The 285,022-nt window shown below is 45.2% G+C and overlaps 16 protein-coding genes and 6 non-coding genes across 32 annotated transcripts; 14 read left to right on the plus strand and 8 right to left on the minus strand.

Annotated features, from left to right (window-relative positions):
- Nucleotides 1-13,211: 13,211 nt before the first annotated feature.
- plcb3 (phospholipase C, beta 3 (phosphatidylinositol-specific)) lies at nt 13,212-42,151 on the minus strand. 3 transcript variants are annotated; one of them, XM_066719010.1, is made up of 32 exons: nt 41,429-42,151; nt 32,409-32,486; nt 25,272-25,340; nt 24,754-24,990; nt 24,444-24,523; nt 24,250-24,303; nt 24,083-24,155; nt 23,143-23,243; nt 22,698-22,864; nt 22,413-22,559; nt 21,276-21,433; nt 20,995-21,077; nt 20,735-20,819; nt 20,438-20,609; nt 20,264-20,334; nt 20,028-20,124; nt 19,834-19,918; nt 19,588-19,712; nt 19,353-19,507; nt 19,057-19,218; nt 18,789-18,888; nt 18,540-18,644; nt 18,264-18,355; nt 17,871-18,024; nt 17,735-17,779; nt 17,392-17,611; nt 17,094-17,262; nt 16,903-16,979; nt 16,727-16,816; nt 16,561-16,618; nt 16,292-16,378; nt 13,212-16,150 (listed from the first exon to the last, which is right to left on the minus strand). In XM_066719010.1, the coding sequence occupies exons 1-32, from the start codon at nt 41,525-41,527 to the stop codon at nt 15,857-15,859; spliced, it is 3,789 nt and encodes a 1,262-aa protein (XP_066575107.1). In that variant the 5' UTR covers nt 41,528-42,151; the 3' UTR covers nt 13,212-15,856. The 3 variants fall into 3 exon arrangements, with proteins under 3 accessions (XP_066575107.1, XP_066575109.1, XP_066575108.1); XM_066719012.1 differs by lacking the exons at nt 32,409-32,486; nt 41,429-42,151 and adding an exon at nt 27,543-28,221; XM_066719011.1 differs by lacking the exons at nt 32,409-32,486; nt 41,429-42,151 and adding an exon at nt 27,254-27,454.
- A 4,795-nt stretch (nt 42,152-46,946) lies between these two features.
- LOC136764725 (protein phosphatase 1 regulatory subunit 14B) lies at nt 46,947-57,377 on the plus strand. The gene is made up of 4 exons (XM_066719013.1): nt 46,947-47,997; nt 53,942-54,025; nt 54,171-54,203; nt 54,313-57,377. The coding sequence occupies exons 1-4, from the start codon at nt 47,800-47,802 to the stop codon at nt 54,379-54,381; spliced, it is 384 nt and encodes a 127-aa protein (XP_066575110.1). The 5' UTR covers nt 46,947-47,799; the 3' UTR covers nt 54,382-57,377.
- Nucleotides 57,378-57,770: 393 nt separating this feature from the next.
- On the minus strand, nt 57,771-60,160 carry fkbp2 (FKBP prolyl isomerase 2). The gene is made up of 6 exons (XM_066719015.1): nt 60,058-60,160; nt 59,439-59,594; nt 59,251-59,363; nt 59,119-59,165; nt 58,335-58,370; nt 57,771-58,134 (listed from the first exon to the last, which is right to left on the minus strand). Exons 2-6 carry the CDS (start codon nt 59,592-59,594, stop codon nt 58,073-58,075), a joined length of 414 nt encoding a protein of 137 aa, XP_066575112.1. The 5' UTR covers nt 60,058-60,160; the 3' UTR covers nt 57,771-58,072.
- A 997-nt stretch (nt 60,161-61,157) lies between these two features.
- On the plus strand, nt 61,158-69,219 carry LOC136764727 (breast cancer metastasis-suppressor 1 homolog). 2 transcript variants are annotated; one of them, XM_066719016.1, is made up of 11 exons: nt 61,158-61,255; nt 62,514-62,668; nt 62,823-62,913; nt 63,086-63,213; nt 64,445-64,524; nt 66,027-66,123; nt 66,206-66,301; nt 66,504-66,568; nt 66,736-66,775; nt 67,400-67,526; nt 67,946-69,219. In XM_066719016.1, the coding sequence occupies exons 2-11, from the start codon at nt 62,515-62,517 to the stop codon at nt 68,061-68,063; spliced, it is 996 nt and encodes a 331-aa protein (XP_066575113.1). In that variant the 5' UTR covers nt 61,158-61,255; nt 62,514; the 3' UTR covers nt 68,064-69,219. The 2 variants fall into 2 exon arrangements, with proteins under 2 accessions (XP_066575113.1, XP_066575114.1); XM_066719017.1 differs by lacking the exon at nt 61,158-61,255 and adding an exon at nt 61,324-61,350.
- A 4,048-nt stretch (nt 69,220-73,267) lies between these two features.
- On the minus strand, nt 73,268-128,527 carry LOC136764729 (pyruvate carboxylase, mitochondrial). Of its 5 annotated transcripts, none has more exons than XM_066719021.1 (22): nt 128,443-128,527; nt 118,696-118,744; nt 114,946-115,081; nt 114,653-114,837; nt 114,335-114,500; nt 114,111-114,256; nt 113,184-113,301; nt 111,785-111,936; nt 108,273-108,391; nt 105,329-105,491; nt 98,062-98,244; nt 79,434-79,578; nt 79,043-79,132; nt 78,701-78,922; nt 78,261-78,417; nt 77,894-78,134; nt 77,546-77,795; nt 76,152-76,396; nt 75,868-76,047; nt 75,545-75,790; nt 75,329-75,469; nt 73,268-75,189 (listed from the first exon to the last, which is right to left on the minus strand). In XM_066719021.1, exons 3-22 carry the CDS (start codon nt 115,079-115,081, stop codon nt 74,941-74,943), a joined length of 3,534 nt encoding a protein of 1,177 aa, XP_066575118.1. In that variant the 5' UTR covers nt 118,696-118,744; nt 128,443-128,527; the 3' UTR covers nt 73,268-74,940. The 5 variants fall into 5 exon arrangements, with proteins under 5 accessions (XP_066575118.1, XP_066575117.1, XP_066575120.1 ...); XM_066719020.1 differs by lacking the exon at nt 128,443-128,527 and adding an exon at nt 121,239-121,311; XM_066719023.1 differs by lacking the exon at nt 128,443-128,527 and adding an exon at nt 120,374-120,394.
- LOC136765036 (leucine-rich repeat and fibronectin type-III domain-containing protein 4) lies at nt 87,874-91,855 on the plus strand. The gene is made up of 2 exons (XM_066719511.1): nt 87,874-89,542; nt 89,940-91,855. Exons 1-2 carry the CDS (start codon nt 87,879-87,881, stop codon nt 91,063-91,065), a joined length of 2,790 nt encoding a protein of 929 aa, XP_066575608.1. The 5' UTR covers nt 87,874-87,878; the 3' UTR covers nt 91,066-91,855.
- LOC136764728 (uncharacterized) lies at nt 122,984-126,514 on the plus strand. 2 transcript variants are annotated; one of them, XM_066719019.1, is made up of 4 exons: nt 122,984-123,143; nt 124,236-124,567; nt 124,742-124,998; nt 125,289-126,514. In XM_066719019.1, the coding sequence occupies exons 2-4, from the start codon at nt 124,276-124,278 to the stop codon at nt 125,451-125,453; spliced, it is 714 nt and encodes a 237-aa protein (XP_066575116.1). In that variant the 5' UTR covers nt 122,984-123,143; nt 124,236-124,275; the 3' UTR covers nt 125,454-126,514. The 2 variants fall into 2 exon arrangements, with proteins under 2 accessions (XP_066575116.1, XP_066575115.1); XM_066719018.1 differs by having other exon boundaries at nt 122,987-123,143; nt 124,739-124,998.
- ctsf (cathepsin F) lies at nt 128,457-138,417 on the plus strand. The gene is made up of 14 exons (XM_066719026.1): nt 128,457-128,705; nt 130,430-130,546; nt 130,795-130,876; nt 130,961-131,013; nt 131,113-131,188; nt 131,305-131,418; nt 131,567-131,712; nt 131,880-131,976; nt 132,139-132,219; nt 136,180-136,299; nt 136,459-136,523; nt 136,692-136,782; nt 136,877-136,935; nt 137,108-138,417. Exons 1-14 carry the CDS (start codon nt 128,457-128,459, stop codon nt 137,180-137,182), a joined length of 1,425 nt encoding a protein of 474 aa, XP_066575123.1. The 3' UTR covers nt 137,183-138,417.
- A 2-nt stretch (nt 138,418-138,419) lies between these two features.
- banf1 (barrier to autointegration nuclear assembly factor 1) lies at nt 138,420-142,559 on the minus strand. Its single transcript, XM_066719029.1, has 3 exons — nt 142,467-142,559; nt 141,303-141,483; nt 138,420-140,339 (listed from the first exon to the last, which is right to left on the minus strand). The coding sequence occupies exons 2-3, from the start codon at nt 141,426-141,428 to the stop codon at nt 140,193-140,195; spliced, it is 273 nt and encodes a 90-aa protein (XP_066575126.1). The 5' UTR covers nt 141,429-141,483; nt 142,467-142,559; the 3' UTR covers nt 138,420-140,192.
- A 383-nt stretch (nt 142,560-142,942) lies between these two features.
- eif1ad (eukaryotic translation initiation factor 1A domain containing) lies at nt 142,943-145,550 on the plus strand. Of its 2 annotated transcripts, none has more exons than XM_066719027.1 (6): nt 142,943-143,123; nt 143,590-143,759; nt 143,837-143,945; nt 144,076-144,184; nt 144,341-144,400; nt 144,940-145,550. In XM_066719027.1, the coding sequence occupies exons 2-6, from the start codon at nt 143,673-143,675 to the stop codon at nt 145,118-145,120; spliced, it is 546 nt and encodes a 181-aa protein (XP_066575124.1). In that variant the 5' UTR covers nt 142,943-143,123; nt 143,590-143,672; the 3' UTR covers nt 145,121-145,550. The 2 variants fall into 2 exon arrangements, with proteins under 2 accessions (XP_066575124.1, XP_066575125.1); XM_066719028.1 differs by having other exon boundaries at nt 144,943-145,550.
- A 2,226-nt stretch (nt 145,551-147,776) lies between these two features.
- On the minus strand, nt 147,777-157,568 carry sart1 (spliceosome associated factor 1, recruiter of U4/U6.U5 tri-snRNP). Its single transcript, XM_066719030.1, has 20 exons — nt 156,906-157,568; nt 156,692-156,746; nt 156,267-156,322; nt 155,949-156,075; nt 155,652-155,757; nt 155,465-155,542; nt 155,245-155,344; nt 155,002-155,144; nt 153,492-153,704; nt 153,286-153,404; nt 153,025-153,173; nt 152,764-152,888; nt 152,481-152,672; nt 152,088-152,198; nt 151,805-151,892; nt 151,607-151,697; nt 151,267-151,402; nt 148,780-148,869; nt 148,541-148,662; nt 147,777-148,426 (listed from the first exon to the last, which is right to left on the minus strand). Exons 1-20 carry the CDS (start codon nt 157,174-157,176, stop codon nt 148,408-148,410), a joined length of 2,391 nt encoding a protein of 796 aa, XP_066575127.1. The 5' UTR covers nt 157,177-157,568; the 3' UTR covers nt 147,777-148,407.
- Nucleotides 157,569-159,017: 1,449 nt separating this feature from the next.
- Nucleotides 159,018-159,208, plus strand: LOC136765090 (U2 spliceosomal RNA). The gene has a single exon (XR_010821294.1). It is a non-coding gene; the product is annotated as a U2 spliceosomal RNA (small nuclear RNA).
- Nucleotides 159,209-175,600: 16,392 nt separating this feature from the next.
- Nucleotides 175,601-177,502, minus strand: LOC136764734 (E3 ubiquitin/ISG15 ligase TRIM25-like). The gene has a single exon (XM_066719031.1). The coding sequence runs from the start codon at nt 177,244-177,246 to the stop codon at nt 176,602-176,604; it is 645 nt and encodes a 214-aa protein (XP_066575128.1). The 5' UTR covers nt 177,247-177,502; the 3' UTR covers nt 175,601-176,601.
- A 5,373-nt stretch (nt 177,503-182,875) lies between these two features.
- LOC136765101 (U2 spliceosomal RNA) lies at nt 182,876-183,066 on the plus strand. Its single transcript, XR_010821305.1, has one exon. It is a non-coding gene; the product is annotated as a U2 spliceosomal RNA (small nuclear RNA).
- Nucleotides 183,067-187,123: 4,057 nt separating this feature from the next.
- Nucleotides 187,124-187,309, plus strand: LOC136765294 (U2 spliceosomal RNA). The gene has a single exon (XR_010821492.1). It is a non-coding gene; the product is annotated as a U2 spliceosomal RNA (small nuclear RNA).
- A 16,366-nt stretch (nt 187,310-203,675) lies between these two features.
- LOC136764735 (E3 ubiquitin/ISG15 ligase TRIM25-like) lies at nt 203,676-205,576 on the minus strand. Its single transcript, XM_066719033.1, has one exon. The coding sequence runs from the start codon at nt 205,318-205,320 to the stop codon at nt 204,676-204,678; it is 645 nt and encodes a 214-aa protein (XP_066575130.1). The 5' UTR covers nt 205,321-205,576; the 3' UTR covers nt 203,676-204,675.
- Nucleotides 205,577-210,949: 5,373 nt separating this feature from the next.
- Nucleotides 210,950-211,140, plus strand: LOC136765113 (U2 spliceosomal RNA). The gene has a single exon (XR_010821316.1). It is a non-coding gene; the product is annotated as a U2 spliceosomal RNA (small nuclear RNA).
- Nucleotides 211,141-215,197: 4,057 nt separating this feature from the next.
- LOC136765306 (U2 spliceosomal RNA) lies at nt 215,198-215,383 on the plus strand. Its single transcript, XR_010821503.1, has one exon. It is a non-coding gene; the product is annotated as a U2 spliceosomal RNA (small nuclear RNA).
- A 20,913-nt stretch (nt 215,384-236,296) lies between these two features.
- On the minus strand, nt 236,297-237,857 carry LOC136764119 (E3 ubiquitin/ISG15 ligase TRIM25-like). The gene has a single exon (XM_066717940.1). The coding sequence runs from the start codon at nt 237,599-237,601 to the stop codon at nt 236,957-236,959; it is 645 nt and encodes a 214-aa protein (XP_066574037.1). The 5' UTR covers nt 237,602-237,857; the 3' UTR covers nt 236,297-236,956.
- Nucleotides 237,858-243,229: 5,372 nt separating this feature from the next.
- Nucleotides 243,230-243,420, plus strand: LOC136765124 (U2 spliceosomal RNA). The gene has a single exon (XR_010821327.1). It is a non-coding gene; the product is annotated as a U2 spliceosomal RNA (small nuclear RNA).
- Nucleotides 243,421-252,621: 9,201 nt separating this feature from the next.
- Nucleotides 252,622-257,495, plus strand: LOC136764736 (amino acid transporter heavy chain SLC3A2). Of its 2 annotated transcripts, none has more exons than XM_066719034.1 (8): nt 252,622-252,722; nt 253,962-254,421; nt 255,300-255,473; nt 255,583-255,683; nt 255,797-255,936; nt 256,272-256,572; nt 256,702-256,770; nt 256,895-257,495. In XM_066719034.1, the coding sequence occupies exons 2-8, from the start codon at nt 254,001-254,003 to the stop codon at nt 257,237-257,239; spliced, it is 1,551 nt and encodes a 516-aa protein (XP_066575131.1). In that variant the 5' UTR covers nt 252,622-252,722; nt 253,962-254,000; the 3' UTR covers nt 257,240-257,495. The 2 variants fall into 2 exon arrangements, with proteins under 2 accessions (XP_066575131.1, XP_066575132.1); XM_066719035.1 differs by having other exon boundaries at nt 252,653-252,722; nt 253,881-254,421.
- Nucleotides 257,496-260,169: 2,674 nt separating this feature from the next.
- On the plus strand, nt 260,170-266,852 carry calm3b (calmodulin 3b (phosphorylase kinase, delta)). Its single transcript, XM_066719036.1, has 6 exons — nt 260,170-260,589; nt 262,702-262,732; nt 263,085-263,228; nt 263,373-263,479; nt 263,618-263,753; nt 264,000-266,852. The coding sequence occupies exons 1-6, from the start codon at nt 260,587-260,589 to the stop codon at nt 264,026-264,028; spliced, it is 450 nt and encodes a 149-aa protein (XP_066575133.1). The 5' UTR covers nt 260,170-260,586; the 3' UTR covers nt 264,029-266,852.
- Nucleotides 266,853-285,022: the final 18,170 nt, after the last annotated feature.

The raw sequence follows: 285,022 nt of genomic DNA on the forward strand, positions 1-285,022 counted from the left end.
ATGAACCCAGCAGACTGGACTTGACACCACCTTGATACCCCCCACACACACACACTTACACACACACACATACACACACACCAACACACACACACTCACACACTCACTGTCCTGGACTGTCCTACCATTCACACCCCGCCAAAATACAAAACTGTATTAATTAGTGTGGGGCATACGTATTTATGTGCTAAAAAAGAAAAATCGATATTGTTTAATATTTGTTTTCTTTTATTATTATTATTATTTTTATTTCAATTGTTGGCTGTATTTTATTTTTAAGACGAACTCAACTGAAACTTTTGCCACGGTGAAAAGGGTCTGAAAGAAGTTTAACAAGGGAACGCATTAAAGTGTAATCTTTTATTATTATTATTATTATTATTATTATTATTATTATTATTATTATTATTATATGAAATCTGCTGTATATCATGGAAGCCTGATATCGAGCGTCGGGATTGGACGCAATTTGGGGGTCAAAGTTCATCCTCGCCAAAGCAGATGAGAAGTGTGTGTTTGTAGAGGCCGCTTGTGCTGATTTGATCACAGCACACACCCCTGTCCACTCTAGAAGTTCTAGGAGGGGGGAAAACATCAACAATCCTGTCCTTCATTTTTTTTCTTCTCTACCTCTCCTACTCCCTCTTTCCTCTTCTTCTTCAGACCAGTCATTCACTTACTTTACCTCCACCTCTCTCTAGTCTCTCCCCCTCCTTCCCCTCCCCTCTCTCTCTCTCTCCCTCCTTGTTCCTTCAGTTCAGAGAATTTGGGTCTGGACTCTTTACTCTTGGGGGCCAAATCAGTGTCTCAGACAACTGGAGCAGTGGTGAGCGGCGGCCATTAAATTCGACCCATTGCAGCACAACGCTGAATCACATTGAGGTGAAGGGTAGAGAGAAGAGAGAGAGATTAATAGATCTGTAGTGTGGATAGATGGAGAGAGAAGGCCAGGTACATATTCGGTACACCTTTATCTTTAGCCCCCTGTGTGTGTGGGTCTATTCTCAGCGAGTTCTATTTTCAGCCCGTTGCTAGGAGACCGTCGCCGGGAGCCATTGTTCCAGTCGTCAGGGTGTCGGCGGGAGTGGGGCGTGCCCTCGCCTCAGCTCCCAGTGTGATGTCACAGCCTGGCACTACCCCAGCCACTGTGACATCACAGCGGGGGGGGGTTGCAGAGTCGGGCAGACCCAACACACACAGACACTACTAGCAGAGAGTGGAATTGTGCAGTCAGTGAGAGAGTAGGAAGTGAAGTGTGTGTGTTTGGAAACAGGCAGACAGACTGGAGAGGAGGAGTGGAGTGGAGTGGAATGGGGGGGCAGTAGCTTCTTATTCAGAATCCATTCAGATCCTGATACACACACACATACAGAGAGACACTATCCCTGGAACACACAAACTGACAATCATACCTTGCACATGCACACACTTCTACCAATATGCACACATGCAGACACGTACACACCACTTCTCACACCCACTCGCTCTCCCTCTTTCTCTCCCTCTCTCCCTCTCTGCACAGGTGTCATTTGGGGGGTTGGGGGAGGGAGCTTTCCCCTAACAGGATGAACTTTGACCTCTGCCGAGATTGTAGTTGCCACGCCCAATCTAGCACAGCTGTGATTGGTCCATCTGTGGTCAGGTGAGGTGGTCACCTGTCTTCAGCCCTGAGGGCTCTTAGAGCTCCAGCCTGCTTGTGCACCACGCTGCCCTGGAGAGTGTAGGGGGTGTTGGCCAACCAGGGGAGCAGCTTCCTGTGTTCTTAGCCCTGTGCCAAAGACAGACTTTGCCAGTTGGGGTTGACGTGCTGAGTTGTTAAATAATTGACTGCAACTGCCAGAAGGCCAACCCCGGTCTAACCCCGCTCCCTAGAACATTTCTGGGTCAGGATCTTCCAGACGTGGTTGGAGTGGGCTTCACAAATTAGCTCATTGTAAGTCAAAGTCAGCTCCATCCAACTATCAATTGTCCAGGGGTTAAGGTTCTGTTGAGTGACACCAAAATTATCCAATAGGATACTGGATGATGTAACCCTCAGCCAGTTGGCAATTTGGGCAGTTTTCCTGATTGTCCAATCGCAGCTCGGTCATTGTCAAGCTTGCCAATCATGTTTGGGGTATTTGAGAATCCGTCATTGGTAGTTTGAGTGGCAGGAGGAAGCAGCCAATCGTGGCATGGGGTCAGGGTCAGGTGACAAAACCAGGTGGAACTCCTTTTTAAACTGACACTTCTGTTCCCTGGGTATTGTATCCTTTTCGTCTCTTTTTATTTCCTTATTTAAAAAAATATATATTATTATTATTATTATTATTATTATTATTTATTTTTGTTTTATTTTATGCGTTTTGGTCTTTTTCATTTGGTACTTACCTGTGCAATGTTTACAGATTCTATAGGGTAAAAAAAATAATAATAATGAAACAAGAATATATCGGATAAAGAAAAAAAACAAAATGTGTTTTATTATCGAGTATCATGTTCATTTCTCTTGAATACGACAAATTATCTAAGAACCTTTTAATGACAAAGAAAGAGAATAACACAAAAAAATAAATGTTGAAATAATTAGATTTATTTTTTATTTTTATTTCTTTACTGATTTTCATTGCATGTTGCCTGTTGTCCATTAGCCAGATGATCTTGTGCTGTTGTGGTCGCTGCTCTTGTCATGATTAATGTTCGGTAGACCAGACTATAAGACTGAATGTGTCTGTGTATATCTCTCACTGTTTGTTTGCTACCTTCTCAACTGTGACTTCGTGTGAATCCCTGAGAAAGAACAACACCAGAGTGTTTTCTATACGTGTTGCTGTGTTATTATTCTGATGCACACTCCTCTCTTGCTCTTTGTGGCTCTCTCCCTTGCTCACTCGCTTTCTCTCTCTATCTCCCTCTCTCTCTCTCTGTCAGTCTCTCCCCCATCTCCCTTATCCCAGGCTTCCCCCCTCCCTCTCATCCCTGTCTGTCTCTTTCCCTTATCCCTGTCTCCCACCCTTCCATCGTTCCCACTCTCCCACCCCCTCCCTCTCTCTCTCTCCCGTTGTCTCTCCCTGCCTCTCTCGTTCTGTATCCCTGCTTTTTTTCTTCAAACTAGCCTGCAGTTGGCCATAACTTTTATTATTCACATACTTATAATCATTTCTCTGTATGTGAGTGTGTGTGTGTGTGTTTGTGTGTGCATGTGCGTGTGTGTCCGTGTTTCTCTCTCTCATGCCTCAAAACCTCTTTGAATCTCCCTGCTCTGTATTGTATGTATTTCCGTGTGTATGTTTGTATGTGTGTTTGTATGTTTGTAGAAACTTTGTATCCAAACAAAATGGAGAGGGAAAAAAATACAGAATGAAAAAAAAGAACCACAATGAAAGGAGCCTTGTGTTGTTTAAACCACGCATTTTGGGTCTTTTATTTTGAATTATTATACACTGAGATCCCCAAGCCTGAGTCCTCTTCCACTGAGCAACGGGCAATACAGTGATTTCACCTGTCAGTGGGCAGACAACAAGAGGACAGAACAGGGAAGGGAGAAAGGGAAAGAGTGATGGAAGAGAGAGAGAGAGAGAGAAAGAGAGAGAATATGGTATTTAAACAGAGAGTTAGGGTTTACACACTGTACTGCCTAACTTGACACTGCTGTATATTAACACTGCACTGGGAGAGAGGAGAGAGAGAGAGGGAGGAAGAGAGAGAGAGAGAGAGAGAGAGCTGTGTGATTCCCTTGTTGATAAAGAGCTCAAGCAACCATGACATTACCATTAGGGGGAAGAAATAAACAAATATATATAATTTCTAAAGAAAAGAAAGAAAAATATATATATCTCCTGAGGGAGAGAGGATCTTGTTGATATTATTCTGCATGAGGAAGCGAGAAAAACAAGCGATTGCAGAGTAGTGGTGCTGAATGAGAAGAGATACACTGACTGACTGAAAAACACTGCCTGACTGATAGACTGATAACTGACTGATTGACACACTGACTAACTGATAGACTGATTGACACACTGTCTAACTGATAGACTGATAACTGACTGACTTACACACTCTACTGTAATATGTAATATATTGTATGTCACATTGATAAAATCTGAAGCAATTTGTCAATTGAAAAATAATAACCTAACCCCCACTTCATAACAAATAAATCAATAAATCCCAGCGAGGGCTTGCGAGGGGCATGTTACACCACAGGACACGTGATCTGAAGTCTTCCAGCACTAGCTACATCACGAGTGTGCGCAGATGACGTCAGCCCCACAGGTGTGCAGAACTTGCAGGTAAGCTTTGGTCAGTGGCGCTTCCCTTGTTTCATTATTTAGTTATACAGCCTTATCCCATGCACAATCGTCTCTGCATTTATGGCATACTGGGTTATAATTATTACAGTTTTTAACCTGTTAGTTTGTTCATGTAAACAACGGAACGTGCTGTCAACACGCGCCTTCGCCTTAATTTACCAATTACCCAATTAACCACCACCGCCATTATTTAAATTAACATAACTATGCTGACGCGTGTGGTCATTGACATCACAGTAAGCTGCCCAATTTCGTTTTCATTCCGGCAAATTCGTTGGGTCCTTTCAGCATCCGGACTGGAACCACCTGCATCCCGGCGGAGAGCCTGGAAATCGATGTTTTATATTGATGGCGACGCTGGTGTTTGATGTGTAAGATAAAGATAATTTGAATGGCTTATGATTGGGAGATTAGGCCAACAGTCCCACATCCTAAAAGAAACCATTAGGCACTAAGGAAAGAAAAACAAAAACTCATATAAAATGGCAGATTGTTCTAGGAAAATAAATCTCTGGCAGTGCACGGCTTATGGCCCAGACCTAATGGTTGCCTTATAACTCTGTAATACAGTATAAAGAAGATCAGAAAGTTCTTAAACGGGAGCTGCTGGCTGTGCTCTTCCGTAGAAGGGATAGTCTTGATCAGTTCTGAGCTTTTAATGGGAATGAGTGATAATTCATTGACAAAACTCTGGATTCCCGCCCCTTATGATGTGTCCAGCCAGGTGTGAGGCGGGCTTTGCAGGGACGGCAGTTAGAGACGCAACGGCTGTGTTGGGGGCAAGAGGAGGGCAACCGTTGTGGACGTCTAGCTACAGGTACGGACTGCGCTACACAGCGTGCATAAATGCCAGTGTGGTGCTGTGACCTCTGAAGTGTATAGAGGCATCTAGTATGTCTCGTATTGAAAAAAGGCAATGTGAAGTTTCCTGAGGGAATGCACACTCGAAAGTTCCCCCGAGTGTTCAAGAACCCAAGGCAGACGGGAATAATTCAATAAAAAGGATGAAATAGTTTGCCGAGGGTTGATGTTTTGGGATATCTCCGTGCGGCTGCGTCAGTTTAATATAAACCCCCGATCGAGCGTGCATAAGCCAGTTAGTCAAAGCGCGTTATTTTGGCGTTGCTCTTAAATTTAGACGTGTATTTAGGATGAAAAGGGATTAATAGAGAGAGAGAGAGAGAGAGATGCATTCGGGACCGGGGAGACGGAGCGGCTGTGCAGTGCTAAGAGGATTGAGAGAGAGAGAGAGAGAGAGAGAGAGAGAGAGAGAGAGAGAGAGAGAGAGAGAGAGAGAGGTTTAAGAGCCTCTCTGGCAAAAACGAGTTGTGTAACACCGAGTGTAAACATGATTTATCATATCCGCACCATCTTAGTTATTTATTTGTTGTAGTTTTATAATTATATAATGGATTTACTATTGGTTATTTATTTATTTTCAGCAGTGTATTTATCGCTGTTTGCTTTTGCAGTACTTTTTTGTAGTGCATATATTATTTCTATGATGATGATGATGATGATGATGATGATGATGGCTGTTTTAATAGCTCGCGCTCTTGTCTCGTGTTTCGCAAAGACCGGAGCTGCGCGCGCGTGTCAGAGTGATGACAGGGGATCAGGGACAATAAAACGGGATTTTCTATTGCATTGTGATTGCATTTCACTCCATTTATTTATATAATGCCTCTTTATGTACTTAGTCTATGTTTTTGTCCTGGGGATATGTATTGAAGTTTTGTGATGATGTATTTATATTTTGAAAGATGTATTTTTCTTAGGTCCAGCCCAGTCCAGTCCCTGTGTTCAGTTAAGGAGATCTTGACAAACTCCCTGATGTTTAGGTCACAGCCTTGTACAACATAGTTTCCAACCCTGGTCCTGTAGGGCCCCCTACCCTGCTGGTTTTTGTTCCAGCTGAGCTCTCAATTACTTAATTGAACCTTAATTGAAGTAACAATTTGCTTAGATTTTAATTTTTAAATTGTATAATAATAAGAGTTGGTTCTCGAATACGTTTTGTTTTATAAATTCTATACTTAACTTAAACCCCCTACTGTTTAAAACAATTAAAAGGCTCTGATTTAGGCCAGTATTAGTTCAATTAATGGTACGATTAAGTCATTGAGAGATCGGTTGGAACAAAAACCTGCAGGGTAGGGGCTCCTCCAGTGGTTGAGAACCACTGCTGTACACAACACTATATACACTCTCTCTCTCATACACATTCACACACACATGCACCCAATTATACATGCACTCATACACACACACATTCACACACTCGCACACACAATTATACACACTCAGGCACACAATTGTACATGCACACACACACAATTATACACACACATTTTCTCATGCACACACCTTTAAAGAAACACCATATTTCACAGTTTATGTCTACCCCCTTCTCTCCTTCCTTGCTGGAGCAGAACTAAGAAAAAGTATGTTTTTGAGAGAGAATTAAACCACTCAAATAAACAGTGCACTTATTCTGGGGGACTTTTCAGTGCATCTTAATACATCCAGTTGATGGCGTTTGCATCATAATAGATGATGTAAAGACTCTCTCTCATATAAGCCTCTTTTCTCTCCCTCCAATTGCAGCTAGTTAAGTCTCTGCTAAATCCAGGGCGATTGCATACATCCTGGTGACGCTTGATATTTATTTCTATTTCTATTTGTTTTGATTTATTTATTTATTTGTTGAATTTATTACTCTGTCCGTCTCTTTGCTCGGCAGCTTGTTCGTTTCCTCTCTTGGCACACAGCGGGAGGGAGGGAGAGGGAGAGAGGGAGGGAGGAAGGAATGAGCTTTGCTGATCTGTGGGTTTTGTAAGCACTGTGTCAGCAGGACTTGACAGCCCAGTTGGAGACTGTATGTCTCTGTCTCTCTGTCTCTCTCTCTCTCTCTCTCTCTTTCTCTGTGTCTGTCTCTCTGTGTGTCTGACACTGTCTTCTATCTCTCTCTCCCCCTCTCTTTGTCAGACTGTCAATATCAGTCTTTTTGTCTGTCTGTCAATCTCTGTCTTTATCAGTCTCTCTCTGTCAGTTTTTGTATAGCTCTCTTTCAGTCACCCCGTGTTTGTCTCTTTGTCTGTCTCTTTTATTTGGTGATGGTCGGGGTGGGGGGGAGGTGGTTACACCAAAAAAACTATATTCATTAATGTATATATTTATCTTCCCTTTTCTTCATTTGTAAAATAAAGGTACTTACAAGTCTCTCACCTGCTCGCTGCTTCTCTGCATATGTCTGTGTCTCTCCCTGTCTCTTTCCGTCTTTTTTCTTGTTTCTTCTCCCTTTCTCTAGTCCCCCTCTTGCCATTCTGAGGCATATATTGTTGAAAGCAACTTTATTTATTATAATTGTATAGCAGTGTGGAGAACAGGTTAGGACTCTGGAGCGGAGAGTTGTCGGTTCAGTCCCAGGTGGGGGACCCTGCTGTTGTACACTTGACCAAGGCACTGTACCTAGATTGCTCTAGTAAACCCCAGCTGGGTAAATGGGTAATTGTATGTAAATATAATGTGATATATTGTAACAATTGTTAGTCACCCTGGATAAGGGTGTCTCTTAAGAACAATATAATTATTGTTTTGCTGTGCTCTTGGTCTTTGGCCCTCACTATAATAATTTTTGAACACATTTATTTTGGTAGTTGTTTGTAAGTACTTCTATTTACTATTGTTTTTGTTTTTGTAATGCTTTTTTATGTATTAATTATTAGTATTATTATTGGTATTATCATTATCTTCATCGTGGGCTGTCTTTGTAGTTATTGTGTTATTCGTTCATTTTTGTAACCATCCCAGTTGGACACGGTAGAGAGAAGCGTCGCTGGGGGAGGCCATGTATGCAGAGAGGGTGCTGGAGCGCTACGCTGCCGGTGTACGTACCAGCCTCCCCCAGCACTCCCATGCCACAGGACGCCCAATTAACCACACTCCAGCTAGCAGCGCCTAACGAGCGCATGCAGGAAGTCAGACATTGTGTGTGAGCGTGAAATTTGAACAGGGCCGTTAATTGCCTCTGCGGTTCTTAAACAAACCGACCGGGTGCATCAAACACCCCAATAGGGACAAGGTTGGGAGAACCCAGAGATAGGCAAGGACGGAAGAGATCAATCATATTTATCATTATAAAGATATTGGTAATGATAGTGATATTGATCGTTCACACCTATTGATATTGATAATAATGCTTGTGACGGTTGTAATGAGTCATATTGATAATGATTATCTCTTCCTCCTGTAAGAAATCCAATGTGTAAGGAATCCACAGGACCACATTGAACCAATACATTTTTATTAGATAGTGATACTAAAATAATTGAGGGAAACAGGTGACAGAGATATGGAGGATCCCAGGACTCCGCGAAGGACAGAGCCCCGAGAAAAATAGGTGCGGTCACTTACAGATTGAGACCTCGAACCCGAACAAAGACAAAGTCCATATATGTGAATAATTGGAAGAATCAATGAACATGCATTAAATGTGGATTAATATGCACTTCTAATAGCTTATATTGGTTACCGAATAATCAACAGTATAGCTAATGAGTAAATAGGAGTCAAATCCTTTGGTACAATTCCACCACTTTTGTGACCTTGTGGTCGACTCTCAGAAACAACAGGAAGGTTTGTCCTCAATGTAACCATGTTTACCTCATCCCCTGAAAATATTGAGGCAAGGGACATGAATGTTGTGAGAGCTGAGTATCCCAGCATATACCAGGCTCTCGCTTCAAAGACTTCAGCCATGTTCTCCTTGCTTGTTCTCCGTGAAACATTTTGTGATGCCTGAAGATTGATCTAGCTAATAAACAAAAGAAAGTTATTTAGAGCTGGACTGTTCATTCAGAGATCATGGCCTTTTCGGTCTTATTTTTTCCCTATTATTGGTTCTTTACATTTGCATCTAAACTCTATCTGTCTATATATATGTTGATATCTATATACAGTGAGGGAAAAAAGTATTTGATCCCCTGCTGATTTTGAACGTTTGCCCACTGACAAAGAAATGATCAGTCTATAATTTTAATGGTAGGTGTATTTTAACAGTGAGAGACAGGATAACAACAAAAAAAATCCAGAAAAACGCATTTCAAAAAAGTTATAAATTGATTTGCATGTTAATGAGGGAAATAAGTATTTGATCCCTTCGACTTAGTACTTGGTGGCAAAACCCTTGTTGGCAATCACAGAGGTCAGACGTTTCTTGTAGTTGGCCACCAGGTTTGCACACATCTCAGGAGGGATTTTGTCCCACTCCTCTTTGCAGATCCTCTCCAAGTCATGAAGGTTTCGAGGCTGACGTTTGACAACTCGAACCTTCAGCCCCCTCCACAGATTTTCTATGGGATTAAGGTCTGGAGACTGGCTAGGCCACTCCAGGACCTTAATGTGCTTCTTCTTGAGCCACTCCTTTGTTGCCTTGGCTGTGTGTTTTGGGTCATTGTCATGCTGGAATACCCATCCACGACCCATTTTCAATGCCCTGGCTGAGGGAAGGAGGTTCTCACCCAAGATTTGACGGTACATGGCCCCGTCCATCGTCCCTTTGATGCGGTGCAGTTGTCCTGTCCCCTTAGCAGAAAAACACCCCCAAAGCATAATGTTTCCACCTCCATGTTTGACGGTGGGGATGGTGTTCTTGGGGCATTCCTCCTCCTCCAAACACGGCGAGTTGAGTTGATGCCAAAGAGCTCGATTTTGGTCTCATCTGACCACAACACTTTCACCCAGTTCTCCTCTGAATCATTCAGATGTTGGCAAACTTCAGACGGGCCTGTACATGTACTTTCTTGAGCAGGGGGGCCTTGCGGGCGCTGCAGGATTTCAGTCCTTCACGGCGTAGTGTGTTACCAATTGTTTTCTTGGTGACTATGGTCCCAGCTGCCTTGAGATCATTAACAAGACCCTCCCGTGTAGTTCTGGGCTGATTCCTCACCGTTCTCATGATCATTGAAACTCCACGAGGTGAGATCTTGCATGGAGCCCCAGACCGAGGGAGACTGACAGTTATTTTGTGTTTCTTCCAATTGCGAATAATCGCACCAACTGTTGTCACCTTCTCACCAAGCTGCTTGGCGATGGTCTTGTAGCCCATTCCAGCCTTGTGTAGGTCTACAATCTTGTCCCTGACATCCTTGGACAGCTCTTTGGTCTTGGCCATGGTGGACAGTTTGGAATCTGATTGATTGATTGCTTCTGTGGACAGGTGTCTTTTATACAGGTAATGAGCTGAGATTAGGAGCATTCCCTTTAAGAGAGTGCTCCTAATCTCAGCTCGTTACCTGTATAAAAGACACCTGGGAGCCAGAAATCTTGCTGATTGATAGGGGATCAAATACTTATTTCCCTCATTAACATGCAAATCAATTTATAACTTTTTTGAAATGTGTTTTTCTGGATTTCACTGTTATAATACACCTACCATTACAATTATAGACTGATAATTTCTTTGTCAGTGGGCAAACGTACAAAATCAGCAGGGGATCAAATACTTTTTTCCCTCACTGTATATATATATATATATATATATATATATATATATATATTTTTTTTTCCTCTATACACTCACCTAAAGGATTATTAGGAACACCTGTTCAATTTCTCATTAATGCAATTATCTAACCAACCAATCGCATGGCAGTTGCTTCAATGCATTTAGGGGTGTGGTCCTGGTCAAGACAATCTCCTGAACTCCAAACTGAATGTCTGAATGGGAAAGAAAGGTGATTTAAGCAATTTTGAGCGTGGCATGGTTGTTGGTGCCAGACGGGCCGGTCTGAGTATTTCACAATCTGCTCAGTTACTGGGATTTTCACGCACAACCATTTCTAGGGTTTACAAAGAATGGTGTGAAAAGGGAAAAACATCCAGTATGCGGCAGTCCTGTGGGCGAAAATGCCTTGTTGATGCTAGAGGTCAGAGGAGAATGGGCCGACTGATTCAAGCTGATAGAAGAGCAACTTTGACTGAAATAACCACTCGTTACAACCGAGGTATGCAGCAAAGCATTTGTGAAGCAACAACACGTACAACCTTGAGGCGGATGGGCTACAACAGCAGAAGACCCCACCGGGTACCACAGTATTGTACTGCAGGAAGTAGCAGGAACGTGCGGGGGGTGGGGCGAGCCACTGCCCCTTTTCATTCCCCTGCCCTTTTTTTCTGAAGTGCCCCATTTGTCCCAATTGCCCCTCCCCTGATACGTGCTGTGATCCATAACTGGGATCAGGCACTGCCCCTCCTTATTGCTATTATAATGGTGAGAAAAAGGCAATAAACAAAGGCAGACAGACAGACCATTATAACCCTTAAAAGTGTAGGTCTTTCCTTTAGAGAAATTTAAAGAAAGCCAAGGTCAGTGAGTACAGTTTCCTACATCCTCAAAAGGCACTTGGAAACTGGAGGAAACTCTGACAGGAAGGTCTGGCAGACCCAAAGCCACAACAGAATCAGAAGACAGGTTTCTGAGAGTCAATAGCTTGCATGATAGGCGGCTCACAGGACAACAGCTTCAAGCACAGATTAACAGTGGTCAAAGTAAGCAAGTCTCAGTTTCAACTGTGAAGAGATGACCTTGAGCTGCAGGTTGAGTGGCAGTAAGAAAGCCATTGCTAAGATGGCAAAATAAGAAAAAGAGGCTTGCCTGCGCCATGAAGCACCGCCAGTGGACTAGAAGAAGGTCTTATAGACCGATTAATCTAAACTTGAAATCTTCGGTTCATCACGCAGGGTTTTTGTACGCCGTTGAGTAGGTGAAAGGATGGTTCCTCAGTGTGTTACACCAACTGTCAACCATTGAGGTGGTGATGGTCTGGGGCTCTTTTGCTGCATCCAGAGTTGGCGACTTGCACAGAGTGAGTGGCAGCCAGAACCAAAACGGCTACCACAGCATTTTGCAGTGCCATGCAATACCCTTTGGTATAGGCCTAGTTGGTCAGGGGTTCATCCTACAGCAAGATAATGACCCAAAACATACTTCCAGGCTATATCAGAACTACCTTAAAAGAAAAGAACAAGATAGTAGGCTTCAAATCATGGAATGGCCAGCACATTCAGACTTAAACCCCATTGAGCTGGTTTGGGATGAACTGGACAGAAGGGTGAAAGCAAAGCAACCTACAAGTGCAACACATCTGTGGGAACTTCTTCAACAGTGTTGGGAAGAGCTTTCCAAACAATAGAAATTATTTCCATTGTAGAAAGAATGCCACAAGTGTGTTCGGCTGTTATATCTCCAAAAGGTGGCTACTTTGAGGAGTCAAAAATTTAGATTACATTTTGTTAAACAAAATGATTCCATGATTCCAATTGTTTATTTGTTCTATGCTTTAATTTCAGAGTACACTGAGACATTTAACTGCATACATTTCAATAAACCTGGAAAAATGGAGGTGGGGAACTTTTGACCGGTAGTGTATATCATTCTAGAGGGATATAGATATACAGAGGCATAGGTCAAGATAGATATGTATAGATAAACAATGTATATATAGGGTCTGGAAAGCACTTCAATAATAATGTGGCTACACTACTAAACAGGAGTGCAATGTGCAGTACTGGACAGGAGGACAGGAATAATACTGTGACACAGGAGGTCAAACAAAATACTTGGGACACGGGAGGACAGGCATAATACACCTCCATGAAGTTGATTCCTTATTTCTTATATTTTTCCATGTTAATCAAAACTAATTTCTTGTTACCGTTTTCAATAATGTTTACTTATTTTTTATTTCAGATTTGTGGTTTTCCAAAAATAAGTAAAATACTGGGGGCCATGGGGAACAAGACGGGGACACATGAGGACAGAAATAATACTTGGGACAGAGGGACAGGAACAAGGGGGAGGAGGAGGAGGCAGCAGAGGGGAAGAGACAGCATTGACACTAACCCTGGATACGGTCATTCCCCTCCAAAAAATATGTTCTTTATTGCATTTACAATGTTCATCGTGAGATTATTCAGCAAGACGACGAAGAGGAAATAAAATGTTAAAAAATAATAAAATATTAATAATAATTACATACATCGAGAAGAATTCCCTTTCATCTTGAGCTCGTGGATAATGTGGGGATATCAGAGTTGGACGGGTCCAGCACTCTGCCCACACACACACGAACACACAAACACACACACACACACAAACACTCTCTCTCTCTCTCACTGATCTAAAGACTTAAATTAAACCATCTCAATTATCACTCCAGCATCACTTAAAGCAGGGGGTGTCAGACTCCAGTCCTGGGGGGCCGCAGTGTCTGCTGGTTTTTGCTTCAACAGGAGATCCCAATTACTCAACCCAAATACCCAATTACTTAATGAATGGGGTTATTTAAAACTGTCAGATTTTATTTTGATAGCCCATGCCGTACAACGTGTCAATTACCCACAATGTCAAACCCTGCAGGACATTTTGGGGTCTTGAGAAGTTAATTGTTTAATTAGATCAATGAAGGGGGCAGGAGGGCTGTAACAGAAACTCAGCAGACACTGTGCCCCCCAGGACCGGAGGCTGACCCTCACCCCAACCTAAAGGCTCTACGACAACAGCAGACAGGAGCGGAGAGGGTAGATGGGAGGGATAGAGTGGATAGGGACCTGGACTAGCTGTGATAGGGGGTAGATGGGAGGGGTGGGATCATTCAGAAACCCCTTGCATCCTATGTCTCAAATACCCTTCCCAGTTCCCCATGAAATCCTGTCTAAGCAGCTGCATTGTGGGTGATGTCAGTATAGTCCCAAATGAAGTGTTCTCACACAGTTTACCAGCTTACACAAAAAAAACAACAACCACCAGACATTCATACCATCAGCCAGGACTCCCGAGTATCTAGCAGAGCTGTACCTAAGCGTATCAACAAGCAGGCTGTACAGCGAGCACAGCGTAACGTACCGTGTGCGTCTGTGCGTGTGAGGGGAACGCTAAGTACATTAAAAGTGCAATAATTTAAAGATCAATTAATATCTATATCTACTATATATATCTATCTATCTACTATATATATATATATATATATATATATATATATATATATATATATATATATATATATATATATATATATATATATACACATACACACACACACGTAAATATACATATATATCTTGATATAAAAGTGAGGGTGTGTTTAGAAGCTAATAAAAGAAAATGTTTGTAAAAAGTATGCATTAAAATATTATTTTTCTCAACGAAGCAGGAAAATATTCCCTTTTAGTTTCTTGAAAAATCTTTTTGTAAAATAATAATTGCAAACTACGTCAAAAACTGTTCCCACCCCGTTTACAAAATAAAATAAAAATGGGCAACAACAGTTAAAAAATGACAAGACATTATTTCTCCACCAGACGATGATATCACATCATCCCCCTTTTCCGTCCCTCCCCCACCACCTTTCAACCCACTCGTAGAGTCAGTAGCAGAACGTTCGAACCACAAAATAAAAGACAAACCATCATTACAAACCCAAAGACAATCAAAACCAGAGTTAACAAACCTACCCTCCCCCCCAACACGCATAACAAATTGAAAAAAAAAGCCCATTCCAATCAATAATTTAAAAAAACTCTGTCGCACTTGGCCAAGTTTACAACCCCCCCCCCCCCTCGCTCCTTCTCCCCTGAGTTTATACTGCTGTCCTCATAGCATCTGAAGCCAGGTCTCTAAAATCCATTTGCTTGTTGTGCATTCAGGACAATTTCAGGAGCGCCCAGTGTGTCTCGACCAATCACAGCGGTGCTCATTCCCTCGCTTGCTCGTGCTCTCAAATTACAATTCAAATGTAAAATTGTATTATAAATCACTCTCTCTCTGGCCCTCCAATCCCAAGTGCTTGTTTCTAAAGTAATGTCTCCCTCTGGTGGCTGCATTTTAGGTACTGCAAACATGCCAATGTAAATTAAAACCATTCCAGCTCAGAGTACATCACCACCATGACGATGTTCTTGGGCTCATTCTCTCCAGGACTCTCTCACACACACACACACACACACACACACACACACACACACACACACTTCAGTGTCAACACGCCAACACCTGGCCAACATCACAAGAGTCATCAAAACGTCTTTGATGCAATTGTCTATGTGCCCCTTAAACAGTGCAGTAATCTGTAGTATCCATAGATATCCACACTCACAATATATAGGCTTGTGCCGGGGGAAAGCATTACCAATTTAAACTGTGCTGTGGGAGGCCTGGGAAGGTTAGCAGAGAACAGACACAGATGCTGCACAAAACCAAACAAAAACAAAGAATAAAATAATAACCAAAAAGGCAGCATAGAGATTAAAAACAATCATAAAATCCGGGACAGTTAAAAAAATGCCATGAAAAGGAAGAAGTATTTTTTGTCTTTAACAATACCATTAAAAAAATAAAAAATTAAATTAAAATTAAAATTACAATTAAAATGTTTAAAAAGCTGGAGAGACCACGGGGGGAGAGAGAGAGGGGGCGGCCCCTCGGCTTCTCGTCCAATGAGGTTGTCATCGGTGTGTCTGTCGGTGTATGTGGGTGGAGGGGGCGTGGCCATAGTGCACCAGTGCTAGACAGCATTAAGCTCCGCCTCCGACATGACGGGCGTTCCGGAGGAAGAGGAGTCGGCCAGGGAGGCGTTGCTATTGTCCAGGCTCCGCCCTCCCAGCCAGCTCCGGTCGGGGGAAGAGATGGGAGGCGTGCCGGGATTGGACGGTGGTCCAGAGCCGGAGCTGTCGTAGGCGGACAAGCTGAAGAGCTCCTTCTTGCCGTCCGACTCTAGCTGGGTCTGCAGGAACTTGCGGACTTCCTCGGGTAGTTGCTGCTTCTCCAGCTCCAGCTGCTCCTCCAGTCGACACTGATGCTGTGGGGGAACAGGATGATTACAGATACGGTAATCTGAGAGGGACAAGGGAGAGAGGGGGCAGAAGGGGAGAAAAGGAGAAGGGGAAGAGAGAGAGGGAGGGAGAAGGGCAAAGAGATATACACACACACACACACTTACCAGGGGCAGTTCCTTGTAGATGAGCTGCAGGATTTCCGAGTGCTGCGTCTCCAGCCTCTGACGTCTCGCCTGCTGGGCCTCATCCAGCTGCGACAGACACACAGACTGTACTGCACCATACTGCACTCTATTGTGTTGTACTGCACTCTTATCCTGTACCGGGCTGTGTTGTGTGATTTATACCACTGTCCTTCAGCTCCCGGTCACACCCCACATCGCAGTGTCCGCCTGCTGTGCAGTCCGTCAGCGTGCCGGTGTGCGGTACTCACCCTGCGGATCAGCGCCACGGAATCAGAGATGTGCTTCCTGTTGATCTCCTCAAGCTCCCTGTGGGCAGAGAAACAAGTATCAGGAACAGGGCCACAGTGGAGTAACAGCAGCAGCAGCAATAGCAGTAGTGCAGTAGTGGCAGTGTAGTAGTGCAGTAGTACTCACGCCTCAGCCCGCACTCGGCCATGACTGCGGGCCTCCGTGATGCTGTTGTGTCGTTTGCGATCCAGGATCATCTTCAGCTCCTTCTTCTCCCTGAGAGAGACAGGACAATTGCACTGGTCATTTTCACTGGGGTCACTCACTCTCTCCATCTCAATGAATAAGAGGCTCAGTCTTACTTCACACAGATTTCCTTCAGCTTTTTGTTCTGAGCAGTTTGACTCTCCTGCGCCATGTCCTTCAGCTTCCGGTACCTCTGCAACACAAGCACACACACTGAGACACAGAGACTCACACACACACACACAGACCAACACACGCACTGTGTGACACGCATGACTGACTTCAGAAAACACTCTCCCCCCCTCACCTCTGTGAGCAGCTCCATTTTCCTCTGTCTCTCCAGGCTGTGTTGTGTCCTCCGCAGCTCCAGCAGCTCCACCAGCTCCACGCTCTGCAGCTGCTCCCGCTGCCGCTGCTGCTGCTCCTCCTCGCCTGACAGCTCCTGCATCTGCTTCTGCACGACCTCGGGGCCCACGCTGCAACACAGCACCGCATCAGCGCCGACACGCCCACCACGTCAAAACACAGACACACGTGTGTGTGCCGCCTGCAGACTGCAGCTCCATCACACCCTCCACCTCCCCCTCCCTGTCTCCCTCCCTCACTTCTTTTTTAGGCTGCGCTTCAGGCTCTTCTCGATCTGGCTGCGGCGGCGCAGGCTGTCGCTTTGCAGCTGGCTGCTCTTGGTTCGCTGCTGCTTGCTCAGCTGCCACAGTCTGCGCAGGTGCTTCTTGCGCAGCTCCTGCAGCTCCTTGTTGTGCTTCTTCTCCAGCTTCTGGAAGGACTTCTCCTGCCGCAGATCATCCAGCGCCTGCACCTTGATGTCTGCGCAGATGAGACGAGAGGCGGGGAGATGCAGAGAGAGAGAGTATTGGGGGTGAAAGAAGGTGAGAGAGGGAGAGGGGGTGATAGAAGAGAGGGAGAGAGACGCAGAGTAAAAGGTCTTACCTGCTAACACAGTGGCAATCAGATCCTCTTTCTGCTCTTTCAGTGCTGTAGAAACAGACAGTCAGTCACTGCAGCATTAACACAGTAATTGAGAAAGAGAGAAAGAGAGAGAGAGAGAGTGCGCGCGAGTGTGTACCTATGCTGGGAGGCGGGGCGTCTCTGGGAGGAGTGTCAGCAGGGGGTGCTGGTGGGCCCTGCCACACCAGACTGACCTTCCTGTCCAAGGGGGGACAGATCGGCTCCGTCTGCTCGCTGCTCCGCCGGTCCTCACGCACCTGCACTGGCTTCCCCTGCACAATGACCGCAACAACACGAGAGTAGCATCACGCAACCAGAACAACACTAACAAGACACCACCACCCTCACACCCCAGCAACGGCGAGAACAGGGTGAGGTACACAGCTCGTCCCCCTACTCGCTGCGACAGCACCACTACGCAACCAGGCAACTGGGTTACACAACAGGACCACACTGACACCAAGACAACACAGCCAACACACACCACACAGCCACGAGATGGAGCACTGACCTCGCTGCCCTGTATGAGCACGGCCAGCTGTGTCTCTCGCTGGTCCAGCGTGCTGATATGCCAGATGGGGTTCGTCAGGGCGTCCGCGTACTCTACAACCACACAAAACACACAATACAATGTACTACACACAACAACCCTGTGCAGTGCGTAGCCTGGAGCTCACGGGGGATGCAGTCTGGGCCGCAGTGAACACCAGCAACAACACAGTGACACACACCACCACTACACAGCAACACACCACACACAACCCCACCCACACCCAGCTGTACAGACCCTGGTGCTCGTTGGGGATGTAGTCCTGGGCCTCAGTGTACACTAGCAGAGAGGACAGCAGCAGGGGCTGGTTCAGCTCATTCTTCAGGTTGATGTAATGGTAACCTAGTAAAACAGAGTCCCTGCATTAGCATGGGTAGCGAGAGGAGGGGCAAAGGGGGCAGGGAATGGGACAGAGGGGGCACAACAACAAAAGCAACAGCAACAGCAACAGCAACAGCAACAGCAACAACGCAGGCGGGTCAGTACCGGGCCGGATGGCTCCCACAGGCAGGATCCGGTGGCCGATGAACTTCCCATTCTCCTCAAACACAGCAACTCGCAGGGAGGCCAGACTAGGCAGAACCACCTACAGAGAGAGAGAGAGAGAGAGAGAGAGAGTGAGCAACACCACCTAAAGTGAGAGACAGACAGAATGGAGAGAGAGAGAGAGAGAGAGAGAGAGACAGAGAGAGACAGAGAGAGACAGAGAGACAGCAAGAGATGCACAGACAGACTGCAAGGCCTCGCTCTTCACCTTATTGAAGACGTAGAGGTCCTCGTCCCACACAGGGTCCATGGAGTTGTTGTTGGACGTCTTCGTCCGGTACTTTCGCTTTGTGTCCACAGGGAGGCCAAACATGTCCACCTCCACATACACCCCCACCTTCTTATCAGTCAGAAACTGGCCTGAGATGATCTGGGAGAGGGGGAGAGAGGAGAAGGAGAGGGAGAGCGAGAAAGTTGGAGGGGGGGGGGAGAGAAGTGAGCACAAACGAAAACAAATGACAACAGCAACAATAACAATACTGACAATAGCAGCAACCAACCTACCCTGATCTTGACAGTGTTGGCCACGATGCCATCCACGATGTCCTCGGTGAAGGGGTCAAAGTGTTTGTCCATCCTGCGCATGAACTCGGGTTTGAGCAGGTAGCCACTGCGCCCGTTGTACTCAAATATACCCAGATTCAACTGCATGGGCAAGTCTGCGGGGGGGAGAGAGACTGGGTAAGTGTCTATTTGAAATATATACATTTGTCTATTTTATTCTGACTGACACACTGACCCGGTGTTTGGAAGTTGAGTGCCACCATCTGACAGCCCACATTCCAGAAGATCTGTGGCATGTAGTTGGAGGAGTCGACCCGTGTGCCCTTGGGGTAAATACGGCTCAGCTGCTTCTTATTGTACCTGAGGACAGCAGCTCAGGAACGTCACTGACATGTGGAGAGGGACACAGGCACAGAGACTGAGTGACAGAGAGAGTGGGACACAGGGGGACAAAATGGATGCGTCCAGCAGTAAAGGATACTCCACAAACTCTGTGGGCGCTCCCTTCAGTATGTCCATGCCTTTAGTCTCCACCAAGGAGGACATCTCAAAGAACTTGTTCCTCTCTGCAACACAGAGACACACTCAGAGACAGACCGACACACACACACGCACACGTTCACCAATCCTCGCTGACCCTGGGAGGCTGGAGGGCCGTAGGGGTCAGGTACTCACTGTTGGCCACCTCAAAGGACTTGAACTTGACTGGCTCGATGTAGTTCACCAGGTTGGACATCTCCTCAGTGGCATTGACCTCACTGCTGGCCGTGCCCTGGAGGGAGAGGAAGGGAGGAAAGAGTTAAAAGGGAGGCTTTGTTACAGACACTGAACTGAGTGAGAAGAAGAGGGAGGGAAAGAGCGAGACAGAGACATGAGAGAGAGACAGCAGCAGTAAAGTGAGTTGGGGGTACCTCATCAGAGGTGGGTTTTTTGGGGTCCCCCTGTTCTTCCTCCTCCTCTTCCTCTGACTCCGCCTCTCGGTCTGTAATGATCATGTGGAATCACAGTATGAAGACAATAGCACTATTGTACTATACTATACTGGACTGCACTATACTGGACTGGAGCATAATGTACGGACGCACCTGGGGGGGGCGTGGGCTGGTCCTGGACTACGGAGGTGTCGAGGGGTAGGGAGTTTTGCTCGGACACCCGGCGCCGGACGCTGACTGTACCGTGCCGGTGTTTCTTCTTGTTCTTGATCAGGATCTTACCCAGCAGCTCCTGGGGGCTGGGCAGCATCTGACCTGGTTCCAGCTGGAGAGGAGGGGGATAGAGACAGAGAGAGAGGGATGAGAGAGGGGAGAGGAGACACTCACGTCCCTGTCACTAAACCTGCTCCCACTCGCACACTTCCACTCCCACCAGCTCCTCCCACTCACAGGATATTTCTCCAGGGGCTCGATGAGAAGGGCATCCCCAAAGATAGAGCGACAGTACTCTGCCATCTTAGCCTGCTGCTTCGAGCTGAGAGAGAGAGAGAGAGAGAGAGAGGAATTAGAATAAGTGCCACACTGCAGTCCAATCCCCACAGCACGGGCCACAGTCTGGGCCCCTATAGTACAGTCCCCAAAGCGCCGGCTCCAGTCTGGCCCCTAAAGCACAGTCCCCACAGCACTGGGTTGGAGGTGGTGTAACTCACGAGTCAACGTGGTTCTCGAAGGACAGGATGACAGGGTAGGGAGACGTCTTAAATGCACTCTCTGCAATGGCCTCTATCACCTCCTGTACTCAGAGACAGAGACAGAGATAGATTATATATATATATATATATATATGAGAGAGAGAGAGAGAGATAGACTCAGAGCCACAGATACACATACAGACATTATAAAATCAGTGTTGTACTACAGTGTACATCTTTGCACTGGAATCTCCTACAGTATACTATATCATGCTGGGAGGGCAGGGGGCGGGAGGTACCTTGAAGGGAATATCCGTCGTCATAGTGAAGCCGTGAGTGATGATTGGCTCCTCGTCCTTGCCCTGCCCCTTCCAGCAGTCCAGCTCGATGCAGCGACAGCCTGTCAGCAGCACCTGTCTGTACATCTCCACTGTGGACAGTCCAGTCAGCTGACCGGCTGACCGCAGACAGGGAGAGCAAGAGGGGTTAATGTAACACACAGAAAAAGCGATGGGTGTTGTGCAGGTGTGTGAACTTGTGAGGCAGGTGTTGTACAGGTGTGTGTGTGCAGGTGTGTGAACTTGTGAGGCAGGTGTTGTACAGTTGTGTGTGTGTGTGTGTGTGTGTGTGTACTTGTGAGGCAGGTGTTGTACAGGTGTGTGTGTGTACTTGTGAGGCAGGTGTTGTACAGGTGTGTGTGTGTGTACTTGTGAGGCAGGTGTTGTACAGGTGTGTGTGTGTACTTGTGAGGCAGGTGTTGTACAGTTGTGTGTGTGTACTTGTGAGGCAGGTGTTGTACAGGGGGGTGTGTGTGTACTTGTGATGCAGGTGTAGTACAGGTGTGTGTGTGTGTGTGTGTGTACTTGTGAGGCAGGTGTTGTACAGGTGTGTGTGTGTGTGTATGTGTACTTGTGATGCACGTGTTGTACAGGTGTGTGTGTGTACACGTGTACTTGTGATGCACATGTTGTACAGGTGTGTGTGTGTGTACTTTGTGAGGCAGGTGTTGTACAGGTGTGTGTGTGTACACGTGTACTTGTGATGCACATGTTGTACAGGTGTGTGTGTGTGTACTTGTGAGGCAGGTGTTGTAGAGGTGTGTGTGTGTGTACTTGTGAGGCAGGTGTTGTACAGGTGTGTGTGTGTGTGTGTATGTGTACTTGTGATGCACGTGTTGTACAGGTGTGTGTGTGTGTACTTTTGAGGCAGGTGTTGTACAGGTGTGTGTGTGTACACGTGTACTTGTGATGCACATGTTGTACAGGTGTGTGTGTGTGTACTTGTGAGGCAGGTGTTGTACAGGTGTGTGTGTGTACACGTGTACTTGTGATGCACATGTTGTACAGGTGTGTGTGTGTGTACTTGTGAGGCAGGTGTTGTAGAGGTGTGTGTGTGTGTACTTGTGAGGCAAGTGTTGTACAGGTGTGTATGTGTACCTGTGAGGTAGGTGTTGTGGGAGGAGTTGATGAAGTAGTGGCTGAGGGGCTGGCACATGTCATCGATAATGTCCAGTCTCTCCGGGGGCACGATGCTGTTCTCCTCACCCCCCAGGTACCGGCTGAACCCCATCAGGGAGATCTGGTCTGAGCAACACAGACAGACAGGCGCACAGAAACACAGAGACAGAGGGAGACGGAGAGAGATGACAAATCTGTTCAACACCCTCTCTTTCCCTCTCCCCTCTCTGCCCTCCTCTCCCCTCTCTCCTCTCTCTCTCTCACCTCTGTCCAGCTGGCTGGAGTTGGTCTCGTATTTCTCCATGAGCTGTCGCACCTGCTCCTTCTTCAGGGGGGGGTACAGCACCTCGTTGAGCCGCGAGTCGCGCTGCTTCTTGTTGATGTAATCCGTCAGCTGGTCCAGGAACAGGAACGGCTTCCCCTTCGAGCCGCTGCCAGGTGGTACAGTCCGAGAGCGCAGGAGGGAGGGATAATGGGGGGGGGGTGGAGAGAGGACTCAGTATTCAGACTTCACTCCTGTCACCCTCTCTCACTCTATGTCTCTCTCTCAATCTCTGCATCTTTCGCTCCCTCTCTTTCAAATTCAAAACAAGCTTTATTGGCATGACAAGTTTACAGAAGTGTCGACGGAAAGCTCTCTTCCTCTCTGTCACACTCTCCGTCTCCATCACCAACCCACTCTCTCTCTTTCCCTCCCTCACTCACTCACAGTTGCACGAATATCCTCTCCAGCTCTGGGCGGAGACACAGGTTGCTGAGGAAGCAATGAAACCGCTCCAACGTGAAGTCATCCGGCTTGATTGCCTCGGCCTGGTGGGCGGAAGAGAAAGAGAGAGAGAGAGAAAGAGAGAGGGAACAGGAGAGAAAGGTGGAAGAGGGTAGAGGGAGAGAAAGAGAAATTATTTATTTAAACCCAGTGCATCAATTAACACACAAATGTGACCGGTCCTACCAAAACATTAGCCAGCGTAAGCTTGTACTGTTTAACATGAACACTTATACGTACACCAGTGGTTCCCAAGCCTGGCCCTGGAGCACCCCCTACCCTGCTGTTTTTTGTTTTTGTTTTTTTATACAGCTCCTCACCACTTTTCACCATAAAATACACAAACACACAGTCTATATGAATTTGCATTATATAAGTTGTCCTGCAGAGGGCAGCAAATAACCACTAATAATGACTCACTGAACTGTACCTGCTCAGAAAAGGTTCTTCCTAAAGTGCGGCCCTCGAAGATGTTTGGTGCGGCCCCCAAAAGCCAACCTTCAACCACCCCTTTTCTGAACCTTTACTATATTTTTACACTTGCTGTTAAAAAATTGCACATGTAATTTTGGGGGAAATAAAACAATTAAAAGTGCATAAATGTTCCCTAACAGAAATGTATAGGTATGATTTAGGACAATTCGTTTTCATCTGTGGTTCATTTCCTACTGTGGCCCATGCCATGCCATCCCATGCAACCTCCATCACCAGACATTGGGAACCCCTGGTTTAAAGGGCTGTAGAAGTGGAACCAAGCATGGCAATAGAGGGAGACGGGAAGAGGAGGAGAGTGAGAGAGCAAGACGTGGGGGGAGAGAGGATTTCTTCACCAAGGTAATAAGATCACCCAAAAGGGAGAAGGCATCTGGAGGAAACAACTCACCCGATTGGCTGACAGACCACATAGCTCCAAAGCAGTCTCCACCCTCTTTTTATCCGAGAACATCTTCAGAATACTGAGAGAGAAAGAGAGAGATGATTGCATCAATTACATTTCGATAAAGACACTCATTCACCACAATCTCACCACACACTCACTCACTCACTCACTTCTTCACTGGTATCTTGTTGTCCTGGTTCACCTGCAGTTTTAACTTGATGTACCTGAGAAACAAACACAGCACAGCTTAACTGAAAGAGAGAAACACACACAGCGACAGAGAGATAGCGAGAGAGATACAAACAGACAGACAAACAAACACATACATGCAGAGAGAGACACACAGAAACACAAAGAGACTCACACTTTGAATAGGAAGGTGTTGCGAGAGGAATTGTGGGCCAGCACGTCTGTGGCAAGTTTAAACAGCTCCTGCGTCCACAGCTCACAACAACAACGACAAGGACAACAATTATTATTGGAACCAGTGTGGTGCATAACGTGTGTCTAGGCATGTGTTTCTGTGTGTACCGTATATATGGCATATTTGTATATGTACCATGTGTCTATGTGTATAGGTTTGTGTGTGTCTGGATGAATGCATCTGTCTCCCCCCAATCTCTCAGTATGGTCAGGCCGCAGTTCCAGAGGCATCCTGCAGGAGCTGCAGTTACCTTGGCAGAGTCCTTCTCCATGGCCTGCAAGTTGAGGAAGTTGATGTTGACCAGGTCAGTGCCGTACACCACCGTCACCAGGTTCTCCGCCGACTTCTCCGCCTGCTGACCCTTGACCTCCACGGACTTGTCAGCCTGTTGATTCTTGCCCTCTGCCAACTTGTCTCCCTGTTGACCTTTGCCCTCTCCTGGCTTCTCTACTGGGGGCAACCCGAGCATATCTCTCACCTTGGGGTCCTGATAGGAGGGCGAGAGAGAGAGAGAGTGAGGGAGAACAGAGGTGTGTGTGGGGGTCTTAAATGCTGCATTCCAGAGGGCAAATTCTGACCGCATTGCAAATAAAAACAAACCCACATGCCCGCTGTGCCATAGGCAAAGACCCCATTACCACCATTATTAGTATTAATTATTATTATTATTATATATTCTCATCTAAGCCACGGAGCGCCCCTGGCTCGAGGTCGCAAAGTCACTTCCTGTGGGAAAGAGTGCATGACCTCTAACCCCTGACCTCTCACCTTTGGTAGCCTGGCATATTTTCCGGTCCTGGTGTCCCGGATTAGGCTGATATCCAGCAGCTCCACCTCCTGCACAAAACGGAGGGTGGGGGGTGGGGGGAGGGGAGAGGTTAGGAAGAATCACAACACAAAAATCACAACCGGCAATCATTACAATGGCAACCCATCAACCACAAACAAGTCTGTCTCCCCCCCCATGCCAGTAAAAAACAACCCAAACACAAAAGCAACTGAAAACAGCCACCAGGACAGCAATGGCAACGCAGACCACAACCACCCCCAGGCTGGCACCACCAGACACAGGGCACCCCCCACACTGGCAGCCCAACACCAGAATGCAACAAACACAAACTGAACACACAAACCCTCCAACAACAGCAGCCACCAAACATAGGTTCACGAAGCAAGGATACAATTATTAAGGTTATTATTGTGGTTAAACATATAAGAGTGATGATCATTGCTATTACTATATTACTATTATTGTTGTTGTTGTTATTTAACACTCACATAAAACACAGTGTATACAGTCTAGGGCTAAAATGCAATTTGACCTGGTCTAGGTGGGGGCTATTAATAGACCGTCTGAGGAGCTGGGACATTTGGGCAGCAGGGGGGGTTTACTGGGAGAGATCCAGGGAGCCGAGCTCAAAGAGCAGAGAGGGGGGGGCTGGGCAGAGACGGAGAGAGAGAACATTGGATGGAAGAAAGAGATGGGGGGATAAGAGAGAGATATAGAGACAAATAGTGAGTGAGAGAGAGAGAGAGAGGGGAGGGAGAGAGAAAGAAAGGGAAAGCGATGGAAGAGAGGGCTGGAGGGAGAGAGAGAGAGAGAGAGGAAGACAGGGAGCAGGGAGGGGTGGCGGTGACACCTGATACCCCTGTGAACGGGCTGTAGGGGGGGGCAGGGGGTGGAGTGTAACTCTCTTTCCCCATTCCTCTCCCTGCCTCCCTCCCTTTCTCTCTCTCTCTCTCTCTCTCGTGCCCCTGCCAGTCTACTCACTCCCCCTTCCCTCCCTCACGTACTCCAGCGTGGCGCGGCCTGTCAAAATGAAGGGATTAGGACACAGGGGTGATGGGGGGGGTCAGGCAACTGGATTAAGCGGAGGAGCGATGGAGACGGAGAACAACAATGACAGCATGCGTCAGGCCCAGTTAGGGGGAGAGACAGAGAGAGAGGACCAGTAACTGCCCACTGTTAAACTGCTGTGTATTCAACAATGCAGGGTGTACAGTATATGTACTCCAGGTGTGCAGTGTACACAGTATATATTTATATATCTATCCCTCTCCCCCTCCTTCCTCACTCACTCCTTCCCTCCCTCCCTCTCCCCCTCTCAATTCAATTTCAGTGCAAAGTGCTTTATTGGCATGACTCACATTAGCGAGGTTGCCAAAGCTGTGGAAACTGAGAACAACAGGGGGATACAGACCGAACAGACAAAACCCTAACACACACCCGCTCCCTCTCTCCCTCCATCTCTCCCGCTCTCCCTCCTTTACAAACACTGCTTGCTCATCTCAGTGTAAGCTCCCTGGCAGGGCCCTGGCAACAGCAAGAGTGGGGAGATTACACTCTGGGCAATATTCCTTATCAGTCCCACCGTGTGCAGGAAGATTAAAGTCACTAAATTAAAGTCACCAGGCAGGTGAAGAAATCACATCTTGGCGTGGTGGTTGGGGTTCTCTGCATTGGTCTCCGGTTCAGGCAGCGATGGAGGATTTTAACTCGCTACTGCTCACTTACTCGCGAGTTGCAAACAGCCCCCAGCCTCCTGGTGCATCTCCCCACTTCCTCCTAATGCCAAGTTACGGTCAGGGAGTCTTTGGGGGCGTTTTTGCTGCTTTGCCCATAAAAACACACCGGGGAGATTTGATGTTTGCCTTTGCATTTTATCTGCCTTTGAAGCGCCCTGGGAAACTGCTCTTATGACTACAATACAAAAATGTAGTTTTATTACTACTATTAATATTATTATTACCATTATTATTAGTACTGCGTGAAGCTAGGACTGGGAGGTCCCATACCCAAAACGTGAGCTTCCCACAGCAGCAAGGCAACCTGCAAGAAAAACACCAGCTTCTCCTGCCAGCGTCTGCCTGTCTTGCCAGTCCACTCCGCTCCTGCCTACAGCTCACTACACAGGGCTGAATCTCAGATTATATATCTTTCTGCGATGGCTGGGTAAGACACACCCCTCTGTCAAACCTCACCCCCAACCCCTCCCACATATCCATATAAAGAGGATTTATTTTGTTGTTGGTTGTCACCTAAATGCAGGGTGATGGAGCCGGTTTGTCCGGTTGTTTTGCATTCTGGGGCTCAGGTTTTTGATTTTTGTGCATGGTGTATTTAAGAGCATTTTTGGGGTGAGAATGTGTGCGTGTGGGTGAGTGTGGGCTCTGTGGTGACAGTGAGACAGTGGGTTAAACGTGTGTTGCAGTGTGAGTGTTACAGTTTGCGTGTGCGAGACTGTGTGCGAGTGTTCCAGTGTGTCAGTGTATGACAATGTGTGTATTACAGTGTGTGTGGGGTCTGTGGTGACTGAGTGTGTGTGATACAGTGAGTGTTAAAGTGTGAGTGTGTGAGTGTTACAGTTTAAGTATGAGTGTGTCTGTTTGTGAGTGTATTACAGTGTGTGAGAGTGTGTGTGTTACAGTGTGTTGGTGTGTGTGTGAGTGTGTGTTACAGTGCGATTGTTACAGTATGAGTGTAACAGTGTGTGTTACAGTGTGTGTATGCGTTACAATGTGTCTGTGTATGTGAGTGTATGTGTGTTACAGTATGAGTGGGGTCTGTGGTGAAACAGTGAAGAGGAATGGTTGCCTGGGAGAAAGCAGAACCCTGAGAGACCCAGACTGCTCACTTCCCCAACTCAGGTCACCACAGCAACCAGTCCCCGGATTCATTCCGGAATGGCCTCCGACTCACAGCCTTTAAAGGTCTCATGGTTGCCCCCGCCAACACTCTACATTCTGGCCAATTACAGCTCAGCTGCAGAATTGCAAATGACATCAAAAGGTCACACATACAGAAATGGAGGGAAGGTGATGGGGGGGGGGGGGGGGTCATAGATGGAGAACTGGAGGGAAGGAAAAGAGAGATGGAGGAGTTAGAGGAGAGGAAAAGAGATGGAGGAGAAGGAAAAGAAAAAAAAGAGATGGAGATGGAGGAGAAGTGGGGGGGGTGGGGGCAGTAATTGGAATTACCCTCAGGGTTCCAGGAAGGAGAGAAGGAAGGAATTAGGGAAGGAGGGGCCTGTGGATCCCCAGCCTTGACTAAACCCTGTGCCCCAGGGGGAGAGGGGGAAGGTGGGCAGACACTGTGACTCCACTGCCCGGGGCTACTGTGGCCTGGCCTCTGTACCTCACTTGTTATAAGATGCTCACAGGCAAATGCTACTGCTGCCACCTCTAACGCTGCTACAACCACCACTAACATCACCACTGCCACACTTTCGTGTCATGCGCTGTGTCTGTATACACTACCGTTCAAAAGTTTGGGGTCACTTAGAAATGTCCTTGTTTTCAAAAGAAAAGCACATTTTATGTCCATTAAAATAACACCAAATTGATCAGAAATACAGTGTAGACATTGTTAATGTTGTAAATGACTATTATAGCTGGAAACGGCTGATTTGTAATGGAATATCTATACATAGGCCCATTATCAGCAACTATCAGTCCTGCGGTCCAATGGCACGTTGTGTGTGCTAATCCACGTTTATCATTTTAAAAGGCTAATTGATCATTAGAAAACCCTTTTCCAATTATGTTAGCACAGCTGAAAACTGTTATGCTGATTAAAGAAGCAATAAAACTGGCCTTCTTTAGACTAGTTGAGTATCTGGAGCATCAGCAATTGTGTGTTCGATTACAGGCTCAAAATGGCCAGAAACAAATAACTTTCTTCTGAAACTCGTCAGTCTATTCTTGTTCTGAGAAATGAAGGCTATTCCATGCGAGAAATTGCCAAGAAACTGAAGATCTCTTACAACGTTGTGTACTACTCCCTTCACACAACAGCGCAAACTGGCTCTAACCAGAATAGAAAGAGGAGTGCGAGGCCCCGGTGCACAACTGAGCAAGAGGACAAATACATTAGAGTGTCTAGTTTGAGAAACAGACGTCTCAACTGGCAGCTTCATTAAATAGTCCCCGCAAAACACCAGTCTCAACATCAACAGTGAAGAGGCGACTCCGGGATGCTGGCCTTCTAGGCAGAGTTGCAAAGAAAAAGCCATATCTCAGACTGGCCAATAAAAAGAAAAGAAGATGGGCAAAAGAACACAGACACTGGACAGAGGAAGATTGGAAAAAAGTGTCATGGACAGACAAATTTAAGTTTGAGGTGTTTGGATCACAAAGAAGAACAATCGCTAGACGCAGTCCAAATGAAAAGATGCTGGAGGAGTGCTTGACACCATCTGTCAATGTGATGGTCTGGTGGTGCTTTGGTGGTGGTGAAGTTGGAGATGTGTACAGGGTAAAAGGGATATTGAAGACAGAAGGCTATCTCTCAATTTTGCAATGCCATGCCATACCCTGTGGACGGTGCTTGATTGGAATCAATTTCCTCCTACAACAGGATAATGACCCAAAGCACAGCTCCAAACTATGCAAGAACTATTTAGGGAAGAAGCAGTCAGCTGGTATTCTGTCTATAATGGAGTGGCCAGCACAGTCACTGGATCTCAACCCTATTTGAGCTGTTGTGGGAGCAGCTTGACCATACATAAGAAGTGTCCATCAAGCCAATCCAACTTGTGGGAGGTGCTTCAGGAAGCATAGGGTGAAATCTCTTCAGATTACCTCAACAAATTGACAACTAGAATGCCAAAGGTCTGCAAGGCTGTAATTGCTGCCAATGGAGGAATCTTTGATGAAAGAAAAGTTTGAAAGACACAATTATTATTTCAATTAAAAATCATTATTTCTAACCTTGGCAGTGACTATATTTCCTATTCATTTTGCTATAATTCCTGTTCAGATTCATTTAATGTATGTTTTCATGGAAAACAAGGACATTTCTAAGTGACCCCAAACTTTTGAACGGTAGTGTGTGTGCGAGTGTACATGAGCTCCCACTGAGGAGGCTGAGCAGACAGTCAGTGGCGTTACTGTGTGTCACAACAGAGCAGGAGAGGGAGAGAGAGAGAGGAGAGGTGGGGGGATGAGGAGAGGGGAAAGAGAGAGAGGGCAGGGAAGAGGGGAGAGAAAGAAGAGACAGGAGAGGTGGGCTTCTTGAGAGAGGAAATGCTATTCCTTGTGTTTACAAACTGAGGGGAGCGTTCTCTCTCGCTCTCCTCTATCTCTCGGTCTCTAAGTCTCTCTCTCTCATCCCAATCGAGAGATGTCTCAGCTGGACAGAAAGAGGTTGGTGGGGGATGGGGGGGCAAACAAAGAGAGAGACGGTAGGGAAGGCGATGGCAGAGGAGAGTGAGAAGGAGGGAGGGAGAGAGGGAGAAAGAGGTGCAGTGATTACATTTGCAAGTTTGCCTCTTCATGGGATTCACATGACAGCTGTCTCAAGACTCGCACACACGCAGTAACACACCGACCACACACTGACACTCATATGTTTATGTGGGTGTGTTTGTCAGTGTGTGGGTGTGTATTTATGGGGGTGTGTGTGTGTGCGCGGTAAAAAATAACAGAATTTCAAATGTCACCAAAAGCTTGCTAAATTGGGCTGGAAAAAAAAAAAAAAAAAAGTGCTTCGATAATAAAAACTAAATAAACCAGATCAGAACTCCCTCCGAAAATAGAATCTGTGTCGATATCTGCCTTCGAGAATTCTGCAGAAATTAGACAATCATTTTTTAATTTAGAGAGAGGGGCGGGGGGGCTCAAGAGAGGGAGGGGGGGTGAAGTGTGGATGAAGATGAGTGAAAGTAAGGCAAGAGTGGGGGGGGAAAGAAGTGAGAAAGAGAAGGAGGGAGAGAAAGAGAAAGTAAAAGAGAATGAGGAAGACAGACTGAGGGGAGGGGGCCACACAGACTTTATGAGGGAGTGAGTCTCATAGAGAACTGCTGCAGTCACGGACTGGACTGGACTGGACTGGACTGCTGCAGAGTCACTGACTGGTCTGCACTGGACTGGACTAGACTGGACTGCTGCAGAGTCACTGACTGGACTGGACTGGACTTGACTGGACCGCTGCAGAGTCACTGACTGGACTGGACTGAACTGGACTGCTGCAGAGTCACTGACTGGTCTGCACTGGACTGGACTAGACTGGACTGCTGCAGAGTCACTGACTGGACTGGACTGGACTTGACTGGACCGCTGCAGAGTCACTGACTGGACTGGACTGAACTGGACTGCTGCAGAGGCACTGACTGGACTGAATTGGTAGTCCATGAAAAACAGTAATTGAATATATTAAATTATTATATGAAGGTATAATTTAAGTATTTATTTTGACTCATGTGCAGTTCTCTGATAAGAGGCAGCAGGAAGGGGGAGAGTGGAGTTCCCGCCGGCTTCAAAATAATACAATCATAAAAATAACAACAATCATAGTAATAATTAATAATAGTAATGATTCCAGAACAAAAGTAGTACAAACTTAAGCAACAGTCTGCTTATCAGCACACTACAGCTCCCATTCCAGGAATAGATGGAGCAAGAGAGTGAAAGGGAGGGAGGGAGAGAAGGAAGGGAGGGAGCAAGTGAGGAAGAGAGAGGTATGGAAGGAGGGAGAGGAGGCAAGGGTGAGAGGCACAGGAGGAGGGAGGGATACACAGAATAAGTGAGTGAGAGGAACAGGGGAAGGGAGGGAGAGAGTGCAGGGGGGGCAGAGGGAAGAGGGACAAAAGGAGGAAGGGAGAAAAAGAGTCAGAAAGTGAGAGGGAGAGAAAGAGGAAGGAGAGGGGAATGGAGGGAGTGAAACAGAAAGGGGACAGAGGGACAAAGCACAAGAGTGGGAGGGACGACGGATGTGTCATTTTTAACTCTTTGTCAATGTATTACCTGCCAATAAAGTACACAGAATTGAATTGACTGAGGTTCTTGTTTCTCATTGGCTGAAGTGTTAGCCAATGAGGGCTTACACTCTCTGTACAAGGAGGAGGAAGGTACCAGTGGGGAGCGATCGGGAGGGCGGGAGAGCGGGCGGGCAAGGTCGGGCCTTACCATGTTGGAGCCAGTCCAGTACAGGAAGAATCCATCTGGGTCCACCTTCATTGTGACCAGGGAATGGGCACTGCCATCCTGAAAGACAGACAGACAGACATGGCTTACAGTCTGCAGCAAGAGAGAGAGAGAGAAAGCCCCAGAGCCAGATCTCCACTACAACCAAAACAATCAACCTTAATCTAAGGGAGAAATACAACGAAATTTGGGAAAACTAATTAAAATTAACAGATAAACTTGAATGTTTTCAGGCCCTAAATAGGAATATTAAATTTGCAGAATACCTAAAAATCAAAAAATCAAAAGAAGGGCAAACATTGACAAGGTACAGACTCAGTGACCACAGCCTGGCGATTGAAACGGGCCGACACAGGCAGTCCTGGGTCGCCAGAGAGGAGCGGCTGTGCGGCCACTGTGGGCAGGGAGAGATCAAAACGGAGACGCACTTCCTGCCGTCCTGCTCGAAATACACAGATGTACGAAAAGAATACACCCCCAAATTTCTGAACCATATCAGAGAATGCATACTCCTCCCAGATATTGAAAAGGTCCCCATCCTTCTGGGAGAGGAGAAGAACACTGCTGGTATAGCAGCCAAATCTGTGTCTGCCTGCCACAGCCGGAGGGACAATGTGGGGACAATGTAGGAACAGTGTGTGGACAGGGTGGACAGTGTGTGGACGGCCAGCAACCGCACAGGCCCACTGCTACGGTGGGGGGGAGGCAGCCACACAGCCCATAGTCTGCTATAGGATCAGCGCATCAGAGGGGGGCAGTGTTAGAGCTGCTTTCTAAGGTGGGGGAGGAGGGACTTTACTGGGAACAAGGAACGTTTTATTGATGTCTAGTTTTCTCATTCATATTATTACGATTATTTACTATGATATATTACTTTTATGTTTTGAAATGTACCTAATCATTCCATTTTCAATGATTTTCTTATTTATTCATTTAATTATTTTTATGATGTTTAATCTGTGCATTTATTTTTATTTTTTGTTTTACTTTATTTTCTATAAATCTATATTTTCCTGTTTATATGTATCAATTATATCACATGTTTTGGCAATACTTGTATACAACTGTCAGTCCAATAATGCTTGAAATGAATTGAATTGGAATGAATTGAGTGAGAGAGATAAGAGAGACAGTGTCCACAGTGTTTACAAATGTGATGTGTGTTGTTACGGTTGATGAGTGTATAAGAAATTGCTCTGGTAACACTACAAATGTTGTTCATGCCAATAAAGCACAGTTTGAATTTGAACTTGAATTTGAAAGTGAGAGAGAGAAACTTTGTATTGCACTTATATTTAGTAAGTCACCCTGGACAAGGGAGTTTGCTAATAAATAAATAAATAAATAAATAAATAAATAAATAAAAATAACAAAATAAATAATGGATTGCTATCGGGGCCTAAACAGAGAATACACCCTGGCAGAGTCTCTCTTCACTGTCAGAGATACGAAGCAGAGACGGATCCTGACCAAGTACAGCTCAGTGACCACAGCCTGGCCAGAGAGACGGGCCGACACAGGCAGAGCTGGCTGCCCAGAGAGGAGCGGCGCTGTGTCACTGCCAGACAGGAGAGGTGGACAGAGACTCACTTCCTCCTGCACTGCAGTAAATATGCCCAGATAAAGGACACATTCGTCAATTAAATAATAAATGCTCACCCAATCTTTGATAAAACTGATCTAAAAGAAAAACGGTCAGTCCTCCTGGGGGAGGGACACACGGCTGCCTAATATGTCACCACCTGCCACAGCCTGAGGGGCAGTGACACACTGCCAGCTGTAGAGGAAGTGTAAATACTCATTTATAATGTATGTCCTTGTATTTCTGTGTTTGAAAACAAATCAAAAAGAAATCTGTAAATAGTACATATATGTTCTTTCTTTCTATGTATACAATTATTATTTTATTTTATTTTGTCTTTCTGTATTCTGATAAGGTATTGTGATTTATAATTATATTATTTATTTTCCATATATGTATGTTCAACTGCCTTGACAATAAAAATGTGTTTGTCATGTCAATAAAGCACCTTGAATTGAATTGAGAGAGAGAGATGCTCAACCCCTGATACACAACCCACTTCCTTCTGTGTGTCAATCCAAAGGCGGCGGGAAATGGGGAGGTGTCGCAATAGCCAGCTAGATCTGCAAGAAGAGATAGACAGCAAGAGGAGAGGGACAGAGGGCCTCACTCAGTCTGACACTCTCGCTCTCTCTCACACACACACACACACACACACACACACACACTCAAATTCACTGTTGCCAAAGCAGTTTTACACAGAATATACAATAAAACTGAATTACTAGAACAGCAATAAAATAAAATAAAAAAAAATATATATATATAAAAAAAACCTCTCGCCCTCTCGCTCTCCAAGTGCCTCCCTAATCTGCCTTCGTTAAGGCTCTTAATTGCTCGTTAAGTCTGGAGAGTGGGACACAGAACTGTTAGGCCCAGGGGCTGGGAGCCGCTCATTAACTCGTCAGCTCGTTAGCCTGATCTAGAGGAATGCGGCCATAATTACAGCAATCAGGGAGTTCTCCACACAGAGGGGCTTTCCAGTAAACAGCCTCTCTCTCTCTTTCCGTGTGTGTGCATGTCTCAATCTGTCCATCTCGCTCTCATCTTTCTCTCTGTACATCTCTCAATCTCTCTCTCAGGGTCTCCATCTCTTCGTGCGATATTCTCACTCCCGCCACCCCCCCCTCTCTCTGTCTCTGTGGTCCATCTCTCTCTCTGGCGATTTTTTTTTTTTTTAAGTGCTCTAATGATGTAATACAAAGCCCTTAAAACTCTGTTTCCCTCTTTCTGAAAGCGAGAGAGAGTTCCTCCCCCTCTTTAACACACACTGCCTGACTTCCCGGGCTCAGTTCACTGCAGCCTGTGAGCTTGTACTCCTGCTGTTCACACCCAGCTGAGAGACGGAGTAAGACAACGCTGTTGAGCTGCCACTGGGACGCAGGGACGCGCTCCCCCTCTCTTCCACCCCTCTCTCAATTAAATTCAGTTCAAGCGGGCTTTATTGGCATGACCATCGTCGGCAGCGTTGCCAAAGTATTATGCATATTGAGAGCCAAAGGAAACAAGATGTGTGTCAGTGTGTGTGTGTCAATCATAATACAACAGGCATAGGAAGTGAGCAGGAGAGAAACGGATAATGAGTGAATAGAAGAGGAGAGAAAATGAGCAGAAATAAATACAATAAAAACTCCTCCACTCTTCTCCCCTGTCCAGTACACATCTAGCGCCTGTCAACATGATACCCCCCCCTCATCTGGAAGCACACCGTGTGGAGTGAAAGCACAGCGGACTGAGCAACGTTCACATTAAGTAAACAGGATGTTTGTGCTTGGAGCACTGGCCAACTCCACGCAGTCTTATCAGTCTCCACAACACAGTGCTGTTCTCTGAGGCACGGCGAGGTGGGGGGCGGAGATGCTGAACACACGGGAGACAGAGATCCCTACTCTGACCCCCCCCCCATCCCGGGTTTTTATGACAACACTCGCAGTAGTAGGGTGCTTCGGGAAAACATTTTTAAATAGTAAATCAATCATCTTCTAAGACTCGAGTTGGACGGAGTGCTCGTCTCTCCTCCATCTCTCTCCTCCCTCCACTGTTTCTCTCTTCCCTCCACTCAAAATCTCTCCTTCTCCTCCTCTCACACACTTTCTCAATGACAAGAAAGGGGCATCAAACATCCAGTCGTGGGCAGCACACCCCTAGGTGCCCGCCAGGCAGGGCCATCTCATAACTTGATACTGCTGCCCAATCAGGATACAGCCGCTGTGGGGGGGTTCAGTGGCTGCGCAGGTGGGGGGGCACTCAGCGTGTGAGGCACTTCGGATCTGCAGCGGCCTCCTGGGGGGTCTAATTGTAACGTTTCAGTCAGAGAGGCTGTGAGAGAAGCACAGTGCAGCGCCTGGCGGGACTGGAGCCGGCGCCCGCGGCGTGGAGGAGAGGAAGCAATGAAGAGTGAGAATAATAACTAATAATGGGAATATTAATGATGATGATACAGTAATCATAACAATAAACTCCTGGCAAAGTGCATTGGCTATTAATCACAGAGAGGGAGGGGGGGGAGAATAAGAAACTAAAAGGAAAAGACCATGAAGAAAAGAGGGGAAGAAAAATGACAAATGAAAGAGGGGAAGAGAAAACGAGAGAAGAGAGTGACAAAATGAATGAAGGAGAGAAAGAGGAGTGGTGGAATCAGAGCAGAACAGGAACAGGCAGAAGAGAGCAATGCATCGGACTGAGAAAGGAGGGAGCAGGCAAGCTGGAACTGGACTGAGCAGGGCAGTCCTCCCTCTCTCTCACTCACTCACCGTCATCCACTCCCTCTCTCGGTCTGTCATCCCCCTCTCTTTCTGTCTCTCCTTTTGACTTTCCCTCTCTTTCTCTGTCTGTCATCCTCTCTCTCTCTCTCTCTCTCTCTCTCTCTCAACCTCTTTCCCTTTCCCTCTCTCTCTCTCTCTCTCTCTCTCTCTCTCCCCCCTTCTGACTTCCCCTGTCTCTCTCTCTCACACCCACATACCAGCACTCTCGCATGGTGCATTCCTCCACTGACAGCAAAACAACTGACGCACTTACAGAGAGATAGAGAGAGGGAGGGAGGAACACAACTCTGACTGACCGACTGACACACTCACTGACCGACTGACACACTGACTAAAATAAATGAATAAATACATTCATGCCCATGGGAACGAAAAAAATGAAAACTAACAATAATGACAACAGCTGTTAAGAGTGAAAGTGCGAGCCGCCTCAGGAGCTGTGACTGTCTCAGACTCGCCCTCCGTTACTTTCTTGACTTATATTTTGTTGCATTTTATTTGTATTTATTTTCATTACTGTTATTTATTTATTTTTGTAAGCCGTAAAGGCTGCCAGACCTTCTCAAAGCTTCCCTTATTTGGTTTCTGGACGCAAAAAAAAAAGCTCTCTCTCCCCCTCCCCTTCCCCTTCCTCCTCCCTCCTTTGCTATCCCCCTCTTTCTCTGCTTTATTCTCCACTCTCCTCCCCCCGTCCCTCTCTTTTCTTAGAAAGAATCCACACCTTCTGCGATATCCTAGATTACACGGACTGTAGTGGAGCTGCAGAGTCACTCACTGGCTGTGTGGTACTGGACTGCTGCAGTGTCACTGGCTGCACACACTCACTAAACCACAACAATAATCTCTCACAGGAAGGGGATGGAGAAACTGCCAGTTGTGAACTCAGTGAAAAGGAATTGCAACACTTTTCTCTGCCACCACCAGCAGCATGTGCACTGACACTGTTGTATTCGGGCAGAATGTGGATTTCACAAATATGACTGTCCCCACTGCGCCCGCTCCAGTCTGGGCCCTATAGTGCAGTCCCCACTGCGCCCGCTCCAGTCTGGGCCCTATAGTGCAGTCCCCACTGCGCCCGCTCCAGTCTGGGCCCTATAGTCCAGTCCCCACTGCGCCCGCTCCAGTCTGGGCCCTATAGTCCAGTCCCCACTGCGCCCGCTCCAGTCTGGGCCCTATAGTCCAGTCCCCACTGCGCCCGCTCCAGTCTGGGCCCTATAGTCCAGTCCCCACTGCGCACGCTCCAGTCTGGGCCCTATAGTCCAGTCCCCACTGCGCCCGCTCCAGTCTGGGCCCTATAGTCCAGTCCCCACTGCGCCCGCTCCAGTCTGGGCCCTATAGTCCAGTCCCCACAGTGCCGGCTCCAGTCTAGACCCCTTTAATACGGTCCCCACAGTGCCGGCTCCAGTCTAGACCCCTTTAATACGGTCCCCACAGTATTGGCTCCAATCTGGGCCCCTATAGTACAGTCCCCACAGCGTTGTGTACTCAAATATACTGTTCTATCCCATATTACATTGCACATCGCAAGTTAAGCAAATTGTACAAGTTAATAAAATGAATGCCCAGTTACTGCGGACAGGGTTCAAGGGCCCTGCGCTGCAGCTCAGAGCTCAGGCCGCACAGAGGAGCCCATTACAGCCCGGGCGCTGTGCTGTCAGGAACCTTTGCTCCAAGGAGGAGTTTACAGCTCCGCGGCAATGAGCCTTACCATGGAGAAGAGCAGTCGGCCACACGCGCTTCTTTCAGCCGATCATCCAACGTTATCAATTTATAACCGTCTCAAACGTGGGACTGTATGAAGTCACATTATCCTGCACTCGACAGCAGCAGTGCGAAAGGACAGACAGTGGACAGGGACAGTATTGCAGACTCAGCCTTGGTATGGTGAGGTGGGGCTCTAACAGAGTCTATTCGCACTGACTGACACTGAGATACTAAAGCACACACGCCAGCGGTGTAGTAGAAATTAGAGAAATACTAGATAGGCTAGAGAGTGTCCCTTACGACACGCTCCCTATCCCCATATGACACACTGCTGGTCTCATGTGACACTCCCCCTGCTGCTGAGACCTCCATTACCATTTAATTCTGCATTTTTGATTACTAGCACTTTTTTCATTGCGCTCATTATTGCTATTGATACTCGGATTTAATCACGTAATGTGTTGTATTATTATTGCTGTATTCTTATGACATCCACTGGTATCTCAAGGTTTTTATTTAATGGTCGACAACTAACTGGAGAGAGTGGTACAATACAGCAACAGCACAACATTCCTATGTACATACATAATTATACAGGCTTGAACACTTCAATACACACACTCACAGATACACTAACAAACATCCTCACACACTCACATCTCTCTCTCACTCACACATACCAATGGCTGCCATGTCCCCACATGCATGCACACTCTCACACTTACAGAGCCAAGGGTGTGTGAGGGCAGCAGGGCAGGCTTTGAAGAAATAATTATAATAATAATAAAAAATAAAGATGTAAAGTATGACACCTCTCGCGCCACACATCGTATATAGAGTCGCAGAGGCTAGGAGGCCCAGCACAGAGCACATATGGGGAGCTGGCTCCAACATGGCAGGCAGGGGTGGTGCTGAAGACATTGTAATCAAATAAGTGCAAGACAGGACAGGCGAGTGTCGGTTACATTTGCAATCTAATCCAATACAAACTGTGCTGTAGTGTAGTGCATCACAGTGTGCTTTACCACAGTTTACTGTAGTTTTATACTGTGCTGTATTGTATTATACTGCACTGTATTCTCATGCATTGTAGTGTATTATAGTGTACAGTAGGATATACTGTATTATAGCATATTGTGTTTTCTAGTTTAGTGTATTATCCTATATTGTACTGTAGTATAGTGTACTACAGTGGAGTAGACTATGAGAGTCCATTCCATCAGTGAGGACGATGCATCTGCGGGGAATAACTCGTGTGGTGCCGCTGCTGTTGTGCAGTAATTACAGCAGTCATTTACAGTAAATTTGAGTGTTATTAGTGGCTATCTTCTATATCTACATTAATGCATTTTGGTGTCTGTTAATGGAGGAAGCGCTCTGTGGCAATTAGTTGTGAAGGGTGCGGATGCGGGGAGGGGGCGGTACTTGCTCAGTAACCTGGATGCCTCAGTGCCAGAGGGGTCGGGCTCGGCATGCAAGCCGCAATGAGGAGATAGCAGATCGGCCGATTGAGAAAGCTGTCACGCTGCGGTGACGCTGCTTCGAGCCCACGACACACACGAACACAGACACACAGACACACAGACACACACACACACACACACACACTCACTCACTCACTCACACAGAAGTGCTCAAACTTGCTCAATATTACTGATCGATTGGCCTCAGGTATTGTCAAGCTGGTTGGTGGGGGGGTGTAGATCACCGTCTCAGTGCTGGGAAGGACCTGCGTTATCTGTTACGGTGTGACTCAGGGCATCGTCTGTGATGTTGTAACCCGCTGTGAGCTCAGTGCAGCGGAGTGAATGGACTGCGCCCAATCAAAAGTTTCTCGACTTTCACAATGGAGCTCACCCTCTAACAACCCCACTGCAGCCCTGGACGTGCTCTGCCAACGCTGGTGAAAAGATGTCGACACACCTCTCTGAGGAAAACCTCACTGGAAGGGTGTGTGCACGGAAGAAGATAATAGAATTTAAAAATACAACAAAGCAAATCCAGCCTCGAAATTAAATAAATACAGCTGTGGGGATGAGTGTTGTTCTCTTGAAAACAACAATAAGGATCAAAGGCAAATGCTGTGGGTTGTGGCCGCACTAATTGCACTCCATGAAAGCGCAAAGGTGTGTTTGCCCCAGAGCGCCCTTATCTGCTGCACCCTGGGCATTAGTGCCTGTGGCCTGTGCTGTATTTGGAATGGGACACGGCTCCTGTACAGTTCCCTCCCTCTACAGTAAGTTGCCCCCCCACTGAAGTGCCTGTGGCATAAACTCGGGGGTCCACCTGCGCATTGAGTTTCAAATGACAACTTGTACAACAGCACCTGTGACTCTCTCTCTCTCTCTCTCTCTCGATAAACCACACAGCTGGGCGATGTTCTCCGATTTTGGAGAAGTGTGGCACAACACAGTTTTTTTTTTCCCCCCTGGTTTCATTTTTATTTCCTACAATTCATGTTTTCTTTTCCAGGTGTAAAAGGCAACGCCTTCCCAAAGGAGCACAGAGCGCACAAGCAGGGGGGTTCCAAAAATAATAATCAAATCATAATTAATTATGATAATGATGATGGGTGGGTTTCGAGGAGATGCGGTGCTTTCCCGTGATTAAACACGAGCTGTAAGTTTCGCTTCTCAGCAAGATCCGCGGCCTCCGAGCACTTACACACACACACACACACACACACATGAACAGAAAAGCCAGCAGAAAACACCCTGCAGTCAGATCTGACCTCCACGCAACGTAGCACATACATGACACCAGACCCGTACACACACACATATATATGTGTATGGACATGACACTGCTGTCAGACGCACAGTGAGAAACTTAGCCCTCAGCAGCAGTGAGAGTAGAAACATTACTACACACACTCAATCAATGCATACACCCTGTACGTGTACGTGTGCGTGTACGTGTGCGTGTTGAGCGCAAGACGCCCCGTATCTCACCTCGTCCCATTTCACAAACTTGCCCCCTTTCTTCAGCGCTTCGTGGACCGAGACGGGTTTGAGCTGCAGAGCATGCACCCCGGGACGAGCCCCGGCCATCCCGGCACTCCCGGCGGGCTGGGAATCCCGATCCGCGCCGCCTCACCGGCTCCCTTCCCCCTGTGGCGCGGTTCCGATGGCCGGTCCGGTGGGGTCGGGTTGGTCAGTGAGTGAGTGAGTGTGTGGGGGGGGGGGGGTCCCCACTTGGACACACAGCCAGTCTCTCTGATTGGTGGGGTTTAATTAGACGGGTGTTTACAGATCAAAAGTTCCAGTTGTGACTCCCCGATGAAACCGAATTCCTCGTTGTCCCTCCTCCTCCTCCTCCTCCTTCCCTGAGAGTTGCGCCTCTTCTTCTCGTTTTAACGTCTCTCTCTCTCTCTCTCTCTCTCTCTCCGGTGCCAGGATCTTTAGCTTGCTTCTCTCGTGTTTCTCGGAGAAAGAGAGAGGAGGAGGAGGAAGAGGGAGGGAGAGAGAGAGCGAACCACTCGACTTTTTCTTCTTTCTTTTTCTTTTTTCCCTCCCTCTTTCCTCGTCTTCTGTGTAGAAGTGTAATTATCGGTGTCTATCGGACTTACTCAACAGGCTGCAAGAAGGCGTGTTTTATCAGCGCATTGGAGAGCAGTTCTTCTTAAAGGGACAGTGTGTGTTCACTGTCCTACTACACCCCTCTCCCTTTCTCCTCCTTCTCCTCTCTCTCTCTCTCTCTCTCTCTCTCTCTCTCTCTCTCTCTCTCTCTCTCTCACCCTCCTCAGGCTATTGCAACGGCACCACTCCCAGTCAAGGGCTCGTAAAAATTCTTCGCGATTTCTTTCCCGTTCCTTCCGTTCCCGACATACTATTGGTTATTAATACGATTACAGTTATTATTGATCGATTATTCGATGTCTGCTCTGTACACTCACCCCCCCACACTCACTCACACTCACACACACACACACAGACTCACACACACACACACTTATACACACACACACACTCTCACACACACACACACACACACACACACTCACACACTCACACACACACACACTCACACACACACACACACACACTCACACACACACACACTCACACTCACACTCCACACAAGGCTGAACACACTGGAATGTTCTTGAACCGTTTCCCACGGTATCTCTTGCGTCCCTCTGGCGTGAGTGTGTACGTGAGGCCCTGCGGCAAGACACTGAGCAGAGCCAGATGACCCGGGACAGCACTGCTGCTGGGGTGCTAGTGCTGCCTCGCTTTTGTGCTTGGCGTTGTCCCCCGGGTGGCAAGTTCCCACCATCCATGACACGTCCAGGTAAACTTTCTCATACTGAGGTCCCTCCCTCTCTCCCTGTCTTTTTTTGTTTTAGGTCTTACACAGGCAAACTCAAAGTCTCTCTCTCATTACCCAACTCTCTTTCTCTCTATTTTCCTTTCCCTCTGTTTCTCTCTTTCTCTTCCGTGTCTCTCACCCCCCCCCCCCTCCCTACTGACCCATGGACAGCTGCATATTATCTTGAAATACTCAGACAAGAGTTTTTTTACATACTGGGTAAAGGTTAGAGTGAGAGAGAGATAGCGAGAGGGGGGGGGTGGCTGGGAGACACACTGAACAAAATGCATTTACTAGGAGAGAGACAGCAACAGTGGGAATCAGGGTTAAGTGGTGGAATGGGAGAGAGGGAGATGAGGGGGATGGGAAAAGAAAACCGAGAGAGAGGAAGGAGGGAGAAGATGAGGCCCTTCATGATTTAGTTTTCTTTCTCTCTGTGCTCCTCTCTCTCTCTCTCTCTCTCTCTCTCTCTCTCTCTCTCTCTCTCTCTCATTTCTCTCTGTCTTTGTTCTCTCGTTGTGCAGTGGAAATATTCCTCTGTGTGTGTGTGTGTGTCTGTGTGTGAGACCGTGTGTATGTGAGGAGTGAGGAGCCAACACAAAGACACATTGTCTACCATAATGGGCACAGACACTGTGGCACACGCTGCACATGGACACACTGTGAGAGACAAACACACACACACTCCCTCACACAATCTCACTAACACTCACACAGTCACTCACAGACGCACACTCCCACTCTGTCTCAATAATTTGTTTTGCTTCTATGAATAGAAACGCCGTGATCAGTTTAACTCCGATCCCAGAGGGCAGTCAATTCACAGTCAACTATTGACACATATACCGATACCCGGCGAAGTAGGAGACGTCACAAAGCCCGGCCCTGAACGGAGCTTCTTCAGTCGGATGCTGCCATCTAGTGGTGCATTGTGGGTACTGCAGCGGGGAGTGTCGACCTCTTGTGAAACATGCAGAAGAAATTAAATAAGCAAAACAACAGACAACAACATCAATTAATAAATGGGGGAATTTAAACCGAGCATCAATAAATAAATGTACAGAGAGCGACAAACAATGTGACTCTATTTTCAGTAAGGTTTGGAGAATCAACATATCTGTACAATTAAATATACATTATTATTATTATTATTATTATTATTATTATTATTATTATTATTATTATTATTAATTAATATATAAAATGAAGCGATTTGGTTAGTCATCGGGCATCAGAACCTCATCTGATTCCGATCTGCTCTTTCACAGTATTACCTCCTAATGGTCTCGTCCTTGATTTTATTTGTATTTAAGACTTACATTGTGTTCATTGTGTAGCTTTTTGACTTGTGATACTTCCCGAGAAACGTGTATATGTTTTTCTGTGCGTGCCGTCAGGGGTAAGTGGCGTGTGCTATGAAGGAAGTAAGTCAGTAAATTAATTAATCAATCAATCAATCAATCAATTAATTAATGTACACGCTGTGAAAAGTGAGACGTTCAACTGGTTATAGTGGCGCTGAGTGCCGGCCCTGAGCCGCGCTGCAGTCTCCCATCTTCGCCACCAGGGGGAGCGCCTGCCTAGAGGAAAGAGCTTCAGCAGGAAAAGGCCCGAGAGTGAGACAGAGGAGGGGAGAGTAATGAAGAGCTGTAGGTTACACTGTATTGAGTAGATTATATACTGTATATATGTGTGTAATTGTGATAATGAGAGTGTGTGTGTTTGTGTGAGGATGTAAGTGTGCATGCGTGTGTGTTTGTGTGTGAGAATGTGTGAGTGTTTGATGTGAGTGAGTTTGAATGTAATGAATAGACAGGTCCCGGTAGAGAAACCCAGCCATTAATTATTAAAGTGTGCTAGTCTGAGTGAGCCGTGGGGGGGACGGGACTCTCGCCAGTCAAATAAGGGTCAGACAGCCACCCCCCCACCCCACAGATACACACACAGACAGATACACACTCTCTCACACACACACTCACTCACATCCACATGAAGGGGGAGCTGAGACTGCTGTAAATATTTCATATTAAATGGAGGAGAAACTCTGAGATGCAGTGAGTGTTTGTGTGTCAGAGAGAAAGTGTGTGAATGTGTGCGTGTGTATTTGTGTGCAGTGTGTGTGTGTGTGTGCGTGAGCGTGATGTTGTGATGTGGGCTCCTCTCTGTTTCATCAATTGTCCTGTTCTGCTTTCCTTTGTTCATTTTAGTTTTTCTTCTCTTTCATCCCATCTTCTTCCTCTTGTAATTGTCCTGTTGCTCCACACTAGCTTAAGGTCTTATGCCATCAACTCACTGCAGCAGTCCAGTCCAGTCCAGTCCAGTCAGTGACTCTGCACCAGTCCAGTCATTGACTCTGCACCAGTCCAGTCAGTGACTCTGCAGCAGTCCAGTCCAGTCCAGTCAGTGACTCTGCACCAGTCCAGTCCAGTCCAGTCCAGTCCAGTCAGTGACTCTGCAGCAGTCCAGTCCAGTCCAGTCAGTGACTCTGCACCAGTCCAGTCAGTGACTCTGCAGCAGTCCAGTCCAGTCCAGTCAGTGACTCTGCACCAGTCCAGTCCAGTCCAGTCCAGTCCAGTCAGTGACTCTGCACCAGTCCAGTCCAGTCCAGTCCAGTCCAGTCAGTGACTCTGCACCAGTCCAGTCAGTGACCCTGCAGCAGTCCAGTCCAGTCCAGTCCAGTCAGTGACTCTGCAGCAGTCCAGTCCAGTCCAGTCAGTGACTCTGCACCAGTCCAGTCAGTGACTCTGCAGCAGTCCAGTCCAGTCCAGTCCAGTCAGTGACTCTGCAGCAGTCCAGTCCAGTCCAGTCAGTGACTCTGCACCAGTCCAGTCCAGTCTAGTCCAGTCCAGTCAGTGACTCTGCACCAGTCCAGTCAGTGACTCTGCAGCAGTCCAGTCCAGTCCAGTCCAGTCAGTGACTCTGCAGCAGTCCAGTCCAGTCCAGTCAGTGACTCTGCACCAGTCCAGACAGTGACTCTGCAGCAGTCCAGTCCAGTCCAGTCCAGTCAGTGACTCTGCAGCAGTCCAGTCCAGTCCAGTCAGTGACTCTGCACCAGTCCAGTCCAGTCCAGTCCAGTCAGTGACTCTGCACCAGTCCAGTCAGTGACTCTGCAGCAGTCCAGTCCAGTCCAGTCCAGTCAGTGACTCTGCAGCAGTCCAGTCCAGTCCAAGTCAGTGACTCTGCACCAGTCCAGTCAGTGACTCTGCAGCAGTCCAGTCCAGTCCAGTCCAGTCAGTGACTCTGCACCAGTCCAGTCCAGTCCAGTCAGTGACTCTGCACCAGTCCAGTCAGTGACTCTGCAGCAGTCCAGTCCAGTCCAGTCCAGTCCAGTCAGTGACTCTGCAGCAGTCCAGTCCAGTCCAGTCAGTGACTCTGCACCAGTCCAGTCCAGTCCAGTCCAGTCCAGTCAGTGACTCTGCACCAGTCCAGTCAGTGACCCTGCAGCAGTCCAGTCCAGTCCAGTCCAGTCAGTGACTCTGCAGCAGTCCAGTCCAGTCCAGTCAGTGACTCTGCACCAGTCCAGTCAGTGACTCTGCAGCAGTCCAGTCCAGTCCAGTCCAGTCAGTGACTCTGCAGCAGTCCAGTCCAGTCCAGTCAGTGACTCTGCACCAGTCCAGTCCAGTCTAGTCCAGTCCAGTCAGTGACTCTGCACCAGTCCAGTCCAGTCCAGTCCAGTCAGTGACCCTGCAGCAGTCCAGTCCAGTCCAGTCCAGTCAGTGACTCTGCACCAGTCCAGTCCTGTTTCTTGTTTGATCCAAATCGTTAACCCCTTAATTGAGCCAATTGTTTGGACTTAATTAGTCACAATGTCCATGTGTTCAAGGTGCGCAGTGATCATTTACACAGAGCTGTGAAAGCTGCAGCCCGCGTTATAGTATGTGCAAGTGACCAACAGGACAGAAGTGTCAAAAGAGACAAAAGTGTCCGCTATGGCCCTATATATTATTTGTTACTTATTATATTATTTACCGACTTACTACTGCACCACCAAAGCGGCTGCACAACTCAGACTTCAGACACTTAAAGAGGAGATGCTAATACTCTTCTTTTCCAAGGGGGGGAGAAAATACAAAACGGATATTGGAAGAACACCAAACAACATCACGAGAGAGAGAGAGAGAGAGAGAGAGAGAGAGAGAGAGATTTGTCATTTGCCCTTGGTTATCCGTTCACTTTAAAAGGTGTTGTCTTCTTTCACTTGGTTGTTGTTCTTGCTTGCAACCGCTAAGAGACACTCAGAGAGAGAGAGAGAGAGAGAGAGAGGAAGGACTGAGTCGGCGACTAACATACAAAGAGACAGAAAGAGAGAGAGAGGGGGGAGGAGAGAGAGAAGGAGAAAAGACGAAGAAAGCGCACCGGGAGACGCTCAAGACATCACAGGCTTTTCACCGAGAGCGATGGACGGGCTGTAACGAGACCCATCCGAGCAGAAGCGCGCCCGGGGGCAGCGAGGTGACCGTGCCGGGGAAGGGCTGTCCACCTCAGGGCCGACTGTCCGTCCGTCCGCACCGCACCGGCAAACGGAATAGAAACGAAATCAAACCGGATCTGGGAAAGAGACACCACAGCTCTCAACTGTGCTGGGGGGTTTGATTGGTGACCCGAGGAACAGCGGACAGAAAAGAGAGAGAGAGAGAGAGAGAGAGAGAGAGAGAGAGAGGAGGGGAGGGGAGATCTTCGACTTCTTTGTGTATATGTGGCAGCCTTAAAATAAACTTTTTCCGTTATTTTGTATATATAGAAATACATATGTAGGGTGCATAGCCATATACATTTCTTTAATAGAATTCTAAAACGTGGCCTTTACCCGGGTCCGAGAATTCGGGTGCAATTGGGAGTATTTTTGTTCTCCCAATTTCTTTTCTAGCATAATTGACTATTATACTTATCAGCCTTTGTAATTTTTTGATATCTTTATATACTTCTACACCAAGAGCGCTTTTTGTATTTTCGGAGCCTGCATTCCCCAGAGCGGATTTATTCAGAGGCGCCGGGGGACCCAACACCGACCATGGCCGCGGTGACCAGCCCGGAATCGAGCCCCCAGCCCCGGGTGTATTTCCAGACGCCGCCCGGCACCGCGGAGACGGAGATCCCGGTTCGCAAGCAGGGTAGGGTGACGGTGAAGTACGACCGCAAGGAGCTGCGGAAGAGGCTCAATCTGGAGGAGTGGATCATCGACCAGCTGACGGATCTGTACGACTGCGAGGTACCGTAACCCCTTGTCCGGGTTTGTCCTCTGAGCTCCGGGCCGGGCTGATCCCAGATCCGTTAAGCAGCCGGTTCACGGTAGGGGCAGCTGCTTAATTGTGTCCGGCACGGAATTAGCTGCCCGGCTGAAGCCAAGACACCGCGCACAATAGAGCACAGAGGAGATCGCCGGCTTTCTTTTAATTGACCCCCCCAAACACACACACACACACACACACACACACACACACACACACACACACACACACACACACACACACAGCTGTTTCGTCTTTATGTTCATTTGAATGTATATTTGATTTCACATTCGACTATAGACGGCAAGTGACCAGCAAGTCTTGCAGAACACAAACGTCTTTCATTTAATTTTAGGGATCAATTATAACCCTGCCCACCCCCACGCTACCCCACCCTACCCTCTACACAATCCCACCCCCCCTCCCCTCGGGTTTAAAGCCAATTCATCAACCATAGACACACAGCTCAGCCCTACAGTACAATATACAGTACAGTGTCATGCACACAATACAGTATGAGTACAGTACACACACCGGTGTGTTGGGCTTCATATGCATGTTATACATCTATGTATGTATGCATGTATGTGCTGTACTCCTACACTCCACAGAAACGGTTACAGAGCCGAGCGAAATCCCTTGTATGCGGAGCCACACAGCGCGTCATGCCTGTGTATAAATGAATATCGATTACATGTCTAGGTATGGATCTGTAATAGAGGCTGATGCAGGCACAAAGCCGGCAATCGGTAGCGCCATTGCTGGGGCCGGCTGCAGAGTGGGTGAACAAAGGAAACGTGGCAATAAATGCATGATCACTAAAACACTACTACCACTAATAGTATTATTAATTATAATAATGATGGTGTTGGAGACGCACTTAAAAAAACAAAAAAAGCAAACACCCCCCCGGTGGACCCCGCCCTTGTACCTCTAGTTGCCGGTGAGGAGAATACAGCTAGTGAAGAATAAATTGGACAATTTCAATTGACAGGGAGGCGCTGGTGACGTAACGTAAGATGTCTGGGTACTGGTGCTGATGACAGGAGTTGTTTAACGGATAGCGTTGATAAAGACAAAATAGCCAATAATAGTAACTGTAGACTATATGGACTAGTGTTTTTGGGTATTAACATAGACACCTCCTGCCCCCCCCCACCCCCTCCCCATATCCACCTCCCACAGTCCCACACTGTGTGACCTGCACCCCCCATGCTAATGCAAAGCGGTGTGAACTCTAACCGGCGCGTATTTGCAAAGTTGTTAACCGCGTGTGCAGCCGGGGTGCGTCGACTGCTGTGACTCCAACGTGCAAACCTCGACCACGTGTTCCTCTCCTCGGCGGTGTGAGAGAGAGAGAGAGAGAGGGGGGAGGGGAGTGGAGGGCTGTGTATGTGTGTTAGTGTGTTTGTGTGGGAACATACGTGCTTTCAAACACCTGCATGTTCCATCTTGCTGGCTTAACCGGTCCTGTAAACCTAAAGAAAAAAACTAACCAGAATTTACAATAAGAGACTCTAGCCTTGAAATAACAGTAAATATGACTGACCTCTGCAAACGCATATGCGTCAGTGCGAGTGTGTGTGTCAGTAGTGTGTAACAGTCAGTCATTCTCACCCGCATAGCTGGGCGGGCAGTTGGTTCGTCCAGCCTGCCCTCTACCACTCTGTGTGTAAAGTAACGCCGATCACTCTTAAGGGCCCATCCTGATTCTCCCATCTTTCAAAACGTGAAATTACACCCTGCATGAGCTGTCCTGTCAGTCTCTGTCTGTTTGCCAGGATGCATATTTTGGGGACCAGGTGTACTTTCCAGTTTCGGCTTTGTTGCGCAATGATGTGGATGACGATGGGCGCAGATCGCTGAAAACTGAAACGAGTCGAAACCAGTTAATCGTGTAAACCATCTTGGCAGTCGTTTTTTCTTGTTTGTTTTGTTCACACCCTGGTAGTTTGAACAAAACGTGTTTAAGAACTCGCTCAATATCAGCATCCTTAAATACACAAATAAAAACAGTCATGGCTAAAGGGAGATTCTAGTTTACATGCAGTCTAGACCGATCTATAGCCGTTATTGATTACACTTGTCCTCAAGAACGTCCCGACAAGTGCTTTCATTACACATTTTGACCATATAGTGTCATGCAACTCTCAGGGGGACACTGCTTGAGCAAGGAACTGTACCTGCATTGCTCCAAAAACAACCCAGATGTATACATGGGAAGTTGCATGTGTTGGTAATAATAATAATGTGAGATATTGTAACAATTGTAAGTCACACTAGATAAGGTCTGCTAAGAAATACTAATTCAGTTGTAAAATGCTTCCCCTTTTGCATTGTTTTGCATTGCAGGTCAGATTTGCATAGGACATTTAACGAGCGCTAACAGATACAGATTATAACTATTCCACTACACACACACACACGCACACACACACACACACACACACACACACACACTTGGACACAAGGTGATCCACTGACACATGCTCTCACACTCTCACAGCCCCACTCCTCTCCCACCCCCGCACTTCCCCTGGCTCTGGCTCTATCTCGGGTTGCTGCTGTTTTGGTTTGCGGCTCGTTGGGGGGAAGTGGCCAGTGCGAGCCGAACAATGATTCACACGGGCCCGGGCCTCTCTGGGGCAGCACACCGGAAACTGCCGTTTTACTTTCAAGATTATGATGATGTAACGTGTGTTTGTGTGTGTGCATTATTTGTGTCCTTGTGTACGGGGTCAGTGACACGCTGGCTGCCAGACTGACACACTGACTGTGCCCTGTCTCTGTGCCAGGCGTGTGTGGTGTGCTGCAGTGCTGTGTGTATGTGGGTCAGTGCTGTGTGCTGCCTGGGAGCTGGATTGTGCACCATTGTACTTATACTGTCACTTCTCATCCTCACAGCTCACTGCCTGCAGAGTGCCTGTGCGTGTGCGTGCGTGCGTGTGTGTGTTTGTGCGTGTGTGTGCATGTGTGTGTATACACACTGACTGACTGACTGACACACTGCCGGACGGCTTGGCTCAGTGTGTCAGCTGTAGCTCCGAGAGGAGTGTGGGTTGGTATTCAGTGAAGCAGTCTGGCAGCAGCTGTGAGTCCGTCTGTGTTCACTCCCCCCTCCTGCCTTCCCCATTTATCCCTCCCTCTCTTTACTTTCCAGTCTTGAATGGCAGCTGCACTCTTTCAGCCCACCCTCTCACTCTGTCCTTCCCCATTCACTCACTCACTCTCTCTCTCTCTCTTTCTCTTTCCTTTCAGTTTTTCCTAGAACAGCCAGCTACCTGAAAGCAGCTGCACTCTTTCATTGCCCCTCTCCCTCCCCCTCTCCCTCTCTCTCCCTCTCCCTTTCTCCTCTCTCTGAGAGAGGACAGGAGCAGACAGCTGCATCCTCATATTAGGCCCTCTCATCTCAATGGCTTCTTTCTCTCCCTCTCTCTCTCTGTCATTCTGTGTCAAAGCTGTCTGTCATTTTCTGAAAGAGAGTCGCACAGACAGAGACACAGACGCAAGGAGAGACCCAGTCTCTCTCTCTCACATAGACAGACAGACAGACAGAGGCAAACGGACACACACACATTTTCTGGCCCTATTCCCTTGTTCAATTTCTCCCCCCCAACCCTCTCCCTTTCCTTCCTCCTTACCCCCCCATCGCTGTCTCCTCTACTTCCTCGGCCACTTGCTATCTCTTTAACCCTCTCTCCCCCCCACTCCCCTCCCTCTCTCTCCTTCCCTCCCTTCCCCCATCCCCCTTTCCCTCCCTCCCTCCCTCTACCACACACTGCTCAGTCTTATGGTATGATGTCATTCAGTCACATGGTTTCCGCATGGCATCAAATACATTCCTTCTGGTTTAAAGTCACCCCCCCCCCCCGAAAGCCACAGTAGTGCAGCTGGGTTAATATTACAGTCTGTGGTCAAACTGAACTTTTGATTTGAAACAGACTCCATCCAGCCTGTATGCACACAAATATAGACACGCATGCACACAAACATATACAGACAGACATATACACACATAAATACATTAGATATGCACACACACACACAGGCACGTGGGACTTCTTTTGTCTAGCTGTGAACTCGGTAAACTGCATGAATAATGATACTGCATGTCTGAGTGAGAGCGAGAGTGTAAACATGCAAGGCCAGGGGGGGCCGTTTACCATGGCGGACAGACAGGAAGTGAGAGTGTGTGAGAAGCACGGACGCGGGGCACTCCCTTCCTGTTGAGTGTACTGTGTGTGAGTGTGTATCTGTGACTGTGTGTATGACTGTGTTGGTGTGACTGTGTGAGAGAGTCAATCAGTGGGGTGCTGAGCTGAGGGCTGTAATCTCTAGAGCTGGGTATTTTTAGACCGGGGCGATGCTGGGCTAGTTTTGGGGGTCAGTCAGGGACACGGGCCAGACTGGCTTCACAAACGCTGGCCATTGATTATTTGCTTCCCTGGAACACACCAAGCTTGTCCTTGTGGAGTCTGCAGCTGTCAGGGGTGCGCTGACACTCTTGCGCCCTTATTGAACACTGGCATATCGTTCTGCCATGGGGGAGGGGGGAGAGGAAGTTGGAGGGAGAGAGGGAAGAGCGAGAGAGGAGAGGAAGTGGGGGGGAGAGATAAGAAGGGCAGGGTGAGAGAGGGAAGAGGGGGAGAAGGAGAAGGAGAGGGAGGGAGAAGTGAGAGGCAAGTACAGTTAATTAACATTGACATATCTCTATAGCTCACTAACACCCTTCCCCCTCCCCTGAGCCCACAGAGGATAGACTGAACAGCCAGTGAGTTCATTGAATTACACCCCCCTGCACAGACCTGTTAACACCCACGACCTCCTGTAAACTGACAGCTGAGAGAGCGAGAGAGATAGAGGGGGGGGGCAGGATGAGGGGAGAAGGGAACAGAGAAAGGAGAGAGAGAGCAATGTAAACAATCAAACAAAAACAAAATGGACAATGGTTGTGTATGAGAGAACATTAGAAATTAAATGTGATCAGTTAATTTCACAAGTTTTCAAGAAACGATCCCAGTCAGTATATTAATTAATATTAGTGAGTCAATAGTATTCGAAGTCGTTACATCTGAGGCCCGTCTGTGGATTGCAGTGTGCTGCCACCTGGCGGGGAAAGGGCAGTATTGTACCAAGTGCTGCGGGACTGAAACCCAGTGCTTTTCAGACAGCAGATGCACTTGGCAGAGAGAGCTAGATTCTGATTTAAACATCTAGAGGCAAGATAATCAAGCCACTGATTACTACATTAGATTTGTGTGGCACTGAAAAACTCCATTGCCTCATTTTCTTTGTAGGGATAAAGTAAGTGTGGTGTGTGTGTGTATATATAACAAATCTGAATCTGCAGACTGGAGCCAGCGCTGTGGGGACTATAGTATAGTATAGGGCCCAGACTGGAGCCAGCGCTGTGGGGACTATAGTATAGTATAGGGTCCAGACTGGAGCCAGCGCTGTGGGGACTATAGTATAGTATAGGGGCCAGACTGGAGCCAGCGCTGTGGGGAATATAGTATAGTATAGGGGCCCAGACTGGAGCCAGCGCTGTGGGGACTATAGTATAGTATAGGGGCCAGACTGGAGCCAGCGCTCTGGGGACTATAGTATAGTATAGGGGCCAGACTGGAGCCAGCGCTCTGGGGACTATAGTATAGTATAGGGGCCAGACTGGAGCCAGCGCTGTGGGGACTATAGTATAGTATAGGGGCCCAGACTGGAGCCAGCGCTGTGAGAGAGAGCTCAATAACCAATTAATGAATTCCTTAAGTAGTGCAACTAAGTTTTTAAAGACCACATGAATAAAGTGAATCCCTGTGATGTACAAACTGGAATATAATAGAATCATGAAATTATAATTGTTTAAGTGAACTTACTGGTATAGGTTCAGGACTAAAAGGAATGTGCTCTCTCTTTTTCCCCCCTCAGGAGGAGGCGATTCCCGAGCTGGAGATCGATGTGGATGAGCTGCTGGACCTGCCCAGCGAGGACGACCGGGCAGCCAGGGTCAAGGTGGGTCCCTGACCAGTGACTAGTCAGTGTGTCAGTCCGGCAGGCAGGCAGGCAGTCTATCTTTCAGTCAGTCCTGCAGGTGTGTGGTTGTGCTGTGTCAGTGTGTCGGCTGCTCTCTCTCAATCTAGATGTTGTTGTTTTGCAGGATCTGCTGGTCGATTGCTACAAGCCCACTGATGTAAGTTACCTCCTGCCAGTTCAGTCCAGTGTCTGTGCGTCCGTACGTTACATTTTAGTGGGCTGTGTTGTGTGCTTTTGTTGAGCGGGTGTGTTGTGCTTTCCTGCAGGACTTTGTGACAGAGTTGCTGGACAAGATTCGGGGGATGCAGAAGCTCAGCACGCCGCAGAAGAAGTGACCCCTGACCCCTCCCCACCCGGACACCACACAGCAGGGATACAGACACGCGCACACTGACAAAGACGGAGACGTATACAGGGGCAGGGTCACCAAGGTGCACATGCAGAGATACACACACACACACACACACACACACACACAATAGGGAGCGACTGACAGACAGCCACAAGTGCGTAACTATAAAGCCGCAATGGGGCTCTGAACCTAAAGGCTGATGTAATAAAAAACACTGTCACGAACAAAACAAAAACCCCATTGGATGGTGGGGGCTGGTGCTACCAAGGCAGCGCTGTCTGGTGGGGGTGCTACCTAGGTTGCAGTCCCAGGGGGGTGGGGGCAGCGCTCAGGCCTTTAGCTAATTACACCCTGTACACACAAACACACAGATCTGTGTGACAGTGCAAGTCTGGGAGGGGTGTGGGTTGTGATGTTCTTCCAGGTCTGTTTTCTAGGATTTTTATTGTTATATGTGATTGATCTACTACAAGTTCCTGACTTCAATTCAGCCGTGTGCAGTTAGATTTTGTTTATAAAATAAAAAAATAAAAATAAAAATACAAAAATCTGTTTTTCATGCGAGTTTCAGCCACTGGTACCAAACTCCGCGCTGTTGAGTGTCAGATTTAGGCTGGGAAGAGTGCGATTAATTACTCGTCACTTTTGTCCGGTCGGGCTTGCCGTACCTCTTTATGTGTGTTTTTTGGAGGGCCCGCGTTGCTCCCCGTGTTGTGCCGCTGCTGTGCGGGGGGCTCTCCGTCCCGGCCGGGTGATTAAAGTGTCACCGCGTCACGACTCGCACAACAACGCGACAGGACACGGGAAAAACAACACGCGAATTAGTCTGGAAATGTTTCCCCATTTATCCATGGCGCACTTGTGATAGATAGGGGTTATATAGGCGTCGCGTTTTTGTTGCGCAGATTTTCGCAGTTCTGCACAATCTCTCCGATCCCATTGGCGGAGCAGCGCAGACCCGCGCAGAACTGCGGGCATCTGCGCAGGATGAACGCGACCCAGGATTCTCTGCTCTGTCCCCCCTCTGGCCTCTACGGCAAGCCCCTCGGGACAAAACGCATGGGATTTATCAGCACGACCCCGCGGCTGTCCTTCAGTCCCAAACGCTTAAATGTGTCACCGAAAAGCGCCTGGAACTCGCATGATTTTTTTTTAGTAAAGACACAATTTGTATTACCTTTCATAAAGAAACTGACTGGGATATGATTTTTTTTACTTTTGCTGTTGCTTTATGTAGGATTTGTATTGTTGTGCGACAGTTTGGAAGCGAGAGACGTCGTTGCCTTTTATTTCTCCTTATGCAAACCAAAAAACAAACAAAAGCAAATAAACCAGAACGAGCAAACAAAAAACACGAGATGTGAAAACAGAAAAAAAAGTGTCATTATTGTGTATAGGTTTTGTTTTCTTTTGTTTTTTGTTTTAATTATAACAGTTTAATTTTAAATGGATAGGACGCGAAACTTACTTGCTCCAAAATAATGTATTCATATGAATGAGTGATGGCTAAGACCACACAGTTTTAGCCCCTAATTTAAAAATATTAAAATTATTATTTGCCTCTTGGGATTTCATGTTCCTCTATTGGAGACCCCAGAATCTTTCACTGTAATCAAAATCAAATCTGGGTCAGTGTATTGGGTCTGAATGGGGCCTAATCTGGGTCTGATTGGGGTTGTGATGTCATGAGGTCTGTCCTCTACCCAGCAGCCTGAGCTGTAAGACCCCCCTGCCCGATAGCAAAGCCGCTCAAGGCGGTGGGTCCGGCTCAGGGCTCTGGCCGGACTGGACAGGATGGGCTCAGTTGTTGTTTCATCTCTCTCTCTCGACCAGGAGCACAACAAAATTCTTACTGTAAAAGTATTATTATTTTTCAACTGAATTATTTTCCACTGAGGATTTTTGTGAAACAGCCTCAAAGAGAAGACTCTCCAAATAATGCTGGAACTGACTGACTTTATGGACATTAGGAAAAAAACACACACTGATTTTGCACAGTGTGTCGTTCCTGGCTGTGTGTGGTGGACTTATTGTTGTTGTCTAGTTATCTTTTTATTTTTTTACGAACACACTTGAGTGCCGCGAGCTGTTGGGATAACATTTTGAAAACCTTGGGAAGCAAATATAGGAATGGCTTCAGAGTTTCATCGTTTTTTTTTTTACAGGATCCATTTTGAATTTCGTGTGCGGTTTTAATTTAATATTACCTGTATTTATTGTTTTAAAGAATTACACTGTGTATTGAGGCAGTTAAAGTTATTACAAGTTAACAGTAGAACATCTACAGTGCATGAAAACAGTCAGTTTATTCTCAGCCTTCATCTGAAACAATGTGATTACGGTCATGGCTTCAGGAAACCATCTAGTAAGAGCCAAGGAAAATACATTAGACATGTTTTGTATTGTTCTGCTTCAGGTATTTTTGCCTTTTTGGGGGCTGGTTAAACAGAACAGTTAGAACATGCGTGGAATAATAATAATGGTAAATGTTACAGGTGGTTTTAATGTATTTTGTTTTTTTTGGAATTGCAGCTTTTTTATTTGTCACGGATTTGGGATTTTTTCGGGAATGCGACGAGATCTAAAGAGAGACACTATACGGCAGACTGTTCCTCTGCCTCTTTCCAAGCAGAGCTTAGAAAAATCACTAAAAAAAAAAAAAAAAAAAAAAAAAAACATTGACGGACAGTATCTGGCAAGTGATGGCGGTCTACCCAGTGTCAACACTGCTGGATGGAGACTGACACTTTTTGGCAAGAGGAGGGGAGAGTTGGGGGAGGGAAGGAGATGGGGGGAGAGAGGGGTCTGATTGCCATAGGAACTGTAACCCCCCCCATCCCTCCTCTTCTCTTAATGCCAAATTTTGCAGGACACTGGGTCATAAAAAATAAAATAAAGAACCAGGTATACTTAGCAATACTTTTCCCCCTGTTTGTTACACTTTTATGATACAATGTTTAATAAAGCAGCTGAACTTGAGTGTGTGTTGCGTATCTGTGCTGGGGCCAGCGAGACACACAGCTATTGTCCTGACACTGCCTCCCACATGACACTAATTAGGGGCTCAGGAGTTGGATAACTCGCGAGCCAACTTCCTCCCTCCCCCTCCAACCCTTCTCTCCGTCTGGCTGATCATGCATGCTGTCCTTCTCCTCCTCAATCTGCCATTTCATGCACCCCTCTCTTCATCCCTCCTTCTCTCTCCCACTGTCTGATTCTCCTCATCCCACCATCTCACATCCATCTGTTGGTCTCTTTTCCTCACCCTCTCTCTCTATCCCTCCCTCTCTTTACCCAGGTATCTCCATTCAAAACAAAATAAACCCATTAATGAATTAAATCAGCACAGAAATAATGACAGGTCCTGAAATCTTAGGTAGACACTTTATTTTTTATTTTTCATTATTATAATTCAAGTGCTTTTTTATTTTCCAGGTCAAGAATTGGTGGCATTAGATTTAGACTTTTTCCTGCAATTCCCGACTGTAAGAATTACAAAATAATAATAATAATTGACAGCGATGAGAATCTGGGAATGAATGTTTGGAGATTTGGAATTGTCTCTTCTACACCCCCCCTACCTCCTACCACTCCCAGTGTGGGTCAGGGACAGGAGGCGGGGGGTGGGGGACAGACGCTGCCCCATGTCCGAACCTCTCATTGCAGTCAGAGCTTCAGAGGTCGGACCTGCGCTCGATTGTCAGCAACTCCACTTCGAAAATGAGCGTCGCACCACCTGGTGGAGGGAGAGGGTATCTTCATTAACTACAACTACAGTTAAATGCTATTGCTCTGAATGCTGAATGAATGCTGCTGCTAGTACTGCTACTACTACTGCATATAGGTTACTGTTACTACTAGTATAATAAAGTAACTAACCCATATTCTAATAACTTATATAGTTGTGCAAGAGGGAGGGCAGCTATGTGGGTTTACCTGGGATCTTGGGGGGGGCGCCTCTGTCTCCATAACCTGGAAACAATCAAATGACATTCAGTTGCCTCTTCCTGCTAAAATGGATCAACTATGACCCCAATCACACATACACACAGTACATGACTTAAAAATGACCGTATTTTAAAAGTACAAGACATTTGGTCAGTTTATTGTGTTTCAAGGTAAAGTAAGTTGCTGATGGACGTTTCATGGTTAGCAATGGTGTATTTCAGGTTAATGGCAATGTTTTTTTCTTCTTCTTCCCATTATCATGATGCGATCTATATTGTTGTGCATCTGTTGTGCTCTGTTCAGTACTGTACATCGTGTTGTAATCGTAACTTTATAAAACACATTCATGGCTTGCTGCTCCACTCAGGTGATCAGGAAAACAAAGTATTAAACCACTAGACTCGAGGCACAAGCCACAGCTGCACATGGTTTAATTTGAACAAGTTGTCACATGACAGCGATGGATTCGGAGATGTCAGTGTGTGTGTCAGATGTCTCAAGTATCGTTCTTGCGCACGTAAACCACTCTTTCTGGGACTTTCCTGCAAAAACAGCAGGTAGAGCTAATTTGCTCATTAACTCACTCCTTTGCCCTGAATTTGCTTGACGTCGGGTAAACAGCAGCTCCTCCTGAGAGCAATAAACTAAAATCAAGTAAACCCGAGAGAGAAAGAGGGGCACTTAATCGGTGACTCGAGCATAGTGTCTCAAGTGAGGTCAACACACACATGCAAACTCCACCAACGACAGTGAGCACGAGAGCGGGGCTTACCAAGCTCAGAGGGGATCACCAGCTTCCTCTTCTCTCCTTCACACATCCTGAGAAAGAGAGAAAGTGTCACAGCAGCTCACAACAACCCTCCCCCCCAAGCCCCCTGGTCCGCCCTGCTGCCCCCGCTCTCACCCCAGCAGGCCCTGGTCCCAGCCCTTGATGACCTGGCCGGTGCCCAGGGTGAAGGTGAAGGGCTGGTTCCTGGGGATGCTGCTGTCAAACTCAGTCCCGTCCTCCAGCTTTCCCTGCAAGAGAGAGAGTCAGTGTAGGCAGACAGAGAGACACTCACACGGTAGGGACTGAGACAGACAGACACTCACAGTGTAGTGCATGTGCAGCACGTCGCCCTTGCGTGACTTGACGGGACAGTTGTCCACGCGTTTCTTGATGCCGATCTGCAGCTTTTTCTTGCCCTCGCTGCCCAGACACAGCGGGGAGAGGGAGAGGAGGGCCATCGCCACGACACACACCCGCATCTGAGAGAGAGAGAGAGAGAGAGAGAGAGAGAGAGAGAGAGAGAGATTTACAGTGTTTTCAATGTACACATCTACACAGAGAGACGACCGAAACAGAAAGAGAGAACAGGGACACCTGGTGTTAAGAGGTGGGGGGGTTCATTAGTTAATCAGTAAATACATAATTAACTGCCCTCCCAACCCCAGTCGCTAATTCTTTCGACAGTCAACGTATATTTCACTTTGCAATGTTACTGTAATTATGAAGTAAACGACTGTATTGTGGGAAGAGTGACAAGGCGTTCACACTCGGCGTGTACAAACACAACACAAAGACATCTCATCCCCACATTCATTGATCTGTACGGGTCACAGATACTGTTAATAACGCGACTGCGGCCAGAGCAAATACAGCTTGAATGCTTATCAGGGCAGGTTTCTTTGTGAAAATACGATTCATACTGATGAATTAACGGAAGCTTACCTTTAATCCGCTCTCTGATTAGGCAACTCTAGCCCAGAAAAGAACTGCAAAAACGCTGACACCAACTTCCGGGTGACCTAACGGAAGTACTTCCCTGCTTTGTCCCGCCCCCCCTGGAAGACTACCACCTCAAGGATAGGTTTTATTTTGTTTACGTCTCTTTTGATTAATCTTATCCAGAAATCAGATAATAATAATAATAATAATAATAATAATAATAATAATAATAATAATAATATAGACTATTATTATTATTATTATTATTATTATTATTATTATTACTTTTTGGTTTAGGATTTCTGTTAAAATATATCAAAAATTGTTGTAATACAAACTTCACAGTATAATGACTGTGTGTATCGCAGTATAAGTGTCCCACATTGTAATAAGCTATTAAAATGCGCATCGTGTGGATTAATGAACCAAGACCATGTTTAAAAGATAATAAAAAACAAGACAAGAAACATAGCCTTATATAAATTAGTTAATGAACAAATTAACGAATACATAAAAAATAAATAGGCTACATGTTAGCATAGTTAAATACATTCACAGATAATTAAATTAAAATCCAGAGATGTACTGATTTATTTATAAATATATTAATTTCCACCTTTATGTATATGTATTTCACACAACATTGTTTCCTTATTTCAGCACTGATTTGTCGTAGTGGCCTGGAATATCCTCCGTACGTACAGACACGTATATTTAGGCTACTCATTCTCCCTGATGAAGTGTAAGTTCAGTATATCATTTAAATAACTACAAAACATAATTTAACTATTCTATGTGTTACATTTTATAACCTAAACCTATTGTGAACACAGTGGATATAACAGTAGGAGCGCATGCAGGAGCCGAGTTTATCCTCACCCAAGATGGCGGACTGAACCATAACTCAGCAGGACAGGAAAAACAGATACATTGCATGTCATATATATCTACGGTAACGATTAGTCTACCCACCTATCTAGTGAACTGTTATGTCTATGATCGTAGTTGACATTGCGTCCTACCCCCTCTAACTAGCCGTGGCCGCGCTGTGATTGGTCAATCGCTTTCACAATCCGCCTCCTGTGATTGGCGGAGGCGGAGACAGGACTTGTTAGTTTCCGCCTTGCCATAAAGTTACAGTAATAGGAAGTGTAACGTATTGATAAGTTGGTCGGGGCTGTTGTGCAAAGTTACACAAAAGGTGAGCAAACCTTATAAAAGCGGACTTTTACACGTGTTTTCCCCCCCTTCTTTCTCTCTCCCGCGTTGACCGCGAAATAACGGCCACACTGCGAGGTGATGGCGAATTTTGAAATCGGACGGAGAAAGTGGTCTTGTATCCTTATAGTACGCGATATTATTTATACAGCGCGCATCACTTAATTAGATCATAATTGCTGCCGTCTGGGGTTAGAGAGCAGTCGCGGATAGCGTTCACAGCTCTAGACTAAATGCAACTCGAATGCAAATCATTAAAAAGCAAAACGGCCGACTTATTTTTAAAGAAGTTGTGTGCAGTCATGTATGTATGTATGTATTTATTTATTTATTTGCGGATTCGTGTGCGCGACCTGAACATCGTTTTTGTGCGGCTTTGACGGGAGGTGAACACTGGGTGGCTTCGTGGGTGTCAGGGGACGGTGGCAAAGGCGCTATATGAACAGTAAACCTCAAATATTAATATATAAACGCCACCTACTGTAAACGTGCAGCTCGTACTGGAGCCAAGAAAGTCCTCTCTCTCTCTCTCTCTCTCTCTCTCTCTAAAACATGATTATAAAAACATATATTTTTGAAGTATGTTAATAGATATATACAGTGTCCGAAACTGATTCGCCTTTTGTACAAGTTTTTCCAGCAGTTCGTGTTTCAGGTGACGTTTTGACGTCACATGTGTCTCCCCTGTATTCATTATGGGTGACGGTTGGGCTCAGTTCACTCGCAGGTTTTGCAACAAATCGCGTCGGTTAGTCGTTAGTCTGCAGTTTATTTCGACACCGAAAGTGAAAGTCAAAGCCACAGCCATTACAAAAAAACACCAGCTGCCTATTGTCGATTGTTGTTTGTAAACGTCTTTGTAGGGTGACCGAAATGGGGATTTTCAAATTAGATCTGGCGATTGTTCATTCACAAGAGGATGCGCGAATGAATGAATGAACACATGAACACATACATGGGCAGTTATTATTATATGCCATAGGAGTTATCCTGTGTATTGTCAGTATAGAGGATGTTAACTTAATGTGTGTCTGCTCTTCCCAGAGTGTTGTGTCCTGTCAACGGTGTTGCATTGTGCAGGGGATTGTTGTGTAACTCATGTTGTTGCATGCTGGGGCTACCTTATTGTTGTGTTGTGGTGTGACTGTTGTGGTGTCATTTGTGTCGATTGTGATTTGTTTCCTGCCGTTGTCTCTTGTCGTTGTCATCATTGTCGTCCGTTGCCTTGTGCGGTTGTGCAGGATGCCCGTGCAGCCGCCCGCAAAGGAGGTAGAGGAGATGGAGGTGGAGCCCGACTCGGCACTGGAGGCCAACGGGGAGGAAGAGGAGGAGGAGGAGGAGAGCGAGGGACACAGCCTCTCGGAGTTGGAGAGCGAGGCCGAGGAGGAGAGCTCTGGTGAGGAGAGGGGGAGGGTGCGGGGAGGAGAATAGGAGAGGGAGGAGGTGAATAAACTGTATTCTGTGCCCATTTATTATTATTATTATTATTATTATTATTATTATTATTATTTAATATTTGTCTCTTTTCTTGACTTTTGTGTGTGTGTCAGAGATGGATGACGAGGATTGCGAGAGGAGGAGAGTGGAGTGTCTGGACGAGATGTCAGATCTGGAGAAGCAGTTCCTCGACCTGAAGGAAAAGTAAGAAAAGCGAGGGAGGGAGGTAGGGAATGAGGGAGGAGGCAGAGAGTTGAAGAGAGTGAGAAGGAGGCAGAGACATTAGAGGGAAACAGTGAGAAAAGGAGAGTAGAGGGGGAGGGAGGGAGGGAGAGAGAGTATTCAGTAGGTATGCAATATTGTGTCTGTTGTGCAGGCTGTTCCGGGAGCGGCTGGCGCAGGTGCGAGTGAAGCTGGAGGAGGTGATGTCAGGGAAGGCGTCCGAGTACCAGGGACCCCTGTCTGCCCTCCACACCAACATGCGGCTGCGCACTGAGGTGGCAGGTACACACAACACACCGCACAACAAATGCACAACATACACACACACAACACACACCAGTGTAAATGTGTCACTTAAAAGGGCCCCATAGAGACACAGACACTGAATCATCACTGCAGACATGGCCGCTTTAATCTTTACCAGTGTGACTATCCACAATATCACGTGGGAGATTTCTGTGTTTGGCATTGTGGGTGAAACGTCTGGTGGAAATATATTTCTTGTTGTTTGCTACTGGATGGCGGTTTCCAGTGTATTCAGTTTATTCATTGTTTACTCTACTGATTAGGTTTTGTATGTGGATGAAGCTTAACGTTGGCACAGAGTGTCTATAGATATAGTGAATTTAAAATTGCATTTTGTTAGTGGCTGCCAGTACAACTAGACTAAACTTAACATATGGTGAAGTCAACAGTGCTTTGATCCAACACTATTAAAAGGGTCCATTGTGGTACACATGCCATCGTCTACCAGCTGAAGACAAGCGAACGACTGAAATACTGTTGATTTCATACATGGTGATTTAAAAAGATTGAGATCAATTTCTGGGTTGACAAACAAAAACAGACGGATTAATACAGATACGGAGAAATGAATGAATCAGAAGTTAAATACATAAATATTTATATACAGTGCCTTGCAAAAGTATTTTTATTTTTCTTACAAATAATTCCCAACTTAAAACCAATGTCACCTTACAATAATAAATTTAGAGTTTCAGTGTTTTAAAATAAAATAACAAACAGAACACAATTTCAGTGCACCATTTGTTATTCAGTGATATGAGAGGATTGGTCAGGGGTCTGAATACTTTTGCAAGTATATACTGTATATATTTGACATCGTTCTAATTGAATGGAAATAAAAATGATCCAGACTTGGTATTGGTGAAACGGCAGTGTGTTATCCTACAAGAACTGTATAGAACGCTATCCATTGTCTATATATATATATATATGGTTTGGGAGTGAAGTGTCCGTGCTTCCTGGTCTCTCTCACTGAGTCTCACTTTGCCGGACGCCCTTCACCTGCTGAAAATAAATCTTCATTCACTTCACTTTCTTCTTTGGGATTAAATATATTCTAAACTTAGACGCAACTGTTTATCACAAATGATAAATAATATGTTACGTGTATTGCTGATCACTGAGAATACATTTAATTGACTGGTTTTCAAATACAGGTATTTGTTTGATAACAAATAAGACCCTTTTTCACTTTCCCTCTCTCCAGGTGTGTACAGGGAGTTGTGTCTCCAGGTGTTGAAACACAAGTATGACTGTGAGATACAGGGAGCCAGACAGCACCTCGAGGTAACACGCTGCGCTGCATTTGTGTCGTGTGCTGTACCGTGTCTGTGTGCTGTGCTGTTCTGTATTTGTGCAGTGTCTGTGTGTTGTGTGCTGTACTGTGCCGTGTCTGTCTTGTGTACTGTACTGTATTGTGCTGTACTGTATGGTGCCGTGTCTGTGTGCTGTACTGTATGGTGCCTTGTCTGTGTACTGTATGGTGCCGTGTCTGTGTGCTGTACTGTATGGTGCCGTGTCTGTGTGCTGTACTGTATGGTGCCTTGTCTGTGTGCTGTACTGTATGGTGCCGTGTCTGTGTGCTGTGGTGTATTGTGCTGTACTGTATGGTGCCGTGTCTGTGTGCTGTACTGTATGGTGCCGTGTCTGTGTGCTGTGGTGTATTGTGCTGTACTGTATGGTGCCTTGTCTGTGTGCTGTACTGTATGGTGTCTTGTCTGTGTGCTGTCCTGTATGGTGCCGTGTCTGTATGCTGTACTGTATGGTGCCGTGTCTGTGTGCTGTACTGTATGGTGCCGTGTCTGTGTGCTGTACTGTATGGTGCCGTGTCTGTGTGCTGTACTGTATGGTGCCTTGTCTGTGTACTGTATGGTGCCGTGTCTGTGTGCTGTACTGTATGGTGCCGTGTCTGTGTGCTGTGGTGTATTGTGCTGTACTGTATGGTGCCGTGTCTGTGTGCTGTACTGTATGGTGCCGTGTCTGTGTGCTGTGGTGTATTGTGCTGTACTGTATGGTGCCGTGTCTGTGTGCTGTACTGTATGGTGCCGTGTCTGTGTGCTGTACTGTATGGTGCCGTGTCTGTGTGCTGTACTGTATGGTGCCTTGTCTGTGTACTGTATGGTGCCGTGTCTGTGTGCTGTACTGTATGGTGCCGTGTCTGTGTGCTGTACTGTATGGTGCCGTGTCTGTGTGCTGTACTGTATGGTGCCGTGTCTGTGTGCTGTACTGTATGGTGCCTTGTCTGTGTGCTGTACTGTATGGTGCCGTGTCTGTGTGCTGTACTGTATGGTGCCGTGCCTGTGTGCTGTACTGTATGGTGCCGTGTCTGTGTGCTGTGGTGTATTGTGCTGTACTGTATGGTGCCTTGTCTGTGTGCTGTACTGTATGGTGTCTTGTCTGTGTGCTGTACTGTATGGTGCCGTGTCTGTATGCTGTACTGTATGGTGCCGTGCCGTGTCTGTGTGCTGTACTGTATGGTGCCGTGTCTGTGTGCTGTACTGTATGGTGCCGTGTCTGTGTGCTGTGGTGTATTGTGCTGTACTGTATGGTGCCTTGTCTGTGTGCTGTACTGTATTGTGCCGTGTCTGTGTGCTGTACTGTATGGTGCCGTGTCTGTGTGCTGTACTGTATGGTGCCGTGTCTGTGTGCTGTACTGTATGGTTGCCGTGTCTGTATGCTGTACTGTATGGTGCCGTGTCTGTGTGCTGTACTGTATGGTGCCGTGTCTGTGTGCTGTACTGTATGGTTGCCGTGTCTGTGCTGCAGTGTTTATCGTTGTGTTGTTGCAGAGTGAGAAGCTCTTGCTGCAAGACTCGATGAGGGGGGAGCTGCTGGAGAAGATACAGAGACTGGAGGAGGACAGACAGAGCTGTGACATCACTTCCGGTACACTGCCCTCCCTCTGTCACCCCTGCTCTCCCTCTTCATCTCTCCCTTGCCTGTCTCACCCCTTCTCTCTCTCTCTCAGAGTGGTGGGGCAGCGAGCTGCGTGGGAAGAAGACCAAGAGGAAGAGCGAGCTGAGCCACACCGGGAGCAAGAAGCAGAAGACCACGCTGGTCTCAGGTATCCCTCTCTCTTCCTGTCCTGCCCTCCCTCTGTCGCTCTCTCTCTCCCATGCAGGTGGGTGTCGTACGCCCGTGTCCCCCTGGAGCAAGAGCACCGAGTTGCCAGTCTCTCCCCTGTGTGTGTGTGTGGCAGTGCATTCAAGTGGTGTTCTTCAGATCCCTTTCAGTTTTGTCTGTGTCTTTGTCCGCGTGTGTGTCAGGGCCCTACATTGTGTACATGCTGAGAGAGACAGACATCCTGGAGGACTGGACCGCCATTAAAAAGGTGAGAGAGAGAACAGTGCAGTACAGTAGACTCTAGTACAGTATAGTCCTAGTGCTGTATTTGAGTGTTACTTGATCTTAGTGGAACCACTATTATTATTATTATTATTATTATTATTATTATTATTATTATTACTTTATAGTTTTCTGTTGTTTGATAATTTGCAGGCAAAGGCTGCTGTCCTGCCATTGAAGAAGAAATCAGAAGGTGAGTCCTGAGACACAGGAAAGCACAGCAGGGTCCGTAGGCTCAAATTAGTGCCATAAGTAACAAATCCAAAATAAAATATATCATAAACGAGAAAAATAAAGTTGAGAAAACATGGATGTTTATAAATAAAACAATCGAAAGCAAAATGTATAGAATTGTACACAAAAATAATGATATCAAAAGCAAAACAAAAAAACTTGAAAGCAAATAATTTTACATCGAGAGCAAAACTCAAATTGAACGAGTCCATTTCACTACCGCGATCGCCTGGAGACGCTGCCTGGGCTGTCGATGGTGTGGTCTTTGCTTTCGGTTTCTTTGGATTCACTTTTTTTATTTTTCGTTTATGGCATCGTTTTGCTGTGAGAGCGACGTTTAGAGGGAGGCGTAGGTCATGGCTCTCCATTGGTCCACTAGGTTTGAGTGACGGTTCTTCCTAACCCAATCAGTGAGCAGGGTGGGAAGGTCTGGACAGTCCAGTCCAGTCGACACTAGTGCACTTTAAGAGATGGAGACTCTCAAGACAGCAGTCTGATACATTCCCTCCCTCCCAAATTCAGATTTCAAATTCAAAGTGACTGAAGGAATTGACACTTTTTTATCGTTTCCTTCCCCCTGCAGCACCAGTCAAGGCCGATAGAGGGCAGTATTCAGCACGCTGTGCAGATGGCACCCTGTATTACGAGGGCGAGAGCTACTGCAAAGGCAACTCCATCCTGCTGGATATTCGGGAGGAGGCACCCTCTCAGTGAGTCAGGGTCCCCACCACGTTTACCAATTCAGTCATTCCTTCGTTAACCAATTAACCTGCCAATCAGTGCCCTGTCTGTAGTATAGTGTTGAACATATCTTTTCAGATACAGCATTTGTTACTGTTGGATTCTTGACACCTCCAGTGTAGACTGTACACTTACCAGATATCTGTCTGTGTTTGTCCTTGTATCTCTCTCTCTCTCTCTGTGTGTGTGCGTGAAATGTGTTTGGGATTTGTGTGTGTGTGTGTGTGTGTGTGTGTGTGTCTTTCCTTGGCCTGTGTGTATTTGGCGTCTTTGATGTATGTGTGCATGTGTGTGTTTCTGTTATTTGTGTGTTGTGAATGCGTTGTGTATGTGTATTGCATGTGGCGTGTTGTGCGTGTGTTGTGTGTCGTGTGTTGTGCGCGTGCAGGGCGGTGATCACAGCGGTCAGCACAGGGGAGGTGTGGCTGCGGCGGACAGACGGCAGCAAAACCAAGATCTACGTCTCCCAACTGCAGAAGGGAAAATATACCATCCGTAGAGCCTGAGAGAGGAAAGGGGGATGTGAGAGAGAGAGAGAGGGAGAGAGGGGGAGAGCAGTGATGGGGTGGTGGAATGCATGGTGTCAGAGTCCCCACAGAGAATGAGGAAGCAGAGGCTCTTGGGAAAGCACAATCTAAACACCCCCCCCCCACACTGCTCACCTCCCTCCCCTCATTCTAGAACCCCAGCTGGTTTCTAGAGCGACCCTCATGGTTCTAGAACACCACAGTCTAGATTCCGACTGCAGTCGTGTTTTGGTCGGAAACCAAAACGCACAACCAAACCACAACCTCACGTGGGTGAACTGTCACAAAAAGCAGCTGATTTACAGCTAGCATAGAAAAAAAAGTGTAATTTGACTCATAGTATTTGACTCAAGGACACCAATTAAGCAATTAAGGAGGTGAGAAGGATTTGGAATTGAACCCCAAACTCACAATTAACACCTAAATGACAGTTAAGGGGCGAGATAATGAAGAAACTCCCTAACTCTGTTAATTAATGTTTGTTTGTTTTTAATACAATAACACAAAAAATAACACTAATATTTCAACTTCAAAAGAATTACAGCTGCATTCCTGTGCCCCCCCATCCCCCTCCCTCTCCTAAAGATGCGCACTGTATTGTATTTATATTTTCTATTGTGAAGGCCGAAGACAAATCCAAAGAATCATGTCTGAAGTGAAGACAAGAAAACTAAACAGAACTAAAAAAAAAAGTTTGAGGTATCTGGTGAGATCGTTGTGTCGGGTTCAACAGAGTTCAGTTTCAAGACTCGCAGAGAACATCGAGAACCTTGAAGAAAAACGACAACTCACATCTCACCAGAGACCCTCCTTGTTTTACGGTTTAGAATTTGCACTTAATTAAGTCGAGAGCTAAATAGATCGATAGAGTCCAGTTCGCCAGGCCGGCTGCGTGCGGCTCCGCCACCCGACCACAACCATATGCATCCGCAGTGATGCTCTCTGCACAACCAAGTGGAGTGATGGCATCATGGTGATAAAAATAAAACTCTCCTGTGGTTTGGTTTCTGTGGGCTGGCGGCGAGTGGACGGTGCTTTTTTTAATGATTAATTTAAGAGTTGTGTTAATTATGTATTTATGATGGCTTCCCAGATGCAATGTGTAGAAATTAATAAAACAAAATCTTTTATGGAATCTTGTGGTGTGGGTTGCTGTTTGAAGTGTGAGAATGTGAGAGAGAGCATGTGCAAGTCTGAGCACGTGTGTATGAGAGAATCGGCCTGCCTGGGTGGTGGGAGGGGTTGTGTATTTGTTATTTTTGGTTTTAATCTGAATTATTTGTTCTGCAATATCGCTGAAAGCCTTGGCAACACCAGGGTTGTCATATCATTAAAGCTAATTGAATTTGATGCTAGATGTTCTCATATGCAGCTAATATAAATACATTAATACATAATAATGGTCCAATATTATTATTATTATTGACTTACCTGTATTTGACCACCAGGGGGGCAGTTGAGACAAGAGGGAACAATGGGTTTAACAGATTGAGTTTAACACAATGAGTTCAAGGAGTAGAGTATATTGCAGTAGATTATATGTAGAATATTGCAGTCAATTATGGTATAGAATGCTACAGTACAGTATAGTGTCAGTCAGCTCCACAGCAATTACAAGTGGATAAATACACTGTTGGCCCCTTACAAATTCATTTAAAAACCCTTGCTACCGCTCCCTCTCCACCTCTCTTTGCTGGCTAATTCCTTTCCCTCTCCTTCCTTTATTTCCTCCTCTCTCTCGCCCCTGTACAGAGGGAGGGAGAGAGAGAGAGAGAGAGAGAGAGAGAGAGAGACAGAAGAGAAAAGAAAAAGGGAGGGAAAGACTAAATAATTCATTTACACCATCTGTAGGTTGACTAGACTACATTACACATTGTACACTGGAGAGGGGGGAGAGAGAGAAAGAGGGAGGGAAGACAGGGTGTAGAGCTTTACTTGGAGGGAGGGATACAAGGGACATTGGGGTAGAAGAGAAGTATGGGGAGGGGTAGATAGGAATGGAGGAGGGAATGGATGGAGAGGAAAATTGAAACGAAAGAAATCGGGGGAGAGAACGAGAAAGAGGAGGGGGGGATTTTTCTTTAAACCGATACCTCCAGCGTAAAGATCTGACAAATGCAAACCTTAAATGAAAGTCAATTAACTAATTAAAACATCCCTCAGTTACTGGTGGGGGGGGTTAGATGTGACCAGGTGACAAAATATGAAAAATATAATTTTAATACACAGCACACATTTTTCCACACCTTCCCTCTCTCTCTTCTCACCAATCTATCTTTAATTAAACTACAAATAATTTATTAAAATGCACACAAATGTTTTCCCTCTTCCTGCTGTGTTCTTATTAATTAGCAATAAGAGACGACATTGCCCAGGGCGGTGCTGGCAGCTCCAAGACTGTGCTGTACACCCCCCCTTGGCACTTGACACCTAAACACACTTCACTGAATCTGTTGTCAAGCGACCGGCAGTTAGACCATTCACTAAGTGCTTCAGACAGGGGGCGATTTAACACTGCCCCCCCAAGTCGCAGACTCCTGTAAGGGCCCAGACTGGAGCCAGCGCTGTGGGGACTATAGTATAGTATAGGGGCCAGACTGGAGCCAGCGCTGTGGGGACTATAGTATAGTATAGTATAGGGCCCAGACTGGAGCCAGCGCTGTGGGGATTATAGTATAGTATAGGGGCCAGACTGGAGCCAGCGCTGTGGGGACTATAGTATAGTATAGGGGCCCAGACTGGAGCCAGTGCTGTGGGGACTATAGTATAGTATAGGGGCCAGACTGGAGCCAGCGCTGTGGGGACTATAGTATAGTATAGGGTCCAGACTGGAGCCAGCGCTGTGGGGACTATAGTATAGTATAGGGGCCAGACTGCAGCAAGCGCTGTGGGGACTATAGTATAGTATAGGAGCCAGACTGGAGCCAGCGCTGTGGGGACTATAGTATAGTATAGTATAGGGTCCAGACTGGAGCCAGTGCTGTGGGGACTATAGTATAGTATAGGGGCCAGACTGGAGCCAGCGCTGTGGGGACTATAGTATAGTATAGTATAGGGCCCAGACTGGAGCCAGCGCTGTGGGGATTATAGTATAGTATAGGGGCCAGACTGGAGCCAGCGCTGTGGGGACTATAGTATAGTATAGGGGCCCAGACTGGAGCCAGTGCTGTGGGGACTATAGTATAGTATAGGGGCCAGACTGGAGCCAGCGCTGTGGGGACTATAGTATAGTATAGGGGCCAGACTGGAGCCAGCGCTGTGGGGACTATAGTATAGTATAGGGGCCCAGACTGGAGCCAGCGCTGTGGGTACAATAGTATAGTATAGGGGCCAGACTGGAGCCAGCGCTGTGGGGACTATAGTATAGTATAGGGGCCCAGACTGGAGCCAGCGCTGTGGGGACTATAGTATAGTATAGGGGCCAGACTGGAGCCAGCGCTGTGGGGACTATAGTATAGTATAGGGTCCAGACTGGAGCCAGCGCTGTGGGGACTATAGTATAGTATAGGGGCCCAGACTGGAGCCAGTGCTGTGGGGACTATAGTATAGTATAGGGGCCAGACTGGAGCCAGCGCTGTGGGGACTATAGTATAGTATAGGGTCCAGACTGGAGCCAGCGCTGTGGGGACTATAGTATAGTATAGGGGCCAGACTGCAGCAAGCGCTGTGGGGACTATAGTATAGTATAGGAGCCAGACTGGAGCCAGCGCTGTGGGGACTATAGTATAGTATAGTATAGGGTCCAGACTGGAGCCAGTGCTGTGGGGACTATAGTATAGTATAGGGGCCAGACTGGAGCCAGCGCTGTGGGGACTATAGTATAGTATAGTATAGGGCCCAGACTGGAGCCAGCGCTGTGGGGATTATAGTATAGTATAGGGGCCAGACTGGAGCCAGCGCTGTGGGGACTATAGTATAGTATAGGGGCCCAGACTGGAGCCAGTGCTGTGGGGACTATAGTATAGTATAGGGGCCAGACTGGAGCCAACGCTGTGGGGACTATAGTATAGTATAGGGGCCAGACTGGAGCCAGCGCTGTGGGGACTATAGTATAGTATAGGGGCCCAGACTGGAGCCAGCGCTGTGGGTACAATAGTATAGTATAGGGGCCAGACTGGAGCCAGCGCTGTGGGGACTATAGTATAGTATAGGGGCCCAGACTGGAGCCAGCGCTGTGGGGACTATAGTATAGTATAGGGTCCAGACTGGAGCCAGCGCTGTGGGGACTATAGTATAGTATAGGGTCCAGACTGGAGCCAGCGCTGTGGGGACTATAGTATAGTATAGTATAGGGGCCCAGACTGGAGCCAGCGCTGTGGGGACTATAGTATAGTATAGGGTCCAGACTGGAGCCAGCGCTGTGGGGACTATAGTATAGTATAGGGGCCAGACTGGAGCCAGCGCTGTGGGGACTATAGTATAGTATAGTATAGGGGCCCAGACTGGAGCCAGCGCTGTGGGGACTATAGTATAGTATAGGGGCCCAGACTGGAGCCAGCGCTGTGGGGACTATAGTATAGGGGCCAGACTGGAGCCAGCGCTGTGGGGACTATAGTATAGTATAGGGGCCAGACTGGAGCCAGCGCTGTGGGGACTATAGTATAGTATAGGGGCCAGACTGGAGCCAGCGCTGTGGGGACTATAGTATAGTATAGGGGCCCAGACTGGAGCCAGCGCTGTGGGGACTATAGTATAGTATAGGGGCCAGACTGGAGCCAGCGCTGTGGGGACTATAGTATAGTATAGGGGCCCAGACTGGAGCCAGCGCTGTGGGGATTATAGTATAGTATAGGAGCCAGACTGGAGCCAGCGCTGTGGGGACTATAGTATAGTATAGTATAGTATAGTATAGGGGCCAGACTGGAGCCAGCGCTGTATTTGTTTTTGATTACCTAAGCGTTATCTAAGCTGTGTGATCTAATGAGATCCCCAATCCCCAACAAAACTGACACCAAACCGATACAGTGGCACACTTACTCCCTATCAGGACGAAACTCAATTCTCTTATTGATCAGTTGGAGGGGGGGGGCGATCAATACCATTCTGGATTCCAAAGCTTTTAGCACTAGTCGATAACCTCTCAGTGTGTCTCAGTGTCAGAGTGAAAGAAAGAAAGGAGAGAGAGAGAGGAGAGAACAGGGAGACAGAATGGAGACAAAGCAACAAAACAACCAGAGTATTCATTTGTGTTTATTATTCTTTATTAATATCCTTACACAGAACAGACATTAAATTTATTCGTAAAACCTCCGAGAGGAAGCGGCGTCGCGGAGCCGCACACGCCAGAGACTATATCGCACGGACAGGGCTATTAAGCACAAGCTATCAATTAACATATTGCTCAGAGAATTAATTACTGCCATTGATTAATCGCATACACGTGTTCCCAAAGATGCATGTGTGTATGTGTCTGTGTGAGATTGTATGTTGAGTGTGTGTGTGTGTGTGTGTGTGTGTGTGAGTGATTGTGTGCGTTTGAGCATCTGTACACAAACACACACACACGACATTGTGTCCTTCTGCATTCAAGGCAGTCCTCCACACAACATGAAGCATAAAAAGAGCACACACTAACACACTTTGCACCAGGGCCAGCATGCGATTAATGACAGTGATTTCCAGCTAAACTGTACATTACAGTATTTCCCCAAAGGACTACAACCATTAGTATAATGTTGAACACAGAGAGGCATCTACACGTGGAACCAGTCCATGGAGCTACAGGCAGCTGTGAGCACATCTCCGGTCCTCCCTCACAAACTGTGCGAGCGCCTTGTTCTGTGGTGGCCGGCCCCATGGGGACACGCCAGCCTCCACACAGAAACACATGCTTAGAACCTGCCCCGCCTCCCTCAACCCGGCCTGCCTCTCCGCCCCGTCCGTGGGGTCAGCGTGGGACACTCATGAAACTGAAAGTCTAGTAACAACATTCGCTGGCGAGACACAGCAGGAGGGGAGGGGACAGGAACATACACAGCACTGAAATATAGGATCATGATAATAATAATGAGATGATTCATTATTATGATTTAAAAGCCCTGTATGAGACACAGATCGATCTACAGAGCATAGCACAGGTCAAGCCAGACTCACAATACTGTGGGAGCCAAGGACTGGGAATTTGCAAACGTATTTACGGTTTAAATATCTTTTCATGGTTTTCTCTCTATGTATTAATTAATTAGTTTCTGATTAAGCAAGAGCATGTCACTCGTAACTAAGGGTGACACAGTGCTGGTTTCTTTTTCTGCCGCAAAAACATTCGGACGAGAGGCAAGAAAGACAAAATCAAAAAGTCAAAAATACTGAACGTCGTCCGTTTCAAGATTCCAGTTCCCTTCGTTTAGAAGGGGTCACTGTGGCAGCAACACAAGATGGCCGCCGAATGCCCTGATGCGTGCACACCGACTGACGCACTGTGTGCAAGTGTGCACAAGTGTGTGAGATACTCAGACGCCACTCCCGTGCCGTTCCCACAGTATTCCACTAGGAATGTGCTGGAATTGTCATCAAGTGTCACCGAACCCTACAGGTTAGTAAGACGTTATGTGTTTGATCCACAAAGAGTCAGAATTATTAGTATATTGGTTCCCAAGTCATACAACACAGCTCTGTAGAGTACAGCATAGCCATACAGCACAGCAGGGCCTCTCTGTGATTGGACAATGACTGGAGGATCACAATTGGAATGGGACTTGTCCAGTGCAGGTCCAGGCACCCCCACCGCACATCAGCGTTAGTATCATCAGTATCATCCCCCCCACCCCCCATCGTTACACTTTTTACTTTGTTTGATTTTCTACTCTACCTGCAGACTCCAGCTCCCCACCCTACCCTCACCCCCCCACATGCCGCGCTACTCGATCTCCAGGATGAGGTCATCCCCCTCCACGCTCATGTCCGGCCGCACGTGGATGCGCCGCACCGTGCCGTCCAGCGGGCTGTTGACCACCGTCTCCATCTTCATGGCGCTCAAGACGCATAGTGGCTGGCCCTTGGTGACGGTCGACCCCTCGGCCACCCGCAGCTCCATCACCTTGCCCGGCATGGGCGCCCCCACCTGCCCCTTCACGTCCTTCAGGGCCTTGGGGTGGAAGTGCATCTCCTGGGGGGCAGAGCGGGTAGACAGAGTTTGTTCCCGTTTCACACCGCAGTTTTTCTTCTCTCTCTCCCCTTCTGTCTACCTAACCCTCCCCTCCCTCATCCAAGTGCCTTCTCTCCACCAGTTTTCTTCCCTCCGTTACCTTCATGGCCACTGTGTCCTTGACCAGCACTGAGCGCAGCTGGCCGTTGAGCTCGAAGAACACCTCCCTCTGTCCAGCCGTGTTCAGGTCCCCCAGGGCCAGCGCCTTGATGTGCAGAGTCTTGCCCCTCTCCAGCTCCACCTGCAGGACGACACGTTATAGAGAGAGACAGAGAGAGACAAAGACAGAGACAGAGAGAGACAGATGACCCCTGACCTCGAACTCCTCTGCGATCTTGGGCCCCTCCAGGAAGAGGCGTGTGTTGAGGCTCTCGACCGGGCCAAACTGGGCTGTGAAGTCCCGGAACTCCTCGTACACACGCGGGTACATCGCAGCAGAAACCACGTCCTCCGGGGCAACGTCGTCGTGCCGGGTGCGAATCTCCTTCTCTAGGGCTGCGAAGTCCAGGGGGGGCAGGCTGGCCCCTGGGCGGCCCTCAATCCTTGGCAGGTCCTTTAGTACCTATGGGGGGGCAAGGAGGGGGTTACTTTACATCTCTCTCTCTCCCACCTTCTACCTCCCCTGGCCGCTGTGGTTACCTTTGAGCGCAGTGGCTCGGGGAAGCCCCCGTGGGGGATGCCGATGTGGCCCTGCAGGAACTCCACCACTGACAGCGGCAGGGACAGCTCGTCCGCCCGCTCCAACACCTCGGCCCGGCCCAGCCCGTTCTGCACCATGAACTGGGCCAGGTCCCCCACGATCTTCGAGGAGGGGGTCACCTGGAGAGAGGGAGGGAAGAGGGGATTGATTTGGTCTGGGGCTGTGTGCGAGTGTGCGAGTGAGAGACACTCACACTCACACTGCCTCCCCTCCCTGCCCTCACCTTGATCAGGTCTCCCAGCAGCTTGTTGGCCTCTGCGTAGGCCTTCTTCACCTCCTTGAACTTGTGGCCCAGGCCCATGCTGTGCGCCTGGAAGTGCAGGTTAGTGTACTGGCCACCTGGGATCTCATTCTCGTACACGTCCGCGTTGCCAGACTTCATGGTGGCGGTGCAGTCGAAGGCGGCGTACAGCCCCCGTGCCACCTCCCAGTACTCGCTGTAGTCAAACACCTTGTCCAGGGCGATGCCTGGCAGAGACAGAGAGACAGAGAGACAGAGAGGATTCAGTATTTACACACACATCACCAGTACACCGTTGCCACCCACACGATAATACACATCATGATTGCTATTGTCATGGTAACCACTATCAATACACTGTCATCTCTATCAATAGAGATCATATAATCAATTTGAATGCGAATTGAATGTTGTGGCTTGGCTTACTGTGCTGAAAACCAACCTGTTTACATCCAGTGACAGTACAGACACCTACCAGTCCTATATACAAAAGATAGGACATTTACATTAATATTAAAAGTATAACCATCACATTATGCCCTACTATAACCAATTGCTTTTAACGTTAATAGGGCTTAACAGGATACTTGTGCTTTTAATACGACTTTAAATGCTTACTCCTTTGAACGTAGGCACGTAGGTGCCTGTCTTTTAATTGATACAAAATAATGTTTTAAGTACATTAACCCATGCTAAGCGTTTTCTACATTAAACAATATTGACATGAGTGATTATGCAGGTCGTAATCATATTGTTTATGCGAGTAAAAACATATCCATCCTTTATTCATCGTATCAGGAAGTGGCTAACTGTGAACGTACAAACTCTGAAAAATAATGGTTGTTTAAAGCACATTAAGGTACGTTCAGTAAAAAAAGGATGAACTTGAAAAAGGAGCTTCGTCTCCTAACTCGGCTGCCATACCTGCACAACGACGCCAATTATTGTGCCAAAAAAAGTAAACAATGAAAACTAAGTGTCATGCGTACAAATATCGGATCTGGACTCCTATACTCCGTTACTTGTGCAAAAATAAATGAAAAGCCTAGCCTATGTTTAAAGAACATATCGGTTAAAAAAAAAGAAATTGACAAATGCATTAGGCCTAAGCATTCTTATTCAAGAATATTTGCATATCCACTTGCTCAGGGGAGAAGCGAGTGCAGACTCCATGGAGTCGATTTACAATGCATTTAATTCATTCCAAATGTCACAACCCTTAGGATAATTCACAGGTAGAGTTTTAATTTTAGACAAAGGCTTTTCATTTTTTTTTAATTCTACTTTCTATATCTCTCAAGTAATCAAATACGAACATCCCTCGGACCATTCAAACACTCGTGCCCGTAACAGCCTAACAGCCCCCCCGCTCTCACCGGTGTGGTGGGGCGTGTGCTGTGTGCAGGCCACTATGGCGCCCATGCTGGGCTGGGAGGTCATGCCAGACATGGAGTCCACGGCCACGTCCACCACGTCTGCCCCGGCCTCTGCGCATGCCAGCATGGCTGCCACCCCGGCGCCCGCCGTGTCGTGGGAGTGGATGTGTATTGGCAGGTCGGGGAACCGGTCCCTCAGAGCCCCCACCAGCATTCGTGCCGCACTGGGCTTCAGCACGCCTGCCATGTCCTGAGAGAGAGAGAGAAAGTCACAGGGTACTGAACATTCCTCCTCCCTCTTCCCTCAGTTTCCTCCTCCTCCTCCTCCTCCTCCCTCCCTCCATCTACCTTGATGGCCAGGATGTGAGTGCCGGCCCGGACCAGCTCCTCAGCCAGGTCCAGGTAGTACTGCAGGCTGTACTTGGTGCGGCTCGGGTCCGAGACGTCGCCTGTGTAGGAGATGGCTGCCTCGACCACACCCCCCGCCGCGCCCGCTGCCTCCATGCCCAGGAGCATGTTGGGGAGGTAGTTGAGCGAGTCAAAGACACGGAAGATGTCCATGCCGTTCTCCTTCGCCACCTCACAGAACCTGGGGGAGCAGGGGGAGAGATGAGCTTGTGTGTGTGTGTGTGTGTGTGTGTGTGTGTGGTGCAGCGGCATGGCCCTCAATTGAACACGGCGTTGTCAGGGTAGTTGGTGTGTGTGTGGTCCTCACTTGAACACAGCATTGTCAGGGTAGTTGGTGTAGCCCACGGCGTTGGCCCCGCGCAGCAGCATCTGGAACGGCACGTTGGGGATCAAACGGCGCAGTTCCTGCAGCCGTCGCCACGGACACTCGTACAGGAAGCGCATCGCCACATCGAAGGTCGCCCCTGGGCACACGGGACACACCAAGTCAACACGGACATGGGACACGCAGGAGCAGCCATACATTGAACTGAGCGATGTCAAGTTATGCTATACTATAGTGTGCTATGTTTTTCTACACTCCACTGTGTTATGTTGTGCTGTGCTGTTCCACACTGCATTGTGCTTTATTGTGTTGTGCTGTTCTCCACTACACTGTGTTGTGCTACGTGGCACTATGTTGTGCGTTGTTGTGCTGTGCTACACTACACTGTGTTGTGCATTGCTGCGTTGTGCTGTGCTGAATACCTCCCCAGTTCTCCAGGCTGAACAGGCCGCTGAAGTTGTGTGCGACGAAGGGTGCGATGTGCTTGAGGTCGTGTGTGCGCACACGTGTGGCCAGCAGGGACTGGTGAGCATCGCGGAATGTGGTGTCCATGAGCAGCAGGCCGGGCTGGCGGCGCACCGCCTTGGCAAAGCCCTCCGGACCCTCCCTCAGCAGGACCTCTCGCAGCCCCGCTGGGGGCTCACCTGCGCACCAACACACCGCAGCATTACACCACCACACAACACAACGATACACACACACACCCTACACAATACAGCACACACAACACACATACTGATTCACAACCACACACACACACTCACCCAGGGGCACTGGGGGGACAACGGGGTCAATGGGCGACGCTTTGGCCTTGACTGGGATGGGAGTGGTGGGGCCGTTCACCATCACATGACCTGCAGAGAGAGGGGGGGAGTGAGCTCTGTTCTTCTGCCTCGGTCTCCCTGTCCGTCAGTCAGTCAATTTTCAATTTTCAATTTCAAGTGCTTTATTGGCATTACCGATTGAGACCATGTCACCAAAGCAATGATAGAACATTGTCTACAATTAACATGTTGAATGGAAGGCAAACAAGAAATAAAATTTACAAAAACATCACAATATACTTAAACTAAATCAGCCACATTATAACAGTCTCCCTGTCTCCGTCTCGTTTTCTGTTTGTCTGTTGTGTGTCTATCCACCTGTCCATCTCACCCAGGTAATGCAGCAGTTTCTGGGCTCGGTTCTGGACGGGCTTGAGGTTAAACAGGTCAGGATTCTCGTCGATGAACTGAGTGTCCACAGTCCCCCGCAGGAACTGGTCATTAGTGAGGACATTCTGCAGGAACGGGATGTTCGTCTGCAGGGAGAGAGACGAGGAGGAGGAGAATTTAACCCAAGTACAGAAACAAAATTTCATCTCGACAGAAGAGCAACACAAGACACACAAAAGTGTGCACAACACTTGTATAACGCAGTCCTCCATCCCTCCCTCCTTCCCTAATGGGGTGAGGGGTGGCCTGGCTGGTCACCCCACAGTGTCTATATTGACCGGTGATTTGCTGTGCGGAGAGACCTGGGGGGGAGGGGAGGGGGGGAAAATCAATACTGCTTCACAGACCACTGATCTAAACCGATTGACCAGGGGGGGAGAGCTGTCAATACACTCGCATGTCAGAGAAAGAGAGCGAGAGAGCGCGAGCGAGCGAGCGAGACAAAAAGCATTACATAGTGTGCTCAAGTCTTCTCTCCTTCTCTCTCTCTCCCTGCACGTCTCCTTCCCTCCCTCAATCTATCAGTCGCTCAGCCCTTCCTTCCCCCCACCAGTTCACTCCAGGTTTCACCCATCCATCTCACCCTCATTCATCTCTCCCTCCCTCCCTCTCTCCCCACTCTGTCCCAAATTCACTCCCATTCATCCATCTCACCCGCCAATCTATTTAAAATCAATTTATCAAACACTGGTCTATATCCTTCAACCTCAAACCCACCTCTCAATCTCTCCCCCCCTTCCATCTGGGATATCCATCACACAAGATTAGAATGAATACATGAATATATATATATATTTTTAAAACCAACACAAAATAATTTAAATAAAACAAACCCCCATGATGCTCACCCCTCCCCTGCAGTAGGTCTCTCTCTCTCTCTCTCTCTCAAACATTTCCGCCACTTTAACACTAATCACAGCACAAAAGAGCAGGTCACATCAGTTCACGGTTTGTGCTGTTCTGCTAGGACAACCTTTGACCTCCCATCTCTCCCTAATGGTGTTCCCCCCCCTCCCCATCCATCCATCCATCCATCCATCGATCTCAGTTAGCCATCTTTAGCATCTCACTCCTTTATTCACCCCCCCCCCCCCCCGTCATGTCCTGGCATTTACTTATTTTCTCCTTTTCATAACTTTGGTGGGGGGGGAAATTGGGTAATCAATAAAATAAATACACACGCAGACAGACACCCCCTGCTCTTCCTCTCTCTCATCAGGAGAATAATATTCCTTTAGGCTGTCACTCTCTCTCTCTCTCTCTCTCTCTCTCTCTCTCTCTCTCGCTCATGTGCACTCACTCCCTCCCTCCCTCCTCCTCTCATTCTCAGTGCTGCCCTGGATCTATACACATCTCTCCTTCTGCTCTTGCTGCACAAAACCCAGCCTGGGAAAAGCAAAAAGGAAAAAAAACAGAACACTGAAAGAGGTGGAGAGAAAGAAAGAAGGGGAAAAAAAAAAAGACAAGAGGAAAAAAAGGTGGAGAAAATAAAGACAGAAAAACAACAATACCTCCAGCAGCGAGAGAAAACTGCAGCGAGAGACAAACGCGGTGAAGATTGGATTGTGGTGGAAGAAGGGGAAGATTTTTTTTTTTTTTTTTAAAAAGGATAAACCATTTGAAAAGGCACACTGGATTGACAGACTAGATAACTGGAATACAGCTGGATTGGAGAGAGAGAGAGAGAGCTGAAGGGAGCAAGGGAGACGGGGAGAGAGAGCGTGTGTGTTTGTGTGTGTGTGCCAGATCCTGAGAATAATCTAGTCAGGAGAGAAGAGAGGAGGAATAGCCCTCCCTCTCGCTCCGTCTTTAACAGTGTGAAAAAGCTACAATCTGTCCATCTGCCTATTACCTTATCTGTACCTCCTGCTAAATATCCTCCCTCTCTCTCTCTGGGAAAGACCAGAAGGATTGCACAGGGTGAGTGTGTGCGCATTTGTTTGTGAGGGGTGGGGGCACAGATATAAATTAACCAAAGGAATAGAGAGGGGGGGGAATGTAAATGAGAGAGGCAGAGGAGGAGAGACAGAGAGAGCGAGGAGGAGGAGGAAGAAGAAGAGGGGGGCATCATTGCAGTACTGGGTCATAAGAGGCTGAGATGGGACTGGTTTCAATGGTTTTGTAATTTTTGACCCCCCCCCTCCTTCCTGTCACTTTCGGTTTTGCGCCCTCTTCGTTTTTATAAAATAAAATAAACATTGGGGTGGGGAGAATTTTAGGAGGGGCAGGCAGAGGTGCAGCAAAAGAGAGAGAGATTTGTTTCCATTAAGGTTTCATTAAGTTTTTTCTGCATCTTAATTGTGTTAAATTGGCTAATTGTACTTTCAATTTCATCTGAGTGGAGGGAGAGAAAGAGAGGGTGAAGTTACAAACAGGAGGACAGACGGAGAGGGAAAGTGTGTATATTGTTTTAAATTATTCAAATCTCAACAGCTGGTGTAACTGTGGCGATGGGGGCACACCCTGAGATTTAATTGCTAATTGACGATCAATTAAAATCAAAATAGAGTATTTTTGTCAGACAGGGACAGTCAGCACTGAGAGAAGACCAAGAGAGACAAAGACAGAGGCCTAGACTAAGAGAGCGAGAGAGTGAGATGGGGACAGAAACGCATAGGTGAAAGGGGATGAGGTCCTGAGAGGCTCTTGAAAAACAGAACACGATGGACAACAAAAAATAAAAATTCAATTTAAGCAAACGTCTCTGCCCTTCTCTGGATTCCCTCAAGAAAACCTGCAGAACCTGCGGACAGCCGGGGCCCCTGGCCTTGATCTCCAACCAGCTACTAGTTTATTTGCCTCCCTTCCTCCATTCAGACTTCTGCTGGATTTGCTCTCAAAGTTTGGCTTTTGTTTTCGTGTCATTTACTTCCTCCAGGAACTTGGAGAGATTCTGGAATTTTCACCTCCAACAGAAAAAACAAAACAAATCCCTACCCCCTGAAAAAACCCTAACTAAATGGGAGGATGACTTCTTGACGATAGGAAAAGGGAACAGGAGAAGGAAACAAACGGAGGGGAGGAGAAACCAAACAAAAAGGCAGAGAACCAAGAGACGTGACTCGGGAGCAGCAGAGCAGCGTTTGCACATGGCGGAGATTCACAGGCCTGGCAGTCGTGTCTACAGAGGGGGCGGCCCGGCCTCTGAGGTGTAAAAACTGCCATCGAGATCTGGTTCTCGCATACAAAGACCGAGACATACGCCTACTGTGGATTCCGTCTCTCTCGACAGGAATGGACTGAGCGTGCCTGTCTCGGGGTCCGGCGTCGGCCACGGCCTTCGCACACCCCCACCTTCTGAGGATACAAACCTAGCCCCTATCCCGGACTCTGTTGAGGAGGTTAAAGGATACTTATTTTGTCCGGGATTTGGAGTTTCGGGGTTTGGAATTATGCCGACGCACGGACCCGGAGCTGGGAGATTTTAACACCTAAACCACCCCCTCCCCTCCCCTGGCCTCTCCTAAATGCACCCCCACTATTATAGCTGCCCCTGCAACCCCCAGACCACCCCCCGTCCCCCTACCCCTAGACCTAGACTGCACCGGACAGCTGGACTGCACACGACTACAGACTGAAGGTACTGTGCCCAGTCTTACTACTGTGAATAAAAATAATAAGACAGGGAGGGATGGCGAGAGGCAGAGTGGAACTGTATTAATGGATCTCTTACTGTTGAAATTATACCCATTATAATTATTAATGCATTACCATCAATACTAGACACCACCACAATTGTCAGTCATTATGGGATTATTACTCGTCTTTTGCTTTTTAACCGTTATTCTGTTACAAATATCACTACAGGCCCTCCAGCACACACCTCAGAAAGCAGAATCACACTGGAACCACGTTGCCCAATTCCCTTGTGTACTACAAGTTTTTGAGGTTATTTTTTATATTCTATAGCCAATTGCAGCTCTTATTCCAGTAGTATTTTTTTTTTTTTTTTTTTTTTAAACGTCCCTGTAGTCAATAATTACAACATTACTGCTGACTGCATCACTTATCCTCTCTTGGCTTCTCTGGATTTCTGCAAGCCGGGTTTGTGCTCCTGGTCGAGAGAGACCAGTCCATCCTGTCCAGTGAAACCAGAGCCTTGAGTCAAACCCCTCCGCACTGGGTGGCTCTGGTATCAAACGGGGGGGGTATTATAGCTCAGGCTGCTGGGTAGAGGACAGACTTCATGACATCACATCACAGCGCACGGAAGCACCCTGCCAGTCATACCCAATACACTGGCCCAGATCTTACTACTCAGTGTGCAATTCTCAAGCTTGTTCCAGCTCTTATTCCTCTTATTCTGATTTGCTTCTGTGAAAAACGGTTCTGTATCCTGGTTTCAGCACCCCCCCTCAATCACAAAGCCAGCTGTAACCAAGGAAATGGTGGCAAGAACGATGGACAGAAAGAGACACTTAACGCAGAGACAGACACACTCTTACACTCTCGCTCTGACACACACTCACAGCTGTTGTTGGGTTTGCTATGATGACAACCAATTATCTTATCATAATCCCACATTTGCATAATGCCTGCAAGAGATGGCAGCCGGGGGGAGGGGCTTGAACAGTGCTGACACACCTCCCACCCTGCATCCCTCTCTCTACACCTCTCCCTCTCTCAAATTCAACTTCACATCATCCCTTCCACCCCCCTCTCTCAATACACACATTATAGCACCCCCTCTCCCCCTGTAACTGTGCAGTGTAAGTGGGGGTGCTGTGTTGTGTTACTCATGGCCGGCCCACAGTACCCGACTGCCTGTTGTGCCGGTGGAGCCGCCTCTCCTGAACGGACCGGCAGTGTCTTAAGACAGCCAGGTGGAACTGGGACTCCAGGACTGAGATCTGAGGATACAATCCTCATCCCAGATTGCAGGGTATTAGGAGCAGGACTCGCGTGTCAGTTGTGTTGTTAATCTAGCTATGTGCTGTTCTGTCTGTTAATTCAAGCAATGAGCCCGGAGACGTCTCCACATCTGGCGTGCCTGAGTCACACTCTCACACTCCCTCTCTCCATCAGTCCCTTCCTCTTTCTTTGTCTGTCTATCTGTCCATCTCTCTCTCAATCTCTCTCTCCCTGTTTTGTGCTCTCTCCCTCCCCTCTCTCTCTCTCTCTCTAGATCTCTCTCCCCCCGGCAGTGCTATCTGACTCCAGTTTAATGATTTTAACTGCAGTGGCGGCCTGTCTCATTTCGACCTTCAAACACACTCCGGATGCCATGAGCGCCGCGAGAGGACAGGGAACAGACAGAAAATAAACAAACTAATAAAATCTGCATATTTATTTATTTATTTCATTTTCGGTCTGTGTATAAGTGTCTCTTGTGGCACCTAGGGCATCCCGAGTGTGATGGAGGGTCTTCACTTACTCACTCACTCACTCATTCATTCATTCATTTCATTCACCCATTTATTCAGGGGTACTTTCGAATCAGAGCAGTACAGCATAAATAAAATAAAAACCAGTTGTGCAAGTGTGCGTGCGTGTTGGGGTTGTGCGAGTGTGTGCGTGTGCTGTAAATCGGGGGAATTTGTGTAAATATAGAACAGACTCTGCTATTAATAGAAGTGGACTACAGTCCCACAATGCACTGCACACTGCACACAGACAAGACAAAGAGGGGGATGAGGGGCAAATTGAGAAAGGGAGAGTGGAAGTTGCAGAAAGGGAGAAAAAAGGAAGGAGAGATTAGGGAGTGTGACAGATGAAAGAAAAGGAGAGAAGTATGAAGGTGGAGAATAAGAGAGCTCCGTGTGTGTGTGTGTGTATACACACAAGTGAGCATGAGCCACAGAGATGATCGAGGTTTGAGGAAAATTAAATTAATAGATTAATTGAACACAAGATGAATTTGTGAGCTTGGATTACTAATTAGTGCGCAAGCTTCTATAAATTAGTGGCCAAGAACAATTAACGATTGTGGTTTGAAAATCAGAGGAGAAAAGATGGACAGAAAGAGAGAAGTTGTGACAGAAAGGGAAGAGATGAGAGAGAGGGAGGGAGAGAGAGAGCAAGAGAAAAACTGAGGGAGGGAGGCTACAGAAAGGGGAGAAAAGGGAAAGAAGATGGTGGAAGGGAGAGGGAGAGACAGAAGGAGACGGGAGAGAGAGAGATGGAAGGAGACTGGAATGGAGGAAGAGGGCAGGTGACAGAAGTGTAGTGTGTCACGCTGTTTGATCGATACAGCTGGGGAAGCAGCAATGGGTGTGCATGTCAATGTGTGTGTGTGTGGGGGGGTAGTTTTCCCAGCTCAGTAAAAACCCGGAGAAAGACCTGCAGAATTCCAGTCTCCCAGGAAACGAGCTTGATAAAAGCAGCAGGCCCTGGACTAAGATTGTACAGCACTGTAATAAAACAGCGTTCAGCTACTGACACACACTCACACTACACACACAGTCGCATGGTAGACACACAGAGACAGACTAAACCAAGTAATACAACATCTCAAACACTCCTCTCTGGCCCATTGGGAAACCAACACTAAAACACAAAACAAACTCGAGTGCTATCGGACGCTCAATTGAAACTACTGCCTGGCAGAATACCTGGTGACTGTGAAACACAAAGCAGAGGCAGATCCTGACCAAATCCCGGCTCAGTGACCACAGCCTGGCCATAGAGACAGGCCGACACAGGCAGAGCTGGCTGGCCAGGGAGAACAGGCTCTGTGGTCACTGTGAGACAGGACAGCTGAAAAATATTCCCAAAAAAGGGACAATTAATAAAATCACTCTCCTTCCCACCTCCAGTGTGTCCAGTGTACGACACCATGCCTGCTGGAGGGAGGGGGCCGGTTCGGTTTGTATTTGGGTTGTGGGAGGGTGGAGTATATCTATCATAGATTTTGTTTTTTTTACTGAAATATTTTCTTGAATCGTTTCTGTAAAGCTTTGGCAATGCCAATACACTATTATGCCAATAATGCAAATTTCATCGAATTGAGAAGGGGGGACAAGAAAAAAAAAAAAAGACGGTGGGTGAGAGCACGGAAGGAGGGATGATAGAAAGATCAAGTATTCCTCATACCCTCCCTCCCTCCCTCCACACTTCCACTTCACTCAGCTCTGTGCCATCTCCAATGCCACCCTCTGTGCTGCAGAGCCCCGCCGAGATGCACTGAGAACTTATTTACTTTGAGCTGGGCTGTGTGTTTGCTTAACAAATGGCCAGAAATGAAAAGATAAACACGAGGGGGGGGGGGGGTGGTGTGGAGAAAGAGAGAGATTGGGGTCATTCCCATGTCTGCGGTGACTAACTCCCTATTTCCATACATTAGTACAGACACACTCACAGACTGCATGCACAAATACTGCATGCAGGCACACACCCACACACTCACACTCACAGACTGTCAGGGTTTGAAGATATGCGTGTGTGTGCGTGTGTGCGTGTGTGCGTGTGTGTGTGTGTGTGTGTGTGTTGTGCACTGTGCATTGGTATTCTGTACAGCAGTGTCTAACCCCCTTGCTCTCCTCCGCTCCTCCTCCTGCTGTCTAGAACAGGATTAGTAGACCCACACAGAGCAGGTGACGGAGAAAGGAGAAAGGGTAGGAGAGGACAGAGGGAGCGAGGCGGGGGGGGGGGGGGGAAAAGAGAGAGACGCACAGAGATCGATGGAGATATCTCAGATCTGATGATGAATCACTCCTTAATAACATCTGTCCAATAGAAATCTAGAGTCAGACAGTCGTGTGTGTGTGTGTGTGTGTGTAGGGGGGGGAGGCTAATAGGCTTATCTATACCATATACTGTACTAACCGAAGACTAACTTGAACCCGCAAACAGAGCGCCAACTGACCTTTCCACCACAGAAATGCCCTCTAACCTCTGCCCATCCCCACCTAGACACACTATCCATTTGACCTACAACTCCACTCGCAACTTGAAAATGAACTTCACCTTCCTAAACAGAAGCTGCGTGGCCTTAGAACCGATACACTCCCATTTCAGAGAAGCACTGTTACCTTTGGCCTCCGCAATAGGTCTCCCTCTCTGACCTTTGGGCCAGGTTTGAGCTCCTGGTCGAGAGAGACGATACCAACAGCAGCCCCATTCAGATCCACTATACTGGCCCAGATCAGGGCCTGACTTTGCATTAAAACATGAGTGATTCTGCTTTCAGGGCTCTCTTTGTTCTGTTTTGTTATGCATTTGTTTTAAATTATCTTACTAACCCATTTTCAGGAGGGTGAGAGTATGCAGATCACACAAATATCCATCCACTCCACACGCCAGAAAAAAGTGCAAATAAATCTTAACCCTCTCTCTTTCTCTCTCTCTCCTCCCTCTCTTTTTTCATTTGCTCCTCCTTCTCAGGCTTTCCCTCTTCTACTTCTACGCAGGGTCTGCTCTGAAACCACCCCACCCCCTCCAAATCACCATGCGCCTCCTACATGCCCTCCCCCAATCCCCTTCCCTCTCCTTCCACCCTTCCTCCCTCCTGGCCCTGTCCCTGGCACTTCTCTCCTCCCTCCTCCTGATGCTGGCCCCCACCACCTGCCGGGGCTGCCCGGTCCACTGCGTGTGCCAGAATCTGTCCGAGTCGCTGAGCACCCTCTGCGCCAACAAGGGCCTGCTCTTCGTGCCGCCCAATGTGGACCGGCGCACCGTGGAGCTGCGGCTGGCGGACAACTTCATCCGGGAGGTGGGCGCCCGGGACTTCCACAACATGACCGGCCTGGTGGACCTCACGCTGTCCCGCAACTGCATCCACCGGCTGGCGCCCTGCTGCTTCGGCGACCTGGAGAGCCTGCGGGCCCTGCACCTGGACGGCAACCGGCTGACGGCAGTGGGGGGCCTGGACCTGCGGGGGCTGGCCAACCTGCAGCACCTGACCCTCAACAACAACCAGCTGGTGTCCCTATCCCCACTGGCCTTTGAGGACTTCCTGCCCACCCTGGAGGACCTGGACCTGTCCTACAACAACTTGCGCCGCGTGCCCTGGGAGGCGATCCAGCGCATGGCCGCCCTGCACACGCTCAACCTGGACCACAACCTCATTGACCATGTAATGGAGGGCGCCTTCTCCGAGCTCTACAAGCTGGCTCGGCTGGACATGACCTCCAATCGGCTGCGCACGCTTCCCCCGGACCCGCTGTTTGCCCGCTCGCAGACCGGCGCCGTCTCGCCCACCCCCTACACCCCCGTGACCAACCTGAACTTCGGAGGTAACCCGTTGCACTGCAACTGCGAGCTGCTGTGGCTGCGGCGGCTGGTGCGCCAGGACGACCTGGAGACGTGTGCCTCGCCCCCCCCGTTGGCTGGCCGCTACTTCTGGTCCATCCCTGAAGAGGAGTTCACCTGTGAGCCACCCCTCATCACACGGCACACACATAAGCTGTGGGTGCTGGAAGGGCAGCGGGCCACCCTGCGCTGCCGGGCCATCGGGGACCCTGAGCCAGCCGTCCACTGGGTCTCCCCCGATGACCGCATCGTGGCCAACTCATCCCGGGCCGCCTCCTACCTGAACGGGACGCTGGACATCCTGGTGGCCACGGTCCGGGATGATGGGACCTACAGCTGCATCGCCATCAACGCAGCCGGCGAGTCCACTGCCCAGGTGGACCTCAAGATCATCCCGTTGCCCCACCGGTCCAACGGGAAGGGCATCGGGAGTGGGAATGGGGGAGGGGCCTCTGGGAAGGGGCCGCCTCCGCCACCTCCCCCGCCTGTTGTGCAGTCCCATGGCGATATCGCCACCTCGGCCAACGGGCGGGCGATGGGGGCAGGCATAGGCACAGGGATGGCCAATGGGAGCGGGAGCAGCGGTGGGGGCTGGGCCGGTGGGGAAGGGGGCGGGGCCCGGGTGGAGGGAGGGGAGAGGCTAGTGGGGGTGCTAGATGTGACCGCAACGTCCGCGGAGGTGAGGTGGCTTCTGGGAAAAACCTCTTCTCCTCCTGCTCCTGCTGCAGCTGCTGCCTCTTCATCAGCCTCCTCTTCTTCCTCTTCCACCTCCTCTTCTTCCTCCTCCTCCTCCTCGCCCATTCTTGTGTGGATGTACCAAATACAGTATAACTGCACGGCGGATGAGACGCTGGTATACAGGTGAGGAGACGTGCCCCGTAACACGCAGTGGACACCCAACATGCATTACCCATCATCAGAAATGGCACTGGCCCCTTATTGAACACGTAGTTGCACACAACTGAATGAGGCACACGCACGTATTGCGGGCACACTCACTCACTGTATAGATATGGATCAGTTTCAATATCCCTGACTCAAGAGCCAGTGTCATCCAGCCCTGCGGGGTAATCCCCACCAGGGCCAAACTCGGATACAGTCGCGACACAGAGTCAGTGCATCGGCCTAGCAGGGTGTTACACAGCAGGCACTCGCTACCAAGAGCTCTCCTCCACCTCCTCTATCTTTTACTTAATCTCTCCCTCCTCTATCCGTCTCCCCCATTAACCCATCCCCCTCTCTCGCTCTCTCCTCTCAGGATCCTGCCCTCCACCACGAATAGCTTCTTGCTGAAGAACCTGGTGTCTGGGGTGGATTATGACCTCTGTGTGCTGGCCATCTTTGATGACCTCACCACCAACATGGCTGCCACACGGGTACTGGGCTGTGCACAGTTCAGCACCAAAGAGGACTTCCCCCTCTGCCACTCCCTGCACCACCACTTCCTGGGTGGCACCCTGACTGTCATCGTGGGGGGTGTTGTGGTGGTGACCCTGCTGGTGTTCACCGTGACTATGATGCTCAAGTACAGAGCTTCTGCCAACACTCTGGGGCCAGGCTCCACCCCCTCCCATGGCCACTCGCCCAAAGCCATCGACGTCTACTCTCAGACCAATGGGAATGGGCAGATCTTCAACGGGGTGGTGACTCAGAGAGGTGCTGGGAGCGGGAGCGCCCTGATGCCTGTGCCCCCACCCCTGGTAGCGGCCTACAAGAAGGGAGCGTCCCCACATTTTGGCCCGGATGGCGAGAGCGTGGCCTTGTACTGTAGCGCAAAGCCCCCGCGCAAAAGGGGGCGCCCCAAGTTCAGGGGCGAGCTCGGGGGGGCGCCGGGATTGAGAGGGGGGCTGCCTGCGCTGCCCCCTGCCTCGGGGTGGACCTATGGGGCGGGAGGAGAGGGGGAGGTGGGGAGTTTCGCTGCCACAACCACAGTCGCCCACCACCAGCACTCCGCTCCCCCACCTCCTCCTCCACACCCACCCCCTCTGCCCTGGGAGACCAGATCTCCCCGCTCCATGCACCATCACCACCCCCACTATCCCTCCCCCACCCCACTCCCTCCTCCTCTGTCTTCTTCCTCCTCCTCCACCACCTCCTCCCTGGTCCTCAAGACCAGACGCAGCTGCTCGTTCGACATGGGGGAAATGGGCACTGCCGCCACCTGCTACAGCTATGCCAAGCGGCTCAGTGTGATCTGGACCCGGCGCAGCCAGTCCGTGCACGGCGTGCTGATGCACTGCGCCCCCCCAGTCGTCGCCGCCACCCCCACTGAGGGCCGCCGGACTGGGAGGGGTGGGAAAGGCTGGAGTGGCGCCAACGCCGGTGGGATAAAGGGGATCAACACCACCACCCACGAAGACGAGCTGGAGGAGAGCGTGGTATAACGACCACCCCCCCAACCCCACTCCCCTGCCCTCCAATCCCATGCCTTCCCCCATTCATCTCCTCTCCTTTAGCCTTCCTCCCTCTCTGAGACACCAACACACACGAGAACTCTGAAATCGAATTCAACTGACCACTATACCGCCTGGTGGGACAGACAGAGACAGAAACCTGTACAGTGGACCATTTTGTTATATTGGGGGAAGAGAGGATAGAACAAGACTTTTCCTAAAAACAGAATAAATAGATAAAACAGAACAGCAATAGATAGACAAAATCTGAAAAGTCTTTGGCCAGGAGAGTTTCACAGCTGGGGAGGCTTGTGCAAGCGATACAAACAAGAAAAAGGACAAGACGCAACAAACAAAAACATACAAGGAGGGGGGGCAAACACAAAAAACTAGATGGACCACGAGATCATGTGAATATGGATTATGGATTGGGAACGCTGGAAGACTAACTCTGAGTTCTGAGATTATTATATACATTTTGTTCCCCCCCATTCTGTTTTTTTCCCCCAACCGATTCTTTCAAGGTTTCTGGATTATTGATTTGAAGATTCTGGATTATTGATTGCTGCTGGATTACAAATTGGGGATTCTAAAATCCAGAATCAAATCCTGGATTGACTACTATTAATGATTGATTGCAAGACAGAGCATTAATCAATAGAAAGGACAAAGCCGCAGCAGCCACCAGACAAACAAGACAGATGGACAAAGTATATATTAAGATATTAAGGTTATATATATGAACATGGATATGTATGTATATACACACACAGGGGATTAAGCTATGGGGGGGGGGGGGGGGGGGGTCCTGTTGTGAGCTGGGGAGAACAGTCAGTACTGGTTCCTTTAATTTAAAATTTCATTCATTGATTTATGCATTTATTTCCAGTAATTTGGTTACATTTTCTAAGGCGCCAAAAAAGGTGCAGACATGCAGCATGGGTGGGCTGTGGTAGAGTGGAAAGGATGTGTGTGGATCCGTCTCACAGCCTGCCTGCCTTATCCACTCATCCTCTCCCCCCCCCCCCCCCCCGACACCACACACAGGGCTGACAAAGAGATTAGATAGAGATGGAGGGGGAGAGAAGCAAAAAAAAAAAAAAAAGAGAAAGAGGAATGAGGGAGGGAGAGCACAGATGAAAGGGGGTTAGAGGCAGAAAATGATGGAGGATGAGAAGGAGGGAGAGGGATCATTATTCATTTTAATACTTAACCTGGATGAAATAATTTATTTTCATGAGAAGGCCAACTGGTTACAGTGAGTCTAGGATACAATGACATCATCTTTGGGCACTTCATTTTAATTGAATTTTCCTACAGTAAGACAAAAGCAAGGGAATTCAATTGTGTTGAATATGTTCCATTATTATTATTATTATTAGGAAGTGAAATATCACCCCTTTGCATTGTATTGCTGTACAGGATTTTGGCCCAATAACATCCATAATGGGTTAAGTGGATTAGCAATTAAATAATTAAAAAGAGTAAACAGGCCTACAATGATCTGGGCTGAACTGGCTTTACACACACTGATTGTGGGGACTAATAATAACAATAATAAATTGATTGGATGCATTTATTTTCTTCTTAAATTTGCCAAAGTTATTAATCTTACCTTGACTTGAAATCCTGATTATAAAGATGAATAAAATATAAAGGATGAGGGAGAAAAACTAAAACGAAACCTGAGGATTTTTATTGTTTTGGAGTCCGAGTCTCTTGGCATCTAAACTTTGACTCTGATGACAACCCACTGAGATGGAGATGGGGCTGAGAATGAGGAGGAGAGAAAGAGACTGACAGACTAAGAGAGAGAGAAAGATGGGAAAGAAGGAGGGAGTGGAAGAGAAAAATACACAGATGGAGAGGGAGCTCAAAAGTTAGTGTCAGACAACCTGTAAAGACACCACCGTCCCACAGTGGATAAATAAAGAATCCTGATGGGAAACGCAGGACAGTCATTCCTGAACTCTCACCATCTCCCAGAGACCACTGTCAGCAGAACCCCAATGACCCTCCTGCACCTGCTGAAATCTCTCCCCATTCACCCCCAATGACTCGCGTCATCTGCCAGTACTGTAGACACATAGAATATGGAAATGCAACAGTGAGGGGGTCAGTGAGTGACCAAGTATGCGTGCGTTTCAGAGAGAGAGTTTCCGAAAACAGTCCACTGTAGTACGGTCTAGTGTAGGAAATCCCTGACCCCAATCCCCATAGATAGAATACCTTGTGGGATGACCTGGGAGAGAAAAATCGGTAAGAGACTGTACTCCCCCTCCTCTCCTCTCCTCTGTCCCCTTCTCTCTCTTGCTCTCAGCAGAATCTCCCAATCAACTGTGATCGCATCAGTCAGGGTGCTGACTCTCTTCTCTCCCCTCTCCATCCCTCCCTCTTTTCTCTCAGCACTCATCTCTCTCCCTGTGTCAGCACTCTCTCTCCTTCACACTGTCCCTGACTCGCTCTCACCCAGAAAAGGGAGATGCAGAGAAAGACAGACAGAGGAGTGAGAAAGAAGGAAAGAAAAGGAGGGGAAGAGCAAGCGAGAGTGATCACAGGCTTGTGCGAGGTTGTTTTAACCGAGTGAGAGAACAAACAAGATTGACATCTCTCCAATACAGTGCTGCCCCCTCCCTGTCACCATCTCCCTCCTTCCTTCTCCCCCAATCCCTGCCCCTCATCCTCGTTCCCCTAGATCTTCCCCGTTTCCCCCCCCATTTTATCCTTTTCCATGCTTCCACTCCTCCCATCCATTTCAGTCACCCTCTCACCCTCTTTTCCACCATCTCTCTGTACTCCCTGCACTTTCTAGATCCTTCCATCCCTCTCCTCCATCATTCTTTCCTCCTTCCCCTTCCCCTTCCCCTACCCCTACCCCCACCCCCCTCCTCCCTGCTTTCTTTCATGCATTCGTTCTAGTGCAGATCTCTCGCTCTCCCTGAAAGGATGACTGGTAAATTCAGCAGTTACTGTGTTAGACCGTATGAGAGTGAGAGAGTGTCTGTGTGTGAGAGTGTGACGGAAGGAGGGAAGAGTGTGGAGGAGGGAAAAGGGGAACAGAAAAGAGGATGGAGGGACTGTTCCCCTACCAACCTTGCTTCATTCCCCCCACCCCTCCTTCCCTCCCTCTCAGATGGATTCAACTCTTTTTGCCAGTTGAATTGAAGCCATTTATAGACTTAAGAAATCGCCTCCAGCAATACAGAGCTGAGAGAGATGGCGAGGGAGAGGGAGAGCACAGAGGTGTTATGACAGTTTATTCCAGTTTTGGTATGTGGGGTTCTCATTTTCTCATTTCTCTCTCGCTCTCTCCTTTCCTTTGTTCTGGCTCCATCTCTCCCTCGCTCGTACTCACACACACACACACACACACACACACACCTCTCTCTGAGGGTGTCAGCAGATTTGATAGGGACACAGCGCTGCACTCTCACTTATTACTGAACTCACTGGATGCGAGGGGGAGAGCGAGGGAGAGAGCGAGGGAGAAAGAGAGGGAAATGAAGTATTACAAATATAGTGCAATACAACAGTGCAGTGAGGTACAGTATAGTGCAATATAGTGCAATATAATGCAGCACAGCACAGTATAACAGCAGTCTGACGCAGCACAGCAGTGCCATGTGTGTGACTGTCTGTCTCGATCCCCATCTGGGCTGGAGGCAGTGTTTAACAGTGGTGAATGACAGGAGTGTGACACAGACAGACACTGCCCCCCCCCCCCCATCCTGTCACTGTAAGCAGGGCCTCTTACCTACAGTGTGTGTATTAGCCGGCTTAGCCCAGTTATTACACTCCACAGAAAGCAGCTTAGCACAGTATTAACAAGGACGGGCCTGTCACTTTCCCTACCTTGGGAGGGAGGGGGGAGAGCGAGAGAGAGAGAGAAAGAGAGATGCAGAGGGAAGAGAGAGAGAGGGAGCGAGCTAGAGAGAGAAAGAAGTAATGCGTTTATCCGTATGCATCTCCCGGTTAGTGCGTCTCTCTCAATTTCCATGTCTCTGTGTCAAGTGTGTGTATGTATGGGTCTGTACATGACTGAAGACACACACACACACACACTGACATACACAGTCTCACAGACAGTCACATTAATCACAGGCTGTGAATGGAGGTGAAGCAACAACACTGACGCAGAGCCTAACAATAGACAGCATCTGTAATTCTCTCTCCCCATCTGTGCCCTCCCTTTGTCTCTCTCACCTTATCCCTCTATCACTCTCCTTCACCCTCTTATCTCCCCTCCTCCCTCTCTCCCCCCCACCCCACACACACGGCAGGATTTAGACAAGTTCACACCAGTTCATACGAAACCCACCTTTTTTAGAATCGCATTTTAAATTAAATAAGCTCTGCCTCTCCTCTTCCCTTCTTCTCTCATCTGTCTCCTCCTCAGCATCTCCCTTTTTCCTCTCTCTCATCTGTATCTCTGCTTCTCATCCTTATCTCCCCCCCACTCTGTCGCTCTCTCCATCCCTCTCCCTGTGCAACTCACTCCCTTTATTCCTCCATAATGCCACTCTCTTCACATCTCTCATTTCATCTCCCCCTTTCTCTGCATTTGTCCTTCAGACTCTCTACCAGTGTCATTCAGTGAATTTGTCTGACTGATAAAGAATGAATGAGAGCCATTGCTGTGTGGACTATAGTATAGAGGCCCAGACTGGAAATGGAGATAGAGCTAGTGTGTGTGGGTGAGAGAACCTGGTAGAGACTGAGAAAACGATCAAGAGATGACTGCAAAAGGAGATGGTGGGAGTGCTAGGGGGGGGGGGGGGGTAGGAGAAAAGAGAGAGAGTGATGGAAAAGAAATGAAGCAGAGCGGGAGAGACAGAGGGAAAGAGGGACAGGGAGACATGTGGGAGTGAGAGGAAAATAAGAGGTGGAGAGGTAAAACAAGAGCAGAGAAGAGCAAGTCCGGGTGTGCAAAAGTTTGTGTATTTTCAACTGTAACCAAATCCTGATCTCTCTCTCCATTAAGATCCATAATTCAATGCGGTAGAAACCACAATTACAACCACTCAGGGCTGCCCACTACCGCCACAACCATAGGGCTTTTCCACCGACAAGGAGCCGGTGCTGGAGCCGGAGCCGGTGTTCGGCCTGGGAAGCAGCTGATCTTTAGTGAACCGGCCCGCTTTTACACCGGTTTGGGAACCGAATGCTGACGTCACTGGTGTTGGCGTTCCCAAGCGCGGAGTAGAAGAGAAACACAGCAATAATAATCAGCACCGAGGACTGCGACTTTAAACCTATTTAACATCACAAATCAAACTCATTCACCGTCTGCACACAGCACAGATACACTGTAAAAACAAAACGAGAAGACATGTAGACAGCAGAAACGAAAATACAGCTATACAAATATGCTAAGATAACTCAGCCTTTTATTTTTATTGATGCATTAAGGGATTTGCTATTTCAGACACTTTTACTGTATTGAATAAAATACAAGATCGAGTTAACATGCATTCATCACCGCGCACACAGTTAATTGTGAATATACTCTGTATGAGTGGATACATTTTCATTCAGTTTATGGCGTATTTTTACTTTTATTCTTGTTTAAAACACAATGACTATAGGCTAGCCTATTGATTATGGATGCGGCTGTTTTGGGGGTATTTGTGGCGCAGTCGTGGCAGATCAATAAACTGTCGGACGATCTCAGGTGATGTTAATGGTCTGATGGGAAATTGTGCTTATTGATGAAATCTGGGATGATGGTCCCAAATCACTGTTGCATTGTCCCTGTTGCCAGACACGCAGCAATGCTCTGATGTTTTGATGGTCAGAAATACATAATAATAATAATCCATTGTCAGCACTGTTGTGGTGTGATCGCTTGCAAAGTGCATCAGTGTAACAGCGCTTATTGTGCATTTGATCTTCTCTTACTGTAGATTATGTATGTTGTGTAATTCGCCCTGTGCTAAGAAAATGAATTTATTCATAAATTATGAATCATGCGCAAACCAACCCGGGACACACGATTGTAGGGGCGCTGGATTCAGCGTCACACCGCATTTCTGCCAGTGTCGGAAGAAACTGCCCGTAAGGACCAGATAATGACCAGTTCATTAACAAAACAACATTTCTGTGCAATAATATCGTCGCATTAACTCTCATCATCATAATAATCGCTGTAACACGTCTTTCCCGTCACAGAAGCTGCGCTCAGTCGTCTCTCATTGCTGCCATTTGACAACAACTAACTAGTTATTGACCTGGCGAGACATATTGTTACTGTAGTGTCTCTGACAGACCGCTGTTTGCTGCCGATTTCGCTCATTTTCAATAAACTCTCCTCACTGGTGCGTCTCTGCTGGCATTTTAAACATGGCGGCTGAATTCCAGCAAATCACTTTCTATGGAGACGCCTTTACCCGCCCCGGCCCCTGACGTCACGGGTTCCTTGCTTCCAGACCAGCAGGTTTTTGGTGCCAGAAAAAGCGGCTCCGTGCGGCGGAAAAGCAAGGAACAGGTCCAGATCAGGCACTGGCTCCTTGTCGGTGGAAAAGCGCTACCAGTGTAGTGGGTCTGACTGGGGCCCAATCTGGGCCAGTGTATTGGGTCAGATGGTTGTTATCGAGTCTCTCTCTCCACGACCTTCACAAACCCCAGTCAAATAACCCAGGCTGCATCCAAATACCTAATTAAAATACCTCGGGCTCCACTCGGATACCCCTGCCATCCAAAAACCTAATTAAAAAGCAGAGACACCCCATATACCCCAGGTACCAACCAAATACCCCAGGGATCTCCAAATACCACATGCTCCCCCACAAAACCCACTGGGACACGCCAGGGGGGGCCCCAGATACCCTCAACCCCAAAAAACCTTTTGGTCCATCAACCACAATAAATTAATAAAAAGCTGCACTCACTGCTGTCCCCTTCACACTAGCACCCCACTTGACCCCTGCCATGACCCCAGGACAACTCGCCATGACAGCCTGCCCCCAGCGTGACCCCCGGCCCCTCTACCTTGACGCCCCGGATGCGGAACTCGGCGAGAGCACGGCTCATCTTGGCGGCGGCTGTCTGCAGGTCTTTCCCGCTGCCGATCACCTTGACCAGCAGTGAGTCGTAATGCGGGGAGATGACTGCACCCTGGAAGGCCGACGCACTGTCCAGCCGGATGCCCATCCCCTCCCCGCTGCGGAACACCTGCAAGGGAGAGAGAGATTGAACTGAATTGAGAGAGAGAGAGACACAGACAGAGGGCCAAGCAGAGGGCCACACACACACACACACACACACACACACACACACACACACAGGTCACAAGAAAAGGCAAGGGGACATCCTTCTCATGCAGTAGTGTAGGAGGCTCGGGCCCTGGGGTTTCAGACAGGATGGCCACCAGCCATCACTGAGGGCTACCAGCAGGGCCACAGCAGTGCAAATCAGTCCAAACAAATCCATGAAATTAAACATTAAAATATATTTTTTAAATCTGGAACAAACTCCCCAGTGATGTGGCTGAAGCCGTCAATTTGGGAACATTCAAAAATAGCTAGGTCGAATGGCCTCCTCGTTTGTAAACTCTCTTATGTTCTTGTATACAGCAAGCTCAACTGGACAAAAAGGGTGGGGCTGGTCTCTATAGGACACTACCCTACATCTCCTCCCCCTCCCCACTACTGGTCCTGCAAAGCTCAAACACGAGAGGAAGCAACCTGATCTGAGCTGCTGTGCAGGTGGGATTTACAGGAGTGGGGAGCAAAGTATGTAGTAAAATATTCCAGGTCTGATTCCCACGGCACACACACACAGGCATGTGGAATTGCACACGGGCACACACTCGCACTCAAAGAAAAAAAAAAAGCACACAATGTTGACAGTGGTGTGTTGTGGAACATCACAGTGGGTTCCCGCATTCTTGTGTATTGTGGTGCGTTCCAGTGGCACCTGTGCCTGCTAGTATAGCACATTACCGAGATAGAGAGTAGCGAGAGACTTGGGACTTCTTGCTAACAGCGCAGAGAGGACAGATAAACACAATAATGCCAAGTGCCACTAACAGATAAGATTCCCAGTGGCTTCTGTAGAGAGAGAGCTGCAAAGACACTGCCCAAAGCGACAGTGTGTGCGCCTGTGAGAGATTGAGTGCGTGCGATTATGGATGTGTTGCAAGAGTACACTTCTTGTCCGTGCATGTGCGAATGTGATTGTGTTGATGCTCATCGTCCTCCAACTCCTCCAGTTCTCTCCCTCTCCCATTAATGTAGTAATTAATGCATTCCAGTAATTTCCAGTGTCGCCGACATGGTTTTAATATAATGTATTAATCCATCTATTGCAATGGCAGTTGGGTTCTGAAACCCATTCCCCGCCAGGGAGACACTGCTGGCAATGCATTCATGCATTTTTCTCCAGACTCTCAGCCAGTCATTGAATTTTTTTTTTTTTTTTTTACATGAATAACTAAATAAAGATCAGACAGCATATGGATCCCATCACAAGCAGTCTGGCACAGTGACAAAAAGCGTCCGACTGAACTCAGAGTGTGCATCTCTCACTCTTCTCTGTGTGCCTCCTACCTCCCTCTCTCTCGCTCTCCCTCCCTCCCTCTCCTTCCTTGTGCCCCTCTCTCCCTCCGTGTGCCCCCTTCTCCCCCTCCCTCTCCATGTGCCTCCCTCTCCTTTCTTTCCCCATCTCTCTCCGTGCCCTCCTCCCTTCTTTCCCACCATCTCTCCATGCCCCCCTCCTTCCTTCTTTCCCTCCCCCACTCCGTGTACCCCCCCTCTTCATGCCTCCCTCCTTCTTCTTTCCCTCCCTCCCTCTCTCCATGTGCCCCCATTCCTCTCTTTCTGCTCCACCTCTCAAAATATTCAAATTGCTTTATTGGCGTGATCAGAATATGTATTCTCGCTGTGCCTCTCAAATTCAAAGTGCTATATTGGCGTGACAAGAATAGGTATTGCCAAAGCAATAGTAATAAATGTCAAATCAGTTTCAAATGTCACACACACGCATATGGTCAACAATTAAAAAAAAATAACTGTGCCCCCCCCCCCCCCCCTTCTCTCTCTCTCTCTCTCATATCATATTAATTTCTTGGCATACACCCTTATCCAGGGGCAACTTACAGTTTACAAAGCATTACAAAAGTGCAGCAATAAAAATCAATACAAAATGCAATTTAAACATTAGAAGAGTGCAGAAGTATAATCAGTATGAATAGAAGAATGCTCTCTCTACTAACATCTGTCACTCTGCTAAACTCATCTCACTGAGCCTCTCCTCTCTCCGTCTCTCCCTTTGTACATTTTTCTGCATATTATGCTGTATCCGTCTAACTATGTCACCAAGTATCCGTCTACTGCTCTCCCCTAAAAATAAAAACCTTCTCCGCTCTTCCTCCCTCCTCTCCCCATCTTGCTTTCTCTCCCTCCCTCTCAAACTCTGTTTCTCAGAGATAAGTGTAGTTTTTGATCCAGTCACTATACACCACACAGGAGACTCAAACACTCTCCAACACAGAGATACTAACACACTAATAAACTAAAACTCACACACCGATTCAAACACAATATACTTACACACACACACACTAATATACTATCTCACAGATACTAAAACTAATATACTAGCTCTCTCTCACACACGGTTACAAACAATATAGTCACACACTGCTTCTAACAATTATATACTTACAAATACAGATTGTAACACTAATACGTACACACAGATACTAACACTAATACTCTCTCACACACACAAAAACACTAACAATAACTAAATTCACACATTAGAAGACCATACAGAGAGTGAGTCCAAAGAGATAGATTCAACAGAGAGAGAGAATCTCATCATTAGTGTGACTTTATTGGATTTAGTCTATAGACTGAACCGAACACTTACTCCATTACTGTGCAGACAGGGAGGGAGAGGGGAGAAGGGGGAGAGAACGGAGAGCAAGAAATAGGGAGAGAAAGAAGGAGCCAATGACAGGCAAATGGGAAAATCTCAATTCAATTCCATTCAATTTAATTCCCTTCCCCTCACACAGAGAGGAGGAGGGCTGCACAAGTGCAGGCCTGAACGGGGGCCAAAAACCAACAGACAATACACACAAATATAGGCATGGTAAGGAAGAGAGGAAGCGACCACCAGAATGAAAACGAAGAGAAAAAATACATGGAAGCAATGAGAGAGGGAGTGGGAGAGAGAGACACACACACACACAGGGGGGAGGGAGGGAGAAGGGCTAAGCTTAAATTTGCAGGGCTGGCTAGAGGCTGAGGTTCAAGGTGTTGTTGGAAAATACAGAAACAAATGAAAGTGGGATACAGGGGCAAGTAGGCATGGCCTATTTTTCATACAGGGATGCTTAGAGAGCTTTACTCTGCAGAACAGCTAAATTACATTTTCCCTTGAAGAATTCGGCTCCATCAAACTGGAGACCCCGGTGCCCTCCGCCCCCCCATTGCCCCTCTCCTGTGAGTGGGGTAAGGATCCCTTTACCGCTGGTTTTGCACTGGAAGAGGGAGATACTGCTGCAGTGAATGTGAAACCCGACAGTGACTTTGGGTGTGTATATTTGTGTGTGCGTGCAAGTGTGTGCGTGATCCTCCGACTCCTCTTACTCACTCAGTCTCCCCACCCCTGACATTGTGCGGTTATGCCGATCCAATAAGAATCCACGGTTTCACAATTTTGTTGAGAGAAAATGAGAGCATTATGTTTGCAAAATAATACTGAGTGCCTTTGACACCAGGCTCCTGTCCATAAAATCAACTCCCTGCCACTGTCCCATCCCAGGGTCCCCATGCCAGGGTGGATTCTGATGGCTCTGTTGTTGCTCTAAAAGCTTTGGCACCCGTGTTGCATTACCATCATGCCAACAGAGCAAATTTTGAATTTGAAATTTTATTTTGACAGAGGGAGAGGGGTGGGAGGGAGAAGGCGTGAGGGATGAGAGGAAGAAGGAGTGAGGGAGAGAGAGGGGGGAGAGGAGAGAAGAGAGCGCACGAGCGTAGTGCCAGGGATATAGAATAACAAAGACAGCAGCTCCAGTGACAGGAGATAATTAGCGTAAATCACAGCAGCACTGAGCTGAGGGACTCACACAGTCTGTGCAATTAACACACTAACGAGCAGGAGGAGAGAGGGGGGGGGGGTGGAGGGAGAGATACTGACCGACTGATACACTGACTGACAGTGACAGACTGACACACCAATTCACTAACAATACTGTCACATCCAACCAATCATACACTCCCCTGATCTGTGGCACTATGGGGTAGTACCTGTGGGGCCAGGACTCAGCCCGGACCTGAGGCCTACAGACTGCCTATGTCAGTGTACCGCACCCCTGGCCCCGCTGTCATTGTGGGAAAAAAAAGTGTTTTGTATGTGTGCGTGCGTGTGTATACATATATATATATTTATTAATAAAAAATAAAATAAAAATAAAAAAGCTTTGCAAACCATCTTTCCTATCATTCTCCATCTCTCTCATCTCAGCTGCTCTTTTTCCCTTCATCTTCCCGTCTGCCTCCCCCTCCTCTACCCATCCATCTCTCCCCCTCACCTCCCCTACCCTCCAGCCAGCAATTCGCACTCTCACTCTCTCTCCATCTCCCTCTGTATAAATAAACAAACATTATATACGAGAGAGATGTACTAGGTGCACAAAATGAGAAACTGTTGGGGAGGGGGGGGGGGAGAAGAGCCACCAGGCTGCATTTTTCTATACATTTTTCTTCTACCCCCTCCCTTTCTCTCTATCTAGATGCATGCATTGCTATAATACAGCGCTGTATATTTACAGAGATATGGATCTGTGTGCAGCGAGAGGGAAGGCTCATTGTTACCAGACCAGCTTCTGCTCCAGTACCTTTAACAGCGATTGTGTCTGTGTGCGTGCATCTGTGCGAGTCGCGAGTCTGTATATCCGTTTGCATGTGTGTGTCCATCTCAGAACATCAGTCATTTTGTGTGTGCGCACATGTCCATCTCAGAACGTGTGCACACATGTATGTGTGTGTGTGTGTGTCACTCTCAGGGCATCAGTGTGTCATTCAGTCTGATGAATCAATCCAGCAAGGTGAGCAGGGAGAGCGCCCGGCCATGATTGGTTATTACAGTGGATAACTGAGGTCAAAGGGCACAGCTACAACCTCCCAGCATTCCTTGATTAAACTGGCAAGTAGGCATCCCTCTCCCTCCTTTCACAACTCCCAGAAAAAACACATTAACCTCCTTGCCCCCTCTCTCTCCCATCTATTCACGGTCTCTGTGCTCTTTCGTCATTCTCTGCTCTCTTTTGCTCTCTGTATTCCCTCCATCATTCCTCCCCAACTCCACAGCATCTCCCTCTCCCTTCATCAGAGAGGGAGATAGGGGGTGAAATAAAAACAGAGTGAGAAGAAAGGAGAGAAGGGAGGGAGGGAAAGGGGAGATGGATTTAAATAGAGTACACACACAGTCTTGTACAGCAGGGAAACTCAGGAGGGATTTTTCCAGAAGCGACAGACAGACAGACAGACAGACATGAACCTCCTCTCCTCCCGCTGTGTGCCGAATGCGCTCTGCGCCCTGCCTAGGGCTGTCCCCGAAAGGGCTCGTTTAAACAAACCAGCTCCACCATTAAGTGCTGCCAATTAGCTGCTAATTTATCAATCATCCCTGCCTCCTCACCCCCACCTCTGCTTTTTAAAATATGAATAAATAAAAGGTGTGAATAATTCACATTTATTATGGAAAACCTTTTACATTAAGTGAGGTATATTGCTAATGACTTAATGCAGGAGTAATGAGAGAAACACCAACTGGACCCTCAGACGCACAGAAAACAAAAATCTGTTCGAGAACCAAAATCCCCCCCGACATTCCCACTGAACTAACCGAAGAGCTCCAGCACTCAAACACAGGGAGTCCCACGGCCCACAGGGCTCAGACACTGCAGCCCTGAGCTGCAGGAGGCTGTGCTTAAATTATTCACCCTGTGCCGTGTTCAGGCTGCTTCCCTGGCATCTGGAACCAGGAGCTGATATGCCTCATCCACATGAGGACAGATGAACTGGACCCCAATTACCACCAGGGGGGCGTCTGTGTGAGCAGTAACCTGGGGAAGGTGTTCTGCAGTATCAACACCTGGATACTGGCCTTCCTTACAGAGCGCAGGGTCCGGAGTCAGTTTTTTTCATTATTAAATGCCTTGTCTCAAGACTTCTGTATTCAAAGAGATAATAGGCCAGCAATCTGTTTTGCTAGTGGCTTGTTTTTGCCACCTTCCATACGAGAAGTCTCATGGCCACTGAAAACCACCTTAACTGACAAAATGTAGTCTATCTTTTGAGTGAAGTCTCTGTGGGTACCTGAATCACAAAGGAGACACTGCAGACAAAATTGCTCGTTCCACTCCTTACACATGGTAACCCTTCTAAATTTAGCAACTGCCATTTTTCTGCCAACAGGAGGTTATTTATAAATGCAGAATAACTACTCTTATTGGATGTCGAGTGCAAGAAAATGCGTCCCTTTCATGTCCCGAATTCATGTTTGATCGGTACACTGCGATCACAGAAACTAATTCCGTTTAATTGCATAACACTGCACACATTCTCATGGTCATTTTTACGAAACCAACCCTATGTGTATGTTTATATGCATCGGATAATATCATGACTCTGTAGTTTCTATTCAATAGTACAGTGGGTAAAAAAAGTGTGCTTAAAGACTGTTCCATACTGGACGCGAGGAAAAATTGTAAGTAACTAAAAGTTTTAATTTTGTTATCAATTAATAGGTTATAATATCCTAAATTCAGAGCCATCTTAGTTAATATACTTTTGTTTTTGGCGACTATCAAGCAAGTGACAAAATGCCATCTAAAAAACGGCAACTTTCGTAATCAAATTCTCCATTACACGAAAACTGTAAGGATTTCACAATTAAAACAATCAATTTATTCATTTTGTATGCATGCTAAAAATGTATGTTAAGATGTGTATTAATGTTTGATTGTTTAACGATTGCCAAGTTGTTGATCTCCCTCAGTGGTACATGTTCTGGGAGAATGACCCAGATATCTATCTGTACACACACACAAAGTCATTTATTACTATTGATAATAGATGGCTACTCTACACTGTTCCTTCATCGACCTTGAGTATGAGCATTACATTACGACTTGAGAGAGCGAGAGAGAAGGGGGGTGTTGGGGGGGAGAGAGGAGAAAGTGAGAGAGGAGAGCGAGGCGTGTCAGTCCGTGGGCGTGTCAGTCCGTGCACCGCTGTACCTCTATGCGGCCGGTGTCGGGCTGGAAGCCGCGGGCCGGGTCCTCGGTGGTGACGCGGCACTGGATGGCACAGCCGTTGATCCGCACCGCCTCCTGCCGCAGCCCTAGCTCTGCCAACGAGCGTCCCTCCGCCACACGGATCTGAGCGTGAACCAGGTCCACACTGAGGGGGGGGAGGAGAGGAGAAAAAAAAATATATATATATGACTGAACGCCACGTTTAGCTGCACCCAAGCCTGGCCGTTTGAGTCCAGGCGTTTCCACTGTGGCCCAAGTGCACCTCTGCCTGTGCCCAAACTCGTTTCAGGAGGCAGTTTCGTACTTTGCACCATCAAGTCCCAAACTGGTCTAAGCAGATGTACCGTTACGTCCCTTACGTAGCCAGACGCAATGCCACTGCATTTTGAAATTGAAACCAGAATAATGGCAGCTGATATCGAAGCTATAGAAACTTTTCACAAGAATGAAGGTGCGTTTACCTTGGAAAGACTTATTAACAGCACTTATTAATGTATGGTGTGAGTGGCAAGCAGTAAGAAATTGAAGGGTTAGAGAAGATTGCAATAATCCTGCTGGAGAAAGGACTGTATTGGACTTCAATACAGTTCCATGACATTGATATTTACATACAAACATGAAAGACTAAGACATCACAAAAACATTTCAGTTCAAAGCTTATTTCCTTTATTATTATAACACAGGCAGCAGTGTTTAGGTGTACGGGTATGGCACAGACAGGGCGAGGTGCACCTAAATGTGGGCAGTGGAAATGAGGTGTGACTGACAGACTGATTAACGATGGGGAGAGGGTGTGTATTTTGTGATTTGGTCCATCCCTGAGGTTCCAACTGCAGATTAAAATTTACTGTAAACTGCTGCTCCAGATCATAATGCACTGTACATGTGTCAGAGTGTGTGACATTTCATGTTAATCCCCGATACCAACAGTAAAAAAAAATTATATATTTATTACACACATGAAAAGGAGAAAAAGCTTTCTTTACACAAGCCAAGCTAAACAGTTTGTTCACTGCATTATTTATAGGCAAGGATTAAAACGGCAACAAACACACAATCACAGCAAAACTGCTATAGCTTCAGGCACCTCAACAAATCTTTTTGTTTTTCTAACAATCTCCTCTCTCTCCCTCCGTCTCTCACACTCTCTCCCTCATGAGACTACTGTGCTGTACTGTGTCTTTCCAGGACCAGAGCTGCAGACCCTGTTGTGCTGTACTGTTACTCTCCAGGACCAGGGCTGGAGGTCCCACCAGTGCCAGTCCCAAGAAGACAAACATTAGGTCCCTGAAGAAAAGGGGGGGAGGAGCATCACTCCCCTGTCTAATCTACTCTGCGATTCCTAATCCTGTTATTCAGGAGTGTGATGAAACTGAACAGATAATAACAAATATGGGGGTGAAAGACAATTATCCCCCCCTCTGTCTGCCAGTCAGTATCGGTGAGTATCAGTCAGTATCATCCACTCCCTCTCTCCATCGCATCCCCTTCTCGCCCCTTCAATTTCTCCACCTCTTCTTCTTCCCCTCTCTCCGTGTGTGTATGTGCGTGCAAGTGTGACAACTTCTGCAAATTGAGACAAACCGCTACAATTTATAAGCTATAACTCAGTCTAATTAGACTCAGTACACCACTACTGAGAAACCGAGAGGGGGAAGGACTGATACCGAGACTAATACACAGAGATAGGGGGAGAGAGGGGAACTGAGAAGGAAAGAGCATGAGAAAAAGAGAGAGAGAGAGAGGGATGGGCATGGACCGTGCAGGACTGGTGGGCAACAGGTCCGCCCATCCCCTCCGTCACCTCGCCCCCAAACAGCACTAAGCAGGCAAACTGGTCCGTGATTAGTTGGCCCCAGGTGACCTGGGCCCGGCCTCACAGGTGGAATCATAACCCCAGGGGGATCACTAAGTCCATTGCATTTTAATTTTATTTTCCATTGTCAGTCTCAATGTAAAATGGCAGAGGGGCAATCTACGCTCAGTCTTCAGTCACTCACTGTACTCATCTTAGTTTGTATTTGCAATTGGCTGTTCTGGCTTCGGTGTCTGATGCAGCACAGCACGAGAGAGAGGGATGAAAGAGGGGGGGGGGGGGGGGGGGGAAAGAGAGGAGAGAGAGCGAGCGAGAGGAGAGACATCCCCTCCAGCCCAAGAGTGATACACCAGCCAGATGTAATTGCCTCTAACAGGGTACCTGGGGACTGCTATTTATGTCTCTCTCTCTCTCTCTCCCCTCATCTCCCTCTCTACCTCTCGCGCGCTCTTGTTGTTATCCTTGATAAATGGGTCAAGGTGGCGAAGCTGGGTTGACAACTACACACCTTAGAGCACACACCCACCCACCCACCCACCACAGACAGACGCACACACTGCAGAGACGCACACAGACACCACTCAAAACCCCCCCCATCCTATCAAAACACACATCACTGATTCAGTCTACAGGAGTTATTTTCATAAGACTCACAACCCACTCAAACGCATTAATTTAACCACTGCCCCCCCCCCCCCATCCCCACGCCTTTCACATTCATTATTGCTGCAGTGTGCCTGAATTCTCCCCCTCTCCGGCTCTGCTAATTTCTAAATGTGTGCATTCATTTTGGTTTAATATGCATGTACGACATCACTCAGCAGCTCTGTCTGTCTCTCAAACAGCCTCTCCCCAACTGTCTCACACTCTCTCTCCCACAATGTCAACCCAAAACAGAGTACACAAGGAAGAAGGAAGGATTGAAAAAAAGACCGAATAAGGATTTGAAATTTCACATTTAAAAACAAAAATCGGTCGGTACTGCCTGCCCTGCACTTTCTACATCTCTCTCAGACTGGAGCCGACACTGTGGGGACTGGACTACAGGGGCCAAGACTGGGGCTCTGTATTGAGCCCCTCCTCGCTCTGGGGGCAAAGCGGCGCACTCACTCTGTGATCTCCTCAGTGACCGTGTGCTCCACCTGCAAGCGGGAGTTGACCTCGATGAAGAAGTGTCGGCCATGTTTGTCCACTAGGAACTCCACCGTACCAGCGTTCTCATAGCCCACCTGCCGAGAGAAAGGGAGAGGGGGACAGGAAGAGAGAGACATCAAGAGAGGGACCAAGAGAGACTGACAGTTGTGGAACAGTGTTTAAAATCACACTGACAGCACTCGCTTGGCAGCTGCTAATTCCTGCCTTGACTCCGACGCGTCACGAGATCTCAGAAGCGCAAAATTAATTAACTTTTTTTTTTGTTTCGCTTTGTTTCCTTTCATTTTTTTTTGTTTTTTCTTCCACGAGAGGCCCGAGGCAGCGTGAACGAGCCGGGGCGAACAAACGCATTGCTAATTAAGCAACGCGGCTCCGGCAGCAACCCAAATTAACCAGCAGAGATTAATTAATAAATGATTGAATAAATTAACGAATGCGTAAATGAGCAAAGAAAAATAGTCTGGAATCATGGCAGAGGGATGTTTTTCAGTATTTCCATGTGAGGTGGGGGGGATTTATTTTATTTTATTTTTTAAAAAGGAGAAGAGAGCTGCAGAAAATGAAGGATGAAATTAACTGACATAAGATATTGTACGGCTGTGTGATTTTCGGGGGTGTGCGTTGAGACTCACCAGGGTTGCGCTGATGGTTCTCAGTAGCGTGCGAGTCAGTGTGCATGTGCGCGTTTCTGTACACAATCTAAAGCCATTTAATCCTGACACACACACACACACACACCAATTAACCCACCCCCATCATCAATTAACTCTTCCTGCAATACTTTTAAAAGGAGGAGGAAAACCAAAAGGTGTGAACACTCCTCGCCAACCCGGGAGCGGACAGCGCTGGCCAGAGACCACAAGGGCCACTATCAACACAGAAGGAAGAGAGGAGAAAAAAAAGAAAAACAGTAGGCAAAAAAAAAAAAAAAAAAGGATTAAATGAAGCAAAAAAACAAATACGAAAAACCTAATAAATCTCCCAATTTATTAAACTGCCCTGGGCTCCCTGCAGATGCACCAGGCTCGCCTTAAGCTCGACTGTTGTTATTATTAATATTATGATTATGATCGTGATTTCGCGGCGGCTGATTACGGTAAGTCGTTAATTTCAGCCCCACTTGCGCACAGGGAGCTGCGGTGGCGGGGGGGTGGGGAGGGATCATCAGGCGGCTCGGAGCGATGTTCTGTCAGGAGATTTGGAATAATCCAGTGCTAAAATTCCCTGAAAACCAGATCCAATTTAGAAGCAATTTGATTCCGGGCCCTAATCCCTCATCTGAAGCAGGCTAAGTTAATAAATACATAAACTAAATAAATGGATAGATAGATAAACAGATCTATACATGCATTATATATAATAGATGTCAAATCTTTTTAAAAATCAGAAGTTTCCCCATGTACAGCCATTTATGCTATGGTTATGATTATATACATTTTCTTTGTGGGTCTCAGTTAGGCAATTGAATTTGTTGTGGTTTAATTGCCAATTATGTAATTAACACTGTAAATGGAATGGTTTAGAAGGCAATCTGAATCTGCTCATCTTAGAGAGAGGTGGGAGAGGGGAGAGAAAGTGAGGCAGTGGAGAAAAAAAAAAAGACAGATCTGCAGTTACCACACAGTAATAAAGGAGATAGAGATTATAGCCAATTTAATCACCCTCGATCAACTGGAAGAGAATTTGATATATAGAGAGAGGGGGAGGGGGGGGTACTGTAATCACATCCCTGTGTTTAACAATGTGCGCTGCAGCACTGCTGTCGCCATGGAGACCGAGGCCATGTTGGTGTGGATTTAAATGTTTCTGTGCATCGATTTGGGAGCAGGGTGCCCCCCCCACCCTGGCCAGCTCTGTCCGTTCAGTTGGAAATTCCGTTTGAATTCTATTTAATTTAATTAGGGGTACAGACTGGAGGAGAGGGAGATGTCATTTAGCATTGGTTTATTTTTACAGTGACTGGGGAATACACAGATTGGGGGTTATAGCACGTATTCATTTTCTAGATTGATTGATTGATTCAGTCATTCATTCAGTGCTGCTCTATGAACCAGGATTGGCATTCTTTCCCGGTATTGATTCAGGCGTTATGCCGCACATGACCAACAAAGGCCACCGCTGACACGGCAAAAACCCTCACTCGCCCGAGCAGTAATTCTAGCGGTAATAATGGTAATAACTGGCCATCACACTGCCAGGAGTCTCCTCTCTCCCCCCCCCCCATCCATCCCTCCCTCCATCCCTCTGTAAAGATTCTCTAGCCCCCCTTTTGGTCTCTGTAGCGCAACGGGTTGTGTTGTACTGCCAAAAAGTACATACACAAGTAGACAAAACTGACACACTGATTGACTGACACACAGACTGGTAGTCAGGGTTTCGGTATGCTCCTTAGTGGGGTGGTAGGTTGGCCCTCAGCACTGACCGTCAGAGTTAAACGCTGCATTTCCAAGTGAACGAGCTGCCAGCTGCTCACGCTGCCCCCCCCCCCCCACGGGCTGCCAGACCTGCACAGCACGACGCCAACACAGCACCAAGGAAATCACAGCACAGACAGACGGGACAGACCAGCCTTACACACTGTTACTGATGCACACGACTCCTAACCTAAATTATACTAATGCTTTCGATAAGCGGTCACGGATACTAATCTGCAGATTACCATAATACATATCCAGTAATCTATCAAGCAGAAATTACGGTCACATGTATACGATCCAAAGATAACTAGAATGCACAAAGTATTATTGATATTATGGTTACTATTATTGGAAATGGACACACAAACACCCCGACTCTCACTATTGCCATGAGGCTGCAGGGGTCAGGGGGTCAGTCGTGACATCAGCAGGTCAGGTCTGGGTTTATACAGGGAATTACTCAGCATTAATCTCACAGAGCGGACACAAGGGAGCAGCCCAGGTCTGGAATGGGGCCTGGGGCTACAGCGGCCCCTAGTGGGCCAACAATAACAAATAGAAAATATTTTGCTGTACTACTACCACCACCACCACCACCAACAATAATAATATTGAATCAATATCAATACAACCATTACTACTAAATTTAACTTAATACCATGAATACTGCTGCTACCACTACTAAAACTACCCACAATTAATACAAGGAAGTGAAAAAGAGGGACACAGCGAGAGAGAAAGACTGGAATGCGAGAAATCTGAGACTCTAGATTGGCGATCACTACCCTACAGGAGCTCTTCAAAAACCAGCCAGCACCCCCACCCCCGCAACATAAAACAGAATAATACAGTAATTACATATTGATCGCTCAAGCCTCACAATCAATCACGGCGATCGATATCTGCTGCTTGTCCCGGTTAACGCTAAAACACTTTCTCCGAATTTATTAGAACGCATTGCCCGCGCTTCCCTCCTTCCCCTTCTGGCTTTATGGAGTACAGGAGTCAGAGAGTGAAACACAGACCCACAGAGGGGCAGCGTTGGCGTACCTGCTTGGCCAGGTTGACCGAGTCGGCGGTGAGCCGGTCGCGGAGCCGGGGGTCCAGCTGGGCGGCTGGGGCGATCTCCACCACCTTCTGGTGTCGGCGCTGGATGGAGCAGTCTCGCTCGTACAGGTGGATCACATTGCCGTACTTGTCACCTGACGGGAGAGGGAGGGAGTTTGCAGTGTAATGAATGGTGACTGTGTAACCCGAGGTATTTGATAGCCTGGGAAACGGGGAGGGAGAGAATTCACTTGTAGTGCAGTTAGATTTCATGTCATGTGTGCAGGATGTGCGTTTCTGCTGCTGCTGCTGCTGCTGCTGCCATTTGCACTGTTGTTTTGTAATCTTTGGACAGCACAGACAGCGAGTGTTGGTGTGGAGTGTGCAGTGTGTTGCAACGTAAGGTTTGTAGCCACAGGTTTGTGTTGAGAAATGGGGTCGGGGGGAGAGGAAGTAACAAAAACACTGTAGTCACTCAGGACCTGATTTGGGACAAGTGTGGCAATACAGTGCACTGTGTGGTTTGAGAATTGTGATTAGTAATTGGTGGTAGCAGTGCATTTGGCTTATAAGTTCATCAGGACCAGGGCTGCAGACCCTGCTGTGCTGGACTGTGTCTCTCCAGGACCAGGGCTGCAGACCCTGGTTACAGAGTCTGTTCAGCATCTCACAATGGCTTAACACATCTTTGAACACAGTGGGGGGACAGAGACGGTTGCATTATTTCGGTCTGCTGTTGGCCCGAGTCCTGCGCAGCCCGTAGTGTGTTGGATGTTTCAGTTCAGTGTGCGTGGTGTCCTGGGTCGCGACATCTTCAACTACCGTGAAACTAATAAAGGGTAACTTTGCCAAGACGCCCTGCTCTGCGTGTTGTTCTCATGCTCTACCCGCCTGCCTGCAGAGTAGGAAGGGCGTGTGGCTGGCCGCCTCAGTCTCAAAGGTCTCCCCTCCTCGTGGGCTTCGTGCGTCTTGTTTTTAGTTTTTGCGGCCTCACCTCGGTGACCCACTTTTGACAATCCTTGCCAAGTGTGAAATTCGAACTCTGTGTGTGTGTTTTTGCCCATGGGAGGGGAGTGGCTTATTGGTGCAGAGTGAGAAAGACAGAGATTTCATTTTTACCTATTCATTTTTCATGACTGTTTGTCTATGGTTCTGTTAATGTATTATGATGCATTATATATACCTATACAAATGATCTATTTTAGTTTGTGTGTTTAGTATATCCATATTGTGTGTGCGAGTGTCATTTTGTACATGTGTGCGTCTGGCAGGACTGTCTGTGTGTCCCCGAGTATCCGTGCCAACTGAATATGTTCATACATACATACATACATACATACATACATACATACATACGTGCATGTGTGCTCAAGAGAGAGAGCATGCAGGGTCATCTCCTCACCCAGAATCTGCACCTCAATGTGCCGCGGCCTCTCGATGAATTTCTCCACGAACAGAGCACCATTGCCAAAGGCCGTCAGAGCCTCTGAGAACGCGCGCTGGTAATTCTCCTCCAGCTCCTGCAGTGGGCAGCACAGGTCAGGAACAGCACAGCAGGGCACAATATAGTATAGCACAGCACAAATACTTCTGTACAGCACAATATAGAAGGACACAGACAATGTAAGAAACTAAAAATTAATTCAATCTATTTATTTAACCATGTAGAAAACACTTCCCTCCCCCCACCAAAATACTCAAACATCAATATCCCGCAATCCCTCCATCTGTGCAGCGTGGAGCCGCAGACTAAGCCCAGGGCGGAAACGTGGACTACAGCCGAGCGCCGAGCAGAGAGGCGCTTCAGTGCTAATGGGCAGCCAGCACTTATCCCTTCACTGAGAGGGACACTAATTCACTCAGCCTCGCACACAATGAGGTTTTGATTATTGGCTACACATTGGATTCATCACCATCACTGTCATATAGAAGCAGGGATCTTCACGCAGAGATCAATTGTATTGTCTGCGCTAATAGAGACATGCTCTCTGGCTGCCAGTCTCAGACCCTCTCGGAGTCTGTGGGGTAGGCTGGCCTCTGGTGGCCACTGTAGGTACTGCAACCAGCAAGGCTGTGGTACCCAAAGAGGCCACAAGAGGACAGCACAGGACAGCCACCCGTGATCACTGTACTACACTCTGCTGGCGTACAGATGAATTTTCAACTGACAGGTGCAGCTCCACCCGCGATCAACCATCTCCACCGGACACCCACCCACTGTCACATGGTAATTAGAGCCACATCCCTGGCTCAGAGCAGGTCAATTAACCCATCTCATGCTCGTTAGCGTTTTATCTTGTACACACACACACACACACACCTATCTCACCTCATACTTGCGCACCACCCTCATGCCCCGGCCCCCTCCTCCGTAGGCTGCCTTGAAGATGATGGGGAAGCCGTAAGTGTTGGCAAACTCCTGCGCTTCCGACAGTGATGAGATGGGGGAGTCTGTGCCTGGCACCACTGGCACACCTGCGGGGAAGACAGCATGAGCAGACACACACAGACACACACAGACACACACGGGAGAGGGGGCAGGGCCAGACTGACCTGCGTTGACGGCGATGGCTCGGGCCTCCACCTTGTCGCCCATCTTGCGCACCACCTCGGGCGAGGGGCCGATGAAGCGTACGCCAGCATCGCAGCAGGCCTGGGCAAAGTCGCTGCGCTCGGACAGGAAGCCGTAGCCTGGGTGGATGGCATCCACAGCGTTCTCCTGCAGGGGGAGACAGAGAGGCACAAACAGTCAGCCAGTGTGGCAGTCGGCATCTCAGCCAGCCAGTCGGCATCTCAGCCAGCCAGTCGGCATCTCAGCCAGCCAGTCGGCATCTCAGCCAGCCAGTCGGCATCTCAGCCAGCGTCTCTCACCTTGGCCACCTTGATGATGTCAGGGATGTGCAGGTATGCAGCCACAGGGGGCAGGCCCCGCCCCACTAAGTAGGCCTCGTCCGCCTTCTGCCGGTGCATCTGGCCGGTGTCCTGCTCCGAGTACACAGCCACTGTGCGGATGCCCAGCTCCGTGCAGGCCCGGAACACCCGGATCGCTATCTCACCTGGGGAGCAGGCACACAGGGAGTGGTTTGTGTGTTGTTCAAGCGTCTCTCATCCTGCCCGCCCCTCTCTCGCCCTGTCCGCCCCATCCCCCTCTCACCCCTGCTTACCCCTGTTGGCCACCATGACTTTCTTGATGGGTTTGTAGTGGACGCGCTGGGTGCTGTGCAGGGCAGTGGACAGAGCCCCCAGCCGCCGCGGTCCGAGGAACCGCTGGCCCCCCCGCCACAGCCACAGCCTCATCATCTGAGAGAGGGGAGAAGGAGGGTTTGTAAACATTATACAGAAGGATACAGAGGGAGACCCAGAGAGACACAGGTCCCACACACACAGGCGCACAATAAGCAAGTTTCACCTCCTTCACAAACAAATTCTCTAAAACAAGTTCAGCCACTTTTTCCTTGAAACGCGCCTGTGAGCTGAATGAATGTGTGATGCACTGGAGCTGCCAACTAAGCAACACCATCAGCATAGTTAATAACTTAATACATACATAATCACACTGCATCAACCATTCAGAACACATTATGTGTAGGGGTGGGTTGCGGGAAAAAGAGAAAGAGGGAGCGAGAGATGAGGGAGGCTGCAAGCAAGACATTCACCTTCTCAGTGTGAAGGAGGGAGAGAGAGAGAGGGGGGGGGGGGGAAGGAAGAAAAGAGAAAGATAATGAGAGAACCGGAGTGAGAAATGAGGCAGAACAGGTAGCAAGAGAGGAATGGAGAAGTGTGGGAAAAGAGAAGGATGGGTTTCTCTGTCTCAGTCACAGCAGTCCAGCCCCAGGGCCACTGAACTCTCACCCAGTTTCTGCTCTGCTCAAACAACCTGTCTCTCCCTCACTCTCCTCCTAGGCCTGGGATTATGGGACAATTTCTGACATTTTGTATTATTAATTATTATTCATTATTCATTACTGGGTTTGTTTGCGTTTTTTTTTTGTTTTTTTTGTTTTGTTTTTTACACGCCTGTACTTCCTGGCTACACGATCTGGGAGTCGCAACTCGATAGCGTCAGTAAGGCAGGCAGTGGCTTGTGAGATTCACAGAGCCAGACCAGACAAGACAAGACAACTGCGCCCATGTCATCTGTGGAGAACAGCCGGGGTCTCCAGTGACAAGACCGTACAGTCCAGCACAGCAGGGTCTGCAGCCCTGGTCCTGGAGAGACAGTCCAGTTTTACAGACCAACTGTATCCCGTTTATTTTCGTCTTCACCTCGGTGAAGACACGCTCCCACATGCTTGCGATAATTACAATCACTTTTCCTTTTCTATCCACAGGCGGTTTATGATGCTGTAATTTGTCCCAGACGCCCCACACCAGAGCCAAGCTTAGCATCTGAATAGAGGGCGTGTTACTCTCCTCCAATTACAGGGAGGACCAGTGCCTCAGAAATAAATATAGAATAATCTACAGATCTATACACACCTTTTCTGAAAATATAATGTTTATATTTGTGAGAGTGTGCAAAACTATCTGTGGGAGAGTGTGTGTGCAAGAGTGTGTTTTCCAGGCAAGCATTGGTCAATTTCCACAATACTATGATTTTAACCAATTGGGGTGTAGAAACAGGAAGTACAGGAAATGGTAGGATGGTCATGTGACCCTGCAGGACGCCACAGGTCAGCTGCAGATGTTGGAGCGATATGAATGCCAAGGACTATTGTAACTGCCCACCAGCACGACGATTGCATCTGTGTTTTGGGTTTGCTTCGATTCTCCAGAAAATAAACAACTTGAGAATCCAGACCAAGACATTGGATGGTGAGATTTGCCCTTTAAGTGGAGTTTGAGTTTTAATTGCTTTGGTGGCCGAGTGTCAGTTACACAGAAATTAAGCGATATAACAGAATGCAAGTAAACCAAGACACACAGGGACCGAGAGAGGCAAGCCAGGGACGAGGAGAAAGAACAATAACACGTGCGTTTCCTCAGTCGAGTCAAAGGTCGTCGGCACCCATCAACTCTGCCCTACTTTCTCTCTCGCGCACACAGTCTGTCTTCCAGGTAAATTAAATAATAAAAACACAAGTTTGCACGAGAGTCTTGCACAAAAACTAAACAGGTTGAGCAAACACAGGGGCCCCATTTCTATCCGCCTTCTCACCCTGCGTCATTAAGCCCCCCCCCCCTTGGGCACAAACACATGCACACTGCAGACACACAAACACAAAGCTCAAAGTTCACACTTGGTAAGGACTGGGCAAAAGTGGGTCACCGAGGTGAGGCCACAAGAACTAAAAACAAGACGCACGAAGCCCACGAGGAGGGGAGACCTTTGAGCTGGGTGGTTAATGTCCGACTGAGGCGGCCCACCACACGCCCTTCCTACTCTGCAGGCAGGCGGGTAGAGCATGAGAGCAACACACAGAGCAGGGCGTCTTGGCACAGTTACCCTTTATTAGTTTCACGGTAGTAGAAGACACCGCGACCCAGGACACCACGCACACTGAACTGAAACATTCAACACACTACGGGCTGCGCAGGACTCGGGCCAACAGCAGACAGAAATAATGCAATGGTCTCTGTCCCCCTACTGTGTTCAAAGACGTGTTAAACCATTGCGAGATGCTGAACAGACTCTGTAACCAGGGTCTGCAGCCCTGGTCCTGGAGAGACACAGTCCAGCACAGCAGGGTCTGCAGCCCTGGTCCTGATGAACTTATAAGCCAAATGCACTGCTACCACCAATTACTAATCACAATTCTCAAACCACACAGTGCACTGTATTGCCACACTTGTCCCAAATCAGGTCCTGAGTGACTACAGTGTTTTTGTTACTTCCTCTCCCCCTGACCCCATTTCTCAACACAAACCTGTGGCTACAAACCTTACGTTGCAACACACTGCACACTCCACACCAACACTGCAAACACACAGCAGACTGCACAGCACACTACAGAAAAACACATTTCTTAGCATGTTGTTGCAATATAAACTGCACCAAACAAATGTATAGATATAAAACTATTACACACACCCAAACATACACGCATTCATGCATATATACACACACACTCCTCTATATAGACACACAAACGCATGTATACATACAAACACAAACCTTAATAGACAGGACCGACACACACACACGTAATCCAAGGCACTCACAATGCACTTGCAGGCGTCTGGAAGATGCCGGACAGGAGGACAAGTGAAAACGTGTTGACACTGTCTCTAAGAGCCGTCCGTGGAAGGTGTGCCACACAGGCACGCACTCTGTCAGCTACACTAAGTCCCCCCCCTCTCCAAACCCCATCCTCTCTCTCGGTCACCTGCACTAATAAACCCCCCACCTCTCGGTCAATGACGTAAACCCACACGCTGCCCTCCACCCCTCCAATCCCTCGCTCTCTCTTGCAGAGAAAGACAGAGCGCCAAGATTTGAACCGAGAATCAGAGAAGTTGTTCGTGTGTTTGCGCGTGTACTTTGACAGTTGACCCCACGCTTGCGGTCTGTGCTGTCCAAAGATTAGAAAACAATAACAGCACAAACAGCAGCAGCAGAATCACACGTCCTGCACACACACTCACGCACACAGAAACAAACATATAGCTCCACACGACATGAAGTCTGACTGCACTTTCTTCACACTACAAGTGAATTCTCTTACTCCCCGTTTCCCAGGCTATCAAATAGCTCAGGTCACACAGTCACCATCCATTATACTGTAAACCAAATTCCCTCCCTCCCTCCCTATTCATCGCCTCTCTCACTCGTGTACAAACAACCACAACAGCCGCACTACACACTGAGATGTAGCTGAAAAAACAACTACACGGTTCAATATAAAAGACGACTCTCTAACGGATACACATTCTCTGTGCCAGACACACACACAGACACAAACACAGACACTGACCTTGGTGAAGCAGCTTCAGAGAGATCAGGAGAGGAAGTGGGCCCCAATTCTGAATTAAAGACAGAAACAAAACATTGTCATTCACTCCCTGAGAAAGGCAGGGAACCTGGGAATCATAATCATCAACTCTTATCCAAGGAGAAACAGAAACACCAGGTACGGAGAGACAGGGAAATAAGCTTCAGGCCCAGATAGAACAGGGTGTTGTTAACTAAAATACATTACTTCATCATCAACACAAACACACAGATGCACACAACTAAACCGTTTTCCTTCAAGCAAGGAATTCCTCTGCCGTTCTCAGCTGTGCTACGAGACTATAATGGAGCCATTGTGTTGATGGTTACAGTTTACACCCCCCCTCCCATTGTGACCGGACAGGCAAGACTCTCACCACCAGAGAGCTCTCGCTATGCTTGAGCACGGTCCCCACACAGCCAGCTCCAGTCTGGGCCCTTATAGTACAGTCCCCACAGCGCTGGCTCCAGTCCGGTCCACACAGTGGTAATGCACTCTTGTATTCAGTGCGTTTCAGAAGCTCAAACAGTAATGTGACCCCAGTGTTGACTAAACCAAATGTAGCAAAGCTCAGTCTCTCTCCGGTCATGGCAGGCGTGGTGGTGCAGGTAGAGCAGATACAGCGACTGTGGGCCTGTGTCTGCGCCTGTGTGTGTGAATGGTGTAAACGGAGATTAGTGGGTCAATGTAGGCAAGACTGTTTATCTGCAAGTGGATTTGTGCGGTTCTTAGGTCTGCTATTTTGGTGCAATGTACTATAATCCAAATTGTAAAGTAATAGGCTTTCTATACTACTACTACTACATCACCACCCAGTCCCCCAGCTGCTGCTGCTGCTACTACTACTACTACTACAAGGATGTGTAGCAAAGTTTAAAAGTAATAAAATAAAGTCTACTGACGGAGACACTGACTGCATGCTAAATATAGCGCCTGGCCGTCTCGGACAGCACTGCGCGGCGCAGGGCTCATTAACCCCTGCCGCCCCACTCCCGCACACCGCCACGCGTCTCTGCAACCGCACTGGCACGGACGTGAAGTTGCGGGAGTTCAACCCGACGTCACCCTGGAGGTTATTTAACCCGTCAGACCTCCGGCACCGCTGTATCTGTGGGCCTAATTGCATTATTATTACATGTCCACAGCGCCGTCCCGCACTCAGCCGCACTACAGAGTGGAAACCGGAGCCGCGTAACTGAGCGGCACCATCCCGGAACCGGACACCGGGCTGGAGTACGTGCACTGGCCGGCACAGCCCGAGAGCCCCTGCGATGAAAACGAGCCCCTCGCCGGGGTGCCAGACGGATACTTCCCCCCCACACACAGACTTTTATTTGTGCGATTGTATTTCTCCTATTCTGTTCAGTGCATCCGCCAACACTGTCAGGCAAATAAAGCTAGTTTTGAATTTGCATTGCATTGGAGAGAGATTGCAGCCGGTACAGAGAGAGAGAGGGTGACCAAGAAAGTGACAGATAAATGGAGAGGGGCACTATGTACCCGTCACCCGCTTGGGCACCATAGGGAACTGAAACAGCTCTGCCCCTCTCCTCTAACAGAGACCGGGGGCTGTGGGTCTGATCGCCGCCTAGCCTGCCACGGCCAGCGCCGGTGCCCTTGGCGGGGAACACACACACCAGCCTGCGATATCGACACCTACTATCACATACACCTGGCTCCGGCCTCCAGAAAGAGAAAAAAAAACACTAGACGAGATAAGAAAAAGAAGGCAAGTTCATTCATGCTGATTTCACACACAGGGAGAGAAGGCATGGCACGGCTGCCCGGCACACTGACCACGCACCGGCCCGGCTGCTTATTTATCGCGGTGTTGGGTTAATTGGTGCCCCGGTGCTGTAGAGCAGGCCGTCATTTCTGCAGTTTAATCCCAATTCATCCTGCATCCTCGAAACCGCCGCGCTCCCGCAGAAAGTGACCGACAGCCGCAGAGATGTGCTCCGGCAATTTCAACTCTCCCGCCGCGCATGTGCCACCCTCCCCTCCATCCCTCCATCCCTCCCCACGCGAACAGACCCCGACAACCGAGCCCCGCACTTTAGTTAGCAGTGCAGTTGGGGTTCGGTTTCTCTGGGACGGGAGAAGGCAGCCAGGGGGGCGGGGCGGGGCGGGGGTGTCATTGTTATTTAGCTTGATTTCTGCCAAACCGGGATGGACGTTTGTTTGCCGTGATTGCACAACGACTCCTAACGGTGCAGACGGAGTAATACAGAGAGAGAGATGCGGGTCAGTGCAAACGCGGCGGGACCCCGCACCCCTTCCTCCCCCTCTCCCTCTCTCCCTCTACGTCACCGGTGCGGCTCCTCCACACAAACTTCCCCGCTGTTCCCGAGGCGAGGACCGTCTCTAAACACGTGTAGCATCTCTCCGCGGCTGCTATAGCGGCTGCTATAGCGACGGCCCTCCTCTCCTCCTCTCCTCCTCTCCGCGCCCCCCATCAATCCTCGCTAATCGTGCGGCGTCTCTGCACGATTATCACGCCACGTCTTCCGCGGTTGTCAGCTCACCTGTTTCCTGCTGCAGACAACTGGAAGCCCGAGAACAGCTGGCTGCCTGCCCTCTTTCCCTAACGTTTTAAACCCTCCACCACGTCCCGCCCCCCTCTCTGCCGTAACGAACTTTCCATTGGCCGCCGTCGCACCCACTCCCCGTCCCCGTTGGCTGACGCGCATGTCGATCACCCGCCCCCCACCGCCCATCTAACCTAACAGGCTAGGGATTGGCGAGGGGGGACGTCGATCTTCTACCAATCCGCCCACTGCTATTTATAAGCCCGCAGGCGATTGGCGCGGGTACACACCCATTCCTCGACGTCTTGAGAGTCTATTGGTCATGGCTGCTGTCACTCAGAGTTCAGGTTTTGAAAAGGGCGGTAGCCGCCCGGCCCCACTGTGCTCTCTCATTGGCTGAAGAGGTTGTCCCTCATCAGACGTCCTCTCTGATTGGCCAGAGCGCGGGGCGGTTTCTTGGTTGCCGCAAGACTCACGCTGTGTTGCGAGGCCGGGCATTGAGGGAGGATCTTCGAGACTCATTCATATTTTTAAAGGGAGGGGACATTTTAAACTCTAAGGCAAAACGACACTTTAATTGTTACATTTACAAAAACAACAGTGTCAGTCGGCTTCAGTGCAATTGTGGGTTCACTCAATAACACATATGCATTACCAAAACTATATGTTTACATTCCATATTTGACTACAATGAACAATTAGACATTCACATTTTATCTAAATGAAGTAATAGTAAATTAAGCAATAATAAATAAGCATAAATAAAGTGTAATAAAGCATTACGTTGAGTCTCCCAAAAAATAAAAAAATAATGATCATTGCAAAGACGAGAACTGGCCGACTGATGGCAGCAGCAACTTGCCTGTGGCCTGTGAGTGAGCGGCTGCAGTGACACATTTCCAACGCAAGATGGCGACGTGTAGGATTTCAATCTCGCTCTCTCTCAATTTCAATTTCAATTTTAGGTGCTTTATTGGCATGACAAACACATTCTCTCTTTCTACCCAGCACTGGTTCAAGCCCAGTCTTGATTTAGATCAGTATGTATACTGTTGTTGAAGCAAAGTGAATCGGCCTTCAATGTTTCTAGTCAGGATAAGAATTTACAGACGGGCAGGGGAGGGATGGAGAAGGGAGTGAGACTCGTTCGGGAAATGTATCTGTAGCAGTGCCAGTAAAAGTGTCTTTCGGCTTGCAGCTGGAAATCTGAGTCCTCACAGTGATAAGAAATGTCTTTTGAATCTTTTGTTAGTTACTCTTTATAAACTGCTAGGTCCTGCCTGCGTGCAGAGAGATCTTGAACTGTGTCAGACTGCCTTCTGATGTCTCTCCCTGTGATCACTGGAATAATAAAGTGCTATGGCTACCTCTGAACCCAAATTTCAGCTGCAGATTGCTATGTATTGGTGTTTTTGTCATCTGGAGTCAGCTGTGCTCAGTCAGGGTGACACATCCAGCACAGCAGGAGGAAATGGAGCATCACTGGTCATGTGTCCATCAGCAGGGCCGCTGTGGTTAAACACACACTGCTCTGTCACAGGCACTGCTCCCTGTGATTGACCAGCACACTGACTGACTGACTGACTGACTGACACAAGACAGAAAGACAGCCTGACTGACTCATGAATCAGAAATGCAAGCCAAGGGATACTTAATCAAAGTACTTTGTAACCAAGCAAAGTTCTTTCCCTCCCTCTCTCCCTCCCTCCTTCCCTCTCACTCGCGGAGTAGCCAGGAGGCAGAGTTTTACAACAGACACACCTCTCAACCACAGGGAAAAAGGGAACAAAGACAGAGACAGGGAGAGAGAGAGAGAGACAGAGAGAAGAAGGAAGGGAAGAGGAGAGGAGAGGAGAAGACAGCTTTGTACCACTCCAGTGTCCACGGGACGTAGTGCAGTTGGTGAGTGTATTCCGTCTTTTTCCTCAAAGTTATCAACTTGCCACCAGACAGCTTCTAATCCTTATATTTTATTATGATGATGATGATTCTTCTTATTATTATTATTAATATTATCACCATTATTATTATTATTATCATCATCATTTGATCATTGGTTCAGGGTCCATCTCTCTCTCTCGCTGTGTTTCTGCGTTTAAGCACCAATGTCCGCCCCAGTGATTGTGTGTCTGCGTACAGGGGTGCTCAGCCCCTGGGCTGAGGCCTGCAGGACGCTCCGCAGTGCTTCCTAACCCCCCCAGTCTCCTCCACTGGTTTATCGGCCCAGCGCTTGTCTGAGGGTGGCACAGTGAAGATCCCAAGCAAGCGCATGCAAGGCCCACGACGATGTGTTTCAGACAGTTTCAGTTTGTCATCAGGGCACCTGGCCCAGGTGTTGAAAATATATGTGGTGGAAATTGTGCTCGTCAGATATGTGGACCCCACACTACAGACACAAGCACCTCTACACTGTATAGACCTGTGTATGTCTGTGGGCTTGAATACTCCACAAAAAGGCATAGGGGTCAGATATCATCTCCCATGTAGCATGTGTGAGTGTGTTGTGTCTTTCTTTTGTATCAGTGTCTGTGTGTCTCAGTGTGTGTGTCTGTGTGTGTGTGTCTGTCTGTCTGTCTGTCTGTGTCTCCGTGTATGTCTGTCTGTCTGTGTGTGTCTGTCTCTGTGTGTGTGTGTGTGTGTGTGTGTGTGTGTCTGTCTGTCTGTCTGTCTGTGTCTCCGTGTATGTCTATCTGTCTGTGTGTGTCTGTCTCTGTGTGTGTGTGTGTGTGTGTGTGTGTGTGTGTGTGTGTCTGTCTGTGTCTCAGTGTATGTCTGTCTCTCTGTCTGTGTGTCTCAGTGTGTGTCAGTGTGTGTCTGTCTCCGTCTGACACGCTGGCTCTCAGTGTCAAAGTCTGTATGAGGCTGGAGGCTGGAGGCTAGAGATGCTGCCAAGCACTTATCTGTGTCATAAACTCTGAAGAGCTGATACTGAGTCACTGAGAGACTGTACTGTACCTCACTTCTCTCTCATTCCTTTTATCTGTGTTTCTATAGAGGAAGAAACACAGAGACACAGAAACACAGACACCCGATCATGACGATCAGCCGCAGATCCCTGAGACAAGCCCCCTCCTTCCTGGACCGCTCCTCTGGATTCTACGGGCGCCTGGAGGAGAAAGGAGCGGCCAAAGAGGGGAAGGGCAGGCAGGAGGGCGGAGAGGGTGAGGGGCCGGGAGGGCTGTTTGAGGACAACCACGGGATGCTGCAGGACGATGCTGCCCAGCTGCTGCCACGGCAACAGAGCAAGAGACGCAGTCGCCGCTGGAGACGGGAGACGGGGAACAGTACCGTCACAATGGAAACAGAGGACAGGCCACCCAGCCCAGGTAGTAATAGCAGGTTGTAGGGTAGCTACACAATTATTGCTGGTAGTGAAGGCTGTAGTAATTGCAGCAGTAGTAGTAGTAACAGTGGTACTATTATTTGTACTGTTTCTAATGCATCCACTCTCTCTCTTTCTTCTGCTCTTTAACTCCTCCCACTTGTATGACTGACAGCAGTGCTGCCAGGAAGTGAGTCAGAGAAGAGGCGGGACTACCATGCAACCACCGAGGGACACACAGACGCCGTCACTGAGATGACGGTTACCATGGCGGCGACCAAGCACCCCCTCATCCACTTCGGAGATGGGGAGGGGGCCGACGACCAGGTGCTGATACAAGACAAGAAAATGGAGAAGAGAAGAGGAAAAGGAGTGGTGGAGGAGGGAGGGGAGATGAAGGTGGCAAAGAGGAGTACTCTGAAGAGATACAAGAAAGTGAGTTTTGGTTTTAATTTTTATCATTTCTGTATTTTGGACATGTTGACAATCATGCCACTGTGTACCCATTTAACACTCAGTCTCTGTTTCTCTCTGACTCTCTGACTCAGTATCTCTCTCTCTGTTTCTCTCTCTCACTCTGTGCCTCTGTTTTTTTCTGTCTCTCTCTCTATCCTTTCTCTCTCACACTTTCTCTCTATAAAAACACTCAACAGTATGCAGTCTCACATCCTTTATACCCTCTCCCTCTCCCCCTCCCTCCCTCTCTCTTTTTCTCTCTCTCTCAGGCCTTCGACAGGGCATTTCGCCGAGGCTGGGAGGCCTTCATAACCAACCTGCACACCATCACCCTCGCCCCCGTCTCTTCCTCCCCCTCCTCCTCCCCCTCCTCCTCCTCTCCTCAAAAATCCTCCTTTTTGAAGCATTCTTCCAATCTGGGATACTACAAATAGAGTCCCTGTCATCACAGCACCCTGACACGCACCTGACCTGACTGAACTGCACTGGACTGTAGTACACTGTAATACTGGACGGTATTACATTGTTATAATGTAGTGTACTCTATTACACTGTTATACTGTAGTGTATTACACTGTTATACTGTAGTGTATTACACTGTTATACTGCAGTGTATTACACTGTTATACTGCACTGTACTATGTTGCACTGGTGGACTATACTATACTACACCTTACTGCACTGTACTGTATTGCACTGTACTGTAGTGCTCTGCCCGGAACTATACAGCTATACTGTTCTTCTAAAGTGACTTTAATTTATTATATTGCTCTGTAACCCTAATTTAACTGTACTATACTGCACTGTGCTAGACTGTATTGTACTGTAGTGCTCTGTAGTATACTTAACTGCACTGTATTGTAGTACACTATGCTGCACTGTGTTGTACTGGACTATACTGCATTGCAATGCCTTCTACAGTATTGAATTATACTACACTGCACTGTATTGTAACAGACTGGACTGATCTACACTGGGACTGGACAAAACTGGATTGATGGGGAGAGACAAGAGAGAGATTGATGGGGAGAAGGATAGAAGGAAGATGGGGAGAGAACAAAGGGGCAGAGAAAGGGAATGGAGACCGGAAGAGAAAAGGGGAGGGAGAAGGAGAGAGAGAGAGAAAAGGAAAGAGGGAGCAAAATAGAGACACAGAGAGCGAGAAATGACTGACTGATAAACTGACTAAGAGAGGAAAGGGAGAGCGGGAGAGAGGAGAGGGGAATGGAGAGGCACTTGTTTATAGCCTCTTTGATAATCCTGTCCACCCAATCGCTTATGCCTCCTAGCTTTGACGCCCTACCGGTGTGATTGAATACAGGGGCTGAGCTACAGGAAGCCATTGTCCTGCCCTCCCCGTCCAGCTGTCAATCACCTGCATCCTTTGTGCCATTTCAACTGTTTTGTGCTAAAACTTGTAAAAATACTGTAAAAATAAGTAAATAAATCAACTATTGTGTAAATAAATGTAATAAATCAACACTTGAAAACTGTACATTTGAATATTTATCAGATCTTGATGACCTTGCTCTGGTCAGCTCTCTCTCTCTCTCTCTCTCTCACACACACACACACACACACACAAGAACACTCATTTCCAATCAGTCCACAGCAAACAGAACTGAGCAGTGGACTTTGGACCCAGAGTCTAAATATATCCATGGAAAACAAAGAACACACACACTCGCACATTCCAGTGTATCTCAGATAAGTGATTGATAATCCGAACACTGTCACTGTGAACATTATTACGTAACAGTTTCCGTGGACAATCATTAACCCGCTTCTTCTTCATCGCAGGTATAGACCCGTGTCGCACGTACTGTGACTGCCGAGTATTTATCTGTCCTTATCCATAGAGTGACCGTACCGTAGGGGGCACTTTGAGGCCGGGACGGGATTTGAAAGTTGCTGCTTAAAAGTGCGGGTAAATAACGCGGGGATTGTGCGTTTCAGCTTCGACGACATTAAAATCTGTGTTGTTGTTTTTAACTGGGCCCAATATACAGGTAAAACTGGAAAACTGCGGATGCTCAATGTCACTGATGTAATGGCGAGATAACTTTGTGCGTTATTGTTATTTTATATATATATATATCATTTCATTCATAACCACTAACAACGCAAAACTTAAGAACGGGTGAATACATGGCGATGCATTAAAAAGTGAATTAAACTGTTCAGTATTGTGATTCATTTCTGAGTGCCATTCTTTTCCGAGTTTCTTCGTTTGAAACACTGATCCGGCACCAGAGAGAGAACATTCAGTAAGAGATCCTTGTTGATACTTGTTTTTAGTAGGTTATGATGAGATAAACAGAAAGAGAGGGATGGGGTGGAGAGGTGGAGGACAAGAGTCTGCGTGTGTCTATCGCCGCCTGCTGTTCATTATTGGCACTGACCATTTGACAATTTGACGGGACAGCGCCAGCAATGGGACTCAGTCGTGTTCTCCCCCCACGGCGCTTACTGTTTTCTGGCGAGGTGGGACGCACAGACACACACAGAGAAGCGGCGTATTGAACAAGCAATTAGCAGATATACTGGACCAAAGAATAGGCTGTGAACCTTTAGTGCCCTATCATTATAATGATTAATAACAAGTACTTCTAATGTGCAACAATAAACATGCAATAATATGCATGTGTTGCGGCTGTCCCATAAGAGAGATTTATTGGCCATACCACAGTTTTGTTGTCCTATATGATACTATTTGGATGGGTATATATTTTGGTCGCGTAATGTCATGGTTACCTGATGACACTTTTTCACTGTCTTTTAACACAATTTGTCCTGTTTTCCGTATTGGGCTCGTATTTGCATATTAATGCGGGTAATACGTTATAAAAAGGTACTTAATTCGTCTTGGCGGCTATGTCCACAGGATCATCAGTTATAACAACACATTCAACGTTTTAATATACAGTTAATTGTAGTGTAATGTGCCACCATAAAAATACGGTAAAGTGTTGTTGATTTCCCAAATGATTGATGCATAACTAAAACAATAAACGATTTAGTCAAGACAAGTTTCGACTTTGTTGCTTTAAAATCATTTTAAAATAAATGATAGCCGAATTCCGAATCCTATTTGCGTCTTTATGCCTTTTTACGAGTTTTAAACAATGCGTATGAGGAAAAACTGAAAATTAACGTCAGCAACATTTTTTTTTTGTACTAAATCCACCTTTGTGTGTAATTTTGTGTAGGACAGTACAAGACAACATCGCTCACTCAGACATCAGCGCCATGTCAGTGCGGGGCGACACGCCGAGGATTACGGCAGCCGCCATGTTTGTGCGGGGCACTGCGGCGACGCGTGAAATCCAAACGCTGACAGGAGGAGCAGGCGGCGTCTGGAAACTGGGACGTCAACAGCCACAATAACAAACCATAACCAACCCGCCATACACACACACGCACCTCTCTCGCAGAACATGAAAAACGGGTCGAATCGGAACCGGGTCTGCCTCCTCCTCCTCACCCTCTTCCTCGGTTCGGCTCTGGCCCAGGGAGATGCGCCGGAGACCAGGCGGCTGTTCGGGGCGGCCGGAGCTGCGGTCCTGGTGTCACAGTCGGACTCTGGGCTGCAGAAGGCGGTCCAGTTCGCCGAGGACCGGTACAACCGCGGCTCTAACGGGCCGTACCTCCGCCGGGTCAGCCGAATAGTGTCGGCGACGAAGCAGGTGGCGTAAAAATGGCGTTTTGGGATTAATTCTGCCAAAAAAAAAGACCAAGTGTGCAGCACAGCCGGCTACTGCAGTTTACTGCAGCTTACTGCACGACGGGATACAGAGACACAGACTGGATGACCGTGCGAAAATCTAAATAAAGATAAACAGGCGAGCAAAATATATTCGGGTACAGAGTGAGATAGATAGAGCGACAGACAGATACAAACAAATAGGCTACAGTTTAAATCGAAAATCTAAGTGCGACAAAATACATTCTTTCGCAAATAAGTGGATAGAGACAGCATATAGATAGATAGATAGACAGTTTAATTGACAGATTATAAACTAGGCTACTTAATATATATTTTGCTAAAATCGGTTAGTATTGTATGTCGCGACGCAGTTGCAGTTTTAACTAGACCACTGGAATGGGACACAATACACAGTTTTTCAAATGTACTGCAGCACAGTACACTAGTCCTTATGTAAACACTATATGTAAGCCTATAATTTAATTTCTGATGGTTTTGGGGGGGTGGAGGGTTATACGACAAAACGGCAATTATATAATTTCCAGAGTAGAGAAATCAATAGCCTATCTGTGTATTTATGTATGCGATTATTGCATTGTATTCTGGATTATATCACTTATTCTCACGCATGAAGAGATGCATCGCAAAGCTAAAAAAATAAATAAACTGGCAGGAGCTGTTTTGCAATGTCAGAGAAAAAGTCTGTGCGCCTGCAGCAACCATGACAAAGGGGACACACACAGAATATTCTCCACATTCCAGAGTCAGCTGACACACCCACACACACACATACACACGCATACACACCACACACACACACTCACACACATACACACCACACACACACTCACACACGCATACACACCACACACACACACATACACACCACACACACACTCACACACGCATACACACCACACACACACACTCACACACATACACACCACACACACACTCACACACGCATACACACCACACACACACACTCACACACAACACAAACACACATGCACGCATACACACCACACACACACTCACACACGCGTACACACCATACACACGCACTCACACACATACACACCACACACACACTCACACACGCATACACACCACACACTCACACACAACACAAACACACACGCACGCATACACACCACACACAACACACACACACTCACACACCACACACACACACTCACACACGCATACACACCACACACACACTCACACACACACACACACACACATACGCACCACACACTCACACACACATACACACTCACATACACACACACATTGATGGAGAAGTTTAATACTTTACTGCAAATCGCCAGCAGAAAATCTTAGCATGATATTGAGACTAATTATAAACTGATGTTACCCGGGCATGGTGTGTGTGTTCAGGTCATTGTGTGTCAGCGATTGTGAATGCATTTGAATCCCATTCTGGTGATTCAATAATAATAATCGTCATACTAAAATCATAATAATAACTAGAATATAAAGTGTCTGAAGGTACTTTGTCCTCACATGACAGGAATTTGTACATTATATATTATTGGATATGTATTATTGTTATGGTGGTATGCAGGTTCACATCAATTATAGTTTGTAATGATTATTTTACATAAAAAGCATATTAATAATAATAATAATAGTATCTGTTTCACTGCTGTGTGACATTTGTGTTGTGTTGTTGTGCAGGTTGTGAAGGGTGTGCGCTACAGAGTAGTGGCAGAGTTGGGTGACACAGTCTGCAAGAAGAGCCCCCAGCATGACCTCCGACCCTGCCCGTTCACCTCTGACCTCAACACACGGAAGGTGAGGGCTTTCACTCTCTCTCTCTCTCTCGTCTCAATTACAATTTTACAGTCAGTCAGTGTCTCAGTCAGTGTCTCAATCAGCATCATGAGATGGTGGGTCTGGTCTTGTGACCCTTTCTCAAAACAGAGTGAATCTCATGACATACAACTCAAGAGAAAGAGAAGAAGAAACAGAAAGAGGAAAGAAACAACAACCAAATTTGTGTGTGTGCAGTGCAGTAACCTTGGCTGTGTCTCTGTGTGCAGGGGGAGGTGTGTCTGTTTGAGGTGTGGGATGTCCCATGGGAAAACAGAACAACCCTACTCCGCCAGAAGTGTACAAACACAGGTCAGTGTGTGTGTGTGTGTGTGTGTGTGTGTGTGTGTGTGAGAGAGAGTGTGTGGTTCTGATCCAGGTGTCTCTGTGTTGCAGGTGTCTCTGAGAAAAGAAAGGACCCCCTCCGCCACACTGTGCACCTGCAGCAGGTAACCGAGGGTGCTCTGTACTGGGAGGTTGTGTGTGTCAGTCAGTCGGTCAGTGTATTTAACTGTGTTTTTTTCTCTCGCGTGTGTGTGTGTGTGCAGGACGAGGCCCCTCTAGAAATCTCTGCCTTCAAGGACTTTGTGTTGAGATACAACAGGAGCTACAGCAGTGCAGAGGGTGCGGAGAGAGGGAGCAGGGAGAGAGGGAGGAAGGGAGGGAGAGAAAGGGAATACAGCACAGTTCATCCCTTTATTTCTTTTCTCACTCTCCTGTCCCCCTCTCCCTCCCTGCAGAATTCCAGTACAGGCTGCAGGTTTTCTCGGAGAACCTGGCGACTGCCCGGCAACTGCAGTCTCTAGACCGGGGCAGTGCTGAGTACGGGGTCACCAAGTTCAGTGACCTCACAGGTAACCCTGCAAGACACATGCACACACACACACACACACACACACACATAAAAATAAGGCAATCTCTGTCTCTCTCTTAATTCACATTCAATTACATTAAAAAAGCTTTACTGACTCTATCTCTCTCTCTCTCGCTCTCTCTCTATAGAGGAGGAGTTTCGCTCCCTCTACCTGAACCCTCTCCTCACCCGGGAACCCACCCGCCCCCTCCGCCCGGCCCCGCCTGCCCGCGCCCCCCCCCCCCCCGCCTGGGACTGGAGGGAGCACGGTGCTGTCAGTGCTGTGAAGGACCAGGTCAAAGAGAGATGGAGAGAGGGAGGGAGAGAGGGGGATTACAGGAGTTGTGTTGTGATATTGTTTTGTTGCAGAATTGTCGTGTAATTGCGTTGTTGTTGCGTAACTGTTGTGTAATTGTGTTATTTATTATGTAATAGTGTTGTTGTTGTGCTGTGTTGCTGCAGGGCGCGTGTGGCTCCTGCTGGGCCTTCTCAGTGACAGGGAACATCGAGGGACAGTGGTTCCTGAAGACTGGACAGCTGCTGTCCCTCTCTGAGCAGGGTGACTGTCTGTGTGTGTCTGTCCCTCTGTCTCTGAGCAGAGTGACTGTGTCTCTGTTTCTGTCTCTGGGCGGCAACTCTTTCTGTCTCTGTCTCTGTCTGTCTTGCTCTTTATCTTCTTCTGAACACACTAACACTCTCTCCCTCTCCCTCTTTCTCACAGAGCTGGTGGACTGTGATAAGCTGGATGAGGCGTGTGGGGGGGGGCTGCCCAGTAATGCATACAGCGCCATCGAGAAACTGGGTGAGAGAGAGGAGGGATTTACTGACAGCTACATCAATATACTGTTTTTCAATTAACTGACTATTGAGTCCCAGACACACTGACTGAGTGACTGACTGACTGACACACTGACTGACTAATACACTGACTGGCTGACACTGACTACGTTCCAGAGCCTGGGGGCCGAGCAGCTGAAGGCCCGGCCACCCATGGTAGAGAGACGGAATGGGGGGTGATAAGGAGATTAGCAGAAGAGGAACGGAGGGAGCGGGAAGGGGCATAGGCTGGGAGAAGGTCTGACAGATAGGTAGGTGCCAGGTAGGGCTGTGCGATATGACGATATATATCGTATGACGATAGAAAAACGTCTATCGTTTCATATTATACTCTATCGTTTATATCGTGGTGTCGCAAATCCCACTCTTTACGGCAGTATTTTTTGTCATTTGGACGCTTTGCGTTCTTCCCGGTTCTTCCACACGTGCCGGATGCAGGTAAGAAATGTGCATCAGAAACACAAACAAACATAGAGGAGAGTGAACTCGACACAGAATAACCACTATAACCAAGAGATACTTTAATGCACAAGCGCACACGTTGCACCCCGCTCTCGTCGCCGGGCTGAACTCGATCTGCAAGCACCCCCCACCCCCGCAAATTTAAATTGATATAATTTGTATAAAATTAATAATAACGTTTGTTTGCATTTTAATAAATTGGAAAGCAATGCAAACACATGCAGAAAGTATCATTTTCTTTTTATTAAGATGGTGAAGCAGTACAACAGTTAATAATAATAATAATAATAATAATATAACTATTTTGAATTAACATGTGTTATACCGGTAAGTAGAATCGAAACGTGACAGTCAGAAAGAAATGTCTCTGTCTAGCAGATGTTAAATGCGCCACTATAAACCCGGCTGTGATAAATCTAACTGAATCTATACCATTTTACAGCACATGTGTTGTGTGATTACTATTACTTGTGTTATTGTTGTTATGTGACAGAAAATCATACTGTGTATATGTGTGTGTATATATATATATCCCATAACAACATAACACACGTAATAGTAATCACACAACACTTGCCCTGTAATGTGATGCATTCTGTATTTCCCACAACAGCCTGCATGTAGTATTTGTTAGTTTTGCATATTTAATGATTAACGAAATACTTGTAGTTTGAATGTCTTTGGTCTTATTTTGTAGCTTGATTGGAAAAAAACAAGAATTAACAAGATATATATCGTGCATCGCACAAACTTCTAAAAATATTGAGATATTATTAAGTCATATCGCCCAGCCCTAGTGCCAGGTTATGAAGGGCTTTGTAAGTAAGGAGGAGTGATTTAAAGATGATACGGTAGTGCACAGGGAGCCAGTGTAACTGGATAAGGACTGGTGTGATATGTTCAGATGATCTAGTGCATGTAAATATTCTGGCAGCAGAGTTCTGGACCAATTGTAGTCAATTGGTGAGTTTAATAGGGATACCAGTAAGGAGAGAATTGCAGTAGTCCAATCGGGAAGTGACCAAGGCATGGATAAGGGTTTCAGTGCTGCAGTGTGACAATAAAGTATGAAGCGATGTTTCGGAGGTGGAAAAAAGATGTCCGGGTAATGGCTTTTATATGGGGTTCAAATGAGAGCATGCTGTCCAAGATGACACCAAAGCTTTTGACTTGTGATGACAGTGGAACTGAAAAACCATCAATGTTAATACTAAGGTTGTGGTGTTTAGAAATAATAGATTTAGAGCCGATAAGCATGACTTCCGTCTTGTTGCTGTTAAATTTGAGGAGGTTCGTGCTCATCCAGCTCCTAATGTCTTGGAGACAGTAAAAAAGGGAAGTGGGAGGGAGGGGAATGGTGGGTTTGGTGGAGATGTAAAGCTGCGTATCATCAGCATAGCAGTAAAAATTGACTTTGTGATGACGCATAATCTTGTCCAGCGGTAGGAGGTAAATTATGAAAAGAAGTGGTCCCAACACTGACCCCTGGGGGACACCCTGTGAAACAGCTGCACACCCTGAACTGTGTTTTGTTTTATTTGCACAAACTGTTGACGGTCAGTGAGGTAAGAAGAAAACCAAGAGAGTGCAACACCCATGACACCAACACTAGCCAAACGTTCTGTGAGGAGTGGATGGGAAATGGTATCAAAGGCTGCACTCAAGTCAAGAAGGATGAGAATGGATAGTATGCCTGATTCAGCAGCACAGAGAAGGTCATTGGTGATTTTTACTAAGGCTGTTTCAGTGCTGTGGTTAGAGCGAAAACCAGACTGGAATGGTTCATGAAGGTTATTGGAGCTGAGATGGAGTTGTAGCTGAGTGGCCACAACCTGCTCAAGTGTTTTGGAAAGGAAGGAAAGGTTTGAGATGGGACGGAAGTTGTTCAGGTCATCAGGGTTAGCATTCATTTTTTTAAGGATGGGAGTAACAGCAGCAACCTTAAGTGTGGAAGGTACAATACCAGTAGTGAGGGAGGAATTAATTATGCCAGTAATCAGAGGAGCAATTGCAGGCAGACAGGTTTTAACAAGGCTAGTGGGCATGGGGTCAAGTAGGCATTAGAAGATCTGGATCTACAGATAAGTTCAGTGATGGAATGCTCGGTGACTAGAGTGAAATCAGAAAGACAGGTAGTGTAGGCTGAGCCTTGTGGTGTATTCATCCAAAACAGATTATCACCAGGAGTACAAGGCAATTTTGATAGATATTGGTGGATGTCATGGATTTTTGTGTGGAAAAAGTTGAGGAACTTGTTACATTGTTCAGGGGAGGGGTCAGAAGGGAAGTTATCGGGTGGCTGAAGTAAATGTTTTACTGTGGAAAAGAGGGCTTTTGAGTTATTGTTACCAGAATTGATGATGCTAGAGTGAAATATTGTTCTGGCAGCAGAGAGAGCATTCTTGTCAATCAACAGGTGATCTGTGTATGCTTGGGAGTGAATTACCAGGCCAGTCCTCAGTGAAAGTGTCAATGAAAGAGACAGAGCGGGATTTAAAGGGAGCGAGGGTATTCAGGGAAGAAGAAAGACAGTCGTTGTAGTGCACAATGAGATTATGAATAGACTTGGAGTCAGGACTGGGGTAAGTCTGAATCAGATTGATAAGATCAGTGGGGTTGATGTTTTTTTTGTTTCTAAAGGTAATGGTGCGTTTGACATTATGTTTAAGAAGGGGGAGAGAGACTTCGAACATGACAGCTTTGTGATCAGAGATAGGGAGTTCTGTGTCGGTTATATTACAAGGATAATGCCGGTAGAGCAGACTAAATCTAAAATGTGACCTTTGTTATGAGTGGGAAATTTAACATTTTGAGTGATGTCAAGACTATCCAGTATTAACATAAAATCAGCAGCAAATCTACATTCAGTTTCATAGATATTAATGTTAAAATCACCTACAAGCAGTACATTGGGGGACATGGCACAGACAGAAGTCAATAATGAAGACAGCTGAATTAAAAACAGATCAGACGGCTTAGGTGGTCTATAGATTGTTAAAATGATCAGTGGTTGAGAACCTGTGAGTTTAAGAGCCAGATGTTCAAAAGAAGAGTTCTGAGGTAAACTGATAAATTTAACTTTAACATTATCCCGGTACAGTACAGCAACACCGCCCCCTTGCCCAATAGAGCGAGGTTGACCAATATACGAGTAACCAGGCGGGATTGATTGATTGAGATCATAAAAGTTGTTTGGCTGTTGCCAGGTCTCAGTGAAGCACATGATATCCAACTTCTTGTCAATAATAAACTCATTGATTATGAGGGATTTGTTAGTAAGTGACCGAACATTAAAAAGTGCAAGTTTAACACAGTCATTAAAACCAGAGTACATCACTGCCTTGATAACCTGAGCAGACTGTGATCGGCGCTACGCAGAGAGTGAGAGAGACTGGCACGCTGACTGACTGACTGACACACTGACTGATTTTGGATGGCTAATCCATGGCTGTATTCCTTGCAGGGGGTCTGGAGACGGAGGCGGACTACAGCTATACGGCACACAGACAGGCCTGTGAGTTCAAGCCTGGCCGAGTTGCAGCCTACATCAACAGCTCTGTGGATCTGCCCAAGGATGAGGATGGTGAGGGGAGGGGGGGATCAGAGGGATGTAGAGAGACAGAGAGAGGGACAGAGGGAGGGAGGGACAGTGAATTAGAGAAGGAGGGAGGGACAAAGAGAAAGAGGCAGAGAGAAGGACACAGAGGGACAGAGCTGAGCCGCTGTCTTGTCTCTGTTTCAGAGATCGCAGCCTGGCTGGCAGAGAATGGCCCGGTGTCTGTGGCTCTGAATGCCTTCGCCATGCAGGTACCTAAACACATAATATACACACAACATACACACACACAAACACACTAAATAACACACATGCTTCACAGGACACGTTGAACACACACAATAAAGTTGGCGTGTTTGTTCTAGGGTAATTTGTGTCTTTCCATTGCCCCCCCCCACCCCCCACTCTCTCTCCCCCAGTTCTACAGACGGGGCGTGTCTCACCCACTCAGGATCTTCTGTAACCCCTGGATGATCGACCACGCGGTGCTACTGGTTGGCTACGGGCAGCGTGAGTACACCCCCAACCCAACACCACACTCCTGCAGCGAGAAGACCATTTTGATTGTGTGTGTGTGTATAATGGTGTGTGTGTTATTTTGCAGGCAATGGAGTCCCGTTCTGGGCCATTAAGAACAGCTGGGGTGAGGACTATGGCGAGCAGGTGATTGCTAGGGGTTATTAACAGAAAATACAAATAAATAAATCATGTTATTTAAAATTCCTATTCCATAAGATTAGGTCTCCAGCCCTGGTACTGTACTGTACTGTTTCCATAATTATAATGATAACTGTAATAATAATATTACTAATATTAATAATGTGATCTCTTGCAGGGCTACTACTACTTGTACAGGGGGGCCCGTCTCTGCGGGATGAACAGGATGTGCTCCTCTGCAGTGGTGGGGTAGAGCCGAGACACCGGGGCCCTACAGGGGGGTCCCCACAAACATCCCCCACCCCCCCAGGGCAGCCCAACACACACACCGTCGCCCACAACCTCACTCATAGAGACCCTTAGAGCAGTGCTTCCCAACTCTGGTCCCGGAGGAGCCCCTACCCTGCTGGTTCTTGTTCCAACCGAGCGCCCAATTGCTTAGGTTTGATTTTTTAAATGTTGTAATAGAGTTGGTTCTTTATTAAGTTATTTATACAATTCTATACTTAACCCCTACTGTTTAAAATTATGAAAAGGCTCTGATTTAGGACATTATTAGTCCAATTAAGGGTTCAATTGAGTAATTGAGTGCTCGGCTGGAACAGAAACCAGCAGGGTAGGGGTCCTCCAGGAGCAGGGTTGGGAACCACTGGCTTAGAGTTAGAGCAATAATGAACAGGACTGTTCAACGAGTCATAAAACTTCCGGTCAGTGACTCTACAGCAGTGCAATCCAGTCTGCGACAGAACCAGCCCTGGACAAATGCAGTGTACAGGTGGTGGTGAAATGTTTTTAAAAGCAGAACAATATAATCATAGCAAAGCAGCACTTACTGAGATAGCATGCATGTTAAACTGTGCATGTTCAGTCACAGGCTACGACCTGCAGAGAAGGCAGAGAAAGGCAAAAGGCAGCACACCGATCAAGAGAGAGAGGATTCCTGTCGCTCTAGGCTGGTTTGCCCCCATATACGTCCACACACAGCTGCCCTGTGCAAACAGACCAGTGTCCCTGCAGCAGCGATTGCACAATACAGGGACTCAAACACCCTTGGATGGGACACCAGTGTTTCTTAGCCGATCGGATTGATTGGTTGTCAGAAGCCATGTTTCTGCTAATTGTAAATAAAAACAAATATATGACAAAGAAGAATGGAGACAGGTGTGCGAGTTCATGAGTGCAGGGAGGGCGAGGTGTTGACGGCGTCTCCAGCAGGCCGAAGCAGAGGGTGTCTCACTGAGCCAGACAGGAAGGCGGACAGAGACGGGGATGCCAGGTCATTCACAACAGCAACAGAGATTGTAAACCTGGGAGCAGAATGCAATTTAGTGCTTGATTCCCTGTATTTCACACACACAGACATACGACACACAAACAGCTGCACAGACACAAAAAGACACATGACCCCCACCCACACGTGTGTCGTCTTCAGTCCTCCTGTAGTTTTGAAAGGTTTTGTGAATCAATAAAGAAACTCCTCCAAACAGGGATGATATTTGACTTTAAAAATTTTATTTAAAAAAAATAAAATGACCAAAATAACAAATTCAACACCCAAAACAAATAAAATAACTAGCTCCATTTTGAAACTCAAGGTTAAACATAATCCCCACAGGCTGGGGCAGCTTGCAGACAAACCTGCCATCACATTTTACAGGTCAGAAAAAGAAGAAAAAAACGACAGATACCAATATTTTGGTAAATCGGTGGCAGAGTTGCAACCACCCCCACGGTCTACAGACTGAATCCAGCTGGACCTCGAATTCAGCACAAGGCAGCGACCGCAGAGCCAGGCAGGACACCAGCCCACCGAACTAGCACCTCTCTATGCATCTCTCTCTCTCTCTCCTTTGATTTTTTTTTCCTTTTCTTTCCTTTGCGTTTCATGTTTGTTTCCCAAAGCCAGATTTTGCATCGCCAGAAACCAACCCTGCCCTGCTGAGCTCCTCTCCCACTTTCCCTCTCTTTGTCCACAAGAAATAAACTTAAAAACATAAAAATGATATTGGCTGAAACACATAAACCCGATAAAAATAAAAAACCCAAAGCTGTTGCCGAGAGAGACGGGGTCCCAACTGAGCTTGTGCCCGGACTCTCTTCTCTTCCCCCTCAAGCGTTTACAGTGCGTTCAGCAGCCTGACGGGAGGCACGGACGCTGCGGCCGTCAGAATGTCGGGAGGCGTCAAGAGTTCCGGAAGGAGTGGGGAGACTCCTCAGAACCCCCCCAGAATGAAAGAGAATAGTAATAATAAAAATAACTCCCTCCTACTGGAGAGAGTTGAATGCATTGCACCGAGATACTCTTGGCACATACAGTAGCAAAGTAAAGCCTTCAAGGCCTGTAACCTTTTGGCATTGTTTTTCCCCCTTAAAACTGGAGCCTCCCAAAAACTGGGTGCAGAGATCCGGGCCATCCCCGATTGTATTCACAACCCTCCCCACTCCCTTTCGTCACTGGTTAAATCGCCTCCTGGATAAACACGTTAAAATAAAGTTTAAAAGCATCATTACATTTTTTTGTTTGTTTTATTAATAACCCCCCCATTTGAAATCAACCAAATTAAACCAGTCAGTTTTTAATTTTATTTTTCATTTTAAGGTATAAAAACTATTGTCAGTATTTCAGCGGCTGACTCTGAGGTATGGGCCCGGGGGGCCGAGTGGTGATTTACTTTTAAAAAACATTTAAAAAGTCAGGTTTACCCAAAATCTCGACCTGGAGAGCAATGCTGTGTGGCATTCGGAGCTCAGTCATCATTGGAAACATGAAATAACCCTTAAGAACCACAGATCTGGTAAATAAAATGTGTGTGTTTATGTGTTTCTGACAAGTTACTCACAGTGGGTTCTTAATTAAACCAACAATTCATGAACTCAATTGAGAGCCGCGATTAAATCCAAACCCTCAAAACGCACGTGTGAGTGAGTGCAAACACACACATACAATGCACCGGCCAGCACTGAAGCTCTCCATGGTTTCAAAGCAAACAACCCCCCCCCCGGCTTTGCTTTTCCATCCTCGGATCTGATATGAATTTTCTCGGACTTCGCTCCATCGCTCTCCCAACGGTTTGCCGGAGCGGCATTCGAACCGGGATTCGAATCATCCCAAAATATATTTTGAATTGTATGGAAATAAAAATAAACCTATACCAACAAAGCAAAGAAAAACTCAACTTAAAAAACACACAAACACAAAAAGAAAAACCGTGAGAGAAGAGCAGGCAGAGAAGAAGCGACGCCCTCGGTGGAGTGGGGCGGCACTACAGGAAGGAATCACACCACTCGCGCAGACAGCTGTAGCAGTCGTTCTGCTGTTTGGAGTTGGCGCCGCACGTTTCCTTCAGCCAGTCGCGGAACAGCTCCTCGTCCTTCTTCAGAACCAGGAACTGACCCAGGACCACATATGCCTGCAGAACACACACACACACACAGTGTCTCTTAGTTACAGAAATACACATACCAGAGCAACACACAAATAGTAGCAACTCAAAAAAAGACAAGAAAAGAGAGATACCTTGTGACACTCACACATACTAGACACAGAGAGAGAGAGAGAGAGAGAGAGAGAGAGAGAGAGACAGAGACTCACAAACACAACGAGACTAGGGTCCAACAGATATTTGTAAAACTATTTCAAATCCTACATTGTGTTTTGGCTATGATTCGTATTGCAATGTGTTTAACATATGTATTAAATAAGTTACACTTCCAAAGGCATTTTTATTTATTTATTTATTTTTAAACAAATGCAACTGTGCTGCCTGCACTATAACCTGTCACTGTGTGATCGGCAGTATTGAGGACTGAGGACTTGTGAACCTGAGAGAACCTGACACGTGTAAAATGCAAATATAAGCCAGACCAGCACTGAAAACTCTTTATTACATGTTTCTATTTGTGTGTGAAACTGCTCATATACCTTGGTCTTTGTTCTAATGTATAGAACATGCATGTTTTATATTTGTCCTTTATTCTCTGTTATTCTAATATTTAATTTATTTTAAAATGAATGTTACATTTATTATGTATAATGTAAAAATCCTGCCTTCAGTGCATATTTGACAATTTCTCTCTGACAGGGGGAGGTTTGAGGGATCCATGTTAGAAAATGTCTATTATGCATGCTAACAAAAAAAAAGTAAATAATAGGCAGATATATCTGTAATTGGGAAATTCAGCTTCCCAGTTATTGGTATCGGTTCCAATAAAATTGTATCGGTCAGGCTCGAAAAGAGACAGACCCAAACTAGACACTCTGCAAGACTCCCACACACACACAGACAGGGACAGACAGACACGGAGACTCTCACACACACACACACACACACACACACACAGAAAGAGACACACTGACACACGCACACACTCACCTTATCAAAGCCCTTCTCCTCCAGGCGTTTGCCCAGAACTTCCCCGATCCCGGCCAGGGCCATCACCGGCTTCTCGCCCATGGGCTCGGCCACAAACTCCTTGTGCTTCTGAGAGGTGGACGACATGGTGGCGGACTCACTGGCTGCTGCTGCTGCTGGGTGCCTGTCTCTCTCCTGGCCTCTATGTCAAAATGAAACCCAACACAATGAGTTTGATTGTTTTCCTCCTTGCTCCCTTTCCTGGAGCCCTTGTCTGTGACCCTACATCTTGACAGCACTTAGCTTTCACCGTCCAGGATGTAGGACCTCACTTACTGTACTTGTGTAAATTGGAATTGGAATTTGTAAAATGTATTATTTTGAATTGCTATGTTTTAGCTAAGTTGAATTTGTAATGATTGATGCCTTGTACTTCTCTGTATTTTTGCACTTATTTTGTAAGTCGCCCTTGCCAAGAAATGAAAAAAAAAAAAAAAAAATAATAATAATAATAATAATAATAATAATAATGAGTTTTGTTCTTCCTGGCCGGGACACTCCACACCCCCGGAGCCTGCTCTATGCAAACACAGGCAAAACCACACCGCTGGACACATCTGTCAGCGCTGGCGTGGAGTACAGTGCAGTCCAGCTCAATATAAGATGATGATCAACAATCTACAGTTACACGCATTTAAGTATATTCATGTTAGGATACTACCAAATAAGCAGTAGGCACGAATTGAAAGTGAAAGCAGAGCAGTTACGGTGCACTGTCCTCAGTGCAATGTAACGAGTGCACCGCTGCCACCGTCACATCTTACTCGTTCCCACACAGTATACCTGCGCGCACATGCCGGGGAAGTGCCGTCCAACCAGCGCTGTCTAACGAGGGATCGAGGCGGTGTGCGTGTTTTCAGCCAAAATATCAACACACAGACACGTGTGTGCATTACATCATGTTACATGTAGTGCACGCACACACTGGGGTGCTAAAAGTGTCCGACAAACACAACGATTGAGAATATGACACATCCACGCACTCACTATCGGGTCCACACAATTGCCTGGCATCCGTTCACCGGACTGTAACTCTGTGTGTCGCCGCGCTGTGTTTATTTAGAAAAACGCCGGGTTAGGACTTCATAGAACTGTGTAATAAATGATGGATGTGTCTATTTTTACCTCTTATTGAAAGTGGGCTCCTTTCAGTTTCTCCACAGCCTGCGCTCTCGGATTCCAACTGCACTTCCTGATCCCGCCAAGCCCTCCCACCCCGCCAGAGCCCCGTTTCCGCTTCCGCTTTCGCCACGGTGACGGCCCCTACAACTCCCATTTTAATAATATATATTTTTGTACAAACCAAATAACTTGAATACCATACCAACTACGTGAAATACATACTCACAAATGTTTTTTTCTTGAATTCATATATTATATAATATTTACCATAAATGCCCCTGTAGAATAAAATTGAGTAACCATTATTAAAGCTTAATATATTAAAAACCTTAGCAGTTCAGTTGCAATCATTTTCATTTTTTTAAGTGAATGAAGATGTATCAGTTTCGGTGCCGTATTTGAAACCCCGTTATTACAGATGTCCACTCAATGCGGAACCCGGCCGCCGGGCGCGCTTTGGGGGGGAAGGTTTTTACCATCGTGCCGGAAGTAGAGGCGATTGTTGACACATGCGTTTTGTGCCTGTGCTGTAGTGAGGGAGCTGATGGGAGACCGGACTTTCTGTTTTACTGGCAGACTACACACAACTTTCTTCCCCGACAAGGAAAGGAGGGATCTGACAAGCTATCGACAGACATTTCCGCTTTTGTTTCTTTCAAGGTAAACATGTTGGGAAAGTATGTATACAGATCTGACTGTGGAGAGTTCTAGAACGATCCACAACACGGATACATTGTAGGTTATTATTTTAAAACTAAATGGTATGTAATGCAGTACTCGTAATCCCGTGGGAGTGGTTAAACAGACGAAATAAGAAATTGCCCACGGTAAAACAAAACCTGTTCAACGATGAGATGTAGATCTGTTGTATTCGTTTGCGTTATTGTCAAGCAAGTTTCGTTTTTGTTGTCTTTACTTGTTCGGTGTCCATTCATGTTTTAATAGTATTATAATAATTCATTTCAGAGAGAATTCATGAGTCGTGCCCACGGAATAGCATTATTAATGTATTTTATTTGCTTTTGGTTTTAAATGTTCGCTCTTGAAGCTTTCACGCTATATTATGAATTAAGCAGTCTATTATTATTTATTTTTTTTGTATTTATTTTATTGCATGTGTTGACAGCTGGGTCCAACCGACGCTACGGAGTTTCTGGCAGAATTTCGAACCCGCGACGCAAAAGAAATAGTGACGTAGTTGCCTTCGCGATGTCACAGGCTACCAAGCGGAAACACGTGGTGAAGGAGGTCCTGGGCGATTACGTCACCCCCACGGAGCAGCAGCAGATTGTGAGGGTAAGTGTTGTCAGTCTTGCCCCTTCTCTTACTATCTTGCCCTCTCTCCCCTCCCTATAATAACACTGTTTCACCAGGTGCTGGGCTCTCCGGGGAACAACCTGCACGAGGCTGAGACAGCGCTGGGCCAACGCTTCCTTGTCAGCATGCCCACCAAGTTTCGCAAGAACATCTGGATCAAGAGAGGTGACTGTGGTGGGGGTTTGGGGGGGGGGGTCGAGGGAGGGGACAGTTAATGTGTCAGTCCGTCAGTCAGAAAAAAATTAACAATCCACAGTAATGATCCCACCCAGTTCTAACCCCCCGCCTTCCACAGGTGACTTTGTGATCGTGGACCCCATCGAGGAGGGGGAGAAGGTGAAGGGGGAGATCAGTGCCATTCTCTACAAGGATCACATACAACACCTCAAGACTCAGGGCGTGTGGTGAGGACACTACTAACTATATTAGTAGTTGTAATAATGCTTATGCTTGGAGGAGTAAGTGTATAGTAGTAACAGTTGTAGTTGTGAAAATAAATGAGTGGGAGCTGTATTTGTGTTCCTTTTACATAAAACGTCTTCTCTCTCCCTCTCCCTCAGGCCTCAGGAATTCTCAGTGGACTCTGCTGCAGGAGAGAAAATGAATCAGGAGAAGATTAGGTAACATCAGTCACAGACACAACCCTGCAGTATAGTGTTGGGTGGGACTAACTGCCCTACAAGACCTGAAGTCAGTGTGTGTGTGTTTGTATTAGGGCCCGACAGATAAATCGGAGCACCGAAATTATCTGCCAATATTGGCCTTTTACAGAAATATTTGTATTGGCACATAATTCCTCCGATAATGCACCGATACATTTTTTCAAACGATAAAAAACGCTACATATTTTTTCCAGATACCATAAAATCCTTCATCAGACTCACTAAATGCATGTTTATTTGGTTTTACAGTCATTATTATATTTACTGTTGTTTTTTAACATAGTTACGGTATTTTAAAAATCTGTAGCAGTCGGGCTCTAGTTTGTATGTATGTGAGAGAGTATGTGTGGGCACCTGTTTGTGTGTGTAAATGAGTGTTACATGTGACAGACTGGTAGGTTGCTTGGCTCAAACTAAGTGCGATGCTATGTGAATGAAAAATAAAATAAATCAATTAATGTATACGAAGTAAACACTTTCTTTCTTTCTCACACCAGCAGCGGTGGGTTAGGGGGGGGCGGGGAAGAGGAGGAGGGTGATGAAGAAGGGACGAGTGAGGAAGACGACAGCGATTTGTTCGTCAACACAAACCGTGCTAACTACCACTACAGTGAAAGCGAGGGAGAGACTGACTCTGAAGAGGAGGAGGAAGAGAACAGTGTGGATGGAAAGGACTGAGCCACCTCTCTTTTGTCATCCCTCCATCTCACTGCCCTCTGTTTGTACAGTTCTCCTGTGAATTTAACCTCCCAATTAAGCAACAGCTTCAGTTAATCAATTAACATTTCAGCTGGAACAAAAATGAGGGATTAATATTTATCATTGGTTCAGCAGACAGGGGGTATTAACCTGAACTGTACTCTCACTCTCTCTCCAGGACCAGGGCTGCAATATGATGGATCAATAAATGCATTTTCTTTTTGATATTTTTCTAAATCACCATAATTCTCCATGAGGAAGAATGGTGTAAACACACACATTCATGTAGAGATGTGCGTATAATGATTGTGGGTGTATATAGGTTACTTTTTATTTCCTCCGTATCCTTGTCTGTAACAGACAGCAACGGTATTTAAAAAAAATATAATAAAGGAAACTGATCAATTGCTGTGTGGAATTGTGTGCATCAGTTATTTAAGTTTTGAGGAAAATTCAATACATGCAGACACCCAGGGTCAATTGCAACAAACTTGCAGAGATAGTATGGAGCTCTGTATTAAGTTGTGTACTAGCTAGTATGGTATTATCTTGGGATTATCCCCAGCTGTGGACTAAAGTTAGTGTCCATTGCAATTAAAAAAAAAAAAGGCAGAGCAGAGCTGGAGACTAGCTGATCCCCAGCTTTACTACCATACTAAGGATTAAGGTTATTATATACACCGATCAGCCATAACATTATGAGCACTGACAGGTGAAGTGAATAACACTGATAGTCTCGTTATCATGGCACCTGTCAGTGGGTGGGATATATCAGGCAGCAAGTGAACATTTTGTCCTCAAAGTTGATGTGTTAGAAGCAGGAAAAATGGGCAAGTGAAAGGATCTGAGTGACTTTGACAAGGGCCAAATTGTGATGGCTAGATGACTGGGCCAGAGCATCTCCAAAACCGCAGCTCTTGTGGGGTGTTCCCGGTCTGCAGTGGTCAGTACCTATCAAAAGTGGTCCAAGGAAGGAAAAGCGGTGAACTGGCGACGGTCATGGGCGGCCAAGACTCACTGATGCACGTGGGGAGCGAAGGCTGGCCCGTGTGGTCCGATCCAACAGACGAGCTACTGTAGCTCAAATTGCTGAAAAAGTGAATGCTGGTTCTGATAGAAAGGTGTCAGCACACACAGTGCATCGCAGTTTGTTGCGTATGGGGCTGCGTAGCTGCAGACCAGTCAGGGTGCCTATGCTGATAAAATACGTGTATATATACACTCACCTAAAGGATTATTAGGAACACCTGTTCAATTTCTCATTAATGCAATTATCTAACCAACCAATCACATGGCAGTTGCTTCAATGCATTTAGGGGTGTGGTCCTGGTCAAGACAATCTCCTGAACTCCAAACTGAATGTCTGAATGGGAAAGAAAGGTGATTTAAGCAATTTTGAGCGTGGCATGGTTGTTGGTGCCAGACGGGCCGGTCTGAGTATTTCACAATCTGCTCAGTTACTGGGATTTTCACGCACAACCATTTCTAGGGTTTACAAAGAATGGTGTGAAAAGGGAAAAACATCCAGTATGCGGCAGTCCTGTGGGCGAAAATGCCTTGTTGATGCTAGAGGTCAGAGGAGAATGGGCCGACTGATTCAAGCTGATAGAAGAGCAACTTTGACTGAAATAACCACTCGTTACAACCGAGGTATGCAGCAAAGCATTTGTGAAGCCACAACACGTACAACCTTGAGGCGGATGGGCTACAACAGCAGAAGACCCCACCGGGTACCACTCACCTCCACTACAAATAGGAAAAAGAGGCTACAATTTGCACAAGCTCACCAAAATTGGACAGTTGAAGACTGGAAAAATGTTGCCTGGTCTGATGAGTCTGGATTTCTGTTGAGACATTCAGATGGTAGAGTCAGAATTTGGCGTAAACAGAATGAGAACATGGATCCATCATGCCTTGTTACCACTGTGCAGGCTGGTGGTGGTGGTGTAATGGTGTGGGGGATGTTTTCTTGGCACACTTTAGGCCCCTTAGTGCCAATTGGGCATCGTTTAAATGCCACGGCCTACCTGAGCATTGTTTCTGACCATATCCATCCCTTTATGACCACCATGTACCCATCCTCTGATGGCTACTTCCAGCAGGATAATGCACCATGTCACAAAGGTCGAATCATTTCAAACTGGTTTCTTGAACATGACAATGAGTTCACTGTACTAAACTGGCCCCCAGAGTCACCAGATCTCAACCCAATAGAGCATCTTTGGGATGTGGTGGAATGGGAGCTTCGTGCCCTGGATGTGCATCCCACAAATCTCCATCAACTGCAAGATGCTATCCTATCAATATGGGCCAACATTTCTAAAGAATGCTTTCAGCACCTTGTTGAATCAATGCCACGTAGAATTAAGGCAGTTCTGAAGGCGAAAGGGGGTCAAACACAGTATTAGTATGGTGTTCCTAATAATCCTTTAGGTGAGTGTATATATATATATATATATATATACGTATTTTCTGTATTCTTTAAATAGTTACAATTTGTATAAATATATTACCGTTATGCCAATAAAGCAAACAATTGAATTGAGAGAGTGCACGCACACATAAGAGCAAATTCCAGTTTATAAAACTCTGCATTCCCTGTACAAGACAGATGACCTTTCACCACACAGAGCTCTTTCAAATCTTGATGTTTATTTAAAACGCCAGGCAGGTCTGACTTGACCCCGCTTACAGTCCCGGTTTTGTGTGGTTTGTTTTTCCCCACAAACAAACCCACCCCCCCAAAAAAGCAAACTTAAAATAACATTAATAAACGTATGTACACAGGCAAACCCCCTCCTCCTGTAATTGCTATATAAGTGATGAGCATTTTTCCCATTTTTTTTTTTTTTTTTTTTTACTAACTGGTAACTGGGGTGTTCAAATACCATACTATAACTCCCCCTCAAGGTCTTGAAACAGCAGTAAGGCCCCCCACAGCCAGAAGTATATTTATTCACACATCGCACTCTGCCAGTCACGCAGACAGCTGTCTGGGAACTGCCCTGGACAGGTGACCGATTACAGACACTATTATTGATCGATGATAAATGGGGGCCAGGGAAGAGGGGCAATCTTGATTTCAGGAATGATACAGGGGACCACGAAGAGTCTTTTTTGGTTTGTAGTCTTTACAGACGAAAAACCATGTGCGCTGCTGCTGGGGATGTAGGTCTGTCCTCTCCTCTTGCACCTCCACCATCTCTCTCCTCTGGTCAGCAGACAGAGAGGGATTGTCTTCTGGGGGGGAGATGCACCCAGCTGGTCTACTTCGTAATGGTATTTCTGTAGAGGGGGGAGAAAGAGAGAGAGAGAGAGAGGTAAATAGACACACGGCCAGAGGCAGATGGGTAAAAAGACACGCAGAGATCACAATCTAACAGACAGAGGGCCACTCACGCATTCATGCTCTTCCCACTCCCACTCAGGACGATGTAGGGTGTCTTCTGTGACTTCTGCTTCTCCTGCAGCAGCGCCACGGTGCCCAGGGGGGTGTCACTGGAGCTCATCTTCTTCAACAGCTGGAGAGAGAGAGACGGGTGGGGGGGGTTAATTGAGAAAGAGAGGGGGAGGAGGTTCAGAGGGGAGAGAAACGAGAGCCACAGTGTTGTGGGAGAAGTGAATGGGGGGACACTCACCGCCTCCTCCTCCAGCTTCTTCATCCGTCGCTCAGTCTTCATCTTTCCAGAGCCTTTGCCATGGAAACGGTGGGACAGCTGTCTGAAGGCCTGAGAGAGAGCGTTAAAAATTTGTTTTTTATTATTTGCATATTTATAAAATCTAAACATCATATTAAGTGCAAGATAAAATAAAAATAGCACTCACTTGACCCAACTAGTAATGTTCTGTTAGTTCACTTACAACAAACAAAACTTATTGTACACATATTGGTAAGATATTAGGTAACCTATGGCAACTGCTACAATTCTTCTCCCTTCATTTATTATTTTCTTACACTTTTCACACAAATCTTTTAACTCCCAATGACTTCTTCTGAAAAGGGAGATTAAATAGCATTGTCTACTTTTCAAAATGGGAATATTGTATTTTTTTTTTTTTTTTTTTTAATACATTAAACCCAGTCACTAGGATTTGAACACGTCCAGGGCTCATTTGTGGTAGCAATCATAGGTAAACAAAACAATGACAGATAGTTAAAATATGCACCGATGCCATCGTGTTTTAGCATACATTAGTCTCAGCAAAATAAACACCACAAAATGTCTCAAACTTGAACAGTTTTAGTTTGTATTTTAGGAAAATGTGTGGATAACTAGGTTATTGCACAAGTGTAAACACCAGGAAATAAAATTATTGTCAAGTCTGGAATGATTTGTAGTGGTATGTTTTTAAACACTTTCAAATTACCAAACTGAGATAAAAGGATGCTGAAACTGTAAAAGTAATTTAATGCCCCAGCAAGATTCAAGCCCAGGTCTCCTGACAGAGGGTCAACAAAGGTACCGACCAGACTTCCAAGCAAGGCTTCAGCAGCAATACAATACATTTTTGATACTGCAACTAGGGCTGCAACGATTAGTTGACTTATTCGACTAGTAAAGTATGCTGACTTCTATTTCAGCAGTCAAATAGTCACTTAGCTACATTGACTCTATCTTAACCGTTCTTATTAATATCCTTGATCTGAGCCCTTTTGCCTAATATCCTTTGTCCCATATTCCTAGCTCTGTGTGAGAACAACGGATACATTCCAAACAGCAGTAGGTGGCAGTAATGCATCACTTGGTTTGTCAACCACCTGTATGCGCCTCACTGGAAAAATGTCAACCTGCACGTCGCAGTCAGCCACCACATGGAACAAAGCTCGGGCAAAAGCACCGAAACTGTGGGAGTATTTATAGGAGAGAGAATGATAATCGTACGTTCATGTCATTCCCAAAGCCAGTGTTGATACTGTAGAATGTGTATTGAAAGCTGGGGACGGTGATCATGACATATTTTTATCCAATCGCATGTTGTTTAGAGCCTCAATGTACCTGTCTAGAAGTCTTCAATCCTTTCACCTTTTACAAGTACATACATATAGTTGTATATTATAATTGCTAGTTTTATTATTAGTTGTACTTGTTTAGTTATAGTTTATGTAGTTTTTACCAAGAGCTATACAGTGCTGTGGCGAGATACGTTCAGAAAACAGTGCTGAATAGGAAATGAAGCAGCGTTTGCGCAGCCAGATCCAGCACAGTGCTGCGCGGAGCCTGTAGCGCATCTGCAGTACTGTCTTCCAGCTTATTGTATTGAACATTTCAATACATTGCACAGAGCAAGCCACTGATGGCACAGGCATGAATAGTGACTTGAGTTTTGGTAGATTACTGTTCATTGTTCATTACTACAGCGTTTCAGCGTATGACTTTCATTTGGGTTTCAGTGTATTGCATATTATTAGTGTTTTGGTGTATTGTTTAATATTTTGTATTACAAAAGTTAATTGTATAAATGTAAAAAAAGTATTTGCATTGTTTTCTTTGTTCAAAAAACCTTGTACTTAATCTCTTTACTGAACCTGGATAAGTAGTACACAGAAGCATACAGGGGTAATGAAAAACACCATTTGTTTTTTGTATTTCATTCATCATATATTTACATTTTAAAGCAATTTCAGGCATTTAAATCATTATTATAATTATTTTCTAAATCTGGTACCTGGGAAGGGTTTTAATTTTTTCATCTGGAGTTGGTCCAAGTACCAAGTGGTTAAGTGTAATGCAAAATGTCTAGTCCTCCCTCAGGGCAATCAGAGCCCTGTATTTAGAGTTCTGCAAACTCGAGAAGAGAATGCCATGTTGGCACCAGGACCCCATAAGAATGCACTGATAATAAAACAATGTTTTTGTTGTTGTGATTATTCGAATAATCGATTATCATATTAAATTAATAGCTCCAGCCCTAACTGCAACGCAAGTTAGTTCAGTAGATCGGCAACAATTAATCTAATTATGTGTAATGGTTATTAGATTTTTTTAATCCTTGGAATTTATTCTACCGATGAGTGTGAAATTACTCTTTAGTGCCATTTCCACAACGGTCAATATCCTGTGTTGTGTAATAATACAGATATATGTTATTAGTTTGCCATCAAAAGGGACGGGGGGGTACAGTACCTCCTTGGGCGTGAGCTTGCGGCCCGTGTCGTCCACGTACTCGATCTTGACGTCGGGCCGGTAGCTTTCCTTCTCCTTGAAGTCCTGCGTGAAGCCACGGTACTCCTCCCGCCGGCTGTACTTGTCATCGATCGTCCTGCAGAGGGAGAGAGGGATGTTAAGATGCAAGATGTCCAATTCCCGTCGGTGTTGTTCCCCGCCACCCTGGTCCTGAGCACGGGGACCAGTCAGTCACTGCTGTAGCCAGACTGATATCACTCAGTCCTACCAATAAAGGGGGGAGGGAGGAAGTGAGAGCGAGAAAGCAAAAGAGTGACACTCAGACACAGGGCACACTCACATCTTGTCCTCGATGCAGTACATGGCATTGGGCAGGGCTCCTTTAGGTGCTCGCACCCGCGCCACCTTCTGCATCTGCGTGTCCAGCAGCCCTGAGGGGGACAAGGGAATTTAGGAACCGTTTTCATCCTCTCACTCCAACCTCCCCTAAACCACATCCCCTTCCCCTCTCTCAAACTCTCCCCCTTCCATCTCTCACCCTTGTTCTTGCACAGCAGGAGGGCCGCAGCCAGGCCTGAATTGACTATGGGCTCCTCATCCAGGATAGTGGTGGAGGCTGTCGAGAACTGAGAGAGAGAGAGAGAGAGAGAGAGAGAGAGAGATTATATATATATATATATATATATATATATATATATATATATATATATATAGTGTATCACTGGTCTCACCATGAAACTCTGACAGAGAAAAAGGGACACACAGGGACAGCGACAGACACTGGGACACACAGGGACAGACAAGGGGACACAGCTCCTTACGTCGGGCTGTTTCTGCTCCTCGTCCAGGTTGACCATGCTCCAACCCACGTTCTCGTCCAGCTCCGAGTCCGAGCCCCCTCCACCTGACCGTTCCTCATCCCGCTCGAAATCCTGAGGGTAGGGGAGGACAAAGAGAAATCATTAGGTGAGTCAAACAAATACCTAAACATTTAAAATGGACCATTACCAATTTGACAGCCTAATATTTATTTATTTAATATTTATCTTAAATTATGCACACAGATGGACTCCCAGGCACATGATGCAGTAGCACTTTGGGAGCTGAGAGAACCGGTCGGCCAAGGTGACGATCTGGCGCTTGCTGATGACATCACTGTTACGCTGGTATTCAAGGGAAGTTAATGAGAGTGGGTGCACACGCAAGAGCCTTACCATGACTTCAGACTGGTCCTCCCTGTTGCCGGAGAGCCCGTAGGTGGGGATGTCGCCCAGCGCCCGGCAGAACTCCGAGGTGGCGTTGAAAACTATGTTGCTCCGCCCCCCCACTCCCTCAGCACCGCCGCCCCCTTCCTCCTCCTCCATGCCCTGGGGTGGCGCCTCTAGCTGCTGCACTCTCTCCACCACCTGGGGCGAGGGAGAGAGACGGGGTTGTAATTATCGCAATACTTACGATTATAGCAGCAGAAGAGAGAGCGCAAGAGGGAGCGAGACGGACCTTCTCCGCAGAGTCTTTGAGCAGCTGCTTCTGCCTCAGTCTCCTCTGCTTCTCCAGCTGTTTCTGCAGCTCCAGCTCAGCCTCGTCCTCCTCCAGCAGAGTGGGACCTGGGGTCTCAATCTCGTCTGGGGGTGGAGAGAGAGAGGGTGTGTTGAGTGATGTGACAAATAGAGAGGCAGTGACACACAAATAAACACACAGACAGAGAGACGGACAAAGACAGACACAGCTAGACAGATCCACATCCAGCGCGACCCTCACCCTCATCACTGATGTCCATGTTCTCCACTCTCCTGTCGTCTGACAGCTGTGGCTGCTCTGAATCCCTCTTCCTCGGGGAGGCCGCGCTCCCTTCCTCATCCCCTCCCTCGCTGTCCCCTCCCTCCTGCTTCCGCCCACGCCCCCTCACACTGAGAGAGAGAGAGAGAAGCAGTCAGTAAAATAGGTATTCAAAGATACAGAGCGAAAGAGGGAGAGAGGAGAGAAAGTGATAGGGAGTGGGGGTGCGGCTCAGTGTCTGACCGGGAGCCGTGGTCGTGGTCTGCTGTCTTGTCCACCAGGGGGAGCAGCTCCTCTGGCTTCAGGGGCCTCTCCTTCTTCCTGATCTTCCTCACTCGCCGCTTCGTCTTGTTGAAGGTCACCTAGGGGTCATAGACTGGCTTAGTCTCTAACAGTCTTTCCCAATTCCCCCTGCCCTCCATCCTACCATTCACCACCCTCCCGCTCACCATCTCGTCGGGGGTGTAGTACTCGGAGGCGAGGCGGGGCCCCGGCCCATCCAGACTGACGGCCTGGCTGCGCAGCGCTTCCCGGACCTCCTGCAGCTCCCGCTCCCGCTCCCAGGCCGCCCCACCCTGCCCCCCTGCGCTAAGCCGGAAGCCGCCCTTCTTCTCTCCATCGATTTCCTCGTCGTACTTGGACAGCACCGAGCGCGGCTTCAGCTGAGGAGAGATAGAGACACATTATAAGAAAAAGATAATGATAAAGAGATGATAGGAGACAGACACAGCAAGACCTAAGGCTGTGCCTGTAAATGCTATACTGCCTCACCGGGGTGAAAAATTACTTTTTTTTTAATCTAGCAATTCTGTATCCTTAGTGTTTGGTGCTGCAGTAAGGTCGTTGCACTGTGACACAGGAGATTCGGGTTCAAATCCCACTGTAGTAGCTCTATAAGCTAGTGCTGTGAGCATAAAGTTTCACTAAGTTAGAATCCTCATAGCCTATAACACCAGAAAATACATTAGGGCATTTTTTCCTATTATAGTCATCTATTTTTTTTTATCATCGTGGGCTATTTTTGTTTTGTTTCAGTATTATGCAAGAAGTGTACATTTGCATACATAGCTCTGAAATCACACACATATAATTCATTTCGAACAAACTATGCTAGGCGCACCCCCACCGCATGCTCAATAAATACGCTCAGGCTGAAGGATTTCATGAAAGGCTGTTATAGAATCGTTCTAGGACATTAAAAAGTACTCAATCTAAATTAAAACGAGTAGTGATCAGCTTTTAATTTATGTAGCTACTGAACTGAATACTTACTGTATCTGTCATTTACAATTTATGAATAGCTCTATTGGGGTTTTATGTAATTTGTATGTGAATCCATACTGGATCTGTAGGATTTATTATAGTGTTATTTGTTTTTAATTTACAAAAGAAAACTTGATGACAATCTTTTGTCAGTGACCTTGTTTGTGATTAAAAACTTGTGATGAAAAGTGCATAATAAATTGACATGTAATTTAGGCTCCATTTATACATTGTTTTTAAAATGAATAGTGAAACATTGCAGCTCTGATGCAGTCATCATTAAAGCCAGGCAGTTGGTATTTTTGGCACAGAACCTCCACACACTATCACTGAAAGCACACGTTTGTAAAACGTAAACACTGGAATGGATTAATTTAGATATAGTTCTTTAAAACATGTATTTTAATCTAAAAAGTCTACTTTTAAAGTTGGGATTTTATGTCATAACACTTAAAATAATCTACACATCATTATTTTAAATCTTTATTTTGTTCTGTTGTTGTTGTGTATTTATTCATATTACCTTTATTTTGTATTTGTGTAGTAACTAGTTCTGTTTGATTGAACAAGAGTCCTACATCTTCAGAATAGCGGAACAAAACCACGCCCCCCCTCTCGCAGTAATACTGACCACCGTGGTGAATTCTTCAATGGTATATTGATGTGTCACCGGCACATACATAGTAAGACCCTCACCTCGGCCATGTCGTCCACGCTCTCCTCCTCCTCGTAGGGCTTGTAGTCGGGCTTCTTCTTGCGCAGCTCCACGTTCTTCTGGGCGCGCTCCTTGTCCTGCAGGCCCACATTCACCAGCACGTCCTCCTCCTCCTCCAGCACCCCTGAGTGATGGAGAGAGGGTTGGCAGTTAATAAAGACATTCAAACTAGAAATAAACTATTTGAGAAAGAGACAGACTGCTGTGTGTCTGCTGTGTCTCACCCTTGTCCTTCAGTGTGAGGATGACTGTCTGGCCCTCGGAGAAGGAGTCCACCTTGTGCTGCACAGTCAGGCCCTGCAGATCCCCCGCGCCATAACTCTCCTGCAAACAGATGGTTCATTAAGGTCTCATATTGGGCTCGTTACAGGCTCCTCACAACAAGCAGACCACATGTTCAACAAATTAAATCCATCAAGTCCAAACACAGCGCTCCCTACTGACCTTCTTGGCCTGGCCGAACTCCTCCTCCACCAGGTTGCTCACACCAAACTCTTGGTCCATCTCCTCCAGTAGCTTCGCCTGGGACAGGGGGAGGGATGGTTAAAATGAGAGACACATCCAGATACAGAGCATCCCCTCCACCCCCTCTTTGCACTGCCATCCCCCCACACCCTCCCCCCTCTCTCACCCTTTTCTCGGCCAGCTCCTTCTCCTTGGCCAGCGTGCGGCTCCTCTCCACCCAGGCGGCCGTGTCGTCCAGCCAGGACTCCTCCTCCGCCAGCGTCTTCACCTTCCTGCACAGAGAGAGAGAGAGAGAGAGAGACAGAGAAATCAGTGTTCAGAGTAGTGCGAGTTCAGTGCAGTGCTGTATTCAGTTTGTAGTGCAGTACAGAGTGTAGAGTGTACAGTACAGCATTTAGTTGTGCAGTTGCAAAGTGTAATCACTACAGTGAATGCAGTAGTGTGTGCAGTATGTATGCAATACCCCAGTTTCTGGTTCAGCAGCCTCTTCTCCTTCAGTGCCGCCAGTTTCTCGCGCATCTCCGCCTGCTGCTTCAGGTGGACAGGGTTAATCGTCTCAGCAACCTTGGGGTCCTCCTTTGTGCCCAGCTCTGAGCCAATCAGGATACAGGGAGAAATGCAGTGAGTGACCCTGAGATGCACAGAGCTCACTCGCTCTCTATTCAATGCAAGCTTTATTGGCATGACATTTGTATACAAGTACTGCCAAAGCATGTAACATAATTGATAATAAATAAAAAGTAATTAGGTCCACCAGGAGGGACAGACTGGCATATGTTACCTTTCTTGGTCTGGTTCACTTCCAGGGGCTTCAGGCCTAACTTGGCCCTCAGTTTGCTGGAAGAACAAAAGAGAAAGGAGAGCAGGATGGAGGGAGACACAGGGGTGGATTGAGGGTGGTAAGAGAAAATTGAAAGTAGAGGGAGGGAGAGGAGAGCAGGGTGAATAAACAATGAGAAACACCAGTCCTCCTCAGGGAGGAACATCGCCACTCATTTTCACATTATCATCATTACTGATATTATGCATTTCTTAGTAGACGTCCTTGACCAGGTTCCAGTTTCCACAAGAAACTTTCGAAACATTACAAAGTGCCAGTAAGGACCAGCAGTACAAAACACAATAAGCGCACATTCCCGTACAGATGAGCAAACAATACAGATTATTGATGTGATTGATGGTAATGTGATGATCACGATCACTCACTTGGTCTCCTCGATGCTGAGAGAGGCATCTCCAGAAGCAGATTTTGGACCGGCAGCTGAAGAGAAACCCGATATAAATTAAAAAATAATATAACGGTGCACGTAAACAATTCACAAATCGGACAGACCCTGAACCACAATGCACGCACAATTCCCCACGTTATTTCAATGCAGTTGTAATATGGACATCCTCAAAAAGAAAAACTCTCTCCTACCCTCCTCGTAGCTGGAGTCGGGCTTCTCCTTCTTCACCCTCGGCTCCCCCACGCCGCTCCGCTCCCCCTTGCCCCGGCCTTCTCTCTCCGAGCCCCGGCCGCCCCCGCCTCGCTCCCTGGACCGGGAGCGCTTCCTCTTTTCCCGGTCCTTATTCCCGTCCCTTTCGCGGTCCCGCTCCCGGTCCTTGTGCTTGTGTTTCTTGTGCTCCCGGTGGCGCTCCTCGGCGTCCCTCTCCCGGTCCTTCTCCTTGTGCTTCTTCGAGGAGCCCATCTTGAATCGGCCGGGTCCGGTGGAAATCGGGGGGGTGCCTTGATCAAAAATAACGGGCAAATAAAACGCCAGGGACACGGATGTGCGCTAAGGCCGGGTTAGGCGGCGCATTGAGGTGTGAAGAGTGAACACACCGTAATAACCACAAATAATAACAAACCGCTCCGGCCCGAGTCTCCGTTTGTTTCTCTTTGTCAGTTATGGTCGCAGTTCATAAGTTTCTTATCATTAACTATTATTTCCTCGACGTTTCCTTTAATGTATCTGGAGTTTTAACTTCCAAATGAAGACGTATATAAATAAACTTCAAAACAACGTTCAAATCTCTCCCGTCCACTACGATGTTCACACAACGCAAAGAAACACGACACGGAAGCGCTTCGCTCCCCTTGTGAAGACTAACAGTTCCGGGTCACCGCGCAGCCTCCGGGGTCAGGAGAGAGAGAGGCGTGTGTTGGCGACAGCGCCGCCTAGAGGTCTCCGCTATTACCACGCTATCCTGTCTGGCTAGAGGCGACTGCATTAGCACTGCTACTGCTTTACTAGAACCTGACTGAATCTTTGCATGATCTGTGACTGGACATGCATTTTTGTTATGGTCATGTGCAGGTTCATATTTGACAGTCGGTTTAGCTCCTCTTCGGCTATTTACGGTACAGCGGAGGCAGGAGGCGCTGATGACGGGAGAGCCTGCAGCCGCCGGCGCACCTGGTACCCACTTGAATCACACCTAGCATCATTCTATTCGCACCCTACCCTGTCAATCAAAAGGCTTGGGCGGGGTTGAGCGGAGCAGCAGCCAATCGATAGCCTACCTTTGAGCCGGCCTCACTCGCCATTGGCTGCTTGAACTTCTAGTGTTTTTTCCTTCTCTCGAACAGGGGATAAGGGATAGTGTGCAGGTGCTCGGATGAGAGAGAGAGAGAGAGAGAGATATGTATTCAATGCATTTAACAAAACTAAAAACATACAATGGGGAAACACTGGGAAAGGCGGCGGTGGAATTCACTCCGCAGGAACCGCTTCCCTCTGAACACGGGACAGTCGGTGCGGTCAATAACTGGACATTTACAGTTGCATTGACTTATTTACTCTCTATTTGATTTTTCTCCCTCCCTGGCTTATAACGATAGGTTAGTGTGTGTTTGACACTGTGTCTGCAGACCCTGCTGTGCTGGACTGAAACCTGCAAGTGCCGAGACTTTTGACTGTGATGTTCCTGCAGGAATAGTTACAGAAAGTAAATGTTGTAATTGAGTGTCCGCTAGCTGGCAGCACCGGGCTCTACGTACTTGACTAGCCCTGTGTGTGCAAGGCAGAGACAACCCAACAGCGATCAGTGCGGACCGCCAGTGCTCACTGATGGCTGTGCAGGCTGGACAGTTCATGCAACACTGTCACAGAGAAGCAGGGGAAGATGTCTTCTTGGAATAATGAGATAAAGGAAAGGAAACATAGATCCAAGTACAAAACAAAATGAGTGACAATGTGGCCGATGCCCTGCAGTTCCCAGGCCGATGGGAGTCGGTGCTTCTGCCGGCTCTGACGCAGCCATTCACAGCGAGGCTTCTGATTGGCTGAGGACTGTGCTCATGGTATTCATTAGTAAGGAGTGATTATGCAGATCCCTTGTGGTGCATTCTGGGATATGAATGTGCAGTTTTACCAGTAAAATGTTTGCATATTATCTGTCATCTGTATTTCCCCCATAGTGGTGTGATCTGTGTTTTGTGTGTACGTGTATGTGTGTATGTGGAGAGGTATTAGAGAGAGCAGGGCCACCCACCCTGAGGCGCTCCCCTGTGTCCTGCAGGGCCCCCTCACAGCGCGCTGCTGTCGGTATCGCTTCTCGGCCTTTTGGCTAAGATCAAGTGTAGTATCTGTTCTTATCAGTTTAATATCTGATACGTCCCCTATATGGGGACCATATATTAAATTGATTTTTGGCGCAGGGAGATGGGATAGGGGCTTGCTCCGCCCACTCCACGCATCGGCCTGGTATTGCAGTGTCTCCAGGAACGGTGCACCCCCCGGGGAACGAGCTGGTTTAACGACAGACTGAAGTCACTAACGTTTCCAAGTGAACAATATGTTGTTTCTTGACTTTCTCTATTATTATTGAGAACATCAGCTCATCTATGACATTTTAACAAAATCTGTGTATCATAACTACTGGTAGACAATATTTATAATTACATTAAAGCTAATGATATTTTTTAATAGTTCCCAATTGTCACTGTTTAATATAAAGTATATTTTCATGAATTTTAGAAACCCACAATACTGTTTTTTCCATTAGTTAGTACAATATTTCATGGTTTACCCTGTAAGGCCATGACTTTATGACCAAATATTAGCTTTGATATGGTATTTGTTGTATAATGGAGTGAATAGTTTCCATTCACATGAAGGAATCAAGAGCATCTCTAGCTTGTAGACACAGGATGAAGTTTAGACCCACAATGATTTAGTGCATTTGCAAAAGCTTTGAGAAGCAGCCAGAGCAGCAGTTTGCAGCTCAAGAGTGAGAGGACAGTGTAGCAGCTTTGGTCTGAAATCTCCTACAGGAAGCCAGACATACAGAGGAACGAGGCTGCCCGGACATATTACTCTTCACAGAGACAGAAATAATTGCCTTCAAAGTGTCAGTTTCTTTACTACAGTTATCACACAAAGGCCTCCCCTCCTACTTCAAAAGCCTTCAGTGCTAAAATGACCATTCATTGTGTAAAAACAAAACCATGGTGTTATATCACTTAACGTTCTATGTATATCATGTTTTATCATCATGCCATGTTATGGTTCTTTGTTAGGTGTACATGTGCTAGAAGAATACCTGTGCCAGTCATATATCTCTCTGTGGATAAACCAGTATAAACATGTTTACCTTGACATGTTTTTAAAAAAGATTTCAACTTGTTTACATTGTTTTAGACCAAATGGTCATCTGAAGATTTCATAACTGAATAACTGTTTTGTTTGAATAGGGTGAAATACTGTACACCCCAAACTGCAATACAGACTAAGATTACAAGAGAGCATAGGAAGTGTAGCATGGTAAAATAATAAAGTACAAAATACTCATTCCATTTAGACAGACAGACAGTGAGATATACATATATTTAAAGGTAATCCATATATACACAATTTAGATAAATAGTTCATGTTTAAGAATGAGATTGTCTAAATGATCAGGACTGAACATGTCTAAGCAGATATACTCTGTAGAAAGGAAGTGAAATGCTCATGCAATACCACAACATCAAAGTGTGTTTATTTTTTTACTTAATGTACATGTATCAATATAGGGTGAGAAAGTATAGGACTGTTTTAAATAATTTAAAAAAACACTCTGAGTACTAGGTTCGTAGGCCTGCTACATAAACACGAGCTCTCTGGCTCTGTCGTTGGGGTGTTATGGCCAGGCCTGGTTGTAGGACCTTATCTAGAACGTAGCCATCGCTTGCTACTGATAACCGCATTCAGGTCTCTGCCGTTTCCCACCCAATCTGATAAGTATGTGCTGTCCTTCTCCAGGACACTAATCCAGAGAATAACTAAGAATAACAATAAAAGAAGGAATATGTAATCAGACCCGGTTTCATGGCTTTTACTACAGAGCAGTTTAATTATTGCCGCACAGCCTTTGTGTGCCATATTCTTTGGCATTTGACATTTGACTTAAATTAGTGAATTAAAAAAGGAAAATTAGTATTTACCCAGAGTGGGATTTGAACCCACACAGACATACGACCATGTGTTTTTAGTTTATATTGACATTTCTTTCTTTTTATTATTATCACTTTTAAGCCTTCATTGGCTCATAAGGATACACATTTCTGTGTAAATATTTCTGTTTTGTGCACATTTTACGTATTCAACATATTGACAATGGCAAAAATTATTAAGGTTTAATTAAAAAAATAGACAGTTCTTTGTCTTTGGTTAAATCCCTCTCACTTTGTAACTTTTACTAGTAAGTCAAATTGAGATTTTAAAAGATGTGAGACAGAGCCAAGAAGGTTTAATTCAGACTGTAAGTTGTTTATGTACATGGTTAGCAACAGTAATTTAGCCTAGTATAGTACTATATACCAATGGTTTATTGTCCTTCAGGCTAAATCATTTTGTATACCAAACAATGGTGAGTGCCATATTCTGAGTAATGTCCTTAAACTAGTGCTAATCATCCTCTGAAACCAACCCATAGAGAACAAGGTGAAATCTGGATTAATGGCAAAGCACAGCCATAAACTGTCAACATAATCAAGCCCGGGTCGAAATATAGATGTCTAATTATTCTGAGCACTCATCTTACATTTCATAAAGAAAAGCATTTCATTCTAAGCGATTGTTAGGTGTATACTACGTATTCCAGTTAGTTCACTGTAATGACAGAAATGAGAAGTTCGATTCTTTAGCACACTCACAGAAAAGCATTTCTTCTTAAACAGTTACTAGATAGCCAGTTTAGGCCTTCATCTTAGTTATTTCTAATAGCAAGAGTGCTTAGAATTATTAATTCAATTTATATATCGTTGTTCCCCCTTTTTCTTACTGCTCTCATAAAATAACATTTTATTCAAGCAATAACAGGGTAGCCTAAATATACAACATATCTTAAAGTACAAGTCATCTGGAAGCTGTGTACGGTCTCAATGCATTTGATGCTGAGGATTAATTCAACTGAAAATGGTCAAAACAGTGTACTTTTATTGAATGTTAAATTTGACAGTGTCTTCTCTTAAGGAGCTGCTGTCTGGGGGCGTTGCTGCTTTGTGTGTGTCCAACGCCATTTCAGATAAGAGAGGCTCTGCAGGACAAGCAGGACAGAGACCCGTCTCACAGACACCCTGCCTGCTCTGCATCTCCCTTTCCCCTCTCCACCGCTCACAGCTGAACGATACTCTGAATCTTACACAGAGCGCTCAGCTTCTGACGCTGATGGCAAGACGGGGCCTGGCTCCGAGCCTGAGGAAAGCCATGAGGTAATTCAAACTTATTTAATTTCTATACTGTGAAATGTCAGATTGAAAGTGGTTTCTGTTCTTAATGTTTGTATTGTTTATGTATTTATGTACAGTTTTGTGTTGACGAGTCCTGCATCAACATGAATGTGAAGAGCACGTGTCATGCTCTGTAATGCAAGGGAGCAATGAGGGGCTGAAGAGACACTCATAATTTATGAACTACTCATGTGTTCTATTTTAATAGAATATGAAATGTAGTAGAAAGTTGTATCAGATCAGACCACTGGACAGAAACACCACACCAAGACTGAGTTTTCATGTTTCTGCCCTTGTGTTACAAGTCACCTACAAACTGTTGACAGAGGGGATGAGGGTCTACAGCAGAGGTTCCCCATCCTGAGGTTGTGACAAAGTCAGGGTGAGTTTTGTTTAATATGTTTTAAAACATTTAATGTTATTATTAAATTATTATTTTATATATTATTTTGTAATTGAAAATATGATTGTTTAATGTTTTTGCATTATTATTATTATTATTATTATTATTATTATTATTATTATTATTATTATATAGTATTTGTTATTTGTATTTATTAATTTGTATTTAAAAAATATGATAACATTATATCAAATTAAATCAAAAGTATAAACAACATTAATGTACATAGTAATACAACAGTAATACATATGATACAAAAAACATGTCTTAGCATTTTAGGGGTTGGAGGCTAATTTGACCATGTTAAAATGCCCTGGCCTACAGAGTCATTTTAAATCCCAGCGCATAGCATTGTCTAAGCCCTGCTACCTGCTGTCAATGCAGTTGTTGGCTCTGTATTAGACAAGTGTCTAAAAGTTGCATGAATAGATTAATAATACCCCTGTGCTACTGGTAAACCTGTAAGTTTACATCATACTTTGTGTAAGTGTTGGACTATGTTGAGGGTGAGCCTGTTTGGTTCTGTGTCTGTGAAATAAGCCATTTTACAAAACATAGAGTTTGTAGTGATTTTTCAGAGTTTCAGGGTTTAGTCGAATGCAGTTTCGGGTCTTATAAATATGACGTTGTGCTTATTTCAGTCTGCTGTGTGTTTCCTGAAGACTGATTGCATTTTCACTATGTAGTTTGCAGATTACTCCTAGATTACTCCTACTCCATGTTCAGTTATTTTGAATTTAATCACTTTGAGATTTTAATTTTTTTTAAGTGATTTTAGTAATTGATTTTAAAAAATGTTAATTTTAATTCTTGTGATTTTGAGTGTTTTTATTTGTAAAATGTAAAATACTTCAAACAATAAAACAGTAGTGGGAGAGCCGCAGGTCCTCAGGAGAGGAGAGTCAGCGCCAGTGTCTTCTGCCAAGATGACCTCAGGGCCGCAATGGCGGAGTCACTGGCGCTGGGGGAGGAGGCCTGCGGCAACAGACAGCCGGGAAGGGAGAAACCACCCCCTCCCCCACCTTTACTTAAAAGAACGACTAGCGGGGTCTATCCAGTCCTCTCCTCAGTCGCACACAAGGCCTCTGCCCTGCCATCTGCTCGTCGGGCCTCGGCTACAAGGGAACCAGGGAGAACCTCCAGCACCACGGGCCCTGAGCCCAGTGGAGTTTCGCCAGCCTTACCGGGTGGCGGGAGCCGAGCCCCCCACATAGTCTTCCTAGAGGATCAAGCTGTGAGGCAAATGGTTGAAATGATGGGTGCGAGCGCTAAGCTAGGTGAGGGAGAAGAGAGAAGTGCGGAAGAGGAGAGTTTCTTTACATGATTGTTACGGAGCGGGTAATTGCCCTCACAGCCATTATGGCATTAACTATTATATCAATAAATGTGAGGAGCATTGCTGAGGCGAAAAAGAGGACCGATGTTCTAAACTCTCTGGCTGGTATGAAGGCGGATGTCATCTGTTTGCAGGAGTGCGGCATCCCGTTCCAAAAGGAATACAAAGATCTCCGGGACACTTGGACCCTAGGCGAATCCTTCTGGTCGGGGTCCAATGTGTCCCGAGTGGACGGGATTGCCGTACTCCTGAAAAACCCCTTCATAGAGGTAAAGGCATTTAAGGTAATAGAGGCGGACAGACTGGCCAGCCTCGATTTTAAATACAAAGGGGCTGTATTGAGGCTGGTCAATGTCTATGCCCCCACCAGCCAGAGAGAGAGAGTCCTCTTTCTCCCTCAGCTACGCCCGCTCCTGATCGGCACCTTGCCAGTTATCATTTCAGGTGATTTCAACTGTGCTCTGAGGGATGTAGACCGGAGTAAACCCCGCAATGATAGATCCAGCAGGGACCTCGCTGCGTTCGTGGAGGACTTTGAACTCTGCGACGCAGGTCGGGACCTGGTCCCCTTGTTCACCTGGGTGAGTTCTTCTGGCTCCTCCTTCTCCAGGATAGATCTCGTCCTCCTCATTAAGCCACTTGATAGGACCGCCATGTCTTCGGAGGCGGTCTTCTTTTCAGACCACAGGATCCTGACGACAGAGGTGCTCATCCCGAGCACACGGGAGTCGGGGCCTGGGGTCTGGAAGCTCAACACCTCCCTGCTCGATGACCTTCGTGTTATTAAGACCTTTAGCAGACACCTCGAGGAGTGGAGGACCCTGAAGGACCTTTTTGATTCTCCCATAGAGTGGTGGGAGATTGTGAAGAAAAGGACCATGGGCTACTTCATTCAGCTAGGGAAACGGAAAGCTCGTGAGAGGCGGGCGAGATATTCCCATCTAAACACCCGCCTCCAGTGCCTGAGTCTTTTACAGCTCAGAGGCTTCGACCTAGCTGAGGAGGTGGCTCGGGTCAAACTGAGTCTCTCCGCCCTCTATCGGGAGGAGCAAGAGAAGATCAAGGTCCTTTCCAGGGTCCGCATCATGGAGGACGATGAGAAATGCAGCCGCTTCTTCTTCAAGAAAACGAAGGAGAGGCGGCCTGCAATGTCCTCCATGATCGACTCCTCGGGGCTGCGCGGCTGCGGGACGACTAGTGTTGACAGTATTGAACAGAGTCCGTTTTTATGGAATGTCGTTTGAGTCAATATTAAATAAATATATAAATGAGTCAATATATAAATAAATAGTATTTTTTTAATCATGTTTTTCATAATGCCAGATTTCAGTATTTCATGGCACTATTTCATAATGCCACATTTCAGTATTATTATTATTATTATTATTTTCTTTCTTGGCAGACGCCCTTATCCAGGGCGACTTAAAACATAAGTGCAAACAAAGTGCAAAAAAACAGAGAAGTACAAGGCATCAATCATTACAATTCAACTTAGCTAAAACATAGCAATTCAAAATAATACATTTTACAAATTCCAATTTACAAAGTACAGTAACTATGAACTATGCTGTGTTCAAGCCTTATTAAATTACTTCATATGTAGGTATTGCTTTTTAAAAAATATTATAATGATATATCTTTTTAAATAATTACATAAGTAATAATACCTCCTCTATATGGAATCGAACCCACAACCTCAGGTTCAGCTGTGTTTCTTACCCACTACACCAGCACATACCCAGTAAATCCCCTCCTAACACACACAACTGCACTAATTAGGTGTAGTCCACATGACTGAATTATTGGAATTCATTTAAAATACATGTATACATTGAGACAAATATGTGTGTATGGGGTTACAGCACTATATTACATATGCTTTTTGGACATTAACTTAGGAGACTTTAAAGCACTTATCACGGGTCAAAACGGACTCTGTTCAATACGGTCAACACTAGTCGTCCCGCAGCCGCGCAGCCCCGCCCACAACCACAGCGCCGTCGATCAGACCCGCCCCCTGCGTGCGATTGGTGCCTCCAGAAGGACAAACCCGCCCCCCGGGTGATTGACAAGCATTACAAAGAAGTTCGTTTGCCAAAGATCACTTGGCAGACAGCGCAATAAATTAATGAATTGATTTATGAATTGATTAATTAATTTACGAACTGACGAATTGATTTATGAATTAATTTACGAATTGACAAATTAATGTATGAATTAAAGATTTAATTTTGACCCTTATAATGCTCCATTCTGTTGAGCTCCATCTTTAAACCGCTTTCTTTATGCAGTATATAAAGAAACAGACCTCACAGTGTATTCAACAACACCACACACTAACCCTATTTATATGTAATTACATGTAAAATAATTACACATCTGCAAAGCTTTTTTCCTTTTTGTTATTGTACATATTTTGTCGCTATATTTCAATGCTTTGGAAACACTTGTGTAAACTTGTCATGCCAATCAAGCTCATTTTGCATTTTTACAAGTACATTAAATAAACCAGCTCTGTCACTAAGGTGACTCCCCATACATTTAATATCCGAGAATCGATGGCTTGAGTCTCTCATTCAACTCGGGAATCACTGAACATCTAGTTATTTAAATCAGATTTGCCCTTAGAAACTGTGATCATTTGCATGTAATGGGCCGCCTTCGCTTTAGGCAGTTTACCTACCCTATTCCTAGGCCCTTACAAATGTCTGTGCTCGCTGTAGTTGACAATGACATTTTCAGCACAAGAGTTCTTTCATTAACTGATGAACATCCTTATTCAATCATAGGTGAGAGAAACTCCTTGTTGATTGCATTTAAAATGGTTGTGTATTTCTTTTAATTCAGTGAGTTCTCATGAAAATATTACAGCAGGCATCCAAATCATGAATTTCTAAAAGTTCATCCTAATATTCTCTAGTTCATTTTTAAATTGCATTTTATTCTTAGGAATACCTGCATTCCCCAGTTTGTGTTCATCAGGCTATAGAATAAATTTTGGAAATGTGTTTTAGTTAATTTAGTTAATTTTCTAACAATCAAAATGTCATATATGGTCAAGCAATCCGGTTAATAAATTATACACTTTCCTCACATCACTGTGATGATGGATTATACAAAATCACAACATTAAAATTCATCATAGAAGACAATACCACAATTGGTTAATTGCTGTTTTAGATTAGTTCATTGGAAAAGGGTAATTTGTTCCAGTACTATGGTACTGTGCTATAGCTCAATTAAATCAAACCATAACCTAGCCGTGCTTTGGCACAGTAGGCCTACATGCAGACCGTAGAGAGGTTGTACTAAAATGGTGTAATTGCAATCGGTGCTCACTTCCTGTAAGAGACAAGCGAGTGCAAAAAACATTGACAATAAAAATACCTTTACATCAGACGTCACAGATCGGGGAGATAATTTTGTTATTTCTATGTAAAGGGAATTACTTAGATTGTTTCCTTTAAGAGCACAAACCGGCACAAATCGAGCACAAACGAATGACACTGGTTTGGAGCGATTCGGATGACATGGGGTGGAGAGTGACGTCACTGTTCTTAAAAAAAGTTTTTCTGTTATATGTAAGAAATAGTAGATCATAGATCATAGTTACAGCGTTTCTTTTAACGGCACAAACCGGCACAAATCGAGCACAAACGAATGACTCCATGGGGTGGAGAGTGAAGTCACAGCCCCGAATCATATTTGTTATTTCTAATGAATGGAAATAGATAAAGTGTTCATTTTAATGGCACAAACCAGCACAAATCGAGCACAAACGAATGATTTGGACAACATGGGGTGGAGAATGACGTCACTGCTCCCAAAAACATTCTTGCTATATCTAAGGAAGGGAAATAGTTACAGCGTTTGTTTTAACGGCACAAACCGGCACAAATCGAGCACAAACGAATTACACCAGTTTGGAGCGATTTGAGCGAGACAGGGTGGAGAGTGACGTCAAACAGCCCAAAAAAGAATGCTTAATATTTCAAAGACCAAAGCAGCACAAACGTTCATTTTTGCAGCACAAACACAGCACAAGTTAATGGAATAGTTTTGGTGAGTATTTAATTATATGGGGTGCCAACTTCACGGAGGTTGATTGCATTCCTGTTCGAGTGTTCGTGTTTGTCAGAGGAGTAACAATTTAACAGAGACCAACTTCACAAAGTAAGTAAAACGTAGTTGATTGTATGTTTTATTTACCATATATACATATGTCTCATCTGCTGTTTTGTCATTAATCAGGTAATTCGCTACTGAATTTTGGCTAGTCACATTAAAGCAATATCTGCTTTCATTTAACGTTAGCTTAGCTCTTTTTGTAGTTCATGAGTTGATCGATCAATATTTGTTTTAGTAGATTAATTTAGGTCTTTCTGTTGTAGTTTACATGTTGATCGATCGCTAGTTGACCCTGCTGTTCTCATTTGCTCTTAAAGTAGTCACATGTCTGTAGAACAGTTATCGTGTATAGTAAGTCAGAGTAAACACTGACAGTATATTTACACACAGATGTAGGATATATCATAAATCATCGAAATGAAGAGGAAAGCAGTTGATATTTCCACGTTCTTCAGCAAAAGAGCAGTATGCTCTGAGGCTGGTGATGATCATGAGACAGTTAGGATGGAGGACCGAGGTCAAGAAGAGCAAGACAGTTACATGGAAAGGACGGAGAGTATAAACAAGCAAAGCAGGGAAGAGACGGACAGGCAGGAGATAGATGAGTCAGCTGCTCTCACAGACTTTGAACCATCAGGTAGGACTGACTGATGAGCTGCACTCACTAAAAATGGCATAACTAGTAACCTGTCCTGATGATTTTTGTAGATATTGAATTTGTTCATCCATTTAATTTGTAAATTTATATTTTAAATGAACTAGGGAGAACTATTTATACAAAACATAAGCATCTGGTGAATCACGTAATAAATGATCATACATTTTATGAGTTTAACTGTTAATACTGCTTTTTGCTTCATCATAAATATATCCAAATCAAGAGCAGATGGTCCAAAACAGCCCCAAACTAAACCTCTTTCCAAGAACCATCCAGGGTGATAGAAGATGCAGCTTTAAAGCAGAATGGTATAACACTCCTAAATAGCTAGAATACTCTCAGAGTAAAGACTCTGCTTACTGCTATGCCTGCAGACACTTCAGCCTTCCTAACTCTGGTGATTCAGCCTGGTGAGGGATTCAGAAACTGGAAAAAGGCCACTTACAAAGATGGAGAGTTTGCAGCTCATGCAAAATCAGTGCAATGCCAGCATGGACAGAGTATAAACAATCAGCCATGACCAGCTCCTCTCTGCTGAGCTCTTTAAATAATGAGTACAATAAATTGATCAAGGCCAGTCGTGAATACATAAAAACAGTTGCTGAGGTATTGCTCCTCACAGCAACACAGAACATAGCTCAGAGAGGCCACCGAGATGCAGATGGTAATAAGGGTAACTTCCTTGCTATAATGGAAATTATTGGTAAACATGATGAAACTGTTAAAAGAAAGATGACAAAACAACGCAACGCAACGCAACATACTTAGGCCACAGCACACAAAATGAAATACTTGATTGTCTTGCCGAAATGGTCCGTACGTCTATAATCAAGGAGGTTAACGAAAGTGAGTCTTTTAGTATCATGGTAGATAAAACAAAAGATGTTAGTAAGAAGGAGCAAATGTCTATGGTGTTAAGGTACTACTACAGTGGTGCAGTGCATGAAAGCTTACTACATTTTGAGGCTGCGGAACACTTGGATGCTGCTGCTCTATCAGGGAAAATCATTTGAATGCCTCAGGATTTTGGCCTTGATTACAAAAATAATTGAGTAGGCCAAGCATATGACGGTGCCTCGGTCATGAGTGGGAAAAACTCTGGAGTACAAGCATGGATTGGAAATGAAGCTCCTCTGGCATTCTATGTGCACTGTAATGCACACTGCCTAAATCTAGTCCTTTTTGACACTGTTAAAACAGTCCCAGATGCCTATTGTTTCTTTTCACTCCTACAAAAGCTTTATGTCTTTATGTCAGGGTCTTATGTCCACCAAAAGTGGTTAGATGTCCAGAATGAAATGTATGAGGGGCCACCCCGTGAGATGCAACGCCTATCAGACACTCGTTGGGCATGTAGATATCTTGCCTGCAAAACTGTGAAAGACAGACTACCAGCTATCATCCATGTCCTTAAGGAAATTTCACAGGAGAACAATGGAGAGAGGGCTGTTGATGCACGTGGTCTGTTAGCCCAAATTGATTTGAGGTTTGTTGGACTGCTTGTAATCTTCACTCAAGTTTTTGGAGATTCAAAACACTTGTCTGATGTTTTACAGTCCTCCCAACTGAACATTGGCACTACAGTTGCCCTTGTTGAATCTCTTATGGATACTTTTAATGACTACAGAGAGAGGTCACACTTTGAGGAGAACTGGGACAATACCATTAATCTTGCCCAAGAGTGCAACATTTACCCTGTAACTCCAAAGCGTGAAGTGAAAGTCAGCTCCAAACTAGATGGATATTACCTTACCTCTCCATTAACAGGAAGACAGGCAGAAATAGACAAAGACACCTTTCATACATCCACATTCATACCTGTCTTTGATGTTCTGCTCTGTGAGTTAAAGAGGAGATTTTCAAAAGAAATATGTGACACCCTGACTGGAATACAGGCTGTAAATCCTTCCAGCCCAACATTCTGTGAAAAAGATGCTATATTTGTGTTTGCCTCAAAATACAACTGCTGCATCGATGACCTGACATATGAAGTTCCTCAGCTGAAAATAATGATTTTGAGAAAGCAGAAAAGTGGATTGAAAACACCAGAAGATCTACTAGAACTGCTTAAGCACACTAAGACCTACCTAAGAAATACCATGAGTGATGAAAGACTAAGTAATTTAGGGGTTTTGAGTGTATAGTCAGAAAGAGCTCGGGCCATTAACTTGGAGGATTTTGTAGGTGTATTTGCAAAAAGACATAGCAACAGAAGAATAAAGCTGTTTTAAGCACAAGCTGTGTTGCAGTATGAATGTGTGACCAAGTACAGAATACATTTTACAGCAACTGACTCATCAATGTAATATGCAATATAACAACTATTATGAAATGTTCCTTTGATGTTAACTAAACTGCATCCATGAGCTCATGAATAGTATTCATTTTCTTTTGATGTTGCAAGACTTGTACCTGTTATTTTTCTTGAGAAATGTAAATTAGAAGTTTACACATACTACAACAGTATAATGAGGTGCTTCTTTGATGTTAACTGAATTGTACATCCATGAGTTCATGTATAGTATTATTATTTTATTTTAATTTTTTAAGTTGTAAGACTTGCACCTGTTATTTTTCTTGAAAAAAATGTCAATTTGAGAAATTTCATGTGTAGTTACACTCCAAATAAATTGTGGAGTCACTGTTTTTTCTATTTGACTCAATACAGTGAAGTTTGTTCTACTCTCTTAGCTCTATACAGTGAATTTGAGTATTGTTTTGAATCCTATAACTTTATATGCTCACAGTGTTAATGGCAATGCCAAAAAAATCACCGTCTGCCGTTTGATTCAGGCATGTATAGCTTTGTGGTGTGCCACCCCAAAATGTTTACTGCCCCCATTTGGCCACCCCATAAAAATAATCCTGGAGGCGCCACTGCGTAGAGCAGGAACACGTCACACTGTGGTGAGGCAGGACTGGCTGCAGCCCTTAACTCCGCCTCTTCTCTCACATGCACTGGCAGTGACAGCCGTGACTCTTTGATTCACTTTATTAAAACAATCAAGGAGAAACAACACGAAAGGAAGGGAACCGACTTATTGTGTAGTAGAGCTGCTATTCGTGCCAGCGCCAGCAGCGTCCATTGTGAAGAGATCTGGAGAATCAGCAGCAGAAGAAGGAGAAGCGACAGCGCAGTCAGGGCAGCGGCTGCAGGTGAAGCAGGAGGCAATGGGGAGCCACAGATGACAACATCAGTATTTTGCTGCTCATAGGGGTGTTCATAGTTTACATTTTAAACGCTAACACATTTAATATTTCATGTATTTTCTCTGAAACATGTTCTTAAAATATAAAAAAGCAAAGTCAAATAACCATAGAAACTGATCGTTTTTATTTTTATTGTTTAAACATTGACTATAATTTCACTAAATGTAACGTCTCTACTAGTTAACTGTACCCTGGGCCGTGTTAACCGCATAGGCTACACAGGATGCAGCCTAGGGCCTCTCGCCACCAGGGGGCCTCAGCGAGAGAAGTTCAAATGTTAATTATAATGTTGGTTGTTTAGTAATTGCGATTCTCTGAGCTTTCATCCTGCAAATATACACTCACCTAAAGGATTATTAGGAACACCTGTTCAATTTCTCATTAATGCAATTATCTAACCAACCAATCACATGGCAGTTGCTTCAATGCATTTAGGGGTGTGGTCCTGGTCAAGACAATCTCCTGAACTCCAAACTGAATGTCTGAATGGGAAAGAAAGGTGATTTAAGCAATTTTGAGCGTGGCATGGTTGTTGGTGCCAGACGGGCCGGTCTGAGTATTTCACAATCTGCTCAGTTACTGGGATTTTCACGCACAACCATTTCTAGGGTTTACAAAGAATGGTGTGAAAAGGGAAAAACATCCAGTATGCAGCAGTCCTGTGGGCGAAAATGCCTTGTTGATGCTAGAGGTCAGAGGAGAATGGGCCGACTGATTCAAGCTGATAGAAGAGCAACTTTGACTGAAATAACCACTCGTTACAACCGAGGTATGCAGCAAAGCATTTGTGAAGCCACAACACGTACAACCTTGAGGCGGATGGGCTACAACAGCAGAAGACCCCACCGGGTACCACTCATCTCCACTACAAATAGGAAAAAGAGGCTACAATTTGCACAAGCTCACCAAAATTGGACAGTTGAAGACTGGAAAAATGTTGCCTGGTCTGATGAGTCTCGATTTCTGTTGAGACATTCAGATGGTAGAGTCAGAATTTGGCGTAAACAGAATGAGAACATGGATCCATCATGCCTTGTTACCACTGTGCAGGCTGGTGGTGGTGGTGGTGTAATGGTGTGGGGGATGTTTTCTTGGCACACTTTAGGCCCCTTAGTGCCAATTGGGCATCGTTTAAATGCCACGGCCTACCTGAGCATTGTTTCTGACCATGTCCATCCCTTTATGACCACCATGTACCCATCCTCTGATGGCTACTTCCAGCAGGATAATGCACCATGTCACAAAGGTCGAATCATTTCAAATTGGTTTCTTGAACATGACAATGAGTTCACTGTACTAAACTGGCCCCCACAGTCACCAGATCTCAACCCAATAGAGCATCTTTGGGATGTGGTGGAACGGGAGCTTCGTGGCCTGGATGTGCATCCCACAAATCTCCATCAACTGCAAGATGCTATCCTATCAATATGGGCCAACATTTCTAAAGAATGCTTTCAGCACCTTGTTGAATCAATGCCACGTAGAATTAAGGCAGTTCTGAAGGCGAAAGGGGGTCAAACACAGTATTAGTATGGTGTTCCTAATAATCCTTTAGGTGAGTGTATACCTATCGTGCCATCGCTAGAATAAAGTATTACCATCGACACCACATTTGTCGTGGGTGCAGGGCTGGCTCGGCCATTGAGCGAGTGTGCGCTACCACACAGCGTGGCAAGACGGAAGAATACAGACCTTTTTGAATGAATTTGCGTCATGTGTGTCCCGCCTCCTCAAGGCAAGTAACCAATCAGATGCATCAGATGCGTTCTGCCCCCTGGAGCAGTTACGTCCTAACAGAGTTGGTTTCCAAAACCTCTCGTCACTGATTGGGTCATTTTCGTCTTCTAGAAGGCGGGACTAAGCAGAGTGACCGCTCAGAGAGTCTCTAACAGGTAATATAATTATTTTAAAGAAAAGACAGAAGTAATAATTCATTGAGAAACCGTGAAATATTAGTAAAATACACCGTTTTGCTGATTACATTTTGCACTGCCCAGTCACCACGGAATATGTTTATTTTACTTAAGAATAAGGAACGCCATATTGTTTTCCATAATGTGGATATTTCTTTCAGAATATATTTGACTGCATCTGTCACATATGCAAGTGGTGAAAGTCTTTTTTCAAGCTGGGATTGATCAGACAAATTGAGCATCTCAATGGGTGAATTGCGGCTTAACCACTGGACTCTGATCTGATGTCTATTGAATATGATCTGGTGCGTCAGAGGTACTCACCCTTATCAATCAGTGAGTTTGTTTCAAAGAAAAGCAAGAAAAAGATGTACTGATATAACTATAGGGCTCCAAATGTAAAACAGTGCACACTTTTTAACGAGTGTCTTTTTTCACACATTTAACTTAAACCTTGTGTTTTTTTCCACATTTAGTAAATACTTAAGCCATTTTTTCCACATTTATAAATATTTTGTTTATTTAAATAAATACTTAAATAAATGCTAAATCTCGGTTTTTGAAAAATAAATATTTATCGTTTGATTAAATATTTAACTAAATCCTAAATCTCTGAGTCATAGTATAAATATAGTTCTTAAACAAATATTTAGTTTAAATAAATATTTAGTTTAAATATAAATGTTAAATATAAATGTAAATGTTAAATATAAATAACAATGTTAAATGTAAAAGTTAAATATAAATGTTAAATCTAAATCTAAATGTTAAATGTAAAAGTTAAATATAAATGTTAAATGTAAATATAAATGTTGTAGCGTAAGGTACAGTATAAATTTCAGTTAAAATTGGAAGCAGACACCAATTCCAAAGATATAAATTCTCAAGTTTATTAAAAACAAAGATAAAATGTAGCACCACACTAGTTATACACAAAGGGAAAACTAATTAAAATTCACTCAAGATCGACAAATCACTTCCGTGACCAAATCAAAGACCATGGAATTGCATATGATGACACACAAATCGTTAAACAAAATTATAAACACATTGACTACAATACCAGTTAGTAAGACGAAGGTGAGTCTCTCATTAGTGTTGTTAGTCGGACATCAAATAACTATGCAGGTTAGTATTTATGTCAGGTAACTTCTCGTTATATACACTCACCTAAAGGATTATTAGGAACACCTGTTCAATTTCTCATTAATGCAATTATCTAACCAACCAATCACATGGCAGTTGCTTCAATGCATTTAGGGGTGTGGTCCTGGTCAAGACAATCTCCTGAACTCCAAACTGAATGTCTGAATGGGAAAGAAAGGTGATTTAAGCAATTTTGAGCGTGGCATGGTTGTTGGTGCCAGACGGGCCGGTCTGAGTATTTCACAATCTGCTCAGTTACTGGGATTTTCACGCACAACCATTTCTAGGGTTTACAAAGAATGGTGTGAAAAGGGAAAAACATCCAGTATGCGGCAGTCCTGTGGGCGAAAATGCCTTGTTGATACTAGAGGTCAGAGGAGAATGGGCCGACTGATTCAAGCTGATAGAAGAGCAACTTTGACTGAAATAACCACTCGTTACAACCGAGGTATGCAGCAAAGCATTTGTGAAGCCACAACACGTACAACCTTGAGGCGGATGGGCTACAACAGCAGAAGACCCCACCGGGTACCACTCATCTCCACTACAAATAGGAAAAAGAGGCTACAATTTGCACAAGCTCACCAAAATTGGACAGTTGAAGACTGGAAAAATGTTGCCTGGTCTGATGAGTCTCGATTTCTGTTGAGACATTCAGATGGTAGAGTCAGAATTTGGCGTAAACAGAATGAGAACATGGATCCATCATGCCTTGTTAACACTGTGCAGGCTGGTGGTGGTGGTGTAATGGTGTGGGGGATGTTTTCTTGGCACAATTTAGGCCCCTTAGTGCCAATTGGGAATCGTTTAAATGCCACGGCCTACCTGAGCATTGTTTCTGACCATGTCCATCCCTTTAAGACCACCATGTACCCATCCTCTGATGGCTACTTCCAGCAGGATAATGCACCATGTCACAAAGGTCGAATCATTTCAAATTGGTTTCTTGAACATGACAATGAGTTCACTGTACTAAATTGGCCCCCACAGTCACCAGATCTCAACCCAATAGAGCATCTTTGGGATGTGGTGGAACGGGAGCTTCATGCCCTGGATGTGCATCCCACGAATCTCCATCAACTGCAAGATGCTATCCTATCAATATGGGCCAACATTTCTAAAGAATGCTTTCAGCACCTTGTTGAATCAATGCCACGTAGAATTAAGGCAGTTCTGAAGGCGAAAGGGGGTCAAACACAGTACTAGTATGGTGTTCCTAATAATCCTTTAGGTGAGTGTATATCAGTCTCATTTACGTTTGGGTGCCGAGAAAGATTCTATCATTTCGTGTTACCACAATTTCCCTTAATTGATTATTATTCAATGATTAAGGATAGGCAGGGCCACCTATAATCTGATGTCTATTAACGTGTGTCAATTTCAGACTAAACAGTTAAACAGGAATGAGAAGATATTTCTCTTCGTTGACAGGTTTTATTTCTAAAATTGTCCAACAAAACAGTTTAATGCAACACTCATTTATATTTAAGAAAATACTAAATTATATTACCCATTCTAAAGTAATAATAATAAAATAAAAACATCATGTGATTGTTGTGATAGATTAGACACTCCCAGGTCCCTCCAACGACACTGTGTGCCTCCCATCAATACACCCATGAAAACTACATGTGTATGTCACTGTACTTCTGCTCCCAGTACAGAGTCACAGTCCTCACCTGTTTCTCAGCCCTTTCTGCTGCAGCTGAGACTGTATCGTGGCCTTTATGAGCATCCATTACACACAGCAAACAGATACACGTCTGATCAGTGCGGCAATAGACCTCCAGCAGTTTCTGATGATTAGGACAGAGAACATCGTCCAGACGCCCGGTGGCATCAACCAGCTTGTGCTTCTTCAGTGGAGCCACTTCATAGTGAGGCTGGAGGTGAGACTGACAGTAAGAGGCCAGACACACCAGACAGGATTTCACAGCTCTCGTCTTTTCTTCAGTGCAGAAATCACACAACACATCTCCAGGTTCAGCAGGACTGTGAACAGGAGGAGGAGGAGGGGTATTTAGCCCTGTCTTCTTCAGTCTGTCCACCACTTCAGCCAGCATGATGTTTCTGTGCAGTACAGGCCTGGGGGTAAAGGTCTCTCTGCACTGGGGGCAGCTGTAGATACCGATGTTATCATCCCGGTCCCAGCAGCTCTTAATACAGCCCAGACAGTAACTGTGTCCACAGGGAATAGTCACTGGATCCTTCAGTGTGTCCAGACACACTGAGCAGCTGATCTGGTCCAGAAAAACTCCAGCTTCTGCCATTTCACTGAGAGACTGAGAGGCAGAGAGACGCAGTTCCAGTCAGGCTGTTTCAGCAGAAATGAAAATTACCTGTGTGTGTGGAGGGACTGGATCTGCCCAGAGCTGCAGGAGGTGTGGTTTGGGGCTGAGGCCAGGCTGAGGAGGGCTGTGCTGCTGCGGTTAGATGTTTGCAGATACCTGAAGTGCTTCCCAGCAGAGGAGGAAGACGGTAGTGGGAAAAGTAGACGCATCCTGGTCCGTGCAGCAGGAAAAGTACTACAGGAAGTGGAAGACAGGGAGGAGGAAGCAGATACCTGAAAATACATCCAAAACCTCCTGTCCTATATTCATACAATGAACAGTAAGGACAGTACAGAGCAGACACAGAAAGAACTGAATGACAGCCAACAAGATAAAGAATCAGTAGAGTCCCTAGAGACGCTGGAAGCAACAGTTAAGGTACTCCGAAAGACGGAACGATTAAGCAGAGGCAGTACAGTGACAACGCCTAAGTCAGTCCTGGATGCTCGAGGTATTCCAGAAGTGACCATTCGAAGGGAGTTCAAAATTCAAGGACAGATTGGAGAGGAATGTCAGCGGGACAAGCTTGCTTATACAGTTGTTGACTGACTGACTGCAATCTGTGCTCATTCACTCATTCTGCTCTATTGTTATTTTTCAGGAATAAAAGCTTGGAATATCAACTCCCAGTGTATTTAATTAATACCACCGTTAAGTCAGGGCATAACATTATCAATACTAATATGATCACATTACCCAGTGTGAGTTCACTGTGAGCTCACTGTGACATTTTCAACAGGCGGTACTAAATATCCTCTATCTAAATTAGATAGTCTACACCGCCTAATTTATATGGGAACATTCATGTTACCTGAAACGGTGCATTGTGGGAGTTGCATGAGGTTCGGTGTATTTTTTCCCCTCTCTACATAATGGAAAACCTGCATAATTTCTCATTCTGGAGTCTTCTCTTTTAAAAACAATTGCATTTTTTTTAAACGATGCACCTGGATTGTATTAGAGCAGCCCTTCTCAAAGATGGAAGCAAAGCGGGAGTTGACTATCTTGTTTGAACACGGAGTATTTGGTGGTGCTGTGAAGATCTCCATTTAGTGCGGACGACCCTGTGCACTCCACCATTTCTCAGAAGAGAGGATCAGTAAAGAGCAATATGCTAAGGAAATTTAATTTACTTCTTTTGTGTTTTCCAGAAAATTGCAGAAATATGCAATATTTACTAGTCACGGCTGTGATAGTTTTCATTATTAAACACTAGCATCGACGACACATCGTACTACACACAACCACAGCGCCTGAACAGTGTGAGGAAAAAATAAAATACAGACTTGGATAAAAGTTAAGTGAAAATTAACGTGTTTTTCAATTGTTTTTCAAAACAATTGCAATAAACTGTGTAAACTAGTGTATACATCGGTATGCACATATCAAGCAGACTTATACATTTTTAAAACATAAATAACCAGTTATACAAATAGCATAAAACTAATACATAATCTCAGAGTATTTGGCATTGATGCGACAGAAATGGGCAGAAAGATCGTCACAGATCATGGAGCCAACATGGTCTGTTCCCTACGAGGAGTCATGAGACTAAATTGCATAGCGCACATACTAAACGTGACCCTGTCTAGTGCGTTTGCTCCTGCCGTGATGGAAATGTCACCAGAGGTCACTGGGTTTCCTCACTGATGTTAAAGAGTTGGTCACATATTTCAAACATTCAGGACAGCAGGGCAAGCTGAAAAAGTCACTGAAACAATCCGTTGAGACATGGTGGAACTCCAATTTTGACATCCTTAATTCTGTTTGGGAACAGTATGAAGACATTGCATCTGTGCTGGCTGAGACTGAGAGCAATAATTATGACAAGATCGGACGCATCAGCACCAACACGCTCAAGTAGGTCGTATCATTCCTTAAACCCTTCAAAGAGGCAACTGACGACTTGGAAACCGACAACACACCTCCAAGTGCCTCACTGAGCTTAATTGAGCCCTGTACGTCAACCACAAAGAACCCTCTGCTCTCTGAAATCACATCCGTCTGTGTGACTCGGCTGAAGGAATTACTGTCCACAGACAACACTTCGCCACATTCTGTTCACATGCTTTATCGAATAGCAACCTTTCTGCAAGGTTTGAAAATGATGGATGCAAGATTGAATTGAAATATTGAACATTTTCCATTAATTGAACAAATGGAATGTAACTGAAATAAAGCAGTTTTCAAAAGATAATTTAGTGTGGGGGGGGGGGGGAATCTTAAACAGCCTGGGAATAAAAATAATGTAGCTTTCATCATTGTTCATTATCATCACATATTGATCAGCTCTCAGTTGATTTGTCCAGGTCTTTTGAGAACTGACTCATTCATGAACGTTTTTAAATCAGCAGCAGGTGTAGCTGGGTATTGATGAAAGGTTAAAATTCCATATATCTGACAAATGTATAGTATTACTGTGAATTTGAACTACTTTATAATAAAATAAATATTTGTTAAAACGTGATTTGTATTCAAATATTTACTAAATATAGTTCAAAATCTGAATTTTCTTGCCTCTTTAAGGTGTTTAGTATGGTTGAATAAATCAAAGAAGAAGAGAAACAACATTTAAATGCATCATTTCAGGTTGTGACAAATTAAGAAAACATACACAGATTAAGAAATGCATACTGCAGTGTGAACTCTAGTATTAATAAAAATCCCAACAAGTGCTGTGATTTCATTGTCCAATATCACTGTCCAGATGTAGCTAGCCTGGTTCATTGTGGGATGGCGAGTCTGAGGAAATTGAGCTTGCTGCCAGTAATGCTGCTTTGGGAACAGTAGATGGCACTGTCATAATTCCCAGTTATTGTTTTCAATTAGTATATTAAGAATGGAATACAAGTTGAATTGTTGCTTTTAACCCTTTTTCTGACAGACACACACTAATGAAGTTCACTGAATCACAGTTCTGTTTATGTCTCATGGTTTTGTCGCCCCCAAGTGGCAGCTTTAAATAATGACACTTATAATTCAGACTTGCTTTGACAGAGAAACAACAGTGTAAACTACAGCTCTTACCCAGTCAGGAGAATCCAGATCAGCAGATATTTTGTAAAGTGATTTTTAAAAGCTGATTAGTACCAAATTCCAGACAAAGCTTTTATTTCAAGTTAATAAGGAGCATCGATTTGCTTCGTCATCACAGGATGCGTATTCGGACCAGCAGACACACATCACGTAGTTAGGTTGTGGGTCTCCAGCGAGGAGACGCCGCACGTCGACACTGGGCATCTATGACTGTCTCTCCCATTCCTGTCCTGCTCGCTCCTGCCGCCCGGCAGCTGCCTGTTGCTCTTTCCCTAATCCCTCCATCCTCATCTCTCTCTGCCTCTGGTCTCAGGTGTAGATAGGTTATAAACAGAAGATCATTTGGTAAAAACTGTTCAAATAGGAACAAGGAAATATACAGGATGTCATTAGTTGTGGCTTGCCACTAAAGAAAATACGGTCACTACTATGAAACTATTTATGGAGGTATCCTGTACTGAAACTACTCCACCTTGTGACGCAAGTGAATAGTGCAATTTCCAAAGCTCTTCCTGGAGGAATTGCTGTTTTACTCATTTAAAAAAATGAAGAAATAAATGTAATATTTCTAGATACATTTCACATTCCTGGAGTTTTAAAGCTGAATCGGTGTCTCTGTTACTCTTTGGACCTGGCAAGGCTGACACAGCCTCTCTCAACAGTTTACATTCTTTCAATCATTTCAAATATAGCTCTGTTATCTCTACGGCTCTGCATTCTGTTGCCCTGCATCTTGTTGTTGAACAAAACTTGGTTTCCGACAACGAAGACCTGTTCAAGCAGTACTAGAATGATTAGAATGAGTTATTTTGCTTTACAGCTAGTTTGTTTTTGTATATGTATGTATGCATTAGCAGATGCCAGCAGTTTATGAGGAGTAACAAACAAAAGCAAAATTCAAAGACACTTCTTATCACTGTGAGAACTGAGATTTCCATCTCAGGCCGAAACACTTGTAGTGCCTGTTGATTGATTCACGCCTAAACCCGAGTTAATTGGCAGTTAATTGGCAGTTAATTGGGTGCTCTATTGGCGGATATTGAGCTGCTGTGGAGAGCAGGAGAGAGGACTGGACAAAGGACTCGTATCTCAACTGCAACCGCATAAGTGAGTGTTTTTTGAGCTATATCCGTTCCCCGAATTGACTGTCATTATTTGTATTTTGATATTTTAGGTGCTTTTCCGTATTTTAATTTATAAAGGAAGCCACGTAGGTTCTGTTTGCGTATAATGGTATCCGCAATTAACACGCCTATTATGGGTTTTGTTCTGGGTTTTCTCGTGTAGTTTTTGATGCTTTGTGGGTTTGCTTGCTTAATTTATGGTGTGTTTTACGTGTGCTTATTGCATATTTATTTTTCTGATGACAGTGTATAAGTTAGGGTTTTTATATATTTGAGCGTGCTTTGGGGTGGTAAATGGCGGATCCCATCCCTCCCCCGTCAGTACATTACCTTGACTAGAAACACCGGAGGCCTGTTCGTTTTGCTGCAGCAGTGGCGAGGTACAGTTTTATAACCTATAGGTCTACATGCTATACAGAACATCAAGTATGATAACTTTCAGATCTAATCAAAGTATCTACAATAATACTTAATAACTACAATCCTAATAAGACTGAACCAGCAGACGATAACGTACGGGTTAAATTACAGGGCAGAGCAAACTGGAGCAGGATCTTTATTGTTATTTTTTAAACCGCAACCGTGTATTCCTGGTTAGAACAGCCTGGGTGTGTTCGTGTCTGTAAATCACATTCAATCGTGAGTCTAACGTTGAGATTTAAAGTGATTTGTCTGACTGTGTAAAATCACAACGGGTTATGATCAGTACAATGCATATTTCCATTCACTGTAACTGGAATCCGATAATGCATACATTTCAGTAGTTTGTAAACCTGTTTTGACGTAATATTTGTAGTCCTATTTGACGGTTACACATACGTTTAAACAACAATACACGTATTTATCTCTGCTTCTATGTGTTATAAGCGCTGTACTTCCATCCCTAGACAATATGGCCGACGGCTCCCCATAGACGTTATGTAGGTAAAACCGTTCTAGTGATTCTATATCTATGCCTCTGGACTGGCAGTGGGCGTGATTATGGAAATATATTCGGAGCATCATGGGTATTAACTACATGCAGCTAAGAAGCGTGTTCAGATTCGACGGAATTAGTTCACTATTGATGTACATTTATGACTTGAGCTGTTAATTATGCTGTATAACACGACTTTACGTCACTGGTTTGTATGTCACAATATTTAAGATTTGTTTCAGGTATTTGATTGGTGTAGACTTGGATGTTATGCAAATTACTGCGCGTTGCATGTTGGGCTTCGATTAATTTCTGAGTGTTCGAAAGGTTCTTGATCGTTCTGATGAAGCGCATGCGATTCCTACAGGCGTCCGTAGTGTCATATGAACTTGATGCGCTTGCGTGTTGAGTTCGTAGGTGTTGTTTACGAGTCCCACCCTGGACCCACTCGCTCTGTCCGGAGACGGGACTCTGTGAGCGCGGAGGGCTCGGTATCGCTTCTCGGCCTTTTGGCTAAGATCAAGTGTAGTATCTGTTCTTATCAGTTTAATATCTGATACGTCCCCTATATGGGGACCATATATTAAATTGATTTTTGGCGCAGGGAGATGGGATAGGGGCTTGCTCCGCCCACTCCACGCATCGGCCTGGTATTGCAGTGTCTCCAGGAACGGTGCACCCCCCGGGGAACGAGCTGGTTTAACGACAGACTGAAGTCACTAACGTTTCCAAGTGAACAATATGTTGTTTCTTGACTTTCTCTATTATTATTGAGAACATCAGCTCATCTATGACATTTTAACAAAATCTGTGTATCATAACTACTGGTAGACAATATTTATAATTACATTAAAGCTAATGATATTTTTTAATAGTTCCCAATTGTCACTGTTTAATATATAGTATATTTTCATGAATTTTAGAAACCCACAATACTGTTTTTTCCATTAGTTAGTACAATATTTCATGGTTTACCCTGTAAGGCCATGACTTTATGACCAAATATTACCTTTGATATGTTATTTGTTCTATAATGGAGTGAATAGTTTCCATTCACATGAAGGGATCAAGAGCATCTCTAGGTTGTAGACACAGGATGAAGTTCAGACCCACAATGATTTAGTGCATTTGCAAAAGCTTTGAGAAGCAGCCAGAGCAGCAGTTTGCAGCTCAAGAGTGAGAGGACAGTGTAGCAGCTTTGGTCTGAAATCTCCTACAGGAAGCCAGACATACAGAGGAACGAGGCTGCCCGGACATATTACTCTTCACAGAGACAGAAATAATTGCCTTCAAAGTGTCAGTTTCTTTACTACAGTTATCACACAAAGGCCTCCCCTCCTACTTCAAAAGCCTTCAGTGCTAAAATGACCATTCATTGTGTAAAAACAAAACCATGGTGTTATATCACTTAACGTTCTATGTATATCATGTTTTATCATCATGCCATGTTATGGTTCTTTGTTAGGTGTACATGTGCTAGACGAATACCTGTGCCAGTCATATATCTCTGTGTGGATAAACCAGTATAAACATGTTTACCTTGACATGTTTTAAAAAAAGATTTCAACTTGTTTACATTTCAGATGACCATTTGGTCTAAAACAGATTTCATAACTGAATAACTGTTTTGTTTGAATAGGGTGAAATACTGTACACCTCAAACTGCAATACAGACTAAGATTACAAGAGAGCATAGGAAGTGTAGCATGGTAAAATAATAAAGTACAAAATACTCATTCCATTTAGACAGACAGACAGTGAGGTAATCCATATATACACAATTTAGATAAATAGTTCATGTTTAAGAATGAGATTGTCTAAATGATCAGGACTGAACATGTCTAAGCAGATATACTCTGTAGAAAGGAAGTGAAATGCTCATGCAATACCACAACATCAAAGTGTGTTTATTTTTTTACTTAATGTACATGTATCAATATAGAGTGAGAAAGTATAGGACTGTTTTAAATAATTTAAAAAAACACTCTGAGTACTAGGTTCGTAGGCCTGCTACATAAACACGAGCTCTCTGGCTCTGTCGTTGGGGTGTTATGGCCATGCCTGGTTGTAGGACTTTATCTAGAACGTAGCCATCGCTTGCTACTGATAACCGCATTCAGGTCTCTGCCGTTTCCCACCCAATCTGATAAGTATGTGCTGTCACACCACCACTGAACTCTCCCAGGTGATAAAGAGTCGTAACTCTGGAAGGACACCGGGTCCCGACAGGATCCCTGCTGAGTTCTATAAGATCTTTTGGGAGGTGCTTAAGGAAGATCTGGGCCAGGTCCTGGGGTCGATGTACAGAGAGGGCAGATTGGCCCCTTCGATGAAGAAGAGTATCCTCTCCCTTCTTCACAAGAAGGGAGACCCGAAAGATCTGAGGAACTGGCGGCCAGTCAGCCTCCTGTGCACCGACTACAAGATACTGGCCAAAGCACTGACGCTCCGGCTGCAGCGGCCACTCCCTCAAGTCGTGGGTCCCGACCAGGTCTGTGGTGCCCGGGGGAGATCGGCGGCCGACAACGCCATGCTGCTCAGGGATGTCGTGGCCTACTCGAACGAGAGAGGGCTTCCCCTGGTCCTAATCAGCTTGGACCAGGAGAAAGCCTTCGACAGAGTGGGCCACGAATACCTGCAGCTTGTTATGGAGAGGATGGGTCTCGCTCTTGGCCTGAGGAAGTGGGTCAAGATCATCTACAGCGGCCTAAGCAGCAGGGTCCTTGTGAACCGCCACCTGACCGAACCATTTCCGGTCAGGTCGGGGGTCCGGCAGGGTTGTCCCCTGTCGGCCCTGCTGTACGTCCTCTGCTTGGAGCCGTTCATGCAGGCGATCCGCCGGGACGTCCGGGTGACAGGTTTCCATCTCCCGGGTTCCGGCGGAGAGCAACTGAAGGCCCTGGCCTATATGGACGACGTGGCCGTGGTCTGCACGGACGCTCCGTCCGTGGCCAGGGTCGAGGAACTGCTGGACGGCTTCTGCAGGGCGACGGGGGCCGCTGTGAACAAGGCCAAGAGCGAGGTCTACCTCTCCAGGGCATGGCCTGTCGGCCGGGGCCCGCCGACCGTGTTCCCTGTGAAGCCGTTTATCAAGGTTCTGGGGATCACGATCGACGGGACCAACACGGGCACCCGGAGCTGGGAGGAGGCCATAGCAAAGGTCCAAAGGAAGATCCACGGCTGGAGCACAAGGACCTTGACGATGGCTGGTAAGGTGCTGGTCGTAAAGGCCATCCTCTTCCCGATACTCCTCTACGTAGGAATGATCTTCCCCCCAGACAAGGTTATCGCAAAACTAGTGACCCGAATTATATTTCGGTTTGTCTGGGGGAGCAAAATGGAGAGGCTGAAAAGAGTGCAGATGGTGAAGGGTACCCTGGATGGAGGCAGGGGGGTCCCGGACGTTGTGCGGCTGATAAAGGCGCAGGGGCTGGCCTATGTGGTCAAGAACATCCAGGCTGCTGGCAAGAAAGTGAGTTTCATGAACCGCTTTTATTTTGCCAGCAGCCTGAGACCATTCGGCCTCTGCGCCATGGATAACACCAGGCCGCACTCGTGGGATCCCCCGCCGTTCTACAGGGCGCTCCGAGCCTTTGCGCTCGAAGTAGGCCTCCATGAAGTCGTGCTGGCCTCCTGGGATTATAAGACCATCTGTAGTCAGATGAGATCTACCCAGGAGACCAGCCGGATAGAAGATTTCCCTCCCGAAACCTGCCGGTTTATCTGGGCTAACGCTACGCACGTTTGCCTCACGAACACGCAGAAAGATGTCTCCTGGATGGCTGTGAGTCGGTGTCTCCCCACCCGAGTGTTCATGCACAGAAGGGGCATAGCTCCTTATGACACCTGCCCCTATAAGGGTTGCCTGGGGAAGGAGACGGAGGCTCACATCTTTAGTGAGTGCCCCTCCGCCCACAGGGTCTGGCTCCTGTTTTCTCCGTTCCTCCACAGGTTCGCCGTTCCTGCGCGGGCGACCGCCCAGCAGATCCTATACGGTCCGGCCAGGGGAATTTCAACATCTACCCTGAGGTGCTGGTGGCGTGTCGTCTGCGCAGTGAAGCAGGCACTGTGGGAGGGACGGAACATCTGTTTGTTCAATAAGCAGGAGCTGGACCCGATCGTCATCGCGCGGAGGGGCATGGTGTTTGTAAGAGACTATGTCAATCTGGAGGTCCATCAGAGGGGCAAGGAGGAAGCCTACAAGAACTGGCGCATACAAGATCTGGGGGAGCTCAGGATCCCATGATGGGACCCACCTCCGGGGACGGTTAGTTCCCCCTGCTGGAGCCCGAGTCCAAGATCTTTTAAAGATTTTACGGATGACTGTTTTAAAAAGATTAAAAAAAAACGAATCTTAATTGTTTTTAAAGATTTAGTTGTTTTTAAATCACATTGTTTAGGGCTTTTTTGGTATAGTTTTGTTATATTTTGTTGTCAAATACATTGACCGTTTTGGGTTTAATTTAAAATGCATTAGACTTTTTTTGTTTGTTTTTTATTTTTTCCTTTTTAATTGTTTCTTTATTTTGTTTAATGCATTTTCAGTTATTTTCAATGTATTTGACTCTTTTGTTGGTGTGCAGTTTTTGCTTTTATCACGTTTTGTTTATTTGATTTGACCACGTTTATTTTAAAGTTAATTGTTTTAGTTTTGTTAAAAATCACAAAGATTTTAAATTTTTTTAAGTGATTTTAAGAATTGATATTTTAAATGATTTTAATCATAAGTATTAAATATTGAATTGTTTTTATTTACGAAATGTAAAATACTTCAACCAAATAAACAGTATTAATATCTGATACGTCCCCTATATGGGGACCATATATTAAATTGATTTTTGGCGCAGGGAGATGGGATAGGGGCTTGCTCCGCCCACTCCACGCATCGGCCTGGTATTGCAGTGTCTCCAGGAACGGTGCACCCCCCGGGGAACGAGCTGGTTTAACGACAGACTGAAGTCACTAACGTTTCCAAGTGAACAATATGTTGTTTCTTGACTTTCTCTATTATTATTGAGAACATCAGCTCATCTATGACATTTTAACAAAATCTGTGTATCATAACTACTGGTAGACAATATTTATAATTACATTAAAGCTAATGATATTTTTTAATAGTTCCCAATTGTCACTGTTTAATATATAGTATATTTTCATGAATTTTAGAAACCCACAATACTGTTTTTTCCATTAGTTAGTACAATATTTCATGGTTTACCCTGTAAGGCCATGACTTTATGACCAAATATTAGCTTTGATATGGTATTTGTTGTATAATGGAGTGAATAGTTTCCATTCACATGAAGGAATCAAGAGCATCTCTAGCTTGTAGACACAGGATGAAGTTTAGACCCACAATGATTTAGTGCATTTGCAAAAGCTTTGAGAAGCAGCCAGAGCAGCAGTTTGCAGCTCAAGAGTGAGAGGACAGTGTAGCAGCTTTGGTCTGAAATCTCCTACAGGAAGCCAGACATACAGAGGAACGAGGCTGCCCGGACATATTACTCTTCACAGAGACAGAAATAATTGCCTTCAAAGTGTCAGTTTCTTTACTACAGTTATCACACAAAGGCCTCCCCTCCTACTTCAAAAGCCTTCAGTGCTAAAATGACCATTCATTGTGTAAAAACAAAACCATGGTGTTATATCACTTAACGTTCTATGTATATCATGTTTTATCATCATGCCATGTTATGGTTCTTTGTTAGGTGTACATGTGCTGGATGAATACCTGTGCCAGTCATATATCTCTGTGTGGATAAACCAGTATAAACATGTTCAACATGTTTCAACTTGTTTACATTGTTTTAGACCAAATGGTCATCTGAAGATTTCATAACTGAATAACTGTTTTGTTTGAATAGGGTGAAATACTGTACACCTCAAACTGCAATACAGACTAAGATTACAAGAGAGCATAGGAAGTGTAGCATGGTAAAATAATAAAGTACAAAATACTCATTCCATTTAGACAGACAGTAAGATGTACATATATTTAAAGGTAATCCATATATACACAATTTAGATAAATAGTTCATGTTTAAGAATGAGATTGTCTAAATGATCAGGACTGAACATGTCTAAGCAGATATACTCTGTAGAAAGGAAGTGAAATGCTCATGCAATACCACAACATCAAAGTGTGTTTATTTTTTTACTTAATGTACATGTATCAATATAGAGTGAGAAAGTATAGGACTGTTTTAAATAATTTAAAAAAACACTCTGAGTACTAGGTTCGTAGGCCTGCTACATAAACACGAGCTCTCTGGCTCTGTCGTTGGGGTGTTATGGCCAGGCCTGGTTGTAGGACCTTATCTAGAACGTAGCCATCGCTTGCTACTGATAACCGCATTCAGGTCTCTGCCGTTTCCCACCCAATCTGATAAGTATGTGCTGTCCTCCTCCAGGACACTAATCCAGAGAATAACTAAGAATAACAATAAAAGAAGGAATATGTAATCAGACCCGGTTTCATGGCTTTTACTACAGAGCAGTTTAATTATTGCCGCACAGCCTTTGTGTGCCATATTCTTTGGCATTTGACATTTGACTTAAATTAGTGAATTAAAAGAGGAAGATTAGTATTTACCCAGAGTGGGATTTGAACCCACACAGACATACGACCATGTGTTTTTAGTTTATATTGACATTTCTTTCTTTTTATTATTATCACTTTTAAGCCTTCATTGGCTCATAAGGATACACATTTCTGTGTAAATATTTCTGTTTTGTGCACATTTTACGTATTCAACATATTGACAATGGCAAAAATGATTAAGGTTTAATTAAAAAAATAGACAGTTCTTTGTCTTTGGTTAAATCCCTCTCACTTTGTAACTTTTACTAGTAAGTCAAATTGAGATTTTAAAAGATGTGAGACAGAGCCAAGAAGGTTTAATTCAGACTGTAAGTTGTTTATGTACATGGTTAGCAACAGTAATTTAGCCTAGTATAGTACTATATACCAATGGTTTATTGTCCTTCAGGCTAAATCATTTTGTATACCAAACAATGGTGAGTGCCATATTCTGAGTAATGTCCTTAAACTAGTGCTAATCATCCTCTGAAACCAACCCATAGAGAACAAGGTGAAATCTGGATTAATGGCAAAGCACAGCCATAAACTGTCAACATAATCAAGCCCGGGTCGAAATATAGATGTCTAATTATTCTGAGCACTCATCTTACATTTCATAAAGAAAAGCATTTCATTCTAAGCGATTGTTAGGTGTATACTACGTATTCCAGTTAGTTCACTGTAATGACAGAAATGAGAAGTTCGATTCTTTAGCACACTCACAGAAAAGCATTTCTTCTTAAACAGTTACTAGATAGCCAGTTTAGGCCTTCATCTTAGTTATTTCTAATAGCAAGAGTGCTTAGAATTATTAATTCAATTTATATATCGTTGTTCCCCCTTTTTCTTACTGCTCTCATAAAATAACATTTTATTCAAGCAATAACAGGGTAGCCTAAATATACAACATATCTTAAAGTACAAGTCATCTGGAAGCTGTGTACGGTCTCAATGCATTTGATGCTGAGGATTAATTCAACTGAAAATGGTCAAAACAGTGTACTTTTATTGAATGTTAAATTTGACAGTGTCTTCTCTTAAGGAGCTGCTGTCTGGGGGCGTTGCTGCTTTGTGTGTGTCCAACGCCATTTCAGATAAGAGAGGCTCTGCAGGACAAGCAGGACAGAGACCCGTCTCACAGACACCCTGCCTGCTCTGCATCTCCCTTTCCCCTCTCCACCGCTCACAGCTGAACGATACTCTGAATCTTACACAGAGCGCTCAGCTTCTGACGCTGATGGCAAGACGGGGCCTGGCTCCGAGCCTGAGGAAAGCCATGAGGTAATTCAAACTTATTTAATTTCTATACTGTGAAATGTCAGATTGAAAGTGGTTTCTGTTCTTAATGTTTGTATTGTTTATGTATTTATGTACAGTTTTGTGTTGACGAGTCCTGCATCAACATGAATGTGAAGAGCACGTGTCATGCTCTGTAATGCAAGGGAGCAATGAGGGGCTGAAGAGACACTCATAATTTATGAACTACTCATGTGTTCTATTTTAATAGAATATGAAATGTAGTAGAAAGTTGTATCAGATCAGACCACTGGACAGAAACACCACACCAAGACTGAGTTTTCATGTTTCTGCCCTTGTGTTACAAGTCACCTACAAACTGTTGACAGAGGGGATGAGGGTCTACAGCAGAGGTTCCCCATCCTGAGGTTGTGACAAAGTCAGGGTGAGTTTTGTTTAATATGTTTTAAAAAATTTAATGTTATTATTAAATTATTATTTTATATATTATTTTGTAATTGAAAATATGATTGTTTAATGTTTTTGCATTATTATTATTATTATTATTATTATTATTATTATTATTATTATTATTATATAGTATTTGTTATTTGTATTTATTAATTTGTATTTAAAAAATATGATAACATTATATCAAATTAAATCAAAAGTATAAACAACATTAATGTACATAGTAATACAACAGTAATACATATGATACAAAAAACATGTCTTAGCATTTTAGGGGTTGGAGGCTAATTTGACCATGTTAAAATGCCCTGGCCTACAGAGTCATTTTAAATCCCAGCGCATAGCATTGTCTAAGCCCTGCTACCTGCTGTCAATGCAGTTGTTGGCTCTGTATTAGACAAGTGTCTAAAAGTTGCATGAATAGATTAATAATACCCCTGTGCTACTGGTAAACCTGTAAGTTTACATCATACTTTGTGTAAGTGTTGGACTATGTTGAGGGTGAGCCTGTTTGGTTCTGTGTCTGTGAAATAAGCCATTTTACAAAACAGAGTTTGTAGTGATTTTTCAGAGTTTCAGGGTTTAGTCGAATGCAGTTTCGGGTCTTATAAATATGACGTTGTGCTTATTTCAGTCTGCTGTGTGTTTCCTGAAGACTGATTGCATTTTCACTATGTAGTTTGCAGATTACTCCTAGATTACTCCTACTCCATGTTCAGTTATTTTGAATTTAATCACTTTGAGATTTTAATTTTTTTTAAGTGATTTTAGTAATTGATTTAAAAAAATGTTAATTTTAATTCTTGTGATTTTGAGTGTTTTTATTTGTAAAATGTAAAATACTTCAAACAATAAAACAGTAGTGGGAGAGCCGCAGGTCCTCAGGAGAGGAGAGTCAGCGCCAGTGTCTTCTGCCAAGATGACCTCAGGGCCGCAATGGCGGAGTCACTGGCGCTGAGGGTGGAGGCCTGCGGCAACAGACAGCCGGGAAGGGAGAAACCACCCCCTCCCCCACCTTTACTTAAAAGAACGACTAGCGGGGTCTATCCAGTCCTCTCCTCAGTCGCACACAAGGCCTCTGCCCTGCCATCTGCTCGTCGGGCCTCGGCTACAAGGGAACCAGGGAGAACCTCCAGCACCACGGGCCCTGAGCCCAGTGGAGTTTCGCCAGCCTTACCGGGTGGCGGGAGCCGAGCCCCCCACATAGTCTTCCTAGAGGATCAAGCGGTGAGGCAAATGGTTGAAATGATGGGTGCGAGCGCTAAGCTAGGTGAGGGAGAAGAGAGAAGTGCGGAAGAGGAGAGTTTCTTTACATGATTGTTACGGAGCGGGTAATTGCCCTCACAGCCATTATGGCATTAACTATTATATCAATAAATGTGAGGAGCATTGCTGAGGCGAAAAAGAGGACCGATGTTCTAAACTCTCTGGCTGGTATGAAGGCGGATGTCATCTGTTTGCAGGAGTGCGGCATCCCGTTCCAAAAGGAATACAAAGATCTCCGGGACACTTGGACCCTAGGCGAATCCTTCTGGTCGGGGTCCAATGTGTCCCGAGTGGACGGGATTGCCGTACTCCTGAAAAACCCCTTCATAGAGGTAAAGGCATTTAAGGTAATAGAGGCGGACAGACTGGCCAGCCTCGATTTTAAATACAAGGGGGCTGTATTGAGGCTGGTCAATGTCTATGCCCCCACCAGCCAGAGAGAGAGAGTCCTCTTTCTCCCTCAGCTACGCCCGCTCCTGATCGGCACCTTGCCAGTTATCATTTCAGGTGATTTCAACTGTGCTCTGAGGGATGTAGACCGGAGTAAACCCCGCAATGATAGATTCAGCAGGGACCTCGCTGCGTTCGTGGAGGACTTTGAACTCTGCGACGCAGGTCGGGACCTGGTCCCCTTGTTCACCTGGGTGAGTTCTTCTGGCTCCTCCTTCTCCAGGATAGATCTCGTCCTCCTCATTAAGCCACTTGATAGGACCGCCATGTCTTCGGAGGCGGTCTTCTTTTCAGACCACAGGATCCTGACGACAGAGGTGCTCATCCCGAGCACACGGGAGTCGGGGCCTGGGGTCTGGAAGCTCAACACCTCCCTGCTCGATGACCTTCGTGTTATTAAGACCTTTAGCAGACACCTCGAGGAGTGGAGGACCCTGAAGGACCTTTTTGATTCTCCCATAGAGTGGTGGGAGATTGTGAAGAAAAGGACCATGGGCTACTTCATTCAGCTAGGGAAACGGAAAGCTCGTGAGAGGCGGGCGAGATATTCCCATCTAAACACCCGCCTCCAGTGCCTGAGTCTTTTACAGCTCAGAGGCTTCGACCTAGCTGAGGAGGTGGCTCGGGTCAAACTGAGTCTCTCCGCCCTCTATCGGGAGGAGCAAGAGAAGATCAAGGTCCTTTCCAGGGTCCGCATCATGGAGGACGATGAGAAATGCAGCCGCTTCTTCTTCAAGAAAACGAAGGAGAGGCGGCCTGCAATGTCCTCCATGATCGACTCCTCGGGGCTGCGCGGCTGCGGGACGACTAGTGTTGACAGTATTGAACAGAGTCCGTTTTTATGGAATGTCGTTTGAGTCAATATTAAATAAATATATAAATGAGTCAATATATAAATAAATAGTATTTTTTTAATCATGTTTTTCATAATGCCAGATTTCAGTATTTCATGGCACTATTTCATAATGCCACATTTCAGTATTATTATTATTATTATTATTTTCTTTCTTGGCAGACGCCCTTATCCAGGGCGACTTAAAACATAAGTGCAAACAAAGTGCAAAAAAACAGAGAAGTACAAGGCATCAATCATTACAATTCAACTTAGCTAAAACATAGCAATTCAAAATAATACATTTTACAAATTCCAATTTACAAAGTACAGTAACTATGAACTATGCTGTGTTCAAGCCTTATTAAATTACTTCATATGTAGGTATTGCTTTTTAAAAAATATTATAATGATATATCTTTTTAAATAATTACATAAGTAATAATACCTCCTCTATATGGAATCGAACCCACAACCTCAGGTTCAGCTGTGTTTCTTACCCACTACACCAGCACATACCCAGTAAAGACCCTCCTAACACACACAACTGCACTAATTAGGTGTAGTCCACATGACTGAATTATTGGAATTCATTTAAAATGCATGTATACATTGAGACAAATATGTGTGTATGGGGTTACAGCACTATATTACATATGCTTTTTGGACATTAACTTAGGAGACTTTAAAGCACTTATCACGGGTCAAAACGGACTCTGTTCAATACGGTCAACACTAGTCGTCCCGCAGCCGCGCAGCCCCGCCCACAACCACAGCGCCGTCGATCAGACCCGCCCCCTGCGTGCGATTGGTGCCTCCAGAAGGACAAACCCGCCCCCCGGGTGATTGACAAGCATTACAAAGAAGTTCGTTTGCCAAAGATCACTTGGCAGACAGCGCAATAAATTAATGAATTGATTTATGAATTGATTAATTAATTTACGAACTGACGAATTGATTTATGAATTAATTTACGAATTGACAAATTAATGTATGAATTAAAGATTTAATTTTGACCCTTATAATGCTCCATTCTGTTGAGCTCCATCTTTAAACCGCTTTCTTTATGCAGTATATAAAGAAACAGACCTCACAGTGTATTCAACAACACCACACACTAACCCTATTTATATGTAATTACATGTAAAATAATTACACATCTGCAAAGCTTTTTTCCTTTTTGTTATTGTACATATTTTGTCGCTATATTTCAATGCTTTGGAAACACTTGTGTAAACTTGTCATGCCAATCAAGCTCATTTTGCATTTTTACAAGTACATTAAATAAACCAGCTCTGTCACTAAGGTGACTCCCCATACATTTAATATCCGAGAATCGATGGCTTGAGTCTCTCATTCAACTCGGGAATCACTGAACATCTAGTTATTTAAATCAGATTTGCCCTTAGAAACTGTGATCATTTGCATGTAATGGGCCGCCTTCGCTTTAGGCAGTTTACCTACCCTATTCCTAGGCCCTTACAAATGTCTGTGCTCGCTGTAGTTGACAATGACATTTTCAGCACAAGAGTTCTTTCATTAACTGATGAACATCCTTATTCAATCATAGGTGAGAGAAACTCCTTGTTGATTGCATTTAAAATGGTTGTGTATTTCTTTTAATTCAGTGAGTTCTCATGAAAATATTACAGCAGGCATCCAAATCATGAATTTCTAAAAGTTCATCCTAATATTCTCTAGTTCATTTTTAAATTGCATTTTATTCTTAGGAATACCTGCATTCCCCAGTTTGTGTTCATCAGGCTATAGAATAAATTTTGGAAATGTGTTTTAGTTAATTTAGTTAATTTTCTAACAATCAAAATGTCATATATGGTCAAGCAATCCGGTTAATAAATTATACACTTTCCTCACATCACTGTGATGATGGATTATACAAAATCACAACATTAAAATTCATCATAGAAGACAATACCACAATTGGTTAATTGCTGTTTTAGATTAGTTCATTGGAAAAGGGTAATTTGTTCCAGTACTATGGTACTGTGCTATAGCTCAATTAAATCAAACCATAACCTAGCCGTGCTTTGGCACAGTAGGCCTACATGCAGACCGTAGAGAGGTTGTACTAAAATGGTGTAATTACAATCGGTGCTCACTTCCTGTAAGAGACAAGCGACAATTGACATTGACAATAAAAATACCTTTACATCAGACGTCACAGATCGGGGAGATAATTTTGTTATTTCTATGTAAAGGGAATTACTTAGATTGTTTCCTTTAAGAGCACAAACCGGCACAAATCGAGCACAAACGAATGACACTGGTTTGGAGCGATTCGGATGACATGGGGTGGAGAGTGACGTCACTGTTCTTAAAAAAAGTTTTTCTGTTATATGTAAGAAATAGTAGATCATAGATCATAGTTACAGCGTTTCTTTTAACGGCACAAACCGGCACAAATCGAGCACAAACGAATGACTCCATGGGGTGGAGAGTGAAGTCACAGCCCCGAATCATATTTGTTATTTCTAATGAATGGAAATAGATAAAGTGTTCATTTTAATGGCACAAACCAGCACAAATCGAGCACAAACGAATGATTTGGACAACATGGGGTGGAGAATGACGTCACTGCTCCCAAAAACATTCTTGCTATATATAAGGAAGGGAAATAGTTACAGCGTTTGTTTTAACGGCACAAACCGGCACAAATCGAGCACAAACGAATTACACCAGTTTGGAGCGATTTGAGCGAGACAGGGTGGAGAGTGACGTCAAACAGCCCAAAAAAGAATGCTTAATATTTCAAAGACCAAAGCAGCACAAACGTTCATTTTTGCAGCACAAACACAGCACAAGTTAATGGAATAGTTTTGGTGAGTATTTAATTATATGGGGTGCCAACTTCACGGAGGTTGATTGCATTCCTGTTCGAGTGTTCGTGTTCGTCAGAGGAGTAACAATTTAACAGAGACCAACTTCACAAAGTAAGTAAAACGTAGTTGATTGTATGTTTTATTTACCATATATACATATGTCTCATCCGCTGTTTTGTCATTAATCAGGTAATTCGCTACTGAATTTTGGCTAGTCACATTAAAGCAATATCTGCTTTCATTTAACGTTAGCTTAGCTCTTTTTGTAGTTCATGAGTTGATCGATCAATATTTGTTTTAGTAGATTAATTTAGGTCTTTCTGTTGTAGTTTACATGTTGATCGATCGCTAGTTGACCCTGCTGTTCTCATTTGCTCTTAAAGTAGTCACATGTCTGTAGAACAGTTATCGTGTATAGTAAGTCAGAGTAAACACTGACAGTATATTTACACACAGATGTAGGATATATCATAAATCATCGAAATGAAGAGGAAAGCAGTTGATATTTCCACGTTCTTCAGCAAAAGAGCAGTATGCTCTGAGGCTGGTGATGATCATGAGACAGTTAGGATGGAGGACCGAGGTCAAGAAGAGCAAGACAGTTACATGGAAAGGACGGAGAGTATAAACAAGCAAAGCAGGGAAGAGACAGACAGGCAGGAGATAGATGAGTCAGCTGCTCTCACAGACTTTGAACCATCAGGTAGGACTGACTGATGAGCTGCACTCACTAAAAATGGCATAACTAGTAACCTGTCCTGATGATTTTTGTAGATATTGAATTTGTTCATCCATTTAATTTGTAAATTTATATTTTAAATGAACTAGGGAGAACTATTTATACAAAACATAAGCATCTGGTGAATCACGTAATAAATGATCATACATTTTATGAGTTTAACTGTTAATACTGCTTTTTGCTTCATCATAAATATATCCAAATCAAGAGCAGATGGTCCAAAACAGCCCCAAACTAAACCTCTTTCCAAGAACCATCCAGGGTGATAGAAGACGCAGCTTTAAAGCAGAATGGTATAACACTCCTAAATAGCTAGAATACTCTCAGAGTAAAGACTCTGCTTACTGCTATGCCTGCAGACACTTCAGCCTTCCTAACTCTGGTGATTCAGCCTGGTGAGGGATTCAGAAACTGGAAAAAGGCCACTTACAAAGATGGAGAGTTTGCAGCTCATGCAAAATCAGTGCAATGCCAGCATGGACAGAGTATAAACAATCAGCCATGACCAGCTCCTCTCTGCTGAGCTCTTTAAATAATGAGTACAATAAATTGATCAAGGCCAGTCGTGAATACATAAAAACAGTTGCTGAGGTATTGCTCCTCACAGCAACACAGAACATAGCTCAGAGAGGCCACCGAGATGCAGATGGTAATAAGGGTAACTTCCTTGCTATAATGGAAATTATTGGTAAACATGATGAAACTGTTAAAAGAAAGATGACAAAACAACGCAACGCAACGCAACATACTTAGGCCACAGCACACAAAATGAAATACTTGATTGTCTTGCCGAAATGGTCCGTACGTCTATAATCAAGGAGGTTAACGAAAGTGAGTCTTTTAGTATCATGGTAGATAAAACAAAAGATGTTAGTAAGAAGGAGCAAATGTCTATGGTGTTAAGGTACTACTACAGTGGTGCAGTGCATGAAAGCTTACTACATTTTGAGGCTGCGGAACACTTGGATGCTGCTGCTCTTTCAGGGAAAATCATTTGAATGCCTCAGGATTTTGGCCTTGATTACAAAAATAATTGAGTAGGCCAAGCATATGACGGTGCCTCGGTCATGAGTGGGAAAAACTCTGGAGTACAAGCATGGATTGGAAATGAAGCTCCTCTGGCATTCTATGTGCACTGTAATGCACACTGCCTAAATCTAGTCCTTTTTGACACTGTTAAAACAGTCCCAGATGCCTATTGTTTCTTTTCACTCCTACAAAAGCTTTATGTCTTTATGTCAGGGTCTTATGTCCACCAAAAGTGGTTAGATGTCCAGAATGAAATGTATGAGGGGCCACCCCGTGAGATGCAACGCCTATCAGACACTCGTTGGGCATGTAGATATCTTGCCTGCAAAACTGTGAAAGACAGACTACCAGCTATCATCCATGTCCTTAAGGAAATTTCACAGGAGAACAATGGAGAGAGGGCTGTTGATGCACGTGGTCTGTTAGCCCAAATTGATTTGAGGTTTGTTGGACTGCTTGTAATCTTCACTCAAGTTTTTGGAGATTCAAAACACTTGTCTGATGTTTTACAGTCCTCCCAACTGAACATTGGCACTACAGTTGCCCTTGTTGAATCTCTTATGGATACTTTTAATGACTACAGAGAGAGGTCACACTTTGAGGAGAACTGGGACAATACCATTAATCTTGCCCAAGAGTGCAACATTTACCCTGTAACTCCAAAGCGTGAAGTGAAAGTCAGCTCCAAACTAGATGGATATTACCTTACCTCTCCATTAACAGGAAGACAGGCAGAAATAGACAAAGACACCTTTCATACATCCACATTCATACCTGTCTTTGATGTTCTGCTCTGTGAGTTAAAGAGGAGATTTTCAAAAGAAATATGTGACACCCTGACTGGAATACAGGCTGTAAATCCTTCCAGCCCAACATTCTGTGAAAAAGATGCTATATTTGTGTTTGCCTCAAAATACAACTGCTGCATCGATGACCTGACATATGAAGTTCCTCAGCTGAAAATAATGATTTTGAGAAAGCAGAAAAGTGGATTGAAAACACCAGAAGATCTACTAGAACTGCTTAAGCACACTAAGACCTACCTAAGAAATACCATGAGTGATGAAAGACTAAGTAATTTAGGGGTTTTGAGTGTATAGTCAGAAAGAGCTCGGGCCATTAACTTGGAGGATTTTGTAGGTGTATTTGCAAAAAGACATAGCAACAGAAGAATAAAGCTGTTTTAAGCACAAGCTGTGTTGCAGTATGAATGTGTGACCAAGTACAGAATACATTTTACAGCAACTGACTCATCAATGTAATATGCAATATAACAACTATTATGAAATGTTCCTTTGATGTTAACTAAACTGCATCCATGAGCTCATGAATAGTATTCATTTTCTTTTGATGTTGCAAGACTTGTACCTGTTATTTTTCTTGAGAAATGTAAATTAGAAGTTTACACATACTACAACAGTATAATGAGGTGCTTCTTTGATGTTAACTGAATTGTACATCCATGAGTTCATGTATAGTATTATTATTTTATTTTAATTTTTTAAGTTGTAAGACTTGCACCTGTTATTTTTCTTGAAAAAAATGTCAATTTGAGAAATTTCATGTGTAGTTACACTCCAAATAAATTGTGGAGTCACTGTTTTTTCTATTTGACTCAATACAGTGAAGTTTGTTCTACTCTCTTAGCTCTATACAGTGAATTTGAGTATTGTTTTGAATCCTATAACTTTATATGCTCACAGTGTTAATGGCAATGCCAAAAAAATCACCGTCTGCCGTTTGATTCAGGCATGTATAGCTTTGTGGTGTGCCACCCCAAAATGTTTACTGCCCCCATTTGGCCACCCCATAAAAATAATCCTGGAGGCGCCACTGCGTAGAGCAGGAACACGTCACACTGTGGTGAGGCAGGACTGGCTGCAGCCCTTAACTCCGCCTCTTCTCTCACATGCACTGGCAGTGACAGCCGTGACTCTTTGATTCACTTTATTAAAACAATCAAGGAGAAACAACACGAAAGGAAGGGAACCGACTTATTGTGTAGTAGAGCTGCTATTCGTGCCAGCGCCAGCAGCGTCCATTGTGAAGAGATCTGGAGAATCAGCAGCAGAAGAAGGAGAAGCGACAGCGCAGTCAGGGCAGCGGCTGCAGGTGAAGCAGGAGGCAATGGGGAGCCACAGATGACAACATCAGTATTTTGCTGCTCATAGGGGTGTTCATAGTTTACATTTTAAACGCTAACACATTTAATATTTCATGTATTTTCTCTGAAACATGTTCTTAAAATATAAAAAAGCAAAGTCAAATAACCATAGAAACTGATCGTTTTTATTTTTATTGTTTAAACATTGACTATAATTTCACTAAATGTAACGTCTCTACTAGTTAACTGTACCCTGGGCCGTGTTAACCGCATAGGCTACACAGGATGCAGCCTAGGGCCTCTCGCCACCAGGGGGCCTCAGCGAGAGAAGTTCAAATGTTAATTATAATGTTGGTTGTTTAGTAATTGCGATTCTCTGAGCTTTCATCCTGCAAATATACACTCACCTAAAGGATTATTAGGAACACCTGTTCAATTTCTCATTAATGCAATTATCTAACCAACCAATCACATGGCAGTTGCTTCAATGCATTTAGGGGTGTGGTCCTGGTCAAGACAATCTCCTGAACTCCAAACTGAATGTCTGAATGGGAAAGAAAGGTGATTTAAGCAATTTTGAGCGTGGCATGGTTGTTGGTGCCAGACGGGCCGGTCTGAGTATTTCACAATCTGCTCAGTTACTGGGATTTTCACGCACAACCATTTCTAGGGTTTACAAAGAATGGTGTGAAAAGGGAAAAACATCCAGTATGCAGCAGTCCTGTGGGCGAAAATGCCTTGTTGATGCTAGAGGTCAGAGGAGAATGGGCCGACTGATTCAAGCTGATAGAAGAGCAACTTTGACTGAAATAACCACTCGTTACAACCGAGGTATGCAGCAAAGCATTTGTGAAGCCACAACACGTACAACCTTGAGGCGGATGGGCTACAACAGCAGAAGACCCCACCGGGTACCACTCATCTCCACTACAAATAGGAAAAAGAGGCTACAATTTGCACAAGCTCACCAAAATTGGACAGTTGAAGACTGGAAAAATGTTGCCTGGTCTGATGAGTCTCGATTTCTGTTGAGACATTCAGATGGTAGAGTCAGAATTTGGCGTAAACAGAATGAGAACATGGATCCATCATGCCTTGTTACCACTGTGCAGGCTGGTGGTGGTGGTGGTGTAATGGTGTGGGGGATGTTTTCTTGGCACACTTTAGGCCCCTTAGTGCCAATTGGGCATCGTTTAAATGCCACGGCCTACCTGAGCATTGTTTCTGACCATGTCCATCCCTTTATGACCACCATGTACCCATCCTCTGATGGCTACTTCCAGCAGGATAATGCACCATGTCACAAAGGTCGAATCATTTCAAATTGGTTTCTTGAACATGACAATGAGTTCACTGTACTAAACTGGCCCCCACAGTCACCAGATCTCAACCCAATAGAGCATCTTTGGGATGTGGTGGAACGGGAGCTTCGTGCCCTGGATGTGCATCCCACAAATCTCCATCAACTGCAAGATGCTATCCTATCAATATGGGCCAACATTTCTAAAGAATGCTTTCAGCACCTTGTTGAATCAATGCCACGTAGAATTAAGGCAGTTCTGAAGGCGAAAGGGGGTCAAACACAGTATTAGTATGGTGTTCCTAATAATCCTTTAGGTGAGTGTATACCTATCGTGCCATCGCTAGAATAAAGTATTACCATCGACACCACATTTGTCGTGGGTGCAGGGCTGGCTCGGCCATTGAGCGAGTGTGCGCTACCACACAGCGTGGCAAGACGGAAGAATACAGACCTTTTTGAATGAATTTGCGTCATGTGTGTCCCGCCTCCTCAAGGCAAGTAACCAATCAGATGCATCAGATGCGTTCTGCCCCCTGGAGCAGTTACGTCCTAACAGAGTTGGTTTCCAAAACCTCTCGTCACTGATTGGGTCATTTTCGTCTTCTAGAAGGCGGGACTAAGCAGAGTGACCGCTCAGAGAGTCTCTAACAGGTAATATAATTATTTTAAAGAAAAGACAGAAGTAATAATTCATTGAGAAACCGTGAAATATTAGTAAAATACACCGTTTTGCTGATTACATTTTGCACTGCCCAGTCACCACGGAATATGTTTATTTTACTTAAGAATAAGGAACGCCATATTGTTTTCCATAATGTGGATATTGCTTTCAGAATATATTTGACTGCATCTGTCACATATGCAAGTGGTGAAAGTCTTTTTTCAAGCTGGGATTGATCAGACAAATTGAGCATCTCAATGGGTGAATTGCGGCTTAACCACTGGACTCTGATCTGATGTCTATTGAATATGATCTGGTGCGTCAGAGGTACTCACCCTTATCAATCAGTGAGTTTGTTTCAAAGAAAAGCAAGAAAAAGATGTACTGATATAACTATAGGGCTCCAAATGTAAAACAGTGCACACTTTTTAACGAGTGTCTTTTTTCACACATTTAACTTAAACCTTGTGTTTTTTTCCACATTTAGTAAATACTTAAGCCATTTTTTCCACATTTATAAATATTTTGTTTATTTAAATAAATACTTAAATAAATGCTAAATCTCGGTTTTTGAAAAATAAATATTTATCGTTTGATTAAATATTTAACTAAATCCTAAATCTCTGAGTCATAGTATAAATATAGTTCTTAAACAAATATTTAGTTTAAATAAATATTTAGTTTAAATATAAATGTTAAATATAAATGTAAATGTTAAATATAAATAACAATGTTAAATGTAAAAGTTAAATATAAATGTTAAATCTAAATCTAAATGTTAAATGTAAAAGTTAAATATAAATGTTAAATGTAAATATAAATGTTGTAGCGTAAGGTACAGTATAAATTTCAGTTAAAATTGGAAGCAGACACCAATTCCAAAGATATAAATTCTCAAGTTTATTAAAAACAAAGATAAAATGTAGCACCACACTAGTTATACACAAAGGGAAAACTAATTAAAATTCACTCAAGATCGACAAATCACTTCCGTGACCAAATCAAAGACCATGGAATTGCATATGATGACACACAAATCGTTAAACAAAATTATAAACACATTGACTACAATACCAGTTAGTAAGACGAAGGTGAGTCTCTCATTAGTGTTGTTAGTCGGACATCAAATAACTATGCAGGTTAGTATTTATGTCAGGTAACTTCTCGTTATATACACTCACCTAAAGGATTATTAGGAACACCTGTTCAATTTCTCATTAATGCAATTATCTAACCAACCAATCACATGGCAGTTGCTTCAATGCATTTAGGGGTGTGGTCCTGGTCAAGACAATCTCCTGAACTCCAAACTGAATGTCTGAATGGGAAAGAAAGGTGATTTAAGCAATTTTGAGCGTGGCATGGTTGTTGGTGCCAGACGGGCCGGTCTGAGTATTTCACAATCTGCTCAGTTACTGGGATTTTCACGCACAACCATTTCTAGGGTTTACAAAGAATGGTGTGAAAAGGGAAAAACATCCAGTATGCGGCAGTCCTGTGGGCGAAAATGCCTTGTTGATACTAGAGGTCAGAGGAGAATGGGCCGACTGATTCAAGCTGATAGAAGAGCAACTTTGACTGAAATAACCACTCGTTACAACCGAGGTATGCAGCAAAGCATTTGTGAAGCCACAACACGTACAACCTTGAGGCGGATGGGCTACAACAGCAGAAGACCCCACCGGGTACCACTCATCTCCACTACAAATAGGAAAAAGAGGCTACAATTTGCACAAGCTCACCAAAATTGGACAGTTGAAGACTGGAAAAATGTTGCCTGGTCTGATGAGTCTCGATTTCTGTTGAGACATTCAGATGGTAGAGTCAGAATTTGGCGTAAACAGAATGAGAACATGGATCCATCATGCCTTGTTACCACTGTGCAGGCTGGTGGTGGTGGTGTAATGGTGTGGGGGATGTTTTCTTGGCACAATTTAGGCCCCTTAGTGCCAATTGGGAATCGTTTAAATGCCACGGCCTACCTGAGCATTGTTTCTGACCATGTCCATCCCTTTAAGACCACCATGTACCCATCCTCTGATGGCTACTTCCAGCAGGATAATGCACCATGTCACAAAGGTCGAATCATTTCAAATTGGTTTCTTGAACATGACAATGAGTTCACTGTACTAAATTGGCCCCCACAGTCACCAGATCTCAACCCAATAGAGCATCTTTGGGATGTGGTGGAACGGGAGCTTCATGCCCTGGATGTGCATCCCACGAATCTCCATCAACTGCAAGATGCTATCCTATCAATATGGGCCAACATTTCTAAAGAATGCTTTCAGCACCTTGTTGAATCAATGCCACGTAGAATTAAGGCAGTTCTGAAGGCGAAAGGGGGTCAAACACAGTACTAGTATGGTGTTCCTAATAATCCTTTAGGTGAGTGTATATCAGTCTCATTTACGTTTGGGTGCCGAGAAAGATTCTATCATTTCGTGTTACCACAATTTCCCTTAATTGATTATTATTCAATGATTAAGGATAGGCAGGGCCACCTATAATCTGATGTCTATTAACGTGTGTCAATTTCAGACTAAACAGTTAAACAGGAATGAGAAGATATTTCTCTTCGTTGACAGGTTTTATTTCTAAAATTGTCCAACAAAACAGTTTAATGCAACACTCATTTATATTTAAGAAAATACTAAATTATATTACCCATTCTAAAGTAATAATAATAAAATAAAAACATCATGTGATTGTTGTGATAGATTAGACACTCCCAGGTCCCTCCAACGACACTGTGTGCCTCCCATCAATACACCCATGAAAACTACATGTGTATGTCACTGTACTTCTGCTCCCAGTACAGAGTCACAGTCCTCACCTGTTTCTCAGCCCTTTCTGCTGCAGCTGAGACTGTATCGTGGCCTTTATGAGCATCCATTACACACAGCAAACAGATACACGTCTGATCAGTGCGGCAATAGACCTCCAGCAGTTTCTGATGATTAGGACAGAGAACATCGTCCAGACGCCCGGTGGCATCAACCAGCTTGTGCTTCTTCAGTGGGGCCACTTCATAGTGAGGCTGGAGGTGAGACTGACAGTAAGAGGCCAGACACACCAGACAGGATTTCACAGCTCTCGTCTTTTCTTCAGTGCAGAAATCACACAACACATCTCCAGGTTCAGCAGGACTGTGAACAGGAGGAGGAGGAGGGGTATTTAGCCCTGTCTTCTTCAGTCTGTCCACCACTTCAGCCAGCATGATGTTTCTGTGCAGTACAGGCCTGGGGGTAAAGGTCTCTCTGCACTGGGGGCAGCTGTAGATACCGATGTTATCATCCCGGTCCCAGCAGCTCTTAATACAGCCCAGACAGTAACTGTGTCCACAGGGAATAGTCACTGGATCCTTCAGTGTGTCCAGACACACTGAGCAGCTGATCTGGTCCAGAAAAACTCCAGCTTCTGCCATTTCACTGAGAGACTGAGAGGCAGAGAGACGCAGTTCCAGTCAGGCTGTTTCAGCAGAAATGAAAATTACCTGTGTGTGTGGAGGGACTGGATCTGCCCAGAGCTGCAGGAGGTGTGGTTTGGGGCTGAGGCCAGGCTGAGGAGGGCTGTGCTGCTGCGGTTAGATGTTTGCAGATACCTGAAGTGCTTCCCAGCAGAGGAGGAAGACGGTAGTGGGAAAAGTAGACGCATCCTGGTCCGTGCAGCAGGAAAAGTACTACAGGAAGTGGAAGACAGGGAGGAGGAAGCAGATACCTGAAAATACATCCAAAACCTCCTGTCCTATATTCATACAATGAACAGTAAGGACAGTACAGAGCAGACACAGAAAGAACTGAATGACAGCCAACAAGATAAAGAATCAGTAGAGTCCCTAGAGACGCTGGAAGCAACAGTTAAGGTACTCCGAAAGACGGAACGATTAAGCAGAGGCAGTACAGTGACAACGCCTAAGTCAGTCCTGGATGCTCGAGGTATTCCAGAAGTGACCATTCGAAGGGAGTTCAAAATTCAAGGACAGATTGGAGAGGAATGTCAGCGGGACAAGCTTGCTTATACAGTTGTTGACTGACTGACTGCAATCTGTGCTCATTCACTCATTCTGCTCTATTGTTATTTTTCAGGAATAAAAGCTTGGAATATCAACTCCCAGTGTATTTAATTAATACCACCGTTAAGTCAGGGCATAACATTATCAATACTAATATGATCACATTACCCAGTGTGAGTTCACTGTGAGCTCACTGTGACATTTTCAACAGGCGGTACTAAATATCCTCTATCTAAATTAGATAGTCTACACCGCCTAATTTATATGGGAACATTCATGTTACCTGAAACGGTGCATTGTGGGAGTTGCATGAGGTTCGGTGTATTTTTTCCCCTCTCTACATAATGGAAAACCTGCATAATTTCTCATTCTGGAGTCTTCTCTTTTAAAAACAATTGCATTTTTTTTAAACGATGCACCTGGATTGTATTAGAGCAGCCCTTCTCAAAGATGGAAGCAAAGCGGGAGTTGACTATCTTGTTTGAACACGGAGTATTTGGTGGTGCTGTGAAGATCTCCATTTAGTGCGGACGACCCTGTGCACTCCACCATTTCTCAGAAGAGAGGATCAGTAAAGAGCAATATGCTAAGGAAATTTAATTTACTTCTTTTGTGTTTTCCAGAAAATTGCAGAAATATGCAATATTTACTAGTCACGGCTGTGATAGTTTTCATTATTAAACACTAGCATCGACGACACATCGTACTACACACAACCACAGCGCCTGAACAGTGTGAGGAAAAAATAAAATACAGACTTGGATAAAAGTTAAGTGAAAATTAACGTGTTTTTCAATTGTTTTTCAAAACAATTGCAATAAACTGTGTAAACTAGTGTATACATCGGTATGCACATATCAAGCAGACTTATACATTTTTAAAACATAAATAACCAGTTATACAAATAGCATAAAACTAATACATAATCTCAGAGTATTTGGCATTGATGCGACAGAAATGGGCAGAAAGATCGTCACAGATCATGGAGCCAACATGGTCTGTTCCCTACGAGGAGTCATGAGACTAAATTGCATAGCGCACATACTAAACGTGACCCTGTCTAGTGCGTTTGCTCCTGCCGTGATGGAAATGTCACCAGAGGTCACTGGGTTTCCTCACTGATGTTAAAGAGTTGGTCACATATTTCAAACATTCAGGACAGCAGGGCAAGCTGAAAAAGTCACTGAAACAATCCGTTGAGACATGGTGGAACTCCAATTTTGACATCCTTAATTCTGTTTGGGAACAGTATGAAGACATTGCATCTGTGCTGGCTGAGACTGAGAGCAATAATTATGACAAGATCGGACGCATCAGCACCAACACGCTCAAGTAGGTCGTATCATTCCTTAAACCCTTCAAAGAGGCAACTGACGACTTGGAAACCGACAACACACCTCCAAGTGCCTCACTGAGCTTAATTGAGCCCTGTACGTCAACCACAAAGAACCCTCTGCTCTCTGAAATCACATCCGTCTGTGTGACTCGGCTGAAGGAATTACTGTCCACAGACAACACTTCGCCACATTCTGTTCACATGCTTTATCGAATAGCAACCTTTCTGCAAGGTTTGAAAATGATGGATGCAAGATTGAATTGAAATATTGAACATTTTCCATTAATTGAACAAATGGAATGTAACTGAAATAAAGCAGTTTTCAAAAGATAATTTAGTGTGGGGGGGGGGGGGAATCTTAAACAGCCTGGGAATAAAAATAATGTAGCTTTCATCATTGTTCATTATCATCACATATTGATCAGCTCTCAGTTGATTTGTCCAGGTCTTTTGAGAACTGACTCATTCATGAACGTTTTTAAATCAGCAGCAGGTGTAGCTGGGTATTGATGAAAGGTTAAAATTCCATATATCTGACAAATGTATAGTATTACTGTGAATTTGAACTACTTTATAATAAAATAAATATTTGTTAAAACGTGATTTGTATTCAAATATTTACTAAATATAGTTCAAAATCTGAATTTTCTTGCCTCTTTAAGGTGTTTAGTATGGTTGAATAAATCAAAGAAGAAGAGAAACAACATTTAAATGCATCATTTCAGGTTGTGACAAATTAAGAAAACATACACCGATTAAGAAATGCATACTGCAGTGTGAACTCTAGTATTAATAAAAATCCCAACAAGTGCTGTGATTTCATTGTCCAATATCACTGTCCAGATGTAGCTAGCCTGGTTCATTGTGGGATGGCGAGTCTGAGGAAATTGAGCTTGCTGCCAGTAATGCTGCTTTGGGAACAGTAGATGGCACTGTCATAATTCCCAGTTATTGTTTTCAATTAGTATATTAAGAATGGAATACAAGTTGAATTGTTGCTTTTAACCCTTTTTCTGACAGACACACACTAATGAAGTTCACTGAATCACAGTTCTGTTTATGTCTCATGGTTTTGTCGCCCCCAAGTGGCAGCTTTAAATAATGACACTTATAATTCAGACTTGCTTTGACAGAGAAACAACAGTGTAAACTACAGCTCTTACCCAGTCAGGAGAATCCAGATCAGCAGATATTTTGTAAAGTGATTTTTAAAAGCTGATTAGTACCAAATTCCAGACAAAGCTTTTATTTCAAGTTAATAAGGAGCATCGATTTGCTTCGTCATCACAGGATGCGTATTCGGACCAGCAGACACACATCACGTAGTTAGGTTGTGGGTCTCCAGCGAGGAGACGCCGCCCGTCGACACTGGGCATCTATGACTGTCTCTCCCATTCCTGTCCTGCTCGCTCCTGCCGCCCGGCAGCTGCCTGTTGCTCTTTCCCTAATCCCTCCATCCTCATCTCTCTCTGCCTCTGGTCTCAGGTGTAGATAGGTTATAAACAGAAAATCATTTGGTAAAAACTGTTCAAATAGGAACAAGGAAATATACAGGATGTCATTAGTTGTGGCTTGCCACTAAAGAAAATACGGTCACTACTATGAAACTATTTATGGAGGTATCCTGTACTGAAACTACTCCACCTTGTGACGCAAGTGAATAGTGCAATTTCCAAAGCTCTTCCTGGAGGAATTGCTGTTTTACTCATTTAAAAAAATGAAGAAATAAATGTAATATTTCTAGATACATTTCACATTCCTGGAGTTTTAAAGCTGAATCGGTGTCTCTGTTACTCTTTGGACCTGGCAAGGCTGACACAGCCTCTCTCAACAGTTTACATTCTTTCAATCATTTCAAATATAGCTCTGTTATCTCTACGGCTCTGCATTCTGTTGCCCTGCATCTTGTTGTTGAACAAAACTTGGTTTCCGACAACGAAGACCTGTTCAAGCAGTACTAGAATGATTAGAATGAGTTATTTTGCTTTACAGCTAGTTTGTTTTTGTATATGTATGTATGCATTAGCAGATGCCAGCAGTTTATGAGGAGTAACAAACAAAAGCAAAATTCAAAGACACTTCTTATCACTGTGAGAACTGAGATTTCCATCTCAGGCCGAAACACTTGTAGTGCCTGTTGATTGATTCACGCCTAAACCCGAGTTAATTGGCAGTTAATTGGCAGTTAATTGGGTGCTCTATTGGCGGATATTGAGCTGCTGTGGAGAGCAGGAGAGAGGACTGGACAAAGGACTCGTATCTCAACTGCAACCGCATAAGTGAGTGTTTTTTGAGCTATATCCGTTCCCCGAATTGACTGTCATTATTTGTATTTTGATATTTTAGGTGCTTTTCCGTATTTTAATTTATAAAGGAAGCCACGTAGGTTCTGTTTGCGTATAATGGTATCCGCAATTAACACGCCTATTATGGGTTTTGTTCTGGGTTTTCTCGTGTAGTTTTTGATGCTTTGTGGGTTTGCTTGCTTAATTTATGGTGTGTTTTACGTGTGCTTATTGCATATTTATTTTTCTGATGACAGTGTATAAGTTAGGGTTTTTATATATTTGAGCGTGCTTTGGGGTGGTAAATGGCGGATCCCATCCCTCCCCCGTCAGTACATTACCTTGACTAGAAACACCGGAGGCCTGTTCGTTTTGCTGCAGCAGTGGCGAGGTACAGTTTTATAACCTATAGGTCTACATGCTATACAGAACATCAAGTATGATAACTTTCAGATCTAATCAAAGTATCTACAATAATACTTAATAACTACAATCCTAATAAGACTGAACCAGCAGACGATAACGTACGGGTTAAATTACAGGGCAGAGCAAACTGGAGCAGGATCTTTATTGTTATTTTTTAAACCGCAACCGTGTATTCCTGGTTAGAACAGCCTGGGTGTGTTCGTGTCTGTAAATCACATTCAATCGTGAGTCTAACGTTGAGATTTAAAGTGATTTGTCTGACTGTGTAAAATCACAACGGGTTATGATCAGTACAATGCATATTTCCATTCACTGTAACTGGAATCCGATAATGCATACATTTCAGTAGTTTGTAAACCTGTTTTGACGTAATATTTGTAGTCCTATTTGACGGTTACACATACGTTTAAACAACAATACACGTATTTATCTCTGCTTCTATGTGTTATAAGCGCTGTACTTCCATCCCTAGACAATATGGCCGACGGCTCCCCATAGACGTTATGTAGGTAAAACCGTTCTAGTGATTCTATATCTATGCCTCTGGACTGGCAGTGGGCGTGATTATGGAAATATATTCGGAGCATCATGGGTATTAACTACATGCAGCTAAGAAGCGTGTTCAGATTCGACGGAATTAGTTCACTATTGATGTACATTTATGACTTGAGCTGTTAATTATGCTGTATAACACGACTTTACGTCACTGGTTTGTATGTCACAATATTTAAGATTTGTTTCAGGTATTTGATTGGTGTAGACTTGGATGTTATGCAAATTACTGCGCGTTGCATGTTGGGCTTCGATTAATTTCTGAGTGTTCGAAAGGTTCTTGATCGTTCTGATGAAGCGCATGCGATTCCTACAGGCGTCCGTAGTGTCATATGAACTTGATGCGCTTGCGTGTTGAGTTCGTAGGTGTTGTTTACGAGTCCCACCCTGGACCCACTCGCTCTGTCCGGAGACGGGACTCTGTGAGCGCGGAGGGCTCGGTATCGCTTCTCGGCCTTTTGGCTAAGATCAAGTGTAGTATCTGTTCTTATCAGTTTAATATCTGATACGTCCCCTATATGGGGACCATATATTAAATTGATTTTTGGCGCAGGGAGATGGGATAGGGGCTTGCTCCGCCCACTCCACGCATCGGCCTGGTATTGCAGTGTCTCCAGGAACGGTGCACCCCCCGGGGAACGAGCTGGTTTAACGACAGACTGAAGTCACTAACGTTTCCAAGTGAACAATATGTTGTTTCTTGACTTTCTCTATTATTATTGAGAACATCAGCTCATCTATGACATTTTAACAAAATCTGTGTATCATAACTACTGGTAGACAATATTTATAATTACATTAAAGCTAATGATATTTTTTAATAGTTCCCAATTGTCACTGTTTAATATATAGTATATTTTCATGAATTTTAGAAACCCACAATACTGTTTTTTCCATTAGTTAGTACAATATTTCATGGTTTACCCTGTAAGGCCATGACTTTATGACCAAATATTACCTTTGATATGTTATTTGTTCTATAATGGAGTGAATAGTTTCCATTCACATGAAGGGATCAAGAGCATCTCTAGGTTGTAGACACAGGATGAAGTTCAGACCCACAATGATTTAGTGCATTTGCAAAAGCTTTGAGAAGCAGCCAGAGCAGCAGTTTGCAGCTCAAGAGTGAGAGGACAGTGTAGCAGCTTTGGTCTGAAATCTCCTACAGGAAGCCAGACATACAGAGGAACGAGGCTGCCCGGACATATTACTCTTCACAGAGACAGAAATAATTGCCTTCAAAGTGTCAGTTTCTTTACTACAGTTATCACACAAAGGCCTCCCCTCCTACTTCAAAAGCCTTCAGTGCTAAAATGACCATTCATTGTGTAAAAACAAAACCATGGTGTTATATCACTTAACGTTCTATGTATATCATGTTTTATCATCATGCCATGTTATGGTTCTTTGTTAGGTGTACATGTGCTAGACGAATACCTGTGCCAGTCATATATCTCTGTGTGGATAAACCAGTATAAACATGTTTACCTTGACATGTTTTAAAAAAAGATTTCAACTTGTTTACATTTCAGATGACCATTTGGTCTAAAACAGATTTCATAACTGAATAACTGTTTTGTTTGAATAGGGTGAAATACTGTACACCTCAAACTGCAATACAGACTAAGATTACAAGAGAGCATAGGAAGTGTAGCATGGTAAAATAATAAAGTACAAAATACTCATTCCATTTAGACAGACAGACAGTGAGGTAATCCATATATACACAATTTAGATAAATAGTTCATGTTTAAGAATGAGATTGTCTAAATGATCAGGACTGAACATGTCTAAGCAGATATACTCTGTAGAAAGGAAGTGAAATGCTCATGCAATACCACAACATCAAAGTGTGTTTATTTTTTTACTTAATGTACATGTATCAATATAGAGTGAGAAAGTATAGGACTGTTTTAAATAATTTAAAAAAACACTCTGAGTACTAGGTTCGTAGGCCTGCTACATAAACACGAGCTCTCTGGCTCTGTCGTTGGGGTGTTATGGCCATGCCTGGTTGTAGGACTTTATCTAGAACGTAGCCATCGCTTGCTACTGATAACCGCATTCAGGTCTCTGCCGTTTCCCACCCAATCTGATAAGTATGTGCTGTCACACCACCACTGAACTCTCCCAGGTGATAAAGAGTCGTAACTCTGGAAGGACACCGGGTCCCGACAGGATCCCTGCTGAGTTCTATAAGATCTTTTGGGAGGTGCTTAAGGAAGATCTGGGCCAGGTCCTGGGGTCGATGTACAGAGAGGGCAGATTGGCCCCTTCGATGAAGAAGAGTATCCTCTCCCTTCTTCACAAGAAGGGAGACCCGAAAGATCTGAGGAACTGGCGGCCAGTCAGCCTCCTGTGCACCGACTACAAGATACTGGCCAAAGCACTGACGCTCCGGCTGCAGCGGCCACTCCCTCAAGTCGTGGGTCCCGACCAGGTCTGTGGTGCCCGGGGGAGATCGGCGGCCGACAACGCCATGCTGCTCAGGGATGTCGTGGCCTACTCGAACGAGAGAGGGCTTCCCCTGGTCCTAATCAGCTTGGACCAGGAGAAAGCCTTCGACAGAGTGGGCCACGAATACCTGCAGCTTGTTATGGAGAGGATGGGTCTCGCTCTTGGCCTGAGGAAGTGGGTCAAGATCATCTACAGCGGCCTAAGCAGCAGGGTCCTTGTGAACCGCCACCTGACCGAACCATTTCCGGTCAGGTCGGGGGTCCGGCAGGGTTGTCCCCTGTCGGCCCTGCTGTACGTCCTCTGCTTGGAGCCGTTCATGCAGGCGATCCGCCGGGACGTCCGGGTGACAGGTTTCCATCTCCCGGGTTCCGGCGGAGAGCAACTGAAGGCCCTGGCCTATATGGACGACGTGGCCGTGGTCTGCACGGACGCTCCGTCCGTGGCCAGGGTCGAGGAACTGCTGGACGGCTTCTGCAGGGCGACGGGGGCCGCTGTGAACAAGGCCAAGAGCGAGGTCTACCTCTCCAGGGCATGGCCTGTCGGCCGGGGCCCGCCGACCGTGTTCCCTGTGAAGCCGTTTATCAAGGTTCTGGGGATCACGATCGACGGGACCAACACGGGCACCCGGAGCTGGGAGGAGGCCATAGCAAAGGTCCAAAGGAAGATCCACGGCTGGAGCACAAGGACCTTGACGATGGCTGGTAAGGTGCTGGTCGTAAAGGCCATCCTCTTCCCGATACTCCTCTACGTAGGAATGATCTTCCCCCCAGACAAGGTTATCGCAAAACTAGTGACCCGAATTATATTTCGGTTTGTCTGGGGGAGCAAAATGGAGAGGCTGAAAAGAGTGCAGATGGTGAAGGGTACCCTGGATGGAGGCAGGGGGGTCCCGGACGTTGTGCGGCTGATAAAGGCGCAGGGGCTGGCCTATGTGGTCAAGAACATCCAGGCTGCTGGCAAGAAAGTGAGTTTCATGAACCGCTTTTATTTTGCCAGCAGCCTGAGACCATTCGGCCTCTGCGCCATGGATAACACCAGGCCGCACTCGTGGGATCCCCCGCCGTTCTACAGGGCGCTCCGAGCCTTTGCGCTCGAAGTAGGCCTCCATGAAGTCGTGCTGGCCTCCTGGGATTATAAGACCATCTGTAGTCAGATGAGATCTACCCAGGAGACCAGCCGGATAGAAGATTTCCCTCCCGAAACCTGCCGGTTTATCTGGGCTAACGCTACGCACGTTTGCCTCACGAACACGCAGAAAGATGTCTCCTGGATGGCTGTGAGTCGGTGTCTCCCCACCCGAGTGTTCATGCACAGAAGGGGCATAGCTCCTTATGACACCTGCCCCTATAAGGGTTGCCTGGGGAAGGAGACGGAGGCTCACATCTTTAGTGAGTGCCCCTCCGCCCACAGGGTCTGGCTCCTGTTTTCTCCGTTCCTCCACAGGTTCGCCGTTCCTGCGCGGGCGACCGCCCAGCAGATCCTATACGGTCCGGCCAGGGGAATTTCAACATCTACCCTGAGGTGCTGGTGGCGTGTCGTCTGCGCAGTGAAGCAGGCACTGTGGGAGGGACGGAACATCTGTTTGTTCAATAAGCAGGAGCTGGACCCGATCGTCATCGCGCGGAGGGGCATGGTGTTTGTAAGAGACTATGTCAATCTGGAGGTCCATCAGAGGGGCAAGGAGGAAGCCTACAAGAACTGGCGCATACAAGATCTGGGGGAGCTCAGGATCCCATGATGGGACCCACCTCCGGGGACGGTTAGTTCCCCCTGCTGGAGCCCGAGTCCAAGATCTTTTAAAGATTTTACGGATGACTGTTTTAAAAAGATTAAAAAAAAACGAATCTTAATTGTTTTTAAAGATTTAGTTGTTTTTAAATCACATTGTTTAGGGCTTTTTTGGTATAGTTTTGTTATATTTTGTTGTCAAATACATTGACCGTTTTGGGTTTAATTTAAAATGCATTAGACTTTTTTTGTTTGTTTTTTATTTTTTCCTTTTTAATTGTTTCTTTATTTTGTTTAATGCATTTTCAGTTATTTTCAATGTATTTGACTCTTTTGTTGGTGTGCAGTTTTTGCTTTTATCACGTTTTGTTTATTTGATTTGACCACGTTTATTTTAAAGTTAATTGTTTTAGTTTTGTTAAAAATCACAAAGATTTTAAATTTTTTTAAGTGATTTTAAGAATTGATATTTTAAATGATTTTAATCATAAGTATTAAATATTGAATTGTTTTTATTTACGAAATGTAAAATACTTCAACCAAATAAACAGTATTAATATCTGATACGTCCCCTATATGGGGACCATATATTAAATTGATTTTTGGCGCAGGGAGATGGGATAGGGGCTTGCTCCGCCCACTCCACGCATCGGCCTGGTATTGCAGTGTCTCCAGGAACGGTGCACCCCCCGGGGAACGAGCTGGTTTAACGACAGACTGAAGTCACTAACGTTTCCAAGTGAACAATATGTTGTTTCTTGACTTTCTCTATTATTATTGAGAACATCAGCTCATCTATGACATTTTAACAAAATCTGTGTATCATAACTACTGGTAGACAATATTTATAATTACATTAAAGCTAATGATATTTTTTAATAGTTCCCAATTGTCACTGTTTAATATATAGTATATTTTCATGAATTTTAGAAACCCACAATACTGTTTTTTCCATTAGTTAGTACAATATTTCATGGTTTACCCTGTAAGGCCATGACTTTATGACCAAATATTAGCTTTGATATGTTATTTGTTCTATAATGGAGTGAATAGTTTCCATTCACATGAAGGAATCAAGAGCATCTCTAGCTTGTAGACACAGGATGAAGTTTAGACCCACAATGATTTAGTGCATTTGCAAAAGCTTTGAGAAGCAGCCAGAGCAGCAGTTTGCAGCTCAAGAGTGAGAGGACAGTGTAGCAGCTTTGGTCTGAAATCTCCTACAGGAAGCCAGACATACAGAGGAACGAGGCTGCCCGGACATATTACTCTTCACAGAGACAGAAATAATTGCCTTCAAAGTGTCAGTTTCTTTACTACAGTTATCACACAAAGGCCTCCCCTCCTACTTCAAAAGCCTTCAGTGCTAAAATGACCATTCATTGTGTAAAAACAAAACCATGGTGTTATATCACTTAACGTTCTATGTATATCATGTTTTATCATCATGCCATGTTATGGTTCTTTGTTAGGTGTACATGTGCTGGATGAATACCTGTGCCAGTCATATATCTCTGTGTGGATAAACCAGTATAAACATGTTCAACATGTTTCAACTTGTTTACATTGTTTTAGACCAAATGGTCATCTGAAGATTTCATAACTGAATAACTGTTTTGTTTGAATAGGGTGAAATACTGTACACCTCAAACTGCAATACAGACTAAGATTACAAGAGAGCATAGGAAGTGTAGCATGGTAAAATAATAAAGTACAAAATACTCATTCCATTTAGACAGACAGTAAGATGTACATATATTTAAAGGTAATCCATATATACACAATTTAGATAAATAGTTCATGTTTAAGAATGAGATTGTCTAAATGATCAGGACTGAACATGTCTAAGCAGATATACTCTGTAGAAAGGAAGTGAAATGCTCATGCAATACCACAACATCAAAGTGTGTTTATTTTTTTACTTAATGTACATGTATCAATATAGAGTGAGAAAGTATAGGACTGTTTTAAATAATTTAAAAAAACACTCTGAGTACTAGGTTCGTAGGCCTGCTACATAAACACGAGCTCTCTGGCTCTGTCGTTGGGGTGTTATGGCCAGGCCTGGTTGTAGGACCTTATCTAGAACGTAGCCATCGCTTGCTACTGATAACCGCATTCAGGTCTCTGCCGTTTCCCACCCAATCTGATAAGTATGTGCTGTCCTCCTCCAGGACACTAATCCAGAGAATAACTAAGAATAACAATAAAAGAAGGAATATGTAATCAGACCCGGTTTCATGGCTTTTACTACAGAGCAGTTTAATTATTGCCGCACAGCCTTTGTGTGCCATATTCTTTGGCATTTGACATTTGACTTAAATTAGTGAATTAAAAGAGGAAGATTAGTATTTACCCAGAGTGGGATTTGAACCCACACAGACATACGACCATGTGTTTTTAGTTTATATTGACATTTCTTTCTTTTTATTATTATCACTTTTAAGCCTTCATTGGCTCATAAGGATACACATTTCTGTGTAAATATTTCTGTTTTGTGCACATTTTACGTATTCAACATATTGACAATGGCAAAAATGATTAAGGTTTAATTAAAAAAATAGACAGTTCTTTGTCTTTGGTTAAATCCCTCTCACTTTGTAACTTTTACTAGTAAGTCAAATTGAGATTTTAAAAGATGTGAGACAGAGCCAAGAAGGTTTAATTCAGACTGTAAGTTGTTTATGTACATGGTTAGCAACAGTAATTTAGCCTAGTATAGTACTATATACCAATGGTTTATTGTCCTTCAGGCTAAATCATTTTGTATACCAAACAATGGTGAGTGCCATATTCTGAGTAATGTCCTTAAACTAGTGCTAATCATCCTCTGAAACCAACCCATAGAGAACAAGGTGAAATCTGGATTAATGGCAAAGCACAGCCATAAACTGTCAACATAATCAAGCCCGGGTCGAAATATAGATGTCTAATTATTCTGAGCACTCATCTTACATTTCATAAAGAAAAGCATTTCATTCTAAGCGATTGTTAGGTGTATACTACGTATTCCAGTTAGTTCACTGTAATGACAGAAATGAGAAGTTCGATTCTTTAGCACACTCACAGAAAAGCATTTCTTCTTAAACAGTTACTAGATAGCCAGTTTAGGCCTTCATCTTAGTTATTTCTAATAGCAAGAGTGCTTAGAATTATTAATTCAATTTATATATCGTTGTTCCCCCTTTTTCTTACTGCTCTCATAAAATAACATTTTATTCAAGCAATAACAGGGTAGCCTAAATATACAACATATCTTAAAGTACAAGTCATCTGGAAGCTGTGTACGGTCTCAATGCATTTGATGCTGAGGATTAATTCAACTGAAAATGGTCAAAACAGTGTACTTTTATTGAATGTTAAATTTGACAGTGTCTTCTCTTAAGGAGCTGCTGTCTGGGGGCGTTGCTGCTTTGTGTGTGTCCAGCGCCATTTCAGATAAGAGAGGCTCTGCAGGACAAGCAGGACAGAGACCCGTCTCACAGACACCCTGCCTGCTCTGCATCTCCCTTTCCCCTCTCCACCGCTCACAGCTGAACGATACTCTGAATCTTACACAGAGCGCTCAGCTTCTGACGCTGATGGCAAGACGGGGCCTGGCTCCGAGCCTGAGGAAAGCCATGAGGTAATTCAAACTTATTTAATTTCTATACTGTGAAATGTCAGATTGAAAGTGGTTTCTGTTCTTAATGTTTGTATTGTTTATGTATTTATGTACAGTTTTGTGTTGACGAGTCCTGCATCAACATGAATGTGAAGAGCACGTGTCATGCTCTGTAATGCAAGGGAGCAATGAGGGGCTGAAGAGACACTCATAATTTATGAACTACTCATGTGTTCTATTTTAATAGAATATGAAATGTAGTAGAAAGTTGTATCAGATCAGACCACTGGACAGAAACACCACACCAAGACTGAGTTTTCATGTTTCTGCCCTTGTGTTACAAGTCACCTACAAACTGTTGACAGAGGGGATGAGGGTCTACAGCAGAGGTTCCCCATCCTGAGGTTGTGACAAAGTCAGGGTGAGTTTTGTTTAATATGTTTTAAAAAATTTAATGTTATTATTAAATTATTATTTTATATATTATTTTGTAATTGAAAATATGATTGTTTAATGTTTTTGCATTATTATTATTATTATTATTATTATTATTATTATTATTATTATTATTATTATATAGTATTTGTTATTTGTATTTATTAATTTGTATTTAAAAAATATGATAACATTATATCAAATTAAATCAAAAGTATAAACAACATTAATGTACATAGTAATACAACAGTAATACATATGATACAAAAAACATGTCTTAGCATTTTAGGGGTTGGAGGCTAATTTGACCATGTTAAAATGCCCTGGCCTACAGAGTCATTTTAAATCCCAGCGCATAGCATTGTCTAAGCCCTGCTACCTGCTGTCAATGCAGTTGTTGGCTCTGTATTAGACAAGTGTCTAAAAGTTGCATGAATAGATTAATAATACCCCTGTGCTACTGGTAAACCTGTAAGTTTACATCATACTTTGTGTAAGTGTTGGACTATGTTGAGGGTGAGCCTGTTTGGTTCTGTGTCTGTGAAATAAGCCATTTTACAAAACAGAGTTTGTAGTGATTTTTCAGAGTTTCAGGGTTTAGTCGAATGCAGTTTCGGGTCTTATAAATATGACGTTGTGCTTATTTCAGTCTGCTGTGTGTTTCCTGAAGACTGATTGCATTTTCACTATGTAGTTTGCAGATTACTCCTAGATTACTCCTACTCCATGTTCAGTTATTTTGAATTTAATCACTTTGAGATTTTAATTTTTTTTAAGTGATTTTAGTAATTGATTTAAAAAAATGTTAATTTTAATTCTTGTGATTTTGAGTGTTTTTATTTGTAAAATGTAAAATACTTCAAACAATAAAACAGTAGTGGGAGAGCCGCAGGTCCTCAGGAGAGGAGAGTCAGCGCCAGTGTCTTCTGCCAAGATGACCTCAGGGCCGCAATGGCGGAGTCACTGGCGCTGAGGGTGGAGGCCTGCGGCAACAGACAGCCGGGAAGGGAGAAACCACCCCCTCCCCCACCTTTACTTAAAAGAACGACTAGCGGGGTCTATCCAGTCCTCTCCTCAGTCGCACACAAGGCCTCTGCCCTGCCATCTGCTCGTCGGGCCTCGGCTACAAGGGAACCAGGGAGAACCTCCAGCACCACGGGCCCTGAGCCCAGTGGAGTTTCGCCAGCCTTACCGGGTGGCGGGAGCCGAGCCCCCCACATAGTCTTCCTAGAGGATCAAGCGGTGAGGCAAATGGTTGAAATGATGGGTGCGAGCGCTAAGCTAGGTGAGGGAGAAGAGAGAAGTGCGGAAGAGGAGAGTTTCTTTACATGATTGTTACGGAGCGGGTAATTGCCCTCACAGCCATTATGGCATTAACTATTATATCAATAAATGTGAGGAGCATTGCTGAGGCGAAAAAGAGGACCGATGTTCTAAACTCTCTGGCTGGTATGAAGGCGGATGTCATCTGTTTGCAGGAGTGCGGCATCCCGTTCCAAAAGGAATACAAAGATCTCCGGGACACTTGGACCCTAGGCGAATCCTTCTGGTCGGGGTCCAATGTGTCCCGAGTGGACGGGATTGCCGTACTCCTGAAAAACCCCTTCATAGAGGTAAAGGCATTTAAGGTAATAGAGGCGGACAGACTGGCCAGCCTCGATTTTAAATACAAGGGGGCTGTATTGAGGCTGGTCAATGTCTATGCCCCCACCAGCCAGAGAGAGAGAGTCCTCTTTCTCCCTCAGCTACGCCCGCTCCTGATCGGCACCTTGCCAGTTATCATTTCAGGTGATTTCAACTGTGCTCTGAGGGATGTAGACCGGAGTAAACCCCGCAATGATAGATTCAGCAGGGACCTCGCTGCGTTCGTGGAGGACTTTGAACTCTGCGACGCAGGTCGGGACCTGGTCCCCTTGTTCACCTGGGTGAGTTCTTCTGGCTCCTCCTTCTCCAGGATAGATCTCGTCCTCCTCATTAAGCCACTTGATAGGACCGCCATGTCTTCGGAGGCGGTCTTCTTTTCAGACCACAGGATCCTGACGACAGAGGTGCTCATCCCGAGCACACGGGAGTCGGGGCCTGGGGTCTGGAAGCTCAACACCTCCCTGCTCGATGACCTTCGTGTTATTAAGACCTTTAGCAGACACCTCGAGGAGTGGAGGACCCTGAAGGACCTTTTTGATTCTCCCATAGAGTGGTGGGAGATTGTGAAGAAAAGGACCATGGGCTACTTCATTCAGCTAGGGAAACGGAAAGCTCGTGAGAGGCGGGCGAGATATTCCCATCTAAACACCCGCCTCCAGTGCCTGAGTCTTTTACAGCTCAGAGGCTTCGACCTAGCTGAGGAGGTGGCTCGGGTCAAACTGAGTCTCTCCGCCCTCTATCGGGAGGAGCAAGAGAAGATCAAGGTCCTTTCCAGGGTCCGCATCATGGAGGACGATGAGAAATGCAGCCGCTTCTTCTTCAAGAAAACGAAGGAGAGGCGGCCTGCAATGTCCTCCATGATCGACTCCTCGGGGCTGCGCGGCTGCGGGACGACTAGTGTTGACAGTATTGAACAGAGTCCGTTTTTATGGAATGTCGTTTGAGTCAATATTAAATAAATATATAAATGAGTCAATATATAAATAAATAGTATTTTTTTAATCATGTTTTTCATAATGCCAGATTTCAGTATTTCATGGCACTATTTCATAATGCCACATTTCAGTATTATTATTATTATTATTATTTTCTTTCTTGGCAGACGCCCTTATCCAGGGCGACTTAAAACATAAGTGCAAACAAAGTGCAAAAAAACAGAGAAGTACAAGGCATCAATCATTACAATTCAACTTAGCTAAAACATAGCAATTCAAAATAATACATTTTACAAATTCCAATTTACAAAGTACAGTAACTATGAACTATGCTGTGTTCAAGCCTTATTAAATTACTTCATATGTAGGTATTGCTTTTTAAAAAATATTATAATGATATATCTTTTTAAATAATTACATAAGTAATAATACCTCCTCTATATGGAATCGAACCCACAACCTCAGGTTCAGCTGTGTTTCTTACCCACTACACCAGCACATACCCAGTAAAGACCCTCCTAACACACACAACTGCACTAATTAGGTGTAGTCCACATGACTGAATTATTGGAATTCATTTAAAATGCATGTATACATTGAGACAAATATGTGTGTATGGGGTTACAGCACTATATTACATATGCTTTTTGGACATTAACTTAGGAGACTTTAAAGCACTTATCACGGGTCAAAACGGACTCTGTTCAATACGGTCAACACTAGTCGTCCCGCAGCCGCGCAGCCCCGCCCACAACCACAGCGCCGTCGATCAGACCCGCCCCCTGCGTGCGATTGGTGCCTCCAGAAGGACAAACCCGCCCCCCGGGTGATTGACAAGCATTACAAAGACGTTCGTTTGCCAAAGATCACTTGGCAGACAGCGCAATAAATTAATGAATTGATTTATGAATTGATTCATTAATTTACGAACTGACGAATTGATTTATGAATTAATTTACGAATTGACAAATTAATGTATGAATTAAAGATTTAATTTTGACCCTTATAATGCTCCATTCTGTTGAGCTCCATCTTTAAACCGCTTTCTTTATGCAGTATATAAAGAAACAGACCTCACAGTGTATTCAACAACACCACACACTAACCCTATTTATATGTAATTACATGTAAAATAATTACACATCTGCAAAGCTTTTTTCCTTTTTGTTATTGTACATATTTTGTCGCTATATTTCAATGCTTTGGAAACACTTGTGTAAACTTGTCATGCCAATCAAGCTCATTTTGCATTTTTACAAGTACATTAAATAAACCAGCTCTGTCACTAAGGTGACTCCCCATACATTTAATATCCGAGAATCGATGGCTTGAGTCTCTCATTCAACTCGTGAATCACTGAACATTTTATTTAAAATATCACTGAACTAGTTATTTAAATCAGATTTGCCCTTAGAAACTGTGATCATTTGCATGTAATGGGCCGCCTTCGCTTTAGGCAGTTTACCTACCCTATTCCTAGGCCCTTACAAATGTCTGTGCTCGCTGTAGTTGACAATGACATTTTCAGCACAAGAGTTCTTTCATTAACTGATGAACATCCTTATTCAATCATAGGTGAGAGAAACTCCTTGTTGATTGCATGAATGAATGAATTTCTAAAAGTTCATCCTAATATTCTCTAGTTCATTTTTAAATTGCATTTTATTCTTAGGAATACCTGCATTCCCCAGTTTGTGTTCATCAGGCTATAGAATACATTTTGGAAATGTGTTTTAGTTAATTTAGTTAATTTTCTAACAATCAAAATGTCATATATGGTCAAGCAATCCGGTTAATAAATTATACACTTTCCTCACATCACTGTGATGATGGATTATACAAAATCACAACATTAAAATTCATCATAGAAGACAATACCACAATTGGTTAATTGCTGTTTTAGATTAGTTCATTGGAAAAGGGTAATTTGTTCCAGTACTATGGTACTGTGCTATAGCTCAATTAAATCAAACCATAACCTAGCCGTGCTTTGGCACAGTAGGCCTACATGCAGACCGTAGAGAGGTTGTACTAAAATGGTGTAATTGCAATCGGTGCTCACTTCCTGTAAGAGACAAGCGAGTGCAAAAAACATTGACAATAAAAATACCTTTACATCAGACGTCACAGATCGGGGAGATAATTTTGTTATTTCTATGTAAAGGGAATTACTTAGATTGTTTCCTTTAAGAGCACAAACCGGCACAAATCGAGCACAAACGAATGACACTGGTTTGGAGCGATTCGGATGACATGGGGTGGAGAGTGACGTCACTGTTCTTAAAAAAAGTTTTTCTGTTATATGTAAGAAATAGTAGATCATAGATCATAGTTACAGCGTTTCTTTTAACGGCACAAATCGAGCACAAACGAATGACTCCATGGGGTGGAGAGTGAAGTCACAGCCCCGAATCATATTTGTTATTTCTAATGAATGGAAATAGATAAAGTGTTCATTTTAATGGCACAAACCAGCACAAATCGAGCACAAACGAATGATTTGGACAACATGGGGTGGAGAATGACGTCACTGCTCCCAAAAACATTCTTGCTATATCTAAGGAAGGGAAATAGTTACAGCGTTTGTTTTAACGGCACAAACCGGCACAAATCGAGCACAAACGAATTACACCAGTTTGGAGCGATTTGAGCGAGACAGGGTGGAGAGTGACGTCAAACAGCCCAAAAAAGAATGCTTAATATTTCAAAGACCAAAGCAGCACAAACGTTCATTTTTGCAGCACAAACACAGCACAAGTTAATGGAATAGTTTTGGTGAGTATTTAATTATATGGGGTGCCAACTTCACGGAGGTTGATTGCATTCCTGTTCGAGTGTTCGTGTTTGTCAGAGGAGTAACAATTTAACAGAGACCAACTTCACAAAGTAAGTAAAACGTAGTTGATTGTATGTTTTATTTACCATATATACATATGTCTCATCTGCTGTTTTGTCATTAATCAGGTAATTCGCTACTGAATTTTGGCTAGTCACATTAAAGCAATATCTGCTTTCATTTAACGTTAGCTTAGCTCTTTTTGTAGTTCATGAGTTGATCGATCAATATTTGTTTTAGTAGATTAATTTAGGTCTTTCTGTTGTAGTTTACATGTTGATCGATCGCTAGTTGACCCTGCTGTTCTCATTTGCTCTTAAAGTAGTCACATGTCTGTAGAACAGTTATCGTGTATAGTAAGTCAGAGTAAACACTGACAGTATATTTACACACAGATGTAGGATATATCATAAATCATCGAAATGAAGAGGAAAGCAGTTGATATTTCCACGTTCTTCAGCAAAAGAGCAGTATGCTCTGAGGCTGGTGATGATCATGAGACAGTTAGGATGGAGGACCGAGGTCAAGAAGAGCAAGACAGTTACATGGAAAGGACGGAGAGTATAAACAAGCAAAGCAGGGAAGAGACGGACAGGCAGGAGATAGATGAGTCAGCTGCTCTCACAGACTTTGAACCATCAGGTAGGACTGACTGATGAGCTGCACTCACTAAAAATGGCATAACTAGTAACCTGTCCTGATGATTTTTGTAGATATTGAATTTGTTCATCCATTTAATTTGTAAATTTATATTTTAAATGAACTAGGGAGAACTATTTATACAAAACATAAGCATCTGGTGAATCACGTAATAAATGATCATACATTTTATGAGTTTAACTGTTAATACTGCTTTTTGCTTCATCATAAATATATCCAAATCAAGAGCAGATGGTCCAAAACAGCCCCAAACTAAACCTCTTTCCAAGAACCATCCAGGGTGATAGAAGATGCAGCTTTAAAGCAGAATGGTATAACACTCCTAAATAGCTAGAATACTCTCAGAGTAAAGACTCTGCTTACTGCTATGCCTGCAGACACTTCAGCCTTCCTAACTCTGGTGATTCAGCCTGGTGAGGGATTCAGAAACTGGAAAAAGGCCACTTACAAAGATGGAGAGTTTGCAGCTCATGCAAAATCAGTGCAATGCCAGCATGGACAGAGTATAAACAATCAGCCATGACCAGCTCCTCTCTGCTGAGCTCTTTAAATAATGAGTACAATAAATTGATCAAGGCCAGTCGTGAATACATAAAAACAGTTGCTGAGGTATTGCTCCTCACAGCAACACAGAACATAGCTCAGAGAGGCCACCGAGATGCAGATGGTAATAAGGGTAACTTCCTTGCTATAATGGAAATTATTGGTAAACATGATGAAACTGTTAAAAGAAAGATGACAAAACAACGCAACGCAACGCAACATACTTAGGCCACAGCACACAAAATGAAATACTTGATTGTCTTGCCGAAATGGTCCGTACGTCTATAATCAAGGAGGTTAACGAAAGTGAGTCTTTTAGTATCATGGTAGATAAAACAAAAGATGTTAGTAAGAAGGAGCAAATGTCTATGGTGTTAAGGTACTACTACAGTGGTGCAGTGCATGAAAGCTTACTACATTTTGAGGCTGCGGAACACTTGGATGCTGCTGCTCTATCAGGGAAAATCATTTGAATGCCTCAGGATTTTGGCCTTGATTACAAAAATAATTGAGTAGGCCAAGCATATGACGGTGCCTCGGTCATGAGTGGGAAAAACTCTGGAGTACAAGCATGGATTGGAAATGAAGCTCCTCTGGCATTCTATGTGCACTGTAATGCACACTGCCTAAATCTAGTCCTTTTTGACACTGTTAAAACAGTCCCAGATGCCTATTGTTTCTTTTCACTCCTACAAAAGCTTTATGTCTTTATGTCAGGGTCTTATGTCCACCAAAAGTGGTTAGATGTCCAGAATGAAATGTATGAGGGGCCACCCCGTGAGATGCAACGCCTATCAGACACTCGTTGGGCATGTAGATATCTTGCCTGCAAAACTGTGAAAGACAGACTACCAGCTATCATCCATGTCCTTAAGGAAATTTCACAGGAGAACAATGGAGAGAGGGCTGTTGATGCACGTGGTCTGTTAGCCCAAATTGATTTGAGGTTTGTTGGACTGCTTGTAATCTTCACTCAAGTTTTTGGAGATTCAAAACACTTGTCTGATGTTTTACAGTCCTCCCAACTGAACATTGGCACTACAGTTGCCCTTGTTGAATCTCTTATGGATACTTTTAATGACTACAGAGAGAGGTCACACTTTGAGGAGAACTGGGACAATACCATTAATCTTGCCCAAGAGTGCAACATTTACCCTGTAACTCCAAAGCGTGAAGTGAAAGTCAGCTCCAAACTAGATGGATATTACCTTACCTCTCCATTAACAGGAAGACAGGCAGAAATAGACAAAGACACCTTTCATACATCCACATTCATACCTGTCTTTGATGTTCTGCTCTGTGAGTTAAAGAGGAGATTTTCAAAAGAAATATGTGACACCCTGACTGGAATACAGGCTGTAAATCCTTCCAGCCCAACATTCTGTGAAAAAGATGCTATATTTGTGTTTGCCTCAAAATACAACTGCTGCATCGATGACCTGACATATGAAGTTCCTCAGCTGAAAATAATGATTTTGAGAAAGCAGAAAAGTGGATTGAAAACACCAGAAGATCTACTAGAACTGCTTAAGCACACTAAGACCTACCTAAGAAATACCATGAGTGATGAAAGACTAAGTAATTTAGGGGTTTTGAGTGTATAGTCAGAAAGAGCTCGGGCCATTAACTTGGAGGATTTTGTAGGTGTATTTGCAAAAAGACATAGCAACAGAAGAATAAAGCTGTTTTAAGCACAAGCTGTGTTGCAGTATGAATGTGTGACCAAGTACAGAATACATTTTACAGCAACTGACTCATCAATGTAATATGCAATATAACAACTATTATGAAATGTTCCTTTGATGTTAACTAAACTGCATCCATGAGCTCATGAATAGTATTCATTTTCTTTTGATGTTGCAAGACTTGTACCTGTTATTTTTCTTGAGAAATGTAAATTAGAAGTTTACACATACTACAACAGTATAATGAGGTGCTTCTTTGATGTTAACTGAATTGTACATCCATGAGTTCATGTATAGTATTATTATTTTATTTTAATTTTTTAAGTTGTAAGACTTGCACCTGTTATTTTTCTTGAAAAAAATGTCAATTTGAGAAATTTCATGTGTAGTTACACTCCAAATAAATTGTGGAGTCACTGTTTTTTCTATTTGACTCAATACAGTGAAGTTTGTTCTACTCTCTTAGCTCTATACAGTGAATTTGAGTATTGTTTTGAATCCTATAACTTTATATGCTCACAGTGTTAATGGCAATGCCAAAAAAATCACCGTCTGCCGTTTGATTCAGGCATGTATAGCTTTGTGGTGTGCCACCCCAAAATGTTTACTGCCCCCATTTGGCCACCCCATAAAAATAATCCTGGAGGCGCCACTGCGTAGAGCAGGAACACGTCACACTGTGGTGAGGCAGGACTGGCTGCAGCCCTTAACTCCGCCTCTTCTCTCACATGCACTGGCAGTGACAGCCGTGACTCTTTGATTCACTTTATTAAAACAATCAAGGAGAAACAACACGAAAGGAAGGGAACCGACTTATTGTGTAGTAGAGCTGCTATTCGTGCCAGCGCCAGCAGCGTCCATTGTGAAGAGATCTGGAGAATCAGCAGCAGAAGAAGGAGAAGCGACAGCGCAGTCAGGGCAGCGGCTGCAGGTGAAGCAGGAGGCAATGGGGAGCCACAGATGACAACATCAGTATTTTGCTGCTCATAGGGGTGTTCATAGTTTACATTTTAAACGCTAACACATTTAATATTTCATGTATTTTCTCTGAAACATGTTCTTAAAATATAAAAAAGCAAAGTCAAATAACCATAGAAACTGATCGTTTTTATTTTTATTGTTTAAACATTGACTATAATTTCACTAAATGTAACGTCTCTACTAGTTAACTGTACCCTGGGCCGTGTTAACCGCATAGGCTACACAGGATGCAGCCTAGGGCCTCTCGCCACCAGGGGGCCTCAGCGAGAGAAGTTCAAATGTTAATTATAATGTTGGTTGTTTAGTAATTGCGATTCTCTGAGCTTTCATCCTGCAAATATACACTCACCTAAAGGATTATTAGGAACACCTGTTCAATTTCTCATTAATGCAATTATCTAACCAACCAATCACATGGCAGTTGCTTCAATGCATTTAGGGGTGTGGTCCTGGTCAAGACAATCTCCTGAACTCCAAACTGAATGTCTGAATGGGAAAGAAAGGTGATTTAAGCAATTTTGAGCGTGGCATGGTTGTTGGTGCCAGACGGGCCGGTCTGAGTATTTCACAATCTGCTCAGTTACTGGGATTTTCACGCACAACCATTTCTAGGGTTTACAAAGAATGGTGTGAAAAGGGAAAAACATCCAGTATGCGGCAGTCCTGTAGGCGAAAATGCCTTGTTGATGCTAGAGGTCAGAGGAGAATGGGCCGACTGATTCAAGCTGATAGAAGAGCAACTTTGACTGAAATAACCACTCGTTACAACCGAGGTATGCAGCAAAGCATTTGTGAAGCCACAACACGTACAACCTTGAGGCGGATGGGCTACAACAGCAGAAGACCCCACCGGGTACCACTCATCTCCACTACAAATAGGAAAAAGAGGCTACAATTTGCACAAGCTCACCAAAATTGGACAGTTGAAGACTGGAAAAATGTTGCCTGGTCTGATGAGTCTCGATTTCTGTTGAGACATTCAGATGGTAGAGTCAGAATTTGGCGTAAACAGAATGAGAACATGGATCCATCATGCCTTGTTACCACTGTGCAGGCTGGTGGTGGTGGTGGTGTAATGGTGTGGGGGATGTTTTCTTGGCACACTTTAGGCCCCTTAGTGCCAATTGGGCATCGTTTAAATGCCACGGCCTACCTGAGCATTGTTTCTGACCATGTCCATCCCTTTATGACCACCATGTACCCATCCTCTGATGGCTACTTCCAGCAGGATAATGCACCATGTCACAAAGGTCGAATCATTTCAAATTGGTTTCTTGAACATGACAATGAGTTCACTGTACTAAACTGGCCCCCACAGTCACCAGATCTCAACCCAATAGAGCATCTTTGGGATGTGGTGGAACGGGAGCTTCGTGCCCTGGATGTGCATCCCACAAATCTCCATCAACTGCAAGATGCTATCCTATCAATATGGGCCAACATTTCTAAAGAATGCTTTCAGCACCTTGTTGAATCAATGCCACGTAGAATTAAGGCAGTTCTGAAGGCGAAAGGGGGTCAAACACAGTATTAGTATGGTGTTCCTAATAATCCTTTAGGTGAGTGTATACCTATCGTGCCATCGCTAGAATAAAGTATTACCATCGACACCACATTTGTCGTGGGTGCAGGGCTGGCTCGGCCATTGAGCGAGTGTGCGCTACCACACAGCGTGGCAAGACGGAAGAATACAGACCTTTTTGAATGAATTTGCGTCATGTGTGTCCCGCCTCCTCAAGGCAAGTAACCAATCAGATGCATCAGATGCGTTCTGCCCCCTGGAGCAGTTACGTCCTAACAGAGTTGGTTTCCAAAACCTCTCGTCACTGATTGGGTCATTTTCGTCTTCTAGAAGGCGGGACTAAGCAGAGTGACCGCTCAGAGAGTCTCTAACAGGTAATATAATTATTTTAAAGAAAAGACAGAAGTAATAATTCATTGAGAAACCGTGAAATATTAGTAAAATACACCGTTTTGCTGATTACATTTTGCACTGCCCAGTCACCACGGAATATGTTTATTTTACTTAAGAATAAGGAACGCCATATTGTTTTCCATAATGTGGATATTTCTTTCAGAATATATTTGACTGCATCTGTCACATATGCAAGTGGTGAAAGTCTTTTTTCAAGCTGGGATTGATCAGACAAATTGAGCATCTCAATGGGTGAATTGCGGCTTAACCACTGGACTCTGATCTGATGTCTATTGAATATGATCTGGTGCGTCAGAGGTACTCACCCTTATCAATCAGTGAGTTTGTTTCAAAGAAAAGCAAGAAAAAGATGTACTGATATAACTATAGGGCTCCAAATGTAAAACAGTGCACACTTTTTAACGAGTGTCTTTTTTCACACATTTAACTTAAACCTTGTGTTTTTTTCCACATTTAGTAAATACTTAAGCCATTTTTTCCACATTTATAAATATTTTGTTTATTTAAATAAATACTTAAATAAATGCTAAATCTCGGTTTTTGAAAAATAAATATTTATCGTTTGATTAAATATTTAACTAAATCCTAAATCTCTGAGTCACAGTATAAATATAGTTCTTAAACAAATATTTAGTTTAAATAAATATTTAGTTTAAATATAAATGTTAAATATAAATGTAAATGTTAAATATAAATAACAATGTTAAATGTAAAAGTTAAATATAAATGTTAAATCTAAATCTAAATGTTAAATGTAAAAGTTAAATATAAATGTTAAATGTAAATATAAATGTTGTAGCGTAAGGTACAGTATAAATTTCAGTTAAAATTGGAAGCAGACACCAATTCCAAAGATATAAATTCTCAAGTTTATTAAAAACAAAGATAAAATGTAGCACCACACTAGTTATACACAAAGGGAAAACTAATTAAAATTCACTCAAGATCGACAAATCACTTCCGTGACCAAATCAAAGACCATGGAATTGCATATGATGACACACAAATCGTTAAACAAAATTATAAACACATTGACTACAATACCAGTTAGTAAGACGAAGGTGAGTCTCTCATTAGTGTTGTTAGTCGGACATCAAATAACTATGCAGGTTAGTATTTATGTCAGGTAACTTCTCGTTATATACACTCACCTAAAGGATTATTAGGAACACCTGTTCAATTTCTCATTAATGCAATTATCTAACCAACCAATCACATGGCAGTTGCTTCAATGCATTTAGGGGTGTGGTCCTGGTCAAGACAATCTCCTGAACTCCAAACTGAATGTCTGAATGGGAAAGAAAGGTGATTTAAGCAATTTTGAGCGTGGCATGGTTGTTGGTGCCAGACGGGCCGGTCTGAGTATTTCACAATCTGCTCAGTTACTGGGATTTTCACGCACAACCATTTCTAGGGTTTACAAAGAATGGTGTGAAAAGGGAAAAACATCCAGTATGCGGCAGTCCTGTGGGCGAAAATGCCTTGTTGATGCTAGAGGTCAGAGGAGAATGGGCCGACTGATTCAAGCTGATAGAAGAGCAACTTTGACTGAAATAACCACTCGTTACAACCGAGGTATGCAGCAAAGCATTTGTGAAGCCACAACACGTACAACCTTGAGGCGGATGGGCTACAACAGCAGAAGACCCCACCGGGTACCACTCATCTCCACTACAAATAGGAAAAAGAGGCTACAATTTGCACAAGCTCACCAAAATTGGACAGTTGAAGACTGGAAAAATGTTGCCTGGTCTGATGAGTCTCGATTTCTGTTGAGACATTCAGATGGTAGAGTCAGAATTTGGCGTAAACAGAATGAGAACATGGATCCATCATGCCTTGTTACCACTGTGCAGGCTGGTGGTGGTGGTGGTGTAATGGTGTGGGGGATGTTTTCTTGGCACACTTTAGGCCCCTTAGTGCCAATTGGGCATCGTTTAAATGCCACGGCCTACCTGAGCATTGTTTCTGACCATGTCCATCCCTTTATGACCACCATGTACCCATCCTCTGATGGCTACTTCCAGCAGGATAATGCACCATGTCACAAAGGTCGAATCATTTCAAATTGGTTTCTTGAACATGACAATGAGTTCACTGTACTAAACTGGCCCCCACAGTCACCAGATCTCAACCCAATAGAGCATCTTTGGGATGTGGTGGAACGGGAGCTTCGTGCCCTGGATGTGCATCCCACAAATCTCCATCAACTGCAAGATGTTAGCCTATCAATATGGGCCAACATTTCTAAAGAATGCTTTCCGCACCTTGTTGAATCAATGCCACGTAGAATTAAGGCAGTTCTGAAGGCGAAAGGGGGTCAAACACAGTATTAGTATGGTGTTCCTAATAATCCTTTAGGTGAGTGTATACCTATCGTGCCATCGCTAGAATAAAGTATTACCATTGACACCACATTTGTTGTGGGTGCAGGGCTGGCTCGGCCATTGAGCGAGTGTGCGCTACCACACAGCGTGGCAAGACGGAAGAATACAGACCTTTTTGAATGAATTTGCGTCATGTGTGTCCCGCCTCCTCAAGGCAAGTAACCAATCAGTTGCATCAGATGCGTTCTGCCCCCTGGAGCAGTTCCGTCCTAACAGAGTTGGTTTCCAAAACCTCTCGTCACTGATTGGGTCATTTTCGTCTTCTAGAAGGCGGGACTAAGCAGAGTGACCGCTCAGAGAGTCTCTAACAGGTAATATAATTATTTTAAAGAAAAGACAGAAGTAATAATTCATTGAGAAACCGTGAAATATTAGTAAAATACACCGTTTTGCTGATTACATTTTGCACTGCCCAGTCACCACGGAATATGTTTATTTTACTTAAGAATAAGGAACGCCATATTGTTTTCCATAATGTGGATATTGCTTTCAGAATATATTTGACTGCATCTGTCACATATGCAAGTGGTGAAAGTCTTTTTTCAAGCTGGGATTGATCAAACAAATTGAGTATCTCAATGGGTGAATTGCGGCTTAACCACTGGACTCTGATCTGATGTCTATTGAATATGATCTGGTGCGTCAGAGGGTACTCACCCTTATCAATCAGTGAGTTTGTTTCAAAGAAAAGCAAGAAAAAGATGTACTGATATAACTATAGGGCTCCAAATGTAAAACAGTGCACACTTTTTAACGAGTGTCTTTTTTCACACATTTAACTTAAACCTTGTGTTTTTTTCCACATTTAGTAAATACTTAAGCCATTTTTTCCACATTTATAAATATTTTGTTTATTTAAATAAATACTTAAATAAATGCTAAATCTCGGTTTTTGAAAAATAAATATTTATCGTTTGATTAAATATTTAACTAAATCCTAAATCTCTGAGTCACAGTATAAATATAGTTCGTAAACAAATATTTAGTTTAAATAAATATTTAGTTTAAATATAAATGTTAAATATAAATGTAAATGTTAAATATAAATAACAATGTTAAATGTAAAAGTTAAATATTAATGTTAAATCTAAATCTAAATGTTAAATGTAAAAGTTAAATATAAATGTTAAATGTAAATATAAATGTTGTAGCGTAAGGTACAGTATAAATTTCAGTTAAAATTGGAAGCAGACACCAATTCCAAAGATATAAATTCTCAAGTTTATTAAAAACAAAGATAAAATGTAGCACCACACTAGTTATACACAAAGGGAAAACTAATTAAAATTCACTCAAGATCGACAAATCACTTCCGTGACCAAATCAAAGACCATGGAATTGCATATGATGACACACAAATCGTTAAACAAAATTATAAACACATTGACTACAATACCGGTTAGTAAGACGAAGGTGAGTCTCTCATTAGTGTTGTTAGTCGGACATCAAATAACTATGCAGGTTAGTATTTATGTCAGGTAACTTCTCGTTATATACACTCACCTAAAGGATTATTAGGAACACCTGTTCAATTTCTCATTAATGCAATTATCTAACCAACCAATCACATGGCAGTTGCTTCAATGCATTTAGGGGTGTGGTCCTGGTCAAGACAATCTCCTGAACTCCAAACTGAATGTCTGAATGGGAAAGAAAGGTGACTTAAGCAATTTTGAGCGTGGCATGGTTGTTGGTGCCAGACGGGCCGGTCTGAGTATTTCACAATCTGCTCAGTTACTGGGATTTTCACGCACAACCATTTCTAGGGTTTACAAAGAATGGTGTGAAAAGGGAAAAACATCCAGTATGCGGCAGTCCTGTGGGCGAAAATGCCTTGTTGATGCTAGAGGTCAGAGGAGAATGGGCCGACTGATTCAAGCTGATAGAAGAGCAACTTTGACTGAAATAACCACTCGTTACAACCGAGGTATGCAGCAAAGCATTTGTGAAGCCACAACACGTACAACCTTGAGGCGGATGGGCTACAACAGCAGAAGACCCCACCGGGTACCACTCATCTCCACTACAAATAGGAAAAAGAGGCTACAATTTGCACAAGCTCACCAAAATTGGACAGTTGAAGACTGGAAAAATGTTGCCTGGTCTGATGAGTCTCGATTTCTGTTGAGACATTCAGATGGTAGAGTCAGAATTTGGCGTAAACAGAATGAGAACATGGATCCATCATGCCTTGTTACCACTGTGCAGGCTGGTGGTGGTGGTGGTGTAATGGTGTGGGGGATGTTTTCTTGGCACACTTTAGGCCCCTTAGTGCCAATTGGGCATCGTTTAAATGCCACGGCCTACCTGAGCATTGTTTCTGACCATGTCCATCCCTTTATGACCACCATGTACCCATCCTCTGATGGCTACTTCCAGCAGGATAATGCACCATGTCACAAAGGTCGAATCATTTCAAATTGGTTTCTTGAACATGGCAATGAGTTCACTGTACTAAACTGGCCCCCACAGTCACCAGATCTCAACCCAATAGAGCATCTTTGGGATGTGGTGGAACGGGAGCTTCGTGCCCTGGATGTGCATCCCACAAATCTCCATCAACTGCAAGATGCTATCCTATCAATATGGGCCAACATTTCTAAAGAATGCTTTCAGCACCTTGTTGAATCAATGCCACGTAGAATTAAGGCAGTTCTGAAGGCGAAAGGGGGTCAAACACAGTATTAGTATGGTGTTCCTATTAATCCTTAGGTGAGTGTATACCTATCGTGCCATCGCTAGAATAAAGTATTACCATCGACACCACATTTGTCGTGGGTGCAGGGCTGGCTCGGCCATTGAGCGAGTGTGCGCTACCACACAGCGTGGCAAGACGGAAGAATACAGACCTTTTTGAATGAATTTGCGTCATGTGTGTCCCGCCTCCTCAAGGCAAGTAACCAATCAGATGCATCAGATGCGTTCTGCCCCCTGGAGCAGTTCCGTCCTAACAGAGTTGGTTTCCAAAACCTCTCGTCACTGATTGGGTCATTTTCGTCTTCTAGAAGGCGGGACTAAGCAGAGTGACCGCTCAGAGAGTCTCTAACAGGTAATATAATTATTTTAAAGAAAAGACAGAAGTAATAATTCATTGAGAAACCGTGAAATATTAGTAAAATACACCGTTTTGCTGATTACATTTTGCACTGCCCAGTCACCACGGAATATGTTTATTTTACTTAAGAATAAGGAACGCCATATTGTTTTCCATAATGTGGATATTGCTTTCAGAATATATTTGACTGCATCTGTCACATATGCAAGTGGTGAAAGTCTTTTTTCAAGCTGGGATTGATCAAACAAATTGAGCATCTCAATGGGTGAATTGCGGCTTAACCACTGGACTCTGATCTGATGTCTATTGAATATGATCTGGTGCGTCAGAGGTACTCACCCTTATCAATCAGTGAGTTTGTTTCAAAGAAAAGCAAGAAAAAGATGTACTGATATAACTATAGGGCTCCAAATGTAAAACAGTGCACACTTTTTAACGAGTGTCTTTTTTCACACATTTAACTTAAACCTTGTGTTTTTTTCCACATTTAGTAAATACTTAAGCCATTTTTTCCACATTTATAAATATTTTGTTTATTTAAATAAATACTTAAATAAATGCTAAATCTCGGTTTTTGAAAAATAAATATTTATCATTTGATTAAATATTTAACTAAATCCTAAATCTCTGAGTCACAGTATAAATATAGTTCTTAAACAAATATTTAGTTTAAATAAATATTTAGTTTAAATATAAATGTTAAATATAAATGTAAATGTTAAATATAAATAACAATGTTAAATGTAAAAGTTAAATATAAATGTTAAATCTAAATCTAAATGTTAAATGTAAAAGTTAAATATAAATGTTAAATGTAAATATAAATGTTGTAGCGTAAGGTACAGTATAAATTTCAGTTAAAATTGGAAGCAGACACCAATTCCAATGATATAAATTCTCAAGTTTATTAAAAACAAAGATAAAATGTAGCACCACACTAGTTATACACAAAGGGAAAACTAATTAAAATTCACTCAAGATCGACAAATCACTTCCGTGACCAAATCAAAGACCATGGAATTGCATATGATGACACACAAATCGTTAAACAAAATTATAAACACATTGACTACAATACCAGTTAGTAAGACGAAGGTGAGTCTCTCATTAGTGTTGTTAGTCGGACATCAAATAACTATGCAAGTTAGTATTTATGTCAGGTAACTTCTCGTTATATATATCAGTCTCATTTACGTTTGGGTGCCGAGAAAGATTCTATCATTTCGTGTTACCACAATTTCCCTTAATTGATTATTATTCAATGATTAAGGATAGGCAGGGCCACCTATAATCTGATGTCTATTAACGTGTGTCAATTTCAGACTAAACAGTTAAACAGGAATGAGAAGATATTTCTCTTCGTTGACAGGTTTTATTTCTAAAATTGTCCAACAAAACAGTTTAATGCAACACTCATTTATATTTAAGAAAATACTAAATTATATTACCCATTCTAAAGTAATAATAATAAAATAAAAACATCATGTGATTGTTGTGATAGATTAGACACTCCCAGGTCCCTCCAACGACACTGTGTGCCTCCCATCAATACACCCATGAAAACTACATGTGTATGTCACTGTACTTCTGCTCCCAGTACAGAGTCACAGTCCTCACCTGTTTCTCAGCCCTTTCTGCTGCAGCTGAGACTGTATCGTGGCCTTTATGAGCATCCATTACACACAGCAAACAGATACACGTCTGATCAGTGCGGCAATAGACCTCCAGCAGTTTCTGATGATTAGGACAGAGAACATCGTCCAGACGCCCGGTGGCATCAACCAGCTTGTGCTTCTTCAGTGGAGCCACTTCATAGTGAGGCTGGAGGTGAGACTGACAGTAAGAGGCCAGACACACCAGACAGGATTTCACAGCTCTCGTCTTTTCTTCAGTGCAGAAATCACACAACACATCTCCAGGTTCAGCAGGACTGTGAACAGGAGGAGGAGGAGGGGTATTTAGCCCTGTCTTCTTCAGTCTGTCCACCACTTCAGCCAGCATGATGTTTCTGTGCAGTACAGGCCTGGGGGTAAAGGTCTCTCTGCACTGGGGGCAGCTGTAGATACCGATGTTATCATCCCGGTCCCAGCAGCTCTTAATACAGCCCAGACAGTAACTGTGTCCACAGGGAATAGTCACTGGATCCTTCAGTGTGTCCAGACACACTGAGCAGCTGATCTGGTCCAGAAAAACTCCAGCTTCTGCCATTTCACTGAGAGACTGAGAGGCAGAGAGACGCAGTTCCAGTCAGGCTGTTTCAGCAGAAATGAAACTTACCTGTGTGTGTGGAGGGACTGGATCTGCCCAGAGCTGCAGGAGGTGTGGTTTGGGGCTGAGGCCAGGCTGAGGAGGGCTGTGCTGCTGCGGTTAGATGTTTGCAGATACCTGAAGTGCTTCCCAGCAGAGGAGGAAGACGGTAGTGGGAAAAGTAGACGCATCCTGGTCCGTGCAGCAGGAAAAGTACTACAGGAAGTGGAAGACAGGGAGGAGGAAGCAGATACCTGAAAATACATCCAAAACCTCCTGTCCTATATTCATACAATGAACAGTAAGGACAGTACAGAGCAGACACAGAAAGAACTGAATGACAGCCAACAAGATAAAGAATCAGTAGAGTCCCTAGAGACGCTGGAAGCAACAGTTAAGGTACTCCGAAAGACGGAACGATTAAGCAGAGGCAGTACAGTGACAACGCCTAAGTCAGTCCTGGATGCTCGAGGTATTCCAGAAGTGACCATTCGAAGGGAGTTCAAAATTCAAGGACAGATTGGAGAGGAATGTCAGCGGGACAAGCTTGCTTATACAGTTGTTGACTGACTGACTGCAATCTGTGCTCATTCACTCATTCTGCTCTATTGTTATTTTTCAGGAATAAAAGCTTGGAATATCAACTCCCAGTGTATTTAATTAATACCACCGTAAAGTCAGGGCATAACATTATCAATACTAATATGATCACATTACCCAGTGTGAGTTCACTGTGAGCTCACTGTGACATTTTCAACAGGCGGTACTAAATATCCTCTATCTAAATTAGATAGTCTACACCGCCTAATTTATATGGGAACATTCATGTTACCTGAAACGGTGCATTGTGGGAGTTGCATGAGGTTCGGTGTATTTTTTCCCCTCTCTACATAATGGAAAACCTGCATAATTTCTCATTCTGGAGTCTTCTCTTTTAAAAACAATTGTTTTTTTTTAAACGATGCACCTGGATTGTATTAGAGCAGCCCTTCTCAAAGATGGAAGCAAAGCGGGAGTTGACTATCTTGTTTGAACACGGAGTATTTGGTGGTGCTGTGAAGATCTCCATTTAGTGCGGACGACCCTGTGCACTCCACCATTTCTCAGAAGAGAGGATCAGTAAAGAGCAATATGCTAAGGAAATTTAATTTACTTCTTTTGTGTTTTCCAGAAAATTGCAGAAATATGTAATATTTACTAGTCACGGCTGTGATAGTTGTCATTATTAAACACTAGCATCGACGACACATCGTACTACACACAACCACAGCGCCCGAACAGTGTGAGGAAAAAATAAAATACAGACTTGGATAAAAGTTAAGTGAAAATTAACGTGTTTTTCAATTGTTTTTCAAAACAATTGCAATAAACTGTGTAAACTAGTGTATACATCGGTATGCACATATCAAGCAGACTTATACATTTTTAAAACATAAATAACCAGTTATACAAATAGCATAAAACTAATACATAATCTCAGAGTATTTGGCATTGATGCGACAGAAATGGGCAGAAAGATCGTCACAGATCATGGAGCCAACATGGTCTGTTCCCTACGAGGAGTCATGAGACTAAATTGCATAGCGCACATACTAAACGTGACCCTGTCTAGTGCGTTTGCTCCTGCCGTGATGGAAATGTCACCAGAGGTCACTGGGTTTCCTCACTGATGTTAAAAAGTTGGTCACATATTTCAAACATTCAGGACAGCAGGGCAAGCTGAAAAAGTCACTGAAACAATCCGTTGAGACATGGTGGAACTCCAATTTTGACATCCTTAATTCTGTTTGGGAACAGTATGAAGACATTGCATCTGTGCTGGCTGAGACTGAGAGCAATAATTATGACAAGATCGGACGCATCAGCACCAACACGCTCAAGTAGGTCGTATCATTCCTTAAACCCTTCAAAGAGGCAACTGACGACTTGGAAACCGACAACACACCTCCAAGTGCCTCACTGAGCTTAATTGAGCCCTGTACGTCAACCACAAAGAACCCTCTGCTCTCTGAAATCACATCCGTCTGTGTGACTCGGCTGAAGGAATTACTGTCCACAGACAACACTTCGCCACATTCTGTTCACATGCTTTATCGAATAGCAACCTTTCTGCAAGGTTTGAAAATGATGGATGCAAGATTGAATTGAAATATTGAACATTTTCCATTAATTGAACAAATGGAATGTAACTGAAATAAAGCAGTTTTCAAAAGATAATTTAGTGTGGGGGGGGGGGGGAATCTTAAACAGCCTGGGAATAAAAATAATGTAGCTTTCATCATTGTTCATTATCATCACATATTGATCAGCTCTCAGTTGATTTGTCCAGGTCTTTTGAGAACTGACTCATTCATGAACGTTTTTAAATCAGCAGCAGGTGTAGCTGGGTATTGATGAAAGGTTAAAATTCCATATATCTGACAAATGTATAGTATTACTGTGAATTTGAACTACTTTATAATAAAATAAATATTTGTTAAAACGTGATTTGTATTCAAATATTTACTAAATATAGTTCAAAATCTGAATTTTCTTGCCTCTTTAAGGTGTTTAGTATGGTTGAATAAATCAAAGAAGAAGAGAAACAACATTTAAATGCATCATTTCAGGTTGTGACAAATTAAGAAAACATACACAGATTAAGAAATGCATACTGCAGTGTGAACTGTAGTATTAATAAAAATCCCAACAAGTGCTGTGATTTCATTGTCCAATATCACTGTCCAGATGTAGCTAGCCTGGTTCATTGTGGGATGGCGAGTCTGAGGAAATTGAGCTTGCTGCCAGTAATGCTGCTTTGGGAACAGTAGATGGCACTGTCATAATTCCCAGTTATTGTTTTCAATTAGTATATTAAGAATGGAATACAAGTTGAATTGTTGCTTTTAACCCTTTTTCTGACAGACACACACTAATGAAGTTCACTGAATCACAGTTCTGTTTATGTCTCATGGTTTTGTCGCCCCCAAGTGGCAGCTTTAAATAATGACACTTATAATTCAGACTTGCTTTGACAGAGAAACAACAGTGTAAACTACAGCTCTTACCCAGTCAGGAGAATCCAGATCAGCAGATATTTTGTAAAGTGATTTTTAAAAGCTGATTAGTACCAAATTCCAGACAAAGCTTTTATTTCAAGTTAATAAGGAGCATCGATTTGCTTCGTCATCACAGGATGCGTATTCGGACCAGCAGACACACATCACGTAGTTAGGTTGTGGGTCTCCAGCGAGGAGACGCCGCCCGTCGACACTGGGCATCTATGACTGTCTCTCCCATTCCTGTCCTGCTCGCTCCTGCCGCCCGGCAGCTGCCTGTTGCTCTTTCCCTAATCCCTCCATCCTCATCTCTCTCTGCCTCTGGTCTCAGGTGTAGATAGGTTATAAACAGAAGATCATTTGGTAAAAACTGTTCAAATAGGAACAAGGAAATATACAGGATGTCATTAGTTGTGGCTTGCCACTAAAGAAAATACGGTCACTACTATGAAACTATTTATGGAGGTATCCTGTACTGAAACTACTCCACCTTGTGACGCAAGTGAATAGTGCAATTTCCAAAGCTCTTCCTGGAGGAATTGCTGTTTTACTCATTTAAAAAAATGAAGAAATAAATGTAATATTTCTAGATACATTTCACATTCCTGGAGTTTTAAAGCTGAATCGGTGTCTCTGTTACTCTTTGGACCTGGCAAGGCTGACACAGCCTCTCTCAACAGTTTACATTCTTTCAATCATTTCAAATATAGCTCTGTTATCTCTACGGCTCTGCATTCTGTTGCCCTGCATCTTGTTGTTGAACAAAACTTGGTTTCCGACAACGAAGACCTGTTCAAGCAGTACTAGAATGATTAGAATGAGTTATTTTGCTTTACAGCTAGTTTGTTTTTGTATATGTATGTATGCATTAGCAGATGCCAGCAGTTTATGAGGAGTAACAAACAAAAGCAAAATTCAAAGACACTTCTTATCACTGTGAGAACTGAGATTTCCATCTCAGGCCGAAACACTTGTAGTGCCTGTTGATTGATTCACGCCTAAACCCGAGTTAATTGGCAGTTAATTGGCAGTTAATTGGGTGCTCTATTGGCGGATATTGAGCTGCTGTGGAGAGCAGGAGAGAGGACTGGACAAAGGACTCGTATCTCAACTGCAACCGCATAAGTGAGTGTTTTTTGAGCTATATCCGTTCCCCGAATTGACTGTCATTATTTGTATTTTGATATTTTAGGTGCTTTTCCGTATTTTAATTTATAAAGGAAGCCACGTAGGTTCTGTTTGCGTATAATGGTATCCGCAATTAACACGCCTATTATGGGTTTTGTTCTGGGTTTTCTCGTGTAGTTTTTGATGCTTTGTGGGTTTGCTTGCTTAATTTATGGTGTGTTTTACGTGTGCTTATTGCATATTTATTTTTCTGATGACAGTGTATAAGTTAGGGTTTTTATATATTTGAGCGTGCTTTGGGGTGGTAAATGGCGGATCCCATCCCTCCCCCGTCAGTACATTACCTTGACTAGAAACACCGGAGGCCTGTTCGTTTTGCTGCAGCAGTGGCGAGGTACAGTTTTATAACCTATAGGTCTACATGCTATACAGAACATCAAGTATGATAACTTTCAGATCTAATCAAAGTATCTACAATAATACTTAATAACTACAATCCTAATAAGACTGAACCAGCAGACGATAACGTACGGGTTAAATTACAGGGCAGAGCAAACTGGAGCAGGATCTTTATTGTTATTTTTTAAACCGCAACCGTGTATTCCTGGTTAGAACAGCCTGGGTGTGTTCGTGTCTGTAAATCACATTCAATCGTGAGTCTAACGTTGAGATTTAAAGTGATTTGTCTGACTGTGTAAAATCACAACGGGTTATGATCAGTACAATGCATATTTCCATTCACTGTAACTGGAATCCGATAATACATACATTTCAGTAGTTTGTAAACCTGTTTTGACGTAATATTTGTAGTCCTATTTGACGGTTACACATACGTTTAAACAACAATACACGTATTTATCTCTGCTTCTATGTGTTATAAGCGCTGTACTTCCATCCCTAGACAATATGGCCGACGGCTCCCCATAGACGTTATGTAGGTAAAACCGTTCTAGTGATTCTATATCTATGCCTCTGGACTGGCAGTGGGCGTGATTATGGAAATATATTCGGAGCATCATGGGTATTAACTACATGCAGCTAAGAAGCGTGTTCAGATTCGACGGAATTAGTTCACTATTGATGTACATTTATGACTTGAGCTGTTAATTATGCTGTATAACACGACTTTACGTCACTGGTTTGTATGTCACAATATTTAAGATTTGTTTCAGGTATTTGATTGGTGTAGACTTGGATGTTATGCAAATTACTGCGCGTTGCATGTTGGGCTTCGATTAATTTCTGAGTGTTCGAAAGGTTCTTGATCGTTCTGATGAAGCGCATGCGATTCCTACAGGCGTCCGTAGTGTCATATGAACTTGATGCGCTTGCGTGTTGAGTTCGTAGGTGTTGTTTACGAGTCCCACCCTGGACCCACTCGCTCTGTCCGGAGACGGGACTCTGTGAGCGCGGAGGGCTCGGTATCGCTTCTCGGCCTTTTGGCTAAGATCAAGTGTAGTATCTGTTCTTATCAGTTTAATATCTGATACGTCCCCTATATGGGGACCATATATTAAATTGATTTTTGGCGCAGGGAGATGGGATAGGGGCTTGCTCCGCCCACTCCACGCATCGGCCTGGTATTGCAGTGTCTCCAGGAACGGTGCACCCCCCGGGGAACGAGCTGGTTTAACGACAGACTGAACATCGTGATAATTAGGATAGTGTTTCCTTACGAGGTGTATTACTGTTTATAATAAGTGTTTATTTTTTTCTTCCCACATTACTGGCCCAGGCTTTTTGCTGATCTGTTGAATAAAAACAATTTAGACAGGCTTGATGGAAACCGTATATTACCTTATAATATCACTGTACCGACTTACTTTCAGACTCTCCAGACCACTGCGCTCCTCCAGTGCCAGAAGACTAACTCTGCCTCCTCTCCACTCTCCTTCCTCCAGAGCCGCTCCTTCTCATCTCTGGCCCCTAAATGGTGGAACGACCTGCCCACTGAAGTCAAAACAGCAGAGTCCTTGACCTCCTTCTGGCGTTAATTAAGACGCATCTCTTCAGACAGTACTTGTAATATAGTAATTTATTTTCTTGTAAGATAGCACTTGGGGGAAGTGACCCAATGAAGCCCATGTACCATATAAGCCCACTTGCCCTCATTTTGAATTACAAAAAAGACCGGAAATATTAAAAGGATTCCCTGTTTCACAGCAAAGCTAATACTGTCATGTTACTTTTTATTTGGAGCCTGTCACATGTGTTGTTCTTGAGTTATGTATGATTTTGTGCTGCCACTGTGCAGCAGCCTTTTTTAGAAGTCACCCTAGAACCTTGCTTTATGAGTGGCCCTCCCAAGGATCAATGTTTCTGGAATTTGGTGACCAAACTTGGTGAATATTGATAGGAATTACAAAATAGTGCTTTTAAATACCAAGCAAATTCATCATATAAGGTTTCATTTGATTTTTAATCTCTTAATTATGTATTTTATATATAGATTTCATGAGTTTCTGGAGCAGAATGATGCTCACACAGACAGAGAAACTGTTGATGACCATAGTAAATCAAAACATTTCAGAAGCTTCTTTAGATCAAGTATTATAATCTTAAAATTGTTTTTGTCACATGGGCTTAAAAGGAACAGCTCCCCTGAAAAGCCTATTAGCACATAGCTTGAAAGCAGAATCATTATTTGATTTGTTCTACCAACAATAATAAACATGGTCTAAGTTGTAAAGAATAATGTATTTTATTATAAAGATATTACATGTTTGCATTAACTCTATACACAATTATTAAGGTTAATTTCCCATGGACCACTGTTGTTCTAAGGCCACTAAGCCCAGAACCCATTGTATCTTGTACCCTTAAGCAAGGTACTTTACTTAGATTGCTCCAGTACATGCCCAGCTGTTTAAATGGGTACACATGTAAAAATAATGTGATATGTTGTACTGCATTGCAGTTCGTGTGTGTCACTCATATTTGTTAAAACTACACAAGTAGAATAGAACAAATCAGATGCTTAGACACAATAAAAGCCACACCATCAGAGAGAAATATCGGTCAGAAATATCGGCCATTTTAAAGCAATCGGCCAATAGCTGATATAGTAATTTCTTGCCATATTGACCTGATGCCGATTGGTGGCCATGTAGGAAAATAACTCTGCTGCATTTCCCCTTGTTAGCAGGGACAAAATTTGAAAGGAGGAATTCCCTGCAAAACTTGATGTGCTTTCCACGGCTCTCAAGCCAGAAAACATCGATGGCTTTGAGAGCATTAGAATATTCCCTGTGAGCCAAAATGATAAAATCTACCACAGGTGTTTAGATGAGAGATTAATATTTGATTTAATACCCACTTTATTGGGATGAAATTCATAGATTTATAAGAAAACATGTAAAACTATTTTGGTGGGCTTAATCGGGTCACTTCCCCTATACAACATTTTGTCATGCTTTGCTTTACTAGCACTCATATTGTTTACTTTGATTTCCCCTATTCCCCCTTTCCCTTGGCCCTTCACTGTGACTTAACATCTTGTCTGCACTCCTCAGCTTTTTAGGATGTAAGACCTTATATAGTTTACTGTACATCATGTATACCCTTGTGTACATTGGAATTCGTAAAATGTATTTTGCCTTCAACTGCACTGTATTATTGCACTTTGTATTGCTCTCATATTTTGTAAGTCACCCTGGACAAGTGCGTCTGCTAAGTAATAAATAATTATCATATTAATAATAATCATGATCTGGCAAAGTATTACTGTGCTGTCGTCTTCGGAAGATGACGGGAACTGTAGCGATCGACTGACACGTCAAAATTATGACAGCTTGCCCAATATTAATACATTCTACATATTGTGGCTAGCTGTCCAGCAATCAGAGGTAGACTACAGGTCAAAGTGTGTCGACAATATTAATATGCGCAAGAAAACATTTAGGTGAAATCAACAATGGAAATATTCAGCATTTTTATTTGACAATACAGAACGCATGTGGCAAAGTGCTTTTGCAGGGAATGTCAAAATTTAAATGTTAGTTTGGATAGAAACGCACCTTGGCTTGTAAAATGTGCATATACTTTGTATGCGATCTTAGGAATTGTCGCACAAAACATGTTTGATAAGTGGATGGAATCCTAGCTTATGAAATTGTATACTGAAGCACATTGTTAGTGGATTAAGTTTTTTGGTGTTGAACTGGAATGCTGGAGATGTTTGGTTAGGGCTGCAGTTAGGTGTACTGTCCAGCAGAGGACATTTAATTGTGTCCTCCTCCTCTGTTCTGTGCTGGAAGGCTTTGTATTGTATTTTGTATTACTCTGCTCTGTGATGTGTGGCATTTTGAATTCAAAATACTGTTTATTAAGTGAAAGTATTTTACATTTTACAAATAAAAACATTCAAAATTTTAATACTTGTGATTAAAATTTTTTTTTAAATTAATTCTTAAAATCACTTAAAATTTTTAAAATCTTTGTGATTTAACAAAAACAAAATACTAAACTTCAAATAAACAAGTGCCCAAAACAACAAAACAAACATGATTAAAGCAAACTGCTACCAACATAAAAGTCAAATAAATTGAAAATAACTGAAAATGCACTGGACAAAATAAAGAAACAATTAAAAAGGAAAAAATAAAAAACAAACCAAAACGGTCCAATGCATTTAAAATGAAAATTAAATCCAAAACGGTCAATGTATTTGACAAATAAATAGAACAAAACTAAACCAAAAAAAACCCAAACAACTAGTGTTTTAAAAACAACTAAATCTTTAAAAACAGTTAAAATTCATTTTTAAAAGTCATTTTAAAATCAATCATTCATAACATAGTTAAAAGATCTTGGACTCGGGCTCCAGCAGGGGGAGATGACCGTCCCCGGAGGTGGGTCCCATCATGGGATTCTGAGCTCCCCCAGATCTTGTATGTGCCAGTTCTTATAGGCTTCCTTCTTGCCCCTCTGATGGACCTCCAGATTGACGTAGTCCCTCACAAGCACCATGCCCCTCTGCGCGATGACAATCGGGTCCAGCTCCTGCTTATTGAATAGACAGATATTCCGTCCCTCCCACAGGGCCTGCTTCACTGCGCAGACGACACGCCACCAGCACCTCAGGGAGGGAGATGTTATTCCTTTGGCAGGGCCATAGAGGATCCGCTGGGCGTCATCCACACAGGAACGGCAAACCTGCGGAGGAACGGGAAAAACAGGAGCCAGACCCTGTGGGCGGAGGGGCAATCCCTAAAGATATGAGCCTCCGTCTCCTTCCCCAGGCTACCCTTATAGGGGCAGGTGTCATAAGGAGCTATGCGCCTTCTGTGCATGAACACTCGGGTGGGGAGACACCGACTCACAGCCATCCAGGAGACATCTTTCTGCGTATTTGTGAGGCAAACGTGCGTAGCGTTAGTCCAGATATACCGGCAGGTTTCGGGAGGGAAATCTTCTATCCGGCTGGTCTCCTGGGTAGATATCATCTGGCTACAGATGGTCTTATAATCCCAGGAGGCCAGCACGACTTTATGGAGGCCTACTTCGAGCGCAAAGGCTCGGAGCGCCCCGTAGAACGGCGGGGGATCCCACGAGTGCGGCCTGGTGTTATCCATAGCGCAGAGGCCGAATGGTCTCAGGCTGCTGGCAAAATAAAAGCGGTTCATAAAACTCTCTTTCTTGCCAGCAGCCTGGATGTTCTTGACCACATAGGCCAGCCCCTGCGCCTTTATCAGCCGCACAACGTCCGGGACCCCCCTGCCTCCATCCAGGGTACCCTTCACCATCTGCACTCTCTTCAGCCTCTCCATTTTGCTCCCCCAGACAAACTGAAATATAATTCGGGTCACTAGTTTTGCGATGACCTTGTCTGTGGGGAAGATCATTCCTACTTAGAGGAGTATCGGGAAGAGGATGGCCTTTACGACCAGCACCTTACCAGCCATCGTCAAGGTCCTTGTGCTCCAGCCGTGGATCTTCTTTTGGACCTTAGATATGGCCTCCTCCCAGCTCCGGGTGCCCGTGTTGGTCCCGTCGATCGTGATCCCCAGAACCTTGATAAACGGCTTCACAGGGAACACGGTCGGCGGGCCCCGGCCGACAGGCCATGCCCTGGAGAGGTAGACCTCGCTCTTGGCCTTGTTGACAGCGGCCCCCGTCGCCCTGCAGAAGCCGTCCAGCAGTTCCTCGACCCTGGCCACGGACAGAGCGTCCGTGCAAACCACGGCCACGTCGTCCATGTAGGCCAGGGCCTTCAGTTGCTCTCCGCCGGAACCCGGGAGATGGAAACCTGTCACCCGGACGTCCCGGCGGATCGCCTGCATGAACGGCTCCAGACAGAGGACGTACAGCAGGGCCGACAGGGGACAACCCTGCCGGACCCCCGACCTGACCGGAAATGGTTCGGTCAGGTGGCGGTTCACAAGGACCCTGCTGCTTAGACCGCTGTAAATGATCTTAACCCATTTCCTCAGGCCAAGAGCGAGACCCATCCTCTCCATGACAAGCTGCAGGTATTCGTGGCCCACTCTGTCGAAGGCTTTCTCCTGGTCCAAGCTGATTAGGACCAGGGGAAGCCCTCTCTCGTTCGAGTAGGCCACGACATCCCTGAGCAGCATGGCGTTGTCGGCCGCCGATCTCCCCCGGGCACCACAGACCTGGTCGGGACCCACGACTTGAGGGAGTGGCCGCTGCAGCCGGAGCGTCAGTGCTTTGGCCAGTATCTTGTAGTCGGTGCACAGGAGGCTGACCGGCCGCCAGTTCCTCAGATCTTTTTGGTCTCCCTTCTTGTGAAGAAGGGAGAGGATACTCTTCTTCATAGAAGGGGCCAATCTACCCTCTCTGTACATCGACCCCAAGACCTGGGCCAGATCTTCTTTAAGCACCTCCCAAAAGATCTTATAGAACTCAGCAGGGATCCCATCGGGACCCGGTGTCCTTCCAGAGTTAAGACTCTTTATCACCTGGGAGAGTTCAGTGGTGGTGATCTCTGGATCCTCCTCCTCCTCCTCGTCCCCCTCATTGCGGGACTCCAACAGGGACAGAATTTTGAATTTTGAATTCAAAAGGAGCTTCTTTGTTATGACCAGTTTACACCAGTGTTGCCAGAGCATTGACACACATCGTCAGGTAGAAGGGCCGGTCCCTCATGTACAGGTTGTCCCGGGCTGTAAGCCAGGGCCCGAGTGGCGCAGGTTAGCAGTAGCAACCGGGAGCTGGGTAAGTGGGGGGTGATAAGAGTCTGTGGCTTCTCGGAGGAAGGGGTGGTTAATGTTTAACCCCCACGGCTGCCTCAGCAGAAAGTGTGGGGTTGCCTGATAAGAGCTGCGAGGAATGTGCTGACGGAGCCAGTTCGCACAAGTTTCGGGTCCCTGTGTGACTCCTGTCTGTGCCTGTGTGATTCTGTGTTTCACATGTGTGTCGCCTCCCTACTTCCAAATAGGATGAAAATGTATTAAACAAATTAATAAATAATAAAATGCAATGAACAGGCTAGGCGGATGCAGCTCCTCTGAATGCAGAGGGGAGGGTGCTGGGACAGTGGCTCCGGGGCCGACCTCTTTACAGTCTGAGCACACACTGACCACACAGGCCACACCCACTGCGCTGTTGGCCCGGAGACAGAGCCGACCATTGTTCTGTTCACAGGGAAGGAAAACTGCTGCGCTAAGCTGAGATCAAAGAGTCTGTCCACCCAGAACTAAGCAGAGAGGGGCAGCGGGGGAGAGAAAGAGAGAAGCAAGGAGAGTGAGAATCAGTGGAGGAGGAAGATTGGACTGACAGTCCACATTGAGCAGACCAGTGTCTGTGGGATGTTGTGAGGCAGGCTGTGTGTCTGAGAGTGTGTGAGCGTGAGTGTTGTGGGGTTTGTTTGCAGGTAGCCAGGCAGGAGTCTCAGTGCTGCTCATTATAGAAACTACAATACCACTGGTATAGAGTACTATAGTGTAATGCAATATACAGTGCAGTGTAGTACAGGACTGGATGGTTAAAGGGTGAGGGAGAGGGAGGGAGTGTGTGAGGAGGTTATGTAATGGTCAGCTGTGATTCTTCACACTGTCGGAGGGTGGGGATGAGATGAATACCAGAGAGCAGACTGGAGACAGAGAGCTCTGTGTGCGTCTCTGCAGAATGTCTTTAATGTCCCCAAGGGGTGATTTGTTTTTGATTGTGTTTTAATTTTTTTTTTATTGTTTACTGTATTCAAAACCAAAGAAACCATACAACATTCAATCACTTGGAACATACCAGCACAATACAACAAAAGCAAACTGATAATTAACAGATGATAACATCATCATTAAGCATGACCATCAAAAATCTGTACAATCGGATCAGAATGGACTACAATCCATCATCAATCGATACAGGCAACCAAGGAAATGCAATACATGTAACTAAGCTGAGTTTATTCTTAACTCGGTGGCTGAAGGGACAAATTATTTCCTGAACCTATCAGTTTCACACCTAGGAGAGCCAAATGTGCCCTGATGGGAGCAGCTGAAACTCTTCATGGAGAAGGTGCTGCTAGGCTGATAAAATAGCCTGTGTCTTTTGAGTAACTCTCAGGTGATCCAAATCTGAAAGAGCGAAAGAGAGGCAGACAGTCAGGGGGGGATAGAGACAGGATACCGTGATAGTAGGGGGTGAGGGGCGCTGTTGGTTTGAGGTCGGTCTGAAATAATAATGATAATAATGTTGAAGCTCATTTGATGCCCTGTGGCTCTGCTTCCTGTCCGCTGTTGGGGGTGGGGGGAGGCCTGCAGAGAGAACAAACAGACATCTCTGAGCCAGAGAGCACAGAACAATACACACCAACACAACACCAGAACATCAACCTGAGGGGCTGGATGCAGTTCAGAGGGACAGGGGACAGCGAACAAACAGACAGACACACGGTGACACACTCGCACTCACACGTGCACACACTCAATGACACTCATACACATACACATGCACCCCTCTCTGTCTTTCCTCTGCTGTCGCTGCTCCCTCTTCCCCTGTTTGTTTTGCAGTGCTGTGATCTGCCTCTCGCTGAACCCAAATTTCCTGGAATGGAAACCGGAGGAGGGAGGTGGGGTGGGACTGTAAACAAGTTTCCATGTGCTCTCCTTCTTAAAAAGTGGAAGGGGAGGAGGGAGGAGAGCAAGGAATCCAAAACAAGTCTGGTTTTAACCCCCACTGTGCCGCAGGGGCAGATAGAAAAAATAAATGGAAAAAATACAATTCTAGCCCTGGAACTGACCGGAGCGGACAAAATGTTGGTGATCAATACGGCTCTGTCAGTCCCATCGTCACAGGTGCCCTCCACTGCTTTGCTGTAATCGAAGGGATCCCCTGCTCTCCCCATCCCCAGTCATGCATGTTGGGGAACAGGCTCTGTAGTGTCATGCTACACGTGCACACACCCCGGCCGTGGGCCCCAGATTCATGTGGAGAGATGATAGAAACGTTTAGACTTCACACGGAGAAGGGGGGTTAGTGTTTGTCTGAGACGGGGTAATGCAATGCTACGGCGCTGCAGATTTGTTTTTCAATGATCGCTGGCAGGACTCCTGGCGTGTGTTCAGGGAGGGGTGGGGGATGCCCAGATGCTGTTTTATAACTTGTTTTCATCCTGGGTCTGTTAATAAAAAAACAGGTATTGCTGCTAAGATATAATAAATAAATAAATAAATAAATAAATAAATACACACATAAATAACTACCCTAACAACAGCAGCTGAAGTGAGCAGCCAGGGGCCCTGTGTCTCTCTCTAACCCAATGTGAATGAATACATACACATGAATTAATACATACATACACACGCATGACTGCACACTTGGCCTGATGTGAATGAATGAAAAAATTGTTACTTCACAGCAGCAGTTCAGGCCATCGGCCTGCCGTCACGCAGTAGTGTGTGAGATATCCTTGTTTGTGAGAGTGATTGTGTGTGTGAGAGTGGTATAGTCACAAGCATTGAAGCCAGTGCACCATATTTTACTTCATGAAAATTCAGGTAGGGAGGTGGTGCTTTTTGCGAGCTGCTGGGCGCAAGTCTAAGCTGGCTGGTGCTGTGTGACGGGTAACTCTGGTAATCACCCATGGCTGCCCCCCACAGTGGTACAGGGCACCTGGAGTGAAGAGTGGGCCTCCCTGTCGGACACCCCAGCTGCAGTACTGGTGTGTGTGTGAGAGAGAGAGAGAGACAGACCCACCCTTGCCAGCTTGGAGCCTTTTCTTATCTCTGACCCTGAACAGTTGCCCTGAGATGCTCAGAGTGTACTTTGCTGTTGAGATAATGACCAGCTGCAACATGCTGATGTAAAACTAGTTAATAAAGATACAGGACTCTACACTGTTACTACAGACCCCTATTGTAACAGTACTGGCCTTGTCTGTATCTGAAATATACATCCTTCCAAATGGTAGAGGAAACGAATTGGTTTAAATGTCTTGTTTGTTTTAAAATGTTGATTCGTGTTACTTGATATGGGTTTTAAATGCACTAAAAGCACCAGGGGTCTTATATTTGGGTGTACATGTTCTCCCCCTGTCTCTAATCCTAGGGCACAGTGAGATCCGTTTGCACACATTCCCTGCACGCCGGGGGCCGGCTCCATTTTCTACCACAGCCGAGGGGGGCGGTTTAAGGAGGACTTGATCTTCCTGTACGGGCCTAGAAACCTACATACAACGTTTATTTGTTGTGTATTTTTTAAAAATAAAATTAAAAACGCACGATAACAACACAAACGTCTGGTATGTGTGACAGGAGACACGGCGCGTTTACAAAGCGTTAGGTTCATTCTCGCCCCATCAGGACAGCGCCATCTTAAATGCCCCCATGACGTCGCGCAGGCTGAAGACGCCGGCAGTATAAATGCGCATGTGCGCTAATTCCACCTCAGACACTCTCTGACAAGCGCCATTGCACCGGACTGCGGCTTTCAGCGCGGCGCCGTGAACGATACAGGTAATATTCATATTAAGCCTGTGCGCTTATACAGCCGGCTGACGAAGAGGCAGACACACTGCTACAGCCTGGATGTTACTACACTGTTTTATGCCAAAACGTGGATGCCGGTCTTGCTGGGCACCATAACACAGAGATGGAGATGATTTTTTTTAGGGAATTCGGTCCATCTTCCCCAGACAACGACTTGACCCAATACTAATCATCACATGTGACGCCACTCGACTGTAAAATGTAACATTTACGTTTGATCCCTTCTGTGAAATACCGGAGGCTCAGACGCGTGTTCTGCGTGGAAAGAAACTAGGTCATCTCTCTACATCACTACATTTAGGCAACTGGTTATGTTGTTTTACTACGTTATTGTAACTAGTTATTTATGGCGCCTAAACCTGTCGTACGTTTGATCACATTTGTACGTGCAGTGTGCGGACTGTATTTAATTCAGTTTAGTTTATTTAGCCGTGATGTTTTTACGTCACCGCGGGATGACGCAACTGCAAGGAACCGGCTGCGGCCACGCGGAGATTCATTCGATTGCTTCGCGTTCTAGAACTGTCAAATTAATTGTGTATTTTAAATACATTTTAATGTGATCTTTTACAATAAAACGTCATTTTGAATGATTACTAGATAGGGCACGGCTACGATTAAGGTTGGGACATTTTTATGAAGAAATTCACTTTTTCATATACTGAATTTCGATAGCAGTTGATTTTTATTTGTTTATTTATGTTGTACAATACAGGTCACAGTTTGTAGTTGCGGATCGCTTTATCCTCGTGTATCGTTTTCAATCCATTCATTCTCGGAGTAGCCGGGCTCACCTGCGCATGCCTGGTCTGCACCCAGATCGCCGATAGCAGCAGCTGATGCAACGCAGAAATGAATTGCTCCTGTTTTGTCAGACCGGTTTTATTGCTCAGTTGCACCACAGCCTCTCAGCCCCGTTTGCGAAAAATGTGGTTTTGTTATTTGTTTTAGCGAGGACTAGCCTGCAGGCATTTGTATTGCCCTGCATTCATTTTCTCATTATCGTCTCCCAGACGAGTCATGGATTGGCTCCACTCAGTCAATGTCCTACGGCTGATTGTGGAAGCCATTCAGTATCGCAGTGATTGTTTGTTTTCTCTATCATCCTCCCATCTTTTGTTTCAGGAGGCAAAGCAAACGGGAAAGGTTTTAAATGCGCTCTTTCTAAAACAATCAAAACGGCATTCTCAACCTCTCTCGCACTAGGAGAAGAAGCCGGAAGGTGAACACCCACTGCCGAGCACCATGAGCACCGACGCCACCGAGGTGGACATGAAGGAGGTGGAGCTGAACGAGCTGGAGCAGGAGAAGCAGCCCATGACTGGGGCGGGAGACGGCGTGGCGGGAGAGGCCGGGTCTCCCACGTCGGCCGGGGGGGAGAAGAACGGCTGCGTGAAGGTCAAGGTGCCCGAGGAGGCGGAGCCCAAGTTCACGGGCCTGTCCAAGGAGGAGCTGCTGAAGGTGGCGGGCACCCCGGCCTGGGTGCGCACGCGCTGGGCCCTGCTGCTGCTCTTCTGGCTGGGCTGGGTGGGCATGCTGGCCGGGGCCATCGCCATCATTGTGCAGGCGCCCCGCTGCCAGCCCCTGCCCCCCCTCAGCTGGTGGAACGAGGGGCCGCTGTACACCGTTGACGACGTGGAGGCCTTCTCGGAGACGGGCCTGAAAGGTGAGGGATGCCTGTAGAAACAGTGTAGTAGAACAGTGCTGTTACAATAGGTGGCTGTGTTGTAGTAACTGTGTAGGAGAGAGAGAGAGAGAGAGAGAGAGAGAGAGAGAGAGAGAGAGAGAGAGAGAGAGACTTAATTTTTAAAGTAGTATTCTGCAAGACCTGTCTTGGTCACCCCCCTCCAGATGGCTGTTTGTAGTGTCTGAGCTGGGAAGAGGGCACACGCTGTTCTGAAGTGCTGAGTACACAGGCAGCTCGGCCATGTGACTCCCTGAGGCAACAACTGCTTTCTCAGCTGGTGCAAACCGGTTCCCCCGCCCTCCCCCTCTCCTTCTCGCCTTCCTCTCCCCCCCTTCTCGCCTTCCTCTCCCTAAAGAAATGCCCCAGTCAGCACAACACACTCCACTACACTACAGCACAACACACCACTACAGCACACTATGCTACAGTGCTACAACGCACACTAGAGCAGAATACAGCACAGCCCTGTGGGGAGCAGGGGAGGGAAGTGGGGGAAAGGTCAGGAGTGTTTGTGTTCACATGCTCTGTGGATCAGCTGAGCGCCACCCCCCTCCTTCAGACAGCTGCTTTCATTTCCCTTTCAGATTGTTTCTGGTCATTCCTTCTCTCTGTTTGTTATTCCTCCCCACTTCTGGAATTCTGGATCAGTCCCCCCCCTCCCCAAGGCTTCTTTAGATTTGTATTCAATGTATTATTTTGGGGAAGTATTAAGTACAGTGTTGAATAAAGATGGTGAAAGTGATGGGTAATATTCAGCACAAGTAGCGTGGGGGGCAGGTGTGGACTGGGGAGGGGAAATTAAGAATATAGCACGGCAGGGGACACTGATTGCTCCTGTCCCTCTTCCTCCCCCTCAGGAGCAGACGCGCACATCGACAGTGTGAACCAGCTGAAGGTGAAAGGGCTGGTGCTGGGGCCCATCCACCATGCGCCCGCCGACCAGGAGAAAGTGCTGCAGCTGCAGGAGGTGAGCCGGACCCTGGGCTACATGGAGGACCTGGACACCCTGCTGGAAAAGGCCAAGAAGAAGAGTGAGTCCCTTTCCATCTTTTTTGTGCGGGTGTGTGGGGGGGAACGACACGTCTTATGAACTTTTTTTTGAAAGTTTTTGCTCTCTCTCTTCACTCGTCTCTTCCCCAGATATCCCAGTAGTCTTGGACCTGACTCCCAACTACAACGGAGACAACCCCTGGTACAGCGACGCATTCCTGAAGCATCCTAACACCCAAGACATGATGAAGGTAAAAATAAGTTCGACTCGGTAGCCTCTCCCACAGTGAGCTGCCCTGCTGAGTACGCCCGTCCCCAGCTCTCCCAGTTGCGTGTGTTGACCAGTGTGTCCTGTCTGCTGCAGGCAGCTGTGGAGTTCTGGCTGCAGAAGGGCATCAGCGGCTTCCAGCTGAGGGGGCTGGAGCAGCTAGTGGAGACGGCTCCCACATTGCTGCAGAATCTGATCAACAAGACCAAGGAGAACGACACGGAGACTGACGAGAAGTAAGAGTCTCTCTCTCTTGCTCAAGGCTGTACATCAAACCTTTTAATGTGCTGCCCCCTTGTGGCTGTAGAACACCCACCTTAGAAATCATAAGCACTTGAAACACTCCCTCTAGTGGTGATGGTGTAGCAGTGTCTCAATTACAGTTCAGGACCATGTTCTCTCATCTCACAATTCAAGGTGGTTTGTTCTCTCTCTCTCTCTCTCTCTTTTTCTGTATTTATCTCTGTCTCTTTCAAAGTCATTGTATTCAACCCTAGTTCAGACTACAATACAATAGAACTGTTCAACAGATTTAAGTGGCATCTTTCTCTCTGTGTCCCCTCCTCTATAGGATTGTGATTGGGGTGACTCGGAAACATGTCCCCTCTGAAGTCCGTGCCCTTCAGAACCAGTCTGGGGTGGACCTTCTGCTCTCTAAAGTTCTGGATGGGGTGGACAGCGGCACCGAACTGGCCTCAGTGGTGCAGACCCTCCTGGCCGAGCAGAACCAGACACGGCTGGGCTGGAGCCTGGGGCGCAACTCCACCCTGCGGGGGGCCGGGGGCTCGGAGACACTGGCCCAGCTGCTGCTGCTCACCCTCCCCGGGACCCCCGTCCTCTACTACGGGGATGAGATTGGGCTATACAGCATGGTGAGGGCGGCTGTCTCCCGTGTGTGTCCTCTCTGAGTCCCAGGCTGGGACCGGTGCTGTGTGGATTATTCTATAGGCCACAGTGAACATCACCACAAAATCTCAACCTCTCTCTCCGTCTTCCTCCAGAACTCCAGCTCCTCTTCCAAGATGGTGTGGGACAACGAGACAACAGAGGCTGACAGTGAGGATCTGAAGGTGATTTGCCCCATTTACACTCTCCCTCTCTCTTTCTTTCTCTCTCTCTCTCTCTCTCTCTCTCTCCCCCTCCATCTTTCTCTCCGTATTATGTGTGCTAACCGACCCGTCTCTCTCCCCCCAGACCCAGAGGACTCGGCGCCAGTCTGTGCGTAGTGTCTTCAAGGAGCTCAGTGACCTGCGGGGCAAGGAGCGCTCCCTGAAGCACGGCGACTTCTACTCCCTGCACTCGAGCCGCGAGGCCTGGGCCTTCCTGCGCCAGTGGGACCAGAGCGAGCGCTTCCTGGTGGCGCTCAACCTGGGGCAGCAGGAGGTAATCATCCCCCTGAAGGACCCCCGGGTGCCTGCGCAGGCCACCCTGCTGCTCAGCACCCAGCCGGGCCACAAGCCGGGGCACTCCCTCAGCCTGGACCAACTGAAGCTCCAGCCCAGAGAGGCGGTGCTGCTCAAATTCCCCTATTCCCCATAAACGCACATTCCCCTCCCCCGCCCCCCCCACCACCTGAGACATTCCAGTGAAATACTACTGCCGTTATTTTAACTTTATTTTTAATGTTTTATTATTATTATTTTTTAATGGGTTTGAAGTAATGAAATGGTTTATGCTGTGCTGTGTTGTGTTGTAGATCAGTGACTTCAGCATTAAAGGGGAGAGGGGATACAATATGAGCTGTATCACACTAAAGCGCAGCACATAAGCGATAATAAAAATGGAAACCACTGGACTCTGGCCTCCTGTGTCTCTCTCGTGCTGGTTCTCTGTGTGTGTCTCATCTGTCTGCCTCTTTCCCTTTCGTTTACTTCTTCTCTCTGTCCCTTTGCCTCTTGCTCTCACTTCTTTTTCAATTTAAGGAGCTTCTTTGGCATGACAAACAAATCCGTGTTGTCAAAGCAATTAAAGATTACATGTATGGAATAAATAAAAAATAAAAAATTGCAATGCTTTATAAAATGTATTAAAGTAGAAGGAGAAAATTACAATATGCATTATATCTTAGAAATAAAATATGGTAATCTTAATATAAAAATGATTTATGTATCAAGCAAATAACAAGAATATACACCATAAACTAGTATTTACAATTCCTCTACAGCCTGTTCTCATGTGCAGAGTGTCACATAGTGCCCCTCAGGCTATGGCAGGGGACTGTGTATCGCTCCCTGAGGAGAAGTGACTTTTTCTGTCTTATCCATTTTCTCAAAGATTGAGTGGACATTTATTAAAGAATGTCCTTTATCTGGGCATATTTACTGCAGTGCAGGAGGAAGTGAGTCTCTGTCCACCTCTCCTGTCTGGCAGTGACACAGCGCCGCTCCTCTCTGGGCAGCCAGCTCTGCCTGTGTCGGCCCGTCTCTCTGGCCAGGCTGTGGGCACTGAGCCTGTACTTTGTCAGGATCCGTCTCTGCTTCGTATTTCTGACAGTGAAGGGAGACTCTGCCAGGGTGTATTCTCTGTGTCCATTTGCATCTTCCTGTGTCTCTCTCTGTCCCTTCGCCTCTTCAAGTCTCTCTCTCTTTGTACCTTTGCCTCTTCCTGTGAGTGTCTCTTTCTCTCTCTATTTTCACCTCTCTCCAAGTGTCTCTCGCTCTCTCTCTCTCCCTCTGGGTGTCAGAGGTGACAGGGGAGTGACAGGAGATCTGGGCTGTTGGTGTGCAATGCTATCTCTCGGGCTCTGCATCTCAGTGCCAGATTGGGTGTCGTCTGCAGCTCTTTAACTAGACGCATTCATTATTGATCCAGTGGCCTGGCTGAGACCTTCACCCCCCGCAGTGACCGGCGGTTCTGAGCAGCTCTTGCCTTTGCGGAGACAGGTCGGCCCACACATCGGGACATTTGTCTTGTGTGAAGTTGTTCAGCGCACAGATGGCTTCATCCAAGGTGGTTTAACAAACACTGACACACACAGACATGCTGGTCAGTGTATCAGTCAGTGCGTCTCTGTGCTGCAGCAGTGTAGAATTGTCCTCAGTGTGCCAGCGTTGGTGCAATGCAGCAGCCCAGCCAGAGATCCCTAACCTTGAGCCTGCAGCATCAGCCGCTCACCCTCTCACTCACTCAGCCTCCCGTTCGCTCACCCAGTCACTTGCTCACCCTCACTCTTTCACTCACATTCTCCACTCATTCACTCACCCAGGTATTAGGTAATGCATGTATGTAGGTGAGCAGAAAGTAGACAGGTAGGTGTGTGTGTGTGTCTCTATACACTTGTATTAAAATGAATCCAGAAACCCCCCCGCCACCCTCCACCTCCTCTCTATGCTTCCCATGGACCCCTGAACACTAATAAATCCCTTAATTGAAGGATTTCTGGTACCCAGCTCATTGGGGGGAAGGGGCACAGAGTGTCTGCTGGTTTCTTTTCCAAACCCTCCAAGAACTCTGCTGTAGATAGTAGAGCAACATTTAAAAAGATGTTATGGAATACAAGTTATCATGTGGATATGCTGTTGTAATTCGTACATGTGGCCGCTAGATGGAGCTGTGGAAGCGGCGCTGCGGTGACCAGACTGACACTGGAAATGAACGAGTTGTCAGATAGTAGGATTGCCGTGCAGCGATAGGAGGCTGTAGTAACAGTGAAGTAGAACGCTGTTGTTACAATAGGGGGCTGTGTTGTAGTAACAGTGTAGTGCAGTGAACAGTGCGTGTAGGGGGGTCACCAGAGGGAACACGTCTCAGATGTCCTTCGTGCTGCAGTCTCCAGACAAAGCGCCCCCCCAACACACGCAATGCAGAGTGATGCGCAAGAGCCCCAGTTTATTGATTCATTCGCCCAAAGGCGCTCCCGCTCATCCAGAATCAAAAAAGACCCAAATGGTGGAGTTAAGGATTAAAGCCAAGTAATGACACAAATACAATACAAAACTCAACGGGTTATTCATGTAAACAAAAACATGTTTTAAGTGAGGCAGTTGAGTTCTGCAATATCGCGCAGATCTCCGCACACCTGCAGAATCCAGCCGACCGCATTCGTCTGCGTCTGCGCCGCTCCACCAATGGGATCGGTGGAATTGTGCAGCTCTGCGCAGAGCGGCGGGAATCTGCGCTACACGAACGCAACCAGTGTGCGCGTCGGCGTTTGGTAAAGCACGTTGCCTTGAATACAGGCGACTACTAAACAACTACGACTTCAGCGCCACCATTACTAACACACTACTTTCGAGGACTGTGCTCACCCTGTCTGTGTTACTTACTCGCGTGCGTCCGCACCGGCCCCTCCTGCGTCTCCCTGGCAACCGCCGCTGCTGCGCGCGCACGCGGTTCATTCCTTCCGCAGCCGAAGCCCCGCCCCCTCGAGGACTCCCTGACGCATTGCAGGTGGCAGTGGACCAATCAGAACCCACTTCCTGGGTCAGCAGCCGGGACGCGACATATAAAAAGCCCCTCAGCGGCAGGAAGAGTCTAACACAACCAGCCGTTGAGGAAAGTGAAAGGAGATTCACTAGTAAAAGTGGAACGGCACCAAACGGAAAAAGGCCCTTTTCTTTATTTTTGACTTCTTAAAACTATCACGGAGGCGCTATATTGGTCCTTATTGCTTACAACGTTTGTTTGACCACTTCTGCCCCCCCCAACCGTCGCGCACTACTTCTCGTCTTCCATCTGTTTGGCCGAGCAGGCGCAAGGAGACCGTAGCGACGGGGGTTGCTAGGAAGTGTCAGGTCCCGCTCGGAGCCGCAGCGCGCAGGCGGAGTGATCCCCGGGGGGAGTGAGCCACAGCAGCAGCAGCGCCGGGCGCGGAGGCAGCGAGAGAGCCGCGGGAGCCGGAGTAGACGTAGGACCGAGGCGCTACACGACAATAAGAAATAGTCAAGATGGTAAGTGCACACTACACACGCAGCTCTGTGGGTGCAGCTCGGTGTAAAACCGCAGCGCAGGATATATGGGGGAGCGACCACGAATTGTCGAGGAGTGAACCACTAACTGGGACTGCAGCGCTCTTCCCCTGTGCAATAAAATGCATGCATTTCTGTGCGGTGTGGGAACTTGGTGGTTATACTCTGAGGATTTGCCCCCGATCGCATTGAATGTGGGGGTTATTACCCCAGCGTGCTTTCAAAGTGGCAGCTGGTAACCTGTTCCCTTGCGAGAGTCGGTGTAATAAACGCGTATAACCAAATTACATCTAGATCTAGTGTTTATGTCGTGGGGGGGGGTAAGATAAAAATGGTGTGAATGATATCAGGCTCATTATAATGGGAGTGAAACGCATTGATGGGGGGGGGGGGTGGGGGGGTTATGTAATGCAATGCAATTGAGTGCAGTTGAGTCCGTGTGTGTGTTGGATTAATCAATATCATCCCTGTCCTCCAGTGCGGCGCTAAGATCAATACGCTTGTGTCGGTGTATGACGGAAACCCTGCACATACGCGCTCTGGCTGGGGTCCGAGGCGGCGGTCCGTGTGCCTGTTGGTCGGGTGACGGTGCTCCGGCCGCTGTCCGCTCACATGCGATGGATTGGAGATATTTAGGCAGGGGGCGGGTCATTTCTAGGAGAGAGGGGGGGTATTTGACGGTTGAGACCCGGGAGCAGTGGCGCGGCGGCCCGTCCAGCGCTGGAGGAGGAGGAGGAGGAGGAGGAGGAGGGATGCCGGTTATTTCACCCGTGATGCAGTTTCTCATCTTATGAATGCGCTCTCCTCTCTATTAAGTTACATAATTGCGTGCGTTTCTATCTAGGCCAAAACACGCAATTGGAATTAGCTGTCAATTTTTATTTTATTTCCTCCTCAATTTCTTCTGCATTCGTGCCGCTGCACAGCTGTTTGGTCTGAATCTGTCTGCCCTGATCTGGGGGGTGTACATCACGTACACTGTATTTTGCCCACACAGGAATCCCCCCACGCTTGTAGAGAAACTCATTCGCTCTTCATGCCACTGGACTGACCGCCCCCACCCCTCACCCGTCAAATCTAATATGTAGTACCTGAGCGATAATGACCCTATTCAATAGCAACACCCCCCCCCCCCCCCCCAGGAATCCGTGGAGCTTAGTTACTACCATGTGGTCACCAATTGTATTTGTTTTGTTGTTATTTTGACCCTGTGCCCTGACCTCTCCAGCAGGGCTCTGGTCCCCCTGCCTGACCCTGGAGGTGGTGGCGGGGGAGGGGGGCAGATCCAACCGCACAGTCTGATTGAATTAGATTGGGGTTAATGTTGAAGTGGGTCACAAGGTAAAGCTGTGATGGGGAGGGCTTGTAATCTCCCACTCGTAGGCAGGTGACACTCGGAGACCACTCCCCCAGCCGGCTTCTCTTCTGTTGGATAGCAGTGTGCGAGTGCAGCTGGTCTGTCGGAGGGGATGGTGGAGGTGGACCACTGCTGGGCAGCGGAGGGGCCTTGCTCAGAGAAACAAACTGATGTGGCGTCTCTCTCTGCAGGCCTGTGCTCGCCCACCCTCCCCCTCGCTCCATCTGGCCTTTGGGGGAGGGGGATTGGCTATGCTCTTTCATTGTAGTTGCCTGTCGCTTCAGGGCAGGAGTTGTCAGTTTACCCTACCCCCCCACCCTGGGACTGGCCTGACTGGACTGGCAGCACTGAGGAATATGTGACACCTGGCAACACAGCCCACTGAGATCATGCCAGGTGTCAGGTGGACAGGGGAAGGAAGCATCACTGTGGTCTGACCTGGCTGTGCCAGGGCACCATCACGCCGCAGGGGGAGGTGGAAGGGTAGGGATGCAGACCGGACTCATGGTGGGGTGCAAGAGGAGTTGCCCAGCGGTTGTCACGCGCTCTGATAGTCAGGCTGGGATGTGTGAGCCACTGTCCAGCAGCATAGAGGCAGGGCTGTGGAGCTAGGATACCCTGACCAGGGACTACAGCCCTTCTGTTGTGAACCTGAACAGGCAGCGTTGTTAGTGTGAGTGAGTGTGAGAATTTCCAAATCATTTTCAGAACTTTTTTTTTTTTTTCTCAATTTTCAGGCAGACCAGCTGACAGAAGAACAGATTGCTGGTGAGTTAATACATCTGCTCCTTATTTACTATTCTTACAAATGATGATGCCCAAGTCCTTGCTCTTCTATGACTAGGGCTCTGCGTCTCTGCTGGCCTCTTTTGCACGCTTCTGTGAGTGCACAAATCAGTCAGTCACTGGAGATGTAAAGGAAAATAATCTTAAAAGTGCTGGAGAGAGAAGGTACTCTCAGGGTCTGCAGCCCTGGTCCTGGGGAGGGAGAGGGAGAGAGGGATGAAAACTGTGCTGGACAGTGACCCTTTAATTGATAAAGACAAAAATGTAGGCACACAGTGATTTCAACCTTGTACAGAGGCGATAGGTCTGACTGTCTCTGTGTCTGTCCCTCCAGAGTTCAAGGAGGCGTTCTCGCTGTTCGATAAGGATGGCGACGGCACCATCACCACGAAGGAGCTGGGCACTGTGATGAGGTCACTGGGGCAGAACCCCACTGAGGCTGAGCTGCAGGACATGATCAACGAGGTGGATGCGGACGGTGAGGGAGGGAGGGAGGGAGGGAGGAAAGGATGGATTGGGGGGTGGGTTGAAAAGAGGAGATGCACACAGGGAGAGAGTATGATGCTGGGAAGCTTGGTTCCTAACCCTTGCCCACTAGCTCTTGACCTTTGACCCTTCTCAGGAAACGGCACCATTGACTTCCCTGAGTTCCTAACCATGATGGCGCGGAAGATGAAGGACACCGACAGTGAGGAGGAGATCAGAGAGGCCTTCAGAGTCTTCGACAAGGTGTGGGGGGAGATGTAACTAATGCTGTAGTGTTGAGTGTTTGGGGTTGAGGAATGTGTGAATGTAGTGTTGAGGTTAGTATCGGGATGTGACGGTAGTTTTGCTGTGTGGTGATGTTGCCGCGCGCTGTGTCCTCAGGACGGTAACGGCTACATCAGTGCAGCTGAGCTGCGCCACGTCATGACCAACCTGGGCGAGAAGCTGACCGACGAGGAGGTGGATGAGATGATCAGAGAAGCCGACATCGATGGCGACGGACAGGTCAACTACGAAGGTCAGTGTGTTGAGGGGCACCTTGGACTGATCGACCCACTATACTGTACTAAGACTAGTGCTCTGGCGCTTTAGTGACCCTATACTGTACAGATTGATGCACTATACACACACTAGACTACATTGATGCACTGCACTATCCACACTGTACTACACTGCAAACTGACTGACCGATACAAACTGATTTTGCATCCAAGAAAATAATCGGGTGCATAATTAACTCTTCCCTCCCCCTCTCTGTGTGCAGAGTTTGTACAGATGATGACCGCAAAGTGATGTCCAGCTCCGAACGGACCCTGGCATTGTCATGTGTGAAGAAGTGTATGGACTTTCTTTTTCCAACCCCTTCCTTCCTTTCTCCCCTTCTATTTTTTTCTACCCCCCCCCCCCCCCCCCCCCTCTCCAGTCAGCTTCCTTTTTCTTTACTTTTTTTTTTTTTTTTTTTCCATTCTGTTCTGTAACCCCGACCCCTGCACCCTGGCCTGTATGGACCCAGCTTTGATTCAGGCCCCCCTGCCCCCAACACACATGCTTTTGTTTTTTTATGATTTTGAACTTTTCTTTCCCTCCAGTTTAGTTTGGTCTCTATAAGCATGCCATTGTCACCAGTGCTTGACTGTGAGATTTAAAGATCACTATATGTACAAAAACAAACCATAACTAAATATTTTTTAAAGTTTAAGGCAAGAGAGATGCATGTTAATTTGTTTTTGTTAGTTTTGGTTTCTGTTCTCCCTCCCCTGTTCTGAAACGTACACTTCCCGTTTCCTGGTATGTGTCAGACACGGCTGCTCCCGGCATACACTGCTTCCCAAAGCTGACTTCCTGTCCCAGTCTGACTCTGGTTTTGTTTCATGTCCCTCACTGGGGGAGAAAGGTGTCCAAACTGGAGTCAGTGGGCTGAAAAACTAGATCGAGCTTAAAAAACCCAAACCAGCGACCAGTCAGCAGTGTGTGTGTGTGTGTGTGTGTGTGTGTGTGTGTGTGTGTGTGTGTGTGTGTGTGTGTGTGTGTGTGTGTGTGTGTGTGTGTGTGTGTGTGTGTGTGTGTGTGTGTGTGTGTGTGTGTGTGTGTGTGTGTGTGTGTGTGTGTGTGTGTGTGTGTGTGTGTGTGTGTGTGTGTGTGTGTGTGTGTGTGTGTGTGTAGATTCCGACTATTCAATACAAATGCCCGGGCTCTGAGTTCGGGCCGGGGGTTGGTGGGGGCTGGAGGTGGGGCAGAGAGGCAGTGGTGGGGCGGGTGGGGGGGGGGATGTGGGAGATGCACTTAAACCAGTCGACAGCAGCACTGACAAGCCCCTTAGCTTCCTGCAATGGAAAGCGTCGGCAATTGCATTACTGGGCAGTAGGGGGAGGGGAGGGGAGAGGAGGTGGCTGTGCTGCCCTTTAGTGTTTTTAGTGATTGTGTGTTAATTGTCTGTGTTGTGCTGTCTGTAATTGCTCATAGCGAGCTGTAGTGCAGAGACAAGTTGGACAGCTGGAGTGGGCTGAGGCCCCACCCCTGAGAGGGGAGGGACTGCATTGTTCACGGACCGATGCAGTTTGGCCTGCAACAGCCAGTTATTCTGCTGATTTTTAGAAATCTACACATTTTTAAAATTGCTTAATATGGGGGCATTCTTAGCAAGCCTGCTGTAGGAGGGTGATTATTATTATTTTTTTTCCGCCCTGCGCACCATAGTGTTTCGCGCCAGTGTTCAGCGGAGGTGGCGATGCAGGGGCGCTTGGGTGGCGTCGTGGGGGGGGGGGGTGACTGCAGTCGGACACTGCAGGGGGTGGTATTGAGTGGGAGGTTGGCTGGCCTTCAGGGGGGAGGTTGGTAGAAGGAAGGCCAGCTCCGCCCTATGCCAGGAGGCCCGTCTGCCCCGGTGAGAGTGCTGCGCGTCTGCAGATCGGCTGAATTGATTTTTCCTAAATGGAAACAGCCCAGTTAGTTACAGTCCTGGCTGATGATTTAAATGAAGTATTGGTAGTAGAACTACAAATAACCAGGCTTTTTTTTAAACGCAGAGCTGCTGCTGTTTGTTATAATCATTAGAGATAGTATTGTTAATCAGGTCAAGGACCAAAGCTTGCACCAGCCAGCGCCACGGGAGTTTAGTACTAGGGCTGGACACTCCAGTTTGTTTAACATGTTTAGTTTTTATTTAATTTTTTAAGAAAAAGTGAAAACCAAGAAATGGGGGGGGGGGGGGGGGGAAGTTTGAGAACTTGCCATTGCCTCAGCACTCTGCCTCTAGCCTCCCTCCTTCCTCCTCCCCCAGCATACACACACACCAACACCACTCTGAGTTGCAGATTAATTCATAAATAAAAATGACAAAATTACGATGGGGAAGTGGTCGTTGCTTCTGCATCTGTAGCCCAAAAGAGTCCTATGCTGTGCCTTAGGCTGATACCCTCAGCCCCCCAGAGCTGCGCCCGGCTGGGGAGTGGCACCATGCAGTCCTGCTCGCTACTGCCCAGGAGGTGCGCTGTCCAGGGGGACAGGCTGCCACACTGCAGCCAGCGGGTAAGGCAGCGTCAGGCTGTGGCCAGGGCACCAGCACACCTCGAGAGGACAGGCGCGGGTGGGCGGCCGGCTGTGTGGGTGCTTCCATAGTGTGCTTCCATCGTAGGAATAAGGGGTGACACCCGTGACCTGTTTTCCCCAGGCCTGACAAGATGTCCACTCCCGCACTGTCCGTATGCGCCTCCTACCTGCAAAAAATAAAACTGTTCAAAAACCGCAAGGAAGTGGAGGATCTGACTTGCCAATCCTGCACAATGTAATGTTTAATGGCACACTGCAGTTGTGAGGAGAGCCAGTTGCAGTGAAAGACTTGGGGATGGTGGCCAGGCGGTCGTGCTGTCATTTACATGGCTTCTCTTTCCTTTTGATATTGTGAACATTATTCTGTTTGGTTTCTCTTCTTCCTGCCCCTCCTCCCCCCTTTTTTTTTTTTTTTTTTTTTTTTTTTTTTTTTTCCATTCTGCCAGCTTTTCCCCCCCCACCCCCGCTGCTCTCGGAGGCCTTGTCGGCAGCACAGAGCACACGCGCTCCATTCCAGACCTTGTGTAGCGTTTCAGTTCTTTAATAAACTCTTGGACCTGTGTTTCTACACCTGCTTCACCTGTCTCCTTTCTGTCAGTCAATGGAAAACACCAGCCTCATTGTACTGCACCACATCTCCACTGCACTACATACAGTAACTTCAGTATATTACTATAGTTTACTTCACTATGTAGTGTAGTTGACTGCTATATAATAGTCATATTGATTAGACACCCTTACCCAGGGTCAATTACTGTTTATACATGAAGCATTGTAAAGCATTATAGAATTGCAATAACACAATGATCACCCAGCCCAGTACAACAAGCTTGGGGGGGACACGGGGGAAGCAGTGGGGGAATAGAAGTGCTGACAACACAGGTATTCAGGAGCATGTCACTATAGTGTCCTGGGCTTTGAGGGTAGTTACTGTGTACTGTAGTGGCTCTGGTAATCTACTGGTTAACTATAATCTAGAGCTCTGAACAATCACTACAGTACAGTTTACTGGTGAGTTATGCTGTCCAAAGCAGAGGTGGGGGAGCAAAAGTCATGCAAATAGGTGAGTTTTCAGAAGGCTTATATAATTCATTAACTATAATCATTGAAGATTCAGCAACCAAGCTCTTCACAGCCTGACAGGGGAGATGAGACCAGTAAAATATGTTATACTTAACTAACTGACCCGTATTATTGCGCCCTCCACTTCCACACACACCTCCTGCCAGCGCTCTCCTCTCCTCCCTGCGTCCGGCGGTCGGGTACCGTTTCCGCTCCCCAACCGCCAGAGGGCGCCAGACCCCTGCCTCTCTCAGGACTGTCATAGTGTGGCAAGGCGTGAGCCCCATGACATCATTCACCAAATGAACCCACTAATTGCGTTATTTACAACACAGTCACAACAAAGAGAATAATGAACTGTCAACTGCAATTATATCTGTATAGCCAGCAATGTGTCTGAAGCTGAAAATTAGGGAACATTTAAAAACAGACTGGATAGGATCCTTGGATCACTGTTATAAATGGACACCAAACAAGCACGATGGGTCGAATGGCCTCCACTTTCTTATGTTCTTATATATCAATATCAATATTTTTGTTTCACCAGGCTGCGTGCCTCTGTCGGTCTGTGTGTCTGTTCTGTGTGTCTGTGTGTCTGTTCAGTGTGTCTGTGTGTCTGTTCTGTGTGTCTATTCTGTGTGTCTGTGTGTCACTCTGCTCTGTGGATACCCCCCCCCGGCACTCAGACCAGGTTACCAAGACGACGCAGGTGGCAGGAAGGGGGCGGGCACGAGCCTGGAGCCCTGCCACCTGCCGTTACCCTGACAGGAAGCGTGGGGGGGGCGGCACCTGAGAGCGTGTGTGCGTCAGTGTGTGTACTGTACTGCATCTCGTACTGTACGCGATATATTGTACTACACCATGATGCACTGTGTAGTAGTCCACCCCCTGGTACAGTATTGTGTAATTACACCAAATCCAATACTCATATAGCGCCTCCTATACATAGAGAAATATCTCAAGGCGCTTTACAGGCCAGAACACACAAATTAAAGTCGGCTGTAGCAGGAAAGGTTAGTATTGCACTGTACTGTATTGTGTCACACTCTGTCTGGTGTTATACTGCACCGCACATAGCTGTGTTGCTGTCGCCGAACACTGCCTTGTTGCACACGGTGCCTCGGACAGCGGAGAAACCACCTGAGGTTTCCATGACGACAGTGCAGCTACCTGAAAATGTGGTGATGTTCAAGACTGAGAACTGAACTGCGAGGAAGTGAACAGAATAAACACGCATCCCCACAAACAGCCGCCGCCTAGATACGGGGCAGCCCGGCCCGCAGCGGGGCAGACACCAGTGCTGACTGCTGCCTTGTACCAGTGTTGTCATTGCTGCTGCTGTTGTTTAGTAGAGGCCTTTATACAAGTCAACTCACAGGACTGAACAAACACTGACATGGAATTATGCTATACTGCACTATACTGTTCTACACTCACCTAAAGGATTATTAGGAACACCTGTTCAATTTCTCATTAATGCAATTATCTAACCAACCAATCACATGGCAGTTGCTTCAATGCATTTAGGGGTGTGGTCCTGGTCAAGACAATCTCCTGAACTCCAAACTGAATGTCTGAATGGGAAAGAAAGGTGATTTAAGCAATTTTGAGCGTGGCATGGCTGTTGGTGCCAGACGGGCCGGTCTGAGTATTTCACAATCTGCTCAGTTACTGAGATTTTCACGCACAACCATTTCTAGGGTTTACAAAGAATGGTGTGAAAAGGGAAAAACATCCAGTATGCGGCAGTCCTGTGGGCGAAAATGCCTTGTTGATGCTAGAGATCAGAGGAGAATGGGCCGACTGATTCAAGCTGATAGAAGAGCAACTTTGACTGAAATAACCACTCGTTACAACCGAGGTATGCAGCAAAGCATTTGTGAAGCCACAACACGTACAACCTTGAGGCGGATGGGCTACAACAGCAGAAGACCCCACCGGGTACCACTCATCTCCACTACAAATAGGAAAAAGAGGCTACAATTTGCACAAGCTCACCAAAATTGGACAGTTGAAGACTGGAAAAATGTTGCCTGGTCTGATGAGTCTCGATTTCTGTTGAGACATTCAGATGGTAGAGTCAGAATTTGGCGTAAACAGAATGAGAACATGGATCCATCATGCCTTGTTACCACTGTGCAGGCTGGTGGTGGTGGTGTAATGGTGTGGGGGATGTTTTCTTGGCACACTTTAGGCCCCTTAGTGCCAATTGGGCATCGTTTAAATGCCACAGCCTACCTGAGCATTGTTTCTGACCATGTCCATCCCTTTATGACCACCATGTACCCATCCTCTGATGGCTACTTCCAGCAGGATAATGCACCATGTCACAAAGGTCGAATCATTTCAAATTGGTTTCTTGAACATGACAATGAGTTCACTGTACTAAACTGCCCCCCCCAGTCACCAGATCTCAACCCAATAGAGCATCTTTGGGATGTGGTGGAACGGGAGCTTCGTGCCCTGGATGTGCATCCCACAAATCTGCTTTCAGCACCTTGTTGAATCAATGCCACATAGAATTAAGGCAGTTCTGAAGGCGAAAGGGGGTCAAACACAGTATTAGTATGGTGTTCCTAATAATCCTTTAGGTGAGTGTATATGGTAATGTTCTATACTGCACTATACTGTTCTATACTGTAATGTTCTATACTACACTGCTATTCACTGTTCTATACAGCACTGTACTGTTATATGCTGTAATATTCTATACTACACTATACTGTTCTATGCTGTAATATTCTATACTACACTATACTATTCACTGTTCTATACTATACTGTTATATACTATACTGTTGTATGCTGTAATATTCTATACTACACTATACTATTCACTGTTCTATACTATACTGTTCTATGCTGTAATATTCTATACTACACTATACTATTCACTGTTCTATACTATACTGTTCTATGCTGTAATATTCTATACTACACTATACTATTCACTGTTCTATACTATACTGTTCTATACAGCACTATACTGTTCTATACTGTACTATTCTATACAGCACTATACTGTTCATACTGTAATGTTCTATACTACACTATTCACTGTCTATACTATACTGTTCTATACTATACTGTTCATACTGTAATGTTCTATACTACACTATTCACTGTCTATACTATACTGCTCTATACTGCATTGCACTATACTGTTCTATACAGCACTATACTGGTCTGTACTGTACTGCACTATACCGATATATTCTGTACTGTAGTGCTCGATAGTGTGTTCTATACTGTACTATACTGTGCTGCTGTGTACTGTATTATACTCTCAGTTCAGTGCACTGTACTGTAAAGTGCTGTACTGTGTGTGTAACATCGGTAAATATCTATCTAGATTGGTGTTTTCAGTTACTTGCACTCATGTGATCACACTCACGCACCTGCTGTGGCAGTTGGGTTAGAGGTGCACCTCTCTCTCTCTCTCTCTCTCTCTCTCTCTCTCTCTCTCTCTCTCTCTCTCTCTCTTTCCTTCTCTTTCTCTCTGATTGAGTAAATGCAAAGTTTCCCGCCAGCACACGTGGGCCGAAGTCCCGATCGTCCTTCCTGTTCCTGAGTCAGAGCGTCTCGGCGGCAGCGGCGGGTCACAGCGCACCCGGGACGGGCGAGCGGAGCCGGGGAGCCCCCGTGTGTCTGTGCGGTTCTCCGACACACACACACACACACACACACTGTAACACCGCTGTTTCAAATCAAAAGCCGTATGACGTAACGAACAGCAAATAATCATCACAATAATAACAGTAATAGCCAGGGTACACTATTAACCCACGACTGCACTGTGTTTATTACTGTTTTGTGTCATTCACTGTAACACACACACACACACACACACACACATATAACGGCTAGTACTTCGCAAAACCAGGGTAAATGTAAATCCAATAAATAACCTAAATTGAAATTAAAACAAACCCCACATTATTATGAATAACATTTAACAATAATTCTTATTATTTTCTCAAAGAACCATTTTGAAAACACTACAGCACAGTAAACACACGGCTGCAGTAACTGGGCAGTGTGTGAGACGGGATGCGCTGCTGCAGGTACAGTCTGAACAGGTGTGTCTCCGCAGCGCTGCAGCCAGGCGCGCAGTGCAGTGTGGGGGTTTGCCTGGACAGTCCTGCGCTGCTCCCAGATGCGCAGTGCAGTGTGTAATGACAGTGACGACGCATGTTTGCACGGGGGATGAATGCGGCAGCTGCAGCGCATCTTGGCGCTGGACGGACAGCAGCTGCAGCGCATCTTGGCGCTGGACGGACAGCAGCTGCAGCGCATCTTGGCGCTGGACGGACGCAGCTGCAGCGCATCTTGGCGCTGGACGGACGCAGCTGCAGCGCATCTTGGCGCTGGACGGACGCAGCTGCAGCGCATCTTGGCGCTGGACGGACAGCAGCTGCAGCGCATCTTGGCGCTGGACGGACAGCACCTGCAGCGCATCATGGCGCTGGACGGACGCAGCTGCAGCGCATCTTGGCGCTGGACGGACAGCAGCTGCAGCGCATCTTGGCGCTGGACGGACAGCAGCTGCAGCGCATCATGGCGCTGGACGGACGCAGCTGCAGCGCATCTTGGCGCTGGACGGACAGCAGCTGCAGCGCATCTTGGCGCTGGACGGACGCAGCTGCAGCGCATCTTGGCGCTGGACGGACAGCAGCTGCAGCGCATCATGGCGCTGGACGGACGCAGCTGCAGCGGGTCTGTCGGGCGGCTGGCGAGCCTCGTGCGTGGAACTGTTAACCGCTTCGTGGGTCCACGTGCCACCACGCTCCGTTGATGCACATATACAAATAAGTGCGTACAGATATACATACATGATAACACACGAGGAGAGCACATCAGTAAGAACACAGATTAATACTAGTTCGTCGTTTTTCATTAGGAAAGGAGTAGCCTTAACAATTAATAATCTATATTTTCTCTTCAATTTTATTTTTTATCCAATACATGTAGCATGGACTATATTGAATTTAAATCCTGTCAAAAATGTTAATAACAACATTAATAATTAACAAATAATAATACTAATAATTATAAAAATATCATCCTGGCTGTAGTAACCACACAAGGCACAGACTCTGACTGCTCTGGGCTTGGATGAGACAAGGAAAGTCTTCAGGCTGAATATACGTGTGTGTGTGAGAGAGAGAGAGAGATTGTGTGTGTGTGTGTATGTGTGTGAGAGAGAGATTGTGTGTGTGTTTGTGAAAGAGAGAGAGAGAGAGAGAGGTTGTATGTGTGTGGGAAGGTTAACATTACTGTTTACCCATTGCGTTACTGTATTCCACTTAATAACACATACAAAAATACAACAATAACCAAAACAAGAAGTAAAATAATTTCCTGATGTTTAAAAGTACAAAATTGAGCTGTTTGTGTCTGTATTCAGATAGTTGTTTAGTCAGGGGGTATTAGTGAAAGGAAGCTTGTGAAAACGGAACATAATTAGGTATTTGTGTATTGCACGGTTTGCTCAGGATCTGCTAGAACTGTTTTTTGAGTAGATTCTTGCATTTACTGTCAAATACAAAATTGTATGCCCTCTGTCCCCCCGGTCTCTGCACAGGCGCTGAAAACCTCTTTGTCTGTCTTCTGTCAGTCTGTTGGTCTGTATGTCGTTGTCCCCCCGGGCAGTGAAGATCTGTTTCCACACACACACACACACACACACACACAGACAAACTCAAAACAACAACAGTGACAACAACAGCAGCAACTGAAAAACAAAACTCAGAGATAAGGAAGAAACAGAGAGAGAGACAGAGTGAGACAGACAGACAGACAGACAGAGAATGAGACACAGACAGACACATAGAGGGAGAGCAATAGAGACGCAGAGAGAGACAGACAGAAAGTGTACTCAAGTGGACACACCTGTCTTCACAAGAAGAAGATCTATCTTCTTAATCTCTTAATTTGATCTTGAAGAGTGAATGACAGAGTGAGAGAGAAGAGAGGAGGAGGAAGGGGGTGATTTTACTGGAGATAACGACCTTTGAACTATTGGAGAGAGAAAAAAAAAAGAACGAAAGGGCGAGAGTGAGAAACGGTCGGCCTGTATTCACTGTGCGTGTGAATGACTCAGCGTCCTGAACAGGCATGGGTGAAAACATCCAGGTTGTTTTAAACAATAGCGGTGGGGTGGGAGGCGTCATTTCTTCTGATTGTTCGAACCCAGCCAGTCTGGAGCGCCCTAACCGACCACAATTAAGACAAGAAACTGGTTCCGGTGCAACACTGCATTCTCTCTCTCTCTCTCTCTCTCTCTCTCTCTCTCTCTCTCTCTCTCTCTCTCTCTCTCTCTCTCTCTCTCATGCTGTTTTAGCTCATGCTCCTGGCTGACACCTGTTTCTAGTCTTTGAGCTCCTCTGTTCACCAGTCCTCACCTGTCTTTTGATAGAAATGACATTATATTTGGTGTAACTCTTACGACAATGCACAGAAAAGTGGGCGCAGTCACCGATGTTCTGCCGGCCGAAGCTGTCTGTCTGAGAGCGTGTTTATTGTGGTGGTTCAACTACTACACCTTAGTGCAGGATAGGGGCTGTTTTGAGGAGCAGTGGTGTGGTAATGAGGGCCTGTGCGATGTTTCAGCAGGGAGAGTGATTTTCAATCTGTGAGAGGAGTGTCAGTCAGTCAGTCAGACAGACAGTCAGACAGTGTGTCAGTCAGTCAGTGTATCAGTCAGTCAATGTGTCACTCAGTCAGTCAGTCAGTCAGTCAGTCAGTCAGTCAGTGTGTCAGTCAGTCAGTCAGTGTGTAAGTCAGTCAGTCAGTCAGTGTGTCAGTCAGTCAGTGTGTAAGTCAGTCAGTCAGTCAGTCAGTCAGTGTGTAAGTCAGTCAGTCAGTCAGTGTGTCAGTCAGTCAGTGTGTCAGTCAGTCAGTCAGTGTGTAAGTCAGTCAGTCAGTCAGTGTGTCAGTCAGTCAGTGTGTAAGTCAGTCAGTCAGTCAGTCAGTCAGTCAGTGTGTAAGTCAGTCAGTCAGTCAGTGTGTCAGTCAGTCAGTGTGTCAGTCAGTCAGTGTGTAAGTCAGTCAGTCAGTCAGTCAGTCAGTGTGTAAGTCAGTCAGTCAGTCAGTGTGTCAGTCAGTCAGTGTGTCAGTCAGTCAGTCAGTGTGTAAGTCAGTCAGTCAGTCAGTGTGTCAGTCAGTCAGTGTGTAAGTCAGTCAGTCAGTCAGTCAGTCAGTCAGTGTGTAAGTCAGTCAGTCAGTCAGTGTGTCAGTCAGTCAGTGTGTCAGTCAGTCAGTCAGTCAGTCAGTGTGTAAGTCAGTCAGTCAGTCAGTGTGTCAGTCAGTCAGTCAGTATGTCAGTCAGTCAGTCAGTGTGTCAGTCAGGTAAGTGCAGAGTTTCTGAGAAACACTCTCAAGAGGCAGGGGGGTGAGGTTTCAGTATGACCGTCCCGCCATCAGCCGCGCCACCAGGAGAGCAACTGATCTGAGTGAGAGTACAAAAATGCCATGCCAATAAAACTTGCTTTTGAATTTTTGAATTTTGAGCGACAGACGAGGACAAAGAGAGACACAAAGGGAGACAGCGATACAGAGTGATACAGAAAGACACAGAGAGACACACTCATGACTGCACCACCCCAGTATGCTATTGTCTCTATTACAGTGGGATCCTCTTGTCTTTTCTTTCCATTTCCCCTGTTTATTCTCTCCTCTGTGTGTTTTTCCTTCTTCTTTCTCTCTCTCTCTCTCTCTTTGAAACTGCTCACTGTGATGTTTTCAGATCCACCCATTTCTGCCTGTTCCTGTGCCAACACGCCTCCCACTGCCCACTGCATTCTGGGAATCAGTCACACAGTGAGGCCACCCCTCACCCTTTCTTTCTCATCACCCCTCTGTCTTCGTCATTCTCTCTCTCCAGCTCTCCCTCTCTCCCTCTCTCCCTCTCTGTCTGTCTGTCTGCCTGCCTCCCCGCTGTCTCTCCCTGTCAATTCAGTTCAATTCAAGGTGCTTTATTGGCCATACATAATGTATTGCCAAAGCATAATCAAAGGAGACACAAATGACCCTCTCTCTCTCCCTCCCTCTCCTCCTGTCTCTGTCCCTCTCTCCTGCTGTCTCTGTCTCTCTCCCCCACAGCCCTGCTATCTCTGATCTTCATACGAGAAAACAAAAATAAGATGAAACGGTGCGTCTGCCTCCTCTGCCTCTCGTTCTGAGCACACAGCCGCGCACAAAAACTCCCCTCCTCCCTCTGCCTGCCTCCTTCTCCCTCCATCTCTCTCTCTCCCTCCGGGTGAAAGAAGAGTCAAGTCATGTATTTCCTCTCAGTTTTACTGTGTCACATTACTCCGAAGTCATCTCAGGTGCTATTTTTGTTTTTATTATTATTATTATTATTATTATTATTATTATCTTTATTATAATCATATTATTGCATTCTACACATACACAGTACAGCACAGTAGGGTCTGCAGCCCTGGTCCTGCAGAGACACAGTCCAGTCCAGTGTCGCCACATCTCTCGCTCTCCTGCCTGTGTCACTCACAAGCTTGTCAGGAGTAATTACAAGCTTTAATTAGGCCAATTACACTCCTGGATTAACTGTTATTACCCCTAGTAAACTCATAATGCAGCTGAGCACTTAATGGCACATATCTGATAGAACACCTTAAAAAAAATGATAATGATAATAATAATAATTCTGGACCCTTTTGTAACACAAATCTGTTATTGGTCTGTTATTACACTGTTACTACAGCCCGCCCTCACATTGTTTCATCACTGCTCTACTGCCTTGTGACTGACTGACTGACTGACTGATACCCAGACTGATGACACAGAGGCTGCAAGCCCCATGATTGGCTCTTGCGGCACTCTGTTGGCTTTGAGTTGGTGTAGAGTGCGCCCCGGGACCAGACGTGTCTGTGAGAGGAGGAGAGACAGAGAGAGAGAGAGAGAGAGAGGAGAGAGAAACGAGTACGGCTAAAGGTAGGTAGCCTGGTCCTTGTATTACTCCTGCTGCTGCAGTTGACGCATTTTCACCCACAGACGCAGGTCATAGGGAACATGAATGAGTTCACATGTCTGTTGGGTTCTGTTGCCAGTGCGTTAGAGTCGAGTCAGAGAGAGGGACAGGGGGCGGGGGGCGATGGGAGTTGGACAGAGATGGAGGAGAAGAATGAAGGGCTCAGAGTCTTGCCTCGCTCGCCAGTGTGTCAAGTCCTGCTCTGAGCCCTGTGGCCCTGTGTGTGTCAGAGAGGCTGTGGGCTGCAGTGGCTGGAGTGGGCAGAGCCCTGTGGAGAGTGGAGTGAGTCGGTGTGTGAACTGAAAGGCTTTTTCAGCGTCCGTGGAATCGTCAGCACATTTTCATTTTTTCTTTTTCTTTTAAATGTTTTTGTTTTGTTTTTTGGAACGTGTGGAAATTACAAGAGAGCTTCCACTTTTTAGTCGCTGGGTTTTTTGTTTGTTTTTCTTGGAGCACCACAGAAAAAGTGTCGTTTTTTTTCTAGACCAGAATTAATAGAAAAAAATATTGATAATTATAGATATAGATATTAATATGAATTGAAATAATAAGCAGGTCTATGAGGTATGTGTTTATGTTTCTGTATCGCATTTCCCCGGACTAAATTTTGTATTCAAAGGACAAATAAAATATCATAAGCAAAGCAGTTTGAAAAATACGAGACCTGTGTGGCGCCCGGGAGGCTCAGAGACAGGGTGGCCATTCCATTACTGCCCGTCTGTGTGTTTGTCTGCATGTATGTTTTTCCATCTGTTCCATAATATCGCAATCCTGTGTGACTATTATACAGACAGTTTGATTTTACTTGAGAGGAAGACACTGCTTCAGGTACATTTTTTCTGCATTTAAAAGAAAAACAAAATTGTAAAACGTATTGCGGGGCTCTGTAAAAGTGCCTGTTTGTTTGCTTAATTATTTAATGAAGGGAGTAATTGATTAATTAATCTATGTTTTCTCTAGGTTTATATTTATGCGTATTCTCTTCTCTGTCTGTGTGTGTCATCCGGTAACCTACAATTTTTGGGCCCGAGTCGGTGGCTTATTCACTGTAGGCTGTACACTACTGTACTGTACTGTTACAGTAATAATAACAATACTACTAATAATAAAAACAATAATAATAACTAATTACCATTAATAAACAGCATATAAGATATTCATGTTAATATGTAAAACTTAAGAAGTTATTAACTGTTGCTGCATGTAACCATTTTGTAATGTGTTTCTTATATAAATACTGTATTGACTTATATTTATAGACACATGTGTATATATATATATATAATGTATATATACATATATTTTTTTAATGTTCATATATTTCTATATTTCTATGAGCTGTGGAAGGTGTGGTTGAATGTCAAAATGACAGTATTGTGTGTTGAACAGTGCTGCCTGTCTGACTGTGGCGGTGTGCTGAGAGGGGCTAACTGCACGGCCTGGGGCACATTGCTTCAGCGCAGGATGGAATTAACACAGACACAAAACAGTTTCTTTGGTGGATGTTGTCGAGTTGTTCTCCGGGGCCGGTGTCTGTGAGCAGGGTGTGGGGTGTGCTGCCCCAGTGCTTGGCAGCGGGGTGTGCTTCACTGGACATGTCCGTCATGACAGAGGGGGCAGCTGGAGGGACAGGAGCAGAGACATCAGGGCCGTTGTGTTACAGCTCAAGGGCCTAATGTTCAGCTTGCGGACTGCGGACTGCGGACTGCGTTGCCATAGAGAAGGCAGGGCTGGTCGTTGTTCCATTCCCTGGTCATCGTGCCGTCCTCACTGGTTGTCATTGCATTTCTCTGATGATCTTGGATAGTGGTTTGGTAAATTCTCAGGATATACGCAGGAAGAAGTAACAAGTTTATTACAGAAACAAATCCAGGTGAGCCCAGAGTCCTCCTCTCACATGAAGTGAAAAAAATAACTAAGGATGTGAGTTGGAGAAGCCTTTTTCTTACAGTCTATCTATCAGAAGTGATTACATATCATTAAAATACAGTTGTACAAACTAGATTTACCACCTACATAATAACTAACATACATGTGAGTTTGTTACTGTTTTTGTTGTGTTTGATGAGTTGATTGGTGCTGGTCAGCATTCTTCAGGCAGCAGATGTTTATCAAAGACATTGTTTTATGTCCTCAACCAAATACCTGTGCCCCAAAACACAACCTTTATACCGATTAACTGTTTTAGCTGATTGAATATCCCAGAAGGCAGTGGCTGAATTAATTAACCAAACGGCAACAGCTGATTGAATAATTCTAAGGTCAGTAGTTCATTGAAATAACCAAAGGGTAAGGGGGTCTGCCAAGAAATAATACAAATAATAATAATAATAATAATAATAATAATAATAATAATAATAATAATAATAATAATAATAAAAAGACAATAGTTGATCTTTGTAGAATCCTGAGTAGAACGAAACTACTGACAAAAATGCATGAAGAAACTAATAATTCAAGTAGCCCGCAAAAAGGAGTAAATACAAACTAAACTATAAATAATATAAAGAATATATAGAAAATAATCAAAGTTAATTTTCCCACTACATGGTGTTCCTGTGGTTGTCCGATGTGTAGTACTGTCCCGGGTTCAGCGTTCACTCTTACTGTCTGAATTGTGTACGGGGTGGCTTGGCATGGTATAGGATGCAATCAGACTGGGTTGTGCTGTGTGTTGTTTTTTGCTGTGCTGTGTTGTATTGTATTTTGTTGTGTTGTTTTGTGTTTTATTATGCTGTGTTGTGCTTTCTTGTATTGTTTTTATTGTATTTTTATTTTATTGTATTGTGCTGTGTTAATCGTGTTTTTCTGTGTTGCAGAATAGGTAGTGCTAGTGTAGCGTATGTGTTGTATTTTTACAGTGCCTTGTTGATTGCACAGTGCCGTAGACAAAGAATGATAATCATGATGATGATAACAATAACAATAATAATAATAATTAATTATGACTGAAATCTCCCCACCAACACGTTGAGGCAACAAGCTTCTAATTAGTAATGCAATTAACACAATAAGAGAAGCGCACAGGCCCCAGTCTCTCTGGAGCAGGCCTGTCAGCGGGGCCACAGGCAACAGGCACAACCAACACAGCGTTCACAGCACACAGGAGCACACAACCCCACACATCCAGTCAGAACAGAAACAGCAGCACTGCTGTTCAAAGGGCGGCCGGCTGCCATGGCGCAGACATCCCACTCGTGCCGCGGATCACCAGTGGAAGTGCAGCAGCGGCTCAGAGCGGACGCACACCGTCACATTGCAGGAGTGAAATGAATATCTAGGTAACGCTTTAGATTGCATTGCCAATTTAATATTAATTATATATATAATTGAAAATCCATTAACATTCAACTACTTGATAATTAAAGGTGGAAAAAACTATTGCTCAGCCATCTGTGGAGATATCTACGTTTGCCCAATTGTTTCTTGTAACTTGGTTTTTGGGTTTGATATCTCAAATTTAGATGGCTGAACTAGTTTTTCTCATGTGGGCAAACGGTTTTGGGTATAGAAAGATATTACATTAACATTCTATTGATATTTTTTTAGCAATTCATTTTATTGAGAATGTTAATAGATTATTAGTTGAATATCTTTTTAAAATTTAATTGGGCCACGTAATCTAAAGCATTACCAATATTTGTGAAGCTACAGGATATATATATATATATATATATATATATATATATATATATATATATATATATATATATATATATACTATATATATATATATATATATACATATATATATTTAGAGGGAGAGATATAGATGTATATATATAAATTAGGTGCCACCTGAGGTAGTAAAATCTGTATTCATATCTCATTTTATTTGGTAATAAATCAAGTGGTAAAGTTGCTGGATTGTTGCTGAGAACCAGGCTCCCTGAATGTCTCCTCTGCCAGTAGACGGGTTTGTGTTTATAATCGTATTGTGGAAGGGTGTAAACAATTTAATAATCACAATCATAATTATCATAATAATTGTTTGATTATAATATTACTAAAAATGCAAAAAAATGCTTAATGTAGCGGGCCCTTAGTACAAGTCAGGAGCCCTTAGCAAAAGTTAGCTCCTGAAATTGTGACAAAAATGTGCGAAATCCTTTAATTGCATTCAAGCAGTCTCTGGTTCTCCAGTGAGCTCTTGCCGTCAGACCCACAGGCTCACTGCGGCATCAGCACCCTGTGATTTGGCCCCTCTCTGTGCGCGTGACAGACGGGTGAGCGCAGAGACCTCTTGGCTGTGTCTTCTGTCTCTCTGTTTCTATCTCTGTCTCTGCCAACCCCCCAGGGCAGTGCAGACCTGTTTTCCACACACAACAACAAACACACAACGATGACAACAACAACAACGCAAATGGGATCAACAGTCTCTTTTTGTGCCTGCAGCTCAAAAGCCCCTGCCACCGCTTTCGAACATAAGCAATGTCTACACAGCATTACCCGCTCCGGTTTTAATTTTATTTAATTTTTGAACGATCAAAGCAGGCAGAATTAAAAAAGCTGTATTTTATTTTATTTTATTTTTATTTTATTTTATTGATTTATTTACTCATTGAGCTCTGAAGGTAAGACTGTGCCTTCTGGCACCGTGATGAGATGTGCTGTGCTGTGCTGAGGGCCTGTTGACTACCCTCCTGCGGCTGAGGAGAAGCATTGGATACAGTGGGAAGCGATAAGTTATTGGACAGTTATAAAGTGTTACTTAGGTGTAATTATACTTTATTATAGATAAGTTTACAGTACACAGTTCAAGGGTTCAAGGGTAATTACAAAGGTATAAATACTGCAGTGTTAACTTGCCAAGGGGGTTTACATTAAAACGACTAAGTGTGTGAGTGTGTGTGTCTGTGTGAGTGTTAATCACAATGACACTCAACCACAATGGCAGGGACTCTGGGCTGCTCTGCTTTTTAAGGGAGGCAGTTCTATGTCCACCCCAGGCTATCTGTTCCTGAAACAGTCTCAGCGACGCCCCGACGGGCAGTGCTGGACCTGGGCTGGGTGCTGCGTCCTGCCTCTCACTGGGGTTTTTGCCTGGGGGAACAGCAAGGCAAATGAGCAGCCTGTTGTGTTGTGAGGGTGGGCACAGTGTGGACTGTACACACACACACACACACATCTATAGTGACTGCTCTGTTACTGGCCCCACTGACAGCCGCCTTACAGCCAGACAGACTCCTCCCTCCCCAACCCCCTTCCACCCCGGCCATCTCAGTGCTTTCTTCCCGCTCTCTCTCTTTTACTCCTCCTCCTCCTCATTCTCTTTCTTCTTCTTCATCCCCCTCTCCTCCTCCTCCCAGGTCTGCTTGCTCTTCTTCTCATTCAGGTCTCCCCCCTCCCCCTCCCCCTCCTCCTCCTCCTCCTCCTCCTCCTCCTCCTCTCTGTGTTGAAGGCCCACAGAAAACAGTTCAGATGAGCTCTCTAAACCCCCCAGTTAATGCTGAGCTGCTCCCTCATGCAGGGTCTGTCAGTGGGCGGGGCTACAGAGCCTCTCTTTGAGTACAGGTCCAACTCTATCACCGCTGTTGGTGAGGTTTAATCTGGAGGGTTACTAGGACGATGGATTCAATTCCATATTTTATTGCATAGTGGCTTTGGAAAGTATAGACAGGACGCTTTACAGATTGATTAACAGACATCAAATAAGTAAACCATGAACAATTAAAATAAAATAAACCATTAAGCATGGAGGAGAGAAAACCGAAAAACTCCTATGGTTGGCAGATTGCTATAGGAGAAAATAAATCTCTGGGGGAACCATGGCTTAAGGCCTAATGGTTGCCTCCTGTCCAGGCAATATAGTTGTTATACACTGACACTGGATTGGACCACAGATACATATATGTTACAGATATAGGTGTATATGTATTATGATAATGTTTAAATATGTTACATATTATAGTAATGCATATATATATATGTTACAGGTATAGGTGTGTATATGTTATAATATTGTTTATAAATATTGAATAAATAAGTGTGTATATATTAATCTGTATATTTGTTATAGAGATTTGCTACATTTTACTATTTGTTAAATAGTAATTTACATATATGTATATATTAAATATATAGGTGTATATACTATAGTAATGTATATATATATTACAGATTTAGGTGTGTTTATTATTGTAATGTATATATCTTACAGTTATAGGTGTATATATGAACGTAATTTATATATATATGTTACAAATATAGGTGTGTGTATATATATATATATATATATATATATATATATATATATATATATATACAGCTCTGGAAAAATTAAGAGGTTAAGTGGTCTCTTATTTTTTTCCAGAGCTGTATATATATTATAGTAATGTATTATTATTATTATTGTTTTTATTTCTTGGCAGACGCCCTTATCCAGGGCAACTTACAACATAAGTGCAAAACAAAGTGCAAAAATACAGTTAAGTACAAGGCATCAATCAGTACAAATTCAATTTAACTAAAACATTGTAATTCAAAATACATTTTACAAATTCCAAATTAGCCTATATATATATGTGTGTGTTACCGATATAGGTGTATATATTATAGTAATGTTTATATATGTTAAATATATAGTTATATATAATAGTAATGTATATGTATATATATATTAAATATAAATTTATATTTTACAATGATTCCAACTTTCCCAGCTTTTTATCAATTATTTGCATTAATTATTAGTTTACAACAAGGTTATAAATAAATAAATAATTAGTGGAGCTAACAGGATCAGCCAACAATTCAAAATTAATTTATCTCACAGTGCACAGCCCGAGACACTTTTACTGTCACTATAAGAGAGCTGGTAAATTAAAGTTCTAAATTAAAAGCTAAATAATTTTTTTAATTGAATGAAATAAACTAAGTCAAATAAATAAACAATAACTCAGGTAAACAAAAACAAAAAAACGTGGTGAAATTTAATTGTCAGCCTCATTGTGCATGTTTTAAAAGCCACTGGTTACCACCCAGTTCAAATGAAGGACTGCGTGTTTACAGACACGTCTCCATTGAGATTCATACAGTCTATGTGGGACAGTCAGCTCGGGTGTTTACCCTGTGTTTTCCTGTTGCGCCGAACCCCTCTCTACCTGCTTTTTATCCCATAATCAGCGTCATCAATGTGAATCCCTGTCCGGTTCTAAATTAAGATCACGGGTTCTGACAAGGAACAGTGCATTGTTTTCTGTGTAACGGCTGCTTTCCATGTAAAGGGGGAACTCTGCCCAGCTCCAACACGAACATTGTGCCAACGTTGTAGTAAAGCATACACAGCACAACATGAGGACGTGACGACACACATTTTCGGACTGCAGAGTGTGTGTGTGTTGGGGGGGGTTTCAAAGCATTGCAAGACAACGTTATGAAATGGCAGTTGTGCGACCGCCTCCCGCAAAGACATTATTCACAAATAAGAACTCACCTGGGGAATTTAATGTGGGTAGAAAATAATACACATAGGCCTACCGTGTATTTATTTGTGTGCATGTAAGAAATAACTTGTGCATTGACACAGCGCTCATAGGAGAGAACAATCAAGGTTTGTTTGTTACACCTGAATAATCACAGGCGGGGATACTGACAGATTAAAGATTATTAATTCGATATTAATATCCACGGGCCTAGAGGATGGCTTAGACTGAGGCCTCATTTTCTCCCAAAGTGTGTTGTATTGTACTGTGATATAATAGACAGGTACTATATTGTGTTATACGGCTACTACTGTTAGTAATTCTATCAGGTGTGTTGCTCAGCATTTCCTGACTGTTCAGAGCATCCCTGTTTAATGGAAAGTCATTAATGAATTCATTAAGCAATCAATCAATAAACAAGCCATTTCTTCTGGGATCTCTGTGATGAAACAGACGGGGATTAACATTAGTGGCCTTGTTTCCATTTTTAAAGGCAGAGAGAGCGAGGGAGGCAGGCAGGCATGCAGGCAGGCTGACAGAGACAGCAAAAATACTAAATTCTACAAAGCCTGATAGACAAGACTGGGAGAGATGAGAGAGAGAGAGGGAGATAGGAGGGCAGGGAGAAGAGAGGAAGCGTGCCAGGAGGGAGAGAGCCAAGGCTATGGCAGAGAAGGAGAGGGAGGACAGTACAGGAGCTCCGGCACTCCAACCCACACCACCCCAGCGCAGGTTTCCCACAGGCGCCTCTGTCCGGCACAGAGCAGCGCCCTGGTCGCCCGTCCTGCCCGCACCCATCTGCTTCAATGGCTCTGTCTGTTGCAAATATATGGGAATGCATGTTCAATAGTTGTTATCAGCCAGGTCAGATATGGATTTGATGGGCTGAAAAATATTTTTTATAATTACATACAAATACATTGTTGAGATGTATACTCTGCAGTGCAATGGGGGGGGGGGGCAGAAACAGAGGGGGACATGTCATGGCCTGCCTGGTTACGAGGGTTAAAGGGTTAAAACAGGTCCTTCATAACAAAACAGGTGCCATCCAGGGCAGCATGACGGCAACCCTGAGCGACCCAAGAATGCCGAGCTGCTTACAACCCCGCAGAAAGGAAAATAACAGAAAAATAATAAATAATAATAATAATCGTAATCATAATCATACTGAGAACTATGCCTAAAAAAAATCCCCGCTTCTTATTTCCCATATCCCCCCCCCCCACACACACACACATAAGCCCGTAAGCATCAGTGCCGC

The sequence above is a fragment of the Amia ocellicauda genome, chromosome 12 (genome assembly GCF_036373705.1).
Source record: "Amia ocellicauda isolate fAmiCal2 chromosome 12, fAmiCal2.hap1, whole genome shotgun sequence".
Classification (NCBI taxonomy): Eukaryota; Metazoa; Chordata; class Actinopteri; order Amiiformes; family Amiidae; genus Amia; species Amia ocellicauda.

What these genes read in the sequence shown, in the direction of transcription:
- LOC136764736 (XM_066719034.1), top strand. Translation starts at nt 254,001, where the DNA reads ATGAGCACCGACGCCACCGAGGTGGACATGAAGGAGGTGGAGCTGAAC. An exon ending in GGAAAAGGCCAAGAAGAAGA is followed by an intron (nt 255,474 to 255,582) that starts GTGAGTCCCTTT and finishes TCTCTTCCCCAG; the next exon opens with ATATCCCAGTAGTCTTGGAC. An exon ending in AGATTGGGCTATACAGCATG is followed by an intron (nt 256,573 to 256,701) that starts GTGAGGGCGGCT and finishes GTCTTCCTCCAG; the next exon opens with AACTCCAGCTCCTCTTCCAA.
- LOC136764725 (XM_066719013.1), top strand. Translation starts at nt 47,800, where the DNA reads ATGGCCGCGGTGACCAGCCCGGAATCGAGCCCCCAGCCCCGGGTGTAT. An exon ending in CGGATCTGTACGACTGCGAG is followed by an intron (nt 47,998 to 53,941) that starts GTACCGTAACCC and finishes TTCCCCCCTCAG; the next exon opens with GAGGAGGCGATTCCCGAGCT. An exon ending in ATTGCTACAAGCCCACTGAT is followed by an intron (nt 54,204 to 54,312) that starts GTAAGTTACCTC and finishes GCTTTCCTGCAG; the next exon opens with GACTTTGTGACAGAGTTGCT.
- LOC136764728 (XM_066719018.1), top strand. Translation starts at nt 124,276, where the DNA reads ATGACGATCAGCCGCAGATCCCTGAGACAAGCCCCCTCCTTCCTGGAC. An exon ending in GGACAGGCCACCCAGCCCAG is followed by an intron (nt 124,568 to 124,738) that starts GTAGTAATAGCA and finishes TATGACTGACAG; the next exon opens with CAGTGCTGCCAGGAAGTGAG. An exon ending in CTCTGAAGAGATACAAGAAA is followed by an intron (nt 124,999 to 125,288) that starts GTGAGTTTTGGT and finishes TCTCTCTCTCAG; the next exon opens with GCCTTCGACAGGGCATTTCG.
- banf1 (XM_066719029.1), bottom strand. Translation starts at nt 141,428, where the DNA reads ATGTCGTCCACCTCTCAGAAGCACAAGGAGTTTGTGGCCGAGCCCATG. An exon ending in AGGAGAAGGGCTTTGATAAG is followed by an intron (nt 140,340 to 141,302) that starts GTGAGTGTGTGC and finishes TGTGTTCTGCAG; the next exon opens with GCATATGTGGTCCTGGGTCA.
- LOC136764735 (XM_066719033.1), bottom strand. Translation starts at nt 205,320, where the DNA reads ATGGCAGAAGCTGGAGTTTTTCTGGACCAGATCAGCTGCTCAGTGTGT.
- sart1 (XM_066719030.1), bottom strand. Translation starts at nt 157,176, where the DNA reads ATGGGCTCCTCGAAGAAGCACAAGGAGAAGGACCGGGAGAGGGACGCC. An exon ending in GCGTGGACGACATGGCCGAG is followed by an intron (nt 153,705 to 155,001) that starts GTGAGGGTCTTA and finishes ATCTCTCCTCAG; the next exon opens with CTGAAGCCGCGCTCGGTGCT. An exon ending in TACTGCATCGAGGACAAGAT is followed by an intron (nt 151,403 to 151,606) that starts GTGAGTGTGCCC and finishes CTCCCTCTGCAG; the next exon opens with GACGATCGATGACAAGTACA.
- fkbp2 (XM_066719015.1), bottom strand. Translation starts at nt 59,594, where the DNA reads ATGCGGGTGTGTGTCGTGGCGATGGCCCTCCTCTCCCTCTCCCCGCTG. An exon ending in TGCTGCACATGCACTACACT is followed by an intron (nt 59,364 to 59,438) that starts GTGAGTGTCTGT and finishes TCTCTCTTGCAG; the next exon opens with GGAAAGCTGGAGGACGGGAC. An exon ending in TGGGACCAGGGCCTGCTGGG is followed by an intron (nt 59,166 to 59,250) that starts GTGAGAGCGGGG and finishes TCTCTTTCTCAG; the next exon opens with GATGTGTGAAGGAGAGAAGA.
- LOC136764727 (XM_066719016.1), top strand. Translation starts at nt 62,515, where the DNA reads ATGCCCGTGCAGCCGCCCGCAAAGGAGGTAGAGGAGATGGAGGTGGAG. An exon ending in GAGCCAGACAGCACCTCGAG is followed by an intron (nt 64,525 to 66,026) that starts GTAACACGCTGC and finishes GTGTTGTTGCAG; the next exon opens with AGTGAGAAGCTCTTGCTGCA. An exon ending in GAGCTGTGACATCACTTCCG is followed by an intron (nt 66,124 to 66,205) that starts GTACACTGCCCT and finishes TCTCTCTCTCAG; the next exon opens with AGTGGTGGGGCAGCGAGCTG.
- LOC136765036 (XM_066719511.1), top strand. Translation starts at nt 87,879, where the DNA reads ATGCGCCTCCTACATGCCCTCCCCCAATCCCCTTCCCTCTCCTTCCAC. An exon ending in GATGAGACGCTGGTATACAG is followed by an intron (nt 89,543 to 89,939) that starts GTGAGGAGACGT and finishes CTCTCCTCTCAG; the next exon opens with GATCCTGCCCTCCACCACGA.
- calm3b (XM_066719036.1), top strand. An exon ending in GACAGAAGAACAGATTGCTG is followed by an intron (nt 262,733 to 263,084) that starts GTGAGTTAATAC and finishes CTGTCCCTCCAG; the next exon opens with AGTTCAAGGAGGCGTTCTCG. An exon ending in CAACGAGGTGGATGCGGACG is followed by an intron (nt 263,229 to 263,372) that starts GTGAGGGAGGGA and finishes GACCCTTCTCAG; the next exon opens with GAAACGGCACCATTGACTTC.
- LOC136764729 (XM_066719021.1), bottom strand. Translation starts at nt 115,081, where the DNA reads ATGATGAGGCTGTGGCTGTGGCGGGGGGGCCAGCGGTTCCTCGGACCG. An exon ending in GAAACTGCTGCATTACCTGG is followed by an intron (nt 79,133 to 79,433) that starts GTGAGATGGACA and finishes CTCTCTCTGCAG; the next exon opens with GTCATGTGATGGTGAACGGC. An exon ending in GCACACGCCCCACCACACCG is followed by an intron (nt 76,397 to 77,545) that starts GTGAGAGCGGGG and finishes TGTCTCTGCCAG; the next exon opens with GCATCGCCCTGGACAAGGTG.
- LOC136764119 (XM_066717940.1), bottom strand. Translation starts at nt 237,601, where the DNA reads ATGGCAGAAGCTGGAGTTTTTCTGGACCAGATCAGCTGCTCAGTGTGT.
- ctsf (XM_066719026.1), top strand. Translation starts at nt 128,457, where the DNA reads ATGAAAAACGGGTCGAATCGGAACCGGGTCTGCCTCCTCCTCCTCACC. An exon ending in CAGCGCCATCGAGAAACTGG is followed by an intron (nt 132,220 to 136,179) that starts GTGAGAGAGAGG and finishes TATTCCTTGCAG; the next exon opens with GGGGTCTGGAGACGGAGGCG. An exon ending in TCTGCCCAAGGATGAGGATG is followed by an intron (nt 136,300 to 136,458) that starts GTGAGGGGAGGG and finishes TCTCTGTTTCAG; the next exon opens with AGATCGCAGCCTGGCTGGCA.
- LOC136764734 (XM_066719031.1), bottom strand. Translation starts at nt 177,246, where the DNA reads ATGGCAGAAGCTGGAGTTTTTCTGGACCAGATCAGCTGCTCAGTGTGT.
- plcb3 (XM_066719010.1), bottom strand. Translation starts at nt 41,527, where the DNA reads ATGGCCGGGGCTCGTCCCGGGGTGCATGCTCTGCAGCTCAAACCCGTC. An exon ending in AACAAGATACCAGTGAAGAA is followed by an intron (nt 24,156 to 24,249) that starts GTGAGTGAGTGA and finishes TTTCTCTCTCAG; the next exon opens with TATTCTGAAGATGTTCTCGG. An exon ending in CCGTGGCGCTGATCCGCAGG is followed by an intron (nt 16,379 to 16,560) that starts GTGAGTACCGCA and finishes TGTCTGTCGCAG; the next exon opens with CTGGATGAGGCCCAGCAGGC.
- eif1ad (XM_066719027.1), top strand. Translation starts at nt 143,673, where the DNA reads ATGTCACAGGCTACCAAGCGGAAACACGTGGTGAAGGAGGTCCTGGGC. An exon ending in GAACATCTGGATCAAGAGAG is followed by an intron (nt 143,946 to 144,075) that starts GTGACTGTGGTG and finishes CGCCTTCCACAG; the next exon opens with GTGACTTTGTGATCGTGGAC. An exon ending in CTCAAGACTCAGGGCGTGTG is followed by an intron (nt 144,185 to 144,340) that starts GTGAGGACACTA and finishes CCTCTCCCTCAG; the next exon opens with GCCTCAGGAATTCTCAGTGG.